General features: G+C 45.7%; 10 protein-coding genes and 1 pseudogene across 12 annotated transcripts; 8 read left to right on the forward strand and 3 right to left on the reverse strand.

Annotated features, from left to right (window-relative positions):
- The first annotated feature begins 5,776 nt into the window (after positions 1-5,776).
- Positions 5,777-9,625, forward strand: LOC143785382 (E3 ubiquitin-protein ligase TRIM11-like; annotated as a pseudogene).
- A 4,891-nt stretch (positions 9,626-14,516) lies between these two features.
- Positions 14,517-154,025, forward strand: CCDC78 (coiled-coil domain containing 78). Of its 2 annotated transcripts, none has more exons than XM_077274186.1 (15): positions 14,517-14,736; positions 137,787-137,918; positions 138,934-139,020; positions 139,200-139,379; positions 139,512-139,670; positions 140,112-140,162; positions 140,246-140,334; positions 140,420-140,498; positions 140,606-140,731; positions 143,180-143,382; positions 143,624-143,798; positions 143,886-143,920; positions 144,177-144,252; positions 144,389-144,489; positions 153,789-154,025. In XM_077274186.1, exons 2-15 carry the CDS (start codon positions 137,847-137,849, stop codon positions 153,910-153,912), a joined length of 1,557 nt encoding a protein of 518 aa, XP_077130301.1. In that variant the 5' UTR covers positions 14,517-14,736; positions 137,787-137,846; the 3' UTR covers positions 153,913-154,025. The 2 variants fall into 2 exon arrangements, with proteins under 2 accessions (XP_077130301.1, XP_077130300.1); XM_077274185.1 differs by lacking the exon at positions 14,517-14,736 and adding an exon at positions 136,778-137,220.
- LOC143785387 (nuclear factor 7, brain-like) lies at positions 20,150-23,004 on the forward strand. Its single transcript, XM_077274187.1, has one exon. The coding sequence runs from the start codon at positions 20,165-20,167 to the stop codon at positions 21,725-21,727; it is 1,563 nt and encodes a 520-aa protein (XP_077130302.1). The 5' UTR covers positions 20,150-20,164; the 3' UTR covers positions 21,728-23,004.
- On the forward strand, positions 28,012-30,980 carry LOC143785383 (E3 ubiquitin-protein ligase TRIM11-like). Its single transcript, XM_077274181.1, has one exon. It carries the CDS (start codon positions 28,022-28,024, stop codon positions 29,594-29,596), a length of 1,575 nt encoding a protein of 524 aa, XP_077130296.1. The 5' UTR covers positions 28,012-28,021; the 3' UTR covers positions 29,597-30,980.
- On the forward strand, positions 41,231-43,508 carry LOC143784386 (E3 ubiquitin-protein ligase TRIM11-like). The gene has a single exon (XM_077272596.1). The coding sequence runs from the start codon at positions 41,538-41,540 to the stop codon at positions 43,110-43,112; it is 1,575 nt and encodes a 524-aa protein (XP_077128711.1). The 5' UTR covers positions 41,231-41,537; the 3' UTR covers positions 43,113-43,508.
- On the forward strand, positions 50,907-72,103 carry LOC143786160 (E3 ubiquitin-protein ligase TRIM11-like). The gene is made up of 2 exons (XM_077275449.1): positions 50,907-51,010; positions 68,740-72,103. The coding sequence occupies exons 1-2, from the start codon at positions 50,907-50,909 to the stop codon at positions 70,241-70,243; spliced, it is 1,608 nt and encodes a 535-aa protein (XP_077131564.1). The 3' UTR covers positions 70,244-72,103.
- On the forward strand, positions 96,192-98,842 carry LOC143784389 (E3 ubiquitin/ISG15 ligase TRIM25-like). Its single transcript, XM_077272598.1, has one exon. The coding sequence runs from the start codon at positions 96,202-96,204 to the stop codon at positions 97,771-97,773; it is 1,572 nt and encodes a 523-aa protein (XP_077128713.1). The 5' UTR covers positions 96,192-96,201; the 3' UTR covers positions 97,774-98,842.
- On the forward strand, positions 102,359-106,373 carry LOC143785384 (E3 ubiquitin/ISG15 ligase TRIM25-like). Its single transcript, XM_077274182.1, has one exon. It carries the CDS (start codon positions 102,705-102,707, stop codon positions 104,274-104,276), a length of 1,572 nt encoding a protein of 523 aa, XP_077130297.1. The 5' UTR covers positions 102,359-102,704; the 3' UTR covers positions 104,277-106,373.
- LOC143785385 (uncharacterized) lies at positions 124,420-128,746 on the reverse strand. The gene is made up of 2 exons (XM_077274183.1): positions 128,559-128,746; positions 124,420-127,385 (listed from the first exon to the last, which is right to left on the reverse strand). The coding sequence occupies exons 1-2, from the start codon at positions 128,575-128,577 to the stop codon at positions 125,569-125,571; spliced, it is 1,836 nt and encodes a 611-aa protein (XP_077130298.1). The 5' UTR covers positions 128,578-128,746; the 3' UTR covers positions 124,420-125,568.
- Positions 154,026-155,104: 1,079 nt separating the features above from the next.
- On the reverse strand, positions 155,105-158,394 carry ANTKMT (adenine nucleotide translocase lysine methyltransferase). The gene is made up of 5 exons (XM_077274188.1): positions 158,060-158,394; positions 156,267-156,371; positions 156,052-156,192; positions 155,839-155,889; positions 155,105-155,770 (listed from the first exon to the last, which is right to left on the reverse strand). Exons 1-5 carry the CDS (start codon positions 158,219-158,221, stop codon positions 155,582-155,584), a joined length of 648 nt encoding a protein of 215 aa, XP_077130303.1. The 5' UTR covers positions 158,222-158,394; the 3' UTR covers positions 155,105-155,581.
- A 39,666-nt stretch (positions 158,395-198,060) lies between these two features.
- Positions 198,061-221,779, reverse strand: METRN (meteorin, glial cell differentiation regulator). 2 transcript variants are annotated; one of them, XM_077274190.1, is made up of 6 exons: positions 221,661-221,779; positions 219,617-219,708; positions 210,215-210,371; positions 207,427-207,848; positions 200,430-200,489; positions 198,061-199,147 (listed from the first exon to the last, which is right to left on the reverse strand). In XM_077274190.1, exons 3-6 carry the CDS (start codon positions 210,304-210,306, stop codon positions 198,831-198,833), a joined length of 891 nt encoding a protein of 296 aa, XP_077130305.1. In that variant the 5' UTR covers positions 210,307-210,371; positions 219,617-219,708; positions 221,661-221,779; the 3' UTR covers positions 198,061-198,830. The 2 variants fall into 2 exon arrangements, with proteins under 2 accessions (XP_077130305.1, XP_077130304.1); XM_077274189.1 differs by lacking the exons at positions 219,617-219,708; positions 221,661-221,779 and having other exon boundaries at positions 210,215-210,454.
- Between the last annotated feature and the right edge of the window lie 36,117 nt (positions 221,780-257,896).

Raw genomic sequence — 257,896 nt, forward strand, 5'->3', positions numbered from 1 at the left:
GCATGTATGAGGAAACAGTACAGGGAATGGGGGCATGTATGAGGAAACAGTACAGGGAATGGGGGCATGTATGAGGAAACAGTACAGGGAATGGGGGGCATGTACGAAAAAACAGTACGGGGAATGGGGGCATGTATGAGGAAACGTACGGGGGAATGGGGGGCATGTATGAGGAAACAGTACAGGGAATGGGGGCATGTATGAGGAAACAGTACAGGGAATGGGGGCATGTATGAGGAAACAGTACGGGGGAATGGGGGGCATGTATGAGGAAACAGTATGGGGGGCATGTATGAGGAAACAGTACAGGGGAATGGGGGGCATGTATGAGGAAACAGTACGGGGAATGGGGGGCATGTATGAGGAAACAGTACAGGGAATGGGGGCATGTATGAGGAAACAGTACGGGGAATGGGGGGCATGTATGAGGAAACAGTACAGGGAATGGGGGCATGTATGAGGAAACAGTACAGGGGAATGGGGGTATGTTTGAGGAAACAGTACAGGGAATAGGGGCATGTATGAGGAAACAGTATGGGGGAATGGGGGCATGTATGAGGAAACAGTACGGGGAATGGGGGTATGTCTGAGGAAACAGTACAGGGGAATGGGGGTATGTATGAGGAAACAGTACGGGGAATGGGGGGCATGTATGAGGAAACAGTACGGGGAATGGGGGCATGTATGAGGAAACAGTACAGGGAATGGGGGCATGTATGAGGAAACAGTACAGGGGAATGGGGGTATGTATGAGGAAACAGTACAGGGGAATGGGGGTATGTATGAGGAAACAGTACAGGGAATGGGGGCATATATGAGGAAACTACAGGGAATGGGGGCATATATGAGGAAACAGTACAGGGGAATGGGGGCATGTATGAGGAAACAGTACAGGGAATGGGGGGCATGTATGAGGAAACAGTACGTGGAATGGGGGGCATGTATGAGGAAACAGTACGGGGAATGGGGGCATGTATGAGGAAACAGTACGGGGAATGGGGGCATGTATGAGGAAACAGCACAGGGAATGGGGGGCATGTACGCGAAAACAGTAGGGGAATGAGGGCATGTATGATGAAACAGTACGGGGAATGGGGGCATGTATGAGGAAACAGTACGGGGGAATGTATGAGGAAACAGTACAGGGGAATGGGGGCATGTATGAGAAAACTACAGGGAATGGGGGCATGTATGAGGAAACAGCACAGGGAATGGGGGGCATGTACGCGAAAACAGTATAGGGGAATGGGGGCATGTATGAGGAAACAGTACGGGGGAATGTATGAGGAAACAGTACAGGGGAATGGGGGCATGTATGAGGAAACAGTACAGAGGAATGGGGGCATGTATGAGGAAACAGTACAGGGGAATGGGGACATGTATGAGGAAACAGTACGGGGAATGGGGGCATGTATGAGGAAACAGTACAGGGGAATGGGGGCATGTATGTGGAAACAGTACAGGGGAATGGGGGCATGTATGAGGAAACAGTACAGGGGAATGGGGGGCATGTATGAGGAAACAGTACAGGGGAATGGGGGGCATATATGAGGAAACAGTACAGGGAATGGGGGCATGTATGAGGAAACAGTACGGGGGAATGTATGAGGAAACAGTACAGGGGAATGGGGGCATGTATGAGGAAACAGTACAGGGGAATGGGGGCATGTATGAGGAAACAGTACAGGGAATAGGGGCATGTATGAGGAAACAGCACAGGGAATGGGGGGCATGTACGCGAAAACAGTATGGGGGAATGGGGGCATGTATGAGGAAACTACGGGGAATGGGGGGCATGTATGAGGAAACAGTACGGGGGAATGTATGAGGAAACAGTACAGGGGAATGGGGGCATGTATGAGGAAACAGTACGGGGAATGGGGGGCATGTATGAGGAAACAGTACAGGGAATGGGGGCATGTATGAGGAAACAGCACAGGGAATGGGGGCATATATGAGGAAACAGTACAGGGGAATGTGGGCATGTATGAGGAAACAGTACGGGGGAATGTATGAGGAAACAGTACAGGGGAATGGGGGCATGTATGAGGAAACAGTACAGAGGAATGGGGGCATGTATGAGGAAACAGTACAGGGGAATGGGGACATGTATGAGGAAACAGTACGGGGAATGGGGGCATGTATGAGGAAACAGTACAGAGGAATGGGGGCATGTATGAGGAAACAGTACAGGGGAATGGGGACATGGATGAGGAAACAGTACGGGGAATGGGGGCATGTATGAGGAAACAGTACAGGGGAATGGGGGCATGTATGTGGAAACAGTACAGGGGAATGGGGGCATGTATGAGGAAACAGTACAGGGGAATGGGGGGCATGTATGAGGAAACAGTACAGGGGAATGGGGGGCATATATGAGGAAACAGTACAGGGAATGGGGGCATGTATGAGGAAACAGTACGGGGGAATGTATGAGGAAACAGTACAGGGGAATGGGGGCATGTATGAGGAAACAGTACAGGGGAATGGGGGCATGTATGAGGAAACAGTACAGGGAATAGGGGCATGTATGAGGAAACAGCACAGGGAATGGGGGGCATGTACGCGAAAACAGTATGGGGGAATGGGGGCATGTATGAGGAAACTACGGGGAATGGGGGGCATGTATGAGGAAACAGTACGGGGGAATGTATGAGGAAACAGTACAGGGGAATGGGGGCATGTATGAGGAAACAGTACGGGGAATGGGGGGCATGTATGAGGAAACAGTACAGGGAATGGGGGCATGTATGAGGAAACAGCACAGGGAATGGGGGCATATATGAGGAAACAGTACAGGGGAATGTGGGCATGTATGAGGAAACAGTACAGGGAATGGGGGGCATGTATGAGGAAACAGTACAGGGAATGGGGGCATATATGAGGAAACAGTACAGAGGAATGGGGGGCATGTATGAGAAAACAGTACAGGGAATGGGGGGCATGTATGAGGAAACAGTACTGGGGAATGGGGGGCATGTATGAGGAAACAGTACAGAGGAATAGGGGGCATGTATGAGGAAACAGTACAGGGGAATGGGGGCATGTATGAGGAAACAGTACAGGGGAATGGGGGGCATGTATGAGGAAACAGTACAGGGGAATGGGGGGCATGTATGAGGAAACAGTACAGGGGAATGGGGGCATGTATGAGGAAACAGTACGGGGAATGGGGGCATGTATGAGGAAACAGTGCGGAGAATGGGGGGCATGTATGAGGAAACAGTACAGAGGAATGGGGGGCATGTATGAGGAAACAGTACAGGGAATGGGGGCATGTATGAGGAAACAGCACAGGGAATGGGGGGCATGTATGAGGAAACAGTACTGGGGAATGGGGGCATGTATGAGGAAAGAGTACAGGGGAATGGGGGGCATGTATGAAGAAACAGTACAGGGGAATGGGGGGCATGTATGAGGAAACAGTACGGGGAATGGGGGGCATGTATGAGGAAACAGTACGGGGAATGGGGGCATGTATGAGGAAACAGTACAGGGAATGGGGGCATGTATGAGGAAACAGTACAGAGGAATGGGGGGCATGTATGAGGAAACAGTACAGGGAATAGGGGGCATGTATGAGGAAACAGTACTGGGGAATGGGGGGCATGTATGAGGAAACAGTACAGAGGAATAGGGGGCATGTATGAGGAAACAGTACAGGGGAATGGGGGGCATGTATGAGGAAACAGTACAGGGGAATGGGGGCATGTATGAGGAAACAGTACAGGGGAATGGGGGGCATGTATGAGGAAACAGTACGGGGAATGGGGGGCATGTATGAGGAAACAGTACGGGGAATGGGGGGCATGTATGAGGAAACAGTACGGGGAATGGGGGGCATGTATGAGGAAACAGTACGGGGGAATGGAGGCATGTATGAGGAAACAGTACAGGGGAATGGGGGGCATGTATGAGGAAACAGTACAGGGGAATGGGGGCATGTATGAAGAACTGTACGGGGGAATGGGGGGCATGTATGAGGAAACAGTACAGGGGAATGGGGGCATGTATGAGGAAACAGTACAGGGGAATGGGGGGCATGTATGAGGAAACAGTACAGGGGAATGGGGGCATGTATGAAGAACTGTACGGGGGAATGGGGGGCATGTATGAGGAAACAGTACAGGGGAATGGGGGCATGTATGAGGAAACCGTACAGGGGAATGGGGGCATGTATGAGGAAAGTACAGGGGAATGGGGGGCATGTATGAGGTAACAGTGCAGGGAATGGGGGAATGTACGAGGAAACTATGGGGGATGGGTGCAGACAGTGTGGGGAGCGAACGGTTGAAAGTATGCGGACACAGTATGAGTAGAGATGTGAAAAATGTATGTTGACAGTTTGGGGAGTGAGGATGATGGCATGTGTGCAGACACAGTATGGGGAGTCAGGTGAGCAGACAGTATAGAAAGTGAGGGGGTAAATATATGAGGAGACAGTATGGTGAACAGGAGGGATGTGAGAGGAGACCGTATGAGGAGGGAGGGGAATAGTGTGAGGAGACAGTATGAGGGGAGAAAAGTGAGTGGGCACAGAATAGAAACTGAGTAGTGCAGGGTAGCATGGGGACAGTGTAAGGGCACAGCCAGGAGGGGACAGTATACTAAGGAGGGGGAGTGTGATGACAGAGTACAGCATAAATACTGGGCCCTATAGGGAGGACACAGTGTGAGAGGACAGTGAGAAGAGGGGTCCGGTATGGAAAGGAGAGGTCAGTGTGAAGAGCATGTACCATAAGAGGGACAATGTGGGGGTCATATTTTGTGCAGACAATATAGTGAGGGACAATTTTTTATTCAGGAGTATTATAATGACACTTGTATCTTTAAGGGCATCATGTGGAGATGTTCTGCAAAAGAGCGGAGAAGATGGAAGTCTGCAGAGACGGCTGTAGATGAGAAAACTCATCATGGGGTCTGGACAAGATGAAGAAAAGAAGGAGAACGACTCCAGAGACGACGTCATCTATAAGGTACCTGGATGTAAATGTTATTTGTGATACTAGCTCTCATGTTTTTATTTATGTTAGGAGCATTAAAGGGGATGTCCAGGTTTGTAATGAGTCTGCAGTCATTATTTGTGACTGCAGACTTCTGACTTCTCACAGTGCGCACTGCACACTGTCAGGATTCTCTCGTTCTGGCGATTTGCATACATGCGGTCACGTACTGACTAGACGTGTGGCCTCACTCAATGAAAATGAACTGATTGAGGCCGGGCACGTCTAGTCGGAATGTGGCCAGAAGTATACAAATCACAGATTTCAGAAGCCTGCAATGTAGTAGTCATCACATGGACACTTCACTCATATGTGACTTTCATACTTGTGGTCCTGTGGCATCGAGCTTCTCTTTCTGCTTCTTTAAGTTTTTCACTGAACATTGAGAGCATTAGGGAGAGGAGCTCGTTGGTACATGACCAATTGTGCAAATCGCATGTGTGCTGGGGGGGCACAAAACTGAATTCTTGCCCCGGGTGCTAGAAAACCTAGATACACCTCTGGGCTCCATGGTTCTATAAAACTACGAGGCTGCAGGCCGAGCTCATCTACACCGGCCATAGACCTGCTTGGTGACTTGTAATATTCTCATTATTTACTAGGATGCCTTATTAGCTTTACTTCATGCAGCAGCTCTGCATTGTGAGGTTCTCTGTATAGTGTGACTGTCACTTCCAGAAGTGTAGGGGTTAATCTGACTTCAGAATCTCTGCCCCTTCTCCTTCCTGTATGAAGGAACTTTTATCTTTTGGTTTCTGTTCTTTCCCACTACAATGGCATCTGCTGAGCTGAGGGACGAGCTGAACTGCTCCATCTGCCTGAGCCTCTATACAGATCCCGTATCCCTGAGATGTGGACACAACTTCTGCCGCTCGTGTATTGTGAGTGTGCTGGATGCACAGGAGGCGGCTGGAGGGTATTCCTGTCCTGACTGCAGAGCAGAATATCCGGAGCGTCCGGCCCTGGAGAAGAACCGAAAGCTGAGGAACATAGTGGAGCGTTTCTCATCTACTCAGCCTGGTATGGAGGAGACCAGAATCTTCTGTACTTACTGTGTAAAGTCTCCTGTACCGGCTGTAAGAACATGTCTGCAGTGTGAGACGTCCATGTGTGAGGAATAGTGTTGAGCATTCCGATACCACAAGTATCGGGTATCGGCCGATTCTTGTGGGTATCGGAATTCCGATACCGAGATCCGATACTTTTGTGGTATCGGGTATCGGTATCGAAACAACATTAATGTGTAAAAGAAAGAATTAAAATAAAAAATATTGCTATACTCACCTCTCCGACGCAGCCTGGACCTCACCGAGGGAACCGGCAGCGTTCTTTGTTTAAAATGCGCGCGTTTACTTCCTTCCGTGACGTCACGGCTTGTGATTGGTCACGTGCCGCCCATGTGGCCGCGACGCGACCAATCACAGCAAGCCGTGACGTAATTTTCAGGTCCTGAATGCCTAATTCTAGGCATTCAGGATTTTAAAATTACGTTCCGGCTTGTGATTGGTCGCGTCGCGGTCACATGGGCGACGCGACCAATCACAAGCCGTGACGTCACGGGAGGCAGTAAACACGCGCATTTTAAAATTACGTCACGGCTTGTGATTGGTTGCGTGCCGCCCATGTGACCGCGACGCAACCAATCACAGCAAGCCGTGACGTAATTTCAGGTCCTGAATGCCTAATTCTGCATTCAGGACCTGAAATTACGTCACGGCTTGCTGTGATTGGTCGCGTCGCGGCCACATGGGCGGCACGCGACCAATCACAAGCCGTGACGTCACGGAAGGAAGTAAACGCGCGCATTTTAAGCAAAGAACGCTGCCGGCTCCCTCGGTGAGGTCCAGGCTGCGTCGGAGAGGTGAGTATAGCAATATTTTTTATTTTAATTCTTTCTTTTACACATTAATATGGATCCCAGGGCCTGAAGGAGAGTTTCCTCTCCTTCAGACCCTGGGAACCATCAGGAATACCGTCCGATACTTGAGTCCCATTGACTTGTATTGGTATCGGGTATCGGTATCGTATTAGATCCGATACTTTGCCGGTATCGGCCGATACTTTCCGATACCGATACTTTCAAGTATCGGACGGTATCGCTCAACACTAGTGAGGAACATCTCACAGCCCATAACAAGTCGGTGAATCACAATCTAACTGAACCTACGGTGTCATTTATGGATCGAAAATGCTCCACACACAACGAGATCCTGAAATATTATTGTCCTATAGACGCCTCCTGTATCTGTGTGTCCTGCTGGGTGGCCGGAGCCCATAAGGCACATGAAGTTGAGCCCCTGGATGTGGCCGCTGAGAAAGCAAAGGAAAAACTGAGACCTGTTATGGAGAAACTAAAGTCCAAGAGAGAAGAAACTGAAAAAAGAGTCCAGAATCTGAAGGATCATAGGACAGAACAGGGACAGAAATCATCCGGACTCAGTGACAGAGTCGCTCTCCTGTTTACTGATCTCAGGAAGAAGCTGGATGATCTAGAAAAGAGAATCCAGGGAGAGATTTCCAGACAGAAGGATCAGGTCTCATGTTCAGCCTCTGACCTGGTCAAACAGGTGGAGCTTCAAGTGGACAATTTGACCAAGGACATGAATCATCTTGAAGGATTATGTAATATCACTGATCCACTGACCTTTCTACAAGACGTAAACACTGGTGACATCAGTGACGGGAGCTGTGAGGTCATCGGTGATGTAGGACATCCTCCGTGTGTGGATGAAGGCCTAGTCTCACAGATATTACACAGAGGACTGGGGAACTTTGCTGATGATCTGATTGATACGAAGATAAAGTGACAGTTCTCAGTGATGGAGAAATCAGACATATTACTGGATATAGACACGGCCCATAATAACATTATTATATCTCGTGTTCTCAGATCTGCTTATTATTCCGCTACGTCACAGTACAGACCCGATTGGCCCAAGAGGTTCAAGTCCCAGCAGGTGCTAAGTTCTCGCAGCTTCTCCTCCGGGAGACATTACTGGGAGGTGGACGTGAGTCAGGCGAAGGAATGGATTATTGGAGTGGCCGGGGAAAGTCTGGAGAGGAAGGTGAACGGAAATGACTCTTACATTGGTTATAATGAGAAATCCTGGGGTTTGATGTTCATGAAAACTTTTGGATTCCGTCATAACAAAATATATACACAACTGGCATCAGATTCTCCTGTGCGGGTTGTGGGGATCTATCTGGATTATGAGGCCGGGCGTCTGTCCTTCTATCAGGTGTGTGACCCCATCAGACACTTACACACTGTCACTGCCTCCTTCTCCGAGCCGCTCTATGCCGCCTTATATTTAACTGAAGGTTCCGTAATCAGAATAATGGAATAATTACAGAAAGGTGGCCTCTGTAAAGCCATAAAATTAATCTCCACCTTCCATCGTCCTTACATATTCGGATTCAAAACTCTGTGCTACTTAAGTTTTTTCTGTATAGTGGTTCAATCTTTTTTTGTCATAATTATACAATTCTTCAGATCATCTCTATAGACATAATTTTAAGAGATAGCGTATTACCCGTGGCCACCAGTAGAGGGAGCACAGTGCTGTATACGTGGAATGCAGAGAGCGCCCCCAAGTGGTGGCTGCAGGTAACGAGCATCCAAGTAATTGATGTATTCATGATCCAGACATGATCTGAGTTTTGTCTCCTCCCAAGAGGTTTATCCAGAATTATCCGACATATTACTCTAAGGTATACATCAGAGTTTCGTTATTTCCTTTTTTTTTGTGGATTTTCCTATTGAAGTTCTATAAATCATTTCTAGAGATAGATCACGAGTCTAATACGCACATAATTTGTCAGCCAAGCTATTCATCGTGTGGTTACATCAATCCTTAAAACGTGTCTATCTTCACAACCAACTATTAGTTATTGTTCCAAAATATCTAAAAAAAGATGGTGATTTAAAAATAAAAACAAAAACTATTGTTTTGTGTATACAACCTTTGTATAGATCTATGTGTCTCCATGGTAACAGACAACACATTCCGCCAGTGTAGTCAGATCCTACAATCACATTTCCTTTCATATTTAATGCTCAGTAAATTATCCCATGAGGATAGAAATAAGTAGGAGGCAGAAGGAAAAAGGAGTGCAGGAACCGACCACCCAACGTTTGTGGTCTGTTACCATGGAAACATATATAAACATAGGTCTGTTACCATGCAAATATATAGCTGTATGTGAAAAAAATAATTAAGACCTATTGTAAAGTTGTTTAAATTTGTACTTTAGATGCATTCGGTTAATAACATTATTTTTTTTTGTGAAGTTGGAAATAGGGTTTAACATTTAATATTTAAAATCCAGAAAATGTGCTAATCCGGCACTTGTTTCAGGCATAAACCGAGAATAACAAAATAAGAAGCAGAAACAATGTGGATAAAATAAAAAAAAATAATCCAGAAGAATGTTATAGATTTCTCTTTTCGATGTCTAATAATTCAGAATCCATGACCCGATGCTGAATTATATGTATGTTACTGTCTGTGTCAGGCTGCTGGGTTACAGGTGGGGGCTTCATCCTGACTTTACAGATACGGATTTTGTATTATTCCATTGTTACTTTCTTGTTCACTTCTAATAAAATAATCATTCTGAAATTGTCGGCCATTTTCTGGAGACGAATTTGTGCCGTCTACCTGAGTGCTCTTAAAAAAAGTGACACAAAAAAAGGGGAACTAGGACGCTGGTCTCCTGAACCCTCTCCAGCAGGAGCAGCGTCCCCCCAACTACAGAAAAGTAGAAAGGATTTACAATTACTGGAAGAATTTTTACTATCTAAGAATAAGGCCGGGATAAAGTATTTTGCTGTCCTAGGCAGATGAAGCCAATGGTGCCCCCCCCCAAAGGAATGGGTCGTAGACTAAGGTAACAGGACCCCTAATGCACCTCCCCCCTTCCCCACCGATGGGTCAGGGAGTGCAATATCAGAGTCAGAATACAGAATCAATCATTTTTTCTGGCCTTTTACACAATACAGAAAAAAATAGAGATTTATCTCTGGCGTCTTATATTTTAAATGTAGAACCCAAGGATAGTTATGGAAACTAATAAGGCGTAACTATAATCGGGGCCGTTTGGTTTCAATTAAGGTGTCCAGCATTTGGCAGATGCCCTCATGGGAAATAAACAGACCCTCATTATAGATAAACTAATGGTTTTTGTGTCCGTCTTGTGACAAATACAGCGTGCACAAAACTGATGGCGGTTCTGGTGATGTATTCTAGTTCTGCTGATGTATTCATGTAGTGATGGTTATTTTGGTGCTGTATTCTTGTAGTGATGATCGGTGAATGGCGCATGCGCCGTGATGAGCAGATTCCCGCAGGTGCGCACTGAGACTGTGTGTACTACAAAGCTTCACTGACTAGGCGGCCGGAGCCACTTGTCACGGCTCACGCGTGGGGAGCTGCTCGTCACGGCGCAGCGCGGCTCCCAGATCAACACGGCGCAAGCGCGGCTCCATGATACATTATGCAAGCGCAGGATTTTCAAATCGCATTTTAGTGACGTTGGCGCAACCCTGAGAGCATCATGCAAATCGCGTTGGCTGTGACAACCGTGACTGAACCCAATGAAGCACACCTCTATGACTAAATGAGCAGGTACATTATAACTATATAAAGTGCTTTTTGCACATGATTACAGCGCTGTTTTTAATGAAAAAAAAGTGTTAGTGATGCACATTGGGGACCGTTTACATGCTACAAAGGACATGACAGGTTCCCTTTAAAGTGCGTACATCAGGGGTGTACTGTCTTTCAGTGCCTGTGTAACTGGAGTCTACAATCACAGAGGGTACCGGTGTTATGGAAGACTTCCTGCCTGGGTTCCGGTTCCCAAGACTTTTCCTGCATCCCTAAACGACTATCGCCCTGTAGCCTTTACATTGCATGTTATGAAGCCCTTGGGAAGATTAGTGCTTGCTTGAGTCGAGGGTGAGGGGTTTGCTGTCCCCCTACAGTTTGCTCACCAGCTTAGATTGGGGGTGGCCGATGCTGTTATGTCTCCGTTACATACAGTACCTTAATTTATGGACAATGATGGAACCACTGTGCGCCCAATGTTCTTTGACTTCTCCAGCTCGTTCAATACCTTCTTACTATGCAAAAAGATGACTGATATGGAGGTGGCGGAGGGGATGAGAAATCGGACAATCTGTCAGAGCGGCCAGTATGTACAGCTGGGACCGGGGGTCTCTTGCAGATTATTGAGCAGTGTAGGTGCCCCTCAGGGAACGGTGCTGTTGCCTTTTCTATTCACGTTGTATACCGCAGATTTTCAGTATAAATCTTATTTTTGCCAAAATTCTCTGATGACTCCATGCTAGTCAGATGTATTAGGGCGGCCTTGGTGAGGAGGAATATAGGAGGGTGGTGTCAGAATTTGTGGATTGGTGCCAGGCAAACTATTTACCCCTAAACATAAAACTAGGGAGCTGGTGGTGAACTATAGTGGGAGAAAGATGGAAGGTTCACCTGTCACAACTGCTGGTCAGGAACTGGAGCAGGTCGAGAGGCACAAATAATTGGGGGTCCACTTGGACAGTAAACTGGACTGGAGGTGCCATATGGAGCGGATTTACAAGAAGGGGATGAAAAATCTGTACTTCCTACGGAAATTAAGATTGTTTAATGTGTACAGCAAAATGCTGGAAATGTTCTACCAGTCCAGAGCAGCAAGTGGCATCTTTTTCACAATAATTTGCTGGGGAAGTAGTATGCGGTTTAACGTGTGGGGGAGATTTGAGGACACAAAATGAAGAGCAAAGGGGGAAATGGGGGGCATATATGAGGAAACAGTACAGGGGAATGGGGGGTATGTATGAGGAAACAGTACAGGGAATGGGGGGCATGGATGAGGAAACAGTACGGGGAATGGGGGCATGTATTAGGAAACAGTACAGGGGAATGGGGGGCATGTATGAGGAAACAGTACAGGGAATGGGGGGCATGTATGAGGAAACAGTACAGGGAATGGGGGGCATGTATGAGGAAACAGTACAGGGAATGGGGGGCATGTATAAGGAAACAGTACGGGGGAATGAGGGCTATGTATTAGGAAACAGTATGGGGAATGGGGGCATGTATTAGGAAACAGTACAGGGGAATGGGGGGCATGTATGAGGAAACAGTACGGGGAATGGGGGCATGTATTAGGAAACAGTACGGGGAATGGGGGCATGTATTAGGAAACAGTACGGGGAATGGGGGCATGTATGAGAAAACAGTACAGGGAATGGGGGCATGTATGAGGAAACAGTACGGGGAATGGGGGCATGTATGAGGAAACAGTACGGGGAATGGGGGCATGTATGAGAAAACAGTACAGGGAATGGGGCCATGTATGAGGAAACAGTACAGGGAATGGGGGGCATGTATGAGGAAACAGTACAGGGAATGGGGGCATGTATGAGGAAACAGTACGGGGAATGGGGGCATGTATGAGAAAACAGTACAGGGAATGGGGGGCATGTATGAGGAAACAGTACGGGGAATGGGGGCATGTATGAGGAAACAGTACGGGGAATGGGGGCATGTATGAGAAAACAGTACAGGGAATGGGGCCATGTATGAGGAAACAGTACAGGGAATGGGGGCATGTATGAGGAAATAGTACAGGGAATGGGGGGCATATATGAGGAAACAGTACGGGGGAATGAGGGCTATGTATGAGGAAACAGTACAGGGAATGGGGGGCATGTATGAGGAAACAGTACAGGGAATGGGGGCATGTATGAGGAAACAGTACGGGGAATGGGGGCATGTATGAGGAAACAGTACGGGGAATGGGGGCATGTATGAGAAAACAGTACAGGGAATGGGGGGCATGTATGAGGAAACAGTTCGGGGAATGGGGGCATGTATGAGGAAACAGTACGGGGAATGGGGGCATGTATGAGGAAACAGTACAGGGAATGGGGGGTATGTATGAGGAAACAGTACAGGGAATGGGGGGCATGTATGAGGAAACAGTACAGGGGAATGGGGGGCATGTATGAGGAAACGGTACAGGGAATGGGGGGCATGTATGAGGAAACGGTACAGGGAATGGGGGCATGTATGAGGAAACGGTACGGGGGAATGGGGGGCATGTATGAGGAAACAGTACAGGGAATGGGGGGGCATGTATGAGGAAACAGTACAGGGGAATGGGGGCATGTATAAGGAAATGGTACTGGGGAATGGGGCATGTACAAGGAAACTGTATGGGGGGATGGGTGCAGACAGTATGAGGAGTGAACGGTTGAATGTATGCGGACACAGTATGAGTAGTGATGTGAAAAATGTATGTTGACAGTTCGGGGAGTGAGGATGATGGCATGTGTGCAGACACAGTATGAGGAGACAGGTGAGCAGGCAGTATAGAAAGTGAGGGGGTAAATATATGAGGAGACGGATAAGGATAAGGGTATGTGCACACGTTGCAGATTTGTGTGCGGGTTTTTCCGCGCAGAATCTGAAAAAGTCTGTCGCCTCCCATCTTCGTACCATGGCGTCCTCTTCTTTTCTTCCTGCCGCGGCTCCGGCGCAGGCGTACTTTGTCGGCCCTGTTGAGGGCAAAGTACTGCAGTGCGCAGGCGCCGGGAAAGGTCAGAGAATTTTGGGGTGACAGATTCCCTTTAAAAGGCCCATAACTCATAACTCTAGGACTGTAGGGTGGATTAAAGAAAAACAAACAAAAATGGAATACTCAATCAACTGGAATAAAAGAAGCTAAATTCTCTAACAGAGGCGTGTAAGTGGTAGAATAGAATGTGATTGTTTCTGTCACACTTGGCTTGCCACCTGGTGCCAGAATCAATTGGTGCCGATAGGTTGCCATGTAGGTGGGGGCCCTATTGTGGTCACCATCTTTGTACTCCCAAGAAGCTTGGCCAGAGGCTTCATAAAAAGCCATCACTTCTGTGTTATGGCAGTATATTGAAAAAGTGATTATTTGTGGAAGAGGACAATCCTCCATTCCAGCCTCCATTGCTGTTTTGCTCTGCATCATGATGCCTTTGAGAGTAGTGACGTGAGGACAAGGAGGATCAGGATAAGGACAGCCATTTTGTGTGTTTTCTCTCACTAGAGGAAATGGCAGAAACATGTCTACAGCCTCAGGGAGTATAATAAAGGGGCTGTCATCTGACAGAATGTGGCATCACCATGCATTAGTGTAGTTTCATCTACCTCATGTACAGAGGAAAATTTTACCTCAGACACTGTGCTCCTCCACCATTCACCTCATGTATCTGCCTCACTCACTGCTCCTGTATTCAGATTACAAACATGGCCGACACCTCATACAGCAATGGTATTTTATGCTACATTTATGTCTGCAGCTTCCTCATGAAACCTGGTGTGACGGGGACTGTGTGTCAGGAAAAGCATGATAAGGAGAGCCATTTTGTTCAATTTCTCTCACAAGAAAAAATAGCTGAAATATGTGTATCGCCTCAGGGAGTATAATACAGGGGATATCACCTCCCAGAACATGGCAACATTCATTTCGCTCACCATGTATTAGTATAGTGTCTTCTACCTCACATAAAGACGGTAGTTTTACCTCAGACATTGTGTGTGTCCTGCCATTTACCTCATGTGTCTCCCTTGCTGCTCCTGTGTATTCCCTGAAGACATGGCTGTCACCACACACAGGTATTATATTCTACATGTATTGTCTGCAGCTTCCTTGGAGAAGTGTGTGACAGGAGGAGCAGGATAAGGTGAGACATTTTGTGTAGATAGATAACACTTCTTACTTTGTTCAATATGGTGGAGCTGAGAGGAAACATGAAGTATAGACACTGGCACGAGAAGAACAGCCTTGATGCTGCCATTTATAGGTTGTTTGTCCTCCTTGTACATGGCCTCAACGCTATATACCATGTTATCAGTGCTGTATACTGATCCTTCTATGAGCGCTGGTATCGGACACCATGTATCAGTGCTGTATACTGATCCTTCTATGTACTGGTATCAGACCACCATGTTATCAGTGCTGTATACTGATCCTTCTATGTACTGGTATCGGACACCATGTTATCAGTGCTGTATACTGATCCTTCTATGTACTGGTATCAGACACCATGTTATCAGCGCTGTATACTGATCCTTCCATGTACTGGTATCGGACACCATGTTATCAGTGCTGTATACTGATCCTTCTATGTACTGGTATCAGACCACCATGTTATCAGTGCTGTATGCTGATCCTTCTATGTACTGGTATCAGACACCATGTTATCAGTGCTGTATACTGATCCTTCTATGTACTGGTATCAGACACCATGTTATCAGTGCTGTATACTGATCCTTCTATGTACTGGTATCAGACCACCATGTTATCAGCGCTGTATACTGATCCTTCTATGTACTGGTATCGGACACCATGTTATCAGTGCTGTATACTGATCCTTCTATGTACTGGTATCAGACACCATGTTATCAGTGCTGTATACTGATCCTTCTATGTACTGGTATCAGACACCATGTTATCAGTGCTGTATACTGATCCTTCTATGTACTGGTATCAGACCACCATGTTATCAGTGCTGTATACTGATCCTTCTATGTACTGGTATCAGACACCATGTTATCAGTGCTGTATACTGATCCTTCTATGTACTGGTATCAGACCACCATGTTATCAGTGCTGTATACTGATCCTTCTATGTACTGGTATCAGACCACCATGTTATCAGTGCTGTATACTGATCCTTCTATGTACTGGTATCAGACACCATGTTATCAGTGCTGTATACTGATCCTTCTATGTACTGGTATCAGACCACCATGTTATCAGCGCTGTATACTGATCCTTCTATGTACTGGTATCGGACACCATGTTATCAGTGCTGTATACTGATCCTTCTATGTACTGGTATCAGACACCATGTTATCAGTGCTGTATACTGATCCTTCTATGTACTGGTATCAGACACCATGTTATCAGTGCTGTATACTGATCCTTCTATGTACTGGTATCAGACCACCATGTTATCAGTGCTGTATACTGATCCTTCTATGTACTGGTATCAGACACCATGTTATCAGTGCTGTATACTGATCCTTCTATGTACTGGTATCAGACCACCATGTTATCAGTGCTGTATACTGATCCTTCTATGTACTGGTATCAGACACCATGTTATCAGTGCTGTATACTGATCCTTCTATGTACTGGTATCAGACCACCATGTTATCAGTGCTGTATACTGATCCTTCTATGTACTGGTATCAGACCACCATGTTATCAGTGCTGTATACTGATCCTTCCATGTACTGGTATCAGACCACCATGTTATCAGTGCTGTATACTGATCCTTCTATGTACTGGCATCAGGCCACCATGTTATCAGTGCTGTATACTGATCCTTCTATGTACTGGTATCAGACCACGATGTTATCAGTGCTGTATACTGATCCTTCTATGTACTGGTATCGGACACCATGTTATCAGCGCTGTATACTGATCCTTCCATGTACTGGTATCAGACCACCATGTTATCAGTGCTGTATACTGATCCTTCTATGAGCGCTGGTATCAGACACCATGTTATCAGCGCTGTATACTGATCCTTCTATGTACTGGTATCGGACACCATGTTATCAGTGCTGTATATGGACCCTTCTATGTACTGGTATCGGACCACCATGTTATCAGTGCTGTATACTGATCCTTCTATGAGCGCTGGTATCAGACCATCATGTTATCAGTGCTGTATACTGATCCTTCTATGAGCGCTGGTATCAGACCACCATGTTATCAGTGCTGTATACTGATCCTTCTGTGTACTGGTATCAGACCACCATGTTATCAGCGCTGTATACTGATCCTTCTATGTACTGGTATCAGACCACCATGTTATCAGCGCTGTATACGGACCCTTCTATGTACTGGTATCAGACCTCCATGTTATCAGTGCTGTATACGGACCCTTCTATGTACTGGTATCAGACCACCATGTTATCAGTGCTGTATGCTGATCCTTCTCTGAGCGCTGGTATCAGACCACCATGTTATCAGTGCTGTATACTGATCCTTCTATGTACTGGTATCAGACCACCATGTTATCAGTGCTGTATACTGATCCTTCCATGTACTGGTATCAGACCAACATGTTATCAGTGCTGTATACTGATCCTTCTATGTACTAGTATCAGACCACCATGTTATCAGCGCTGTATACTGATCCTTCTATGTACTAGTATCAGACCACCATGTTATCAGTGCTGTATACTGATCCTTCTATGTACTGGTATCAGACCACCATGTTATCAGTGCTGTATACTGATCCTTCTATGTACTGGTATCAGACACCATGTTATCAGTGCTGTATACTGATCCTTCTATGTACTGGTATCAGACCACCATGTTATCAGTGCTGTATACTGATCCTTCTATGTACTGGTATCAGACCGCCATGTTATCAGTGCTGTATACTGATCCTTCTATGTACTGGTATCAGACCGCCATGTTATCAGTGCTGTATACTGATTCTTCTATGTACTGGTATCAGACCGCCATGTTATCAGCGCTGTATACTGATCCTTCTATGTACTGGTATCAGACCACCATGTTATCAGCGCTGTATACTGATCCTTCTATGTACTGGTATCAGACCACCATGTTATCAGCGCTGTATACGGACCCTTCTATGTACTGGTATCAGACCGCCATGTTATCAGTGCTGTATACGGACCCTTCTATGTACTGGTATCAGACCACCATGTTATCAGTGCTGTATGCTGATCCTTCTCTGAGCGCTGGTATCAGACCACCATGTTATCAGTGCTGTATACTGATCCTTCTATGTACTGGTATCAGACCACCATGTTATCAGCGCTGTATACGGACCCTTCTATGTACTGGTATCAGACCGCCATGTTATCAGTGCTGTATACGGACCCTTCTATGTACTGGTATCAGACCACCATGTTATCAGTGCTGTATGCTGATCCTTCTCTGAGCGCTGGTATCAGACCACCATGTTATCAGTGCTGTATACTGATCCTTCTATGTACTGGTATCAGACCACCATGTTATCAGTGCTGTATACTGATCCTTCCATGTACTGGTATCAGACCAACATGTTATCAGTGCTGTATACTGATCCTTCTATGTACTAGTATCAGACCACCATGTTATCAGCGCTGTATACTGATCCTTCTATGTACTAGTATCAGACCACCATGTTATCAGTGCTGTATACTGATCCTTCTATGTACTGGTATCAGACCACCATGTTATCAGTGCTGTATACTGATCCTTCTATGTACTGGTATCAGACACCATGTTATCAGTGCTGTATACTGATCCTTCTATGTACTGGTATCAGACCACCATGTTATCAGTGCTGTATACTGATCCTTCTATGTACTGGTATCAGACCGCCATGTTATCAGTGCTGTATACTGATCCTTCTATGTACTGGTATCAGACCGCCATGTTATCAGTGCTGTATACTGATTCTTCTATGTACTGGTATCAGACCGCCATGTTATCAGTGCACCAGTCGTTTCAGCCAGTCGTGAATACTCATCACTAATGAAATAGCCACCGCAATGCTGGTTTCCGTTGCTAATAAGCAATCAACATTTATTGCTGTGATCTGAGCACTGCAATGACATGATGGTTCTGCTCAGATCACAGTAACTCTCAGGAGTTTCTCTCATCACACACAGTTGTGTGATCCCGGCCAAAGTCACTGCTGCATTACACCGCAGTGCAATACTTACGAAATGCTTCGTGGACCCGAGCCGGGGCGTCATCCCAGCCATCCATCATCGCTTGGGCCACCTCATTCCATAGTCGCCGGATCGTCACATCTGAGTGCTGCGGAACCCAGGTGTCCCACAACGGGACTCGCTCATGGACCAGGTTAGATGAGGATATAATTTTCAAAGAGGTCCTCATCCCGTTCTGGAACCTAGAAAATAAAGAAATACATTAATGTTTGAGACATTAACATAAGGAAAATAAAGAAAACAACAGACAGAAAACAGGCAAGAAAAATTAAAGTCAAGAAAAGAAAAAGGAGACAAGAACAAAAAGGTAAAGAGCAAAGTGAAGAAATGAACAGTCAAGAATAGTACAGTCAGGATACAATAAACAGAGTCCAATCGGTCAGGTATACTTACATGCTGCCTTGCCACCCGAACCAGTCCATGCTGCTCCTGCTCGGCCTCTGCTGCAGTTGAAGAACTGTTCTGGAAAAGAAAAAAAAATTGTCACGTGTAGATGTGACAGAGAATACTTACCGATCTGATCTAAAGAGGTGAGTACTCAGTTCACTTTCGTGTCCGCCATCTTCAGGGGGGCCAAGACGCTCCTCGGAAGAAGACGACGACGACATTCTGATGAATGCAGCAAGAAAAAAAGAGAAATTATTAGTACATATAAAGAGAGAAAAAAGAAAAGATAGACTTTGGCTTTGATACTCACATTGTCCAAAGTGTAGGTTTCTCCCAGGTTCTTTCCAGCGTCTGATCTTCTTCCCAATCTGCAGAGTTGTGGACTGCCAATGCCCACTCCCTCCTTTTATCAGTTTGTATGTGTGGGGTGGCTAATTAGGGTCTAGACAGGTTTATTTTTGAAAAACGCATGCGTTCTCATAGACTGAAATGCGTTTTTTTGATGCATTTCTTCTGCAAACTACCGCACACGTTTCTAGGCGGCAAATTCACGCCTGTGAAATTGTAACATGTTGCGTTTACCGTGCCAAGCCGCAGACAACGAAACGACGCATGCGTCGTCAAAGGTGGCAGAAAGCATCCAATCGCAGGCACCTGCGTCCCTAATGTTTAAAGATAGGAAAAGACGACGCATGCGGGAGTATGCGGCATAAACGTTGCGGACACAACCGCAAATGTGAAACCAGCCTAAGAGGCTCCATGAATCTATAAAGTATGAGGCTGCAGACTGTACCCATATAGATCATACACCTCATTCTCATCATTTACTAGGATTAACTATGCTGCAAGTAGCTGCAGCAGTGGAGGTTCTGCAGCACCTGAGACTACTGACTGTACACATAGTGGGACTATTGCTTCCAGAGCTGCAGGGGTTACGGTAATTGCTCTGGAGAAACCCTCCTCTCCACTTGTGTGAAGAAACTGTTTCACTTTCAGTTCCTGCTCTTTCCCACCACAATGGCATCTGCTGAGCTGAACTGCTCCATCTGCCTGAGCCTCTATACAGATCCCGTATCCCTGAGATGTGGACACAACTTCTGCCGCTCGTGTATTGTGAGTGTGCTGGATGCACAGGAGGCGGCTGGAGGGTATTCCTGTCCTGACTGCAGAGCAGAATATCCGGAGCGTCCGGCCCTGGAGAAGAACCGAAAGCTGAGGAACATAGTGGAGCGTTTCTCATCTACTCAGCCTGATATGGAGGAGACCAGAATCTTCTGTACTTACTGTACAAAGTCTCCTGTACCGGCTGTGAAATCCTGTCTGCAGTGTGAGGCGTCTTTTTGTGGAAAGCACCTAAGCAGACACATTAAGTCACCAGAACATAACTTAGTTGACCCCAATGTTACCCTTGAAGAAAGAAAATGCTCCACACACAAGGAGGTGCTGAAATACTACTGTCCTATAGACGCTGCCTTTATCTATGCGTCCTGCTGGGCGGATGGAGACCACAAGGGACATGATTTGGAGCCACTGAACATGGCCTTAGAGAAAAAGAAAAAGGAACTTAAACCTGTCTTTGAAACAATGAAATCCAAAAGAAAAGAAGTTGAAGAAAGAGTCCAGAATCTGAAGGATCACGGGACAGAACAGGGACAGAAATCAGCCAGACTCGGTAACAAAGTCGCTTTCCTGTTTACTGATCTCAGGAAAAAGCTGGATGATGTAGAAAGGAGAATCCAGGGAGAGATTTGCAGACAGAGGAATCAGGTCTTACGGTCAGTCTCAGACCTGGTAGAACAGGTGGATCTTCAAGTGGACAAACTGACCAAGGACATGAATCATCTTGCAGGATTATGTAATATCACTGATCCACTGACCTTTCTACAAGACGTAAACGCCGGTGACATCAGTGACGGGAGCTGTGAGGCCATCGGTGATGTAGGACATCCTCCGTGTGTGGATGAAGGCCTAGTCTCGCAGATATTACACAGAGGACTGGGGAACTTTGCTGATAATCTGATTGATACGAAGATAAAGAGACAGTTCTCAGTGTTGGAGAAAACGGACATATTACTGGATATAGACACGGCCCATAATAACATTATTATATCTCAGGATCTCAGATCTGCTTCTTATTCCGCTACATCACAGAACAGACCTGATGGGCCCAAGAGGTTCAAATCTTGTCAGGTGCTAAGTTCTCGCAGCTTCTCCTCCGGGAGACATTACTGGGAGGTGGACGTGAGTCAGGCAAAGAATTGGATTATTGGAGTGGCCGAAGAAAGTCTGGAGAGGAAGGTGAACGGAAATGACTCTTACATTGGTTATAATGAGAAATCCTGGGGTTTGATGTTCATTAAAACTTTTGGATTCCGTCATAACAAAATATATACACGACTGGCATCAGCTTCTCCTGTGCGGGTTGTGGGGATCTATCTGGATTATGAGGCCGGACGTCTGTCCTTCTATCAGGTGTGTGACCCCATCAGACACTTACACACCTTCACCGCCTCCTTCACTGAGCCGCTCTATGCCGCCTTATATTTATCTGAAGGTTCAATAATCAGAATAATGGAATAATTACATTTAGGTGGCCTCTGTAAAGCCATAAAATTAATCTCCACCTTCCATCGTCCTTACATATTCGGATTCAAAACTCTGAGCTACTTAAGTTTATGTATAGTGGTTCAATCTTTTTTTGTCATAATTATACAATTCTACAGATCATCTCTATAGACATAATTTTAAGAGATAACGTATTACCTGTGGCCACCAGTAGAGGGAGCACAGTACTGTATACGTGGAATGCAGAGAGCGCCCCCAAGTGGTGGCTGCAGGTAACGAGCATCCAAGTAATTGATGTATTCATGATCCAGACATGATCTGAGTTTTGTCTCCTCCCAAGAGGTTTATCCAGAATTATCCGACATATTACTCTAAGGTATACATCAGAGTTTCGTTATTTCCTTTTTTTGTGGATTTCCTATTGAAGTTCTATAAATCATTTCTACAGATAGATTATGAGTCTAATACGCACATAATTTGTCATCCAAGCTATTCAATGTGTGGTTACATCTATTAATCCAAAAACCTGTCTGTCTTCACAACCAACTATTAGTTATTGTTCCAAAATATCTAAAAAAGATGTTGATTTAAAAACAAAAATACTATTGTTTTATGTATACAATCTTTGTATAGATCTATGTGTCTCCATGGTAACAGACAACACATTCCACCAGTGTAGTCAGATCCTGCAATCACATTTCCCTTCATATTTAATGCTCAGTAAATTATCCCATGAGGATAGAAATAAGTAGGAGGCAGAAGGAAACAGCAGTGCAGGATCCGATCACCCAAGGTTTGTGGTCTGTTACCATGGAAACATATATAAACATAGGTCTGTTACCATGCAAATATATAGCTGTATGGGAAAAAAATAATTAAGACCTATTGTAAAGTTGTTTAAATTTGTACTTTAGATGCATTCGGTTAATAACATTATTATTTTTTTGTAAGTTGGAAATAGGGTTTAATATTTAAAATCCAAAAAATGTGCTAATCCGGCACTTGTTTCAGGCATAAACCGAGAATAAAATAAAAAAAATAGGAATCAGAAACAATGCGGAGCTTTCTTGGCTAAAATAAAAAAAAATAATCCAGAAGAATGTTATAGATTTCTCTTTTCGATGTCTGATAATTCAGAATCCATGACCCGATGCTGAATTATATGCATGTTACTGTCTGTGTCAGGCTGCTGGGTTACAGGTGGGGGCTTCATCCTGACTTTACAGATACGGATTTTGTATTATTCCATTGTTACTTTCTTGTTCACTTCTAATAAAATAATCATTCTGAAATTGTCGGCCATTTTCTGGAGATTAATTTGTGCCGTCTACCTGAGTGCGCTAAAAAAAAGTGACGCAAAAAAAGTGCACTAGGACGCTGGTCTCCTGAAACCCTCTCCAGCAGGAGCAGCGTCCCCCAAACTACAGAAAAGTAGAAAGGATTTACAATTACTGGAAGAATTTTTACTATCTAAGAATAAGCCAATGGTGCCCTCCCCCACCCCAAAGGAATGGGTCGTAGACTAAAGGTACCTTCACATTAAGCGACGCTACAGCGATAGCGACAACGATGCCAATCGCTGCAGCGTCGCTGTTTGATCGCTGGAGAGCTGTCACACAGACCGCTCTCCAGCGACCAACGATGCTGAGGTCCCCGGGTAACCAGGGTAAACATCGGGTTGCTAAGCGCAGGGCCGCACTTAGTAACCCGATGTTTACCCTGGTTACCAGCGTAAAATGTAAAAAAAACAAACACTACATACTTACATTCGCGTCCCCCGGCGTCCGCTTCCTGCACTGACTGAGCTCCGGCCCTAACAGCAGAGCGGTGACGTCACCGCTGTGCTGTACTTTCACTTTACGGCGCTCAGTCAGTGCAGGAAGCGGACGCCGGGGGACGCGAATGTAAGTATGTAGTGTTTGTGTTTTTTTACATTTTACACTGGTAACCAGGGTAAACATCGGGTTACTAAGCGCGGCCCTGCGCTTAGTAACCCGATGTTTACCCTGGTTACCAGTGTAAAACATCGCTGGTATCGTTGCTTTTGGTGTCAAACACGACGATACACACCGGTCTGACGACCAAATAAAGTTCTGAACTTTGTTCAACGACCAGCGATATCACAGCAGGATCCTGATCGCTGCTGCCTGTCAAACACAACGATATCGCTAGCCAGGACGCTGCAACGTCACGGATCGCTAGCGATATCGTTTAGTGTGACGGTACCTTAAGGTAACAGGACCCCTAATGCACCTCCCCCACCGATGGGTCAGGGAGTGTAATATCAGAGTTAGAATACAGAATCAATCATTTTTTCTGACCTTTTATACAATACAGAAAAAAACAGAATTATCTCTGGCGTCTTATATTTTAAATGTAGAACCCAAGGATAGTTATGGAAACTAGTAAAGTGGAACTATAATCGGGGCCATTTGGTTTCAATTAAGGTGTCCAGCATTTGGCAGATGCCCTCATGGGAAATAAACAGACCCTCATTATAGATAAACTAATGGTTTTTGTGTCCGTCTTGTGACAAATACAGCGTGCACAAAACTGATGGCGGTTCTGGTGATGTATTCTGGTGATGTATTCATGTAGTGATGGTTATTTTGGTGCTGTATTCTTGTAGTGATGATCAGTGAATGGCGCATGCGCCGTGATGAGCAGATTCCCGCAGGTGCGCACTGAGACTGTGTGTACTACAAAGCTTCACTGACTAGGCGGCCGGAGCCACTTGTCACGGCTCACGCGTGGGGAGCTGCTCGTCACGGCGCAGCGCGGCTCCCAGATCAACACGGCGCAAGCGCGGCTCCATGATACATTATGCAAGCGCAGGATTTTCAAATCGCATTTTAGTGACGTTGGCGCAACCCTGAGAGCATCATTCAAATCGCGTTGGCTGCGACAACCATGACTGAACCCAATGAAGCACACCCCTATGACTAAAGGAGCAGGTACGTTATAACTATATAAAGTGCTTTTTGCACATGATTACAGCGCTGTTTTTAATGAAAAAAAAGTGTTAGTGATGCACATTGGGGACCGTTTACATGCTACAAAGGACATGACAGGTTCCCTTTAAAGTGCGTACATCAGGGGTGTACTGTTTTTCAGTACCTGTTTAACTGGAGCCTACAATCACAGAGGGTACCGGTGTTATGGAAGACATCCTGCCTGGTTCCGGTTCCCAAGACTACTTTTCCTGCATCCCTAAACGACTATCGCCCTGTAGCCTTAACATCGCATGCTAGGAAGCCCTTGGGAAGATTAGTGCTTGCTTACTTGAGTCGAGGGTGAGGGGTTTGCTGTCCCCCTACAGTTTGCTTACCAGCATAGATTGGGGGTGGCCGATGCTGTTATGTCTCCGTTACATACAGTACCTTAATTTCTGGACAATGATGGAACCACTGTGCGCCCAATGTTCTTTGACTTCTCCAGTGCGTTCAATACCTTCTTACTATGCAAAAAGATGACTGATATGGAGGTGGCGGAGGGGATGAGAAATCGGACAACCTGTCAGAGCGGCCAGTTTGTACAGATGGCAGCGGTGGTCTCTGGCAGATTATTGAGCAGTGTAGCTGCCCCTCAGGGAACGGTGATGTCGCCTTTTCTAATTCACGTTGTATACAGCAGATTTTCAGTATAAATCTTATTTTTGCCAAAATTCTCTATGACTCCATGGTAGTCCGATGTATTAGGGAGGTCGGGGTGAGGAGGAATATAGGCGGGTGGTGTCGGAGTTTGTGGATTGGTGCCAGGCTATCTATTTACAACTAAACATAAAGAAAACTAGGGAGCTGGTGGTGAACTATAGTGGGAGAAAGATGGAAGGTTCACCTGTCACAATTGCTGGTCAGGAAGTGGAGCAGGTCGAGAGGTACAAATAATTGGGGGTCCACTTGGACAGTAAACTGGACTGGAGGTGCCATAAGGAGAGGATTTACAAGAAGGGGATGAAAAATCTGTGCTTCGTACGGAAACTAAGATTGTTTAATGTGTACAGCAAAATGTTAGAGATGTTCTACCAGTCCAGAGCAGTAAGTGGCATCTTTTTCACAATCCTTTGCTGGTGAAGTAGTATGCGGTTTAACGCGTGGGGGGGGGAGAATTGGAGTGGGGATGGGGAGATTTATTGTGTGGGGGAGATTTGATGACAGAAAATGAAGAGCAAAGGGGGAGATGGGGGGGCATGTATGAGGAAACAGTACAGGGAATGGGGGGCATGTATGAGGAAACAGTACAGGGAATGGGGGGCATGTATGAGGAAACCGTACAGGGAATGGGGGGCATGTATGAGGAAACCGTGCAGGGAATGGGGGGCATGTATGGGGGAGTGGGGGGCATGTATGAGGAAACAGTACGGGGAATGAGGGCATGTATGAGGAAACAGTACAGGGAAATGGGGGGCATGTATGAGGAAACAGTACAGGGGAATGGGGGGCATATATGAGGAAACAGTACAGGGAATGGGGGGCATGTATGAGGAAACCGTACAGGGAATGGGGGGCATGTATGAGGAAACCGTACAGGGAATGGGGGGCATGTATGGGGGAGTGGGGGGCATGTATGAGGAAACAGTACGGGGAATGAGGGCATGTATGAGGAAACAGTACAGGGAAATGGGGGGCATGTATGAGGAAACAGTACAGGGGAATGGGGGGCATATATGAGGAAACAGTACAGGGAATGGGGGGCATGTATGAGGAAACAGTAAAGGGAATGGGGGCATGTACGAGAAAACAGTACGGGGAATGGGGGGCATCTACAAGGAAACAGTATGGGGGATGGGTGCAGACAGTATGAGGAGCAAACGGTTGAATGTATGCGGACACAGTATGAGTAGTGATGTGAAAAATGTATGTTGACAGGTCGGGGAGTGAGGATGATGGCATGTGTGCCGACACAGTATGAGGAGACAGGTGAGCAGGCAGTATAGAAAGTGAGAGGTAAATATATGAGGAGACAGTATGGTGAACAGGAGGGATGTGAGAGGAGACCGTATGAGGAGGGAGGGGAATAGTGTGAGGAGACAGTATGAGGGGAGAAAAGTGATTTGGCACAGAATAGAAACTGAGCTTTGGGTTTGTGGCATGGGGGGACAGTGTAAGGGCACAGCCAGGAGGGGACAGTATACCAAGGAGGGGGAGTGTGATGAGAGTACAGTATAAATACTGGGCCCTATAGGGGGACACTGTGTGAGAGGACAGTGTGAAGAGGGGGCTGGTATGGAAAGGAGAGGTCAGTGTGAAGAGCATGTAACATAAGAGGGACAGTGTGGGGGGTCATATTTTGTGGAGACACTATAGTGAGGGACAATTTTTTATTCAGGAGCATTATAATGACACTTGTATCTTTAAGGGCATCATGTGGAGATTTTCTACAAAAGAGCGGAGAAGATGGAAGTCTGCAGAGAGAGAGAGGCTGTGGATGAGAAAACTCATCATGGGATCTGGACAAGATGAAGAAAAGAAGGAGAACGGCTCCAGAGACGACGTCATCTATCAGGTACCTGGATGTAAATGTTATTTGTGATACTGACTAACTCATGTTTTTATTTATGTTAGGAGCATTAAAGGGGATGTCCAGGTTTGTAATGAGGCTGCAGTCATTCTTTGTGACTGCAGACTTCTGGATACTCACAGTGCGCATTGCACGCTGTCAGGATTCTCTCGTGCTGGCGATTTACATACATGCGGTCTCGTGCTGACTAGACATGTGTGGTCTCACTCAATGAAAATGAACTGAGTGAGGCCGGGCACGTCTAGTCGGAATGTGGCCAGAAGTATACAAATCACAGATTTCAGAAGCTGCGATGTAGTAGTCATCACATGGACACTTCACTCATATGTGACTTTCATACTTGTGGTCCTGTGGCATCGAGCTTCTCTTTCTGCTTCTTTAAGTTTTTCACTGAACATTGAGAGCATTAGGGAGAGGAGCTCGTCGGTACATGACCAATTGTGCAAATCGCATATGTGCTGGGGAGGAAGGGCACAAAACTGAATTCTTCCCCGGGTGCTAGAAAACCTAGATACACCTCTGGGCTCCATGATTATATAAAACTACGAGGCTGCAGGCTGAGCTCATCCACAATGTCCATAGACCTGCTCGGTGACTTGTAATATTATCATAATTTACTAGGATGCCTTATTAGCTTTACTTCATGCAGCAGCTCTGCATTGTGAGGTTCTCTGTATAGTGTGACTGTCACTTCCAGAAGTGTAGGGGTTAATCGGACTTCAGAATCTCTGCCCCTTCTTCCTGTATGAAGGAACTTTTATCTTTTGGTTTCTGTTCTTTCCCACTACAATGGCGTCTGCGGAGCTGAGGGAAGAGCTGAACTGCTCCATCTGCCTGAGCCTCTATACAGATCCCGTATCCCTGAGATGTGGACACAACTTCTGCCGCTCGTGTATTGTGAGTGCGCTGGATGCACAGGAGGCGGCTGGAGGGTATTCCTGTCCTGACTGCAGAGCAGAATATCCGGAGCGTCCGGCCCTGGAGAAGAACTGGACGCTGAGGAACATAGTGGAGCATTTCTCATCTACTCAGCCTGGTATGGAGGAGACCAGAATCTTCTGTACTTACTGTGTAAAGTCTCCTGTACCGGCTGTGAAATCCTGTCAGCATTGTGAGACCTCCATGTGTGAGGAACATCTCACAGCCCATAACAAGTCAGTGAATCACAATCTAACTGAACCTACGGTGTCATTTATGGATCGAAAATGCTCCACACACAATGACATCCTGAAATATTATTGTCCTATAGATGCCACCTGTATCTGTGTGTCCTGCTGGGTGGCCGGAGCCCATAAGGCACATGAAGTTGAGCCCCTGGATGAGGCCTCTGAGAAGGCAAAGGAAAAATTGAGACCTGTTATGGCGAAACTAAAGTCCAAGAGAGAAGAAACTGAAAGAAGAGTCCAGAATCTGAAGGATCACGGGACAGAACAGGAGCAGAAATCAGCCGGACTCGGTGACAGAGTCGCTCTCCTGTTTACTGATCTCAGGAAGAAGCTGGATGATCTAGAAAAGAGAATCCAGGGAGAGATTTCCAGACAGAAGGATCAGGTCTCACGTTCAGTCTCTGACCTGGTCAAACAGGTGAAGCTTCAAGAGGACAAACTGACCAAGGACATGAATCATCTTGAAGGATTATGTAATATCACTGATCCACTGACCTTTCTACAAGACGTAAATGCTGGTGACATCAGTGACGGGAGCTGTCAGGTCATCGGTGATGTAGGAGATGCTCAATGTCTGGATGAAGGCCTAGTCTCACAGATATTACACAGAGGACTGGGGAACTTTGCTGATGATCTGATTGACATGAAGATAAAGAGACAGTTCTCAGTGATGGATAAATCGAACATATTACTGGATATAGACACGGCCCATAATAACATTATTATATCTGAGGATCTCAGATCTGCTTCTTATTCCGCTACATCACAGAACAGACCCGATGGGCCCAAGAGGTTCAAATCCCAGCAGGTGCTAAGTTCTCGCAGCTTCTCCTCCGGGAGACATTACTGGGAGGTGGACGTGAGTCGGGCGAAGAAATGGATTATTGGAGTGGCCGGGGAAAGTCTGGAGAGGAAGGTGAACGGAAATGAATCTTATATTGGTTATAATGAGAAATCCTGGGGTTTGATGTTCATTAATACTTTTGGATGTAGTCATAACAATATGTATACAAAACTGGCATCAGCTTCTCCTGTGCAGGTTGTGGGGATCTATCTGGATTACGAGGCCGGGCGTCTGTCCTTCTATCAGGTGTGTGACCCCATCAGACACTTACACACCTTCACCACCTCCTTCTCCGAGCCGCTCTATGCCGCCTTATATTTATATGAAGGTTCTATAATCAGAATAATGGAATAATTACATAAAGGTGGCCTCTGTAAAGCCATAAAATTAATCTCCATCGTCCTTACATATTCGGATTCAAAACTCTGTGCTACTTAAGTTTTTTTCTGTATAGTGCTTCAATCTTTTTTTGTCATAATTATACAATTCTACAGATCATCTCTATAGACATCATTTTAAGAGATAACGTATTACCTGTGGCCACCAGTAGAGGGAGCACAGTACTGTATACGTGGAATGCAGAGAGCGCCCCCAAGTGGTGGCTGCAGGTAACGAGCATCCAAGTAATTGATGTATTCATGATCCAGATATGATCTGAGTTTTGTCTCCTCCCAAGAGGTTTATCCAGAATTATCCGACATATTACTCTAAGGTATACATCAGAGTTTCGTTATTTCCTTTTTTTGTGGATTTCCTATTGAAGTTCTATAAATCATTTCTAGAGATAGATCACGAGTCTAATACGCACATAATTTGTCATCCAAGCTATTCACCGTGTGGTTACATCAATCCTTAAAACGTGTCTATCTTCACAACCAACTATTAGCTATTGTTCCAAAATATTTAAAAAAAGATGGTGATTTAAAAAAAAAAAAAAAATACTATTGTTTTGTGTATACAATCTTTGTATAGATCTATGTGTCTCCATGGTAACAGACAACACATTCCACCAGTGTAGTCAGATCCTGCAATCACATTTCCTTTCATATTTAATGCTCAGTAAATTATCCCATGAGGATAGAAATAAGTAGGAGGCAGAAGGAAACAGGAGTGCAGGATCCGACCACCCAAGGTTTGTGGTCTGTTACCATGGAAACATATATAAACACAGGTCTGTTACCATGCAAATATATAGCTGTATGTGAAAAAAATAATTAAGACCTATTTTAAAGTTGTTTAAATTTGTACTTTAGATGCATTCGGTTAATAACATTATTTTTTTTTTGTGAAGTTGGAAATAGGGTTTAACATTTAATATTTAAAATCCAGAAAAAGTGCTAATCCGGCACTTGTTTCACGTATAAAACGAGAGTAAAATAAAAAAAATAGGAATCAGAAAAAATGTGGAGCATTCTTGTATAAAATAAAAAAAAATAATCCAGAAGGATGTTATAGATTTCTCTTTTCGATGTCTGATAATTCAGAATCCATGACCCGATGCTGAATTATATGCATGTTACTGTCTGTGTCAGGCTGCTGGGTTACAGGTGGGGGCTTCATCCTGATTTTACAGATATGGATTTTGTATTTTTCCATTGTTACTTTCTTGTTCACTTTACTTCTAATAAAATAATCATTCTGAAATTGTCGGCCATTTTCTGGAGATTAATTTGTGCCGTCTACCTGAGTGCGCTAAAAAAAGTGACGCAAAAAAAGTGCGCTAGGACGCTGGTCTCCTGAAACCCTCTCCAGCAGGAGCAACGTCCCCCAAACTACATAAAAGTAGAAAGGATTTACAATTACTGGAAGAATTTTTTACTATCTAAGAATATGGTCGGGGTAAAGTATTTTGGTGTCCTAGGCAGATGAAGCCAATGGTGCCCTCCCCATCCCAAAAGAATGGGTCAGAGACTAAGGTAACAGGACCCTTAATGCACTACCCCACCGATGGGTCAGGGTGTTCAATATCAAAGTTAGAATACAGAATCAATCATTTTTTGTGGACTATTTATAATAATAATAATAATCTTTATTTTTATATAGCACTAACATATTCCGCAGCGCTTTACAGGTTGCACACATTATCATTGCTGTCCCCGTTGGGGCTCACAATCTAAATTCCCTATCAGTATGTCTTTGGAATGTGGGAGGAAACCGGAGAACCCGGAGGAAACCCACACAAACACGGAGAGAACATACAAACTCTTTGCAGATGTTGTCCTATTTCCACAATACAGAAATAAATAGAAATATTTATCTCTGGCGTCCTATATTATAAATATAATAAAGACTTTTTTCATGCTTGCGGTAATTAAAAAAGCATGAAAACTTTAAATAGGTATTAAAATCACAACGCGTTTCTGCTCTAGAAGAGCCTTCCTCAGGTGTATCACATGTTGTGATTTTGATACCTATTTAAAGTTTTCATGCTTTTTTAATTACCGCAAGCATGAAAATCTTTATTACTCATGTTTTTTAAAGAAATTTAATTTGACAAATACAACGTGTTTTCACCAATCTGAACATTGCCCAAAGGACTGGTTTACATCTGACATCTGTTTTGGGATTCATTCCACCAGAGGGGAGCGCCTCCGATTTCTTTTCTCACATATCCTTTGGAGTTGTAAATGCAACAGGACCAGCACAACTCCACACCAATCGGAAGGGCGGCATACCACGAGGTTGGATCCCCATTTGTGATCAAATTGCTGCATAGCGTTGTGCCTATCCTGCACAACCCCCACAGGTGAGCATATAGATGTATCACAATTGTTTTCTGTGTGTCATTTATTGGGCTTAGGTAGTGCTCTCTGGTTTTCTCTCCTCAGTCTCCTGTAAAAAATGTTTTTACCCCTATGACTAAATGAGTAGGTACGATATAACTACAGTGCCTTGCAAACGTATTCGGCCCCCTGGAACTTTTCAACCTTTTCCCACATATCATGCCTCGCACATAAAGATCCCAAATGTAAATTTTTGGTGAAGAATCAACAACAAGTGGAACACAATTGTGAAGTTGAACAAAATTTATTGGTTATTTTACATTTTTGTGGAAATTCAAAAACTGAAAAGTGGGGCGTGCAATATTATTCGGTCCCTTTACTTTCAGTGCAGCAAACTCCCCCCAGAAGTTCATTGTGAATCTCTGAATGATCCAATGTTGTCCTAAATGCCTAATGATGATAAATATAATCCACCTGTGTGTAATCAAGTCTCCGTATAAATGCTCCTGCTCTGTGATAGTCTCAGGGTTCTGTTTGAAGCACAGAGAGCATCATGAAGACCAAGGAACACAACAGGCAGGTCCGTGATACTGTTGTGGAGAAGCTGGATTTGGATACAAAATGATTTCCAAAACTTTAAACATCCCAAGGAGCACTGTGCAAGTGATCATATTGAAATGGAAGGAGTATCATACCACTGCAAATCTACCAAGACCCGGCCGTCCCTCTAAACTTTCATCTCAAACAAGGAGAAGACTGATTAGAGATGCAGCCAAGAGGCCCATGATCACTCTGGATCACCTGCAGAGATCTACAGCTGAGGTGGGACAGTCTGTCCATAGGACAACAATCAGTCATACACTGCACAAATCTGGCCTTTATGGAACAGTGGCAAGAAGAAAGCCATTTCTCAAAGATCCATAAAAATTGTCCTTTTTAAGTTTGCAACAAGCCACCTGGGAGACACCAAACATGTGGAAGAAGGTGCTCTGGTCAGATGAAACCAAAATTGAACTTTTTGGCAACAATGCCAAATGATATGTTTGATGTAAAGGCAACACAGCTCATCACCCTGAACACACCATCCCCACTGTCAAACATGGTGGTGGCAGCATCATGGTTTGGGCCTGCTTTTCTTCAGCAGGGACAGGGAAGATGGTTAAAATTGATGGGAAGATGGATGGAGCCAAATACGGGACCATTTTAGAAGAAAACCTGTTGGAGTCTGCAAAAGACCTGAGACTGGGACGGAGATTTGTCTTCCAACAAGACAATGATCCCAAACATAAAGCAAAATCTACAATGGAATGGTTCACAAATAAACGTATCCAGGTGTTAGAATGGTCAAGTCAGAGTCCAGACCTCAATCCAATCGAGAATCTGTGGAAAGAGCTGAAAACTGCTGTTCACAAACGATCTCCATCAAACCTCACTGAGCTCGAGCTGTTTGCCAAGGAAGAATGGGTGAGAATTTCAGTCTCTCCATGTACAAAGCTGATAGAGACAGACCCCAAGAGACTTGTAATCGCAGCAAAAGGTGGCGCAACAAAGTATTAAGTTACAGGGGCCGAATAATATTGCACGCCCCACTTTTTCCACAAAAATATAAAACAACCAATAAATTTCGTTCAACTTCACAATTGTGTTCCACTTGTTGTTGATTCTTCACCACAAATTTACATTTGGTATCTTTATGTTTGAAGCATGATATGTGGGAAAAGGTTGAAAAGTTCCAGGGGGCCGAATACTTTCACAAGGCACTGTATACTGTATATAAAGTGTTTTTTTCACATGATTACAGCGCTGTTTTTAAATTAAAAAAACGTGTTAGTGATGCACATTGGGGACCGTTTACGTGCTACAAAGGACATGACAGGTTCCCTTTAAAGTGCGTACATCAGGGGTGTACTGTTTTTCAGTACCTGTTTAACTGGAGCCTACAATCACAGAGGGTACCGGTGTTATGGAAGACTTCCTGCCTGGTTCCGGTTCCCAAGACTACTTTTCCTGCATCCCTAAACGACTATCGCCCTGTAGCCTTAACATCACATGCTATGAAGCCCTTGGGAAGATTAGTGCTTGCTTGAGTCGAGGGTGAGGGGTTTGCTGTCCCCCTACAGTTTGCTCACCAGCTTAGATTGGGGGTGGCCGATGCTGTTATGTCTCCGTTACATACAGTACCTTAATTTATGGACAATGATGGAACCACTGTGCGCCCAATGTTCTTGGACTTCTCCAGTGTGTTCAATACCTTCTTACTATGCAAAAAGATGACTGATATGGAGGTGGAGGAGGGGATGAGAAATCGGACAATCTGTCAGAGCGGCCAGTATGTACAGCTGGGAGCGGTGGTCTCTGGCAGATTATTGAGCAGTGTAGCTGCCCCTCAGGGAACGGTGATGTCGCCTTTTCTATTCACGTTGTATACAGCAGATTTTCAGTATAAATCTTATTTTTGCCAAAATTCTCTATGACTCCATGGTAGTCCGATGTGTTAGGGAGGTCGGGGTGAGGAGGAATATAGGAGGGTGGTGTCGGAGTTTGTGGATTGGTGCCAGGCTATCTATTTACAACTAAACATAAAGAAAACTGGGGAGCTGGTGGTGACTATAGCGGGAGAAAGATGGAAGGTTCACCTGTCACAACTGCTGGTCAGGAAGTGGAGCAGGTCGAGAGGTACAAATAAATGCGGGTCCACTTGGACAGTAAACTGGACTGGAGGTGCCATAAGGAGAGGATTTACAAGAAGGGGATGAAAAATCTGTGCTTCGTACGGAAACTAAGATTGTTTAATGTGTACAGCAAAATGTTAGAGATGTTCTACCAGTCCAGAGCAGTAAGTGGCATCTTTTTCACAATCCTTTGCTGGGGAAGTAGTATATGGTTTAACGTGTGGGGGAGATTTGAGGACACAAAATGAAGAGCAAAGGGGGAGATGGGTGGCATATATGAGGAAACAGTACAGGGAATGGGGGGCATGTATGAAAAAACAGTACGGGGAATGGGGGCATGTATGAGGAAACGTACGGGAGAATGGGGGGCATGTATAAGGAAACAGTACAGGGAATGGGGGCATGTATGAGGAAAGAGTACGGGGGAATGAGGACATGTATGAGGAAACGGTACTGGGGAATGGGGGCATGTACAAGGAAACTGAGGGGATGGGTGCAGACAGTATGAGGAGCGAACGGTTGAATGTATGCGGACACGGTATGAGTAGTGATGTGAAAAATGTATGTTGACAGTTCTGGGAGTGAGGGTGATGGGATGTGTGCAGACACAGTATGAGGAGACACGTGAGCAGGCAGTATAGAAAGTGAGGGGGTAAATATATGAGGAGACAGTATGGTGAACAGGAGGGATGTGAGAGGAGACCGTATGAGGAGGGAGGGGAATAGTGTGAGGAGACAGTATGAGGGAAGAAAAGTGAGTGGGCGCAGAATAGAAACTGAGTAGTGGGTTCGTGGCATGGGGCACAGTGTAAGGGCACATCCAGGAGGGGACAGTATACCAAGGAGGGGGAGAGTGATGAGAGAGTACAGTATAAATACTGGGCCCTATAGGGAGGACACTGTGTGAGAGGACAGTGTGAAGAGCACATACCATAAGAGGGACAGTGTGGGGGTCATATTTTGTGGAGACACTATAGTGAGGGACAATTTTTTATTCAGGGGCATTATAATGACACTTGTATCTTTAAGGGCATCATGTGGAGATTTTCTACAAAAGAGCGGAGAAGATGGAAGTCTGCAGAGAGAGAGAGGCTGTGGATGAGAAAACTCATCATGGGATCTGGACAAGATGAAGAAAAGAAGAACGGCTCCAGAGAAGACTTCATCTATAAGGTACCTGGATGTAAGTGTTATTTGTGATACCGACTAACTCTCATGTTTTTATTTATATTAGGAGCATTAAAGGGGATGTCGAGGTTTGTAATGTGTCTGCAGTCATTATTTGAAAAAACTGACCGTCACATCTAAACATAGATCAAGTGTGAACAGGTGCTGAACCTTAAGGCCCCGTCACACATAGCAAGATCGCTAGCGAGATCGCTGCTGAGTCACAAGTTTTGTGACGCAACAGCGACCTCAGTAGCGATCTCGCTATGTGTGACACATACCAGCGACCAGGCCCCTGCTGTGAGATCGCTGGTCGTGCCGGAATGGCCTGGACCTTTTTTTGGTCGTTGAGGTCCCGCTGACATCGCTGAATCGGTGTGTGTGACACCGATCCAGCGATGTCTTCACTGGTAACCAGGGTAAACATCGGGTTACTAAGCGCAGGGCCGTGCTTAGTAACCCGATGTTTACCCTGGTTACCAAAAAAACAAACAGTACATACTCACCATCTGATGTCCGTCAGGTCCCTTGCCGTCTGCTTCCTGCTCTGACTGAGATCCGGCCGTACAGTGAGAGCGCAGCACAGCAGTGACGTCACCGCTGCGCTCTGCTCTCACTGTACGGCGGCACTCAGTCAGAGCAGGAAGCAGACGGCAAGGGACCTGACGGACATCAGATGGTGAGTATGTACTGTTTGTTTTTTTTGGTAACCAGGGTAAACATCGGGTTACTAAGCGCGGCCCTGCGCTTAGTAACCCGATGTTTACCCTGGTTACCCGGGTGCTGCAGGGGGACTTCGGCATCATTGAAGACAGTTTCAACGATGCCGAAGTCGTTCCCCTGATCGTTGGTCGCTGGAGAGAGCTGTCTGTGTGACAGCTCCCCAGCGACCACACAGCGACACAACAGCGACGCTGCAGCGATCAGCATCGTTGTCTGTATCGCTGCAGCGTCGCTGTGTGTGACGGGGCCTTTAGAGTCACCAACTCCTATACAGTCAAGCAAAAAGGCAGCACACTGCAGCGCTAACACATGCAAACATGAAACACAGAAATTTGAACTGCATTACTGCACTAAAAATATGAAAAATGAGAGCGTTTAGCACATAAAAAAGGCCAATTTTATGTGTACCTGGTAGCCACTTTACGGCATCTCTCGTATATCAGGTCCTACGCTTTCCTTCTTCGCTGAGAATAAACGTCTCCATGTGAATGGGTACCTGTGAAAACCTCTCATGAGACTGACATTCTCTCTCTCTGTGGAGGGGTACTGGACCTGATGCAATTAAGACACCTGTGACTAGGAGGCGGAGTGCTCGGCCAGAAGGCTAAAGAATACATTTCAAAAAACTGACTGTCACATCCAAACATAGATCAAGTGTGAAACATGAAACACAGGTACACATAAAATTGGCCTTTTTTATGCGCTAAACGCTCTCATTTTTCATATTTTTAGTGCAGTAATGCAGTTCAAATTTCTGTGTTTCATGTTTGCATGTGTTAGCGCTGCAGTGTGCTGCCTTTTTGCTTGACTGCAGTCATTATTTGTGACTGCAGACTTCTGAGTTCTCAGTGCGCACTGCACGCTGTCAGGATTCTCGTGCTGGTGATTTACATACATGCGGTCACATGCTGACTAGACATGTATGGCCTCACTCAATGAAAATGAACTGAGCGAGGCCGGGCACGTCTAGTCGGAATGTGGCCAGAAGTATACAAATCACATGCTTGTGCTGACATGACCGTCCACCGGCAAGGGAGAATCCTGAAAGTGTGCAGTGCATTAGTTGTGAGAATTCAGAAGCTGCGATGTAGTAGTCATCATATGGACACTTCACTCATATGTGACTTTTATACTTATGGTCCTGTGGCATCGAGCTTCTCTTTCTGCTTCTTTAAGTTTTTCACTGAACATTGAGACCATTAGTGAGAGGAGCTCGTGGGTACATGACCAATTGTGCAAATCGCATATGTGCTGGGGGCAGGGCCAGCGTTAGGGGCAGGCAGACTAGGCAGCTGCCTAGGGCCCCCGCTGCCCTAGGGGCCCCCAGGCAGGGGTGGACATACTGCTGATGGCACAGCTCCGGGGCCCAGAGGTGGAGGGGGGCCCCTGCAGGCAGGCCCGGTATCATGCAGGATTTGGCCCCTCTCCCTCCTGTAATCATGGAACACCGGTGAGTGTCGGGGAGAGAGCGGGCGCAAAGTGCAGGAGATCAAAAAGGGGGCGTGTCATGCAGGGAGAGATGCTGGCCAATGATGAACACTTTCCTCACCAGACTGAGGAAAGCACTCATTGGCTGCTGTCTCTCTGCTCTCCTGCATGACGTGTCCCGACTCCCAATGGTGACTGGTGAGTGCTCACCTGCAGTCAGGGGCCCTGGCCGCACAGCACATAGGAACAGCAGTGGAGGAAGAGCAGGACTTACAGTGTGTCTTCTGCTCCCTCCACTGTTCTGTTCTTGGCAGGCTGCAGCGTCTCCTCACTGTGAAGAGATGGGGGAGGAGCTCACTGCACGGGGCAACAGGGGAGCACGGGGGGGGGGGGGGGCTGATATCAATGCTGTCTGCTCTGTGTCCCCATCCCCCACAGTGGGTTCTGCAGCTCTCTCCAGCTGAACTATGTGGCCTCAGCTGATCACAGATTAGTATGTGTATATATGTGCTTGTATGTATGTGTGCATCTGTGTATGTGTGTGTATCTATGTGTATGTTTCTATCTGTGTATGTATGTACAGTATATGTGTGTATGTATGGTATATTTGTATGGCTGTGTGTGTGTATGCATGTACAGTATATGTGTATGTATGTACAGTATATGTGTATCTGTGTATGTGCAATAAATTTGTATGTATATATGGTATATATGTATGTATATGTGTGTACGGTTTGTGTATACTATATGTGTATATACTGTATGTGTGTATGTACGGTACGTGTATGTGTATCTGTATGTATGTACGGTATATGTATGTATGTACGCTATATGTATGTATGCACGGTATATGTATGTATGTACGGTATATGTATGTGTATCTGTGTGTGTGCGCGGTATATGTATGTACGGTATGTGTATGTATGTACGGTATATGTATGTGTATTTGTGTGTATGTATGGAATATGTATGTACGGTATGGGTATACTATATGGGTATGTAACTGTATGTGTGTATGTACGGTATGTGTGTGTATGTATGTATGTATGATATATGTGTGTATCTGTGTGTATGTACGGTATGTGTGTGAATGTACGGTATATGCATGTGTGTATGTACGGTATGTATGACGGTATATGTACATGTATCTATGTGTATGTATGGTATATGTGTTTGCATATACTGTATTTGTATGTGTATCTGTGTATGTACGGTGTATGTATGTACGGTGTATGTATGTACGGTGTATGTATGTACGGTATATGTGTGTATGTACACAGGTATCAGTGTGTATGTATCTCCATCTCAGTGAAAAAATATAAATATATATTTTTTAGAGCTGAGAGGGCCCTGTGATTGCTTTGTATGCCCCTGCTTGCAATAATGAGGGCAATCTGACCTGTTTCTCGGAGCCCGAGGCTCCAGGGTCCCATTGCAGATTGCAATCATCATAAGCAGTGTATCGGGCAGGGAGGGGGGCCCAGACACAGTTCTTGAACAGGGGCCCCAAGCTATTAGGGTCCGCCCCAGCCCCCAGCCAGTGGTGTGTCGCTAATAGCGGCACACCATGCAGCTGCTATGGGGCCCCTGAGTCAGGCCCCATAGCCTGCCCGGTGTCAGTAAAGCAGCAGCAGTGGAGCAGTGGGTGACTGGAGGCAAGAGTCGGCTGCTGTGGCTAAAGCCTGTGCCCGCTGTTAAAGAGAAATTCATATTCACTGCTCCCCACGCCCATAGTCCCTCCCACCGCTATGCACTGAAGCCGGCGCCGAGAGATGGGTGGGACTATAGGAGTGGAGAGCAGTGAATATTTATTTCACTTTAATAGTGGGCACAGTAGCCGCAGCTGCTGGCTTCCTGCTGCTGGGCAATCTTGTGTGCCCGCTACTAAAGGGAATGAATATTCACTGCTCTGCACACCCATGAACACGGTATATATCAGTGAGCGAGTGAGTACATGGTGGCCATAATACTGTAGGACTAAATTATAATCTAGGGGCGACTGCATTATATTCTATGGGGGGCTGAATTATATTCTATGTGGGGTTGCGTTATACTATATGAGGTCAGAATTATATTCTATATGTTGACTGCATTATACTCTATGGAGGACTATGGGAAGTGTATTATACTCTATGGAGGACTACGGGGAGTGTATTATACTCTGGAGGACTATAGGGAGTGTATTATACTCTATGGAGGACTCTGAGGAGTGTATTATACTCTATGGAGGGCTCTGGGTGTGTATTATACTCTATGGGGAGTGTATTATACTCTATGGAGGACTATGGGAAGTGTATTATACTCTATGGAGCACTATGGGGATTGTATTATACTCTGGAGGACTCTGGGGAGTGTATTATACTCTATGGGCAGTGTATTATACTATATGGAGGACTATTGGGGGTCTATTATCCTATATGGAGGACTATGGGGAGTCTATTATAATATATAGAGGACTATGGGGAGTCTATTATACTATATTGAGGACTATGGTGAGTGTATTATACTATATGGAGGACTATGGTGAGTGTATTATACTACAGTATATGGAGGACTAGGGGGAGTATATTATACTATATGGAGGACTATGAAGGTGCATTATACTATATGGAGGACTATGGGGGTGTATTATACTATATTATTATTATTTATTATTATAGCGCCATTTATTCCATGGCATTTTACATGTGAGGAGGGGTACACATAATAAAAACAAGTACAATAATCTTAAATAATACAAGTCACAACTGGTACAGGAGGAGAGAGGACCCTGCCCGCGAGGGCTCACAATCTACAAGGGATGGGTGAGGATACAGTAGGTGAGGATAGAGCTGGTCGTGCAGTGGTTGGGTCGATCGGTGGTTACTGCAGGACTATATGGAGGACTAGGGAGTGCAAAATGTAGGATATTCATCAAGTAATTGGACTGGTTATGCCAGAACAAAAATCATTCTTCTCATCAGCACAGTGCCCAGTGAAAACTGCAGATATGCTGCTAAGATGATACTGTATGGGGACAGATTGATTTACTAGTGATCATTCTGTCCTCACCATTATTCCTCAGCTGGTGTAAAGAGGCTGGGAACCAAGTGGCGAATGACTTCAACATTGTTGATCACACTCGTTTAGTGGCCTGAAATCAGCGCATGTAAATACAATCAAATGTTTCTGTGTGATGTGCAATATGTTAGTATTTGGGGCCCCATTTTAAACTTTTGCCTAGGGCCCCACTTTGCCTAAAACCGGCCCTGGCTGGGGGGGCACAAAACTGAATTCTTGCCCCGGGTGCTAGAAAACCTAGATACACCTCTGGGCTCCATGATTATATAAAACTACGAGGCTGCAGGCCGAGCTCATCTACACCGGCCATAGACCTGCTTGGTGACTTGTAATATTCTCATAATTTACTAGGATGCCTTATTAGCTTTACTTCATGCAGCAGTTCTGCATTGTGAGGTTCTCTGTATAGTGTGACTGTCACTTCCAGAAGTGTAGGGGTTAATCGGACTTCAGAATCTCTGCCCTTTCTCCTTCCTGTATGAAGGAACTTTTATCTTTTGGTTTCTGTTCTTTCCCACTACAATGGCGTCTGCGGAGCTGAGGGACGAGCTGAACTGCTCCATCTGCCTCAGCCTCTATACAGATCCCGTATCCCTGAGATGTGGACACAACTTCTGCCGCTCGTGTATTGTGAGTGCGCTGGATGCACAGGAGGCGGCTGGAGGGTATTCCTGTCCTGACTGCAGAGCAGAATATCCGGAGCGTCCAGCCCTGGAGAAGAACCGGAAGCTGAGGAACATAGTGGAGCGTTTCTCATCTACTCAGCCTGATATGGAGGAGACCAGAATCTTCTGTACTTACTGTACAAAGTCTCCTGTACCGGCTGTGAAATCCTGTCAGCAGTGTGAGACGTCCATGTGTGAGGAACATCTCACAGCCCATAATAAGTCGGTGAATCACAATCTAACTGAACCTACGGTGTCATTTATGGATCGAAAATGCTCCACACACAATGAGATCCTGAAATATTATTGTCCTATAGACGCCACCTGTATCTGTGTGTCCTGCTGGGTGGCCGGAGCCCATAAGGCACATGAAGTTGAGCCCCTGGATTTGGCCTCTGAGAAGGCAAAGGAAAAACTGAGACCAGTTATGGAGAAACTAAATTCCAAGAGAGAAGAAACTGAAAGAAGAGTCCAGAATCTGAAGGATCACGGGACAGAACAGGAGCAGAAATCAGCCGGACTCGGTGACAGAGTCGCTCTCCTGTTCACTGACCTCAGGAAGAAGCTGGATGATCTAGAAAAGAGAATCCAGGGAGAGATTTCCAGACAGAAGAATCAGGTCTCACATTCAGTCTCTGACCTGGTCAAACAGGTAGAGCTTCAAGTGGACAAACTGACCAAGGACATGAATCATCTTGAAGGATTATGTAATATCACTGATCCACTGACCTTTCTACAAGACGTAAATGCTGGTGACATCAGTGACGGGAGCTGTCAGGTCATCGGTGATGTAGGAGATGCTCAATGTCTGGATGAAGGCCTAGTCTCACAGATATTACACAGAGGACTGGGGAACTTTGCTGATGATCTGATTGATATAAAGCTGAAGAGACAGTTTCCAGTGATGGAGAAATCGGACATATTACTGGATATAGACACGGCCCATAATAACATTATTATATCTCAGGATCTCAGATCTGCTTCTTATTCCGCTACGTCACAGAACAGACCCGATGGGCCCAAGAGGTTCAAATCCCGTCAGGTGCTAAGTTCTCGCAGCTTCTCCTCCGGGAGACATTACTGGGAGGTGGACGTGAGTCAGGCAGAAAAATGGATTATTGGAGTGGCCGGGGAAAGTCTGGAGAGGAAGGTGAACGGAAATGAATCTTTTATTGGTTATAATGAGAAATCCTGGGGTTTAATTTTCATTGACCGTTTTCAATGCCGTCATAACAATATAATTAGACGACTGGCATCAGATTCTCCTGTGCGGGTTGTGGGGATCTATCTGGATTATGAGGCCGGGCGTCTGTCCTTCTATCATGTGTGTGACCCCATCAGACACTTACACACCTTCACCACCTCCTTCTCCGAGCCGCTCTATGCCGCCTTATATTTATTTGAAGATTCCATAATCAGAATAATGGAATAATTACATAAAGGTGGCCTCTGTAAAGCCATAAAATTAATCTCCACCTTCCATCGTCCTTACATATTCGGATTCAAAACTCTGAGCTACTTAAGTTTTTTTCTGTATAGTGGTTCAATGTTTTTTTTGTCATAATTATACAATTCTACAGATCATCTCAATAAACATAATTTTAAGAGGTAACGTATCTAGTGATGAGCGAGTGTACTCGTTGCTCGAGTTTTCCAGAGCACGCTCGGGTGACCTCCGAGTATTTGTTAGTGTTCGGAGATTAAGTTCTCATTGCAGCAGCTGACTGATTTACAGCTATTAGCCAGCTTGATTACATGTGGACATTCCCTAGCAACCAGGCAACCCCCACATGTACTCAGCCTGGCTAGTAGCTGTAAATCATTCAGCTGAGGCAATGAAAACTTAATCTCTGAACAATAACAAATACTCGGAGATCACCCGAGCGTGCTCTGGAGAAAACGAGCAATGAGTACACTCGCTCATCACTACGTATTCCCTGTGGCCATCAGTAGAGGGAGCACGGTATTGTATACGTGGAATGCAGAGAGCGCCCCCAAGTGGTGGCTGCAGGTAACGAGAATCCAAGTAATTGATGTATTCATGGTTTGCGCTTTGTCTCCTCCCAAGAGGTTTATCCAGAATTATCCAACATATTACTCTAAGTATACATCATATGTAAGTTATTTCCTTTTTTTGTCGATTTCCTATTGAAGTTCTATAAACCATTTCTACAGATAGATTACGAGTCTAATACGCACATAATTTGTTATGCAAGCTGTTGTGAATTCTGCTCTTGGGCTCCCTCCGGTGGTTATAAGTGGTAGCGCTGCTGTCTTTGGATCACAGCATTCATCAGGTGTGTCCACTTATTGCAATTCTGACTGGGCTATTTAGTCTTGCTTGACCCTTTAGTCAGTGCCAGTTGTCCATTGTTCCTGGAGGATTCACATCCCTGCCTGGTCTCTCCTGCTTGCTGTTCATTTCAACAAAGATAAGTTCTGGCTTTGTTTTTTGCAGTCCACATGCTGTGGGCCTTATAGTTCAGTTCATTTCCATGTTTTGTCTTGTCCAGCTTGGTCTGTATAAGGACTTGTTCAGCCAAGCTTGTATCTCTGGAGATGCAGATATACCCTCCATATCTTTAGTTAGATGTGGAGATTTTGTATTTTCTGTGGTGGATATTTTCTAGTGTTTTAATACTGACCGCATAGTACTCCGTCCTATCCTTTCTATTTAGCTAGAGCGGCCTCCTTTGCTAAATCCTGATTTCAGTCTCCGTATGTTATTTCCCTCTCCTCTCACAGTCAATATTTGTGGGGGGCTGTCTATCCTTTGGGGATTTTCTCTGAGGCAAGATAGAAAAGGGAAAACTATCTCTAGGGGTATTTAGTCCTCCGGCTGTGTCGAGGTGTCTAGGGAGTGTTAGGTACATCCCACGGCTACTTCTAGTTGCGGTGTTAAGTTCAGGGTCTGCGGTCAGTACAGGTACCACCTTCTCCAGAGTACGTCTCATGCTGCTCCTAGGCCACCAGATCATAACAGCAAGCTATTCAATGTGTGGTTACATTAATTAATCCTAAAAACATGACCATCTTTATAACTAACTATTAGTTATTGTTCTAAAAAGATGCTGATTAAAAAAATACTATTGTTTTGTGTATACAATCATTGTATAGATCTATGTGTCTCCATGGTAACAGACAACACATTCTACCAGTGTAGTCAGATCCTGCAATCACATTTCCTATCATATTTAATGCTCAGTAAATTATCCCACGAGGATAGAAATAAGTAGGAGGCAGAAGCAAACAGGAGTGCAGGATCCGACCACCCAAGGTTTGTGGTCTGGTACCATGGAAACATATATAAACATAGGTCTGTTACCATGCAAATATATAGCTGTATGTGAAAAAAAATAATTAAGACCTATTGTAAAGTTGTTTAAATTTGTACTTTAAATGTATTTGGTTAATTACATTATTTTATTTTTGTGAAGTTGGAAATAGGGTTTAACATTTAATATTTCAAATCCAGAGAAAGTGCGAATCCGGCACTTCTTTCACGTATAAAACGAGAGTAAAATAAAAAAAATAGGAATCAGAAACAATGCGGAGCTTTCTTGGATAAAATAAAAAAAAATAATCCAGAAGAATGTTATAGATTTCTCTTTTCATATCTGATAATTCAGAATCCATGACCCGATGCTGAATTACATGTGTTACGGTCTGTGTCAGGCTCCTGTGTTACAGGTGGGGGCTTCATCCTCATTTTACAGATATCAATTTTGTATTATTCCATCTGTTACTTTCTTGTTCACTTCTAATAAAATAATCATTCTGAAATTGGCCATTTTCTGAAGACTAATTTGTGCTCTCTACCTGAGTGCGCTTAAAAAAGTGACTAAGTGCCACAAAAAAAAAAGTGCACTAGGACGCTGGTCTCCTGAATCCCTCTCCAGCAGGAGCAGCGTCCCCCCAACTACAGAAAAGTAGAAAGGTAGATGGTGAAAAACAGGACCCTTAATGCACCTCCCCCCAGTGCAATATCAAAGTTAGAATACAGAATCAATCATTTTTTCTGGCCTTTTACACAATACAGAAAAAAATAGAGATATTTATCTCTGGCGTCTTATATTTTAGATGTAGAACCCAAGGATAGTTATGGAAACTAATAAAGTGTAACTATAATCGGGGCCGTTTGGTTTCAATTAAGGTGTCCAGCATTTGGCAGATGCCCTAATGGAAAATAAACAGACCCTCATTATAGATAAACTAATGGGTTTTGTGTCCGTCTTGTGACAAATACAGCGTGCACAAAACTGATGGCGGTTCTGGTGATGTATTCATGTAGTGATGGTTATTTTGGTGCTGTATTCTTGTAGTGATCATCGGTGAATGGCGCATGCGCCGTGATGAGCAGCTTCCCGCAGGTACGCACTGAAGCTATGTGTAATACAAAGCTTCACTGACTAGGCGGCCAGAGCCACCTGTCACGGTGCAAGCGTGGCTTATAGGTCAACACTGCTCAAGCGTGGCTCCATGAAACACTGCGCAAGCACGACTCCATGATACACTGCGCAAGCGCAGCTCCAAGATACACTGCGCAAGCGCGGCTCCATGATACACTGTGCAAGCGCGGCTCCATGATACACTGCGCAAGCGCGGCTCCATGATACACTGCGCAAGCGCGGCTCCATGATACACTGCGCAAGTGCGGCTCCATGATACACTGCGCAAGCGCGGCTCCATGAAACACTGTGCAAGCTCAGCTCCATGATACACTGTGCAAGCACGGCTCCATGATACACTGTGCAAGCACGGCTCCATGATACACTGTGCAAGCATGGCTCCATGATACACTGTGCAAGCACGGCTCCATGATACACTGCGCAAACACGGCTCCATGATGCACTGCGCAAGCTCGGCTCCAAGATACACTGCGCAAGCGCGGCTCCAAGATACACTGCGCAAGAACGACTCCATGATACACTGCGCAAGAACGACTCCATGATACACTGTGCATGCACGGCTCCATGATACACTGCTCAAGCGCGGCTCCAAGATACACTGCGCAAGCGCAGCTCCATGATACACTGCGCAAGCGCAGCTCCATGATACACTGCGCAAGCGCGGCTCCATGATATACTGCGCAAGCGTGGCTCCATGATACACTGCGCAAGCGCGGCTCCATGATACACTGCGCAAGCGCGGCTCCATGATACACTGCGCACACCCCCTATGACTAAGTGAGAAAAGAAATCGGAGGCGCTCCCCTCTGGTGGAATGAATCCCCAAACAGATGTCAGATGTAAACCACTGCTTCGAGTGATGGAAAACTTTAAATAGGTATTAAAATCACAACGTGTTTCTGCTCTAGAAGGGTCTTCCTCAGGTGTATCACGCATTGTGATTTTAATACCTACCATATACTGTATACTCGTGTATAAGCCGAGATTTTCAGCATATTTTTATGTGCTGAAAATCCCCCTCTGCTTATACACGAGCCAGACATCAATACTCACCCTCTGTCACTGGATCTCCATCCCTGCATCTCCGTTGTCCAGGCTCCGGTAGCTTCTACCTGCGCAGAGCGGTCACGTGGTACCGCTCATTCAGATAATGAATATGTACGTGTCTCCATTGCTATTGGTGTGGAGCGCATATTCATTACCTTAATGAGCAGTACCACGTGACGACTCTGCGCAGGAAGAAGCTGCCGGCGCAGACAACGGAGAAGCAGGGACGTGTAGAGGCCGCGTCAGCTGGGGGTGAGTATGACAGGGCCACAGTATGTACAGATGGCAGCGGTGGTCTCTGGCAGATTATTGAGCAGTGTAGATGCCCCTCAGGGAATGGTGCTATTCACGTTGTTTACAGCAGATTTTCAGTATAAATCTTATTTTTGCCAAAATTCTCGGATGACTCCATGGTGGTCATATGTATTAGGGAGGTCGGAGTGAGGAGGAATATAAGTGGATGGTGTCGGAATTTTTGGATTGGTGCCAGGCTAGCTACTTACACCTAAACATAAAGAAAACTGGGGAGCTGGTGGTGAGCTATAGCGGGAGAAAGATGGAAGGTTCACCTGTCACAATTGCTGGTCAGGAAGTGGAGCAGGTCAAGAGGCACAAATAATTGGGGGTCCACTTAGACAGTAAACTGGACTGGAGGTGCCGTACGGAGAGGATTTACAAGAAGGGGATGAAAAATATGTACTTCCTACGGAAACTAAGATTGTTTAATGTGTACAACAAAATGTCAGAAATGTTCTACCAGAAACACAATTAGTACCTGAATGCATCACTAGTTTCACCATCAGTACTTGACTACGTCACCAGAACGCCATCAGTAAATTAATTTGTCATCAGAACCTACATCACTACATGAATACGTCACCAGAACCACCATAAGTACATGAATACATGACCAGAACCAAGAGTACTTGAATACAAGAACCAAGCTTAGTACAATAATCAATTGTAATATCAAGTCAGTCCCATAAACAATTGTATCACATTAACCTACAACCCTACAACTCCCAGTATGTCCTTAACAATGGTAAGGAGATACTGGGAGTTGTTATTAACAGCCATCATCAGACTGGGACTCATATAGGTTCGGTACTGATGAGACTAAAGGTACCGTCACACTAAGCGACGCTGCAGCGATAGCGACAGCAATGCCGATCGCTGCAGCGTCGCTGTGTGGTCGCTGGAGAGCTGTCACACAGACCGCTCTCCAGCGACCAGCGATGCCGAGGTCCCCGGGTAACCAGGGTAAACATCGGGTTGCTAAGCGCAGGGCCGCGCTTAGTAACCCGATGTTTACCCTGGTTACCAGCGTAAAAGTTAAAAAAACAAACAGTACATGCTCACCTGCGCGTCCCCCAGCCTCTGCATCCTGACGCTGACTGAGCTCCGGCCCTAACAGCAGAGCGGTGACGTCACCGCTGTTGCTTTCACTTTCAGTTTAGGGCCGGCGCTTTAGTGTCAGGAAGCAGAGGCTGGGGGACGCGCAGGTGAGCATGTACTGTTTGTTTTTTTAACTTTTACGCTGGTAACCAGGGTAAACATCGGGTTACTAAGCGCGGCCCTGCGCTTAGTAACCCGATGTTTACCCTGGTTACCAGTGTAAAATATCGCTGGTATCGTCGCTTTTGCTGTCAAACACGGCGATACACGGCGACCTAGCGACCAAATAATGTGCAGACCTTCTAGCAGCGACCAGCAATTTCACAGCGGGATCCAGATCGCTGCTGCGTGTCAAATACAGCGATATCGCCATCCAGGTCGCTGCAACGTCACGGATTGCTGGCGATATCGCCTAGTGTGACGGTACCTTTAGTATCACAAATAAACATTTACATCCGGGTACCTTACAGATTACATCTTCTCTGGAGTTGTCTCTTTTTATCTTCCTCTTGTATAGATGCTATGATGACTTTTCACAGCCACAGACCTCACTCTTCTCCGGTCTTTTGCAGCACATCCCGACACAGTGCCCTTCAAAAATAATACTGTCCTCTGCATTAAAATATCTGTTCATTTTATGACCTAAATAAGCCTTTTATGGTATATGGTCTCCACACTGTCTACCATTATCAGCTGTAACCGCCACACCATCTGCCCCTATGTACCACGGCCTGCACCATGGCTGTACCCTCTCTAATTATCCGTTACACTTTCTCCACACTGTGCCTCCACCATGCTAACCCCTCTCCATATTGTGCCTGCTTTTCACGCTGTTCCCTCTCCATATCCATTCTGTGCCCTTTTCACACTATGCCTTGATGCTGCCCTCTACAAACTGTAACCACTCCTCACACTGTCCCCTACACAGTGTGATGGTAACGACAGCCGCCCATATGGTATGACTTCCACAATAACCTCCCATTGTATAGTATAGTCAGCACCACAGCCTCCCATATGTAGTATAATGTCCACCACAGAACCTCCAAAATAGTATGATGTCCAAAACAGCCCCCATGTATACTGTGATGACCCCCACTGCATCCCATATAGTATTATGGCCCACAAACAACACCCCAAACAGTGTGATATTCACCACAGCCCCTTATCCAGTATGGTCAGCACAGCCCCTGGTATAATGACCTCCACAGTCCCATATACAGTAGGGTCACCACAGCTCTTCATATACTTTGCTGTCTCCCCGCATAGCCCCTCATTTCATGGCCTGAAAGCACAGCCCCTAATTTTATGCTCCCTTGCACAGCCCCTAATTTTATTCGCTATGAGCACAGCCTCTCAATTTATTCCCCCCTTGCACAGCCCCTCATTTTGTTCCCCACTACACAGTAATATAAGAATTAAAAAAAAAAAAAAGCTTGTACTCACCTAATTCAGGCTCCCGTCCACAGTCTCCTTTTCTATGCAGTGCAGCAGTGGGCGCTGGATGGCGTAATGACATGACTCGATCACGCCATCCAGCGTTACTTGGATGTGCCTTTTCCAACAAGGTGCAGGCTGAAAATGGCCTGTGTCTTCCTGGAGATCCCAGCGGATGCAGGGACGATTACAGCTCCTCTGCTCCTGTCCCGGGCAGCACTGACATCAATTATATTAGTGTCTGAGAGGGAGCGACTGAGTGACCCCGGCAGTCACTGTGCTGAATGTCTGCGGCCGGAGGAAGGCATAGGGCGGCCGCAGGCTTTCAGCAATTTTTTTTTTCAACGTGCGCCCCCCCTGGGTAGGCAGGAGGTCGTTCCTTAGGCGGGTGCCTACCCTGCCTATTTCTTGTCCCGACCCTGGTGCTCAGTAATGGGTACAACTTAGTCTCGACCTCCATCAGGACATGGTGCCCCCCAAAAGTTTTGATAAATTACTGCAATACTGGAACTTTGCAATTTGACTGTTTCTCAATAGGAAGTAGGAAATGTTATAAGCTTCCACTTTGTCCTTCTGGTGCAATGTGTGTGTGATGTTATTAACCCAGCTAGCGATGACACCTTCCCCCCCCCCCCCAATATAAATGAGAAGACTATTATAGGTCACCAATAGGCTACATGATAATACAAAAGTTCAAGGCTGAAGGCCGAGCCCCTCCACACCGACCATAGACCTGCTCGGTGACTTGTAATATTCTCATACTTTACTAGGATGCCTTATTAGCTTTACTTCATGCAGCAGCTCTGCATTGTGAGGTTCCCTGTATAGTGTGACTGTCACTTCCAGAAGTGTAGGGGTTAATCTGACTTCAGAATCTCTGCCCTTTCTCCTTCCTGTATGAAATAACTTTTATCTTTTGGTTTCTGTTCTTTCCCACTACAATGGCGTCTGCTGACCTGAGGGACGAGCTGAACTGCTCCATCTGCCTGAGCCTCTATACAGATCCCGTATCCCTGAGATGTGGACACAACTTCACCACCCCCGGGTTAGCCCCCCCTTATTGAGAATTTGGGTAAAAAATGATTCCATTCGTTAGATCTTTGTTAGATCCGGTTTGATCAACCAAAATTAACGTTAGATCTCCCCTACAAAATTAGATATTTACGATCTATTTCAGGGGGGGCTAACCCGTAGCTAACCCCCCCTACTTTGAAATTTGCCGTTTTTTGGATGGATTCTAATAGATATTCGTTAGATCCGGTTTGATCAGCAAAAATTAACGTTAGATCTCCTTTCCTTCCCGAGATATTGGGGGTGTCAGGTGGGGGGTTAGCTACGGGTTAGCCCCCCCTACTTTGAAATTTGCCGTTTTTTGGATGGATTCTAATAGATATTCGTTAGATCCGGTTTGATCAGCAAAAATTAACGTTAGATCTCCTTTCCTTCCCGAGATATTGGGGGTGTCAGGTGGGGGGTTAGCTACGGGTTAGCCCCCCCTACTTTGAAATTTGCCGTTTTTTGGATGGATTCTAATAGATATTCGTTAGATCCGGTTTGATCAGCAAAAATTAACGTTAGATCTCCTTTCCTTCCCGAGATATTGGGGATGTCAGGTGGGGGGTTAGCTACGGGTTACCCCCCCCTACTTTGAAATTTGCCATTTTTTGGATGGATTCTAATAGATATTCGTTAGATCCGGTTTGATCAGCAAAAATTAACGTTAGATCTCCTTTCCTTCCCGAGATATTGGGGGCGTCAGGTGGGGGGTTAGCTACGGGTTAGCCCCCCCTACTTTGAAATTTGCCGTTTTTTGGATGGATTCTAATAGATATTCGTTAGATCCGGTTTGATCAGCAAAAATTAACGATAGATCTCCTTTCCTTCCCGAGATATTGGGGGCGTCAGGTGGGGGGTTAGCTACGGGTTAGCCCCCCCTACTTTGAAAGTTGCTGTTTTTTGGATGGATTCTAATAGATATTCGTTAGATCCGGTTTGATCAGCAAAAATTAACGTTAGATCTCCTTTCCTTCCCGAGATATTGGGGGCGTCAGGTGGGGGGTTAGCTACGGGTTAGCCCCCCCCTACTTTGAAAGTTGCCGTTTTTTGGATGGATTCTAATAGATATTCGTTAGATCCGGTTTGATCAGCAAAAATTAACGTTAGATCTCCTTTCCTTCCCGAGATATTGGGGGTGTCAGGTGGGGGGTTAGCTACGGGTTAGCCCCCCCTACTTTGAAATTTGCCATTTTTGGGATGGATTCTCATAGATATTCGTTAGATCCGGTTTGATCAGCAAAAATTAACGTTAGATCTCCTTTCCTTCCCGAGATATTGGGGGTGTCAGGTGGGGGGTTAGCTACGGGTTAGCCCCCCCTACTTTGAAATTTGCCGTTTTTTGGATGGATTCTCATAGATATTCGTTAGATCCGGTTTGATCAGCAAAAATTAACGATAGATCTCCTTTCCTTCCCGAGATATTGGGGGCGTCAGGTGGGGGGTTAGCTACGGGTTAGCCCCCCCTACTTTGAAAGTTGCTGTTTTTTGGATGGATTCTAATAGATATTCGTTAGATCCGGTTTGATCAGCAAAAATTAACGTTAGATCTCCTTTCCTTCCCGAGATATTGGGGGCGTCAGGTGGGGGGTTAGCTACGGGTTAGCCCCCCCCTACTTTGAAAGTTGCCGTTTTTTGGATGGATTCTAATAGATATTCGTTAGATCCGGTTTGATCAGCAAAAATTAACGTTAGATCTCCTTTCCTTCCCGAGATATTGGGGGTGTCAGGTGGGGGGTTAGCTACGGGTTAGCCCCCCTACTTTGAAATTTGCCATTTTTGGGATGGATTCTCATAGATATTCGTTAGATCCGGTTTGATCAGCAAAAATTAACTTTAGATCTCCTTTCCTTCCCGAGATATTGGGGTGTCAGGTGGGTGGTTAGCTACGGGTTAGCCCCCCCTACTTTGAAATTTGCCATTTTTTGGATGGATTCTCATAGATATTCGTTAGATCCGGTTTGATCAGCAAAAATTAACGTTAGATCTCCTTTCCTTCCCGAGATATTGGGGGCGTCAGGTGGGGGGTTAGCTACGGGTTAGCCCCCCCTACTTTGAAATTTGCCGTTTTTTGGATGGATTCTAATAGATATTCGTTAGATCCGGTTTGATCAGCAAAAATTAACGTTAGATCTCCTTTCCTTCCCGAGATATTGGGGGTGTCAGGTGGGGGTTTAGCTACGGGTTACCCCCCCCTACTTTGAAATTTGCCATTTTTTGGATGGATTCTAATAGATATTCGTTAGATCCGGTTTGATCAGCAAAAATTAACGTTAGATCGCCTTTCCTTCCCGAGATATTGGGGGCGTCAGGTGGGGGGTTAGCTACGGGTTAGCCCCCCCTACTTTGAAATTTGCCGTTTTTTGGATGGATTCTAATAGATATTCGTTAGATCCGGTTTGATCAGCAAAAATTAACGTTAGATCTCCTTTCCTTCCCGAGATATTGGGGGTGTCAGGTGGGGGGGTTAGCTACGGGTTAGGCCCCCCCTACTTTTAAATTTGCCGTTTTTTTGATGGATTCTCATAGATATTCGTTAGATCCGGTTTGATCAGCAAAAATTAATGTTAGACCTCCTTTCCTTCCCGAGATATTGGGGGTGTCAGGTGGGGGGTTAGCTACTGGTTAGCCCCCCCCCCCACTTTGAAATTTGCTGTTTTTTGGATGGATTCTAATAGATATTCGTTAGATCCGGTTTGATCAGCAAAAATTAACGTTAGATCTCCTTTCCTTCCCGAGATATTGGGGGTGTCAGGTGGGGGGTTAGCTACGGGTTACCCCCCCCCCCCCCCACTTTGAAATTTGCCGTTTTTTGGATGGATTCTAATAGATATTCGTTAGATCCGGTTTGATCAGCAAAAATTAACGTTAGATCTCCTTTCCTTCCCGAGATATTGGGGGTGTCAGGTGGGGGGGTTAGCTACGGGTTAGCCCCCCCTACTTTGAAATTTGCTGTTTTTAGGATGGATTGTAATAGATATTCGTTAGATCCAGTTTGATCAGCAAAAATTAACGTTAGATCTCCTTTCCTTCCCGAGATATTGGGGGTGTGAGGTGGGGAGTTAGCTACGGGTTAGCCCCCCCCCCCCCTACTTTGAAATTTGCCGTTTTTTGGATGGATTCTAATAGATATTCATTAGATCCGTTTGAGCAGCGGTCTGAGGTGTAGATGGAGAAGAGGAGGGGTCCAAGGACAGAGCATTCGGGGAAGACCAACAGAGAGAGAGTGAAGTGAGGATTTGGTGAGTGAGTGGTACAATCTGAAAGTTCGGTCAGTGAGTCATTGTCGCCCCCCGTGATGCCTACAGGCCCGCCTCTCCACAATTATCGCAGCACACTGCTCCCCTTCCCCACCGCGACACATCCTGATGCTGCCCACAACTGGCCCCTGCCGAAGTCGCCGCTGCTCAAACAGATCTAACGAATATCTATCAGAATCCATTAAAAAAACCAGCAAATGTCGGGGGGTAAAAAGTAGGGGGGTAACCCGTAGCTAACCCCCCACCTGACACCCCCAATATCTCAGGAACGGCAGGAGATCTAACGTTAATTTTTGCTGATCAAACCGGATCTAATGAATATCTATCAGAATTTAGAAGAAAAAATGCAAATTTCAAAGTAGGGGGGCTTGTTTTTTGCGTAGCAAGTTGTATTTTTCCTTGACACCACTTTGGGGTGCATATAATGTTTTGTATAACTTTTATTTATTTTTTAGGAGAGGGAAAATTAAAAAAAAAATAATTACGCTAATGTTTTTTGAGTTTTATTTTTAGTTAATTTCCCGTGCGTTAAAAATAACAGAATTACTTTATTCTCCGGGTCAGGTCGGACACACCAATACCAAATTTATGTAATTTTATTTTTTTTTACTACTTTTAAAAAGTAAAACCGTTTTTTTTAAATAATAAGAGAGGATTTTGCCTCGCCGCATGCGCAGCCCCGTAGCGCTTTTATTAGTCTGACTACAGAGCTGTTGGATGCCTCATTTTTTGCTGGAAGAGCTGTAGTTTTTATTCGGACCATTTTGGGGTATATCCGATTTGTTTATCGCGTTTTATGACTTTTTGACTCAAACAGAGAAAAAAAATAGAAATTATGGCTTTTTTTATTTTTTTGTGGCGTTTACCGTGTAGAATAAATATTAAAATATTTAATTTTGGGGGGTTGTGATCCCAGCTGACAGTAGGACAGCTGGGATCCTGCGATTGCCGACGGGGCTAGCTGGGGCTGCCATTCCCGCGCCCGACATGAAAACTCTATGTCGGAGGAATAAGGCCCGACTAGCCTCGTCGGCAAAAGTCAATGGCCGGTCATCAAGGGGTTAAAAATGCCTGTACATAGACTAAACAAAAACTCATGTGGTCTCATTTTTAATCAATTTAATTATCAGAAAAATAAATCTTACTTATTAGTACAGTGAAAAACACAAGTAAAAGTAATACCTTACAGAAATAGATATTTAACAATGGAAACCTGAAAGTTTAGGACTGCAAATCCCTGTAATATAAATAGAACACATATATTTTAACATCTAGACGGAGTTCCTGAGTTATCGGTGTTTGACTTATACAAAAAACAGAGAAAATTACTAATGTGACTAGATATAAATGTATTCAAATGTTTAATATCATAGCATACCAATAATAATTTACAATAAATATTCACGAAAGATGTAGGCTGTATCTAAAGAATAGAAGGACTGAAAATTCCCATGAGTGCAAAGTAACTCAAACAAAAGAAAGAAGAACACCATAAGACCCCAACACCGGGGTGTTACTGTTTTTCTTCTTCTTTCCTTTGTTTGAGTTATTTGGCACTCATGGGAATTTTCAGTACTTCTATTCTTTAGATACAGCCTACATCTTTCGTGAATATTTATTGTAAATTATTATTGGTATTCTATGATATTAAACATATTTGAATAAATTTATCTCCATTTCCCTTATAGTTTTTATCCACTCATACAAAAACCCTACTTAGGAATGGAAAACAGTCTTTGGATAGAAAGAAGTGCGTGGCGGTCAGAACGCTCCGAGGCTGGCTTTAGCTCCTAGTAGATGCTGTAGCTGTGCTCAGCCTGTGAGGAGCTGATTCAAGCAAAAGTCTTTGTTTTGTTGTATTCAGCCTCTTCTTTTTGACAGAGGAGCTGAATGAAACCCCCCTGACCCCCAGCCTTAGCTTTACAAGAAGTGTTTTAAAGAATAGCTTAACTTTCAAACCAGTTTAACTCAATTGGCTTCCCCACCCTCATTATAACTTACCTTAAGGTACCGTTACACTAAACGACTTACCAACGATCACAACCAGCGATCGTGATCGTTGGTAAGTCGTTGTGTGGTCGCTGGGGAGCTGTCACACAGACAGCTCTCTCCAGCGACCAACGATCAGGGGAAAGACTTCGGCATTGTTGAACCTTCTTCAACGATGCCAAAGTCCCCAGGTAACCAGGGTAAACATCGGGCTACTAAGCGCAGGGCCGCACTTATTAACCCGATATTTACCCTGGTTACCATTGTAAAAGTAAAAAAAGAAACACTATATACTCACATTCTGAGTCTGTCACGTCCCCCGGCATTCACGCGCTGCTGCCGAGAGCTTTTCTGCACTGCACGCCATAAAGCAGAGCACAGCGGTGACGTCACCGCTGTGCTCTGCTTTACGGCCGGCGCTGACAGTCATTGCAGGGAAGCTGATGGCGGAGGACGTGACAGACATCGGGATGTGTGTATGTAGTGTTTTTTTTTTTTTTTTACTTTTACAAAGGTAACCAGGGTAAATATCCGGTTACTAAGCGTGGCCCTGCACTTAGTAACCCGATGTTTACCCTGGTTACAAGTGAACACATCGCTGGATCGGCGTCACACATGCCGATCAAGCGATGACAGCGGGTGATCAGCGATGAAATAAAGGTCCTGATTATTCCCTACGACCAACGATCTCCCAGCAGGGGCCTGATCGTTGGTCGCTGTGACACATAACGAGATCGTTAGCGGGATCGTTGCTACGTCACCAAAAAGCGTGACGTTGCAACGATATCGTTAACAAAATAGTTATGTGTGAAGGTACCTTTAGTCCTGCCAGTTTTGTGTTCCTACACTGTGGTATCAGCCATGGTTCTTGCCATTTACACCCACTCTGTCTACCTGACATCCACCCAATATTTTCTCTGGCAAGTGTCTACATGTGTAGTCACCCAAGATAGCATCAGCCCCAATCGGAGGCTTCCTTTCCTCTGAAATCTGATTAGCAATAAGGAAAGGAAGGCTCTGATCACTTCTGGTGCAATCTTGGGTGACTGACTACATATGTAGTCACCAGCAAGATGAAATATCTGGTGGACATTGGGGAGACAGTGCAATGCAGCGGCCAGTTGCGCTGTACTGCTGCAGGACTAAGTAAAGTCATAACAACAAGGCCCGAGGAGACAATAGAGGTAAACTTGCTTAAAAGTTTAGCTACTCTTTAAAGAGCGACTGTCTTTACTCATTTGTTATACCTGTAAACAGGAAAAGCTACATTTTAACATATATTACAACTTCTGCATTTCCACATAATTTATTTGGGTCTACGTTTTTTACAGAGTAGCTCATGTCGTCGTAAACTTCCCAACAACTGTCCTTTCTTCTACAATAAGAAATGTAATGGTTTCCTTGAACATGCATTATAATGGCTCCTAATGTATAACGTATATCTGATATGATCACTTGAGTGGGGAATTCAGAGATCCGTTGCTTTATCGGTAAACCAACACGTGGCTCTATTATAAGATGTGGTCCTGGTTTGTAGATAATCGTAGTACGTTGGCTGCAGTTGGGTGTACATGGTTTATTAATGACCTTAGATGAAATTTGCATAGCATGCTCAAAACCATGTTTTACATCATTAGTGTTGATTGGCCAAAAGATATTGCATCGTTCTTTGTTGTTTTTACATGTGACATTTTGACATGTAGATATTTCTGTTGAACTGGGGATGTCTTTTAAAAACACTTCTACTGTATGGCCAATGTAATCTTCTGCATCCAAACTCGTAATTCCACCTACAAGTGTGTGGCTTGTGTAATTTTCCAGTATCAACTGAGCTCTCTTTCTGTACATGTTTTGATTTGCTCCAAATTCCACAAAATACTTAACAACACCCAAAAATGGGTTTTTAGAGTTAATTATGAAGTTTCTGTATGAGTCATAATCAACAAACATGGTTGACAAACTATGCAGCAGAGAGTCAAATGGACATGTATTATTGACCTTATACACGTTATTATTTATATTAATGGTGTTCAAGAGATTCCCATTGCGCAGGATACCTAAAACTTTTCGTGTACAAGGATCATCAATTATTTGACATATATTTGGATACGGCGTTAAATATGTTGGTCTCTTCTTGAAAGGTATATTCAGTGGGGAAAGTAAATCCTTGGACTTCAATGATTTATCACCTTCATTTTGTGCTATGGGAGCATGTACAATTTTCAATTGAGAGTTGGTTTTACCCCGCCAACATTCTTCTTCCCTAAGCTCTACCACACTCTGTTCTGTGTTCCTACTTTCTAAAACACTTGTTTCTTTCGTAGATTGTTGAAGAGGCAGGAGAGTGTCTGTCAGTTTCTTTATGTTTTCACTAACCACTTCTTTTTCATTACTTTTTTCCTGCTGCCTATGTTTGTCTATGGCAGATTCATCGATGACCTCTTCCTTTTGCAATGTTACTAAACTGTTACTTTCTGTGACATGTACAGCAGCTGCTATTTTTGAGCGCCCACACAGAGCACTTAAATGTAATGCAACAAATTTGTCAACTCGCATTGGAGTTTGAATATGCTGAAGAATGGAGTTCTTCAAAAGGCCAAAATCTCCCTCAACTGATGCAGAAGAGGCTGTTTTATTTGGTGATTTAAAAACTGGTTGCATCACAGATGTCCAAATAGGAAAATACTTCAGAAGCTGAACTAGTTTATGAGAAAAATCTGGACAGAAGTAAGGGTTTGGCTGTTCCCCCTGTTCTAGACTTGCAGTTTCTGCTTCTTGCACAATGTCATTTAGCCAACCTGACAGTGGCTCACTATAGTTCTTTTCATTTTCATCACTGAGTATTTCAGTCTCCTGACAATTCTCCATATACTCATCAATAATTCTCAAGTTCCCAGTCTCGATGCAATGGCAAAGGTATGCCTTTGATGTTTTATATTTTGATGTTTCACGATCACTGACATTACCTGTTGTCTCAGATACACAAAGAATAAAGGTACTGAGAACAAGTTGTTTAAGAATGTCAAATGATTCACACTTGACCAGAAGTCCAACACATCGTATATAGAACTTCCTCACAAGTTTTGCATTTTTTGGAAAGCACTTCCACCGACATACAGTTTTAATCAGGTGGGCAACATCTCCTCGTATATAGCATTTCGGTTTTTCACTTCTATTGCCAAGTAAGAGGAACAAGCAAGTCCTCAAGTATGTGTTAAGGCTACAGTCATTTAGAGCTCGTGACAATGCACCAAGTAATGCATGAGAAAAGTCACAGACACATTCTTTAGGCAATTTCTGTACATCCTTTATCCATTTTTCCAGCCAAAAAGTTATAGTTGGAGTATCTTGAGTTTCACTCAACATTTGAGATACACTCATTTGTGTATTCTCAAAGTTAATAACAATCTCATATAAAAAAATATGAGCAGACAATTTTTTTTCTCGTTTTATTTTGCATACCAAACTCCCTGTGGCATCTACTTGAATGCGAGGGAAGCAATGCTTTGAACAATACTTCTTAAAAATATATATTTGTTCCTTTGACCAATAATGAACAAAAAAAACCATCATATGAGATAGTATGAATATCTCCTGCATACTTATGAGTACTCTTCATCTGAGACAGTGATAAAACTGGATCTTTCAACTTTGGTGTACCAAACATCCTATCCATAGCTTCTTGCCTAGCATCTTGACAAATTCTTAGTGATGGTATGGTTGGTGGTTCCTTTTCTCCAAATGCTATTTCGGAATCAATTGTTTCTCGTCTCCAATTGGAGGGTAAAGTTTTTAACATTTCTTCTCCAAGTTTCCTTCTCTTCTCACCTCTCAACTGATTTTTTTTGGAATGTGGTATGGGTCTTGTGTCAGGGGCTCGAACATGAAGAATTAAAGGGTTTCCCAGATCAGGTTCCTCTTCTGCAGAAATATGCACTGCTGCTTTGCACTCTGTGCAATGCCCATCTGCAGTTAAGAACTTTCTTGCTTTGTCTTCACCCATACGAACTTTGTTCCTCCTAAAGGAGAAGGCACATGGGAGTCCATGCTGTTTATAAAGAACCTCTGTTATAATAGAAGTCCATGCGTGTTTTTTGAGCACCCTGCGCCTCTTTTTGCTGTCACCCTCATTATAGAACACTGTTTTGGGCTTGATCTCTAAGTATTGGTCATAAGGGATTAATACATGCCATAGAAGTGTTGGTTCTTGTCCCTGTGTGCGCACAAAGCCACCCTCTGAAGAGTGTTCGTCTGAAGAGTTTTCATCAGATGTGCTTGTGTCAGGCCACAACTCCTTAGGTTCTGTATCTTTTGATTGAGGCAAGATGTTATGTTCCATACGTAAGAATGTCTGCAAATCATACCTATTTTGAAATACATAGTCATGTATCTGTTTGGGTTTAAATATAGCCTGGGAAGTTTCTGATTCCTCCATCAAGGAGCTATATTTCTGCAAGGAGGGGTGAGAACATACTTCCCTCCAGATAGGATCAGAGGCTGACTTTAACTTTCCATTAGCATTGAAAATGCCAGGATAAGATTTTAATGTTTTTTTTAATGTCTGACTATCAATAGAGGGTTTTCGTGGCATCTAAAAACAAAAATAGGAAAACAATTAAATGGATAAGCTAGTATGTTTTTTTTTCTTGTCACTATTAAGATATTAAAAGGTATATGTCTAGTTTCAAAAAACATTATTATTGCATGTAACATGGAAAGTGATCCTACTTAATCGCCAATACACCAGGGACATCTCAGTGTTTTGGTTGGAATGTCATTGTAAAGTTGAACTGTCATCAAAAAATGGATTTTGTTAAAAGGGTACCGGAACCTTCTTTTAATTTTTCATTTTTTTTAATTCTGTCATGCTTTGGCTGCTGGCCACAGCATGACAGTAAGGTATGTGCTTTAGTGCTGTGGGACATCTGTCCCCAACGCCGCTGCACTGGTCGGGGGCCCCCCTAACCCGCCGAATCTGGTGAGTGGAAACCTTCAATGAGCTGGTGATGAACCAGGTCATTAGGCATTACACCGCCGCTGAGGCCCGCCCACCCACAGCCATTGAACGGGCCAAGAGCCGACGTCGCATGACGCGGCAGTCTGCTGCATCATGTGATGTTGCAGGGGGCGTGGCCTTCATTCCAGGAAGCGGCCACATCGCAGCCACTCCTGGCCTGCCCCCAGCGCGAGGACCTAGACTCATTTATCATTTTGCCAGATCAGTCAAGCGATTCCTGGCTCTGGCGGTGGGAGGAGGGGTGATGTGGCATTTGCAGCAGCACTGCGGGCTGCAGGAGGCCTGGAGCACAGCTGCAGCTGCACACAGTTTTCTGTCATGCTGTGGCCATCAGCCACAGCATGACAGAATACAGAGTAAAGGTTCAGGTACTCTTTAAGGCTGTGTCCATGCTCACAATTTTTCCCCATCAATGACTGCCATCATGGCAGGAAAAAAAAAGGCGACGTGACGGTCCCATTCACTTTAAATAGGACTATCATTACCTTTTTTTCCCCCACTACTTCACCGTCCCGTCATGTCATCGTAAGACTGGGTGGGAAAGTAGTGGGGAGAAAATGCTGCTCGCAGCATTATTCTTGCCGTCATTCCCTGATGGTCAGAGCACTGCCTGTCGTCTGCCCCTCAGAGAATTAATAAGTTTCAATGCAGTTTCAGGCCGCCGACTATCATTTCTCTGGCATCTCCTCTGGTCCATGAGCTGGAGGTGGTTGGATAGCTGACATCTGGCACACTCTTGTGTACTTGCAATCTGCACATGAGCCTGCATGGAAGTAAACAGTGCCAGCAGGGGAGTTCCTCAAGTATAGTGGATGATGTCGGCCATCTAAACACATAAGCTGGAGGAGGAGACAGATAAGATAATTAGCTGCCTCAGACTGCATGCCTCTGCACACCCATCAGTCTGGGAATGCCTCTTTAATGGGCATCATGCTTCTTCTTATTATTATTATTTATTTATATAGCACCATTAATTCCATGGTGCTGTACATGAGAAAGGGTTATAGATATCACTTACAGTAAACCAGTTTACAGTGACAGACTGGTACAGAGGGGAGAGGACCCTGTCCTTGCGGACTTACATTCTATTCTTTTTCTTTTGTATTTATATATGTTGGTGTGCTTAAAGGGAATCTTCCACCTAATGCTACCCTATGCAGCTGTCAGCAGGCCTGTATTGTCCTGCAGACACACAGAATAATGACACCAGTGGCGCTCCACTCCGAGGTGCCGTCTGGGTGCTGCAGTGCCCGGAACTGAGCGCATGCCAGCTATCTAATAGCACGATTAGGCTGGCCATGTGGTCTGTGGTCACTAGACCCAGCTCTGCTGCCAGTTCTTAGCATTTCAGTGAAGCATTTAACACTTGTGTGAATGACTAATATTCTATATATGAATAAATTGGCCAACACAAATAACGTAATGGAGAAGCTTGAAGTAAAGGACTGGTTTGCAGCTACTTGGCACATTTTCCTATTGTGCACTTATGTGCTTAAGGCTACTTTCACACTAGCATCGGCCCGTCGCAGTGCGTCCGCCCAACGTACTGATGCATACTGTGAAATTGCAGCACAACGGGGGCAGCGGATGCAGTTTTACAACGCATCCGCTGCCCCATTGTGAGCTCCGGGGAGGAGGGGGCAGAGTTCCGGCCACGCACCCGCGGTCGGAAATGGGGGACACGACACACACAAAAAGTTACATGTAATGTTTTTTTGTGCCGACGGTCCGCCAAAACACGACGCAACCGTCGCACGACGGTTGCGACGTGTGTCAATGTGTTGCAATGCGTCGCTAATGTTAGTCTATGGGGAAAATACGCATCCTGAATGACGCATAGCGACGTGCGTCGTACGACGCTAGTGTGAAAGCAGCCTAAAGTGGGATTTAATTTCCTAACACACAGCTCTCTACATCCATTCTCCTGCTGCCATCCATATCTGCATACATTGATCAGCAGATCCATACACACACTCATGCACAGATAAAGATAGGATAGTTACAAACAGTAGATCAGACCTTCCTGCATAGAAATATGCCATACATAGGAAATCAATACCTACCTTCACATTTAGTTAGTGAACACACTTGTATGAGGATGTGTTTCTCTGCCTGCTCTTATGACTGAAGTGAAAATGAGCATCCAAAGAAAGGGTCAAACAGAGGGTGGGATCAAAATCACTCAAAAGTTGATACATTGTGTTGATAAAACTACATGCAAATGTAAAAGGAGCTAAGTTGGTTTTCAAGCCATTGCCCCACCTGGTTTTTCCATATATGGTTTTCAATGGCATCATGCAGTGCTTAGGGAGCTGATAAGCATGTGATCGGCTCCATCATGCTGTGTTCCTCTGTTCCACTGCTATCCCACCTGTTAACTTTCAGGTAACTTTTGATATGTCATAGTGGCATATTAAAGTTTATCTGCTGACTTAAGGTACCGTCACACTCAGCGACGCTGCAGCGATATAGACAACGAGCCGATCGCTGCAGCGTAGCTGTTTAGGTCGCTGTAGAGACGTCAAACACAGCAGCTCCACAACGATGCAGGAGCGATCCTGTGACGTAACGGTGACTCACTTACCGTTCTCACAGGTCGTTAGCTCCATGTAAAACATTGCTGACATCGTTGCTTTTGATGTCAAACACGACGATACACGCCGACCTGACAACCAAATAAAGTTCTGGACTTCTAGCTCCGACCAGCGATATCACAGCAGGATCCAGATCGCTGCTGCGTGTCAAACACAACGAGATCGCTAACCAGGACGCTGCAACGTCACGGATCGATGTCGTTCTCGTTGTAAAGTTGCTGAGTGTGAAGGTACCTTTAAGCTACTTTCACACTAGCATCGGTACGGGGCCGTCGCGCTGCGTCGGCACGACGTACCGACGCATACTGTGGAAGCGCCGCACAACGGGGGCAGCGGATGCAGTTTTTATACGCATCCGCTGCCCCATTGTGGGAGGAGGGGGCGGAGTTCGGAAATGCTGCACACGACACACCAAAAAACGTTTTTTGGTGCCGACGGTGCGACGCAACATGACGCAACCGTCGCACGACGGTTGCGACGTGTGTCAATGCGTCACAATGCGTCACTAATGTTAGTCTATGGGGAAAAAACGCATCCTGCAGACAACTTTGCAGGATGTGTTTTTTCCCCTTAACGATGCATTGCGACGTGCAGTGCACAACGCCAGTGTGAAAGAGGCCTTAGGCTAAGTTCACACTGCTTAAATATGACACCTGTTTTGTCTGAGCCGGAATTAACCCCTTCTTAACTTTTGGATTTTCCGTGTTCGTTTTTCGCTCCCCTCCTTCCCAGAGCCATAACTTTTTTTTATTTTTCCGTCAATATGGCCATGTGAGGGCTTATTTTTTGCGGGACAAGTTGTACTTTTGAACGACATCATTGGTTTTACCATGTCGTGTACTAAAAACGGGAACAAAATTCCAAGTGCAGTGAAATTGCAAAAAAAGTGCAATCCCACACTTGTTTGTTGTTTGGCTTTTTTGGTAGGTTTACTAAATGCTAAAACTGACCTGCCATTGATTCTCCAGGTCAGTACGAGTTCATAGACACCTAACATGACTAGGTTATTTTTTATCTAAGTGGTGAAAAAAAATTCCAAACTTTGCTAAAAAAAAAAAGTGCCATTTTCCGATACACGTAGCGTCTCCATTTTTCATGATCTGGGGTAGGCTGAGGGCTTATTTTTTGTGTGCCGAGCTGGCGTTTTTAATGATACCATTTCAGTGCAGATACGTTCTTTTGATCGCACATTATTGCAGTTTAATGCAATGTCATGGCGACCCAAAAACGTAATTCTGGCGTTTCGAATTTTTTTCTCGCTACGCTGTTTAGCAATCAGGTTAATGCTTTCTTTTATTGATAGATCGGGCGATTCTGAACGCGGCGATACCAAATATGTGTACGTTTGATTTTTTTTTTTTATTGATTTATTTTGAATGGGGCGAAAGGGGGGTGATTTAAACTTTTATATTTTTTTTACTTTTTTCACATTTTTTTTAACTTTTTTTTTTACTTTTGCCATGCTTCAATAGCCTCCATAGGAGGCTAGAAGCTGACACAACTCGATCGCCTCTGCTACATAGCAGCGATCATTAGATCGCTGCTATGCAGCAGAAATGCAGGTGTGCTGTGAGCGCCGACCACAGGGTGGCGCTCACAGCTAGCTGGGATCAGTAACCATAGAGGTCTCAAGGACCTCTATGGTTACTATAAAGAAGCATCGCTGACCCCCGATCATGTGACGGGGGTCAGCGATGCGCTCATTTCCGGCCACCTGGCCGGAAGCGCCGGTTAAATGCCGCTGTCAGCAATTGATAGCGGCATTTAACTAGTTAATAGCGGCGGGTGAATCACGATTTCACCCGCCGCTATTGCGGGTACATGTCAGCTGTTCAAAACAGCTGACATGTCCCGGCTTTGATGCGGGCTCACCGCCGGAGCCTGCATCAAAGCGGGGGTTCTGACCTTGGACGTACTATCCCGTACAAGGTCAGAAAGGGGTTAAACTCTGAATGTGGTATTGCAGGGGCTCCTTGGTGTCTCCTGCTGGTGGGGTGACGTCGCCCCTCCAGTGTCCTATGCCAGGGAAACGCCAGGGAACCACAGACAAGCCCTGCAGTACAAGACCCACAGGTAGCCGACAGCAAGGGAGGCCGTGAGTACCCGTGCCGCTGCAGTGAAGTGGTAGGACGATATGCAGGGGAGCACTGCTCACCGGCATTTCTCTGTTGTGGCAGTGTAAGGATTACCTGAGCTTTCCCGCTGGCAGGGTGACGTCAACCCACCAGCGTTCTGCAGTCTGGGGAAATCCCAGGGAACCCCTTCAGCACCATACATCACATGCTCACATTGGATTACAGATCAGGTACTACCAGGGGTCAAGTTCTGGGAAAAAAGTGTGGGAACTCACCCAAGATTTCCTACTTGCCCCCACTCTGATGAGAGTTACACCAACGTAGTAATAAAATAATACTGCCATACTGTGACTAAATAAAACACCATGCAAAGACCAATATTACCCCCTTACAGTGACCATAGATAGGCAGAAACTAGCTCCACAGGCGCTCTGCAGACCGCACTAGTGATTGTTACCTTTAGGCCTCTTTCACACGATCATATGCGTATTGCGCGCGTTAAAAATACAGCGTTCTCACTGCGTATTTACCGTCGTATTTCACGCAGCCCAGTGATTTGTATTAATGGGCTAATCATGTAATATGCTACAAAATAGAACATGCTGGATTTTTTTTTACACGCATTTGCGTATGCGTGAAAATAACACATGAGAATAAACGCATCGGTTTCAATGGGTACATTTCATCGTGAAATACACATGCGTGAAAAACAGAGTATTACACAACAAATCTAAGATCATGTGAAAGAGGCCTTATATCGAATGGTCACATGCGATGTTTGCTGTTACTGGGGTCATTTGCTTTTCCTATTTCTAGTCCAGACCGCCACAATGAATTTTCCCAGCCGCTACTTGTCTCTGTAGGATTTTGCATTCAGACAGCTACGGGTTAGCCACCTCCCCCAGAAAAAGATTGTAAATATCTCGGGAAGGAAAGGAGATCTAACAATAATTTTTGCTTATCAAACCGGATCTTACGAATATCTATTAGAATCCATCCAAAAAACGGCAAATTTCAAAGTAGGGGGGCTAATCCGAAGCTAACCCCCCACCTGACAACCCCAATATCTCGGGAAGGAAAGGAGATCTAATGTTATTTTTTGCTGATCAAACCAGATCTAACGAATATCTATGAGAATCCATCCAGAAAATGGCAAATTTCAAAGTAGGGGGGGGCTAACCCGTAGCTAACCCCCCACCTGACGCCCCCAATATCTCGGGAAGGAAAGGAGATCTATCGTTAATTTTTGCTGATCAAACCGGATCTAACGAATATCTATTAGAATCCATCCAAAAAACGGCAAATTTCAAAGTAGGGGGGGCTAACCCGTAGCTAACCCCCCACCTGACGCCCCCAATATCTCGGGAAGAAAAGGAGATCTATCGTTAATTTTTGCTGATCAAACCGGATCTAACGAATATCTATTAGAATCCATCCAAAAAACGGCAAATTTCAAAGTAGGGGGGGCTAACCCGTAGCTAACCCCCCACCTGACGCCCCCAATATCTCGGGAAGGAAAGGAGATCTAACGTTAATTTTTGCTGATCAAACCGGATCTAACGAATATCTATTAGAATCCATCCAAAAAATGGCAACTTTCAAAGTAGGGGGGGGTAACCCGTAGCTAACCCCCCACCTGACATCCCCAATATCTCGGGAAGGAAAGGAGATCTAACGTTAATTTTTGCTGATCAAACCGGATCTAACGAATATCTATTAGAATCCATCCAAAAAATGGCAAATTTCAAAGTATGGGGGGCTAACCCGTAGCTAACCCCCCACCTGACACCCCCAATATCTCGGGAAGGAAAGGAGATCTAACGTTAATTTTTGCTGATCAAACCGGATCTAACGAATATCTATTAGAATCCATCCAAAAAACGGCAAATTTCAAAGTAGGGGGGGCTAACCCGTAGCTAACCCCCCACCTGACGCCCCCAATATCTCGGGAAGGAAAGGAGATCTAACGTTAATTTTTGCTGATCAAACCGGATCTAACGAATATCTATTAGAATCCATCCAAAAAACGGCAAATTTCAAAGTAGGGGGGGCTAACCCGTAGCTAACCCCCCACCTGACACCCCCAATATCTCGGGAAGGAAAGGAGATCTAACGTTAATTTTTGCTGATCAAACCGGATCTAACGAATATCTATTAGAATCCATCCAAAAAACGGCAAATTTCAAAGTAGGGGGGGCTAACCCGTAGCTAACCCCCCACCTGACGCCCCCAATATCTCGGGAAGGAAAGGAGATCTAACGTTAATTTTTGCTGATCAAACCGGATCTAACGAATATCTATTAGAATCCATCCAAAAAACGGCAAATTTCAAAGTAGGGGGGGCTAACCCGTAGCTAACCCCCCACCTGACACCCCCAATATCTCGGGAAGGAAAGGAGATCTAACGTTAATTTTTGCTGATCAAACCGGATCTAACGAATATCTATTAGAATCCATCCAAAAAACGGCAAATTTCAAAGTAGGGGGGGCTAACCCGTAGCTAACCCCCCACCTGACGCCCCCAATATCTCGGGAAGGAAAGGAGATCTAACGTTAATTTTTGCTGATCAAACCGGATCTAACGAATATCTATTAGAATCCATCCAAAAAACGGCAAATTTCAAAGTAGGGGGGGTTAGCTACGGGTTAGCCCCCCCTGAAATAGATCGTAAATATCTAATTTTGTAGGGGAGATCTAACGTTAATTTTGGTTGATCAAACCGGATCTAACAAAGATCTAACGAATGGAATCATTTTTTACCCAAATTCTCAATAAGGGGGGGCTAACCCGGGGGTGGTCACAACTTCTGCCGCTCGTGTATTGTGAGTGTGCTGGATGCACAGGAGGCGGCTGGAGGGTATTCCTGTCCTGACTGCAGAGCAGAATATCCGGAGCGTCCGGCCCTGGAGAAGAACCGAAAGCTGAGGAACATAGTGGAGCGTTTCTCATCTACTCAGCCTGGTATGGAGGAGACCAGGATCTTCTGTACTTACTGTACAAAGTATCCTGTCCCGGCTGTGAGAACATGTCTGCATTGTGAGACCTCCATGTGTGAGGAACATCTCACAGCCCATAACAAGTCAGTGAATCATAATCTAACTGAACCTACGGTGTCATTTATGGATCGAAAATGCTCCACACACAATGAGATCCTGAAATATTATTGTCCTATAGATGCCACCTGTATCTGTGTGTCCTGCTGGGTGGCCGGAGACCACAAGGGACATGAAGTTGAGCCACTGGATGTGGCCTCTGAGAAGGCAAAGGAAAAACTGAGACCTGTTATGGAGAAACTAAATTCCAAGAGAGAAGAAACTGAAAAAAGAGTCCAGAATCTGAAGGATTACAGTACACAACAGGGTTATAAATCAGCCGGACTCGGTGACAGAGTCGCTCTCCTGTTTACTGATCTCAGGAAGAAGCTGGATGATCTAGAAAAGAGAATCCAGGGAGAGATTTCCAGACAGAAGGATCAGGTCTTACATTCAGTCTCGGACCTGGTAGAACAGGTGGAGCTTCATGTGAACAAACTGACCAAGGACATTAATCGTCTTGAAGGATTATGTAATATCACTGATCCACTGACCTTTCTACAAGACGTAAACGCCGGTGACATGAGTTCTGAGAGTGGTGATATCATCGGTGATGTAGGACATCCTCCGTGTGTGGATGAAGGCCTAGTCTCGCTGATATTACACAGAGGACTGGGGAACTTTGCTGATGATCTGATTGACATGAAGATAAAGAGACAGTTCTCAGTGATGGATAAATCGGACATATTACTGGATATAGACACGGCCCATAATAACATTATTATATCTGAGGATCTCAGATCTGCTTCTTATTCCGCTGTGTCACAGAACAGACCTGATGGGCCCAAGAGGTTCAGATCCCAGCAGGTGCTAAGTTCTCGCAGCTTCTCCTCCGGGAGACATTACTGGGAGGTGGACGTGAGTGAGGCAGAAAAATGGAATATTGGAGTGGCCGGGGAAAGTCTGGAGAGGAAAGTGAGCGAGAAGGAATCTTATATTGGCTTTAATGAGAAATCCTGGACTGTAATTACTGTGACAAATTTCTTTGCAAGTCATAACAATATTCATAAAAAGCTAGTATCAGATTCTCCTGTGCAGGTTGTGGGCATCTATCTGGATTACGAGGCCGGGCGTCTGTCCTTCTATCAGGTGTGTGACCCCATCAGACACTTACACACCTTCACCGCCTCCTTCTCCGAGCCGCTCTATGCCTCTTTCTGTCTATATAATAATTGTACGATCAGAATCATAAAATAATTACAACAAAATGATGACAAAGCGTGAAGTGAATCTTCGCCTTCTATCATTTACACTTTTAGGTCTAACACTGTCCTGATCGCAGGCCGGGCATGATGGGCTGCATATCAGCGTTACACTCGCAGGCAGTTTGCCATGTCTTTAATTTCAGTAATCAGAGGATCGCACTTCCATGGTACCTGCTGGGACTAAAGGAAAAATGATAACAAATTTTTTTAGGAAAATAAACATTTTAGTCCCCATGATAAGATATTATTTAGCTGCAAGTTACGCCCCCTTAATAATTTTCATCTCTGTGTATGTATTGAATCCTACCTAACTTACCACATAACGTCTGTACTAACCGGAATTACGCAGGATTTATTGTCTGTTGTCAAGATGTTTAGGTTTGCATATGGGCTGTATAAAAAAAATAATTTTTTGTAATCAAGACCTGTTGTAATTTTTTTCCACAAATGTTGCTGTGAAGGTTGAAATAGGCTTTAATCCTTTCACTCCAGATCCTGTTTTCACCTTCGTGACCAGGACAATTTTTTCCAATTCTGACCAGTGTCCCTTTATGAGGTAATGACTCTAGAATGAGTCAACATATGCCAGTGATTCTGAGATTTTTTTTTTATGACATATTATACTTCATGATAGTGTTTAAATTTGTTCGATATGACTTTTAGTTCTGAAAATATCGGCAAAAATGTTGCAAATTTTAAATTTTTACGCCCTAAAACCAGAGAGTTATGTAACACAAAATAGTTAATAAATAAATTTTCCGACATGTCTACTTTACATCAGCACAATTTTTGAAATATATATATATTTTGTTAGGAAGTTAGAAGGATTAAAAGTTAGTCAGCAATTTCTCAGTTTCCAACAAAATTTTCAAAATTATTTTTTAGGGACCACCTCACATTTTAAGTCACTTTGAGGGGTCTACATTCTACATTACAGAAAATACTCAAAAGTGACACCATTCTAAAAACTGCACCCTTCAAACTGCTAAAAAAACCACATTCACAAAGTTTATTAACCTTTCGGGTGCATCACTGGAGCTAAAGCAATGTGTAAGGAAAAAAATAAAGTTTTATAAAAATGTCACTTTAGCCCCACATTTTGCATTTTCACAAAGGTAACAGGAGAAAATGCACCATAACATTTTTTGTGCAATTTCTCCTGAGTACACAAATGCCCCATATATGGTGGAAAACTACTGTTTGGGTGCATGGCAGGGCTCTGAAGGGAAGGAGTGCCATTTGACTTTTTGAATGTAAAATTGGCTGGAACTGAGACACAATGTTGCGTTTGGAGAGTCCCTGAGGTGCCTAAATAGTGGAAACCCCCCATAAGGGACCCATTTTGCAAACTAGACCCCTCAAGGAATTTATCTAGATGTGTAGTGAGCACTTTGAAGCCCCAGGAGCATCACATAATTTTATAACGCTGAGCCGTGGAAATAAAAAATCACATTTTCGCCACAAAAATGTTGTTTTGGCCCCAATTTTTTTATTTTCACAAGAGTAACGGGAGAAAATGGACCAAAAAATTTGTTGTGCAATTTCTATTGAGTACGCCGATTCCTAATGTATGGGGGGAAACTACTGTTTGGGTGAACGACAGGGCTAGGAAAGAGAGTAGTGGCCATGTAACAAACCCTGTAAATAGATGAAACCACAATGACGGCGATGAAGGGAATGTTAATAACTGCAGTCCTTTCATTGTGGGGGGAGGTTTATTTCTCTAATGAAAGTAATGGGAATCCAGGCAAACATCTAAGTGGAGTACATTTCTATCCCAAAGTCATACATTTGTATTTGCCAAGCATCACAGATTGACACCTATTAATGCAGTGGAGATGAGGAACTTTGAGGGAACTTTGCACATGTACAGGGTTTGAGGGGTTTTTTTTATCACACAATCCATGACAAGGACTCAGTGGATTTATTACAAGTAGGATATTTACAATAACATACATTACGGAAACCTAAAGGACAAGGGCACAATTAAAGGGAAAAAGTAATAGGAGAGGGTGGTGTAAGGTGGGAAGTTGGAAGATACCTAACTAGGGCCGCCATCAGGGCATTATTGCCCTTACTGCCGTATGGGGCCCAATGAGCAGAGGGGGCCCGCAGCGGGCCCCTCTGATGTAGAAATTTTTGGGTTGGATAAACTTATCCCTGTGTGTGCTGTGGCCGCTCCCAATAAGACTGAGTATTTTGAGCGCTCAAGGAAGAAAGACTGCACAACATTATTGTGTCAATAACATTCCATCAATACTGATACTTTATTGTACATACATAGTTTTTATGATAGCATATAGAAAGGAGTGGTTAGGGGTGGTTAGGGGTGGTTAGTTAATTACCATATTGTCTAGCTCCTCTGTCATTGGTTATCTAAACATATATGGAATATTGTGATTAATGCTCATATGACTGCTGATTAAGCAACTAGAATTGAGCTCTCTGCATGTAGGACAGAGTTGAGACATCTGACACTGTTGCTCTGCCGTTTCAGCAAGATTCAGCTATATTCTAGGCATTATTTCAGACATCTGACCCAAGTTCCGCTTTTGAGATGGAAAACCCCCATACAATCTGTCTGGCTTATATCAGTTCATTGTCAGCCATTTTAAGCCATTGATTATAATGTATATATTAGCTGTGAGTATATGAGTATATATGATTATAGAGCAGTATACATGCAAGTGAGATCTACATGATATACATATTTCTATCACAAGCCCCCCTTAGATATCACTTGCCCTAATTCTAGCCTCCTGTCCCAAAGCGCTGCAGCTCTTTTGTGCTGTCGGTGAACTGACACAAGCCTAACGCCTGCGCCCCACTCCGTACAGACTTTTCGCAAATGGGCGGTCAGGAGATCTGTCCCTAACGGGGGTTCGTTGCAATCAGTCTCTTAGTCAATAGCATGTGTAGTGAGCGATGTGTAGTCTTTATCAGGTAGGTCATCTATTCGGTCAGGCACGGCATCCACAACATCATACTGGCTTGGGTGTCATCTTCTGGTAGGGGAGCTTTCTTGCAATGCGATGAGTGGATCCAAGTGGGTCTTCCCTCCAGTTTCACAGAGTTTGGTGTCATCAGCAGCACTTGAACAGGACCATCAAGTCTGGGATCGAGTGGTGTTCTTCTTACAAACTTTTTTCACCAACTCCCAGTCTCCTGGCTTCAAGGAGTGCGTATCGGACACTGTATCTGGATCTGGCAATGAAGAAAAAAATCTCTAGAATGGATATTAGCAAGTTTCTTGGTGAGTTCAATTACATAAGCAGACAAAGTATCATATTGCATAATCAGCTGCTGAGGGAAAGGATACCCCTAATCTGGGGCTAGACCCAAACAAAATTTCATATGGTAACAGCTTTTCTGGGCCTCTGGGAGTGTGTGCCTAACACTGAGTAGTGTGATTGGGAGTGTGTAGGCCTAAGTCTGACCCTACTGCTGACTAGATCTCTCGTGTGAGACTTGCTGTGAATGCGGATCCCTGGTCACTCTCTATCACTTCTGGGACCCCATATCTGCATATCTCATCTCTGAGAGTAGCTTCTTTGCAGTAGTCTTTGCTGACTGGTTCCTCACTGGGAAAGCTTCTGGCCATCCTGAGAACATGTCCACGGCCACAAGGGCATATTCGAAACTTCCACTTGGCGGAATTTGGATGTGGTCTATCTGGATCCTCTGGAAGGGGTACAGTGGTCTGGCAAGACGATGTGTGGGAACTTTCTCCATTCTTCCAGGGTTGCATTTGCCGCAGGTCAGACAGCTGCTAGTGCACTTGGCTGTTAGGGTGGAGATTTCTGGAGCGAACCAGTAAGCACCAATCGGATCATTCATCTGTGTCTTTAATCTGTGTGTGGGCCCATGTGCCCACTGGACCACCATAGGGTACATGCTTCGGGGTAAACAGGGTTTGTAGTCCATTGAGTATATCCTTCCTTCTTCATGTGTTACTCACTTTTGCATCCAGCATTCCTTCTTGTCCTTTGGGGCTTCCTCTTGCAGCTTTTTGAGCAGATCCCAGGATGTCATCTTGTCAGGTTTCCTGTCTTCAGCCGTCCTGTAGTAGCCGTCCGGCTCTACGACCTCTTCCACTTGTCCATATTGTCTTCCCTTGACTGCTTCTTTGGCAGCCATATCCGCCATGTTGTTGCCTCGTGCCTCTACTGTGTTTAGTTATCCATGCGCTTTGACTTTTAGTACTGCCACCACTTTTGGAAGTTGAAGTGCGTTCAGCAGGTCCTTAATGGCTCCATGATGCTTCACGGTTGTTCCGCTTGCTGTGATGAAGTCCCTTGCAGCCCAGATGGGTCCGAAGTCGTGTGCTATGCCATGCGAGTACCTCGAATCGGTATACATTTTCTCAGTCTTGTCTTCTGCCATCTGGTAGGCCTTCATCAGCGCTATCAGTTCTGCTTCCTGGGCTGACAGACTGGGCGGCAGACTTCTGGACCACAGGATCTCTTGATTGCTGGTCACTGCACATCCTGTGTGGAATCTTCCTTCATCATCTGCAAATCTGGAGCCATCCACATAGAGGATCAACTCTGGGTTGGTCAGTGGCTCTTCTGCTACCTTGGGTAGTCCTGCTGTTTCCTGTTGCATGATGCTGAAGCAATCATGGTCATCCGTCCGGAGCAAATTCAGATCCCATGCAGACTTTTTATCTGAGGGTCCATATCTGTATCCCCCCTTGGGAGTGGGAGTAGAGTGGACGGGTTGATGACTGTGCATCTGCAGATGGTGACATTGTTGGGCAGGAGTAGAGAGCACTGGAAGCGAAGATGCCTGGCGGTGGAGAGATGTTTTAGCTGGGTTTGGTTGAGGATTGCTGAGATGTCATGCAGAGCCAGGATTTCCAATGGTTTTTTCCACTGATGTCAGTAGTCCTGTCCAGGAGGGCGTGTGCTGCAACTGCTGCTCTCATGCGGGAGGAAGAGGCTCCCCTTGCAACTGGATCCAGGCAAGCTGAAAAGTAGTCCGAAAGTCTCTGCTTTCTCCCCTGAAGCTGCGTCAGGACTCCAGTAGCAAGGCCTTCTTTTCTCATCAAGTAGAGACGGAATGGCTTCTCGTAGTCAGATGGGCCTAGTGCTGGCGCTGAGACTACTGCGCCTTTAACTTCTTGAACGAGCTGAAGGCTGCATCAGTCAGGAGGAACGGGGTCACGCTGACGTATTCACACAGAGGCTGCATTAGGACTGAGGTATCAGGGATCCAGGCTCTGCAATACGAAACTAGACCAAGGAAGGCCTGTAGCACCTTTGGAATTGTTGGAGGAACCATCTTCTCCACTGTGGTCTTCCGGTCATCTGTCAGGTGTTTCGCCTGGTGAGCAATACATTGTCTCTGGAACGTAACTCGCTTCAGACACCACTGGACTTTGTTCTTTGAGATCTTGCAGTGCTGCTCCGCCAGGTAGAGTAGGAGATACAAGGAATGGGCTTTTACACGTGTCAAAGTCAATTGCACAAAGGATTAGATTGTCCATGTATTGTAGCAGGGTTACTTCTGCATGTTCTGCGACCCAGTTGGTGAGGACTGTGGACATTGCTTTGGTGAACTGTGAAGGGCTGTTCTGGGCCCACTGTGGCATCACTGTCCATGTGTGGTGTCCCCCCTGGTGCGTTAAGGCAAACAGGAACTGGTCATCCAGGTGAAGGGGAACACTGAAGAAAACATTAGCCAGGTCGGTCACTGTGAACACTTTTGCTGTGGCAGGCAGATTTGAGAGCAGAGTATGCGGATTCGACATAATTGCAGTTTCAAACACCGTGGCGTCATTCACAGCTCTCAGGTCATGTACCATTCTGACTTGGCTGGCTCTCCTTTTACAGTCTTTTTCTGACGGGGAAAGCAGAGGCTTGCAAGGCGATGTGCAAGGAACAACGATTCCTATTTCCAGGTAGACCTTCAGTTGGTCAGAGGCAGCTTGACTCTAGGCCTGGCCTGGGCCTTACGAGGGTACGGGGTACATGGCTTGAGTGACACCCGTACTGGGGCAACTTGAGGTTTTCTCACGTGCTGGGGTCCCTTAGACCATAGACTTTCTGGTACTACATCCAGTACCTCCTTGGGTAGGCCTCATCGATTGTTCAATGTTCTTGTAGGGCCGCCAGCATGACTCTTCTCGGGTCAGGGATGAAGAAAGTGTCACTGTCCCATCTTCCTGGAACACTGTGGTTGCCTTCAGCTTCTGCAGTAGGTTCGCTCCCAGCAGGTTGAGTGGCAGGTCCTTTACACCACAAACTGGGACAGGATAGAGTGTCCTGGCTGAGTGCACACGCTCAGTGGCTTTGTAAGCTGAGAATGTCTGACTTGACCACCAATGCCCATGCGAGACACAGAGGATTCTGATAGGCAGGTGGGATCAGCGAGTTCCACAGGTGTCATCACACTTCTGGCTGCACCACTTTGGATCTGACAACGCCATCCACTTTAAGGGTAATTTGAGGTATTGGTCTTGCAGATGAAGTTTTACATGTCAGGAGCGTAGTGTCTTGCGGGCCTGGCTTGCTTGCCTCTGTCCTATGGACGGGGTACTTCACTGCTTTCTGCACTTCCTCCTTGACCTGTTTCTCTGGACCAACTCTTGGATTGCATGGGTCCAGTCTCTTTGGGGGCGTGGGTGCTTTGCACTGGTTCTGGTAATGGCCAAACTTGCCACAGATGTAACACTTGACACTTTTTCTGTCTTTGTAGGGTGGTTGCGCTTCCAGGTCAGTGGTCACCATGAGAGGGGCTGTCTTCTGCACCCCTGGTTGGGACTCAATCCCTTTGGCTACTGTGGACAACGGCAGTGGGGACCGGCCTGCTGATTGAAGCTGCGGTGGTAAGACGGGGCCTGCAGGTGCATTTGTGGCGAGGCCCGGGGGTGCCATGAGACCGGCGGCTGCATCCAACCCAAGGTCTTGGGGCATTACAGGTGCTGCGGCTGCATCTGCCGTCACTTCTTACCCCTGGTCTGACATAGCTTCTCCCCTTTGCTAACCTTATTGAGGTCGGTGTCTCCTCTCTGGAGTCTGCAGCGGTTCTTCCGCTGTGTTGATCGGCACTTTGCAGTGTCTTCACCTCTGGCTCCCCTTCTGGCGTTCTCAGCAGCACAGCACCCGTTTCCTTCTTCGCGCTCTTTGTGGTGCTATAATGGCGGCAGTTTTGGCAACAATTAGCAATAAACAGTTTCCTAGGTGCACATAAACCATTTTGCTGGGTCAGTCCACTGCTATTGACCTGTTCTCAGGCCTAGCCACTATCAGTGGTTTCCTGATTGGCTGTCTCAGTCCATGCACAAAGGCCTGTGCCAACATTTGCCTGTGTATCTGGTCATGAATGGTGAAGCCCAAGTCTTGGAATGCTTGCATTACTCTGCCATGAAACTTCTTTACAGACTCTGTCTTGTCTTGGCTCATGTCATGGCTTGTCCTGCCAATCTGCCTTTGGCCCACTCTCTGAGCTGTTCAATTAGCTGTGGCTCTGACTCCCAAGCGTGTACGTCTGATTCTGCTGGAAGTTTGAATTGTTCCTTCATGATTGGCCAGAGTGCATCACCTGCTTCTATTTCCATTCATGGCCCAGAGATCATTCCAGGTGGCTGCATATGTTTGCTGCTTCTGCTACTTTCTTCGGTAAAATGGCATGGGATGCATCCCTGGGTCTGGAAGATTGTCACCTGACTTGAAGTGCAGTGCCCATAGTGTAATGGTGGTGCCTCTATCTGCCCCTGCATTTTTGGTGCCTGTGGTGTTATGTTGGGCTGGTGGTTAGGAGCACTAGAAATTACCAGATGAGCAAACTAGCAATACAGGACGAGCTCTGGGAAGTGGGAGCTCTGCTGACCGCAACCCCTAATCCTATCACAACAACTAGAAATAGCCGTGGAGCGTTCCTGACTCTGCCTAGACGCCTCTTCACAGCCTAAGAGCTAACTACCCCTAAAGATAGAAAATACAGCCTACCTTGCCTCAGAGAAATTTCCCCAAAGAAATAGGCAGCCCCCACATATATTGACTGTGAGTTAAGATGGAAGTCACAAACACAGGAATGAAATAGGTTTCAGCATAGGAGGCCAGACTAACTAAACAGACTGAGGATAGAAAAGATATCTTTGCGGCAGCATAAAAAACTAACAAAAAACCACGCAGAGTGTGCAAAAGAAACCACCGCACCGACTCACGGCGCGGTGGTGCCACTCTGCATCCCAGAGCTTCCAGCTAACAAGATTAAATCATAATAGCAAGCTGGACAAAAACACAGTGGTAACAAATAAACTAGCAGGGACTTAGCTTTTGCTGAAGTAGACAGGTCATGTGAAAGATCCAAGAGAACTGAACCAGTACTAGGACATTGACAGCTGGCATCAAGTAACGATCTGAATGGAGTTAAATAGAGCAGCCAGCCACGGCCTGAACGAGATCAGCTGGAGAAGGAATCTCAGAACCAGCAGCTCCACTCACAGCCACCAGAGGGAGTCCATGAACAGAACTCGCCGAAGTACCATTCATAACCACAGGAGGGAGCTCGAGAGCAGAATTCACAACAGTACCCCCCCCTTGAGGAGGGGTCACCGAACCCTCACCAGAGCCTCCAGGCCGCTCCGGACGAGCCAAATGAAAGGCACGAACAAGATCGGCAGCATGAACATCAGAGGCAACTACCCAGGAATTATCCTCCTGACCATAACCTTTCCACTTGACTAGGTACTGAAGTTTCCAGCTCGAAATACGAGAATCCAAAATCTTCTCCACCACATACTCCAACTCCCCCTCAACCAACACCGGGGCAGGAGGATCAGCGGAGGGAACCATAGGAGCCACATATATCCGCAACAACGACCTATCAAACTCATTATGGATGGCGAAAGAAGCTGGAAGGTCCAAACGAAATGACACAGGATTAATAATTTCAGAAATCTTATAAGGACCAATGAAACGAGGCTTAAACTTAGGAGACGAAACCTTCATAGGAACAAAACGAGACGACAACCAAACCAAATCCCCAACACGAAGTCGGGGACCAACACAGCGACGGCGGTTAGCGAAACGTTGAGCCTTCTCCTGGGACAATGTCAAATTGTCCACTACGTGAGTCCAAATTTGCTGCAACCTGTCCACCACAGAATCCACACCAGGACAGTCCGAAGGCTCAACCTGCCCTGAAGAAAAACGAGGGTGGAAACCAGAATTACAGAAAAAAGGCGAAACCAAAGTGGCCGAGCTGGCCCGATTATTAAGGGCGAACTCAGCCAAAGGCAAGAAGGACACCCAATCATCCTGATCAGCAGAAACAAAGCATCTCAGATATGTTTCCAAAGTCTGATTGGTTCGTTCGGTTTGGCCATTTGTCTGAGGATGGAAAGCTGAAGAAAAAGACAAATCAATGCCCATCTTAGCACAAAAGGACCGCCAAAATCTTGAAACAAACTGGGAACCTCTGTCCGACACGATGTTCTCCGGAATGCCATGTAAACGAACCACATGCTGGAAAAACAATGGAACCAAATCAGAGGAGGAAGGCAATTTAGGCAAAGGTACCAAATGGACCATCTTAGAGAAGCGATCACAAACCACCCAGATAACTTACATCCTCTGAGAGACAGGGAGATCTGAAATAAAATCCATGGAAATATGCGTCCAGGGCCTTTTCAGGACCGGCAAGGGCAAAAGCAACCCACTGGCACGAGAACAGCAGGGCTTAGCCCGAGCACAAGTCCCACAGGACTGCACAAAAGAACGCATATCTCGTGACAAGGAAGGCCACCAAAAGGATCTAGCCACCAAATCTCTGGTACCAAAGATTCCAGGATGACCAGCCAACACCGAACAATGAACCTCAGAGATAACTCTACTAGTCCATCTATCAGGGACAAACAGCTTCTCCGCTGGACAACGGTCAGGTCTATCAGCCTGAAACTCCTGCAGCACCCGCCGCAAATCAGGGGAGATGGCAGACAAAATTACCCCCTCTTTGAGAATACCAGCCGGCTCAGGAACTCCCGGAGAATCAGGCACAAAACTCCTTGAAAGGGCATCAGCCTTCACATTCTTAGAACCCGGAAGGTACGAAACCACAAAATTGAAGCGGGAGAAAAACAGCGACCATCGAGCCTGTCTAGGATTCAACAGCTTGGCAGACTCGAGATAAGTCAGATTCTTGTGATCCGTCAAGACCACCACGCGATGTTTGGCTCCTTCAAGCCAATGTCGCCACTCCTCAAACGCCCACTTCATAGCCAACAACTCTCGATTACCCACATCATAATTGCGCTCAGCAGGCGAAAACTTTATAGAAAAGAAAGCAAACGGTTTCATCACAGAGCCATCAGAACCTCTTTGAGACAAAACAGCCCCTGCTCCAATCTCAGAAGCATCCACCTCGACCTGAAACGGGAGCGAAACATCTGGCTAACAACACAGGGGCAGAAGAAAAACGACGCTTCAACTCCTGAAAAGCCTCAACGGCCGCAGAGGACCAATTGACCACATCAGCACCTTTCTTGGTCAAATCAGTCAATGGTTTAACACTAGAAAAATTAGCGATGAAGCGACGGTAAAAATTAGCAAAGCCCAGAAATTTCTGAAGGCTCTTCACAGAAGTAGGCTGAGTCCAATCATAAATGGCCTGAACTTTAACAGGGTCCATCTCGATAGTAGAAGGGGAAAAAATGAAGCCCAAAAATGAAACCTTCTGAACTCCAAAGAGACATTTAGACCCCTTCACAAACAAGGAATGAGCACGAAGGACCTGGAACACCATTCTGACCTGCTTCACATGAGACTCCCAATCGTCTGAAAAGACCAAAATATCATCCAAATATACAATCATGAATCTATCCAGGTACTTTCGGAAGATGTCATGCATAAAGGACTGAAACACAGATGGAGCATTAGAAAGCCCGAATGGCATCACCAAGTACTCAAAATGGCCCTCGGGCGTATTAAATGCTGTTTTCCATTCGTCGCCCCGTTTAATACGCACAAGATTATACGCCCCTCGAAGATCTATCTTGGTGAACCAGCTAGCTCCCTTAATCCGAGCAAACAAATCAGACAGTAGCGGCAAAGGGTACTGAAATTTGACGGTGATTTTATTAAGAAGGCGGTAATCTATACAAGGTCTCAGAGAACCATCCTTCTTGGCCACAAAAAAGAACCCTGCTCCCAACGGTGATGACGACGGGCGAATATGCCCTTTCTCCAAGGACTCCTTTATATAACTCCGCATTGCAGCGTGTTTTGGCACAGATAAATTGAACAGTCGGCCCTACGGAAACTTACTACCAGGAATCAAATTAATAGCACAATCGCAATCCCTATGAGGAGGTAGGGCACTGGATTTGGGCTCATCAAATACATCCCGGTAATCTGACAAGAACTCAGGGACTTCAAAAGGATGGGAAGACGAAATAGACAACAATGGGACATCCCCATGTACCCCTTGACAACCCCAACTGGATACAGACATTGATTTCCAATCCAATACAGGATTATGGACCTGTAGCCATGGCAAACCCAAAACGACCACATCATGCAGATTATGCAACACCAAAAAGCGAATATCCTCTTGATGTGCAGGAGCCATGCACATGGTCAATTGAGTCCAGTACTGAGGCTTATTCTTGGCCAAAGGTGTAGCATCAATTCCTCTCAATGGAATAGGATACTGCAAGGGCTCCAAGAAAAAACCACAGCGCCTGGCAAACTCCAAGTCCATCAAATTCAGGGCAGCGCCCGAATCCACAAATGCCATAACAGAATAGGACGACAAAGAGCAAATCAGAGTAACGGACAAAAGAAATTTTGGCTGTACCGTACCAATGGTGGCAGACCTAGCGAACCGTTTAGTGCGCTTAGGACAATCAGAGATAGCATGAGTGGAGTCACCACAGTAAAAACACAGCCCATTCTGACGTCTGCATTCTTGCCGTTCAGCTCTGGTCAAGGTCCTATCACATTGCATAGGCTCAGGCTTCTGCTCAGAAAACACCGCCAAATGGTGCACATTTTTGCGCTCACGTAAGCGTCGATCGATCTGAATGGCCAAGGACATAGACTCATTCAGACCAGCAGGCGTGGGGAATCCCACCATAACATCCTTAAGGGCTTCAGAAAGACCCTTTCTGAAAATTGCCGCCAGGGCACACTCATTCCACTGAGTAAGTACAGACCACTTTCTGAACCTCTGACAATATACCTCCGCTTCATCCTGACCCTGACACAAAGCCAGCAAAATTTTCTCTGCCTGATCCACTGAATCTGGTTCATCATAAAGCAATCCAAGCGCCAGAAAAAACGCATCTACATTACGCAATGCAGGATCTCCTGGCGCAAGGGAAAATGCCCAGTCTTGAGGGTCGCCACGTAGCAAAGAAAGCATTAAGCTACTTACGGGTAGCGGCATTTCTCGGAGGCCCATGACAGCACGACGAGAGAGGGGATCCGCCCATTAGGAACAGGAAACCTACAGATACAAAAGGGCGGCACCTCTCCCCTGCATCAGTTGTATTTCAGAGCCTTGAGAGGACTACCGCGGTTAGTGGCACACAAAAAAATATACTTTATATACAATTTATATACAAAATTTTAACCAATATATTGGAACTGGGTATCATACGTGAGATATATACAATATAGGAAGTGCAACCCCCACGTGAAATAGGGAGGGAACTAAGGGTGCTGTCATGGGCCTCCGAGAAATGCCGCTACCCGTAAGTAGCTTAATGCTTTACTCAGACTCCCATGACAGCACGACGAGAGAATTACAGAGATGTAACACTACCTTAGGGAGGGACTATAGCTTGCAGCACCCTTAACCCGAAGGTGAGATCAGAGGAGGCCCCTAAATCCAACCTATAGTGTTTAAAGAAGGTGGACGGGGATGACCATGTGGCCGCCTTACATATCTGGTCGATTGATACTCCAGATTTTTCCGCCCAGGATGTGGCCATGGCTCTGGTGGAATGCGCCCTCAGATTCTGCGGAGTCGGACCCCCACCTGCAGTATAAGCCAAAGAGATAGCCTCCCTAATCCACTTCGCTAGTGTGTACTTTGATACCCTGAGTCCCTTTCTAGGATTTTGGAAAGATAAAAATAACGCATTATCTTTCTTCCATGTATCGGTAACAGAGATGTATTCTAATAGGCATCTCCTAACGTCTAGCGTATGGAGTAGTTCTTCCTTAGGGTTGGAGGGGTTAGGAAGGAAAGATGGTAACACTATCTCCTGTGACCTGTGAAACCGAGATGATACTTTTGGTAAATAGGCCGGGTCCGGTCTGAGGACTACCCTATCTGGCAGAAACTCTGTATAAGGGGAAACTCTGGAGAGAGCTTGTATGTCTCCTACCCTACGGGCAGATGTTATCGCTACCAGAAATGCTGTCTTAAGGGATAAGGCCTTAATTGAAGCTGATTGTAATGGTTCAAACGGCTCTCTAGTCAATGCTGACAGGACTAGATTAAGATCCCAAGGCATAGATCTATCCTTATGTATGGGTCTAGCCCTACTAGAAGCTTTAATGAACCTTGAGATCCAATAATTATTGGCGATGTTACAGGAAAACAAGGCCCCTAGGGCCGAGACTTGTACCTTTAGGGTACTAGTGGATAGATCTAGCTCTAAGCCCCTTTGCAGGAATTCTAAGATCTGTTTTATAGGTATTCCCTCTTCTAAATTAAAATCAGAAGAGGCCAGGAATTTCCGCCAGGTTCTAGCGTAGATTGTTGTCGTAATCTGCTTTCTACTTTTCATAAGGGTTTCAATCAAATTTGGGGAGAACCCTTTGTCCTTCAGTAATGCCCTCTCAAACTCCATGCCGTTAAATGGAGATTCTTTACTTGAGGATGGCTGATCGGACCCTGGTAGAGTAAATCTGGAATGTCCGGAAGCACCCAGGGGTCTTCCACTGACATGATCCTGAGCCAGGTGAACCAGGCCCTTCTGGGCCAGAATGGGGCAATCAAAATAACTCTTGCCCGATCCTCTCTTATCTTCCTGATTACCAGAGGTATCAGGGCCAGCGGGGGGAACGCATAAGCCAGCCGAAAGTCCCAACTGATCAGAAAGGAGTCTACCGCCAGAGGATTCTCCCTGGGATTTAGGGAACAGAATTTTATTGTCTTTCGATTGTCCCTGGTGGCAAATAAATCCACCTCTGGATGTCCCCATTTGTGGGGAGACTCTCGTAAGTGCGCCACGACTTCGGCCACTAACTTGGTAAACACCCTAGGAGCCGCTGATAAGCCAAAGGGAAGAGCTCTAAACTGGAAATGACGAATTTGTCCCCCCATTGACACAGCCACCCTCAGGAATCTCTGGAAGTCTTCATGTATTGGGACATGATAGTATGCGTCCTTTAAATCTACAACTACCATGAAGCAGTGTTTAAACAACATTTTTATTGCTGAACCAATTGATTCCATTTTGAACCATTCATTGGTCAGAAATTTATTAAGGCCTTTGAGATTTATGATCGTTCTAAACGATCCGTCTGGCTTCTTGATCTGAAAAAGAGGAGAGTAAAATCCCCTCCCTCTTTCTGATACTGGGATTTCAATCAAAACATTCTTGGAGCATAAGTTCGTGACTTCTGCTTCCAAGACTGCTTGCTCAAGGGGGGAGGAATGTAAAGGGGTTAATTTAAATTTATCTCGAGGCCAGTGATCGAAGTCAAGTCTTAGACCTTTTGCTATAATGCCTCGGACCCATTTACTGTTCGTAATGTCAAACCAAGCTGAGGAGAATGCTGACAGTCTACCCCCCACAGGGATTGCTAGTCATTGGTCCGTTTTTTTCTGTTCTTTCGAGGAACGGCGAAACATATAGCCCGTACCTCTTCCGCGTCTATCCTCCCATCTAAAACTCTCTCTAGAGGGTGAGGATCCGCGTTTTTTCCCGCGACCAAATCTCCTCTTATTGAAGGGCCGGCGGTAGGATGCTGAAGACGGATTAGGAAATTTCTTCTTATCATCCCCCGCCTTTTCCAGCAACTCATCCAGAGTTGGTCCAAAGAGATATTCTCCTTTACACGGGATGGCGCAGAGCTTAGTTCTGGATTGAATGTCGCCTGACCAGCACTTCAACCATAAAGCCCTACAAGCCGCGTTGGAGAGTCCTGCCGCTCTAGCCGCCATCCTGACTGAGTCCACAGATGCGTCTGATAGAAAGGCCGCAGCATTCTGCATTGTTGGCAAAGCCTTCAGAATGGAATCTCTGGAAGCGCCGTCCTTGAGCTGGGACTCTAACTGATCCAGCCAGACCATTAAAGACCTGGCTGTACACGTCGCGGCAACTGCTGGTCTTAGAGATCCCGCCGCCGTCTCCCAGGTTCCTTTAAGGAAAGTATCTGCCTTTCTGTCAAGGGGGTCCTTGAGGGTCCCCATATCCTCAAATGGCAATGAGGCTTTCTTTGACGCTTTTGCCACCGCCGCATCCAGCTTAGGGGCTTTATCCCATGTCTCCACAACCGGATCATCAAAAGGGTACCTGCGTTTCAATGCTGGCGGTAAGGAACCCTTTTTCTCGGGTTTCTTCCATTCTCGGAGAATCAAGTCTTGGATCTTTTCGTTCACCGGAAAAGATCTATGTTTTTTACGATCCAATCCGCTGAACATCATATCCTGTTTTGAGGGCTGCGGCTTGGGTTCTTCTATACCCATTGTGCCTCTAACAGACTTGACGACTTTGTCAATTCTATCCAGGGGTAGACAGAATCGTCCAGACTCCTCATCTGAAGAAGAGGAGGAAGGACTTGAGTGATAGGCACCCTCTTCTCTTTCTTCCTCCGAAGAATTAGAGTCCAGGGGGGTCCTATGTTTTGAACCTCCCGCTTGGGATAGGGACCGTAGGGATTCCCTTACTTCCAAACGGATCATTTCCTTCAGGTTAGCCGCACTCACAGATTCTTCCGCTACCTAGGGGAGGACAATATAGGTGATAACTACTATCTGACCTAATGTCACTTCCACCCAACCACTCCTGTAGACCTCACCGTCTGTTGTATACAGGGGGCACATAATTTTTTGGGACAAGAATCAGGTAAGGGGACCCCACAGAGGGCACATTCCTTATGCTTTGACTTGTCCGTGCTTTTCTTCCCCTAGAATGATAAAGTATAAGGGGCCTGCGTCACAGAGTGAACTTTCACGTAGATCACTTACCCGTGCGCCAAAGTAAGTACCGGAATACGAGGGGGTTCTTTCCTAGCCGAAGCTCTGGATCCTTTTGCGGATGAGCTTCTTCGACTGGACTGGTCGCTTCTGTCCTTGTCCTTGGGCTTCTGACGCACCTCATCCAGCAGCTGCTGCTGCTGCTGCTCACCACCACTCTCCATGACGACTTGCGACCAAAAGCAGGGCTCTGCAGTCGTCACCTGCTTAAATCCCCCTTGGATCCGGTCAGCAGATAGGCCAGCGCTACCCTATTGGCTCAGGATACAGCAGGGAGGGCAGGAAACCTTGTGGGAAAAGCCGGTAATTAGGATGCGATGGGCGCCGCCATCTTGGATTGACTGCGCATGCGCAGACACCCGGCGACCCGGAAGCGGCTACTAACTCCGCCCCCTCACGTCACCGCACCCGGAAATGCTCCGCGTGCAGTCCAGCCAGGACCACCGTGGCGTCTCCAGGGTTCTCCGCACCGGCCGAGGTAGGAGACCCCCCCGCTACCAGATTCGGTCCGGCCGGCCTGGGCTCCTTTAGATCAATCTGTAGGCACCCGTCCCTTTAGGAACAGGAAACCAACTGATGCAGGGGAGAGGTGCCGCTCTTTTGTATCTGTAGGTTTCCTGTTCCTAATGGGCGGATCCCCTCTCTCGTCGTGCTGTCATGGGAGTCCGCGTAAATAATGATTTTTACTTGCTGAATGGGGTCACCAGAGGAGCGGGGTTTCAAAGCAAAAAACAGTCTACAATTATTTTTGAAATTCAGGAACTTAGATCTATCCCCAGAAAACAAATCAGGAATTGGAATTCTGGGTTCTAACATCGGGTTCTGAACTACATAATCTTGAATGCTTTGTACCCTTGCAGTGAGTTGATCCACACAAGAGGACAGACCTTGAATGTCCATATCTACACCTGTGTCCTGAACCACCCAGAGGTTAAGGGGAAAAGAAATACAAAACACACTGCAGAGAAAGAAAAATGGTCTCAGAACGTCTCTTATCCCTCTATTGAGATGTATTAACACTTTGTTGGCCAGCTGTACTGTTATGTTGGGCTGGTGGTTAAGAGCACTAGAAATGTCCAGATGAGCAAACTAGCAATACAGGACGAGCTCTGGGAAGTGGGAGCTCTGCTGACCGCAACCCCTAATCCTATCACAACAACTAGAAATAGCCGTGGAGCGTTCCTGACTCTGCCTAGACGCCTCTTCACAGCCTAAGAGCTAACTACCCCTAAAGATAGAAAATACAGCCTACCTTGCCTCAGAGAAATTTCCCCAAAGAAATAGGCAGCCCCCACATATATTGACTGTGAGTTAAGATGGAAGTCACAAACACAGGAATGAAATAGGTTTCAGCATAGGAGGCCAGACTAACTAAACAGACTGAGGATAGAAAAGGTATCTTTGCGGTCAGCATAAAAAACTAACAAAAAACCACGCAGAGTGTGCAAAAGAAACCACCGCACCGACTCACGGCGCGGTGGTGCCACTCTGCATCCCAGAGCTTCCAGCTAACAAGATTAAATCATAATAGCAAGCTGGACAAAAACACAGTGGTAACAAATAAACTAGCAGGGACTTAGCTTTTGCTGAAGTAGACAGGTCATCTGAAAGATCCAAGAGAACTGAACCAGTACTAGGACATTGACAGCTGGCATCAAGTAACGATCTGAATGGAGTTAAATAGAGCAGCCAGCCATGGCCTGAACGAGATCAGCTGGAGAAGGAATCTCAGAACCAGCAGCTCCACTCACAGCCACCAGAGGGAGTCCATGAACAGAACTCGCCGAAGTACCATTCATAACCACAGGAGGGAGCTCGAGAACAGAATTCACAACACTGTGGGTTTCTTTTCTAGTACTGGACAGCATGTATGATGTTCCCTCTTCATCTTCATCAGAGGAATAGTTGTGATAGCTTGTACTGGGGTCCTACACTGGCTGATAACTTGGCTTAGAAGTTGCCTTTCTTTTTCTTATGTGAGGATGTCTCCCCCTTACTGAAGCTGTGATGGATTAGGCTTAGGCCATGTTCACACGCTGCGGTTTTTACCGCGGAACCGCCGCGATTTTGATGCTGCGGGTCCGCAGCAGTTTCCATAGCGTTTACATTAACATGTAAACCCTATGGAAACCGCAAACCGCAGTGCACATGCTGCGGGAAAAACCGCGCAGAAACGCAGCGGTTTACAACCCGCAGCATGTCACTTCTTTGTGCAGAATCGCTGCGATTCTGCACCCATAGAAATGCATTGAACCGCTTACTTCCCGCATGGGGCTGTGCCCACGTTGCGGGAAGTAAGCGGATAATGTGCGGGTGGTACCCGGGGTGGAGGAGAGGAGACTCTCCTCCAGGCCCTGGGAACCATAAAATAGTGTAAAAAAAAGAATTAAAATAAAAAATGAAGCTATACTCACCTCTCAGCGCTGCCCGCGGCCGTCCGGTCTCAGTTGCTGTGCCGAACAGGACCTGTGGTGACGTCGCGGTCACATGACCGTGATGACGCCGCGGTCACATGACCGTGACGTCACGAAGGTCCTTGTCGGCACAGCCGCTTGCAGCGCCGGGGAGATCGCGACGTCAGAGGGTGAGTATAGCCAATTTTTATTATTTTTTACATTACTATTGATGCTGCATATTGCTGCATATGCAGCATCAATAGTACAGCAGTAATCCCGCAGCGGAAACCGCGGAACAAACCGCGATAAATCTGCAGGGATAACCACAGCGGTTTTGCCCTGCAGATTTTCAATTCCGCTGCGGGATTAACCCGCAGAGGAACCCGCAGCGTGTGAACATGGCCTTATAATTCTATGTTGGTTTGAATTTAGGCAGCTCTGACTGGTGCTGAAGTTGTACATTATCAGCAGATTGTAGATGATCAGTACTCCCCCCTCTGCACCCAGGGCTGAGCTGTCTGCTGCCTGATATCTCGGGGGGGAGGGGGGGGGTTGCCTACTGCATTGTGTGTAGTGGGATTTTCACTGGCAATGGCTGGACTGTGTCAGGGACATGGAAGGGGAACCTTGTGCTGTAAGCACCATATTGTTTGAATTGGGCGTTGGCCCGGCTGGCAACGAAGAGGAAAAAAATGAGGAAGAAGAAGGAGGAGGGGTTGATGAGTGAGACAAAGGAAGAGAGAGAGGGAGGAGAAGAGAGGAGTGGAGACGGGTGTGGAGAAGGAGGAGTGGAGATGGGTGAGGAGAAGAGGGAGGAGATAGGTGTGGTGGGGGAGTGGAGAAGGAGGAGTGGAGATGGGTGAGGAGAAGAAAAAGAAGAAGGAGATCAGGTGTGGTGGGGGAGTGGAGAAGGAGGAGGAGAGAGAGAGAAGAGGGAGGAGAAGAGAGATAGGAGAATAGAGGAGTGGAGAGAGAGAGAAAAGTGTGGAGAAAGAGGAGAGCGGGGGTGAGGAGAAGATGGAAGGTGTGAAGGAGAGAGATAGAGAGGGGGAGAGAGAGAAGAGAAAAGTGTGGAGGAAGAGGAGAGGAAAAGAGAGTGAGAGAGAAGAACGCGGAGAGAAAAGACTGACAACAGAATGAGAACAATAGAGTGGAGCAATGATGCCTTCTCCCTGTAGGGAGAGACGGAGCGCGCCACATACTGTGCAAAAATAACTACCTATACCATGGATTCTGCTAAACGCAGACTGCGCAGATTCTCCCGTCTCATACCCACAAAAATCACTTCCTGGTTTGCTCACATAACTTTCTGTACCACCTAAACGATGTAAGCTCTGCTGCTACTTCATACCATGTATTGGCATTCAGCAATCTAACATCAGCTAACTTCCCTTATTTTCCTTTCTACGTCATGCCACTCTGCAGCTTGAAGTCTGCCATTCTTATGAATTTCACGTACTTTATACCTTCCAAAAATCTTCACATACTTAACACCTTCGTGTTCTGCCACTATCTAGGAGCTGTTTGCTCATCAGGGAGTAAAAGATTCTCTTGTTGCTTGGCCACCTTATTTCCAATTGCAAAAATAAAAATAAAAAACACAATAAAAAAAAGATCTCAATGAGGTACGTATATAAAAGCACAAAAAATGAAAGAAAAAACATACTTTCAAAAAATTGATGTAAGAAGTTGAGAGCAGAATTAAAGAAAACCATAAAACAAAAAACAAAAAAAAAAACCTCAAAATCTTTATACAAAAAGGAAGATATAAAAAAAACTATTCCCTTTTAAACAGAAAAAGGTAGAGGCAAAAAAGAAAAAACTTTGGAAAAAAAATTTGGAAAAAAAAAAAATAATAAAAAAACTTTACTTTAATAATAACTTAGAAGGAAAACCTTCAAATGACTAAAAGACAGCTATATATATATTTTTCCTCTCCCCTCTCTCTGCGCTCAACACAGTTAGAGACACACACTTCCCCTTTCTTATGCTATTGCAATCAATGTCACTAAAATCACGTATCTGAAAACACGTATGTCGCATCAAAAATGATAGATACAATTTGTTTCACTTCTTCACAAAAAGCACATAGCCGGCATTGCAGCTGAAAACAGTCAGGAAAAAAAAAACAGATGTGACAGTGTGATTTACAATGCATCTCTGCTCGCAGCTGAAAAAAAGAGGAAGTTCAGGGGAGAGAGAGAAGGAAAAAAAACTTTCTTTTACAACTGTAAAAGCAGCGATACATGAATCGAACCAAACAGAAACAGACAATCCGGAAAATGCCCTTTTAAATTCTGTGACACGTGCAGGTTGCGCTGGGAACAGACTACTGCCAATCGCACTGGACGCACCTGCGCCCGGGCCGCCTGAGTGAGTGAGAAGCACAACAAGCGGGAAATCTACCACCCCGGTCCGGTCGTCCTGACTGGATCGCCGGCACTACGGGAATCTGCAGTAGCCCTAAGTTATCACTACCCGTGCCTGGAACATGGGACTACCTGTCCTTCCTATGCACGGGAATCCTGCAATAACTTATCGAGCGATTTGACCTCCTGCGGTCCGTTACCCAGCCACCACAAACAAAAGTCACTTTTTCCTTCCTCTCCTGGATTTTTCACAAACACAGAACACATACACGGCACACAGCAGACACCTCCCAGGGTTTGGATTCAGGCTTCGGACTTTTTACACTACCTGGGAATTGGTGACCACACCTGACCGGCAAGAGGTATAGACCCGGACTGGGCACAGGGGACTTTCAGGTAAGATTATAACATTTTCTTACCTTACTTATGGAGCTGCGCAGTCTCCGTCCCGTGAACCAAGGCCATGGCTAACACCTCCATCTCTCCGGTCAGTAGGGTGCGTTTCGTCCCTTTGCCTCGCTGTTGGGGGCCATTTGTTATGGAAATTTTTGGGTTGGATAAACTTATCTCTGTGTGTGCTGTGGCCGCTCCCAATAAGACTGAGTATTTTGAGCGCTCAAGGAAGAATGAGACTGCACAACATTATTGTGTCAATAACATTCCATCAATACTGATACTTTATTGTACATACATAGTTTTTATGATAGCATATAGAAAGGAGTGGTTAGGGGTGGTTAGTTAATTACCATATTGTCTAGCTCCTCTGTCATTGGTTATCTAAACATATATGGAATATTGTGATGAATGCTCATATGACTGCTGATTAAGCAACTAGAATTGAGCTCTCTGCATGTAGGACAGAGTTGAGACATCTGACACTGTTGGTCTGCCGTTTCAGCAAGATTCAGCTATATTCTAGGCATTTTTTCAGACATCTGACCCAAGTTCCGCTTTGGAGATGGAAAACCCCCATACAATCTGTCTGGCTTATATCAGTTCATTGTCAGCCATTTTAAGCCATTGATTATAATGTATATATTAGCTGTGAGTATATGAGTATATATGATTATAGAGCAGTATACATGCAAGTGAGATCTACATGATATACATATTTCTATCACACCTCTCCTCTGCTCAGCAGACCCCAGTGTCAGGATTCTGCCAACTCCGTAACTTCCCATGCACCTCAGATGCATGGGCAGTTAAAATTTGTTGCCGTGCGGGAGATTCTTCCTGCACAGCAACAGCAGCTGCCATCCAATCACAGGTCAGCAGCTGAGGTCAGCAAGCACGTCACTGAAGTATGACGTCACTATCATATGCTGGAATGAAGGTTCGCCCCTCAGATGAATCGAGTGGAGGATACCGCTGGATCTTGGCCAGGTAAGGAGAATTTTTTAAATTTTTTTTGTAAAGCAGTGCTATGGGGCATATTATACTACTATGAGCCTGCGTTATGGGGGTGCATTATATTATGGGGTGCATTGTACTACTATGGGGGTGCATTATAGTACTATGGGGGTGCATTATACTACTATGGGGCGAATTATACTTCTATGGGGAGTTTCAAGGGGGCCCTGAAAATTTTGCCAGTATAGGGCACCGAAATTCATAGTTGCAGCCCTGTGCCTAACTAGCTTGGTGTGCTATCTTTATATATACACGTCACACAGTCAGACATAGCCTATACTTTGCCCATCCCTGTAATACCTCCACATAACAGCACCATCCAATCAGGTCAGTCTTTAGAGTTCTCCAGAATCATGCATATGGCTGCTGAGGTCGATGCTTTCCTAAAGGTGGCACTCTTAAGGTACCGTCACACTAAGCAACGTCGCCAGCGATCTGTGACGTTGCAGCGTCCTAGGGAGCGATATCGCTGTATTTGACACGCAGCAGCGATCAGAATCCCGCTGTGAAATTGCTGGTCGCTGCTAGAAGGTCTGCACATTATTTGGTCGCTAGGTCGCCGTGTATCGCTGTGTTTGACAAGCAAAAGCAACCATACCAGCGATATTTTACACTGGTAACCAGGGTAAACATCGGGTTACTAAGCGCAGGGCCGCGCTTAGTAACCCGATGTTTACCCTGGTTACCAGCGTAAAATGTAAAAAAACAAACAGTACATGCTCACCTGCGCGTCCCCCAGCCTCTGCTTCCTGACTCTTACTGATCGCCGGCCCTAAACTGAAAGTGAAAGCACAGCGGTGACGTCACCGCTGTGCTGTTAGGGCCGGAGCTCAGTCAGTGTCAGGAAGCAGAGGCTGGGGGACGCGCTGGTGAGTATGTACTGTTTGTTTTTTTAACTTTTACGCTGGTAACCAGGGTAAACATCGGGTTACTAAGCGCGGCCCTGCGCTTAGCAACCCGATGTTTACCCTGGTTACCCGGGGGCCTCGGCATCGTTGGTCGCTGGAGAGCGGTCTGTGTGACAGCTCTCCAGCGACCAAATAGCGACGCTGCAGCGATCGGCATCGCTGTCGCTATCGCTGCAGCGTCGCTTAGTGTGACGGTACCTTAAGGTCAAGAGTAGAGTAGAGGGTCAAACATGATTGCAGTGGCCCTTCATTTTCCTGAAGATGGCGTCCTTGTATATAGCCAAAAGGCACTGAGGACAGGTTCAAATTCCATTTTAGCTGGATGCATGATGTCCCTCAAGAACAATGGTTTGTAATCCAAACACCACTGGGGTTATGCACCTTCCAAGAGGACAGACAAGAGGTCTCCCATGTAGGTGCTTTCATTTCTCTTATCAACAGAACAAAAGGCTTTATACTACAGGACACACAATTATCTTCCTGCCTCACAGGTTTTACCACCCTCCTAAGGGTACTGTCACACTCTGCAACTTTCCAACGATCACGACCAGCGATACGACCTGGCCGTGATCGTTGGAAAGTCGTTGTGTGGTCGCTGGAGAGCTGTCACACAGACCGCTCTCCAGCGACCAACGATGCCGAGGTCCCGGGTAACCAGGGTAAACATCGGGTTACTAAGCGCAGGGCCGCGCTTAGTAACCCGATGTTTACCCTGGTTACCAGCGTAAAAGTAAAAAAAAACAAACACTACATACTCACATTCCGGTGTCCGTGAGGTCCCTCGCAGTCTGCTTCCCGCTCTGACTGAGTGCCGCCGTAAAGTGAAAGCAGATCACAGCGGTGACGTCACCGCTGTGCTCTGCTCTTACTTTCCGGCCCGCAGTCAGTCAGAGCGGGAAGCAGACGGCAAGGGACCTGAAGGACACCGGAATGTGAGTATGTACGTTTTTTGTTTTTTTTTTACTTTTACGCTGGTAACCAGGGTAAACATCGGGTTACTAAGCGCGGCCCTGCGCTTAGTAACCCGATGTTTACCCTGGTTACAAGCGAACGCATTGCTGGATCGCTGTCACACACAACGATCCAGCGATGACAGCGGGAGATCCAGCGACGAAATAAAGTTTCAAACGATCTGCTACGACGTACGATTCTCAGCGGGGTCCCTGATCGCAGTAGCGTGTCAGACACTGCGATATCGTATGGATATCGCTGGAACGTCACGGATCGTACCGTCGTAGTGATCAAAGTGCCACTGTGTGACAGTACCCTAACAGCTCATGGTCTAGGCTTTTGGTGTCATCCAGAGTTTATGGATTCAATTGTGAGTTCAGTGTTCTTAGGATACATACAGTGTCCATGTTGGCTTCCAACAACAGCTTATGTTGTTGACCCTTCAGTACTAAATCTGTTGAGGCATTTGCTATTGAGCAAAACATTTGTACTCGCGAGTCCTCTCTTCATCTTGGGAGCCTTCAATTCCACCAAATAAAAGCAAGGTATGACGTAAATTTATTCAAACTGTGTTACATTGCATCCAGGTTCACCCATAAATTTCGTATATATATGAGTGGAAGAACTCCACGATGCAGGATTGCGTCAAGACGTGGTTATCAAGACCAGGAAGGGTGGAAGACAAGGACTTCTGGAAGCACGGCCACATGCATCATCACATTGCCACATTTCCCAGGTGATGTTCCCCAAACTGTAAAGTGATAAAAAATGTGCAGAGTGTACCAAGAGGGGTATAAAAAGGATCCTCCTTATCAGTATGACATCTGCCCCCCCCCAAAAAAAAAAAGGATTTTGTGGAAGAGAATGTTTGTTTATAACATATCACTTGAATTTTTCATGTCATGTAGTTGAACATCATAATGAATAAAATTAAAACATATCAATTAAAATGTATTACTACCATAAAGTACAACGTGTCATGAAAAAAATCAATCTAACGATCACTGAGATCGGAAGAAGTATTCCAAAGTTATTACTAGAGATGAGGATCGATTTGCGGGACTGTGGTCCAGCGTCCAGGTCAGTGCTAGCTGGCATCGAGACAGGAGGCGGCAAATCTCTTACCTTCCAGTATCCCCGACGCAGTATTTGATTTTTTTAGGGTTGACGCAATGTCATAGTTTCCAGGATAAAAACAGAAAAGGATTTGTACTGTTAGGAGGAATTCTTCATATTCTAGTGAAAATGTGCTAAATAATAGGCACAACGTAGACTCTGCCTCCACATTGACACGGTGTGGCCCCCAAGTCTTTGGTAAATTACGACCATACTGAAACGGTCTCTAGGGAGAAAGTTATTGAAAAATTGGTGTGACGAGTCGTATGTATGATGTTGTTATCCCCGCTGGTGAAGCCATCTTCCCTCCAATATATTTATAAGTCATCAAACAGATCCATGATCACATAAAAGTACAGGTTTGCAGGCTGAGCTTATCCGTAAGGATCATAGTTGGAGATTTGTAATATTCTCATACTTTACTAGGAAGCCTTATTAGTCATACTATAAATTGTAGCCGCAGCAGCGGAAGTTCTGCATTGTGATGTTCTGCGGCATCTGAGACATTCTACTATATTTACAATATAGTGCGTGCCTATTGCTTCCAGAGCCTCAGGGGTTAATTGCAATGGAGAAACCCTCCTCCCCCCTTGTGTGAAGAAACTTTTCAGGTTTAGGTTCCTGCTCTTTCCCACTACAATGGCGTCTGCGGAGCTGAGGGACGAGCTGAACTGCTCCATCTGCCTGAGCCTCTATACAGATCCCGTATCCCTGAGATGTGGACACAACTTCTGCCGCTCGTGTATTGTGAGTGTGCTGGATGCACAGGAGGCGGCTGGAGGGTATTCCTGTCCTGACTGCAGAGCAGAATATCTGGAGCGTCCGGCCCTGGAGAAGAACCGAAAGCTGGAGAACATAGTGGAGCGTTTCTCATCTACTCAGCCTGGTATGGAGGAGACCAGGATCTTCTGTACTTACTGTGACTCTCCTGCCCCAGCTGTAAGAACATGTCTGCAGTGTGAGGCGTCTTTTTGTGAAAAACACCTAAGCAGACACAGTAAGTCACCAGAACATACCTTAGTTGACCCCACTGATAACCTGGAAGAAAGAAAATGCTCCTCACACAAGGAGATGCTGAAATACTACTGTCCTATAGACAGTGCTTGTATCTGTGTGTCCTGCTGGGTGGCCGGAGACCACAAGGGACATGATGTGGAGCTACTGGATGTGGCCTCTGAGAAGAAGAAGGAGAAAATACAATTTGTCTTGGAGGAAATTAAATCCAACAGAGAAGAAGCTGAAAAAATAATCCAGAATCTAAAGGATCATGGGACAAAACAGAGAAAGAAATCTTCCGGAGTCACCGACAGAGTCGCTCTCCTATTTACTAATCTCAGGAAGAAGCTGGATGATCTAGAAAAGAGAATCCAGGGAGAGATTTGCAGACAGAGGAATCAGGTGTTACTATCAGTCACCGAACTGGTCAAACCGATGGAGCTTCATGTGGACAAACTGGCCAAGAAAATTAATAGTCTTGAGGGACTATGTAATATCACTGATCCACTGACCTTTCTGCAAGAAGAGTTAAACCATGGTGACATCAGTGACGGGAGCTGTGAGGTCATCGGTGGTGTAGGACATTCTCCGTGTGTGGATGAAGGCCTAGTCTCACAGATATTACACAGAGGACTGGGGAACTTTGCCGATAATCTGATGGATCTAAAGAAGAGACAGTTTCCAGTGATGGAGAAATCGGACATATTACTGGATGTAGACACGGCCCATAATAACATTATTATATCTCAGGATCTCAGATCTGCTTCTCATACCGCTACGTCACAGAACAGACCCGATGGGCCCAAGAGGTTCAAATCCCGTCAGGTGCTAAGTTCTCGCAGCTTCTCCTTCGGGAGACATTACTGGGAGGTGGACGTGAGTCAGGCGAAGAATTGGATGATAGGGGTGGCCGGGGAAAGTCTGGAGAGAGAGGTGAATAAAAAATTAACTTTTATTGGCTTCAATGAGAAATCCTGGGCCATCATTTGTGAGCTAAACCTTTTTGCAAGTCATAACAATATCCATAATCAGATGTTATCAGATTCTCCTGTGCGGGTTGTGGGGATCTATCTGGATTACGAGGCCGGGCGTCTGTCCTTCTATCGTGTATGTGACCCCATCAGACACTTACAGACCTTCACCGCCTCCTTCTCCGAGCCGCTCTATGCCGCTTTACATCTGTATGATAATTGTGTCATGAAAATCATAAAATAATTATAAGGATAATTATTGCAACAGTAAAGTGTAAAGTGAATCTTCTATCATTTACCCTTTTAGATCTAACATTCTGTCCTGATCTGGGACCGATGGGCTGCATCTCAGCGTTACACAATCGCAGGCGTCGTTATTTCAGTAATCTCCCCCATCCCTGGCCCACTGTTATAACATTTTTCCCCATCAAGGGCCCCTTCTTGGTATGATGCCCCCCATAGTGGTATAGTGTCCCAATACTGGTATAATATCCCCCATTCTGGTATAATGTCCCAAATGCTGGTATAATGTCCCCCATTCTGGTATAATGTCCCCATCCTAGTATATGGTCCCCCATCCTGGTATAATGTTCCAATGCTGCTATAATAGCCCCAATTCTGGTATAATGCCCCCCATCCTGGTATAATATCCCCAATTCTGGAATAATGTCCCCCATCCTGGTATAATATTCCCAATTCTGGTATAATGTCTCCCATCCTGGTATAATATTCCCAATTCTGGTATAATGTCCCCCATCCTGGTATAATATTCCCAATTCTGGTATAATATCCCCAATTCTGGAATAATGTCCCACATCCTGGTATAATATCCCCAATTATGGTATAATGTCCCCCATCCTGGTATAATATTCCCAATTCTGGTATAATGTCCCCAATTAATGCTATTGTAATTTCCCCAATTCTGGTATAATGTCCCCCATCCTGGTATAATGTCCCAAATGCTGTATAATGTCCCCCATCCTGGTATAATGTTCCAATGTTGCTATAATAGCCCCAAATCTGGTATAATGCCCCCCATCCTGGAATAATGTCCCCCATCATGGTATAATATCCCCAATTCTGGTATAATGTCTCCCATCCTGGTATAATATTCCCAATTTTGGTATAATGTCCCCCATCCTGGTATAATATTCCCAATTTTGGTATAATGTCCCCCATCCTGGTATAATATTCCCAATTCTGGTATAATGTCCCCCATCCTGGTATAATATTCCCAATTCTGGTATAATGTCCCCAATTAATGCTATTGTAATTTCCCCAATTCTGGTATAATGTCCCCCATCCTGGTATAATGTCCCCATCCTGGTATAATATCCCCAATTCTGGTATAATATCCCCAATTCTGGTATAATGTTGGTCCACCTTCCGTTCATGATATTTTAGGAAGAAACAAACGATTCTACTCACCTTCCCCTCTCCCACACCGAGCGGAGCTGGCAGCTGACTTCAACATGCCATTACGGGCAGCACATGACATCACTGCCATGTGCCGTGTGTCACTGACAAACGTCTGCTGCTGGCCTCTGATTGGCCGGCGGAGTGCATTCCAGTGCAGGGAGCCAGCATGTCTCTGCGCCACAATACACTTTACCTGACTGTACGTCCGAGGATGCACGTCCAGGTGACACTGGCATCGGCGCGCCCCCTCCTGCACGGGCCCGACCGTGGTCGCACCCTCTGAGATGACGATTGTTATGCTCTTGTGTTGAATCTTTCCCTAACTTTACGATATCACTGTGCTTATATGAATAATTATTCTTACCCTTAAAGGGGTTGTACCATGACGCACACTTTGCTGTTAAAAGCTTCTAAACAGGTAAAAATGTTCACAAAAAAAGGTTTAAATTGAATAACTTGAATAATAAACACTTTTTTTCTATGTTCTCTGGTTCGCTTGTGTCTCCATGTCGTAGTGAATTGGAGAGGTTGTGGGAGGGATTACAAGAAGACCCATGTGACAGCAGCTGCCTCTCCTCATTGGCTCAGCCACCACATACATACATGGATGACACAAGGTGTGATATTTCTGTGCCGTTCGTGTGACACGTACCAGAATAAAATGCAGAATAGGTTTAAGTATTAGATGTGCAAATTTATAGATATATAGATATATCCGTAAGATATCTAATTAGTTTCTTACGTGTGTGATTTACTGTACTTGTTAATAAATAATTGAAAAAAAACCCAACAACTTGGGGTCCCCCCATTTTTGATAACCAGCAATGGTAAAGCAGACAGCTGCAATCTTATATTATCAGCCCAGGTAAAGCAGACAGCTGCGGGCTTATATTATCAGCCCAGGTAAAGCAGGCAGCTGGAATCTTATATTATCAGCCCAGGTAAAGCAGACAGCTGGAATCTTATATTATCAGCCCAGGTAAAGCAGACAGCTGCGGGCTTATATTATCAGCCCAGGTAAAGCAGACAGCTGCGGGCTTATATTATCAGCCCAGGTAAAGCAGGCAGCTGGAATCTTATATTATCAGCCCAGGTAAAGCAGACAGCTGCAATCTTATATTATCAGCCCAGGTAAAGCAGACAGCTGCGGGCTTATATTATCAGCCCAGGTAAAGCAGGCAGCTGGAATCTTATATTATCAGCCCAGGTAAAGCAGACAGCTGCAATCTTATCAGCCCAGGTAAAGCAGACAGCTGCGGGCTTATATTATCAGCCCAGGTAAAGCAGGCAGCTGGAATCTTATATTATCAGCCCAGGTAAAGCAGACAGCAGCGGGCTTATATTCTCAGAAGGCAGTCGCCCCAAAATTGGGGCATCACATTAGATGCGCCATTTCTGGCTTTTTGCCCCGGTGCGGTGGCAATCGGGTTAATGGTAGTTGGGATTGATGACTGCTGTGATTTGTAAAAAATCACAGCGGGCATCAAGCCCTGGGGTTAGTAATGGAGGTGTCTAACCCGCCGCGGACTATCTATAGCTTTGCACATCTAACCTAACATACGAAACAGAGACAAAAACACATGCGGCAAGAACGCAAGTGAGCTGAGGTTTGGAAGTCATGCGTAAATTCAGCTGAGGGAAAGCCTGAACAAACACCGAAGTGGGAACGTACCCTAACAGCCACGAAATATGCGGGGCAGGGACTCAAGCACCTGCGATACTCGATCAAGTAACGAGCGAACCCGAGCACCCCGACGCTCGCTCGCTCATCACTAGTTGGGATTTTAAAAAATAAATAATAGTCATTTTTTTAATCTTGAGAAAGCTCTCCCAGGAACTGTCTGTGTCTCGTCTCACAAAACTTTTAGTGAGAGAAGAGGCAGGGAGCTAGGGAGTTGTAGGAGGACATAAAGGAGTGGGGGAGCCATGGATGGAGAGCTGGGAAACTGAGGAGCCGTGGGAGGAGAGCTTGGAGCAGAATCAGTGGAGGAGTCGGTTGGACTCTGCCTTCTCAATTGCAGAGAGCAGCAGTAAGATGGGAAAGATCTGGCAGCTCCGAGTGTGAATGAAGGAACAAAAAATAATCCCCAGATCCCAACTAGAGATGAGCCAGACGCACAGATGACGTCACTCCGGCCCTGGGGGATCAAATGCCACCGGGGACGCCGGAAGGTTAGAGATTCACGGCCTCCCGTCCAGCCGCCCGGTCCCACTGATCTGTACCAGGGTCCCGTGAATCCATCAGCTCATCTCTAGTCCCAAGTGTCCCGGATACAGCGGACAGTCCCGGATTTAGGTCTACGCCCTGCAGCCTCACGCATCTGCTGAATGTCCCTCACTGCCAGCGCCCCTCTGACAACTCCTCCTGCCAGGAGAGAAAGAAATGGGAAATGGTCGTGGCCAAAACAAGTCACTGTGGAGGGGGAGAAGTATTGTTAATCTAGTTTGCTACTGATTTAATGAGACTCTCTCATTCTGTTCATTATGAGGTTCTACAGCAGCTTTGGTGTATATTATGAGTTTCTGTAGCAACTGAGGTGTATTATGAGGTTCTGCAGCAGCTGAGGTGTATTATGAGGTTCTGCAGCAGCTGAGGTGAGTTATGAGGGTCTGCAACAGCTGAGGTCTGTATTATGAGGTTCTGCAACAGCAAAGGTCTGTATTATGAAGTTCTGCAGCAGCTGAGATGTGTATAGTGAGGTTCTGCAGCAGCTGAGATGTGTATAATGAGGTTCTGCAGAACATCAGGTGTGACGTACATTTGCATGTATAGTAAAATAATGAGCCCCACAATGGGATAAATAAAGAATTCAGGATTTTTAGGCAGAGTAAGTAAAAAAATATTTTTTATTGATGGAAAATATAATTAATAGCCAATATCAAAAGGTATCAAAAATCATAAATACATTGTGGAATAAATCCTACTAATAAAGTGATAATAAATATTCCTAATGGCAAATAATAAGGTATAAGAACCTCACAAATAGTGAAAATGCAAAAAGATAGATATGTTAGTAGTGACATAGTATCAAAGAGAAAGGTACTAATGGGTTAAATTGGGTGTGCAGCATTCACAGGAGCCAGACCACTGATTCACAGCTGTATAAGGAATGCAGTGAGGGTATGATAAATGGACAGACCAGGGGTAAAAAGCCCTAAACAAATGCTGAGAGTGATAAGACCCCCAGAGGAAGCTGTAGGCGAAACGCACATTAGAGGTGCCTTGTTGGCTGCCACCCAGGGTTTTTTTTACCTCCTTATACCAACTTTCGTCTATTTCTACAATCTTTTTCCAGCTACACAGCATTCATCAATTTCTACACAGGGCAGTTTTTCCTTTCTATTTGTGAATATATTGCCTCTTTTTTTATTAATGGTTACCTTTGGAAATTTCTCTCAGCATTTGCTGTGTTTAGTCATGCTCCTGTGAATGCTGCGAAACCCAGTTTAACCCATTAGTACCTTGTTCTTTGGTTTATTTTTGGAGGTTCCCTGTGTGATTTATACCTTTGTTTGACATTTTCCCTTTTTATATTTTTTTTTTAGAAAAATTTGTCTTGTCAGTTGTTCAATAAGGAATTATTTTTTTTACTTACTTTGGCTAACACTCCTGAATCGTTAAAGGTTTTCTGATCTAAATGGGAGAGTCTTCAACATTTATGGTCTATTGTAGGGGTTAATTACTCTGGAGAAACTCTCCGCCCTTCTTATAGGAAGAAACTTTTCCACTTTCAGTTCCTGTTCTTTCCAACAATAATGGCGTCTGCGGAGCTGAGGGACGAGCTGAACTGCTCCATCTGCCTGAGCCTCTATACAGATCCCGTATCCCTGAGATGTGGACACAACTTCTGCCGCTCGTGTATTGTGAGTGTGCTGGATGCACAGGAGGCGGCTGGAGGGTATTCCTGTCCTGACTGCAGAGCAGAATATCCGGAGTGTCCGGCCCCGGAGAAGAACCGAAAGCTGAGGAACATAGTGGAGCGTTTCTCATCTACTCAGCCTGGTATGGAGGAGACCACAATCTTCTGTACTTACTGTGATTCTCCTGCCCCGGCTGTAAGAACATGTCTACAGTGTGAGGCGTCTTTTTGTGGAAAACACCTAAGCAGACACAGTAAGTCACCAGAACATACCTTAGTTGACCCCACTGATACCCTGGAGGAAAGAAAATGCTCCACACACAAGGAGGTGCTGAAATACTACTGTCCTATAGACGCTGCCTGTATCTGTGTGTCCTGCTGCGTGGTCGGAGACCATAAGGGACATGATGCGGCGCTATTGGACATGGCCTTTCAGAAAGAGAAGGAGAAATTGGAGAACATCATGGAGAAACTGAACTCTGAGCAGGAGGACATTGAGAAGAGAGTCCACAACCTACAGGATCATAGGAAAGATGAGAAGATGAGGTCCACCGAGATCGCTAAGAGAGTCCACTACTTGTTCAAAGACCTCAGGAATCAACTGAGCGCATTAGAGAGAAAAGTCCTTTGTGAGATCTCCAGGCAGGAAAATCAAGTCTTGTTGCCAATCAGCAACTTAATCCAAGAACTCGAGAAGCAAAGATACGAGCTCGCAATTAAAATCCATCAGGCTGAGGAGTTGTGTAAGGTCCACGACCCTCTTGCCTTCCTGACGGAACTGAACAGAAGTGATGGGTTCAGTCACAGGACCCCCGATGTCAACGGTGAGGTGAAGAACATTGGGACTCAGAACCACATGTCAGTCTCACAGGTCTTACACCAGGGACTTGCACGCTTTTCGGACGACATGTTTATGAGGATAAAGAGACAGTTCTCAGTGATGGAGAAATCTGACATATTACTGGATATAGACACGGCCCATAATAACATTATTATATCACGAGATCTCAGATCTGCTTCTTATTCTGCTACATCACAGAACAGACCCAACGGGCCCAAGAGATTCAAGTCCCGTCAAGTCTTTAGTTCCTACAGCGTCTCCTCCGGGAGACATTACTGGGAGGTGGATGTTAGTCAGGCAGAGAGATGGCTGATAGGATTGGCCGGGAAAAGTCTGGAGAGGAAGGTGGTGGGTAACGAATCGTTCCTTGGATATAACGACAAGTCTTGGGCTTTATGTTCAAATTACTTTTTTACGGCACGTCATAACAATACTCCTAAACAGCTGGTCTCTGACCCTCAGGTGCGGGTTGTGGGGATCTATCTGGATTATGAGGCCGGGCGTTTGTCCTTCGTTCAGGTGTGTGATCCCATCAGACACTTACACACCTTCACCGCCTCCTTCTCCGAGCCGCTGCACCTCGCCTTTTATCTATTCCCAGACTCTTGCCTCAGAATCGTTAACTAATCTTAAATCTGGCTGTTGTTCTCAGGTAGCTGCCATTTAAGATCCACGAAAAGTGCAAATGTTTACCTCAGGTATGTGCGGCCTCTGGCACGGTTACTGATGGTGTGTTCACGTGTGACGACACTCCTACATTGCGGCTGGCCTGTACTTCTGACCCCCTGAAGAACCTGTTATGTTTCTTGTTGTTCCTTGTTTTTCATCCAAACTAGAAGACTGCTTGATCCGAGACAACATTCTGATGATTCGGATTTCTGGGTGGGATTATGGTAAAATGTGTAGGGAGAGGACAAGATGGAGATGCCTCATAGCCTTTGGTAACACGGTATGGACATCTCGTCTCCTCCATAATCTCCTGATACCTCACTACACATAACCTCTGATCCTCACAAGACCTCCTTCTTTGTTTTCCTCTTGTTGGTTCCTCACACATATTTTTCCAAGATTTCCTAGATCCTGAACTCTTCAAAGAAAACCTAAAAACCATGTGTTGTATAACTTAAAATCACCCTGCTGACTTTACACCACAATGTAGCATCTTCTACGCTCACTTGTTGTCTACTTTTCCCTTCCCTTGTATATGGTGAGCCTTGGAATGGTCTTATCTCTCTATCACTAACCTATGGTGCATTTAGGGTGGTACGCCCCCCATGACCCCTAAACAACGGTGATCAGCTATGTAGAAGCCAATCTGTGATGGTTGAATAGTTTGTTTAAACACGGCCAACTAGACTTCCATGGGCACAGAACGATCGTTAACAAGACCAGTCTGTGTGCATAGACAACCTTTGTTCTCGGCAGCACATGTCCTACTTACATAGGACAATGTGCTGCCGAGAGTGTTGATTTTTTAGCCATCTTAAAAGTAATTTCACATTTGCTTCTTTCGTTGGATGACTGGTAGCCTGTTTCTACTGGCCGATTATTGTGAAATTAGTATTTCTAGGAAGGTTTCAGAAAAACATGATGAGACGTTTAGTACTACAATGCCTGAAAGATGCTGGCGCAGGAGAGGAGGCATGACAAATCACTAATATGTAAAATATGCACTTAACCAGTGACTGTGGGTTTTTTTCCTCCATATGTCAATAGAAAATGAGAAACTTCATAATACATCTTATCAGAGATATCTTCTTTCTCCTGATAATTCATTCTCAATTTTGGGGTAAAATGTGTTTCCAGTAAATAAAGATTCTCCCATTACTTAGATAAGACAGTTAGTGCTTATAAAGTTCTATGGAGAACTAGAACTGACGTCTCAGGAGAACTTGCAGGAGAATGTCTGTGCTCCTCCTTACTCCAAAGAAATGTAAAAGCACCGATTGTCATCTCCTATCTCAGTACTGGGAACCTCTGTCTTCACTGACTTCTGATGTTAGATATTTTACCCATGAATTGTGAGAACGAGATCAGTCCAGGAAGAGAAAGAATCAGATGTCTTTGAGAAGATATATTGCAAAGTTGCTTATTTTAACATTTTATTATTGATTTGTTACATTAAACGACGATCACTCTCTAAACCTAGTGCTGCAGGGTTCAGGCTCTGGAGGCGGTTAATAATACCGTATAGTGTATTATATATATATATACGCCATATTCCGCCAGCAGGTGGCAGCGGAGTCTTTGCTCTGCTTGGGACGTTGTTTTCTCTTGGGCTACAGTAGGCGGCGGAAGGAGCGGCTATCACCAGGGACACTATGGCTAGAGCGCCCAAATATGCTCTTCATAGTAGGTGCCCTCACCAACATTCACACCCTCATGGCCTCTGAAGGACCCCAAGTGGTGAACTCTGCGGCCCTGAACCCATGCTTGAGAATTTTCTGCCTCGACTCTGTGAGATTTGGCTTCAAAGTGTGGACGATCGATTATTATTACAATCTAATATAACATTTGAGTCGTTGAATTGTTACTGGTGATGAGTGAACGTTCTGAGATAAGGTCCTGTCCGAGCATGTCGAACAGCCGCGGGGACTCGAACATAGTTATCGATCACGACGAATACACTCTGTTAGCGCCCGGATAGGACCTGACCTGAGCACGTTCATCACTAATTGTTGTACATTTATGTGCCTCACACAATAAAATGATTCATATTTTGTACCAACGTGTTCGATAGATTCTAGAAACGTCTGCGAGTCATCCTCAGTATAGGGACCAATCCACATTCTGTGTAGCAGCCATGTTTTCTGATCTGTAAACTAACAGTATGACGCATAGTTTCACACATGGCCGGACCGGGTATGGTGGATGTGATACGGACTAAAGAACTAGTTTGTGCAGTTGTTCTTGTCGTCTCAGGAGAAGACCTAGATCTTCCTTCTTTCTTTGGTGACCCTTGTACCGACCATGAAATCTTTCCTTGAGTGATGCCTTCATGTGTCGGGAACATTGTGCCACCCCTACGTCAGTTAATCACTCTCTTTCGATGATAAGAAGCCCCTGAAATAATACAGCTTTTCCTGAAGAAGGCGGCCATTGATTGCTGCTAAGAACATTGTCCATCTGCTTGTAAATGTGAGGGATCGTATGGTTGTAGAGCAGAAAATGCGCAGTGAGATCTCCAGACGGGAAGATCAAATATCGCTGTCGGTCTCCGATCTGAGCAAGGAGCTGGAGACATAGAAAATGGCTCAGTCTTGGGAAGCAATCAAAACCAGAGAGTGAACATTACGTCTGTCACTATAAGGCTACGTTCACATTTGCGTTGTGCGCCGCAGCGTCGGCGCCGCAGCGCACAACGCAAACAAAAACGCGGCAAAACGCACGCTAAAACGCTGCGTTTTGCGCCGCATGCGTCCTTTTTGGCCGAAAGTTGGACGCAAAAAAAATGCAACTTGAAGCGTTTCTTGCGTCCAACGCTTGCGGCCATGCGGCGCAAAACGCAGCACAACGCATGTCCATGCGCCCCCATGTTAAATATAGGGGCGCATGACGCATGCGGCGCCCGACGCTGCGGCGCTGACCGCAAATGTGAACGTAGCCTAAGACGGTGATGACTTGTGATGTAAACCTCCATCATCGAGCGGCTCTGTGGTGCTCCTTGATTGTCCCGAGCGCAGGAGTTGTGTATCCTTCTGCATTCCTCCAATGCATCTACACAGGGCCGCGTCAGCACTCGGCGCACCCAGGCAAGTGTCGGGGCCCTGAGCAGGCGGTGGGGCCACTTGCCCTTATGGACACCGGCGCACTATGCAATACTTACCACTCCCCACTCCACTGCTGCGGCATCTTCCACATCTTTTGTCTGTGACGTTCAGGTCAGAGGGCGCGATGACGTCAAGTCTGTGCGCCCTCTGAATGAACAGTCATAGTGCAAAGAGCCGGAAAAAGCCAACGCAGCGGAGTCTGGAGCAGAGCAGCGGCCAGCGACGAGAGGTTAGTATTTCATTTTTTTTTAGCATTATATATGGGGACCATCATGCACTGAGCGCATCACATATGGGGCCCATTATATATGGAGCATTATATGGGGAATATTCTGAATGGAGCAATATATTGGACTCATTATACTGTATAGAGCAATATATGGGGCTCATTATACTATATGGAGCAATACTATATATGGGGCTCATCATACTATATGGAGCAATACTATATATGGGGCTCATTATACTATATGGAGCAATACTATATATGGGGCTCATCATACTATATGGAGCAATACTATATATGGGGCTCATTATACTATATGGAGCAATACTATATATGGGGCTCATCATACTATATGGAGCAATACTATATATGGGGCTCATTATACTATATGGAGCAATACTATATATGGGGCTCATTATACTATATGGAGCAATACTATATATGGGGCTCATTATACTATATGGAGCAATATATGGGGCCCAATATACTTCACAAAGCACTGTGTGGTGCCCATAATACTGTGTGAAGCAATATATGAGGCTCATTATTCTGTATGGAGCAATATACACTGGGGGAAATAAGTATTTGATCCCTTGCTGATTTGGTCAGTTTGCCCACTGACAAAGACATGAGCAGTCTATAATTTTAAGGGTAGGTTAATTTTAATGTTGAGAGACAGAATATCAAAAATAAAATTCAGAAAATCACATTGCAAATAAATTTATATAATTTATGCATTTTGCAGTGAGAAATAATTATTTGATCCCCTACCAACCATTAAGAGCTCTGGCTCCTACAGACCAGTTAGACGCTCCTAATCAACTCGTTACCTGCATTATAGACAGCTTTCTTACATAGTCACCTTTATAAAAGACTCCTGTCCACAGACTCAATCAGTCAGACTCTAAGGGTACCGTCACACAGTGCAATTTTGATCGCTACGACGGTACGATTCGTGACGTTCTAGCGATATCGTTACGATATCGCAGTGTCTGACACGCAGCAGCGATCAGGGATCCTGCTGAGAATCGTACGTCGTAGCAGATCGTTTGGAACTTTCTTTCGTCGCTTGATCACCCGCTGACATCGCTGGATCGTTGTGTGTGACAGCGATCCAGCGATGTGTTCGCTTGTAACCAGGGTAAACATCGGGTAACTAAGCGCAGGGCCGCGCTTAGTAACCCGATGTTTACCGTGGTTACCAGCGTAAACGTAAAAAAAACAAACAGTACATACTCACATTCTGGTGTCTGTCCTCCGGCGTCTCAGCTTCTCTGCACTGTGAGCGCCGGCCAACCAGAAAGCGAGCACAGCGGTGACGTCTGACGTCACGGCTCTGCTTTCCGGCCGCTGTGCTTACACAGTGCAGAGAAGCTGAGACGCCGGGGGACAGACACCGGAATGTAAGTATGTACTGTTTGTTTTTTTTACGTTTACGCTGGTAACCAGGGTAAACATCGGGTTACTAAGCGCGGCCCTGCGCTTAGTAACCCGATGTTTACCCTGGTTACCCGGGGACTTCGGCATCGCTCCAGCGCCGTGATTGCAACGTGTGACCGCAGTCTACGACGCTGGAGCGATAATCATACGATGCTGCGACGTCACGGATCGTGCCGTCGTAGCGATCAAAATTGCTCTGTGTGACAGTACCCTAACCTCTACACTATGTTCCAAATTATTATGCAAATTACATTTTTATCGGATTTTCCTAAATGGTCGGTGCAAATGACAGTCAGTCTAATAAAAGTCATCACCCGTTAGATTATACATCGAGTTGTATTGAAGAAACCTCCCAATGATAACAGTATAATCTCCAAAATGAATAAAACCTCACAATGCACTGTTCCAAATTATTAGGCACAGTAGAATTTCTAAACATTTGATCTGTTTTAAAGAACTGAAAATGCTCATTTGTGGAATTTGCAGCATTAGGAGGTCACATTCACTGAACAAAAAAGCTATTTGACTCCAAAACATCCTAACAGGCCAAGTTACATGTTGACATAGGACCCTTCTTTTATATCACATTCACAATTCTTGCATCCATTGATCTTGTGAGTTGTGAGTTTTTGCTTGTAGTTCTTTGCCTCCCAGAGCTGCTGTTTGGATGTGAACTGCCTCCCACCCTCATAGATCCTTCGCTTGATGATCCAAAGGTTCTCTATAGGGTTGAGGACAGGGGAAGATGGTGGCCACACCATGAGTTTATCTCCTTGTATGCCCATAGCAGCCAATGACTCAGAGGGATTCGTTGCAGCATGAGATGGTGCATTGTCAGCATGGAGATGATTTTACTCCTGAAGGCACATTTCTGCTTTTTATACCATGGAGGAAAGTTGTCAGTTAGAAACTCTATATACTTTGCAGAGGTCATTTTCACACCTTCAGGAACCCTAAAGGGCCCTACCAGCTGTTGCTCCATGATTCTGGCCTTGCTGACGTTGCAGCCTTGTTGGGACATGGTGGCCATCCACCAACCATCCACTACTCCATCCATTTGGACCATCCAGGGTTGCTCAACACTTATCAGTAAACAAGACTGTTTCGAAATTAGTCTTCATGTATGTGTGGACCCAATGCAACCATTTCTGCTTGTGAACACTGTTTAAGGGTGGCCGAATAGTAGGTTTATGCACCGCAGCAAGCTTTAAAAGGATCCTACACCTTGAGGTTCGAGGGACTCCAGAGGCACCAGCAGCTTCAATTATATGTTTGCTGCTTTGTAATGGCTTTTTAGCAGCTGCTCTCTTAATTCGATGAACTTGCCTGGCAGAAATCTTCCTCATTATGCCTTTATCAGCATGAACACGTCTGCGCTCAGATTCAGCCACAAATCTCTTAACAGTACGATGATCACACTTAAGTTTTCAGGAAATATCTAATGTTTTCATCACTTGACCAAGGCATTGCACTATTGATGCTTTTCGGCAGCAGAGAGATCCTTTTTCTTTCCCATGTTACTTGAAAACTGTGACCTGCTTAATAATGTGGAACATCATTTTTAAGTAGTTTTCCTTTAAATAGAATCACCTGGAAAACCAATTATCACATGTGTTTAAGATTGATTTCAGTGATCCATTGAGCCCTGAGACACAATACCATCCATGAGTTTGATTGAAAAACAAAACAATTAAATCTTTATGACACTTAAATCCAATTTGCATAATAATTTGGAACACAGTGTACAACATGGGTAAGACCAAAGAGCTTTCTAAGGATGTCAGGGACAAGATCATAGACCTGCACAAAGCTGGAATTGGCCACAAAACCATAAGTAAGACGCTGGGTGAGAAGGAGACAACTGTTGTGCAATAGTAAGAAAATGGAAGAAATACAAAATGACTGTCAGTCGACATCGATCTGGGGCACCATGCAAAATCTCACCGTGTGGGGTATCCTTGATCATGAGTAAGGTGAGAGATCAGCCTAAAACTACACGGGGGGAACTTGTTAATGATCTCAAGGCAGCTGGAACCACAGTCACTAAGAAAACCATTGGTAGCACCTTACACCGTAAAGGTTTAAAATCCTGTAGTGTCGCAAGGTCCCCCTGCTCAAGAAGCGACATGTGCAGGCTCGTCTGAAGTTTACCAATGAACACCTGGATGATTCTGTGAGTGATTGGGAGAAGGTGCTGTGGTCAGATAAGACAAACATTGAGGTCTTTGGCATTAACTCAACTCGCCGTGTTTGGAAGAAGAGAAATGCTGCCTATGACCCAAAGAACACCATCCCCACTGTCAAGCATGGAGGTGGAAACATTATGTTTTGGGGGTGTTTCTCTGCTAAGGGCACAGGACTACTTCACTGCATCAATGGGAGAATGGATGGAGCCATGTACCATAATATCCTGAGTGACAACCTCCTTCCCTTCGCCAGGACATTAAAAATGGGTTGTGGCTGGGTCTTCCAGCAAGACAATGACCCAAAACATACAGCCAAGGCAACAATGGAGTGGCTCAAAAAGAAGCACATTAAGGTCATGGAGTGGCCTAGCCAGTCTACAGACCTTCATCCCATAGAAAACATATGGAGGGAGTTGAAGCTCTGAGTTGCCAAACAACAGCCTCAAAATCTTAATGATTTAGAGATGATCTGCAAAGAGGAGTGGACCAAAATTCCTCCTGACATGTGGGCAAACCTCATTATCAACTATAACAAAAGTATGACTGCTGTGCTTGCCAACAAGGGTTTTGCCACCAAGTATTATGTCTTGTTTGCCAGAGGGATCAAATACTTATTTCTCACTGCAAAATGCAAATACATTTATATGATTTATACAATGTGATTTTCTGGATTTTATTTTTGATATTCTCTCAATGTTAAAATTAACCTACCCTTAAAATTATAGACTGTTCATGTCTTTGTCAGTGGGCAAACTTATAAAATCAGCAAGAGATCAAATACTTATTTCCCCACTGTATGGGACTCATTATTCTTATGGTCCTGGTGGTAGGAACACATGAACTGACCTGATAGGTAAACCAAAAAATAGGACAAGCTCTGGGGATGTGGGAACTTTACTGACCGCAATCCTGATCCTATCAACACACACTATAGGCAGCCGTGGAGCGTTCCTAACTCGGCCTAGACGCCTCTGCACAGCCTGAGAAACTAGCTACCCCTAGAGAGAAACAAAGCCTCACTTGCCTCAGAGAAATTTTCCCCAAAGTGAGAGCAGCCCCCACAAATAATGACGGTGAGTTAAGAGTAAAGCACAAACATAGAAATGAAAACAGGTTTTAGCAAATGAGGCCCGCTAATAACTAGTCAGAAGATAGCAAGGAATCTGTGCGGTCAGTATAAAATACTACAAAAATTATCCACGCAGAGAATACAAAAAGACCCCCACACCGACTCACGATGTGAGGGGCGCAACTCCGCACCCCAGAGCTTCCAGCTAGCAATCAAATAGCATATAAGCAAGCTGGACTGAACTCATCATATACTGAGAAACATTTTCAAATAGCTATGAGCAAAAATAGACTAGCATGAACTTAGCTTCTCCACGAGGAGACAGGTCACAAGGGAAGTCCCAGAGAGATCTGAACCAGTACTGAATACAACGACAGCAGGCAACAAGTAAAGGTCCAGATGGAGTTAAATAGGCAGCAAGCCTAGCAGGAAACGAGGCAGCTGGAGTCCAGCTACAGACCAGCCGTAACACTCAAAGCCACCAGAGGGAGCCCAAGAACAGAACTCACAAAGTACCACACATGACCACAGGAGGGAGCCCGAGAACGGAATTCACAACAGTACCCCCCCCCTTGAGGAGGGGTCACCGAACCCTCACCAGAGCCCCCAGGCCGATAAGGACGAGCCAAATGAAAGGCACGAACCAAATCTGCAGCATGGACATCAGAGGCAACAACCCAGGAATTATCCTCCTGACCATAGCCCTTCCATTTAACCAAGTACTGAAGCTTCCGTCTCGAAATACGAGAATCCAAGATCTTCTCTACCACATACTCCAATTCTCCCTCGACCAACACCGGAGCAGGAGGATCAACAGAAGGAACCACAGGCACCACATACCTCCGCAACAATGACCTATGGAACACATTATGAATGGCAAAAGATGCTGGGAGGTCCAAACGAAATGACACAGGGTTGAGGATTTCTGAAATTTTATAAGGACCGATGAAACGAGGTTTAAACTTAGGAGAGGAAACCTTCATAGGAACGTAACGAGATGACAACCATACCAAATCCCCCACACGAAGTCGGGGACCCACACAGCGATGGCGATTAGCAAAGCGCTGAGCCTTCTCCTGTGACAACGTCAAATTGTCCACTACGTGGTTCCAAATCTGCTGCAACCTATCCACCACAGAATCCACCCCAGGACAGTCAGAAGGCTCAACCTGACCCGAGGAAAAACGAGGATGAAAACCAGAATTACAAAAAAAAGGCGAAACCAAAGTAGCAGAACTAGCCCGATTATTGAGGGCGAACTCAGCCAATGGCAAAAAAGTCACCCAATCATCCTGATCAGCAGAAACAAAACATCTCAGATAAGCTTCCAAGGTCTGATTAGTTCGTTCGGTTTGGCCATTTGTCTGAGGATGGAAGGTCGAAGAAAAAGACAAATCAATGCCCATCTTAGCACAAAAGGACTGCCAAAATCTGGACACAAACTGGGATCCTCTGTCAAACACAATGTTCTCCGGAATACCATGCAAACGAACCACATTCTGAAAAAACAGCGGAACCAAATCAGAGGAGGAGGGCAACTTAGGCAAGGGCACCAAATGGACCATTTTAGAAAAACGATCACAAACCACCCAGATGACAGACATCCTCTGAGAGACTGGAAGATCCGAAATAAAATCCATGGAAATATGCGTCCAAGGCCTCTTCGGGACAGGCAAAGGCAAAAGCAATCCACTGGCACGAGAACAGCAAGGCTTGGCCCGAGCACAAATCCCACAGGACTGCACAAAGGAACGCACATCCCGCGACAAGGAAGGCCACCAAAAGGACCTGGCCACCAGATCCCTGGTACCAAAAATCCCAGGATGACCCGCCAACACCGAAGAATGAACCTCGGAAATAACTCTACTGGTCCATCTATCCGGGACAAACAGTCTCTCCGGTGGACAACGGTCAGGTCTATCGGCCTGAAATTCCTGCAGCACCCGCCGCAAATCAGGGGAGATGGCAGACAAAATCACCCCCTCTCTGAGGATACCAGCCGGCTCAGAAACTCCCGGAGAGTCAGGCACAAAACTCCTAGAAAGGGCATCAGCCTTCACATTCTTTGAGCCCGGAAGGTACGAAACCACGAAATCAAAACGGGAGAAAAACAGCGACCAACGAGCTTGTCTAGGATTTAACCGTTTGGCAGACTCGAGATAAATCAAATTCTTGTGATCCGTCAAGACCACCACGCGATGCTTAGCTCCCTCAAGCCAATGTCGCCACTCCTCGAATGCCCACTTCATTGCCAACAACTCCCGATTACCAACATCATAATTCCGCTCGGCAGGCGAAAACTTTCTAGAAAATAAAGCACATGGTCTCATCACCGAGCCATCAGAGCTTCTCTGTGACAAGACAGCCCCTGCTCCAATCTCAGAAGCATCAACCTCGACCTGAAAGGGAAGAGAGACATCAGGCTGACGCAAGACAGGAGCCGAAGAAAACCGACGTTTCAGCTAAAAGGCCTCAAGGGCCGCAGAAGACCAATTCGTCACATCAGCACCCTTTCTGGTCAAATCAGTCAAAGGTTTAACCACACTAGAAAAATTAGTGATGAAGCGACGGTAAAAATTAGCAAAGCCCAAGAACTTCTGAAGACTCTTCACCGATGTAGGTTGAGTCCAGTCATAGATGGCCTGGACTTTAACTGGATCCATCTCGATAGTAGAAGGGGAAAAAATAAAGCCCAAAAAGGAAACCTTCTGGACTCCAAAGAGACATTTAGAGCCCTTCACAAACAAGGCATTGGCACGCAGGACCTGAAACACCATCCTAACCTGCTTCACATGAGACTCCCAATCATCAGAAAAGACCAAAATATCATCCAGGTACACAATCATAAATCTATCCAGATACTCTCGGAAGATGTCGTGCATGAAGGACTGAAACACGGAAGGGGCATCACAAAGTACTCAAAATGACCTTCGGGCGTATTAAATGCTGTTTTCCATTCATCGCCCTGCTTTATACGCACAAGATTATAAGCTCCTCGAAGATCTATCTTGTTGAACCAACTAGCCCCCCTAATCCGAGCAAACAGATCGGACAGCAGAGGCAAAGGGTACTGAAATTTGACCGTGATTTTATTTAGAAGGCGATAATCTATACAGGGTCTCAGAGAACCAGCCTTCTTGGCCACAAAAAAGAACCCTGCACCCAAAGGTGACGACGACGGACGAATATGCCCTTTCTCCAAAGACTCCTTTATATAAGTCCGCATAGCGGTATGTTCTGGTACAGATAAATTAAAAAGTCGACCCTTAGGGAACTTACTACCAGGAATCAAATTTATAGCACAATCACAATCCCTATGAGGAGGTAGGGCACTGGATTTGGGCTCATCAAATACATCCTGGTAATCCGACAAAAATTCAGGGACTTCAGAAGGAGTAGAAGAAGCAATTGACACCAAAGGAACATCGCCATGTACCCCTTGACAACCCCAACTTGACACAGACATTGCTTTCCAATCCAGGACTGGATTATGAACCTGCAGCCATGGCAGACCCAACACGACAACATCATGCAAATTATGTAACACCAGAAAGCGAATAACCTCCTGATGTGGAGGAGTCATGCACATAGTCACTTGAGTCCAGTACTGAGGCTTATTCCTGGCCAATGGCGTAGCATCAATTCCCTTTAGTGGAATAGGGAATTGCAATGGCTCCAAGATAAAACCACAGCGCCTGGCAAATGACAAATCCATCAAATTCAGGGCAGCGCCTGAATCCACAAAAGCCATAACAGAGTAGGATGACAGAGAGCAAATCAAAGTAACAGACAAAATGAATTTAGGCTGTACAGTACCAATGGTGACAGACTTAGCGAACCTTTTTGTGCGCTTAGAACAGTCAGAGATAGCATGAGTGGAGTCACCACAGTAAAAGCACAACCCATTCTGACGTCTGATTTTGCCGTTCAATTCTGGTCAGAATCCTGTCACATTGCATAGACTCAGGCTTCTGTTCAGAAAACACCGCCAGATGGTGCACAGGTTTGCGCTCCCGCAAACGCTGATCAATCTGAATGGCCAAAGACATTGACTCATTCAGACCCGCAGGCGTGGGGAACCCCACCATAACATCCTTAAGGGCTTCAGAAAGACCCTTTCTGAAAATCGCTGCCAGGGCACACTCATTCCATTGAGTGAGCACAGACCACTTCCTAAACTTCTGACAGTAAACCTCTGCTTCATCCTGACCCTGAGAGAGAGCCAGCAAAATCTTTTCTGCCTGGTCCACTAGATTAGGTTCCTCATAAAGCAATCCAAGGGCCAGAAAAAACGCATCCACATTTAGCAATGCAGGATCTCCTGGCGCCAGGGAGAATGCCCAATCTTGAGGGTCACCACGTAACAAAGAAATAACAATTTTAACTTGCTGAGCAGGGTCACCAGAGGAACGAGGTCTCAGAGAAAGAAACAATTTGCAATTATTTTTGAAATTCAAAAACCTAGACCTATCTCCAGAGAACAGTTCAGGAATTGGTATTTTAGGTTCTGACATAGGACTGTGAATTACATAATCCTGAATGCTTTGTATCCTTGTAGCGAGCTGATCCACACAAGAGGACAGACCTTGAATGTCCATATCTGCAGCTGAGTCCTGAACCACCCAGAGATTAAGGGGAGGAGAGAGGGTAAACACACTGCAGAGGAAAAAAAAAACCCTCAGAGCTTCTCTTATCCCTCTTTTGCGATGCATTAACACTTTACCGGCCTGCTGTACTGTTATGGTCCTGGTGGTAGGAACACATGAACTGACCTGATAGGTAAGCCAAAAAATAGGACAAGCTCTGGGGATGTGGGAACTTTACTGACCGCAATCCTGATCCTATCAACACACACTATAGGCAGCCGTGGAGCGTTCCTAACTCGGCCTAGACGCCTCTGCACAGCCTGAGAAACTAGCTACCCCTAGAGAGAAACAAAGCCTCACTTGCCTCAGAGAAATTTTCCCCAAAGTGAGAGCAGCCCCCACAAATAATGACGGTGAGTTAAGAGGAAAACACAAACATAGAAATGAAAACAGGTTTTAGCAAATGAGGCCCGCTAATAACTAAATAGTCAGAAGATAGCAAGGAATCTGTGCGGTCAGTATAAAATACTACAAAAATTATCCACGCAGAGAATACAAAAAGACCCCCACACGACTCACGATGTGAGGGGCGCAACTCCGCACCCCAGAGCTTCCAGCTAGCAATCAAATAGCATATAAGCAAGCTGGACTGAACTCATCATATACTGAGAAACATTTTTAAATAGCTATGAGCAAAAATAGACTAGCATGAACTTAGCTTCTCCACGAGGAGACAGGTCACAAGGGAAGTCCCAGAGAGATCTGAACCAGTACTGAATACAACGACAGCAGGCAACAAGTAAAGGTCCAGATGGAGTTAAATAGGCAGCAAGCCTAGCAGGAAACGAGGCAGCTGGAGTCCAGCTACAGACCAGCCGTAACACTCAAAGCCACCAGAGGGAGCCCAAGAACAGAACTCACAAAGTACCACTCATGACCACAGGAGGGAGCCCGAGAACGGAATTCACAACACATTATACTGTATGGAGCAATATATGGGGCTCATTATACTATATAAAGCACTATGTGGTGCCCATAATATTGTATAGAGGACACTATGGTGCCCATATTACTGTATGGAGGACTATGTGGTACCCATAATACTGTATGGAACAATATATGAGGCTCATTATACTCTATGGAGCACTATGTGGTGCCCATAATACTGTATGTAGGACTATGTGGTGCCCATAATACTCTATGGAGCACAATATGAGGCTCATTATACTGTATGGAGGACTATGAGGTGCCCATAATACTGTAGAGAGGACTATGTGGTGCCCATAATACTGTATGGTGCAATATATGGGTCTCATTATACTGTATAGAGGACTATGTGATGCACACAATACTGTATAGACTATGTGGGGCTCATTATTATGTATGGAGCAATATATGAGGCTCATTATACTGTGTGGAGCACTATGTGCTGCCCATAATACTTTATAGAGGACTATGTGGTGCACATAATACTGTATGGAGGACTATGTGGTGCCCATAATACTGTATGGAGCACTATATGAGGCTCATACTGTATGGAGCACTATGTGGAGCCCATAATACTGTATAAGAAGTGAAATCTTTGGCATTGTACTATACCTATATTTCTCTGCCTTATCTGTGCATTATGAATTGTGGTAAATGTTTAAAGGGGCCCACGAAAACCTGGAGCCGGCCCCGCATCTACAGTGTAGAAAAAAACCATATACTTTCCATCTCTGAGCGCAGATGGAAAAGATCCCACTCCAATGACCACTTTATCGCATTCAAACAGTCCCTCACTACTTTCAAGACCACACTCGCCACAGCTAAACAAACCTACTTCTCATCTCTCATATCCTCCCTGTCTCACAACCCTAAACAGTTATTCAACACCTTCAATTCTCTCCTCCGTCCCCCAGCACCTCCTCCCTCCCCACTTATCTCCGCTGAAGACTTTGCCTCATTCTTCAAGCAGAAGATTGATAGCATCAGAGACAGTTTTTGTCAACAAGCCCCAGAGCCCTTCCTCCCAACTTCCCTGCCCTCCACCTCCAAAACCAACTTCTCCATCATTACAGAAGATCAACTCTCCACTCTACTCTCAAGATCGCATCTCACCACCCGCTCCCATCCCACCTCATCACAAACCTCACCACAGTCTTCATCCCAACCCTAACCCATCTCTTCAACCTATCACTAACAACTGGTGTTTTCCCCTCAAGCTTTAAACATGCCTCCATCACACCTATCCTCAAAAAGCCCTCTCTTGACCCATCCTCTGCATCTAGCTATCGCCCTATATCACTTCTCCCTTATGCCTCCAAACTACTGGAACAACACGTCTACCTTGAACTGTCCTCCCATCTCTCTTCTTGCTCCCTCTTTGACCGCTTACAATCTGGCTTCCGGTCAAACCATTCCACTGAAACTGCCCTAACTAAGGTCACCAACGACCTCTTAACCGCCAAGAGCAAGCGACACTACTCTGTTCTCCTCCTCCTCGACCTGTCGGCTGCCTTTGACACAGTGGACCATTCTCTATTATTACAGATCCTCTCATCCCTTGGCATCACAGACTTGGCCCTATTCTGGATCTCGTCATACCTAACAGACCGGACATTCAGCGTCTCCCACTCACACACCACCTCCTCACCGCGCCCCCTATCTGTCGGAGTCCCACAAGGTTCAGTTCTTGGGCCCCTGCTCTTCTCCATTTACACCTTTGTAAATCACCTCTATGCTGATGACACACAGATCTACATCTCCTGACCAGATATCACCTCCCTACTAACCAGAATCCCTCAATGTCTGTCCACTATTTCATCCTTCTCCGCTAGATTTCTGAAACTTAACATGGACAAAACAGAACTCATCATCCTTCCCCCATCTCACGCGACCCCCCCAACGAACCTAACCATTACAGTAAATGGCTGCCCACTCTCCCCAGTCCCACAAGCTCACTGCCTCGGGGTAATCCTTGACGCTGATCTCTCCTTCAAACCACATATCCAAGCCCTTTCCACTTCCTGCCGACTTCAACTCAAAAATATTTCACGAATCCGTTCATTCCTCAACCAAGAATCTGCAAAAACCCTAGTCCATGCCCTCATCATCTCTCGCCTTGACTACTGCAACCTCCTGCTCTGTGGCCTCCCCTCGAACACTCTCGCACCCCTCCAATCTATTCTAAACTCTGCTGCCAGACTAATCCACCTGTCCCCCCGCTATTCCCCTGCCTCTCCCCTCTGTAAATCCCTTCACTGGCTCCCCATTGCCCAGAGACTCCAGTACAAAACCCTAACCATGACATACAAAGCCATCCTCAACCTGTCTCCTCCATACATCTGTGACCTCGTCTCCCGGTACTTACCTACACGCAACCTCCGATCCTCACAAGATCTCCTTCTCTACTCCCCTCTTATCTCCTCTTCCCACAATCGCATACAAGATTTCTCTCGCGTATCACCCCTACTCTGGAACCCTCTACCACAACACATCAGACTGTCGCCTACCATCGAAATCTTCAAAAAGAACCTGAAGACCCACCTCTTCCGACAAGCCTACAACCTGCAGTAACCACCGATCAACCAAACCGTAGTATGACCAGCTCTATCCTCACCTACTGTATCCTCACCCATCCCTTGTAGATTGTGAGCCTTCGCGGGCAGGGTCCTCTCTCCTCCTGTACCAGTTATGACTTGTATTGTTTAAGATTATTGTACTTGTTTTTATTATGTATACCCCTCCTCACATGTAAAGTGCCATGGAATAAATGGCGCTATAACAATAAATAATAATAATAATCTAAGCTTCACTTAACCCCTTCGCGCCACCCGCCGTACTAGTACGGCGCTGCCGGCACTGCATTTGTGCCAGCCGCAGTACTAGTACGGCGGCTCGATCACCGCGGTGATCGGGTGCGGGTGTCAGCTGTATATGACAGCTGACACCCCGCAGCAATGCCCACGATCGGCGCTATCGCCGATCGCAGGCATTTAACCCCTCTGATGCCGCTGTCAATAGTGACAGCGGCATAGAGGGGGATCGCGCAGGGACGGGGGCTCCCTGCGCTCTCCCACCGGAGCAACGCGATGAGATCGCGCTGCTCCGGTGACCTGGAAAGAGTCCCCGGATCCAAGATGGCCGCGGGACTCCTTCTGGGTCATGAAATCACCTGACTTGCCGGCGCCTGCTGAGAGTTCCTAATAGCAGGCGCTGGCAAGCCTGTGGAACGTGCCTGTCAGATCGTTCATGTCAGATCAACGATCTGATCTAAAACAGTGATGTCCCACCCTGGGACAATGGTAAAAAGTAAAAAAAAAAAAAAAATACAATGTATAAAAATAAAATGAAAAAATCCCCAAATAAAGAAAAAAAAACATTTCCCAATAAATCCATTTATTTATGTAAATAAAAAAAAAACAATAAAAGTACACATATTTCGTATCGCCGCGTCCGTAACGACCCGCTCTATAAAACTATCCCACTAGTTAACCCCTTCAGTGAACACCGCAAAAAAAAAAAAAAAAAAAAACAAGGCAAAAAACAACGCTTTATTATCATACAGGCGAACAAAAAGTGGAATAACACGCGATCAAAAAGACGGATATAAATAACCATGGTACCGTTGAAAACGTCATCTTGTCCCGAAAAAAAAAGCCGCCATACAGCATCATCAACAAAAAAATAAAAAAGTTATAGCTCTCAGAATAAAGCGATGCAAAAACAATTATTTTTTTATATAAAATAGTTTTTATTGTGTAAAAGCGCCAAAACATAAAAAAATTACATAAATGAGGTATCGCTGTAATCGTACTGACCCGAAGAATAAAGCTGCTTTATCAATTTTACCACACGTGGAACGGTATAAACGCCCCCACTAAAAGAATTTCAGGAATTGCTGGTTTTTGTTGATTCCGCCTCCCAAAAATCGGAATAAAAAGCGATCAAAATATGTCATGTGCCTGAAAATGGTACCAAAAAAAACGTCAACTCGTCCCGCAAAAAACAAGATCTCACATGACTCTGTGGGCCAAAATATGGATAAATTATAGCTCTCAAAATGTGGTGATGCAAAAACTATTTTTTGTAATAAAAAGCGTCTTTTAGTGTGTGATGGCTGCCAATCATAAAAATCCGCCAAAAAAACGCTATAAAAGTAAATCAAACCCCCCTTCATCACCCCCTTAGTTAGGGAAAAATAATAAAATTTTAAAAAATGTATGTATTTCCATTTTCCCATTAGGGTTAGGGCTACGGTTAGGGCTAGAGTTAAGGCTAGGGTTAGGGTTGGGGTTAAGGCTAGGGTTAGGGCTGGGGTTAAGGTTGGGGTTAGGATTTCAGTTAGAATTGGGGGTTTCCACTGTTTAGGCACATCAGGGGCTCTCCAAACGCAACATGGCGTCCGATCTTAATTCCAGCCAATTCTGCTTTGAAAAACTCAAACAGTGCTCCTTCCCTTCCGAGTTCTCCTGTGCGCCCAAACAGTGGTCCCCCCCAACATATGGGGTATCAGCGTTCTCAGGACAAGTTGGACAACAACTTTTGGGGTCCAATTTGTCCTGTTACCCTTGGGAAAATAAAAACGTGGGGGCTAAAATATCATTTTCGTGGAAAAAAAATATTTTTTATTTTCACGGCTCTGCGTTATAAACTGTAGTGAAACACTTGTTGGTTCAAAGTTCTCACAACACATCTAGATAAGTTCCTTGGGGGGTCTAGTTTCCAATATGGGGTCACTTGTGGGGGGTTTCTACTGTTTAGGTACATCAGGGGCTCTGCAAATGCAACATGACACCTGCAGACCAATCCATCTAAGTCTGCATTTCAAACGGCGCTCCTTCCCTTCCGAGCTCTGCCGTGCGCCCAAACAGTGGTTCCCCCCATGTATGGGATATCAGCGTACTCAGGACAAATTGGACAATAACTTTTGTGGTCCAATTTCTCCTGTTACCCTTGGGAAAAAAAAAATTGCGGGCTGAAACATCATTTTGTGGAAAGAAAAAATGATTTTTTTAATTTTCACAGCGCTACATTCTAAACTTTAGTGAAACAATTGGGGGTTAAAAGTGCTCACCACACATCTAGATAAGTTCCTTAGGGGGTCTTCTTTCCAAAATGGGGTCCATTGTGGGGGGTTTCCACTGTTTAGACATGTTAGGGGCTCTCCAAAGGCGACATGGGTTCCGATCTCAATTCCAGCCAATTTTGCATTGAAAAGTCAAACGGCGCTCCTTCCCTTCTGAGCTCTGCCATGTGCTCAAACAGTGGTTTATCCCCATATATGAAGTATCAGCGTACTCAGGACAAATTGCACAACTACTTTTGGGGTCCAATTTATCCTGTCACCCTTGGGAAAATAAAAAATTTGGGGCAAAAAGATCATTTTTTGTGAAAATTAATATGAAATTTTTTTTACGGCTCTACATTATAAACTTCTGTGAAGCACTTGGAGGTTCAAAGTGCTCACCACACATCTAGATAAGTTCCTTAGAGGGTCTACTTTCCAAAATGGTGTCACTTGGGGGGGTTTCCACTGTTTAGGCACGTCAGGGGCTCTCCAATCGAGCCATGGGTTCCGATCTCAATTCCAGCAAATCTTGCATTGAAAAGTCAAATGGCGCTCCTTCCCTTCCGAGCTCTGCCATGTGCCCAATCAATGGTTTACCCCAACATGTGGGGTATCAGCGTACTCAGGACAAATTGTACAACAACTTTTGTGGTCCAATTTCTCCTGTTACCCTTGGTAAAATAAAACAAATTGGATCTGAAGTAAAAATTTTGTGAAAAAAAAGTTAAATGTTCAATTTTTTTTAAACATTCCAAAAATTCCTGTGAAGCACCTGAGGGGTTAATAAACTTTTTGAATGTGGTTTTGAGTACCTTGAGGGGTGCAGTTTTTAGAATGGTGTCACTTTTGGGCATTTTCTGTCATATAGACCCCTCAAAGTCACTTCAAGTGTGAGGTGGTCCGTAAAAAAAAATGGTTTTGCAAATTTTGTTGCAAAAATGAGAAATCGCTGGTCAACTTTTAACCCTTATAACTCCCTAACAAAAAAAAATTATGTTTCCAAAATTGTGCTGATGTAAAGCAGACATGTGGGAAATGTTGTTTATTAACTATATTATGTGATATAACTCTCTAATTTAAGGGCATAAAAACTAAAAGTTTGAAAATTGCTAAATTTTCATAATTTTCGACAAATTTTGTTTTTTTTCACAAATAAATGCAAGTCATATCGAAGAAGTTTTACCACTATCATGAAGTACAATATGTCACGAGAAAACATTCTCAGAATCACCAGGATCCGTTGAATCGTTTCAGAGTTATGACCTCATAAAGTGACAGTGGTCAGAATTGTAAAAATTGGCCCTGTCACTTAGGTGAAAACAGACTTCGGGGTGAAGGGGTTAAATATCATACCGATTTTAGTATGCAGCTCCAGTGCGAACCTCTGTGTCTCCATGGTTCCAATACAGGAGCCCTCCCCCACTGCTCTACTGAAACTAAAGCCCCGATTTATCAAGACTGGCAATTTTTCTCTCTGGTCTTGAGGGGACGTGCTGGAGTTTGACGCTCCTGCTTTATTTACAAGGAGCACGCCTCTTAATGGATCAGGAGCATCTGACAAGCGGTGTGTGCCTCCACGCCAGAAATCTGCAGTTTAGGACTGGAGTAAGATTCCTGGCACAGCTTGTCATGATGAGAATGAGACGACCTGCGTCCTCATGCCCCTACGCGCCCCCATCCCACCCCATTTCCTTCCATTTTGGCAGCGCTGGGAGAAACTGACCTCAAAATCTCAAAGAATATGTGCAGCTTAAGAGTTTCACCAAAAGTTTGCAACTTTTAAAAGCAACGTACAGAATTCTGGTGACATTTCTGCTCCTTTAGCCCACGTCTACCCTCATCTCCCAGAAGAAAATGACAGTTTTTCTTCTGTTCACTTTTATCCATTTTTATTAAGTCGAGAATGCCGTTCACTGAATAGCTCCAAAAAATCTGTCCTTACGTGAATACAGACTTTCTCATTACTGAGATGAGAGATGACGAATGGTGCTCAGAAAGTTTTATGGAGAACTTGCAGCAGAATCTGTCTCTAGCTCCTTCCCTCTCCATAGAATTTTTAAGCACTAACTGTCATCTCCTATCTCAGTAATGGAAACATTGTGTCTAAATACAGATTTTACCCATGATTTAGGAAATAAATATTAAAACGATGGTAACTCTTTAACTGGTAGAGCTTTGAGGGATTTTGGGAGCTCTGTATCGAAAAGACAGAGATTTGACTGCTACATAAGATATTTCACATTTCTATTCCATGTTTAAGATGGACACGTAGAAAAAGCCTATGAGAACATTTCCACAAGACATTGGAGTATTCCTTGTTTTATATCGTTCACTAAAGGTCTGTCCACTATAGAGGAAGCATGCATGCATTGTATATGGGTTTATCAGTCCACTAGGAACACTCCACAGACCAAATAATGCAGAAAATGATGGGTACCATCGAGCAGAGGCTGAATAATCAATCGGTCCATTGGTAGATGGTATTTGAACTATAAAGTTCCTGAATGGAGAAGTCTGATGTCCTACAGGGGTGTCCTTACTTTGACATTGTGTAATGGGAGTAAATCACCTCAAGTTTGTTGCCCTCCAATCAAGGACATTGGGAAAAATGTTCATCACTCAAATCCCGTAAGTCCTGTCCAACAACCATCGGAGGGCCAGCACAGGTAATGTTGTTGTAGATGTAGCTAGGAGGACTGGTATCATAACCCTCCGACACGGACTGTACAACTCTGGGGACAACAGTGGCATTTCTAAGGCAGAAGTCTCTTAGGTCCTTTAGGGAACAGCCACAATCCCAATGGTTCCCGTGTAACCAAAACTGTTGGATTGGAGAACTCATGAACAAGGAGCTAATCGAGATGGTTTTCAGTGGGTTCCTTTGAAGACCGAGATACCGAAGACGAAAAAACGGCAGAAAGGTGTCAGTAGTCACAACATTCAAGAGGTTCTCCGAAAGATCAAGCCATTGTAGCTTCTGAAATGAACTGAAGGTCTCTGAAGAAAGAGTCTGCAGTTGGTTGTTGGCCAGAAGAAGGTAGGAGAGATCTTTAAGTCCCACGAAGGATTTAGCTGAGAGTTGAGTCAACTTATTGAACCGAAGGTCAAGTTCTAGTAGATCTTGAAGGTCAGAGAAGCTGTTGTCATCGATGACTGAGATGTCATTACGCTGGAGAAAGAGCCTCCGAAGGTTTGAGAGGCCCAAGAACATGTGAGGCTTTATCCTGCTGATACAACTGTTCTCCACGTGCAAGCTATGAAGCTTTCCGAGTCCTCGGAACGAATGTTCGTAAAGTGTCTTGAGACAGTTCCCTGACAAGTTCATCACTGCCACATTGAAGAGTCCTGTGAATGCTCCTGGACGGATCTCCTGAATGTTATTGTTATTCAAAGACAAGAATTCAAGTTGTCCAAGACCATCAAACACTCGTTCAACTAGAGTCCTGAGCTTGTTGTAGCTCAAGTTGAGCTCTTCTAAAAACTGGAGATCCTTGAAGACCCTTGGGCGTAAGCTAATAAGAGAATTGTTGGACAACCTAAGAACATGGAGACTTAGTAAACCTGTAAAGGTGTCTTCAGAAAGGGAAGACAGACGATTTTGTGACATATCCAACCATCGGAGAGACTTCATACCGAAAAAGGCTCGAAAAGCAATGGTGGAGATGATGTTGTTGTTTAGATACAATTTCTGAAGCTTATGTAATTTGATAAAAATGTGAGCTTTCAACCCTCGTAACATATTACCACTGAGGTCCAGCTCCTTTAGTTCCACCAAACTCACAAACAATGGAGAATGAACGTAGGCCAGATGGTTTCCAGCCAAAATGAGCTCTCTAAGGTTAGGTAGATCATGAAACACTGTGTCCGGAAAGGCCACCAATGAGTTCCAGCCCAAGTTTAGGTACCAAAGGTGTGAAAGACCTGCGAATAAGCCATCTTCGATCTTTGTGAAGAAATTGTTGTTGAGGCTCAAGGAGACCAAGTTTTGGGTGTGAAGGAAGGTGTTAGGGGCCAAGAACCTCAAGGTGTTTCTTTCTAAATGCAAATGGGCCAAACCCTTGAGGCCATGGAGGGCGTGTGTCTCTAGATTAGTCAGTTGGCTACTTTGCAGGTTAAGAAAGTCCAGCTGGGATAAGTTTTTGAAAGCTTCTGTAGGCACGGTGGTAAGATTATTGCCATCCAGCCATAAAGCTCGGACATTTGTGGGTAGAAGGTCTGGCACTCGGGAGAGGTTCCGCGAGCTGCAAAAGACGTTGTAGTCTTCATTGTAGTCGTAACTGCAGACACAAGATTTTGGACATTTAGTCTCCGCAGATAATAAAGCTCCGTCTCCTTCAGTAGTTCGAGACTCCGAGGCCACGCAGGTACTTGTCACAAAACTGTAGAGAAGGATCAAGGCTGCAACCTCTGTGGGGAAGAAAATGGGAAATGGAGTAAGACAAAAGAGTGGACTCTGCCCCGTTCTGTACACTACAGCTCTACTTCTACAGCTTGGATGATGTTCATAGGCTGAAACCCAGCAGAAAGTCAGTACACGGGGCTGATACAGCATATAACGTACAATCAGGAAAATACCTATAGCCAGAGAGGAGGGGCCTCAATGAAGGGGAGGAGCTTTAAATTTGGCAAAGATTGTATTGATGACCGTGGCCAAAAAGTCAAAGTCCAAAAAGTTTCCCTACGTTGTCCCTGTCTAATATCCAATCTGTTCCCGGAAAAGCTGGATCTCAACCAACATGGCCGCTTTCCCAAACCCCTGGCTGGCAGATCCGTCATTTACCCCCCCCCCCAGTGCCGCTGCATTTCAGGACAGTTTGGCGGCTTCGTATAAGGCGCCGTCTCACGGTCTGGCGATATATATATATCCGGCCAGCGTACGGAACATATTTATTACATTATAGGACAATATTCACTATTCACTCCAGAATTTTGGGAAGGTGTCAAAAACCGCTGGCATCGCGCCGCCTGTTCCTGACTCAGCGTGTCATGTGAGCCCGCGGCGAGGGAATATTGGGGGGGGGGGCAGTAACGTGGGCTTTTATTAACCCATCATGATCGACTCTTAATTCCGCAGCTGAAGTTTTTACACTGAGATTGGAGGTACCAATGAATGCAAAATATCATCTATGGCTGGAGCTCATCAGCAAGTGGGTGGTGCTTTCTGTAAAGAAGACCCCGAAATGTACACCCCAACCCCATTCATGTGTCCATAGACTATGTGGCTTCCATCAGACCCCGGTGGCGGGATTCTCGGCACAATTTTTAAAGACGGGGGGGGGCTGGGGTACTCGACCAAACAGATTTCTGGAAGTTGGGGACCCCCTAAAATTAGTTTAGGAACTATCGGGGTTCTGATGCCTTTACTGCATCCAGCAAGTAGTCCAGCGAGTGAGCGAGTCGGCAGCGGACATGGTGGGCACCTTGTAAGCCACACCCTGGATGGGAGAACATCAGCAGGTAGCCCTGGCACTGGTAGCATCGGGGGTTTGAGGGCGGCTATGATGTCGACAGGTCTCCTACTTCCCGCAGCCCCTAGATGTGGCTACTGGGGCACATCCTGGACTTCTTCAGGCCACCTACCTGCGCTTGTAGGTCCCATACTGGCACATAGCAGAGTGGACACTGCGGCTGCGGGGTCACTGCGAGCACTGAGCGGGGTGATAACAGCCAGCGCTCCTGGCCCGCTCCAGATAGGCTGGGTCCTGGAAAGCGCTCGCCTCGTTAACCCTCTCACCGCCAGGGTTAACACATTGGTTACTAGGTGGCTGCCTATTCATAGCCCATGATATCATAGACTGGGGAATTAAAGGGATGCATCCTGGAAAGACTTTGCATTGTTAACCTATTCACCACCTGCGAAATAGAAGGGAGGAGGGAAGAGGGATAAGGGGGCGAATTGTAACTTCTTTTATGGATCCGTTCACAGAATGGATGCCAGACTTTTAAGAAATGACTTGGAAACCGTCAGCAGGCTGCTGCTGACGGATCTTTTTCTTATCATGTGCCTATGTATAATTATATTAGGCTATGATAAGAATGGTGCGTGGATCTGAGCAGGTTATAACCACTGCAGCCTACCCTGCTTGCTGACGGTTTCCATAAAGTAACATACAAACTGGTGACTGAAATGCACTAACAGACAAAAGCAAATAAATAGAGGGGGAGAGATGGGTCTGGTTAGATTAATATTAACCGTTATGTGTACACAGGACCTCGGCCAGCAGAGGCAGGAGAGGAGGCAGGAGCTGAGGCAGGAGCGGCTGCCCGTAATAATAACCGCCATTATCAGACTACACTCAGTAATAGGGCAGAAGCCTGCTGTTACCTAGGACTGCCAGCGGGGGCAGCGCATCAGACATCATGGGATTAGATACACAGCTTAGCAGATAGTGTCACACAGGAAAGGATTAGATACACGGCTCAGCAGTCAGTATCACACAGGAGAGGATTAGATACACGGCTCAGCAGTCAGTATCGCACAGGATAGGATTAGATACACGGCTCAGCAGTCAGTATCACACAGGATAGGATTAGACACACGGCTCAACAGTCAGTATCACACAGGAGAGGATTAGATACATGGCTCAGCAGTCAGTATCACGCAGGAGAGGATTAGATACACAGCTCAGAAGTCAGTATCACACAGGAGAGGATTAGATACACGGCTCAGCAGACAGTATCACACAGGAGATTAGATACACGGCTCAGCAGTCAGTATCACACAGGAGAGGATTAGATACACGGCTCAGCAGACAGTATCACACAGGAGATTAGATACACGGCTCAGCAGTCAGTATCACACAGGAGAGGATTAGATACACGGCTCAGCAGTCAGTATCGCACAGGATAGGATTAGATACACGGCTCAGCAGTCAGTATCACACAGGAGAGGATTAGATACACGGCTCACAGACAGTATCACACAGGATAGGATTAGACACACGGCTCAACAGTCAGTATCACACAGGAGAGGATTAGATACACGGCTCAGCAGTCAGTATCACACAGGAGAGGATTAGATACACGGCTCAGCAGACAGTATCACACAGGAGATTAGATACACGGCTCAGCAGTCAGTATCACACAGGAGAGGATTAGATACACGGCTCAGCAGTCAGTATCGCACAGGATAGGATTAGATACACGGCTCAGCAGTCAGTATCACACAGGAGAGGATTAGATACACGGCTCACAGACAGTATCACACAGGATAGGATTAGACACACGGCTCAACAGTCAGTATCACACAGGAGAGGATTAGATACACGGCTCAGCAGTCAGTATCACACAGGAGAGGATTAGATACACGGCTCAGCAGACAGTATCACACAGGAGATTAGATACACGGCTCAGCAGTCAGTATCACACAGGAGAGGATTAGATACACGGCTCAGCAGTATCACACAGGAGAGGATTAGATACACGGCTCACAGACAGTATCACACAGGAGAGGATTAGATACACGGCTCAGCAGACAGTATCACACAGGATAGGATTAGATACATGGCTCAGCAGTCAGTATCACACAGGATAGGATTAGATACACGGCTCAGCAGACAGTATCACACAGGATAGGATTAGATACACGGCTCAGCAGACAGTATCACACAGGAGAGGATTAGATACTCGGCTCAGCAGACAATATCACACAGGAGAGGACTAGATACACGGCTCAGCAGTCAGTATCACACAGGAGAGGATTAGATACACGGCTCAGCAGACAGTATCACACAGGATAGGATTAGATAAACGGCTCAGCAGACAGTATCACCATGGCCGGCTCCAAGTTTTCGTGGGCCCCGGGCAAAAGACTCTCAGTTGGCCCCTTTAACACAAACCACAATTCATGATGCACGGATACGGCAGAGAAATCTAGGTATAGTACAATTCCAAAGATTTCACTTCTTACATTACATGAGTGATATCTATTGTAAATTCTACAATAACTCAGAAACCGGACAGTATAGCCGTCCATACAGTATTATGGGCACCACATAGTCCTCCATACAGTATAATGAGCCCCATATATTGCTCCATACAGTATAATGGGCCTCATATAATATTCCATTTAGTATAATGGGCCCCACATTGCCTTCTATACAGTAAAATGAGCCTCATATAGCTCTCCATATAGTATAGTGAGCCCCACTTTGCCTTCCATACAGTATAGTTCCATAATTAGGACCGTGTAGGTTGAAACATGTAGGATTCATTCCCTGCACTGGGATTGCTCATATCTGCATATCTGTGCTTTTTAATATGATGATAAATAAACATCAAGTTTCAAGAATCATATCTCCTGTGGTCGCTGGAGACTACTTTTCTTATACAGTATAATGGACCTGATATATTGTTCCATACAGAATTATGAGCACCATAAATTGCTCCATACAGAATAATGAGCCCCATATATTTCTCCATTCAGTATAATGGGCACCATTAAATGCTCAGTGCAGTATAATGAGCCCCATATATTGCTCCATTCAGTATTATGAGCCACACATATTGCTCCAGACAAAATAATGGACCCCATATATTACTCTAAACAGTATATTGAGCCCCATATATTGCTCTGTACAGTATAATGAGCCCCACATATTGCTCCATACAGTGTAATGAGCCCCATATATTGCTCCATACAGTATAATGAGACCCATATATTGATCCATACAATATAATGAGCCCAATATATTGCTCCGTACAGTGTAATGAGCCCCATATATTGCTCCATACAGTATGAGACCCATATATTGATCCATACAGTATGAGCCCCATATATTGCTCCATACAGTATAATGAGCTCCATATATTGCTCCGTACAGTGTAATGAGCCCCATATATTGCTCCATATAGTATATTGAGCCCCATATATTGCTCCAAACAGTATAATGAGCACCAAATATTACTCCAAACAGTATAATGTGCCCCATATATTGCTCCGTACAGTGTAATGAGCCCCATATATTGCTCCATATAGTATAATGGGCCCCGTATGTTGCTCCATACAGTATAATGGGCCCCATATAATGCTCCATACAGTATAATCAGCTCTATATATTGCTCCAAACATAAAAAAATGAAACACTCACTTCTCCTCATTGGCCGCTGCTCTACTCCAGACTCCTCAACATTGCAGTCTTCCGGCTCTAGGCATTGTGATTGTTCAGAGCAGTGGGCGCACACTAGTCTCATCATCGCGCCCTCTGACCTGAAATGTCACAGAGTCAGAAGACGCTGCAGCGGAGGAACGTATAAGTATTGCAAGTACTGAGGCCCTGAGTATGATACATGATGAGATTAGATACACAGCTCAGCAGACAGTATCACACATGACAGGCTTAGATACATGGCTCAGCAGACAGTATCACACAGGATGGGATTAGATACACGGCCCAGCAGACTGTATCACACAAGATGGGATTAGAAACATGGCTCAGCAGACAGTATCACACAGGAGAGGATTAGAAACATGGCTCAGCAGACAGTATCACACAGGATAGGATTAGATACACGGCTCCGCAGGCAGTATCACACAGGATAGGATTAGATACACAGCTCAGCAGACAGTATCACACAGGAGAGGATTAGATACACGGCTCAGCAGTCAGTATCACACAGGAGAGGATTAGATACACGGCTCAGCAGTCAGTATCACACAGGATAGGATTAGATACACGGCTCAGCAGTCAGTATCACACAGGAGAGGATTAGATACACGGCTCAGCAGACAGTATCACACAGGATAGGATTAGATACACGGCTCAGCAGTCAGTATCACACAGGATAGGATTAGATACACAGCTCAGCAGACAGTATCACACAGGAGAGGATTAGATATACAGCTCAGCAGTCAGTATCACACAGGAGAGGATTAGATACACGGCTCAGCAGTCAGTATCACACAGGATAGGATTAGATACACGGCTCAGCAGTCAGTATCACACAGGAGAGGTTTAGATACACAGTTCAGCAGTCATATCACACAGGATAGGATTAGATACACGGCTCAGTAGTCAGTATCACACAGGAGAGGATTAGATACACGGCTCAGCTGTCAGTATCACAGGATAGGATTAGATACACAGCTCAGCAGTCAGTATCACACAGGAGAGGATTAGATACACAGCTCAGCAGTCAGTATCACACAGGAGAGGATTAGATACACAGCTCAGCAGACAGTATCACACAGGATAGGATTAGATACACGGCTCAGCAGCCAGTATCACACATGACAGGCTTAGATGCAGAGTGGGGGTAGCTTGCGGGTCTGGTGAGCTCTTTCTGGCTGTGTTCCTTCTGTCCGTCAGGTCAGGCCTTGTTTGATCAGTGTTTGACGGTGTCTCGGTCCCTCCTGGGTGCAGTGATGGCCCCGCGGTCACTGCCCTCAGGAGAGCTGGACGCTCGTCACAACAGAAGGGGCCGGGGTATACATTCGGAGCAGCATAGCAAAGGGTTAATGGGACCTACTGTATGGGAGGGCGCACCTCACTGGGGTACATCAGGCAGGTGACTCTCCACCTACTGATAGGATTTGATACAGTGGACAGTACCACATCTGATAGGCTTAGATACAGCGGCTCCCCTCCCAGGGATGAGGGGAATGGTCTGCGGGTCTGTGCCCTCGGGCCGGGTTTTTAGGACACAGATAACTGATTCTTGGCGCTGTTTACACATCAGGTCGGGATCAGATAAGAGCAGACGAGACCGGACGTTTCCAGGATTTCGATGGAACACAATGTTCTAGGACGACGGACCCGCGGCCATATTCCGGGGAGCGAAGACCTCGAGGAAAGTATCACCGTCTGCACCGAGGGAGAAGAAACACACAGAGCATCACACCCCACCGAGTCATGGGGGTAAAGACAGAAAAGCCAAAGGACATGGCTGATAACAGGGAGTAATAGATTGTAGGTCTTTACACCACGTGACACAACTACGACACCTTACAGGATAAGACACAACAGAACAAAACATAAGAACAAAGCTCCAATCAGACGACATAAAATCAGACACAAATCACAAATAAATAAACCAGAAATGGAAACAAAAAATGGAGGAAAGTTCTCAACCTATTAAACGGGAAAAAAAAATATTTAAAATAAAATTAAACAAATAAAAAAATAAAATATAGACTAAAAAGAGAAGAAATAAAATAACCATAAATACATGAATATACCCCCTAAAATAATAAATAATAAATTGTATAAAATCATGTAAGACCCCGTCCCAGCTTCATTCACACTACTATATACAACCCCAAACTACATTCACACCGTCCTATACAATATTATATACAATATAAACACATTACACATTATCTCAGTAAATTAGAATACTTTATAATACCAGCTGGAAAAATGATTGTAAAATCTGAAATGTTGTCCTACTGAAATGTCTGTTCAGTAAATGCACTGAATACTTGGCCGCGGCTCGTTTTGCATCAATTACTGCATCACTGCGGCGTGGCATGGAGGCGATCAGCCTGTGCCACTGTTGAGGGGTTATGGAAGCCCAGGTTGCTTTGAAAGCAGCCTTCAGCTCGTCTACATTGTTGGGTCTGGTGTCTCTCATCTTCCTCTTGACAATACTCCATAGATTCTCTGTGGGGTTAAGGTCAGGAGAGTTTGCTGCCAATCAAGCACAGGGATACTGTTGTTTGTACACCAGGTATTGGTACTTTTGGCAGTGTGGTAATCCACCCGTTTACCAGAGAGAAAGTTTCAGCCCCTGCATACAAGGTCTTAAGCCAGTCCACAAACCCTCCACGCAGACCATACCTCAAAATAGTGGACCAGAGGTACTCGTGGTTGACCCGATCAAAGGCTTTTGCCTGACCCAGGGTCAGCAAGAACCCCTTCCAAAGGCCCGCCCTGCCTTGCTCCACGGCCTCTCGGACACCTAGAGCAGCAGTGAAAGTGCTACGGCCAGGAACGCAACAATGCTGAGCCTCCGAAAGGAGCTGTGATACAAACTTCACCAGCCGGTAGAAAAGTATCTTAGGCAAAACCTTCCTGTCCACATTGAGAAGTGATCTGGGACGCCAATTCTCAATGTGTGACAGATCCTTACCCTTTGACAAAATGATCAAAAGTGACCTCCTTAATGATCTCGGCAGAGTGCCTGAGGAGAGACGGTCGGTTGTTAAATACGTAAGTCAAGAATGGGACCAAGGAGTCCCTAAAGGTGCTAAATAACTCGGATATTAAGCCATCCGGACCTGGCGATTTGTTTTTTGGGCCTTAGCCCGTCGATCACCAGTCTCACTTTCTCTTTGATTGCTTCTGCCAAACCGCCCAGTGAGAGGTCAGCCCCTGGCTCAGGAACAGCTTCAACCGGGAAAGCCGACATCCTATCATGATCCAGTTCTCTCCTTCCCAAGAGGTGCGAGTAGTATGAACTGACGACCTCCAGGATCCCTGATCTGGACCTTCTCAGGGATCCCATACTGTCTATCAGCCCTGTCACTATCTTACTATTCACTGACATCTTGCAGCTTCTGTAAGGGTCGGGCGAGTAGTACTTCCGGTAGTCCCTCTGAAAAACAAAGATGCGTGCCTATCGTACTGACACCTCATTAGCAAGGATTTCACACTGGAGATCGCCTCGCGGCTACCCCCAGTCGAGACAAGATGCTCGAGTCTCCTCCTCAGGCTCTGATACAGGCGATCCCTCTTCAGGCTTCTGAGGTTCGAGAGTTGCCGGAAGAATCTCGCCACCACTCTGACTTAGTGTTACTTAGGCTCAGCAAGGGTACCTGGCTTTGAAGAAATTCCTCAAAGGACCGTCCTATGGCTTCTTCCTCAAGGTGTGACGAATTCAGCTTCCAATAACCTCTTCCCATCCGAAGAGTCTTTGTAACATTCAGAGAAAACATAATCAAACAGTGATCGGAGAACTCCACCTCCACAACCGACCATGGCGAGGAGACGACCTCCTCCTTCAAATAAAACCTGTCTATCCTAGACCTGCACTGACTACCTCTAAAAAAGGTGAACCCCGCATGGCCTGTGTTGTGCCGGATGTGGACATCCACCAGGCGTGCCTTACTATCCTGTTTAGCGCAACGCAATTGTAAGCCAGCCGGTCTCCGGAACCTCCTCTATCACAGGGTCTCGTGACGTTGTTGAAATCCCCTCCAAAGACCACCTGCCGACTCGGAAATAAGAAAGTTTGATCTTCATGAAGAGACATTTGCGGTCCCACTTGGACTGGGGACCATAGATGTTAATGAGCCGAAGCTCCTGTCCCCCCATGGAGACATCTAGGATCAAGCATCTCCCCATTTCTAATTCGATCAATCGTCTGCATTCAACCGCTGCGGTTTTAAAAAGGACCGCCACCCCGCTATACGGCTCGGCCGCAAGAGACCAGTAGGAGGGCCCGTGCCTCCACTCCCGCCTTGCTTTATGCATGGTTGATGGGTCTAGTAATAAATTGTAGTCTCTTGTCCTACAGTCTCCTCCCCCAGTAATGGCTGATAACAGGGAGTAATAGATTGCAGTCTCCAGGCCTACAGTTGCCTCCCTCAGTAACGGCTGATAATTGGGTCTCTACAAACCCTAGCAAATCCCATTACGTGTCAGGTTTCCTGTTACATACATAGATTTATGTCAGTGCTGTCACTTTAAATAATTTGCAAGTTGCTAAGCAACAAAGCCCCACCCAAGGACTCCTGTTTCTAGAAGCATGTGATTGTGTTTCCTAGGTAACCAGGCAGAACTGTGTGTGGAACGCAATCCACTTCCTGTTTCTGGATATTACAGGAAGTCATCGTTGCTTAGTTACCATAAAGCTACGGCGGCACATTACGACTTTTCTCGTATATTGTATATCGTCCTCCATATATGTCAGACTCTTTCTCTTGAGTTTACATTGAGTGCTATTTTTGTCACCAACCCAACAGAAACCTGTCAGGGCATGCTGGGAGTTGTAGTTCTGCACCAGGTCACTGTCTGTCTTTTTTCTTCCCTGCAGTATAATTACACTTAGTTCAGGTGACGTCGCCGTGCCTTTATTTAGTCGGTGCCCTCCGGTGCTGTAATCCTTGTGATTCTCCTCCCCATCACTGGGGAGTCGCCGACTATCTGCTGGCCAGGTCTCCATAGTAACCCCTCTCCCTGCTGTAAACATATCCAGCCTCGGGTGCATTGCTCCGTCTCTGTGCTGTGTGACAATCATGGACTCCTCTGTAGACAGCGACACGTCTCTGAAGGAACAGGTCCGACAGCTGAGCAACGAGAATGTGAGTCCATCATAAATAATCTCCAGCTAAACATGGCGGACGAGAGGGGATATGACCCTGGGGATCGATTAGTCAGGTCGGTCCTGTATGGTCAGGATCAGGGGTATTCGTGCAGAGGTAATGCCCATCTCTGCCACAGATACTTGGCACATGGTGCGCAGGGGGCCTTTTACAGTGGGCTTCCATATGTTACGCCTCCAGAGGGCACACATTCAGGGTTCCCTATAAACATGTAGAAAAGCCTGTGAAGTGTCAGCATGGACTGCGAAACGCGTGTGCTGTGTCCACATTGTGCAGGATCGACTAGTTATGTCTGATCTCTATGATCAAGAAACATATAGGTCTTCTGTGGAGCCTAATGGGGGCCACACCAAGACCCTTCATCAGGTCTGGTTGGGACGGTACTTACCCCCGGATCACTCCATCCATGGGTGTCCAGACAGTAAGTGTGTCCTGATAAGGGGATCTCTCACCCAACCTGACATGGACAAACAAGGACCACCATAGTTGGGACACTCTTCTACGTTGGATGCTGTTGACCTGGGTCTGATTCTTCTCCCTCTCAGATTCAGCTGCAAGATCGCAATGAAAGATTGTACGCCAAGCTGACCGAACTGCAGAACAAGATGGGGAAACTTGCGGGGTCCAAGACGGATCTGTCATCAAGACTGGTGCTCAGTGAGGAGGAGAAGCTGAAGGTATCATAGATCTTTAACATGTTCATTGGGTTGTGGAATGACATGGTTCAAGTAGTATGTTCTAGGTCTAGATGGTTAAGGTTGTATGTTCTAGAACTATATGGTTAAAGTATATTCTAGAACTAGATGGTTGAGGTTGCATGTTATAGAACTAGATGGTTAAAGTTGTATATTCTAGAACTAGATTGTTAAGGTTGTATGTTCTATATCTAGATGGTTAAGATTGTATTTTGTGGAATGATATGATTCAAGTAGTATGTTCTAGGTCTAGATGGTTAAGGTTGTATGTTCTAGATTATCAAGGTTGTATGTTCAAAAACTAGACAGTTTATATTGTATGCCTTAGATCTAGAGATTGTATGTTCTAGATTATCAAGGTTGAATGTTCTAGAACTAGACGATTTATATTATATGCCTTAGAACTAGAAGTTGTATGTTCTGGATGGTAAAGGTTGAATGTTCGAGATCTAAATGGTAAAGTTGTATGTTCAAGATCTAGATGGTTAAGGTTGTGTATTCTATATATAGATGGTTATGGTTGTATGTTCTAGATCTAGATGGCTAAGATTGTACATTGTAGATCCACATGGTTAAGGTTGTATATTTTATATACAGATGGCTAAGGTTCTGTGTTCTAGATGATTAAGGTTCCAGATCTAGATGGCTAAGGTTGCATGTTGAAGATGGATTAGGTTGCATGTTCTAGATTTAGATGATTATGGTTGCATGTTTTGGAAGTCAATGGTTGAAGTTGTATGCTCTAGAACTCTGCTGTTCGTTTTAGACTCCTGTTATGTAGAACTCGCTGGCTCTGTTCTCCAACCCTGCAGTAAATGTCATAGATTTGGGCCCACTCTCTGTGTACCATCCTTCATTGGGGGTTAGAAAGTTGAGATATGAAGAGTTAATTGATGTGACCTAGAGGAAACCCTTTGATCACTGATAAATCAGAATTTTAGTTTTTATTTTACCCCTAATTTCCGATGTGGTGACCCCTATATTTCATCCTTCACAGATTTCTAAGGAGTTAATCGAACTTCAGATTGAAACCAACAAGATCAGGGAGCACTATGAAGCCGAGACATTTGAACTCAAGAATACGGTACGTTGTACCGAAGGGTTTAATGGCTGCTGTAATGGGAATCATCTCTCCATGAACAGACTTCCTGATTAGCTTTTGCGCCTACTCAGTAGCCAATCTGAACAAGCCGGGCTGTAGTGAAAAGCATAGGGGATGGGCAGCAGTATCAGAAGACTCTGTATGCTCCTTCTGACTTGTAGATCTTGACTTTGGAGAACCGGCTGATGACTGTGGAGCTTCATAAGGAGAAGCTGACTGGGGAGCACGAGGCTTTGAAGGATCGTCTCCGGTCGGTGGAGATCAACCGCAAGGAGCTGGCTGACGAGTACATTGTTTTGAAGAGCAATTACTTGGCATTGAGCAAAGAACATGAGCACGAGGTGAGGACTTTGCCTTTAAAAAGTTTAGTCATTTTCGCCCTGCCCTGCTGGCCACATCTATGTATAAGGGCGCATAGCATCCTTGAGATTTTTCAGCTAATGTCTTCGGCCCTCTCTATTTTTTCCTTACAGGTGAGTAAGAATGATGAGCTGAGCATGGAGCTACTCAACCTGGTCAACCGAGAGAAAGACGACACCTACGCACAGTCTCGAGCTCTGGTCAACGAGGCCACGGCAGAATTGGACAGGGTGCGAGCCATGGTCAACCGTCTGTCAGCTCGTAAGATCAAGGTACTCGGTCAGATCCACATTACTGCCTGTAATGTAAGAGATGTGTCTGGCTTAAAGGGGCTTTTCATGTATCAGGTGTACGGTTTTTATGGAGACTTCCACTGGTTAATCAGGACAACCACTGTCCGTGACAACACTGCACCTGACAGGAATGAGGAGGAGACAAGTTGTCGTCAGATACTCTGCTCAGGCTTCGGCCCTACAAACTTTAACACAATATACTGTATCTCAGTCTAGAAATAAAAGTTTTTTTTTTAGAAATTACATCTACGAGGTCTCCTCAAAATACCAAAAATTCCTCGCGAAGCACTCACCATATATAACCCTATACGTTATGTCTCTAGAACATACTTGACGATATGTTCAGGTGGAAATTCCTATCAAGAGAGGGTTGGTAGAAGGAAAAGATTAAGTATTTACAAAAATGTTGGGTTTTTCCAGCCTGAAGAGCTGGTGGCTTCAGAGCACGAGCGAAAAAAACTGGAAAGAAACGTAAGTTGTGATTTCCCGCTTGTTCATGACATTGATAAGCTGGCAGATACATGAGCAATCTTTGGACCTTTGCATCTTTGCAGCTTTTCGGAAATCAGGATGAAATCAAGGAAGAGATTGAGAGCATGAAGAAGATCCATGACACCCAGCAGCAGAAGTTAGAGGAGCGAGTGTAAGTAGCACCCGGGGCCCTCCAAGATCTACAAAAACTCTATAAGAAAACACTCGTCAGTCTCATATGTTACGTGTAATCGCAGGATCGCCATGGGTAAGGAGCTACAAGAGGCGAAAAGAGCCATCCGCAACACTCAGCACAAGATGGCTGAGAAGTCCGCGGTGAGTAGCGGGGCTGAGGCACCATTATTATAACCTGTTGTGTCTATGGTTCTTTACTCTCATCCATGGTGGAGACATCTTAGGATACTTGTCTGTCTCTTCTTCAGGTTCTCTTGACATCGCAGAGTCAGCTGAAGGAGGTTGAGGCTGAAAACTCACGTCTTCAGATGCAGCTGAAGGAGCTCAATGAGGAGTATCGCTCCAGACTCAACCGCTACATCCAGGACTTGGCGGTGAGAGTCCTAAAATATTGTTACTCCTAAATGTAGGAGAGTGACGAGAGTGAGAGGATGGCGGGATGACAGAGGAGATGTAGGAGGATGGTGGGATGTAGAATGAGGGTGGGATGTAGGAGAACTGTAAAATGTAGGATGACAAAGGGATGTAGAATGGTGGTGGGATGTAGGACGATGCTGGCATATAGGACGATGCTGGGATGCAGGATGATGATGTGATGTAGAATAATGGTGGGATGTAGGATGACTAAGATATAGGATGACAGTGGGATGTACGATGGTGGTGGGATGTAGAATAAAGGTGGGATATAAGAAGATGGTGGGATGTAGGAAGATGGTTGGATGTAGGTGAGATGTATAATGATAGTGAGATATAGGATAATGGTGAGATGCAGGATGAAGGTGGGATGCCGGATCTTGGTGAGATATAGGATGGTGGGATGTAGGAAGATGGTGGGATGTAGGATGACTAAGATATAGGATGACAGCGGGCTGTACGATGGTGGTGGGATGTAGAATAAAGGTGGGATATAGGAAGATGGCGGGATGTAGGATGATGCTGGGATGTAGGAAGATGGTAGGATATAGGATGATCGTGGGATGTAGGATGATGGTTGGATGTAGGTGGAATGTAGGATGATAGTGAGATATAGGATAATGATGAGTGAGATGCAAGATGATGGTGGGATGCAGGATGTTGGTGAGATATAGGACGATGCTGGGATGTAGGAAGATGGTGGGATGTAGGATGATGGTTGGATGTAGGATGACGGGGTATGTAGGAACATGGTGGGATGTAGGATGACAGTGGAATGTAAGACGATAGCGAGATGTAGGACAATGGTTGGATGTAGGATGATGGTGGGTTGTAGGATGACAGGAAGTAGGCTGACAGGAAGGAGGATGAATGTGGAATGTAGGATGAGGGTGGGATGTAGGATAATGATGTAGGATAATGATGTAGGATGGTGGAGTGTAGGATGATGGGGGAAGTAGGATGACGGTGTGATGTGGCATGACGGCGGGATGTAGGACGATGCTGGGATGTAGGAAGATGGTAGGATATAGGATGATCGTGGGATGTAGGATGATGGCTGGATGTAGGTAGGATGTAGGATGATAGTGAGATATAGGATAATAATGAGTGAGATGCAAGATGATGGTGGGATGCAGGATGTTGGTGAGATATAGGATGATGGGATGTAGGAAGATGGTGGGATGTAGGATGACTAAGATATAGGATGACAGTGGGCTGTATGATGGTGTTGGGATGTAGAATAAAGGTGGGATGTAGGAAGATGATTGGATGTAGGTGAGATGTAGGATGATAGTGAGAGATAGGATAATGGCGAGATGCAGGATGACGGTGGGATGCAGGATCTTGGTGAGATATAGGATGGTGGGATGTAGGAAGATGGGGGGATGTAGGATGACTAAGATATAGGATGACAGTGGGCTGTACGATGGTGGTGGGATGTAGAATAAAGGTGGGATATAGGAAGATGGCGGGATGTAGGACGATGCTGGGATGTAGGAAGATGGTAGGATATAGGATGATCGTGGGATGTAGGATGATGGCTGGATGTAGGTGAGATGTAGGATGATAGTGTGAGATAGGATAATGGTGAGATGCAGGATGACGGTGGGATGCAGGATGTTGGTGAGATATAGGATGGTGGGATGTAGGAAGATGGTGGGATGTAGGATGACTAAGATATAGGATGACAGTGGGCTGTACGGTGGTGGTGGGATGTAGAATAAAGGTGGGATATAGGAAGATGGCGGGATGTAGGATGATGGTTGGATGTAGGTGGGATGTAGGATGATAGTGAGATATAGGATAATGATGAGTGAGATGCAAGATGATGGTGAGATATAGGATGATGGGATGTATGAAGATAGTGGGATGTAGGATGATGCTGGGATGTAGGAAGATGGTAGGATGTAGGATGATGGTTGGATGTAGGATGAAGGGGTATGTAGGAACATGGTGGGATGTAGGATGACAGTGAGATGTAGGACGATAGCGAGATGTAGGACAATGGTTGGATGTAGGATGATGGTGGGTTGTAGGATGACAGGAAGTAGGCTGACAGGAAGGATGGTGAATGTGGGATGTAGGATGAGGGTGGGATGTAGGATAGTGATGTAGGATGATGGTGGAGTGTAGGATGATGGGGGGGAAGTCGGATGATGGTGTGATGTGGCATGACGGTGGGATGTAGGATGACGGTGGGATGTAGGATGATGGTGTAGGATGATGGTGGGAAGTAGGATGATGGCATGATGTGGCATGACGGTGGGATGTAGGATGATGGTGGGCTGTAGGATGATGATGGGTTCTAAGATGATAGTTGAGATGCAGGATCATGGTGGGATATGGAAGATCATGGGATGGTGGATGATGATTGGATGTAGGATGATTAACCCTTTTCTCCCTTGTAGGATTACGTGGATGGGAATCTGAGAAATGGTACAGGTGGTAAGATGGAGGCCACTCGTATGAAACAGTACGTGGACAGCATGCTCAGCGACATGAAAGCTTCGCACAGGTCTCGCGAGGAACAGCTGGCGACAGCGACGCGGCAGTACAAGAAGAGGATGCAGAACCTCATCAAGAAACATGAAAGCCTGATGATTGCGTATCGGTAATGTCAGGCCCAGACGTGACAATGCTGTGGCCCTGGGCAGGATCCTAGTGGGGCCCCACTACGGCACTGAGCCTGACACCAGTGTCCATGTCCCAGTCAGTTCCTGCCGAGCCCATCACCAGGATGTCTCCCCTTTCCTAACTCCGTGGTTGCCTGGGTATCCATGGCATACTGGGAGTTGTTGTCCCACCCCAGAGCTCACATACACAGTGTGATGATGGTTTCCATCCACTTCCAGCATGCAGAGGGAGCAGATCATGGCTCTGGGAAGCCATGACGTGGACCCCGGCCCCCCAGAACATCACTTCTCCATCACTGACGCCGACCTACAGTCCCAGTCATCCCTGGAGGTGAACCGACTACGGGAGGACAAGGCCCGGCTGGAGTCACAGGTCCAGGACCTGAAGGAGAAGGTTGGTGGATTATGTAAATGTTGGATTGTGGGTGGAGTTATCTGTTCATTATGCTAATTACTAATTGTTCTCCCTCTTACATTGCAGAGAAGAATAAATGACAATACGATGTCCAATCAACAGTGAGTAAGGGGGAAGGGCAAGAGTGAAAATCATAGGGAGTGTGACTTAAAGGGCTTGTCCATGCCTGTTTTCTTAGGTTCCTTTTTTCCCTCCATATAAAAAAATAATGAATTATCCCTTTAGGATACAGTATTTGTGTGGCACTATTTGTGAGCAGAAAGTAGCCATGTTTTCTGTAAGAGATGCAATTGATAACATTTGGGCCCGTTATTTGTCCTGGCGAGGTCAGTGACCGTGTGTCCCTTTAATATGCAGACAGCGCAGCCACCTGAGCGAGGAGAACTGGGCCGAGATCAGGAAGCAGCTGAGGGAGTTCACCCACAACACCCAGGTATAGAGGGGCCACTACTGCCACCTAGTGCTGTGATGGCATCTTACACTCACAGTATATCTGCTTATTACATTACTGAATATCGCACTGCTTGTCACCGTTCACACAAGGCATTGTTATTGTATGGGTCAATTAGGAAGATCTGGAGAAGGAGAGAAGTCAGCTGCTGGCGAGAGCGGTGGTAGCAGAGGAGCAGGTGGCAGAGCTGCAGGAATATGTGGATAAGCACCTGGGAAGGTGAGGACATCACTGTATTCATCCTCCTGTATTATACTCCAGAGCTGCACTCACTATTCTGCTGGTGCAGTCACTGTGTACATACATTACATTACTGATCCTGAGTTACATCCTGTATTATACTCCAGAGCTGCACTCACTATTCTGCTGGTGCAGTCACTGTGTACATACATTACATTACTGATCCTGAGTTACATCCTGTATTATACTCCAGAGCTGCACTCACTATTCTGCTGGTGCAGTCACTGTGTACATACATTACATTACTGATCCTGAGTTACATCCTGTATTATACCCCAGAGCTGCACTCACTATTCTGCTGGTGCAGTCACTGTGTACATACATTACATTACTGATCCTGAGTTACATCCTGTATCTCTTATTATAAAAGTACAAAACAAAACTTACAGGCAAAGCTTACAGACAAACTCAATAACAATAGAAATTATTCACAATCCCCAAAAGTCCAATGTCCAGCAGATTTATACAAACAAAATGTTCCTCCATTTCATTAATGCCCCCCAGCAAAGGAAGAGACCTCAACCTATATCCCTTTTTTCCCCTTCCTTTGTTCCTTTTTCCCCTCATACACACATACCCATGCATTCATCCCTAGAAAAATAAACAAAAAGTCGGCCATCTGCCCTAAAGAAAGTAAATAGGCCACCTGGCCGAAACTTAATCATATATTTTTATATATATTTTTTATTTTATATATATATATATTTTTTTTTTCCTCCTAAACTAAACCACCACCATTCCCCCAAAGGTCCCATGAGAGTTTGTGGCCTTTCCTACACAGCAATGGTCCATAAAAGTTTATGGCCCTTTTTTTTTCCTTTTTTTATCTTCTTGGCATCCCGCCGGACGTCCATTCTCCAAAACCCATCCCCCCACCCCCCCAAGAAACCCCCCACCCCACCTAAACTAAATCCCCCCTACACGCATCATAGTACACATGTAACATATATACAACCTTATAATAACATATCAATACAACATAATAACCAATACACACCATAACCATGACCAAAGAACAGGCCCAAGTTCAATGCTTGCAAGCCCTATACCCGGGTTACCAATTACAAAACAAAAATCTATAAGTGAGGGTTACAGCCCACCACCAGGAACTGGAGACCATAGAGGCTCTCACCCTAATCTACCGCACATCACCCTGACCCTCCCTAACAACACAAAAGAGAAAATCCTGTCCCTATAGCCCTACCAATCTCTCCCTACCTGCCCCTACCTGTCCCTCACTGACCCTCACTACCAACCTAATACTAACTACCTGTCCCTAAAGACTGTCCCTCCCTGTCCCTACACATCTATCTGACCCTACAAAATAAAGATGAAAAGATAAAAAAGACTAACTCAACCCTATCACAGGCACACAGAACCTAACTCTCCCTAGGGCACATTAAAGGAGAAACCCCTCCAAAGAAGAGAGGCCCTCCCTGCACCCAGCCTCTCAAACTCCAGCAAGCGCACTTTTGCCAGGTCACCCAGGATGTTCCTAATCACCTCTTGCCTGGGGAGGACTTTCCGCTGAGTAGACACTAGACACCGTGCATTCCACGTGTGGAACCTAGTTACTAAACTAACTAAGAAAACAGTGCCCCGATCTCGGCCACCAAGGGACCTGAATGCCCCATAGGCCCACTCCGCATAGGAAAGGCCTGCCAGCCTGGGCCAGCCAATGGAAGCACCCACCCTGCTGTTGACCTCTGTATTAAAGGGACACCGAAGCAGGAAATGCTCCATGCTTTCAAGCATACCGCCACACTCCTCGCGGGGACAATCCCGGTCATCAGAGCGTCTGCACTTCAGGTTGTCCCTCACATACAGCTTCCCATGGAAGCAGCGCCAAGCCAAGTCCCAAAACTTCAAGGGGATCCGCTTAGAGTTCAATAACCCGAGCCCCACCTCCAGATCCCAGCTTGGGCAATCCCTGAGCGCCAGGGGCTTCTGAAAGTGGGTCAACAGGACCCTATTGTCAAGTAACCTTCTCGACATGGTCCTGATCTCCCACACTCCCAGACCCCACCGACGGATCACCTTCAGAACCGGGGTAGCATAAGCCGGAAGATGCCCATGAGGTGTTCGAAGGTCCTTTACCTGCCCTCCTGTCTCCCATTCCTGGAAGAAAGGCCGAAACCACCCCCTACAGGAGAATACCCACAGAGGAGCCCTCTCTGACCAGAGGTTGGCGATGTTTGCCTTAAGAAAGGTGTTTACTAGAAACACCACTGGGTTGACCATACCCAACCCTCCTAGTCTCCTCGTGCGGTACGTGACCTCCCTCTTGATTAGGTTCAGCCTATTTCCCCATAACAATTGGAAAAACAGGCTGTAGACCCGTGTCCAAAGAGGCTCTGGCAAGATGCAGACGCTGCCCAAATATATTAGCAAAGGAAGCAAATAGCCCTTGGCAAGACTAACCCTTTCCCTTAGGGTCAAAGACCAACCCTTCCACTGATCCACCTTCTGGGCGGCAATCTTAAGTCTGCCCTCCCAGTTTTGCTGGGGATAGTCCCCCGGGCCGAAACTGATGCCTAATATTTTTGCTGTGGCCTGAGGCCCTGGAAGGGTGTCCGGGAGATCAAAACTTGGATCTCCCCCTCCCAGCCAGAGACTCTCACACTTGTCCCGGTTGATCATGGAACCGGATGCCACCGAGTAGTGTTCAACCTCAGACATCACCCAATCTGCCTCCTCTCTCGAGGATACAAAAAGGGAAACATCATCAGCGTACGCCACTACCCTCAAGGCGGCCTCTGGCTCCGCCTGGTCCATCCTGACTCCCACCAACGGTCCACGCTTCACCCTCCTTAAAAGGGGGTCGATCGCAAACACGTATAACAGTGGGCTCAGAGGACAGCCCTGGCGGACACCAGACCTCACCTCAAAAGGGTGTCCGACCCAACCGTTCACGAGCGGAAAAGTCTCTGCCCCATTGTATAAAACTCTCAACCAATCAACAAACCTCCCAGGCAGACCATACCTCAGAAGGACGAACCAGAGGTACTCATGGTTAACCCGGTCAAAGGCCTTCGCCTGGTCTAAGGACAGCAAGTACCCCTTCCAGTGACCTGCCCTGCCCTGCTCCACTGCCTCCCGGACACCGAGCACAGCACTAAATGTACTGCGGCCTGGAACAGAGCAGTGCTGGGCCCCCGAAAGGAGCCGGGGCGCAAACTGCACCAACCGATTAAAAAGCACCTTTGCCAGAACCTTTCGGTCCGTATTGAGAAGCGCTATGGGACGCCAATTCTCAATACGGGACGAGTCTTTACCCTTTGACAGGATAATCAGGGCTGACTTCCTCATTGAACTGGGTAGAATGTCCGAGGAGAGGCACTCATTAAAAACCTCAGTCAAGAGGGGGACCAAAGAGTCCCTAAAAGTCTTGTAGAACTCAGATGTTAAGCCATCCGGACCGGGCGACTTTTTGGGCCGGAGCCCATCAATCGCCCGTCTCACTTCCTCTTCCCTGATTGCTTCTGTCAAAACATGAAGAGAGGGGTCATCCCCCGGCTCAGGGATGGTTTCAGTCAGGAAAGCCGACATCTCATCCCGATCAGGATCCCTCCTCCCCAAGAGGTGCAAGTAGAAGGATCTGACCACCTCCAGGATCCCTGATTTGGATCTGTTCAGGGACCCCGTACTGTCAATCAGTCCTCTCACCATCTTACAATTCACTGACAAGCTGCAGTTTCTGTAAGGGTCGGGCGAGCGGTACCTCCCGAAATCCCTCTCAAAAACCAAGGATGTGTGCCTATCATACTGGCACCCCTTGAGCAAGGTCTTCACCCTGGAGATTTCCTCTCGGTCCCCTCCAGTCGAGACGAGCTGCTCGAGTTTCCTCCCCAGCTCCCGATACAGGCGGTACCTGTTCAGGCCCCTGAGGCTCGAGAGCTGACGGAAGAACCTTGCGACCCTTCTTTTGAAGATCTCCCACCACTCAGACTTACTGCTACAAAGACCCAAGAGAGGTACCTGGCTCTGAAGAAATTCCTCAAAGGACTGTCTTACTTCCGCCTCTTCCAGAAGGGACGAATTCAGCTTCCATAGGCCTCTCCCCATCCGGGGGGTCTCTGTAACATTCAAAGTAAAGAAAATGAAACAGTGATCGGAGAACTCCACCTCAACAGCGGACACTGCAGAAGAGACGGCTTCCTCCTTTAAAAAAAACCTATCTATCCTAGACCTGCTGCTTCCCCTAAAAAAGGTGAAACCCCCGGGACCTGGGGTGTGCCGGATGTGGACATCCACCAGGCGAGCTTCGCTTACTATGCTATTCAAGGCTACGCTATCATAAGCCAGCCGGTCTCCGGGGCCTCCCCTATCACGGAGTCTGGTTACAGTATTAAAATCCCCACCGAAGACCACCTGCCGGCTCGTAAAAAGATAGGGCTTGATCCTCAGGAAGAGACATTTACGGTCCCACTTGGATTGTGGGCCATAGATATTGATGAGCCGAAGCTCCTGTCCCCTCATGAAGACCTCAAGGACCAAACATCTCCCCATTTCTACCTCGATCACCCGTCTGCATTCCACCTCCACGGTCTTAAAAAGGACCGCTACCCCGCTATACGGCTCGGCCGCAAGAGACCAGTATGAGGGCCCACTCCTCCATTCCCTCTTTGCTTTATAGATGGACCCCAGGTCCGTTAGTCTGGTCTCCTGCAAAAATAAAATATCAGCCTCAACCCGGATGAAAAAATCAAAGGCCGTAAATCTAGCCGTATCTGACTTTATGCTGGCGACATTAATCGACGCCAGAGTCAACGGGGTAGGTTCCGCCATCATGGGTGATTGAGTTAGATGGCCTGTTTTTTAACCGTACCCCCTGATTTCCTCTCCCCTTCTGAGGAGGAGCCCGACTCACCCCTCCTCTTTAAAGATACTGAGGTGTCCATATCCTCCTTTATAGCACTGGATTTCCCAGAAATAGATTCCTTGCCCCTGGACCCCGAGGTAGTCCCCCCAGAGGAGTGTGAATCCCCCGGAGGACAGACCTCACCACTCCCCGAAGGCACCCCAGATGTTGCGACCGGCCCCTCACCCCCGACCTCCGACACAGCAGAGTCATCGAGGGCTTGGAACCGATTGGAGAGGGGAATCAGAGGGGAGTCGGCGAGCCCTTCCGTAGGCACCCCAGTGGCCAGGGGGGGGGGGCTTAGATTTTTTAGCCTTGTTCTTCCTCTTCTTCCGACTCTTACCGGTACGATTGTCACCCGTTTTTTTAGGCTGCTCCACCACCTCTTCATCCAGACTTTCATACTGGGAAGAGTTATCAGAAGCAGCCAACTCCTCCCTCTCCATCCTCCGGATCTCCTCGCTCACCGCCTTCTCCCCCAGGGCCTCAGAGGCTTTGGCTGCTGCCTCCAGGGTGGGGGCAGTCATCACCCCAGTTGCCTGAGGCTTATCCTGCCCCCTGCCCTTATGGCTCCTCACCTGTTGCCACTGGTGGGCAGATGTACCAGCCTCGCCTTTCCTCACCGACCCCTCAGCTCCCCTCATGCCTCCACCCTCAGCCACAGCAGAAGTTGCACCACCGGGGACCCCCCCTTGGCTCCCCCCTGCCGGGCCAGAGATGGTGCTGGAAAAGGAACGGGGGCAGCGGCTATACGGGTGACCTAGGTCACCACACAGGTGACACCTAATGTCACCACAGGCCGCGGCAAGATGGCCTACCCCGCCACACAAGGCACATTTCTGTACCTTACAGCCTGCGCTGAAGTGGCGGGGATCACCGCACCTGTGCCAGACCTTCGGTTGCCCCTGGTAGAAGATCTGGATTCTGTCCCTCCCCAGAAATGCTGAGGAAGGGATGTGGGTGACCGTACCTCCTGAAACCTTCAACTTTACCATGAAGGTCCAGCCCCCTGACCAAATGCCAAACTCGTCCCTATTTTTTTTAGGGACCTCGGTGACTTCCCCATAACGGGAAAGCCACGTCATTATGTCGACCCCAGAGAGTGACTCGTTACTTGTCAGAACGGTCACCCTCTTTACACTATTTTGGCGAGACACCGCCTGCACGGCAAAGTCTCGCCAGCCGGGCTCCCCCTTTGCCAGTTCGAAATTCGACCAGAAAAGCTCCAAGCCCTCTGGCCGAACAAAACTGACATCGAAGAAGGAGGTGCCAAACGGATGAATCAGGGCAAAGATGTCCGTCGCCCTGAAGTCCATCTTCAGAAGGAGCTCCACAACCCTCGCCCTTGGCGGGCACGCTTCACTGCCCCTCCACCGAAGACGGACCACATTCCGCCTGGCCACCCCTTGCCCGGCTGTCGGGAGGGACCAAACCGTTTCCCCTTCCCTTTTATCTTGGAAGGCAGCCTGGCCGTGTCTATCCAGCCAAAAGGCCAAGTCCACCACTCTTCCCTCTACTTCGATCGTCCGTTCTCCCTTTTTGAGGGCCTCCAGGAAGCGGCGCCGCAAAACGCTATCCCTGAGGTCCAGAGGCGAGGAAACCCCCTGACTAGACCCAGGGGCTCCAGCCACCACCCCCGAATAACTCCGAGAACCTGTGGCTGGGGAGGCAGATGGACCGGCCCCCTCCCCCCTTCTCCCACTACCATCAGACACCGTACTCACACTTGCCACCTTAGACGCACTGCCACTCGCATCCTCAACCATAGACACTTCCATACCCGCACCCTCCTCATCCACTCCATCAGTCACCCCACTCTCTCACATGCACACTGGGGTCATTATTATTTTGCCTCACCTTTTGGGTATTTCCAGGTTCACTGTTACCGCCACCTACTGGTGGCATCCTCCCTGCTGGGGGGTTTGGCACACACAGCGCTGCGGTCCCTTTAAGGGTCGCGCTGCCATATGACTTAAGCAGCACAGCCTGACTTTCCACCACAGCAGGCACAGAGCCTCCTCCCTCACTGGCAGGTAGGAAGCCAGGTGCAGACTCACCTCCAGCTCCATCCTGCCTTGTCACCGGAGCCCCCACCCCAGGTAAGCCCCCAGACTCAGGGGACCCCACCAGGCAGGCGCCCTTGCTGCTATCTGCTGCAGTCCCTGCTCCATTGCTGGCTAAGACCATTTTTTTTTCTTTTCCTTGGGAAGCCACGCCCCCAGCCTCCAGCCGCACAGCAGAGCTATCCAAAGCTGCTCCTGCATGGGCAGCGGGTGCCGAGGAGGCCACGCCCCCTGAGACCGGCCGCAGCGGGACCCCCAGAGCCGACCCAGAGCTAGATCCACCCCCAGGAATCCCCCCGGCGGTACCAGTCCCATGGGGCACAGTACCCCCCACCACCACACCCTGGGCCACAAACAGCCTGGCCACAGCAACTCCAGCGGCTGGCCCCAGGCTAGGCCACTCTCCCTCAGCATCCACCAGCGGCGGTGCCCCCAATGCAGGAGGCCCCGACTTCACCGCAGACCCCGCCAGGGGAGGCCCCACCATTTTCTTTTTATGAGCCGGTTCTGCTGGAGCCGCAGGCCTCGCCCCCTTTACTTTACTAGGTGCCTGGGTGATCCAGTTTTAGCGGATCCGTAAGTGGGGGACCCGGACACCCCAGCGCTCACCGCCGGAGATGCGGTCCCGGCTGCCACTCTCTTGCCCACCGCTGGGCCACCTTCCACACCATGCTCCATATCAGACACATCACTACCCCCTCCGTTACCACAAACAGAGGCAGCGCCCTGCGTGTCATGGCCTGTAATCTCCCCGCTCCCTCGCTGCGGACCCACAACAGAGCCCGAGCCGGGGTGGGTAGCGGGTGCCGCACAACGGGATCGGGGGGCCCCAGAGAGGGGGACATACACATATTTCTCCACAGTAGATGTTTTCTTGTTATTCCTTTTCTTAACCTTCCTCTTCATCCCCCTCCTGGTTGCCTCGTCCTCACAGATCTCATCCCCGAACCTCAGCTGGTTAAAACGGACCGGGGACTCGATCTGCCGGATCTGCTGCATGACGAGGCAGCCCCCCTCGCTGCTACTACCACCATCCTCATCCTCCCCCTCGCTCCCGCTGTCCCCTGAAGGGCCAGAATCTGACGGGAGAGCCACCTGCTCGGGGGCTATCCCGCTATGCGACGCCTGGAGATCTCTTACCAGGCCACCAGGCGGTGGGTAGGGCGCGACCTCCTCCTCGCATTCCTCATCATCCTCCTCCACCACCAGGCCGGAGCTCCGTGACCCCTCCGGAGCCCCACCGGTCATGGCTCTGAACCGGTCGTCGTTCTCCAGCTTTTCACGGAAGGGCCCGCTGCCATCCAGGATCTCACACCTCCGGCTTTCCAGGTCTTGTATGGATTGTTTTATCTTCTTGACCGCGGCGGATAGCTCGGCCTTCTTATTGCCGGAGGCCCTGTCAGACCTCTCCTTAGCTACCCTCAACTCCCCCCAGAGGGATTTTAGCTTCCTTGAGGCGTCCTCATACTCGCAGAGGTGCGCATGGATGCGTGAACCATAGCCCACGGCGGATTCTCTAGCCGCCTTAGTACCCCAACCAAGGGGCACCGCTGCAGCACCCCTGCTCGTACTAGGCCTACCTCCGGGGGAAGGAGCCGCCGCGGCCTCAGGGGTCCTACGGGTCTTCATACTGGATCCCTTGCCTGATCCTTGGCCAGATCTTGTGGCCCTAGCCGTAGTTGGAGTCCTCCCACCCCCCGCCGGCTTGGACCGGGAGGCGGGAGCCGGGGGCCCAGCCCCGGAGGCCAGTCCCAAAATGAGCCTTCTTTCCTGGGAAGGGGGCAGACAAAAAGTCCTGGATGAAAAAGTTTACCTCCCTTCCCAGGAGCTCTCTCTATGCAGCACACAGAGCACACGGCAAGCAGGCTCCACCTCTTCCTGCTGTGCAGTCACTGTGTACATACATTACATTACTGATCCTGAGCTACATCCTGTATTATACTCCAGAGCTGCACTCACTATTCTGCTGGTGCAGTCACTGTGTACATACATTACATTACTGAACCTGAGTTACATCCTGTATTATACTCCAGAGCTGCACTCACTATTCTGCTGGTGCAGTCACTGTGTACATACATTACATTACTGATCCTGAGTAACATCCTGTATTATACCCCAGAGCTGCACTCACTATTCTGCTGGTGCAGTCACTGTGTACATACATTACATTACTGATCCTGAGTTACATCCTGTGTTATACCCCAGAGCTGCACTCACTATTCTGCTGGTGCAGTCACTGTATACATACATTACTGATCCTGAGTTACCTCCTGTATTATACCCCAGAGCTGCACTCACTATTCTGCTGGTGCAGTCACTGTACACACACTGTACTGTATGTTATCTCTCCCCAGGTATAAGCAGGAGATCATGCGCCTGCGGACACTTATGGGCGGTGAGGGGCACAGAGCCTTCAGTGCTGACGCTCCCCAGTCACTGCTGTTTCGTGCTACAAGGAGAAGCAGCCATGAGATGTGACGCCCTCTGCTGGCTGTGATCGGCACTGCACGGCAGACTCCTCAGATCTGGGCTCGGGCTTCTCCTCCTCAATCGTTATCTTATTAATAAAGTAATATTTATTTTTACACAACTCTTAGACACGGAAATCCTATTTATTGAGTTCAGTGTCGTTTTTTTGTCCTGATACATCAGGGCTATAAATTATAACTCCAGCTCAGGTGCATTGTCTGTGGGAGTCTAAGGTGGTCTGAAATCCCCCTCCTTTCTCATTAAAGCCCCCACCCTTGTTGCCTCCATGCTTTACACTACATCTCTGCTTGACTACACACGCACCAGGAAGTCAGTAGATGCAGACGCTCATCAAAGGCTTCGAATCCTGTCCGCCATGCTTTACACTGCAGCTCTGCTTGATTAGATTGGTCAGCTGATCTCCATGCTAGGAAAGAAGATCCTAAACCCTGAGAGAGAAAAGGCCATTACCAGGACTGACGGGAGGAGCCTTAATAAGGGGAGGGGCATCAGTAAGTGGGAGGGGCCTTAGTAAGGGGAGGGACACAATGAGGGGAGGGGGCCTCAGTAAGTGGGAGGGGCCTTAGTAAAGGGAGGGACATAAGGGGAGGGTCTGAGTAAGTGGGAGGAGCCTCAGTAAGGGGAAGTACACAATAAGGAGAGGGGCCTCTGTAAGTGGTAGGAGCCTTAGCAAAGGGAGGGCACAATAAGGGGCGGGGCTTCAGTAAGTGGGAGGGGCCTTAGTAAGGGGAGGGATATAAAGAGAGGGGTCTCAGTAAGGGGAGGTACACAATAAGGAGAGAGGGGCCTCAGTAAGTGGGAGGAGCCTTAGTAAACGGATGGCACAATAAGGGGAGGGGCCTCAGTAAGTGGGAGGAGCCTTAGAAAGGAGAGGGAGACTCAGTAAGTGGGAGGGGCCTTAGTAAGGGGAGGGACACAATAAGGGGAGGAGCCTCCGTAAGGGGATGGGCCTTAGTAAAGGAAGGGATATAATAAGGGGAGGGGTCTCAGTAAGTGGGAGGAGCCTCAGTAAGGGGAGGTACACAATAAGGAGAGGGGCCTCTGTAAGTGGGAGGAGCCTTGATAAGGGGAGGGGCCTCAGTAAGTGGGCGGGGCAAAATAAGGGGAGGAGCCTGAGGACCGATAATATATAAAGCTTCTTCCTAGTAACACAATTCAGGGCCTGAAAAAAATTCTAATTCTTAAAATTAAATAATTTTTATTAAAAATTTACCAACATTTTTTAAATTTTTTTACTTGGCATAAATAAATACAATAAAAGGCTGAAAATCAATATAAATAGCAATAAAACGTTAAAAGAGAGATGTCACGTCACAGTCATAAAACACATCACAGTGTGTGCTGCACTTCAGAGCTGCATTTATAACTCTGCAGGCTTCAGAGCAGAAACCTCCCAGCATCCCCTGCTTGTCCTGTGTCTGCTCATTGCTGAGTGCACGGCTGGGCCCTGTACAGGCTGCACTCGTGACCTGCATTACGGGCTTGCTGACTGCCATTACGGGCTTGCTGACTGCCATTACGGGCTTGCTGACTGCCATTACGGGCTTGCTGACTGCCATTACGGGCTTGCTGACTGCCATTACGGGCTTGCTGACTGTTTCCAGTGATGACGGCCAGCACACCTGTAGAGTAGGCGATGTGACTGTCCGGGCTCTGGTCACACCGCAGTGCCAGGCTCTGGGGTGGTGCCCGCCTGGCGTACAGTCCTGATATCGTAGGCCCAGGCTCTGTCTGTGCCCTCTCCGATGACGTCACTGGGCAGCCAGGTGGGCAGCGGGAACCGTCCGGTCACCACCCGGGCGTCGGCAGGCAGCTCCGCCAGCAGCTTGTCCTCCAGCAGCGCGAGCTGTGAGCAGTAAATACCGTTACGGCCGGCACAGTCCTGATCCGGATCAGCAAACAGCAGCCACTTACCACGCTGGGTGCCAGGAACACGGAGACGTTGTCACAGTCGTGCAGCTGCACCTGCGCACAGACGATATGGCGGTATTACATGGGGGCATGGCGGAAGTATTAGGGTTTCCATTCAGTGACAGCAGAGAGCAAGGCCGATGGACCGCCATGGCAGAGGGGCCGGGGAAGGGTTAATATAACACGACCATACTGGTTAGAGACCGCCACATGCACCTTCCACAGGTCCTCGCGTAAGTAAGTGACCCTCCGCTGATATCCGGACCTCCAGGCGTGGAAATAGGACAGGCGCACCAGCCACGGGTTCAGCTCGTACCCCACGGCCGGGTGGAATCCCCTCCTGGCAGCCTCCAGGACCTGCGGGAAGGAGACAGTCAGTGAGTATGGCGTCAGCGGGCGTAGCGGTACAGCGCGATGTGACTGCGCCTCACAATCCTGCCGTCCCCAGAGCCCAGGTCCGCCATCTTTCCTGCGCGCCCCTTCAGCAGCGTCATCACATTCTCCACTTGTCTGGCGCTGGCCGGCATGTAGGGCACCTGGGCACGAGAAGAGGAGATGCCATGAGACACAGCCAACCAATCACATCACAGGACGCGGGGGACGGCACCAATCACATCACAGGACGCGGGGGACGGCACCAATCACATCACAGGACGCGGGGGACGGCACCAATCACATCACAGGAGGCGGGGAACAGCACCGATCACATCACAGGACGCGGGGGGACGGCACCAATCACATCACAGGACGCGGGGGACGGCACCAATCACATCACAGGACGCGGGGGGACGGCACCAATCACATCACAGGACGCGGGGGACGGCACCAATCACATCACAGGAGACGGGGGACGGCACCGATCACATCACAGGACGCGGGGGACGGCACCAAGCACATCACAGGACAGGGGTGACGGCACCGATCACATCACAGGAGGCGGGGGACGGCACCAATCACATCACAGGAGGCAGGGGACGGCACCAATCACATCACAGGAGGCGGGGGACAGCACCGATCACATCACAGGACGCGGGGGACGGCACCGATCACATCACAGGAGGCGGGGAACGGCACCAATCACATCACAGGACGCGGGGGACGGCACCGATCACAGGAGGCGGGGGACAGCACCGATCACATCACAGGACGCGGGGACGGCACCAATCACATCACAGGACGCGGGGGACGGCACCGATCACATCACAGGACGCGGGGGACGGCACCAATCACATCACAGGAGACGGGGGACGGCACCGATCACATCACAGGACGCGGGGGACGGCACCAATCACATCACAGGACGCGGGGAACGGCACCGATCACATCACAGGACAGGGGGACGGCACCGATCACATCACAGGAGGCGGGGGACAGCACCGATCACATCACAGGAGGCGGGGGACGGCACCGATCACATCACAGGAGGCGGGGGACAGCACCGATCACATCACAGGAGGCGGGGGACGGCACCAATCACATCACAGGAGACGGGGGATGGCACCGATCACATTACAGGAGGCGGGGGACGGCACCGATCACATCACAGGAGGCGGGGGACAGCACCGATCACATCACAGGAGGCGGGGGACGGCACCGATCACATCACAGGACGCGGGGGACGGAACCATTCACATCACAGGAGACGGGGGACGGCGCCGATCCCATCACAGGAGACGGGGGACGGCACCAATCACATCACAGGACAGGGGTGACGGCACCGATCACATCACAGGAGACGGGGGACGGCACCAATCACATCACAGGACAGGGGTGACGGCACCGATCACATCACAGGAGGCGGGGGATGGCACCGATCACATCACAGGACGCGGGGGACGGCACAGATCACATCACAGGACGCGGGGGACGGCACCAATCACATCACAGGACGCGGGGGACGGCACCAATCACATCACAGGAGGCGGGGGACGGCACCAATCACATCACAGGACGCGGGGGATGGCACCAATCACATCACAGGAGGCGGGGGACGGCACCAATCACATCACAGGACGCGGGGGACGGCACCAATCACATCACAGGAGGCGGGGGACGGCACCAATCACATCACAGGACGCGGGGGACGGCACCGATCACATCACAGGATGCGGGGGACGGCACCGATCACATCACAGGATGCGGGGGACGGCACCGATCACATCACAGGACGCGGGGGACGGCACCGATCACATCACAGGATGCGGGGGACGGCACCGATAATCACCTGCAGCTTCAGCGGCACTTTCCGGAAGCCGGGCATCAGCACCAACGCCCAGACTGAGTACGCTGCCAGTCCTGTGCACCCGGCCACCTGCAGGAGCCCCCAGACCCCCAACCCCTTCCCCTCCATCTCCGACGCCACTTCCTGGGCGCCATCATCATCCATCCTGCACAGGAAACAACTGTTAATATATGGTGTTACATGGGACTGCAGGTGACATCTCCTACATTATCTGTACTCAGAGAGTTATCACTGTTATCTGTGGTGTTACACAGGACTGAGTGTGGAGGACAGGTGCGCACAATCAGTCACACCCTGCTGGGAGCAGCACCTGTATTGTGAGCTCCAGCACTTCCAGCAGGAGGCCCAGAGTCTGCCTCTCTTCTCCCCAGGGAGAGGCAGGCTTCCTGGGAGGCCGACATGGCTTCCCAGGCTTCTGTTCCCCGGTCTGTGCCGGCGGGGGACAGAGAGCAGCAGCAACAGCAACTGGCCCAAGAGGGACTGAGGAGGTCAGGACGGGTGAGAAGAACCATACCCACCTACTCCAACCCTGAGACGGCTCATCGTCCGCCCAGAGAGGGAGACAGGGGCACCCCAGGCCCCAGGAAGGAGAGCCCAGGAACATCCTGGGGGGAGAGGAGCTCCGGCGAGTCCACGAGTACCTTCTCCTCCCGAGTGGTCGCCATGCTACGTGAGTATGAGGACGCCGGCAAAGCACTGACCGGGCTGAAGGAGGAGCTGCGGGAGGCTCGGATCCTGAATACCCGAGCCTCTAGCAAGGAGAAACCTGTGACCTCCCAGAGGTTAAGAGCCCTCAGAGATGAGGTGGCCCGGTTAGTGCTCCTCCGGGAGGGGATTGAGAAAAGCGCAGGTCCCTTCCTGGAGAGGTTTAAGAACCAGCGGCGGTTCTCAGAAATGAAGGGGTTAAATACCTCAGGAGAACCGCCAGCCGGCGTCCTAAGCGACGAGGAGGAGGAGGACGATGTGGTTGTGACTGGAGTCCTACAAGCTGGAACCAGCCGGGAGAGTGAGCCGCAGAGCCGACAACAGGGAAGCGGCCTCCCGGCACGGCAGAGGACTCCGACAGCACAGGCTGGAGTGTCAGCGGAGGAAGAGGAGGAGGGCGGTCTGCTACAGGAGATCAGACAGCTGGAGTCTCCAGTGAACCTGGACCGCTTCTCCTTCGGTGAGGACGAGCCAGCAGAGGAAACCAAGAAGAGGAAGAAGAAGACGACGGAGACCGCACGGGAGGTGGTGAGTTACAAATATGTACCGATGGATGATGTTACACCTACCACCTCCTGTGTAAACCCCACCAAACCTAAACGCACGGGCTCTGCAGTGGGTCTGGGGCATAGGCAAGGTGGGGAGAGGAGGAGGACGTCCGGCGGTGCTGCCGTCTGTGCGGGGAACAGTGCAGGGGGCGAGGCTGTGGAGGTACTCACGGCGCCGGACATAGGGGACCCCGAGGAGTTTCCCTCCCTGCCCTCTGCGGCTAAGCCGGTTATCACCGGGGCTGAGGGGGGTGAGGTGGGTGTCCACGCCGTTGCGAAAGGGGGACGGTGTGGGCAGACTCCATCCCTGCTCCCAACGGCTGTGCCGGCCGACGCCGGGGCTGTGGGGGGCAGGTCTGAGGAACATGGTGCGGCGAAAGGAGGGCGCACTGTTGTGACAGGGGCGCAGTGCGCCTTAAAGGAGAACAGGCACGCAGCTGTGACAGGAGAGCAGCGTGTCCAAAAAGGACAGAAAAAGGATAAATCATCTGCAGGGAACAAGAGGCGCCCTGCTGTGACAGGGGGACAGAGTGCTCCAGCGCCCCAGCATGACACCAGGACCGCGAAGTCTGTGGGTGCGGGGCAGGCGGCGCCCCCCAACGAGCAGCGGGCCCAAAATAATAAAGTGCAAACTGCTGCAGTGGGGGGGCAAGGCGCTCCAAGGACACAACAGAGAGTCAGCACCAATCAAGGGAAATCGAGTGTGGTGCTGCACCCCTCCCCCGGTCCGGCAGGTGTGAGTGCAGAGAAGCTAGCAGACACAAGTGAGGAAGGAATGGATGTGACTGTGGCAGGTGCAGAGAACACTGGGACAAATGGTGGTGACAATACAGGTAATAAAATGACGGGAAGTGGTGGCAGTGGTAAGGGGAATGAAAGGAGCTGTGCAGGAAATGATGGGAGTAGTAGTGGAGTGAATGATGGGAGTAGTGGTGGAGTGAATGGTGGGAATAGTGGTGGAATGAATGATGGGAGCAGTGGTGGAGTAAATGATGGGAGTAGTGATGTTGCAAATGATGGGAGTAGTAGTGGAGTGAATGGTGGGAGTAGTGATGTTGCAAATGATGGGAGTAGTGGAGGAGTGAATGAGGAGAGCATTACTGGTGTTGGTGGAGGGGAAGCAGGTAGTGGTCCTGCTGCCTCCCCAGCGGTGGCGGGGGCTTCGGCCCCAAGCTATTCAGCAGCTGTCACTGCTGGGGGTAGTAGTGCGCCCTTGTCTGGTGACCCTGAGGATGGTGACTTGCAGCAGCGCTTCCTGGACGCCCTGAGGAGAGGGGAGAGTTCCATCAATGTAGAGGGGAGGGAGGTTGATCTGTCTTTCTGGATAGAGAGACACGGTCTTTCCGCCTTCCGAGATAGAGGGGCAGAGACTGTCTGGTCTCTGCCGACACCGGGGCAGAGGAGTAACCGTAGGAACGTGGCCCGTCTCCAGTGGGTAAGCAAGGATGCCTGTCCTGATCGGTCAAAGGTTGCTGAGCTCCTGCTGGGGATGGGCTTCGTGGCATATGACATCTTCGCCTTGATCCATCCCTATGGGACCTCCTACTTCGATGTCAGCTTCGTGAGACCGGAGGGCCTTGAGCTTTTCTGGTCTCGCCATGAGCTGGCTCGGGGTCGCCCCGAATGGCAGGGTTTCCTCGCTGTGGCAATATCCCGCCAGAACTCAGTCAGGAAGGTGACCGTTTTGACCAGTAACGAGTCACTTTCCTGTGTAGACATCTCCACCTGGGTTGGACGATACGGCGACATCGTCGGTATTCCCGAGAAGACCCTCGATGAGCATGGTATCTGGTCAGGAGCCTGGACCTTCATGGTGAAATTGAAGGTTTCAGGAAACACCGTTACCCATATCCCTTCCTCAACATTTTTGGGGAGGGACAGGATCTTGATTTTCTACCGGGGGCAGCCTAAGGTCTGTCACAGGTGCGGCAGCCCCACACACTTCAGTGCGCAGTGTACCACCCAGAAATGCGCACTGTGTGGGGACCTCGGCCATCTTGCTGCTACCTGTGGCAGGATTAGGTGTAACCTGTGTGGTGACCTCGGTCACCCGTTCAGTCGCTGTCCGCGTTCCTTTGCCAATGCGGTCCTGAAAGCGGCGAGTGCGGGACAGGCGAAAGCCGGGACTAATCTCGCCGGTGAAGGGACCAGCAGAGGCGGAGGAGGCAGGGAACCGGTGAGGAGCAGGCTGCCGCCATCCAATATCAGGCGGCAGGAGCAGCGCCATGGGAAAAGGGGGCAGGGAGTAATGACCCTAAACTCTGACCCGGGTGCTCCACTTGCAGCTGAGGATCCTAAAGACAGCGAATTGAGCGAGGAAGTCAAGAGACTTGAAAGAGAGGAGCAAAAGGACGCCATGTCTGCCCAGGAACCTTCATCCGGTGACAGTCTGGATGAGGGAGAGGGGGAGTGGTCACAGCAAAAGAAAAAGGGTAACAGGAAAACAACTAAGGATAAGAGGGGGTCCGGGCCTCGAGCCTCCTCCTCGGAGTGCGACCCCTCTGACTCCGTAGCCCTGATCCAGGTGCCATTGGAAGGTCCAGCCGCCCCCCCTCTGGTGGATCTCTCTAACCGGTTCCGGGCCCTCCAGGACTCCCCTCCAGAGGGGGGCGATGGGGACCCGGGACCGGAGGTTGCGGACAACGTTGTTGGGGCTCAGGAGGTCGCTGGGTCTTCTTCTCAGGGGGCAAATACAAAGCCTTCTGGGGGGGGGACTACCTCGGGACCACCAGACAAGGGCCAGAGTGTATGTAAGGAGAGAATGGATGAGTCAGTTTGTCTTAAGCGCACTAAAAACTCATCATTGTCAGAGGAAGAGGGTGAAACTGTTGGGGGTGGGAAGAAAAAGGCTATCTAATTCAATCAATCATGATGGCGGCACCCACCCCGTTGACGCTGGCAACCATTAATGTTGCCAGCATAAAGTCAGAAGCGGCAAGGTACACGGCCTTTCATTTTCTCGGCCAACTTGACGCCGACATTTTGTTTTTGCAGGAGACCAGGTTGACCGACCTATCAACCATGCATAAAGCAAGGCGGGAGTGGAGGCACGGGCCCTCCTACTGGTCTCTCGCGGCCGAGCCGTATAGCGGGGTGGCGGTCCTTTTTAAGACCGCAGCGGTTGAATGCAGACGATTGATCGAGTTAGAAATGGGGAGATGCTTGATCCTAGATGTCTCCATGGGGGGACAGGAGCTTCGGCTCATTAACATCTACAGTCCCCAGTCCAAGTGGGACCGCAAGTGTCTCTTCATGAAGATCAAACCTTACTTATTTTCGAGTCGGCAGGTGGTCTTTGGAGGGGATTTCAACAATGTCACGAGACCCTGTGATAGAGGAGGTTCCGTAGACCGGCTGGCTTACGATTGCGTCGCGCTAAATAGGATAGTAAGTGAGGCACGCCTGGTGGATGTCCACATCCGGCACAACACAGGCCACGCGGGGTTCACCTATTTTAGAGGTAGTCAGTGCAGGTCTAGGATAGACAGGTTTTATTTGAAGGAGGAGGCCGTTTCCTCGCCGTTGTCGGTTGTGGAGGTGGAATTCTCCGATCACTGTTTGATTATGTTTTCTCTGAGCGTTACAGAGACTCCTCGGATGGGAAGAGGTTATTGGAAGCTGAATTCGTCACTCCTTGAGGAAGAAGCTGTAAGACGGTCCTTTGAGGAATTTCTTCAGAGCCAGGTACCGCTGCTGGGCCTAAGTAACACTAAGTCGGAGTGGTGGGAGATGTTCAAACATCGGGTGGCGAGATTCTTCCGGCAACTCTCGAACCTCAGAAGCCTGAACAGGGATCGCCTGTATCAGAGCCTGAGGAGGAAACTCGAGCAACTTGTCTCGACTGGGGGTAGCCGCGAGGCGATCTCCAGTGTGAAATCCTTGCTAAAGAGGTGTCAGTACGATAGGCACGCATCTTTGGTTTTTGAGAGGGACTACGGGAAGTACTACTCGCCCGACCCCTACAGAAGCTGCAAGATGTCAGTGAATAGTAAGATAGTGACGGGGCTGATGGACAGTACGGGATCCCTGAGAAGGTCCAGATCAGGGATCTTGGAGGTCGTCAGTTCATACTACTCGCACCTCTTGGGAAGGAAGGAACTGGATCGTGACAGGATGTCGGCTTTCCTGGCTGAAGCTGTTCCTGAGCCAGGGGCTGACCTCTCGCTGGGCGGTTTGGCAGAAGCGATCAAAGAAGAGGAAGTGAGACTGGCGATCGATGGGCTCCGGCCCAAAAAATCGCCAGGTCCGGATGGCTTAACATCCGAGTTCTTTAAGACCTTTAGGGACTCCTTGGTCCCCCTCTTGACTCAGGTGTTTAATGAGTGTCTCTCCTCGGGCACTCTGCCGAGATCATTAAGGAGGTCGGCTCTGATCATTTTGTCAAAGGGTAAGGATCCATCACGCATTGAGAATTGGCGTCCCATATCACTTCTCAATGTGGACAGGAAGGTTTTGGCTAAGATACTCTTCAACAGGCTGGTGAAATTTGCGCCGCGGCTCCTTTCGGAGGCCCAGCACTGTTGCGTTCCTGGCCGTAGCACTTTCAGTGCTGTTCTGGGTGTCCGAGAGGCCGTGGAGCAAGGCAGGGCGGGCCTTTGGAAGGGGTTCTTGCTGACCCTGGATCAGGCAAAAGCCTTTGATCGGGTTGACCACGAGTACCTCTGGTCCACTCTTTTGAGGTATGGTCTGCCTGGAGGGTTTGTGGACTGGCTTAAGACCTTGTACGCAGGGGCTGAGACTTTCCCTCTGGTAAACGGGTGGATTGGACAACCTTTCGGGGTAGAGTCCGGTGTCCGCCAGGGCTGCCCTCTTAGCCCTTTGCTTTACGCGTTTGCGATCGATCCCTTCCTCAGAAGGGTCGATTGTGGGCCGTTGGCGGGGGTGGGGATGGGCGGGGTGGCGCCGGAGGCTATCCTGAGGGTAGTGGCCTACGCGGATGACGTCACGGTCTTTGTTTCTTCGCAAGAGGAGGCGATGGTGGTGATGTCAGAAGTGGAGAGCTACTCGGAGGCATCCGGGTCCAAGGTCAACCAGGACAAGTGTGAGAGTCTCTGGCTGGGAGGCGGGGATCCCGCGTTTGATCTTCCGGACACCCTCCCCGAACCCCAAGAACATGCCAAAGTCCTAGGCATCGAATTTGGCCAGGGTGATTACCCCACGAAAAACTGGGAAGGCAGAATCAAAGGTGTCGCCCAAAGAGTGGACCAATGGAAGGGTTGGTCTTTGACCCTGAGGGAAAGGGTTGACCTGTGCAAAGCTTTCCTGCTCCCCTTGCTAATCTACCTGGGCAGCGTCTGTGTCTTACCAGAGCCTCTCTGGACACGGGTCTACAGTCTGTTCTTCCAGATGTTATGGGGGAATAGACTGAATCTAGTCAAACGGGAGGTCACTTACCGCACGAGGAGACTAGGGGGGTTGAATATGGTAAACCCCGTGGTGTTCCTAGTGAACACCTTTTTGAAAGTTAACGTGGCAAACCTCTGGAAAGAGAGGGCTCCTCCGTGGGTATTCTCCTGCAAGGGATGGTTTCAGCCTTTCTTCCAGGAATGGGAGACAGGGGGAAGATTGAAGGATCTCCGCACACCGCACGGGCATCTCCCGGCTTATGTTACCCCGGTTCTGAAAATGATGCGCCGGTGGGGTCTGGGAATGTGGGAAGTGAGGTCCCTCCCGAGGAAACTCCTCGACATGCGGGTCTTGCTTTCGCATTTTCAGAAACCATTGGTCCTCAAGGACTGCCCAAGTCGGGATCTAGAGGTTGGGTTAAGTTTGCTAAATTCTAGCAGGATCCCCAAGAAGTATTGGGACTTGACTTGGCGCTGCTTCCAAGGTAAGTTGTATGTGAAGGACAATTTGAAGCACAGGAGCTCCGTGGACAGGAATTGTCCCCGTGAGGCTTGCGCTACCATGCTGGAAAGCATGGAGCACTTCCTGCTTCATTGTCCTTTTAATACAGAGGTGTACAACAGGCTGGGCGCTTCCATTGGTTGGCCGCGGCTGGCCACTCTGTCCTATGCCGAGTGGGCCTATGGAGCGTTCAGAGACCTCGGGAGAAGGGACCGAGCCACTTTATTCTTAGTCAGCGCAGTGGTCAGGTACTTCACGTGGAACGCACGAGTTTTAGTTTCGACGCAGCATAAAATCCTCCGTGTAGATGAAGTTTGTAGCAGCATCCTAGGTGCCCTGGTGAAGGTGCGTTCTCTGGAGTGCGAAAGACTGGGTGCCCGGAGGGCGGCCCATCTCTGGAGGGGTTTCTCCTTCGGGGTGCCTTAGTCCGTTAGCGCTCCTATATCCTGGTGGTGGGCTGATATCTTTACACCCTAGATTTTTGTTTTGTATCTCTGTTCCCTGAATAGAAGGTTTGCAGGCATCGAACTTGAGCCTTGGGTGGTGAGTATGTAGGTTGTGAAGTTGGTTTATGTATATATTGTATATAGTGTATTGTATATATTGTATATAGTGTGTATAATAGAGGGTCTTAGTTAGGTTGGGTGGGGGATTGGGGGGTTTCAACAGCGGTGATATGAGACTGATCTGGCCTGGCCCAGGCCCCGCCTGGGGAAAAACTTTGGGGCCTGATCCTAGCTCGGATAATTCCTGAACTTTGTGGCCAGAGCTGGATCAGGGGTGGCGGGATAGTTAGTGTAGGTGTGTGTATATATATATATATATATATAAAATAAAAAAAAAAAAAAAAAAAAATAAAAAAAAAATAAAAAAAAAAAAAAATTTTAATAATAATTTTGTATAATGTATTGTATTTAGGTTTGTTGTAGGGTGTATGTGGCGGTGCAAGCGGGTGGCTGTAAGGTAAGGCAGTGGGACCAGTAGGGTTTTGCTGTGTTTGCGGCGTTGTATAAATCTGTATATAATGTGTTTATAGTGTATATATTGTTTATAATATTATATATAGGACGGTGTGAATGTAGTTGGGGTTGTATATAGTAGTATGAATGAAGCTGGGCCGGGGGTCTTGTATGATTTTATACTATTTATAATTTTTACAGGGGTATTAATGTAAGTTATGAGTATTTTGTTTGTTGTCTTTTCTTTTTGCTTTCTTTATTTAATTGGAATTTTCTTTCTTGTCCCTGATTAGTAGGTTTCTTTTTTGTCTTTTGTGGCCGTCTGATTGGAGCTTTGTTCTTATGTTTTGTTTTGTTGTGTTCTATTTGTAGTGTATCATAGTTAGTGTCATGTGAAAGTATTTTATTTAATAAAAGACTCACTGTGTTATCTGTGGTGTTACATAGGACTGCAGAAGACATCTACTACATTATCTGTACTCAGAGAGTTAACACTGTGTTATCTGTGGTGTTACATAGGACTGCAGGTGACATCTACTACATTATCTGTACTCAGAGTTATCACTGTGTTATCTGTGGTGTTACATAGGACTGCAGGTGACATCTACTACATTATCTGCACTCAGAGAGTTATCACTGTGTTATTACATAGGACTGCAGGTGACATCTACTACATTATCTGTACTCAGAGTTATCACTGTGTTATCTGTGGTGTTACATAGGACTGCAGGTGACATCTACTACATTATCTGTACTCAGAGAGTTATCACTGTGTCATCTGTGGTGTTACATAGGACTGCAGGTGACATCTACATTATCTGTACTCAGAGAGTTATCACTGTGTTATCTGTGGTGTTACATAGGACTGCAGAAGACATCTACTACATTATCTGTACTCAGAGAGTTATCACTGTGTTATCTGTGGTGTTACATAGGACTGCAGGTGACATCTACTACATTATCTGTACTCAAGAGTTATCACTGTGTTATCTGTGGTGTTACATGGGACTGCAGGTGTGACATCTACTACATTATCTGTACTCAGAGAGATATCACTGTCTTATCTGTGGTGTTACATAGGACTGCAGGTGACATCTACTACATTATCTGTACTCAGTTATCACTGTGTTATCTGTGGTGTTACATAGGACTGCAGGTGACATCTACTACATTATCTGTACTCAGAGTTATCACTGTGTTATCTGTGGTGTTACGTAGGACTGCAGCTGCCTATAACACAATGATGTACGGTACATGTGGGTGTCAGTCTGTTTGTATCAGCTATTATGGGACATGAGGAGTCTAATGGCGTCTAGTCAGCACCACGACCTCCACCACACTCGGTCTTCAACAACCTCAAGGTCACGTGTCATCCTGGATCCCGAGTCACAACCCGATTCCCGCCCAAACATTCCCACAATCCCCCGCGCAGGCTGTCAGTCTCTCCAGCTGACCCCTGCTGGTCCCTATTGTGATCACCATAGCAACTACAGCGCGTCTCATCCCCTCTTACCTCAGACGGGAGAACCGGAAGTGTACACGTCTAAATGTTGACCACCCGGAAACGTGCTCTCTGTCTCTGGCTTCTTCAGTAGTTCCACATAGGTGATTTTGTGACTGTAGTTTTCACTCTGTGATATAGTTCTGTGCAGATGGAGATGATTGTTGTGTCCGTCTCCACATAAGAGCGCAGTCGGTGGCCCCACAAGAGCACAGTCAGTGGCCCCAGAAGAGCGCAGTCAGTGGCCCCAGAAGAGCACAGTCAGTGGCCCCAGAAGAGCGCAGTCAGTGGCTCCACAAGAGCGCAGTCAGTGGCCCCAGAAGAGCGCAGTCAGTGGCCCCACAAGAGCGCAGTCAGTGGCCCCAGAAGAGCGCAGTCAGTGGCCCCAGAAGAGCGCAGTCAGTGGCTCCACAAGAGCGCAGTCAGTGGCCCCAGAAGAGCGCAGTCAGTGGCCCCAGAAGAGCACAGTCAGTGGCCCCACAAGAGCGCAGTCAGTGGGCCCACAAGAGCACAGTCAGTGGCCCTCAAGAGCGCAGTCAGTGGCTCCACAAGAGCGCAGTCAGTGGCCCCAGAAGAGCGCAGTCAGTGGCCCCAGAAGAGCGCAGTCAGTGGCTCCACAAGAGCGCAGTCAGTGGCCCCAGAAGAGCGCAGTCAGTGGCCCCAGAAGAGCGCAGTCAGTGGCTCCACAAGAGCGCAGTCAGTGGCTCCAGAAGAGCGCAGTCAGTGGCCCCAGAAGAGCGCAGTCAGTGGCCCCACAAGAGCGCAGTCAGTGGCCCCAGAAGAGCGCAGTCAGTGGCTCCACAAGAGCGCAGTCAGTGGCCCCAGAAGAGCGCAGTCAGTGGCCCCAGAAGAGCGCAGTCAGTGGCCCCACAAGAGCGCAGTCAGTGGCCCCAGAAGAGCGCAGTCAGTGGCCCCAGAAGAGCGCAGTCAGTGGCTCCACAAGAGCGCAGTCAGTGGGCCCACAAGAGCACAGTCAGTGGCCCTCAAGAGCGCAGTCAGTGGCTCCACAAGAGCGCAGTCAGTGGCCCCAGAAGAGCGCAGTCAGTGGCCCCAGAAGAGCGCAGTCAGTGGCTCCACAAGAGCGCAGTCAGTGGCCCCAGAAGAGCGCAGTCAGTGGCCCCAGAAGAGCGCAGTCAGTGGCTCCACAAGAGCGCAGTCAGTGGCTCCAGAAGAGCGCAGTCAGTGGCCCCAGAAGAGCGCAGTCAGTGGCCCCACAAGAGCGCAGTCAGTGGCCCCAGAAGAGCGCAGTCAGTGGCTCCACAAGAGCGCAGTCAGTGGCCCCAGAAGAGCGCAGTCAGTGGCCCCAGAAGAGCGCAGTCAGTGGCCCCACAAGAGCGCAGTCAGTGGCCCCAGAAGAGCGCAGTCAGTGGCCCCAGAAGAGCGCAGTCAGTGGCTCCACAAGAGCGCAGTCAGTGGCCCCAGAAGAGCGCAGTCAGTGGCCCCAGAAGAGCACAGTCAGTGGCCCCACAAGAGCGCAGTCAGTGGGCCCACAAGAGCACAGTCAGTGGCCCTCAAGAGCGCAGTCAGTGGCTCCACAAGAGCGCAGTCAGTGGCCCCAGAAGAGCGCAGTCAGTGGCCCCAGAAGAGCGCAGTCAGTGGCTCCACAAGAGCGCAGTCAGTGGCCCCAGAAGAGCGCAGTCAGTGGCCCCAGAAGAGCGCAGTCAGTGGCTCCACAAGAGCGCAGTCAGTGGCTCCAGAAGAGCGCAGTCAGTGGCCCCAGAAGAGCGCAGTCAGTGGCCCCACAAGAGCGCAGTCAGTGGCCCCAGAAGAGCGCAGTCAGTGGCTCCACAAGAGCGCAGTCAGTGGCCCCAGAAGAGCGCAGTCAGTGGCCCCAGAAGAGCGCAGTCAGTGGCCCCTCAAGAGCGCAGTCAGTGGCCCCAGAAGAGCGCAGTCAGTGGCCCCAGAAGAGCACAGTCAGTGGCCCCACAAGAGCGCAGTCAGTGGCCCCACAAGAGCACAGTCAGTGGCCCTCAAGAGCGCAGTCAGTGGCCCCACAAGACCGCAGTCAGTGGCCCTCAAGAGCGCAGTCAGTGGCCCCACAAGACCGCAGTCAGTGGCCCCACAAGAGCACAGTCAGTGGCCCCTCAAGAGCACAGTCAGTGGCCCCACAAGAGCACAGTCAGTGGCCCCTCAAGAGCACAGTCAGTGGCCCCACAAGAGCACAGTCAGTGGCCCCACAAGAGCACAGTCAGTGGCCCTCAAGAGCGCAGTCAGTGGCCCCACAAGAGCACAGTCAGTGGCCCTCAAGAGCGCAGTCAGTGGCCCCACAAGAGCGCAGTCAGTGGCCCCACAAGAGCGCAGTCAGTGGCCCCTCAAGAGCACAGTCAGTGGCCCCACAAGAGCGCAGTCAGTGGCCCCTCAAGAGCAGTCAGTGGCCCCTCAAGAGCAGTCAGTGGCCCCTCAAGAGCAGTCAGTGGCTCCTCAAGAGCAGTCAGTGGCCGCTCAAGAGCGGAGTCAGTGGCTCCACAAGAGCGGAGTCAGTGGCTCCACAAGAGCGGAGTCAGTGGCCCCTCAAGAGCGCAGTCAGTGGCCCCTCAGAGCTCCCTATAAAGCTCTAAAAAAAAACATTACAAATCAATAGAATATTGGGTAAATTAGGAGACAGCATCATTTTTTTTCTTCAGATAAATGCAGATATCACACCTCCGGCTATTGTCGATATTCACAATATATCACACCTCAGTAATAACTGTGCGTGCGGCACAAAGTGTACATTAATCATTGTATCGTGTGATTCTCTGGAAAGTGGGAAAAATTCCAAGTGCGATGAAATTGCGAAAAAAAAAGTACAATTCCACAATTGTTTTTTACGTTTTTTTATTTACTACGTTCTCTATTCGGTAAAGCTGACCTGTCGTTATGATCCCCCCGGTCTGTACAAGTCCGCTGATACCAAACACGTGACGTCTGTTAAATGCCGCTGTCAGACATTGAGCCACAATTAGCATATTACCAGCACTTCGAGGCCCATGATGGCTGATTGAGTTGGCCATCATCTGCTGGGAAAGATGCGGGATCGGCGTGCGAGCCTGCAGCAAAGTCAGGGAGCAGGTACCAGTACATCGTATATCATTAAGGGACTGATCATTTTTATCTTTACCTTCAGATAGAGACAAAGATGTGTAATCTGAATTTTTATGCTTTTTTTCACCTTTTAATTTATTTTTCACAGATTTTTTTCCCCTCGATCCTGGCATCGCTTGTCCTGTATCATGCAATGCTTTGTTATTGTGATATATCGGGGACATTCTCGTCCTCTGTGAAGCTCAGTCTGCAGTTGGGCTTTATGGGAGCACCACAATGGCGATGATGAGGGCCCCGCTATCCTGTCGGGGGCAGCTCATAGACGCCCCACCATTCGTAGAGATTGACAGTGGCATCTAAGTGGTTAAACAGCAATCTTCTCTCCTCTACTTTGAGGCACAGCGTGTGAACGCCCGTCCGGGACACTTCTCACCACGACCGGCGCCCCATTTTTACTACATTTCTTTATTTTTTTTACGAGAATTTTACGAGTGTTTTATTGAAGACGTCCCATCTTCGCAGGGGTCTTTCTTGCTGCGAGCAAAACGATCCCAGTCATCTTCTGGGGGGGGATTAGGAAGAAGAGCCAATATGCCCCAAATCAAGACCAGATCTCCGCTCTCCAGGAAGCTTGTACTTCTGGTGTATGGTCAGACCTTGCTGCAGTGCACTGCGCTGACTCCAGGGGTCGCTCTTTACCGCTCTCTGCGCATCTACGCACCATTTATGGGATTGTTTTTATAGATGTCATCTAATGGCTCCTTTCACTGTGAGAATACATATTATAGTGTTTTCTTGTACTCAATTTGAGTGAAATAATAGCGTATACTCCATTCACATCCGAAGCTGCATTCACAATTCTGCTACAAATGATTTCACTGCACCGCCAATCTGTGTAAATGGCTCCAATGATGTACTGCTCTGTAAATGGGATTGGAAATGCAGCTTCGGCTGTGACTAGAGTACAAGACGTATCATTTCCTACGTGTTATTTTAAGGTTGACTCGTGTCGCGTCCTCCATTTTATTATCTTTCGCGTACTAATTGCTTTCAGTAATCCCCCCAAAAACTTGAATTCTCCAAATACTCTTTCAATTAGCAATTCTTTACCTTAATCCCCCTCCTGGATGGAGACACAATGGGGGGATTTTGGGACAATAGGTTGGAGCTGTGTAACCTGGGGGATGAGCGGAGGATGCGTTGGGACTTGTCCTCTGCAGGACCACCATTTTTAAAGGCATTAATTCACCCTGTGGGGTCAGTGCAAGTGTAAAAACTTAACCGAAAAGGGACATTTCAAGGGCAATGAGATCCGTGGATACGTCCTATAGATGTCATCTGTGAAGCCTATAGGACTGGCGGAAGCCATTTTGATGTGGTACGAATGACAAGATATGTTGCTGTATCTGGCGTCGTGATCTCTGATCATGGTCGCCCATCATCCTTCTCTTGTGTATTTTAAGTACACACCATCTTGAGTGTTAGCGATGGCTAGTTATTAAGGGTACATGATCCTGACTCCCCCTTTGATTCACGTGAACCGACCTTGGATGACCATAGGAGTCTATGGTGATCTATGACCAGTCCATTCAAACTGCGGGGGGAGGTTGTTGGAGTCCATATGTGACAACGTCCCTCGTATTGAGGGTCAAACATGACCCCGATTCTCTGGAGAATGGGGTCCGGAGTAAGCTGCCTCACTTGTTTCCACACCTCCCAAAGACGAGCAGACATCTTGTTCTTCAGGAGCCTGAAGCGGTCGGACTCCTTCCCAATGTGGGTTGATGCAGAATATCAGTGTGTGTACTGGTTATAGGTTCTGATATTGGTCAGATTGACCCCCGAGAGCAGAAAATCCACCACATCCTGGACATTAACATCTCAATGACTCCATCTGTCCTGCAGGACAAGTGCGGACACGTCTGACCATTACCTGAGGAGCCGCGATGGTGTCCAGCTGTCCAGCCCCGAGTACAAAGAGCATTTACCATGAAAAATCCCAGGAAAGCTGGATGATGCTCCAACAAGGATTGTCCATGACATTTCTTCCTCCATAATCTTCCCCCTATCAACTGTGGGTGATATTATTGAGAAGTAGAAGGAACCGCAGCGACTCAGCTACGAAGTGGAGACCCCATAACGTTACAGAGCGGGGGGCCGAGTGCTGAGGAACAGGGGGAAGAAAAGTCTGCTGACTCCATTACTGACCTCCCCTGGTATAACATCAGCACAAACACTGCGTCCCCGCCGAGAGCCTCATGGCCGAACAGCCGTACATCACCAAGCACAATGCCGAGCGTCGGATGGAGTGGTATAAAGCTTCCACCACTGGACTCTGGAGGAGACGTGGTCTGTGCAGTGATCACACTTCACTATCTGACGTCTGATGGAGGAGTCTGGCTTCAGACATTATCCCCTGACTGCATTGTGCCCACTGTACAGATGGTGGAGGAGGATAATGCTATGGGTGTTATCAGGGCGGCCTCGGACCCTCAGCTCCAGTGATGGGAAATCTTAATCTTCAGCACAAGACCTTGTGGACAGTTGTAGCTTCAGTTTTGTGGGAACACTTTGGGGAAGACCCTTATCTGCTCCCCATGACTGTGCCCAGTGCACAAGGTCTTGGTTGGAGGACTTTGGTGACTGAGCACGGACTTCAGCCCCTTTATAAAATGTACATTGTGATCCCAGTCTCCCCCCCAACATCAGGATCTGACCCCACAAATGCTCTTCTGGATAAAGGGGCAAAATATCCCACAGACGCCTCCAAAATCTTGTAGAAATCCTTCCCAGAAGAACGGGAGCCGTTGTATCTGCAGAGGGATGACTCCATATTACTGTCTATGGATGGATTTGAGGAGAGCTCCCGGAGGGGGCACATACTTTTCTCCATCAGTGCAGTATATGGTCAGTGTATAGCACTATATATAATATATAGTGTTGGGGAGTGGGCCAGTGTCTCCTGCTGGTCTCGTTCTCAGCCGGGATTCCTGTGATAATGAAAGCCATTCTCACGCTGAGGCCTCGGGGCTGTGGGAAAGTTAGGAGCGGAGACAAAGGTGGGCCTGGGAGAAGAGGAGGGGGTACGAGGCCTACAGTGAAAGGGTGAGGGGCACGAATACACCTCCCCAGCCGCCCGGCTGCACCCTCAGCCCCTCTCCTCATATCTAGATGGTTTCTTTCTCACACATCTGGATGGAGACGCAGACAGGTGCAACATGGCCGCCATCTACCTCTAAATCTGGGGGCTCACAGCCAACAGGTGCAGGGATCTCAAGACTGACACCCCCAAGGAAGAGACAGCTGCCAGACAGGGGCACCGTTCGCTCCGCTCCATAAAGAAAAGCCCAGACCTGGGGATAAAGGGGTTACTATAGTTTATAAGCTGCATTACACATGATCCGCGGCACATCTGTCTGTCTGCAGGGGAGCCTGGATCCAGGAGGGTAATGTCGGACCCCCTGCCAGCTGTGTGGATGTTATGGGTTATAGGATACAGTCTGATACCCTTAATATTTCAGCTGGCGTCTGATGCCGACGACAGGCAGCCATCTTAACCCCCGGTATGCTGGAACAATGCATTTAAAGGGATACTCCTACTCGTATGCAAATACGTTCACCCACAGGTCGTATGTCGCTCGTGCAGCCCTTGAAGCGTAAACCTGCTCCCATGGCTGCAGCGTCTCCAGACTTGTCTCCCATCAAGCACATCCGGACGTCATTGGTTGGTGATTACAAAGGAGCTGCCAGCAGCGGATCTTGATGATTTACAGCGCCGCAGAACCTTCCTCATAACTTCACTGATAGCAGCTGGAAGTGCATGAGGCTCATACTCCAGACTGAAGAAATTAATTTAATTTACATTTTTTCTGTCATTTAGGTCCCTCAGATTGCAGCAGGTGGAGAGTGAAACCTTCGAGGGATGTCATATGTCTTAATGAAAGAGCCGTGGATGACGGGGCTGCTGGGATAATGGGCCCCGAGCCCGCTGAGCCTGTTAAGTACCAGTGAATGCAAAGAATTTGTCACTATGCGCTGGGAACGATGGTCTTCATCCAGCTGTCGGCAGCCACTGAGCCACGGGGAGGGGAGACGGCAAAGACCATCGAGCCCCCATAACAGGAGCAAACTGCCATAACATCATCAGGCCAGTAACAGTGGATTGTGGGGGTCCCTGCTGCTCTGTGCACTGAAATACAATCTATTGCTCCCTGTTATCAGCCATTTCAGGCTGGAGAGAGGCTGACTGTAGTTTGACTGCGTTCTGCTACCACGGCGAGTTTAATACATTCATGATGTGAAATGCAACCAATATACCGTGTCTCTCCCAGTATATAACACATCAGGCTGCGTTCACACACTGACACGGCCGATCATTTCACAGAAACAGAATACACAGGACAGATCTCCAGATGAGGCCTGAGAATGAGAGCAAATTCTGTGTATTCCCAGGAGAGCAGCTCAGCATCCAGCACGTCCCGCCCTGACCCCCGACCATTCATTCACTGGAAATACATTACCCCAATACTAAGGACAAGAAGTGTGCACTAATGTAACCACTATAATACTGCCCCCTATGTACAAGAATATAACTACTATAATACTGCCCCTATGTACAAGAATATAACTACTATAATACTGCCCCTATGTACAAGAATATAACTACTATAATACTGCCCCTGTGTACAAGAATATAACTACTATAATACTGCCCCTATGTACAAGAATATAACTACTATAATACTGCCCCTATGTACAAGAATATAACTACTATAATACTGCCCCTATGTACAAGAATATAACTACTATAATACTGCTCCTATGTACAAGAATATAACTACTATAATACTGCCCCATGTACAATAATATAACTACTATAATACTGCTCCTATGTACAAGAATATAACTACTATAATACTGCCCCTATGTACAAGAATATAACTACTATAATACTGCCCCTATGTACAAGAATATAACTACTATAATACTGCCCCTATGTACAAGAATATAACTACTATAATACTGCTCCTATGTACAAGAATATAACTACTATAATACTGCCTCCTATGTACAAGAATATAACTACTATAATATTGCCCCTATGTACAAGAATATAACTACTATAATACTGACCCTATGTACAAGAATATAACTACTATAATACTGCTCCTATGTACAAGAATATAACTACTATAATACTGCCCCTATGTACAAGAATATAACTACTATAATACTGCTCCTATGTACAAGAATATAACTACTATAATACTGCTCCTATATACAACAATATAACTACTATAATACTGCTCCTATGTACAAGAATATAACTACTATAATACTGCTCCTATGTACAAGAATATAACTACTATAATACTGCCCCTATGTACAAGAATATAACTACTATAATACTGCCCCTATGTACAAGAATATAACTACTATAATACTGCTCCTATGTACAAGAATATAACTACTATAATACTGCTCCTATATACAACAATATAACTCCTATAATACTGCCTCCTATGTACAAGACTATAACTACCATAATACTGCTCCTATGTACAACAATATAACTACTATAATACAGCCGCTATGTACAAGAATATAACTACTATAATACTGCTCCTATGTACAAGAATATAACTACTATAATACTGCCCCTATGTACAAGAATATAACTACTATAATACTGCTCCTATGTACAAGAATATAACTACTATAATACTGCTCCTATATACAACAATATAACTACTATAATACTGCCTCCTATGTACAAGACTATAACTACCATAATACTGCTCCTATGTACAACAATATAACTACTATAATACAGCCGCTATGTACAAGAATATAACTACTATAATACTGCTCCTATGTACAAGAATATAACTAATAATAATAATAATTTTATTTATATAGCGCCAACATATTCCGCAGCGCTTTACAACTTATAGAGGGGACTTATACAGACAATAGACATTACAGCATAACAGAAATCACAGTTCAAAACAGATACCAGTAGGAATGAGGGCCCTGCTCGCAAGCTTACAATCTATGAGGAAAAGGGGAGACACGATAACTACTATAATACTGCCCCTATGTACAAGAATATAACTACTATAATACTGCCCCTATGTACAAGAATATAACTACTATAATACTGCCCCTATGTACAAGAATATAACTACTATAATACTGCCCCTGTGTACAAGAATATAACTACTATAATACTGCCCCTATGTACAAGAATATAACTACTATAATACTGCTCCTATGTACAAGAATATAACTACTATAATACTGCCCCTATGTACAAGAATATAACTAATATAATACTGCCCCTATGTACAAGAATATAACTACTATAATACTGCCCCTATGTACAAGAATATAACTAATATAATACTGCTCCTATGTACAAGAATATAACTACTATAATACTGCTCCTATGTACAAGAATATAACTACTATAATACTGCCCCTATGTACAAGAATATAACTACTATAATACTGCCGCCTATGTACAAGAATATAACTACTATAATACTGCTCCCCATGTCCAGGAATATAACTACTATAATACTGCCCCTATGTACAAGAAGATAACTGCTATAATACTGCCGCCTATGTACAAGAATATAACTACTATAATACTGCTCCCCATGTACAGGAATATAACTACTATAATACTGCCCTATGTACAAGAATATAACTACTATAATACTGCCCCCTATGTACAAGAATATAACTACTATAATACTGATCCTATGTACAAGAATATAACTACTATAATACTGCCCCTATATACAAGAATATAACTACTATAATACTGCCCCTATGTACAAGAATATAACTACTATAATACTGCCCCTGTGTACAATAATATAACTACTATAATGCTGCCCCTGTGTACAATAATATAACTACTATAATGCTGCCCCCTATGTACAAGAATATAACTGCTATAATACCGCTCCTATGTACAGGAATATAACTACTATAATACTGCTCCCATATACAAGAATATAACTACTATAATACTGCCCCTATGTTCAAGAAGATAACTGCTATAATACTGCTGCCTATGTACAAGAATATAACTACTATAATACTGCTCCCCATGTACAGGAATATAACTACTATAATACTGCCCTATGTACAAGAATATAACTACTATAATACTGATCCTATGTACAAGAATATAACTGCTATAATACTGCTCCCTATGTACAAGAATATAATTACTATAATACTGCCCCTATATACAAGAATATAACTACTATAATACTGCCCCTATGTACAAGAATATAACTACTATAATACTGCCCCTGTGTACAATAATATAACTACTATAATGCTGCCCCTGTGTACAATAATATAACTACTATAATGCTGCCCCCTATGTACAAGAATATAACTACTATAATACCGCTCCTATGTACAGGAATATAACTACTATAATACTGCTCCCATATACAAGAATATAACTACTATAATACTGCCCCTATGTACAAGAAGATAACTGCTATAATACTGCCGCCTATGTACAAGAATATAACTACTATAATACTGCCCCTATTTACAAGAATATAACTACTATAATACTGCTCCTATGTACAAGAATATAACTACTATAATACTGCTCCTATGTACAGAATATAACTACTATAATACTGCCTCCTATGTACAAGAATATAACTACTATAATACTGCCCCTATGTACAAGAATATAACTACTATAAAACTGCTCCTATGTACAAGAATATAACTACTATAATACTGCCCCTATGTACAAGAATATACCTACTATAATACTGCCCCTATGTACAAGAATATAACTACTATAATACTGCCCCTATATAGAAGAATATAACTACTATAATACTGCCCCTATGTACAGAATATAACTACTATAATACTGCCCCTATGTACAAGAATATAACTACTATAATACTGCTCCTATGTACAAGAATATAACTACTATAATACTGCCCCTATGTACAAGAAGATAACTGCTATAATACTGCCGCCTATGTACAAGAATATAACTACTATAATACTGCTCCTATGTACAAGAATATAACTACTATAATACTGACCCTATGTACAAGAATATAACTACTATAATACTGCCCCCTATGTACAAGAATATAACTACTATAATACTGCCCCTGTGTACAATAATATAACTACTATAATACTGCCCCTATGTACAGGAATAGAACTACTATAATACTGCCTCCTATGTACAAGAATATAACTACTATAATACTGCTCCTATGTACAAGAATATAACTACTATAATACTGCCCCTATGTACAGGAATATAACTACTATAATACTGCTCCTATGTACAAGAATATAACTACTATAATACTGCTCCTATGTACAAGAATATAACTACTATAATACTGCTCATATGTACAAGAATATAACTACTATAATACTGCCCCTATGTACAAGAATATAACTACTATAATACTGCCCCCTATGTACAAGAATATAACTACTATAATACTGCCCCTGTGTACAATAATATAACTACTATAATACTGCTCCTCTGTACAGGAATATAGCTACTATAATACTGCTCCTATGTACAAGAATATAACTACTATAATACTGCCCCTATGTACAAAAATATAACTACTATAATACTGCCCCTATGTACAAGAATATAACTACTATAATACTGCCTCCTATGTACAAGAATATAACTACTATAATACTGCCCCCTATGTACAAGAATATAACTACTATAATACTGCCCCTGTGTACAATAATATAACTACTATAATACTGCTCCTCTGTACAGGAATATAGCTACTATAATACTGCTCCTATGTACAAGAATATAACTACTATAATACTGCTCCTATGTACAAGAATATAACTCCTATAATACTGCCCCTATGTACAAGAATATAACTACTATAATACAGCCCCTATGTACAAGAATATAACTACTATAATACTGCTCCTATGTACAAGAATATAACTACTATAATACTGCTCCTATGTACAAGAATATAACTACTATAATACTGCTCCTATATACAACAATATAACTCCTATAATACTGCCTCCTATGTACAAGACTATAACTACCATAATACTGCTCCTATGTACAACAATATAACTACTATAATACAGCCGCTATGTACAAGAATATAACTACTATAATACTGCTCCTATGTACAAGAATATAACTACTATAATACTGCCCCTATGTACAAGAATATAACTACTATAATACTGCTCCTATGTACAAGAATATAACTACTATAATACTGCTCCTATATACAACAATATAACTACTATAATACTGCCTCCTATGTACAAGACTATAACTACCATAATACTGCTCCTATGTACAACAATATAACTACTATAATACAGCCGCTATGTACAAGAATATAACTACTATAATACTGCTCCTATGTACAAGAATATAACTAATAATAATAATAATTTTATTTATATAGCGCCAACATATTCCGCAGCGCTTTACAACTTATAGAGGGGACTTATACAGACAATAGACATTACAGCATAACAGAAATCACAGTTCAAAACAGATACCAGTAGGAATGAGGGCCCTGCTCGCAAGCTTACAATCTATGAGGAAAAGGGGAGACACGATAACTACTATAATACTGCCCCTATGTACAAGAATATAACTACTATAATACTGCCCCTATGTACAAGAATATAACTACTATAATACTGCCCCTATGTACAAGAATATAACTACTATAATACTGCCCCTGTGTACAAGAATATAACTACTATAATACTGCCCCTATGTACAAGAATATAACTACTATAATACTGCTCCTATGTACAAGAATATAACTACTATAATACTGCCCCTATGTACAAGAATATAACTAATATAATACTGCCCCTATGTACAAGAATATAACTACTATAATACTGCCCCTATGTACAAGAATATAACTAATATAATACTGCTCCTATGTACAAGAATATAACTACTATAATACTGCTCCTATGTACAAGAATATAACTACTATAATACTGCCCCTATGTACAAGAATATAACTACTATAATACTGCCGCCTATGTACAAGAATATAACTACTATAATACTGCTCCCCATGTCCAGGAATATAACTACTATAATACTGCCCCTATGTACAAGAAGATAACTGCTATAATACTGCCGCCTATGTACAAGAATATAACTACTATAATACTGCTCCCCATGTACAGGAATATAACTACTATAATACTGCCCTATGTACAAGAATATAACTACTATAATACTGCCCCCTATGTACAAGAATATAACTACTATAATACTGATCCTATGTACAAGAATATAACTACTATAATACTGCCCCTATATACAAGAATATAACTACTATAATACTGCCCCTATGTACAAGAATATAACTACTATAATACTGCCCCTGTGTACAATAATATAACTACTATAATGCTGCCCCTGTGTACAATAATATAACTACTATAATGCTGCCCCCTATGTACAAGAATATAACTGCTATAATACCGCTCCTATGTACAGGAATATAACTACTATAATACTGCTCCCATATACAAGAATATAACTACTATAATACTGCCCCTATGTTCAAGAAGATAACTGCTATAATACTGCTGCCTATGTACAAGAATATAACTACTATAATACTGCTCCCCATGTACAGGAATATAACTACTATAATACTGCCCTATGTACAAGAATATAACTACTATAATACTGATCCTATGTACAAGAATATAACTGCTATAATACTGCTCCCTATGTACAAGAATATAATTACTATAATACTGCCCCTATATACAAGAATATAACTACTATAATACTGCCCCTATGTACAAGAATATAACTACTATAATACTGCCCCTGTGTACAATAATATAACTACTATAATGCTGCCCCTGTGTACAATAATATAACTACTATAATGCTGCCCCCTATGTACAAGAATATAACTACTATAATACCGCTCCTATGTACAGGAATATAACTACTATAATACTGCTCCCATATACAAGAATATAACTACTATAATACTGCCCCTATGTACAAGAAGATAACTGCTATAATACTGCCGCCTATGTACAAGAATATAACTACTATAATACTGCCCCTATTTACAAGAATATAACTACTATAATACTGCTCCTATGTACAAGAATATAACTACTATAATACTGCTCCTATGTACAGAATATAACTACTATAATACTGCCTCCTATGTACAAGAATATAACTACTATAATACTGCCCCTATGTACAAGAATATAACTACTATAAAACTGCTCCTATGTACAAGAATATAACTACTATAATACTGCCCCTATGTACAAGAATATACCTACTATAATACTGCCCCTATGTACAAGAATATAACTACTATAATACTGCCCCTATATAGAAGAATATAACTACTATAATACTGCCCCTATGTACAGAATATAACTACTATAATACTGCCCCTATGTACAAGAATATAACTACTATAATACTGCTCCTATGTACAAGAATATAACTACTATAATACTGCCCCTATGTACAAGAAGATAACTGCTATAATACTGCCGCCTATGTACAAGAATATAACTACTATAATACTGCTCCTATGTACAAGAATATAACTACTATAATACTGACCCTATGTACAAGAATATAACTACTATAATACTGCCCCCTATGTACAAGAATATACTATAATACTGCCCCTGTGTACAATAATATAACTACTATAATACTGCCCCTATGTACAGGAATAGAACTACTATAATACTGCCTCCTATGTACAAGAATATAACTACTATAATACTGCTCCTATGTACAAGAATATAACTACTATAATACTGCCCCTATGTACAGGAATATAACTACTATAATACTGCTCCTATGTACAAGAATATAACTACTATAATACTGCTCCTATGTACAAGAATATAACTACTATAATACTGCTCATATGTACAAGAATATAACTACTATAATACTGCCCCTATGTACAAGAATATAACTACTATAATACTGCCCCCTATGTACAAGAATATAACTACTATAATACTGCCCCTGTGTACAATAATATAACTACTATAATACTGCTCCTCTGTACAGGAATATAGCTACTATAATACTGCTCCTATGTACAAGAATATAACTACTATAATACTGCCCCTATGTACAAAAATATAACTACTATAATACTGCCCCTATGTACAAGAATATAACTACTATAATACTGCCTCCTATGTACAAGAATATAACTACTATAATACTGCCCCCTATGTACAAGAATATAACTACTATAATACTGCCCCTGTGTACAATAATATAACTACTATAATACTGCTCCTCTGTACAGGAATATAGCTACTATAATACTGCTCCTATGTACAAGAATATAACTACTATAATACTGCTCCTATGTACAAGAATATAACTCCTATAATACTGCCCCTATGTACAAGAATATAACTACTATAATACAGCCCCTATGTACAAGAATATAACTACTATAATACTGCTCCTATGTACAAGAATATAACTACTATAATACTGCTCCTATGTACAAGAATATAACTACTATAATACTGCTCCTATGTACAAGAATATAACTACTATAATACTGCTCCTATGTACAAGAATATAACTACTATAATACAGCCCCTATGTATAAGAATATAACTACTATAATACTGCCCCTATGTACAAGAATATAACTACTATAATACTGCCCCTATATACAATAATATAACTACTATAATACTGCCCCTATGTACAGGAATAGAACTACTATAATACTGCCTCCTATGTACAAGAATATAACTACTATAATACTGCTCCTATGTACAAGAATATAACTACTATAATACTGCCCCTATGTACAAGAATATAACTACTATAATACTGCTCCTATGTACAAGAATATAACTACTATAATACTGCTCCTATGTACAAGAATATAACTACTATAATACTGCTCATATGTACAAGAATATAACTACTATAATACTGCCCCTATGTACAAGAATATAACTACTATAATACTGCCCCCTATGTACAAGAATATAACTACTATAATACTGCCCCTGTGTACAATAATATAACTACTATAATACTGCTCCTCTGTACAGGAATATAGCTACTATAATACTGCTCCTATGTACAAGAATATAACTACTATAATACTGCCCCTATGTACAAAAATATAACTACTATAATACTGCCCCTATGTACAAGAATATAACTACTATAATACTGCCTCCTATGTACAAGAATATAACTACTATAATACTGCCCCCTATGTACAAGAATATAACTACTATAATACTGCCCCTGTGTACAATAATATAACTACTATAATACTGCTCCTCTGTACAGGAATATAGCTACTATAATACTGCTCCTATGTACAAGAATATAACTACTATAATACTGCTCCTATGTACAAGAATATAACTCCTATAATACTGCCCCTATGTACAAGAATATAACTACTATAATACTGCTCCTATGTACAAGAATATAAGTACTACAATACTGCCCCTATGTACAAGAATATAACTACTATAATACTGCCCCTATGTACAAGAATATAACTACTATAATACTGCCCCCTATGTACAAGAATATAACTACTATAATACTGCTCCTATGTACAAGAATATAAGTACTACAATACTGCCCCTATGTACAAGAATATAACTACTATAATACTGCCCCTATGTACAAGAATATAACTACTATAATACTGCCCCCTACATACAAGAATATAACTACTATAATACTGCTCCTATGTACAAGAATATAACTACTATAATGCTGCTCCTAAGTACAAGAATATAACTACTATAATACTGCCCCTATGTACAGGATTATAACTACTATAATACTGCCCCTATGTACAAGAATATAACTACTATAATGCTGCTCCTATGTACAAGAATATAACTACTATAATACTGCTCCTATGTACAATACTATAACTACTATAATGCTGCTGTTATTAGGGGGTTATTGCTGTTCTGCACATTGGTGACTCTCGCCCTCGGGGTTGTAGTAGTGTGGAGTCGTCCTCTGTACGGTGTCGTCCTTTCCTCCTGACTCGGGGACGGTCTCTCGGGCCCTGAGTGTGTCTGTCGTTCCTGGCATCTGTCTTTCTCACTTCATCAGTCTTATCTCCCTTTGCCAAGTATGAGTTCAGTGTGACCTATAGGAGAATTTGGCCGTCTCTTTCGTTGACCTTCGCTGGATTTTATCTGGATATCACATTCCCAAAGCCGTCTATGAAATATGAACTCCAGGGAGAATCTGTGTGATGAGTCTGCACCAAACCCAAGCCTCCGAGTCTCTGAGAAAGTATGTGCCCCCCTCATCTGCAGTGCTTGGCTTGTCTCTATTATGTGCGGTATTATGTAATGGCAGCAGCTTGGAGTTAGGCCTGATCACGGCGCGGAGGCGCTGCCACGACTTCGAGAGTTGTCACGGTTCGCTCGTATATCTGAGCCCTCACATTTGTGGTACTTGTGTTGGCTTTATGAGGCCTGACTGTGTAAAAACCTGTACAGACCGTAGCATATTAGTGAGGCCTGACTAATTAATAGGGAGTGACTAATATTAATAAATCCTACTTACGGTAATATTCATAAGGCCTCACTGCTATTCATGAGGTCTGACTAATATTTTAAAGCCTGACTAATATTCTCAAGGCTCAATTTATAGGACTGACTAATATGTATAGGCCTGACTAATATTCTCAAGACTAGACTAACATTCATGAGTCTTAATATTTATAGCCTTCGCTAATATTCAATTCTCCTGAATAATATTTATAGGCCTGACTAATTTTCACTATACCTAAATAATAGTTGTTAAGCTGATTAACCTTTTAGGCCTGATTAATATTCTCAAGGCCTGACTAATATTCGTGAGTCCTTACTAATATTTTTAGGCCTGACTATTACTTAGATTCCTGACTTAATATTTATAGCCTTGGCTAATATTCAGGACCCCTGAATAATATTTATAGGCCTGACTAATTTTCAAAAGACCCGAATAATAGTTATTGAACTGATTAATATTTTTAGGCCTAATTAATATTCTCAAGGCCTGGCTAATATCTTAAGGCCTGACTAATATTCTCAAGGCCTAACTAATATTCATGAGTCTTAACTAATATTTATAGCCTTGGCTAATATTCAGGACCCCTGAATAATATTTATAGGCCTGACTAATTTTCACAAGACCCGAATAATAGTTATTGAACTGACTAATATTTTTAGGCCTAATTAATATTCTCAAGGCCTGACTAATATTCTCAAGGCCTGACTAATGTGCATGAGTCTTAACTAATAATTATACCCTTGGCTAATATTGAAGACCCCTGAATAATATTTATAGGCCTGACTAATTTTAAGAAGACCCACATAATAGTCATTGAGCTGACTAATATTTTAGGCCTGATTAATATTCTCAAGGCCTGACTAATATCTTAAGGCCTGACTAATATTCTCAAGGCCTGACTAATATCTTAAGGCCTGACTAATATTCTCAAGGCCTGACTAATATTCATGAGTCTTATCTAATATTTATAGCTTTGGCTAATATTCAGGACCCCTGAATAATATTTATAGGCCTGACTAACTATCTCAATACCTGAATAACAGTTATTGAACTGACTAATATTTTTAGGCCTGATTAATATTCTCAAGGTATGACTAATATTCATGAGCTCTTTTTCATGAGCATTGACTAATATTTAAAAGCCTGTCTATTATTTAGCAGCCTAATATTTATTTTTAGGCCTGATTAATATTCTCAAGGCCTGACTAATATTCATAAACACTGACTAATAATTATGAGTATATGAGTATGAGTTTATGATTTTTTATTCATAAGCTCTGTCTAATATTTAATAGCCTGACTATTATATAATATTTAGAGGCCTAATTAATATTCTCAAGCCCTGACTAATATTTATAAATCTGACTATTACTTAGAAGCATGAATAATATTTCTTGGCCTATTTCTTAAAAGGCCTGATTAATATTTATAGACCTGATTAATATTCTCCTTGCCTGACTAACAATGATGAGCTCTTATTAATATTTATTTATCCTATTAATACTTATAGGCCTGATTAATACTTTTAAGCCTAACTAATATTCTCTGAGCCTGACTTATATATAGAGCCATAGAAGGTCTGAATCATATTAACATGCCTGACTAATACTCTCAAGGCCTGACTTATGTTTATAGGCCTGACTAATTTTTATAGTCTTGATTCATGTTCACAAGGACTGACCACTAATTTTAGGCCTGACTAATATTCAGGAATCACTAATACTCTTAAAGCCTCAGTAAATATTAATATTCAGTAGAACTGACTATTATATACACGCATGACTAACATGACTAGGTCCATTATACGTAGGCCTGATTAATATCCGTAGGCCCGATTAATCTTGAACAGGCTTGTGTACAATTCATAGTCCTGACTTATATTTTTCAGGCCTGACTAATATTTATAGGCTTGGAAAATATTTGAGCCTGACTAATATTTTTGAGTTCTAAGTTTTATTTATTAGACCAGACATATTATTTAAGCCCGACCAGTGAGTTCTGATCATATAATGCCTGAATGATATCTATGGGGCCCAACTAATGACTACTGTTCATTTGCTCTAACATTAATGAGTAATTAATATCCTTACATAAAATAATTACAGTAGATAAATTAATACAAAGGATGAATCCGTAGCGATCTGGTATAATTTCACAAGCAGCAAGTGTTTGATTTCCCTGCAGCTCCCCCGCAGGAGAAGCTAGGTATTACACTGTTACTATTAAATTCAGTGGACTGCGTGTGCGTTTCGTACCAGTCCCGCTATGATCACAGGGATTTTTTTTTTTGCTCCTTCTTTTGCCTTTAGTCCTTATTTTAGCTTTAATTAATGAGCAGTCCTCAGGCGCTGCGCCGTCCTCACATCTGCCGCGCCGCCTCTCGACTTTTACTCCACTTCCGTTGTTAAATTTATATATAATCTTTGTTTTGACAAAAGAAAAATCTTAAACATCTCGGTGACCCGCGTGTGCGGCGTGGGGCTTCCTGGTCCCGCTGCGCAAATTTACGGCTTACACACGGGGTCAGGGGCTTTATTAACAGGAAATCAATGTATTTTTAGTAAGGAGAATAAATAAACGCGGCCGGGGAGAAATCCGCTCCACACTCCTGGGAACCAGAGGAAGAAAGCGGCTCCGCGGCTCCCAGCACCGCTGCAAACAGTGCGAGCGGCTGCCATGTGTCAGCGACTGTGAGAACCGCGAGTGTGGGATCCGAGCGAGGGGGAGCGCAGGGCTTAGATACAGCAGGATAGGATTAGATACAGCAGACTGTATCACACAGCGTAGGATTAGATACACGGCCCAGCAGACAGTATCACACAGGAGAGGATTAGATACACAGCTCAGCAGTCAGTATCACACAGGATAGGATTAGATACACGGCTCAGCAGTCTGTATCACACAGGAGAGGATTAGATACACGGCTCAGCAGTCTGTATCACACAGGAGAGGATTAGATACACGGCTCAGCAGGCAGTATCACACAGGAGAGGATTAGATACACGGCTCAGCAGTCAGTATCACACAGGATAGGACTAGATACACGGCTCAGCAGACAGTATCACACAGGAGAGGATTAGATACACAGCTCAGCAGGCAGTATCACACAGGATAGGACTAGATACACGGCTCAGCAGACAGTATCACACAGGAGAGGATTAGATACACGGCTCAGCAGTCAGTATCACACAGGAGAGGATTAGATACACGGCTCAGCAGTCAGTATCACACAGGAGAGGATTAGATACACAGCTCAGCAGTCTGTATCACACAGGAGAGGATTAGATACACGGCTCAGCAGTCAGTATCACACAGGAGAGGATTAGATACACGGCTCAGCAGACAGTATCACACAGGAGAGGATTAGATACACGGCTCAGCAGTCAGTAACACACAGGATAGGATTAGATACACGGCTCAGCAGACAGTATCACACAGGATAGGATTAGATACACGGCTCAGCAGTCAGTATCACACAGGAGAGGATTATATACACGGCTCAGCAGACAGTATCACACAGGAGAGGATTAGATACACGGCTCAGCAGTCAGTATCACACAGGAGAGGATTAGATACAATAATTAATGATCACCTTTGATTAATGATTGGTGGCTACAAGAACAAATCTGATACCATCAGGGGGTCGTGCCCGGCCAGTGCAGGTAATGTCTGAGAGTGAGATGTATCTGCAGTTCCCATTGCTGGGTGTGTGGGGATTAAACCTCAAGATCCTGCTGGGAACCACAGGAGAAATAATCCACTAAGTGATTGCAGCACAGGAGACGGTTGTGGGGGGAGCAGCCTCAGACCCCGAATATATTCTTTCCCAGAGACCCGTCCATTGGAAACCCCTGAACACGACCATGTGTTCCATATTACAGACACCGGCGCTGCAGGCAGAGGAGCTCTGGGAAAGTTTACATGGCAGATGATTTACGTGGGAATTTACAGTAAATGGGGTGATAATTTTACAGAGAACGTATAATGGAGAACTACATACATATAATCCTCCTACATACATTACATTACCGATCCTGAGTTACCTCCTGTATTATACTCCAGAGCTGCACTCACTATTCTGCTGGTGCAGTCACTGTGTACATACATTACATTACTGATCCTGAGTTACATACGGTATTATACTCCAGAGCTGCACTCACTATTCTGCTGGTGCAGTCACTGTGTACATACATTACATTACTGATCCTGAGTTACATACGGTATTATACTCCAGAGCTGCACTCACTATTCTGCTGGTGCAGTCACTGTGTACATACATTACTGATCCTGAGTTACATACGGTATTATACTCCAGAGCTGCACTCACTATTCTGCTGGTGCAGTCACTGTGTACATACATTACATTACTGATCCTGAGTTACCTCCTGTATTATACCCCAGAGCTGCACTCACTATTCTGCTGGTGCAGTCACTGTGTACATACATTACATTACTGATCCTGAGTTACATCCTGTATTATACCCCAGAGCTGCACTCACTATTCTGCTGGTGCAGTCACTGTGTACATACATTACATTACTGATCCTGAATTACACCCTGTATTATACCCCAGAGCTGCACTCACTATTCTGCTGGTGCAGTCACTGTGTACATACATTACATTACTGATCCTGAGTTACATCCTGTATTATACCCCAGAGCTGCACTCACTATTCTGCTGGTGCAGTCACTGTGTACATACATTACATTACTGATCCTGAGTTACCTCCTGTATTATACCCCAGAGCTGCACTCACTATTCTGCTGGTGCAGCCACTGTGTACATACATTACATTACTGATCCTGAGTTACATCCTGTATTATACCCCAGAGCTGCACTCACTCTTCTGCTGGTGCAGTCACTGTGTACATACATTACTGATCCGGAGTTACATCCTGTATTATACTCCAGAGCTGCACCCACTATTCTGCTGGTGCAGTCACTGTGTACATACATTACATTACTGATCCTGAGTTACATCCTGTATTATACCCCAGAGCTGCACTCACTATTCTGCTGGTGCAGTCACTGTGTACATACATTACATTACTGATCCTGAGTTACCTCCTGTATTATACCCCAGAGCTGCACTCACTATTCTGCTGGTGCAGCCACTGTGTACATACATTACATTACTGATCCTGAGTTACATTCTGTATTATACCCCAGAGCTGCACTCACTCTTCTGCTGGTGCAGTCACTGTGTACATACATTACTGATCCGGAGTTACATCCTGTATTATACTCCAGAGCTGCACCCACTATTCTGCTGGTGCAGCCACTGTGTACATGCATTACTTATACTTATAGCTCCATTTACAGTCGTCCTATGACTTTTCCTTCCTCGGCTGTGGCGTTTTCTTGCTGACACCTTAGGTGAGATGGGGGCTCTGACTCTCCGCAGTAAATTATGTGATGCAGAATGGTAAGAAGTGCAGATGTCCCGGAAACACGGTGTCAGTGTAAATCTCTGTATTTCCCAGATGTAAACTCCGTGGATTATCTATATAAATATATATTAGGGGTGGTAATAACAAGGTGACAGAACCCCATAATGGCCCCGTAGAATGAATACTGGGAAATACAAATTGTCAGGGTTTTATTTATTATTATTATTTTTTTTTTAAAAAAAAGGGGGAGTGAGCTGTAAAATTTAGATTAGTATCACGGATGAATGGGATATATAAAAAAAAAATACAGAAAAAAATATTTAAAGGGATGCGGTCACCACTCCAGATCTGTCTGTTTTAGTAAATGCTTTCATTCCTCATGAAATTCCAATTCCGAAACATCTTTTCCCATGATTTTGTCTTTCGCCGTTCCTCTGTTATTCCTCCTGGAACGTCTGAATAATTTGTCAAGGAGAACTTGCTATTCACTCTGTAGAAGGGGCGTGTCTGTCACTGTCACCACTGATTGGATGGTGTCATTCTAAGCCGGGGACACACCCCCAGCTGGTGACATTTCTAGGAGGAATAACCGAGGAACGATACATCATAGAGCTGTAGGAAAAAATGAGCCAGGATCGCTAATTTATGTAGAATACAAGAATTTAGTAAAATGGACACCTAGAGCGTGATGATGGGACCCCTTTAATTCAGCTTTAACTGACCCTAATTAGTATTTTTGTGCCCCTTTAAGTTGGGCATTGTCTAGTAGTACTGCGCTTCCAGTCGTTACGTTTAGGGATCTGAAGGGCTCCATTATAAATAACTACTTTTGCAAAGTTTTTGTTTTATTATAGAGCTCCTCTTTAATTTTCTATTCCTTTTATTTGACAGGAAGAGTAAGTTCCGGGAAGCCGGGGGTTAAACAATGCTTTTACATGGATGATTCTTATATGGGAGGAATTCCAGAGCAGAGGAAGAAGATGGACTCAGATTTCATGGGAAACGAGCAGCACTCAGGCCTCGGAGAGAAGTTTTTTTTTTTACACAAATCATGAAAATTGATGCGTGAAAATGTGGTTTTTATGCTGAGAACTTGGGAGAGTGGAAAGTGGAACAAACCTCGAATTGTGCCCATGTTGCTGCCCCTCCAGGGCCCGGACCCCTCTCTGATGATCACGGGAAAAACTTAACCTCCTGCTTGGGTTTTATTTTTTGACAATTTCACGTACCATATGTTTTGGGTAGGAAAATATTGCCATGTGAACATTTCCTACCTCCCATGTGTTACTGTCCCTTTAAGAGCGATTCCCACAATTTGCAGCAACACAGGCAGCGCTCGTATCGATGAGAACCAGCGCTTTTATTACATGTGTGCTAATCCTATATCCATGGTGACCTCCCACAGTCTTATGCGCTACACTGACTTATTATACACATGTTCATCCTGGGCCTCCTGGTGCACAAAAATGATCATGATTGGGTTGTGAGAGCTGCAATTCCCTGGGGGTTACTATCATATGGCCTTTATCTTCACAATACTCCATTTACACAGGGGACGCCGGACCCTCAATCTCAAGATCAGTGGGCGTTCCAGCGATTTGTCCCCCAACCGACCATACATTTATTTTTCATCTATCCTGTGAAATGCTTTTTCATGGAAAAACCCCTTTAACTCGGTACTCCACTCAAGTAAGCAAACAGTTTAATGGTTACAGTCTCAAAGAAGGTGCTAACATTTCGGTTACACACAGTCTTGCGGCACAGAACTTGGTGGTTACATATCACGGAGCTGAGACCCGGATCTCAGCAGTTCCACATGAAAGTTGAAGTACACAACTTGGTGGTTACACATCGGAGTTGAGGCACATATCTTGGAGCTTACACTTCAGATTTGAGGCACAAAGCATGACAGTTACACTTCAGATCTGATTCAAAGCTATGGTACATTGCTATACTTCAGACCTGGGTCACCGAGCTTGGTGGTTACACTTCAGAGTAGAGACACAGAACTTGGTGGTTACCCTCCAGAGCTGAGGTACAGAGCGTGATGGTTACACTTCACAGTTGAGTTGATCTCGGTGATTACAGTTCAGATGTGAGGCACACAGATTAGTGGTTACACTTTGAGGTTCAAGTACAGAGATTAGTGGTTACACTCCAGAGCTGAGGTACAGAGCGTGATGGTTACACTTGACAGTTGAGTAGATATCGGTGGTTACAGTTCAGATGTGAGGCACACAGATTTGTGGTTACACTTTGAGGTTCAAGTACAGAGCTTGGTGGTTACACTCCAGAGCTGAGGTACAGAGCTTGATGGTTACACTTCAGAATTGAGGCACATATTTTGGTGATTGCACTCCAGAGCTGAGGTACAGAGCTTGATGGTTACTTACCCATTTTAGTTGAGACACAGGCTTTGATGTTAGGATTCACAGCTGAGGTACAAAGCTTCATTGCTATAATACAGAGCTGAACCACCCAGCTTGATGGTTACACTTCAGATGTGAGGCACAGAGATTAGTGGTTATACCTTGAAGTGGAGGCACAGAGATTGTTGGTTACAGTTCACAGATGAGCTACTGAGCTTGGTAGCTTTACTTTAGAGCTGAAGAACAAGCTGAGTTATGCTTTAAAGTTGAGGCACAGATAATGGTGCTTAGATGTCACAGCTGTAAGTCAAAGAGCTTAGTGGTTACACTTCACAGATGAGTCATAGAGCTTGGTGGTTTTATTTCAGAGAAGAGGCTGAAGCATTGGTGGTTATCCTTTAGAGTTGAAGCACATATATTGATGCTTACACTTTAGAGCTAAAACACAGATTATGGTGATTACACTTCAGAGCTGAGGCACAGGTCTTGGTGGTCACACTTCAGAGCTAAGGCACAGATCCTGGTGGTTACACTTCAGATATGAGGCACAGAAGATCTTGGTGGTTACACTTCAGAGCTGAGGCCCAGATCCTAGTGATTACACTTCAGAGATGAGGCACAGATCTTGGTGGATACACTTCAGAGATGAGGCACAGATCTTGGTGGTTACACTTCAGAGCTAAAGCACAGGTCTTGGTGATTACACTTCAGAGCTGAGGCGCAGATCCTAGTGATTACACTTCAGTGATGAGGCACAGATCTTGGTGGTTACAATTCAGAGCTGAGGCACAGATCTTGGTGATTACATTTCAGAGATGAGGCACAGAACTTGGTGGTTACACTTCAGAGCTGAGGCACAGATCTTAGGTTTACACTTCAGAGGTGAGGCCCAAATTTTGGTGGTTACACTTCAGAGCTGACGTATAGATCTTGGTGATTACACTTCAGAGCTGAGGCACAGATCTTGGTGGTTACACTTCAGAGATGAGGCACAGATCTTGGTGGTTACTCTTCAGAACTGAAGCACAGATCTTGGTGGTTACAATTCAGAGATGAGGCACAAATCTTGGCGGTTACACTTAAGAGATGAGGCACAGATCTTGGTGATTACAATTCAGAGCTGAGGCACAGATCTTGGTGGTTACACTTCAGAGCTGACGTATAGATCTTGGCGGTTACACTTCAGAGATGAGGCACAGATCTTGGCGGTTACAATTCAGAGATGAGGCACCGATCTTGGTGGTTACACTTCAGAACTGAGGCACAGATCTTGGTGGTTACAATTCAGAGATGAGGCACAGATCTTGGCGGTTACACTTCAGAGATGAGGCACAGATCTTGGTGATTACAATTCAGAGCGGAGGCACAGATCTTGGTGGTTACACTTCAGAGCTGACGTATAGATCTTGGCGGTTACACTTCAGAGATGAGGCACAGATCTTGGCAGTTACAATTCAGAGATGAGGCACCGATCTTGGTGGTTACACTTCAGAGCTGACGTATAGATCTTGGCTTGTGATGACTACACTTTGAGGATATTGCATGGTCTTGTTACTTAAACTCTAATGGTAGAATCATGAAGTAAAGTCAGTGTATGACACTGTTTTGACCCCTGTCTGGCAGTATTGCAAGATACTATGGCCCTGTTATAAAGACACTGTATGGTAGGATTTTGGCTCACTGTTTATACCACTGTTATTTGGGCACAGCATGGCACATTCTTCAGCCATGATACTGCATTAATATTTAGAAACAATGGAGTTTTATAATTTTTCATTAATGATCCTATATGATCGTATTACTTTGGCAGTGTGTGGTAATATTCTTTAGGTAGAGTGCGGCACTAATATTTAGATTCATGGTTACGCTGGTATATAGTTCACTGGGCGCTTTATAGCAGTATTACTAGGAATTGTATGGCACTGTTGTTTATTTGGGCACTGTATGGTAATATTCTTTAGGTACTGTGTTTCGGATTCACATTTACTGTATGTCGCTGTAGCCAGATAATATATTCTCGTCCTGTGAATGACAGGCATGGTGCGCCCTACTTTGGCAGTCTGGTATGTAGGTCATGCCACCACCGGCGCTTCCTATGCAAAATGTTGGCACACAATGCACTTCACTCATCAAAGGGGCTCTGTGGTTGAAGGGGTTAATCGGAGGTCCCCAGGGGTGGCATACCGAGGATATCATCATGCCCCACTAGGATTTCCAGCCGCTCCACATTCTATAGCTGGGAAAGTATGTAGCGGCGGCTGAACACAATGGGATGTTTTGGTTTGGACTGGTCGACGGGGATTATCTGTGACAGCCTCAATGGGAATATCATCCACGCTGCCTCCCTGAAGCCGTGCCAGCCATAGGAGGCCATACTTCTCGTGCCAGTGCCGGCTCAAGAAGAAGCAGCCATGCTCGCCAGTGCCCAATACTCAGCAAGGACCTAGGGCAAAATGGGTAACAGGACCCCCCAACCTACCATGTGCTAATTACAATGTTGGGGTCTTCTAATAGACCAGAGGGTCCTATCCATATAGATGTGTGATAGAAGGTGATTATACCTCTATTACTGTTATATATTGTGTGTTATGCTCCCCCGATCCCACCGATAAATTATAAGGCGTGATTACAGTACATACCCCCCCTCTAATCTTCTTACCAGGATTCCACCGTCCGCCTTTCATGTGATCCTCGAGTTATGACGGCAGGATAATGAGATTAAAGGATTATAGAAAAAGAACAATATCTGCCACCTAATATTGTAATTAAAAAGTCACTTCCTCCGCGTACGGCAGCAGCGATGGCAACGACGTGCTAGCCGAGAATGTTATTCCTCCCAATTCACTGACAGCAAGCGCAGCCTAAAAATAATCACTGGAGCGAAATAAGCTACCTATTCAAATTGTGCGAATATTTGTTGTAACTATTTTTTTTAATAAACCGAAAGAAATAAAATAAATTAAAATAAAATAAAATTGAAGCAATTTTATTTTTTAATATAAAACACACATAAAAGTAAAAACATGTAAAAGGACAAATAAAAAAAAAATTATCGCAAGTCATTTACATATGTACAAGGCTTCATATACATTTTGCAGGATACAAAACAAGATCCGTCCATTTCCCCGCTCCCCTCCGCCACGATCGGAATCGATCCTTTTTTATTGATTACGGGTAAAAAGGTGATCAAGTCTGGCAGTGATCCAGCTATTACATTGCAGCAGGTTACAAAACAAAAAATAGTTTTTTTTTTTCTGCGACGGCTGAAATGTCTCAATTTTGCAAATTTTTCAGACCAGAATACAAAAAAAAAAGTAAAAATTTTTTTTTTTACAAAATTAAAGACTGAAAAATATAATTGAAATAAAAAATGTCGGTGATTGGTTCAAATGTTTAATGCCATATATTTTTTCTAATTATCTCTAAAATCTGATTGGCTGCTATAATCAACACCAGAGCATTGTATTTTTGCACAGGAGGCCTGCGATCTTTTTTTTTTTTTAATACATTTTTCAAGACAATTTTCAGCCGTCACAGAAATAAAAAAATAAAAAATTAATTATAGAAACAAAAAAAAAACAAAAAAACAGATACAACATACTTTATAGTATAGAGGTGATAAGTTGCAATTCCAGAATATCAGATTCGGAACAGTTTCCGCAATGTTTTACTTTATAGAAAAATCAAACAATATTTTTGACTCGTTGCCGGACACCAATCCCTCTGATCTTTCCAAATCTTACCGGACAGTGAATATTCCAAAAAAATGATGCAGATACTGGATCCATTGAATAAAAAAAATATTACATTTTGGTATTGAAAAAAAACTAAAATATATACATGGATTTAGTGCACATTTCAAATAAAAAAAAATAAATAATGCAAAAAAAAAAATTAAAGAATTTTTTTTAGGTTGAATTCTCTAAGATAAAGCAGGATAATTGTGGTAAGTGGATTCATACTAATTTCCGGTATGTACTGCTTGTGTGTAGTTGACCGATTCGATTGAAATTGGCGTGCTTGGCTGACTTTCCCTAAGGTGTATGGCCACCTTTATAGAATATAAGTAAATATTACAAATATTGAAATGGGCATATACCGTATAAAGGATGTACTTTGGGTTTGATTTGGACCCTATGCAGAATTGGGGCCCAAGTTACCCAAAAACCTTTCCAAATAATCCTTACAGCAATGGTCCAAGGGTCATTGGCCAGCAAGTGCTGGTTCCTTCTGTACTGGGATGGGGGCTGAGGTGGCATAAACCCATAGGAGTCAAACCCATGGACCCTTTGGAGAATGATTGCTCAAGTTGTCCCAAAAGCCTTTCCCAATAATCCTGTATTGGGCTTACATCAATGGTCCAAGGGTCATTGGCCAGCAAGTGCTGTTTTCTCCTGTACTGGGATGGGCAATGAGGTGGCATAAACCCATAGGAGGCAAACCCATGGACCATTTGGAGAATGACTGCCCAAGTTGTTCCCAAACCTTTCCAAATAAACCTGTATTGGGCTTACATCAATGGTCCAAAAGTAACGGGTCAACAAATGCTGGTTTCTCCTGTCCTGGAATGGGAGCTGAGGTGGCATAAACCCATAATCAAGATGGACCTTAAGTTTGATATGGACCCTTTGGAGAATGATTGCCCAAGTTGTTGCAAAACCTTTCCCAACAAAACTTAATTGGCTTAACAATGGTCCATGGGTCATACCATTCCAGTCATTGGGGCCAGTAAATGCTGGATCTTTCTGGCCTGGGATGGGGTAACTGTGGCAAGAACCATCACCAGGTGAAGGAAGATCTTAGCTGTATTTTTGTTATCTGTCCCAATTCCTCTGTGTCCGTCCTTGTTTAAAGGGGATATATTTGAATACTGAAGTTTGTAGACCATAAAAATTAATTTAACAAAAGATTCTACCATCCGTAATAGTTTTGTACCCTTGTGTGTCGTAAGCATGGCCAACCAGTGGCTGGTGCTCACTATACCGCCATATATTCCCTTTTTACTGGTCTTATCAGGAGAGTGCTCACAGGGTGGAGCACCCACAGTGTGCAGTGTTCATCATGAGCTGCCATAGAGAAAGTTTTTTTTTTTTCTTGGAAAATACACACAATTCCACCATCTTGGAGGCGGTTGCATGTCTAAAATTTCTAATAAGTATCCCCTGAAAAAATTAAGGGAGTATTAAAAACTGGCTCAGTTCTCAAGCAAGTCTTTCGAGGAGTGCAAAAATCAAGAGGGACGACATTAAAAACCTTTGTCCTGAAGAATACTCTATTAATGGTCACAATCGTCTTCCCCCCCTTCCTTACTTGTGAATTCACAGCACTGAAAATGAGACATATCGTGGCTCCAATCCACATGCCATGTCTAAGTCTAGATCAAACTCTTCATATCAGAGTCCTGGATATTTTTGAGATGGATCATGGCTCCAATCCACAAGTCATGTCTAAGTCTTGACCAAACTCTTCAGATCGGAGTCCTAGATATTTTTGAAACCGATCACGGCTCCAATCCAAAGTCTTCAGATCTGAATACTGGATATTTTTTTGTGTGATCCTTTTGGTAAATTATCCAGCTTGGTACTTGTGGTCTTTGAGATTGTTAACCCAGTCCTACAGATTGTTTAAGGTCTTACAAAAAAAAATTGGTACCACGAGCTTCTGAAGGACCTGAAATGCTACTAAAATGGTGGCCTTACATTTTGTACATGTTCTTCCTCATAGAGATGACCTTGCATCCATTAGGTTGATCATGTGTCAGTTTGGTGGCATCAGTCTAGAGTAATCTCACATGGGTTTGCATGGAGCTTTTTTGCCGATTCATAAACTCTCTTGAAGTCTTTGTATCGAGGAGCACATCCCAACCAAGCGTCACCAAAGTGTACCCAACCCATGAAAAGAAAGCTGCCAGGGCCCGGCTTGACCCCACAGCTCATCAGAGTCCTTATTTCACCATGAGACCTTACGGAGTGACCTCTAGGCCAGAACAATGTGAACTTCTGTCGGTGGATCCTGGTGGCACTGATCCCGATAACGGACTCTTGTAGTTCTTCATTGTTATCCACTGACTTGATGTTGCCCCGAACAACTGTGGAGAAAAACATGAGTGAGGTTTGGTCGCTAACCTGACCAGGTCATTCGTGATACAACTACATAAAGAGTTATGTATAATCCATTCATGGCTGCTTCTCTGGCCGCTGTATTCACACCAAATGGAGAGAGGACATACAAGTAAAGGAGAGAGGAGTGCGGTGGATCCCAGGTGCTGACAAAAGTAAATCCAGGAGGTAAGTATAAAAAAAACCTTCCAATTTAATACAACGCGTTTTGGAGTAGAACCTACTCCTTCCTGGGCATCTCACGCATCAGATACCTGAGGAAGGAGAAGGTTCTACTCCGAAATGCATTGCAACAGATTGGAACTTGATTTATACTTACTGCCTAGATTAACCTTTGTCATCGGCAGCGCCAGGGACCACCGCATTCTTCTCTACTTTATTGGTCACCCTAGGGGGCTTGATCCTACAATCTGTTTGATCGCTTATTATATATACTTCAATATTACAATATATAGTCAAAGTGATGATTTCCTACGAGGCCCAATGACAGGAGGAGGTGGTAGCCCTGGGGGCCTCCATCAGGCCCGCAATTGCCATGAAAACCCATTGACGCTCGCGGTCATGCCATTGAAATCACTGATGTAAATGGATAAATGGCAGCGACCGGTGTTTCATCTGATCGCTGCTGTTACGGCAGGAGGGTATGGGCTTAAGCTCGACCAGACACGAAGACCGGATACAGGGTGTACCGTATGGTATGTCCTATGTCCGGAAGGAGTTAAGGCAAACTGTATGGGGACGAATGATTTACAGGGATGTGCTGCCGAGATCGATGATTAATGATCTGTTCTGCTGTCGAATAAGCATTTTGCTCGATCGCGATCTATATGTTCCAATGATCAGAACTAAACATATTTTAAGACAAAAAATCCAAAACTAATTTAGGGTAATTTTTTTTAGCTGTGTCTGAGTCTGAGGCCTACACCAGGACAAAGCCTTTCCCTAAGGCCCCATTGCCAAGGAAACATGGTCTCCCCAGAGAGCCCTTCCCTAACCTCCGTCTCTTCTTCCTCATTATTAGGATACAGCAGGGGGCAAAGTAAGCTTAGGTAAAGAGGAGAGATGAGAAAAATATGCACCAGGGGTCGGGGAAGGGCTGAACGCTTCACTGGGCCGAGTCAAGTCTACGACACACAGGGCCTCGTCCTCCACAGAACTGACTTCAGGCCTGAACATCAGCGGCCCTACATATGGACGTATCAGGGGTAAACGGGGTCCAAAAATCATCATGGAGTCAAAACATGAACTCACCAAAGTCACTAGTGCACATTGCCATCAGGATCTCTGTGTCGTTACATGGCCGGCAGGCGCCTAAAGGAAGACAAAACAGGAAAAGTCTGAAAAAAACACCTCAAAACTAGAAAGAAATGTCCTAATTACAGACCTACAGCCTTCTTTTATTGTGGATGTGGATATACCCTTTATGTGAGGATTTTTATTTTTTTTTTTTCTAATTTATTCTAAAAAAAATGCAAATTAAAACATGGAACAATGAACTGATAAAAGCTTATAATTGAGAAAGTTTCTGTGGTGAAAATCTGAGTTGTCGTGGTAACCGGCCCCTTCCCCAGCTTCTTATCTCACTAATTAATGGGGTTAATGGTTATATCCTTAGGCCCAGCAGGACACTGCCCTGTTGTTTAGAGAGGGAAAGGAAGAACGGGGGAAGGGACTTCAAAAAGTGGCCTTCACCCCATCAGGCCCTGACCTGAGCACTGGGGCCCGGATGTCACATATTCACATTCAGCCACTAAGATGTGGTAAGAAATCAGTCGCCGAGAGCTGAAATCAGAGTCACTCCCCACACGTACAGGAAACTGGAGAGGTATGGGTCACTGAGAACCTAATCCAGAGGTTACACTATCCTGTACCCCGAGTGTCATTATCCTGTACCCCGAGTGTCATTATCCTGTACCCCGAGTGTCAGTGTCATTATCCTGTACCCCGAGTGTCATTATCCTGTACCCCGAGTGTCAGTGTCATTATCCTGTACCCCGAGTGTCAGTGTCATTATCCTGTACCCCGAGTGTCAGTGTCATTATCCTGTACCCCAGTGTCAGTGTTATTATCCTGTACCCCGAGTGTCAGTGTCATTATCCTGTACCCCGAGTGTCATTATCCTGTACCCCGTGTCAGTATCATTATCCTGTACCCCGAGTGTCAGTGTCATTATCCTGTACCCCCAGTGTCATTATCCTGTACCCCCAGTGTCAGTGTCATTATCCTGTACCCCCAGTGTCAGTGTCATTATCCTGTACCCCGAGTGTCAGTGTCATTATCCTGTACCCCCAGTGTCAGTGTCATTATCCTGTACCCCGAGTGTCAGTGTCATTATCCTGTACCCCCAGTGTCATTATCCTGTACCCCCAGTGTCAGTGTCATTATCCTGTACCCCCAGTGTCAGTGTCATTATCCTGTACCCCCAGTGTCAGTGTCATTATCCTGTACCCCAGTGTCAGTGTTATTATCCTGTACCCCGAGTGTCAGTGTCATTATCCTGTACCCCGTGTCAGTATCATTATCCTGTACCCCGAGTGTCAGTGTCATTATCCTGTACCCCCAGTGTCAGTGTCATTATCCTGTACCCCGAGTGTCAGTGTCATTATCCTGTACCCCCAGTGTCATTATCCTGTACCCCCAGTGTCAGTGTCATTATCCTGTACCCCCAGTGTCAGTGTCATTATCCTGTACCCCCAGTGTCAGTGTCATTATCCTGTACCCCGAGTGTCAGTGTCATTATCCTGTACCCCGAGTGTCAGTGTCATTATCCTGTACCCCCAGTGTCAGTGTCATTATCCTGTACCCCCAGTGTCAGTGTCATTATCCTGCACCCCGAGTGTCAGTGTCATTATCCTGTACCCCCAGTGTCAGTGTCATTATCCTGTACCCCCAGTGTCAGCGTCATTATCCTGTACCCCGAGTGTCAGTGTCATTATCCTGTACCCCGAGTGTCAGTGTCATTATCCTGTACCCCGAGTGTCAGTGTCATTATCCTGTACCCCCAGTGTCAGTGTCATTATCCTGTACCCCGAGTGTCAGTGTCATTATCCTGTACCCCCAGTGTCAGTGTCATTATCCTGTACCCCCAGTGTCAGCGTCATTATTCTGTACCCCGAGTGTCATTATCCTGTACCCCGAGTGTCAGTGTCATTATCCTGTACCCCCAGTGTCAGTGTCATTATCTTGTACCCCGAGTGTCAGTGTCATTATCCTGTACCCCCAGTGTCAGTGTCATTATCCTGTACCCCCAGTGTCAGTGTCATTATCCTGTACCCCCAGTGTCAGTGTCATTATCCTGTACCCCCAGTGTCAGTGTCATTATCCTGTACCCCCAGTGTCAGTGTCATTATCCTGTACCCCCAGTGTCAGTGTCATTATCCTGTACCCCAGTGTCAGTGTCATTATCCTGTACCCCCAGTGTCAGTGTCATTATCCTGTACCCCGAGTGTCAGCGTCATTATCCTGTACCCCGAGTGTCAGCGTCATTATCCTGTACCCCGAGTGTCAGTGTCATTATCCTGTACCCCAGTGTCAGTGTCATTATCCTGTACCCCGAGTGTCAGTGTCATTATCCCGTACCCCGAGTGTCAGTGTCATTATCCTGTACCCCCAGTGTCAGTGTCATTATCCTGTACCCCGAGTGTCAGTGTCATCATTCTGTACCCCGAGTGTCAGCGTCATTATCCTGTACCCCCAGTGTCAGCGTCATTATCCTGTACCCCGAGTGTCAGTGTCATTATCCTGTACCCCCAGTGTCAGTGTCATTATCCTGTACCCCCAGTGTCAGTGTCATTATCCTGTACCCCAGTGTCAGTGTCATTATCCTGTACCCCCAGTGTCAGTGTCATTATCCTGTACCCCGAGTGTCAGCGTCATTATCCTGTACCCCGAGTGTCAGCGTCATTATCCTGTACCCCGAGTGTCAGTGTCATTATCCTGTACCCCAGTGTCAGTGTCATTATCCTGTACCCCGAGTGTCAGTGTCATTATCCCGTACCCCGAGTGTCAGTGTCATTATCCTGTACCCCCAGTGTCAGTGTCATTATCCTGTACCCCGAGTGTCAGTGTCATCATTCTGTACCCCGAGTGTCAGCGTCATTATCCTGTACCCCCAGTGTCAGCGTCATTATCCTGTACCCCGAGTGTCAGTGTCATTATCCTGTACCCCCAGTGTCAGTGTCATTATCCTGTACCCCGAGTGTCAGTGTCATTATCCTGTACCCCGAGTGTCAGTGTCATCATTCTGTACCCCGAGTGTCAGCGTCATTATCCTGTACCCCCAGTGTCAGCGTCATTATCCTGTACCCCGAGTGTCAGTGTCATTATCCTGTACCCCCAGTGTCAGTGTCATTATCCTGTACCCCCAGTGTCAGTGTCATTATCCTGTACCCCGAGTGTCAGTGTCATCATTCTGTACCCCGAGTGTCAGCGTCATTATCCTGTACCCCCAGTGTCAGCGTCATTATCCTGTACCCCCAGTGTCAGCGTCATTATCCTGTACCCCCAGTGTCAGCGTCATTATCCTGTACCCCGAGTGTCAGTGTCATTATCCTGTACCCCCAGTGTCAGTGTCATTATCCTGTACCCCCAGTGTCAGTGTCATTATCCTGTACCCCGAGTGTCAGTGTCATCATTCTGTACCCCGAGTGTCAGCGTCATTATCCTGTACCCCCAGTGTCAGCGTCATTATCCTGTACCCCGAGTGTCAGTGTCATTATCCTGTACCCCCAGTGTCAGTGTCATTATCCTGTACCCCAGTGTCAGTGTCATTATCCTGTACCCCAGTGTCAGCGTCATTATCCTGTACCCCTAGTGTCAGTGTCATTATCCTGTACCCCGAGTGTCAGTGTCATTATCCTGCACCCCGAGTGTCAGCGTCATTATCCTGTACCCCCAGTGTCAGCGTCATTATCCTGTACCCCGAGTGTCAGTGTCATTATCCTGTACCCCCAGTGTCAGTGTCATTATCCTGTACCCCCAGTGTCAGTGTCATTATCCTGTACCCCAGTGTTAGTGTCATTATCCTGTACCCCCAGTGTCAGTGTCATTATCCTGTACCCCGAGTGTCAGTGTCATTATCCTGTACCCCCAGTGTCAGTGTCATTATCCTGTACCCCCAGTGTCAGTGTCACTATCCTGTACCCCCAGTGTCAGCGTCATTATCCTGTACCCCCAGTGTCAGTGTCACTATCCTGTACCCCCAGTGTCAGCGTCATTATCCTGTACCCCCAGTGTCAGTGTCATTATCCTGTACCCCCAGTGTCAGCGTCATTATCCTGTACCCCAGTGTCAGTGTCATTATCCTGTACCCCCAGTGTCAGTGTCATTATCCTGTACCCCGAGTGTCAGTGTCATCATCCTGTACCCCCAGTGTCAGTGTCATCATCCTGTACCCCGAGTGTCAGCGTCATTATCCTGTACCCCGAGTGTCAGCGTCATTATCCTGTACCCCGAGTGTCAGCGTCATTATCCTGTACCCCCAGTGTCAGTGTCATTATCCTGTACCCCCAGTGTCAGTGTCATTATCCTGTACCCCGAGTGTCAGCGTCATTATCCTGTACCCCGAGTGTCAGCGTCATTATCCTGTACCCCCAGTGTCAGTGTCATTATCCTGTACCCCCAGTGTCAGTGTCATTATCCTGTACCCCCAGTGTCAGTGTCATCATCCTGTACCCCGAGTGTCAGCGTCATTATCCTGTACCCCGAGTGTCAGCGTCATTATCCTGTACCCCGAGTGTCAGTGTCACTATCCTGTACCCCCAGTGTCAGTGTCATTATCCTGTACCCCCAGTGTCAGTGTCATTATCCTGTACCCCGAGTGTCAGCGTCATTATCCTGTACTCCGAGTGTCAGCGTCATTATCCTGTACCCCCAGTGTCAGCGTCATTATCCTGTACCCCGAGTGTCAGTGTCATTATCCTGTACCCCCAGTGTCAGTGTCATTATCCTGCACCCCGAGTGTCAGTGTCATTATCCTGTACCCCGAGTGTCAGTGTCATTATCCTGTACCCCGAGTGTCAGTGTCATTATCCTGTACCCCGAGTGTCAGTGTCACTATCCTGTACCCCCAGTGTCAGTGTCATTATCCTGTACCCCGAGTGTCAGTGTCATTATCCTGTACCCCCAGTGTCAGTGTCATTATCCTGTACCCCGAGTGTCACTGTCATTATCCTGTACCCCCAGTGTCAGTGTCATTATCCTGTACCCCCAGTGTCAGTGTCATTATTCTGTACCCCCAGTGTCAGTGTCATTATCCTGCACCCCGAGTGTCAGTGTCATTATCCTGTACCCCGAGTGTCAGTGTCATTATCCTGTACCCCCAGTGTCAGTGTCATTATCCTGTACCCCCAGTGTCATTATCCTGTACCCCAGTGTCAGCGTCATTATCCTGTACCCCCAGTGTCAGTGTCATTATCCTGTACCCCGAGTGTCAGCGTCATTATCCTGTACCCCGAGTGTCAGTGTCATTATCCTGTACCCCGAGTGTCAGTGTCATTATCCTGTACCCCCAGTGTCAGTGTCATTATCCTGCACCCCGAGTGTCAGCGTCATTATCCTGTACCCCCAGTGTCAGCGTCATTATCCTGTACCCCAGTGTCAGTGTCATTATCCTGTACCCCCAGTGTCAGTGTCATTATCCTGTACCCCCAGTGTCAGTGTCATTATCCTGTACCCCAGTGTCAGTGTCATTATCCTGTACCCCAGTGTCAGTGTCATTATCCTGTACCCCCAGTGTCAGTGTCATTATCCTGTACCCCGAGTGTCAGTGTCATTATCCTGTACCCCCAGTGTCAGTGTCATTATCCTGTACCCCCAGTGTCAGTGTCATTATCCTGTACCCCGAGTGTCAGTGTCATTATCCTGTACCCCCAGTGTCAGTGTCATTATCCTGTACCCCGAGTGTCACTGTCATTATCCTGTACCCCCAGTGTCAGTGTCATTATCCTGTACCCCCAGTGTCAGTGTCATTATTCTGTACCCCCAGTGTCAGTGTCATTATCCTGCACCCCGAGTGTCAGTGTCATTATCCTGTACCCCGAGTGTCAGTGTCATTATCCTGTACCCCCAGTGTCAGTGTCATTATCCTGTACCCCCAGTGTCATTATCCTGTACCCCAGTGTCAGCGTCATTATCCTGTACCCCCAGTGTCAGTGTCATTATCCTGTACCCCGAGTGTCAGCGTCATTATCCTGTACCCCGAGTGTCAGTGTCATTATCCTGTACCCCGAGTGTCAGTGTCATTATCCTGTACCCCCAGTGTCAGTGTCATTATCCTGCACCCCGAGTGTCAGCGTCATTATCCTGTACCCCCAGTGTCAGCGTCATTATCCTGTACCCCAGTGTCAGTGTCATTATCCTGTACCCCCAGTGTCAGTGTCATTATCCTGTACCCCCAGTGTCAGTGTCATTATCCTGTACCCCGAGTGTCAGTGTCATTATCCTGTACCCCCAGTGTCAGTGTCATTATCCTGTACCCCCAGTGTCAGTGTCATTATCCTGTACCCCGAGTGTCAGTGTCATTATCCTGTACCCCCAGTGTCAGTGTCATTATCCTGTACCCCGAGTGTCAGTGTCATTATCCTGTACCCCCAGTGTCAGCGTCATTATCCTGTACCCCCAGTGTCAGCGTCATTATCCTGTACCCCCAGTGTCAGTGTCATTATCCTGTACCCCGAGTGTCACTGTCATTATCCTGTACCCCCAGTGTCAGTGTCATTATCCTGTACCCCCAGTGTCAGTGTCATTATCCTGTACCCCCAGTGTCAGTGTCATTATCCTGTACCCCGAGTGTCAGTGTCATTATCCTGTACCCCCAGTGTCACTGTCATTATCCTGTACCCCCAGTGTCAGTGTCATTATCCTGTACCCCCAGTGTCAGTGTCATTATCCTGTACCCCGAGTGTCAGTGTCATTATCCTGTACCCCCAGTGTCAGTGTCATTATCCTGTACCCCGAGTGTCATTATCCTGTACCCCCAGTGTCAGTGTCATTATCCTGTACCCCGAGTGTCATTATCCTGTACCCCGAGTGTCAGTGTCATTATCCTGTACCCCGAGTGTCAGTGTCATTATCCTGTACCCCGAGTGTCAGTGTCATTATCCTGTACCCCGAGTGTCAGTGTCATTATCCTGTACCCCGAGTGTCAGTGTCATTATCCTGTACCCCGAGTGTCAGTGTCATTATCTTGTACCCCCAGTGTCAGTGTCATTACCCCTAGAGACCCCGAATCTTTCCATAAACCCCTTACCTTCCATGCTCAGCTTGTTGAGTGGTAGCGCTAACCGTCCATCCCAGTCCCCCCTGAGCTCATAGCGGAAAGCTGCGATGCGCCTACTAATGTCCTGGTGCGGAGTGGCTTGCAGGAATAGCGCCACCTTCTGGTGTGGCAGCCACGTGAAGCAGTGAACCCTGTTGAGCATGGACGGTTCTCCCTCAGACATCAGCAGCTCCAGTTCTCCTTCCTTTTCCAGGTATAACTGAGCCCCTCGAAATGAAGCTTTTGGCTTGATGCAGGCGGTGAAGTGACTGGACCCCGGTTTTGAGGATGCCACCGGCAGGCGAGGTGACAGGCTAAGGCGAAGCGCTCCCGTTGGGTACAACCATTCCACTGCGCCCTCCGAACAATGCAGTGATACTTGTTCCACTGATTTTGGCTCCAGGGACAGCCCACTGCGGAGAACCAGACAAAAAATTATAAAAAAAAATATTTATGAATTCATGTTTTTTTTGCCCCTAGGTGGCGCTGCTGCATTATCCCGAAACAATATAGCGCCATTTAATTACTAATACGTTCTCGGGAATGAAGAGGTTAATTTTACACCCTAATCCAGGCTGTGATCTGCTGAGAAAAGCAATTGACCCAAGCTGGTAACCCGCTAACCCGGGCCCTACAGAGCTGTGAGGTCTGAAATTGGGTAAAGTCCTTATTGACAGACATACACAACAGCTGGAGGCCGCCTTAAAGGTACAGCGCGACAGATGTTAGAGTTGTGCTAAGGTGAAAGTGGTTAGCTGCCCGACCACATTAACCAGGGGGGGAATCAGCGGCCATTCATACCCTCCTATTAAAGGGGTCATGCGCGTCTATGCGAATCCCCCCATACTGGGCCGGCCTGACTAAATTTGGAGTTATTTACACAAATTTCTCTATGGATTTGATTGCCAAACACTGATGGATCCATAGGCAACTTCTGAGGGCCCACAATGCCCTCTGAGGGCCCACAATGCCCTCTAAGGGCCCACAATGCCCTCTAAGGACCTGGATCCCCTAATGCTACAGCTCATTATTTCATGTCTTGTTCAGCTCTACAGAATACATCGGCTTTTTCCAAATCAAATTATAATAATTAGATTACGACGCGAACGTTAAAGAAAGTTGTCTGCCGATTTTGGCGAGTGGTCCTGTCGCTTGCCATAAATTTGTGATATTATTTACCCGCTGTAAATGCCGCTGTTCTCCTGAATCCGACGTAGTTTTTCTTTTCTTCCTGCGCCTCTCCATCCCCGAGATATGGCCCTTTTTCCCTGTATATAAATCTAATCTTGTTAGCCAACTGGGAGCGGTCATCAAAGGACACGCCCCAGAGTAGTGTTAATGATCACACCCACTTGGATAACAAGGCTAAAATTTATATACAGGGAATAAGAGGCCATATCTCGGGAACGGAAAGGCGCAGGAACAAAAGAAAAATAATGCCGGATTCAGGAAAACAGCGGCATTTACACCAGGACAAAAAACTTCCTACATGGGGTGTAAGGGGTAACGTCTGCCTGACATGTAATTTACGTACTTCATACGTGAAACATAAGCCACACTGGAAGTTATTGGGACCATTTGGCTTTCGGAGCCTGAAACGCGTTGTAAAGGCTCAGTGCATAGAAGATTCTGTGTGGGACGCGTGGGGAGAACCAGACCCCTCTTCCCATCACCGCGACTTCCGCCTCTCTGGATGTAACGCTATTAATTCCACTCGCCATGGGACCTATAAATAATACAGCAGCCGCTGATCGCTTCCTGCCCAAGACTAACCCGTTTCCTGGACACCATCCAAAGACAACATTAACTTTTGGACCTAAGAGCTGGCAATCGAAGGCGACTTGTCAGAAAGTGCTGAACTGGAGCACTCAGTCAACCGCGCTCTAAAAATAGGAGGCAGGGAGGGTTAACAGGGTCGCTAGATGGCCGCCTGTCATAAATGATCTATGGCTGCCTGAAAGGTCCCCGTGGAAGGTCATCAGGTGGCCACAAAACTAACGTTTCCTGGACACCATCCAAAGACAACATTAACTTTTGGACCTAAGAGCTGGCAATCGAAGGCGACTGGTCAGAAAGTGCTGAGCTGGAGCACTCAATCAACCGCGCTCTAAAAATAGGAGGCAAGGAGGGTTAACAGGGTCGCTAGATGGCCGTCTGTCATAAATGATCTATGGCCGCCTGAAAGGTCCCCGTGGAAGGTCATCAGGTGGCCACAAGCCCTCAAAGACAAAAGATTTTTTCTGCCCAAATGAGACAAACAATCGCGAGAGGAAAAAGAAAAAATGGATCACCCACGGGCCCAGATTTTGATCTATTTATTAATGATCATCGATGATTTGAAAACTTCAATTATATCATATGAAAAACGTAAATGTCAATGGCAACGGTCCCAAAAACACGAAAAAATTGGGGTATTCCGAAACATCCTTACTAGGGAAAGGGAGTGGGGTCTCGCAAGTTTTTGAAAAAGTTCTGAATTGATTAAAACTTTTCACCGCAGACCAGTGGACGCCTCTCTGCACTTCTGTTCCCCAAAGGCTTGTATACAAAAGTAACATAGAAAAAAATGTGAAGTTCAAAAGAAAAACATGAAAAACTCCAATAAGTAAAAACCTAATTTTTCTTGGACCTCAGTTAACGCAATATAAAACGCGACCACCAATCTTATAATAATACGGCCAATCTGACCGCGGTCGTGACGATTTTGGTTCTGTGAGCCTCCGCTTGGGCACCCTACGGTGGATCAACCTTTGGTGGCCGGAGTTCATGGACTTCTTACCTTCCTCTCCAGTTGCACTGGTTTTCCAGGGAGCCAGAGGTGACGGATTGAAGGATCCCAGTAAGAAATGTCCAGACGTAGAGGCAGAGCATCTTCAGATCGTGACCAGGCTCCTCCACAAGGCGCACCTAGATCATGGTCCTCTCCTGCCCGGTCCCTTTAAATGTCCACCAGCCATGGGAACAGACAGATCCTAGAGATGATGATGAGACCCCCTCACATCCAGAATACCTCTACTCTGCTCTGGGAAATCCTAGGACAGGACAGAGAGGGGGTGGAGGGCGACAAAGAGGGGCTGAGGAATGTGCGGCCCTCCAATCAGCTGCCGCCAATAGAAAACTTCTAGCCAATAGGAAGAAAGGCAAAGAGTGGAGAAGTTTGGTCCCATCCCCCTTCACATGGGTAACAAGAGAACAATGCAATTAAAGAGTAAAGAAGGACAAGGGGGGTAGAAGTATCCGTCTCCAGATGTTCTGCAACATTGAAGTGGGTTCAGGGGGTCTGGAGAATGCCCGCTGCCCTGGCACACAACACAACTTCTGAGACTAAGACATTTCCCATAGAACTACTGGTGGGAGTTTAGATCAGAAGAGAGGGGGTAGAAACGTCTGCAAGTGGCTAGAAGTAGATATTGTGTGTAGATAATAAATAGGTAGATAATAGAAAGATAGATAATAGATAAATAGGTAGATAATAGAAAGAGATAATAGATAGATAGATAGATAGATAGATAATAGAAAGATGATAGAAAGATAGATAATAGATAAATAGATAATAGATAGATGATAGATAGATAATAGAGAGATAGATGATAGATAGAAAGATAGATGATAATAGATAATAGATAGATAATAGAGAGATAATAGATAGATGATAATAGATAGATGATAGAGAGATAATAGATAGATGATAGATAATAGATAGATAGATAGATAGATAGATAGATAGATAGATAGATAGATAGATGGTAGAGAGATAATACATAGATGATAGATAGATAGATGATAATAGATAATATAGATGATAGATAGATAATAGATAATAGATAGATAATAGAGAGATAATAGATAGATGATAATAGATAGATGATAGAGAGATAATAGATAGATGATAGATAATAGATAGATAGATAGATAGATAGATAGATAGATAGATGGTAGAGAGATAATACATAGATGATAGATAGATAGATGATAATAGATAATATAGATGATAGATAGATAATAGATAATAGATAGATAATAGAGAGATAATAGATAGATGATAATAGATAGATAGATAGATAGATAGATAGATAGATAGATAGATAGATAGATAGATAGATAGATAGATAGATAGATAGATAGATAATAGATGATAGATTGATAATAGATAATAGCTTTATTTCCCGGCCTGGCCCTGACTTTCCTTCCATACCACCCGGCACTGTGGGGGGCTCTGTTATATTTCTGTTGCTGTAGTGATTAGTGTTGGTGTGAGGGTCTGCACCTTCCTAATATCAGTACAAGACCCCCAGAGCCACAAGCTGTGAAATGTCACAGTGAAGTCACATAAACTCACGGAGGGTGAGAACAGAGGCGCCATAATGACAGAACACAAGATGCCCCTAAATAATGGCCCATAAAGGCCCCTCTGAGCATCCATGGTCCTGCTGCTGCCTTACTATATGGGGGCTCAGGTCCAGGTGCAGTTCTCTGCCCCCAATATATGATAACATATGATGGTGCCCCGGGGGCCGCTCACACCTCAGACTGTATTGTCCTGAGCGGCCACAACAAATCCATCATTCATTAAAGGCCCATTACAGTGACAGCCGCCAAGGCCCAGCCGGGACAATGCCTGCATTCCACATAGGCAGCACAGGGGGAGGGGGTACATACTTTATACAGGGGTCTGGGGGGAACGTGGCTGCAGGGTCTTATACATACATCAGCCATTGTCTGCTGCATTGTCTACATGAAACCTGTCCTGGGGTCTGACAGGTATAGAGAGCACTGGGGTCCGACAGGTATAGAGAGCACTGGGGTCCGACAGGTATAGAGAGCACTGGGGTCCGACAGGTATAGAGAGCACTGGGGTCCGACAGGTGTAGAGAGCACTGGGGTCCGACAGGTGTAGAGAGCACTGGGGTCTGACAGGTATAGAGAGCACTGGGGTCCGACAGGTGTAGAGAGCACTGGGGTCCGACAGGTATAGAGAGCACTGGGGTCCGACAGGTATAGAGAGCACTGGGGTCCGACAGGTGTAGAGAGCACTGGGGTCCGACAGGTGTAGAGAGCACTGGGGTCTGACAGGTATAGAGAGCACTGAGGTCCGACAGGTGTAGAGAGCACTGGGGTCCGACAGGTATAGAGAGCACTGGGGTCCGACAGGTATAGAGAGCACTGGGGTCTGACAGGTGTAGAGAGCACTGGGGTCCGACAGGTATAGAGAGCACTGGGGTCCGACAGGTATAGAGAGCACTGGGGTCCAACAGGTATAAAGAGCACTGGGGTCCAACAGGTATAGAGAGCACTGGGGTCTGACAGGTATAGAGAGCACTGGGGTCCGACAGGTATAGAGAGCACTGGGGTCCGACAGGTGTAGAGAGCACTGGGGTCCGACAGGTATAGAGAGCACTGGGGTCCGACAGGTATAGAGAGCACTGGGGTCCGACAGGTATAGAGAGCACTGGGGTCTGACAGGTATAGAGAGCACTGGGGTCTGACAGGTATAGAGAGCACTGGGGTCCGACAGGTATAGAGAGCACTGGGGTCCGACAGGTATAGAGAGCACTGGGGTCCGACAGGTGTAGAGAGCACTGGGGTCCGACAGGTGTAGAGAGCACTGGGGTCCGACAGGTGTAGAGAGCACTGGGGTCCGACAGGTATAGAGAGCACTGGAGTCCGACAGGTATAGAGAGCACTGGGGTCTGACAGGTATAGAGAGCACTGGGGTCTGACAGGTATAGAGAGCACTGGGGTCTGACAGGTATAGAGAGCACTGGGGTCCGACAGGTATAGAGAGCACTGGGGTCTGACAGGTATAGAGAGCACTGGGGTCTGACAGGTATAGAGAGCACTGGGGTCCGACAGGTATAGAGAGCACTGGGGTCTGACAGGTATAGAGAGCACTGGGGTCCGACAGGTATAGAGAGCACTGGGGTCTGACAGGTATAGAGAGCACTGGGGTCTGACAGGTATAGAGAGCACTGGGGTCCGACAGGTATAAAGAGCACTGGGGTCCGACAGGTATAGAAAGCACTGGGGTCCGACAGGTGTAGAGAGCACTGGGGTCCGACAGGTATAAAGAGCACTGGGGTCTGACAGGTATAGAGAGCACTGGGGTCCGACAGGTATAGAGAGCACTGGGGTCTGACAGGTATAGAGAGCACTGGGGTCCGACAGGTATAAAGAGCACTGGGGTCCGACAGGTATAGAGCACTGGGGTCCGACAGGTATAGAGAGCACTGGGGTCCGACAGGTATAGAGCACTGGGGTCCGACAGGTATAGAGAGCACTGGGGTCCGACAGGTATAAAGAGCACTGGGGTCCGACAGGTATAGAGAGCACTGGGGTCTGACAGGTATAGAGCACTGGGGTCCGACAGGTATAGAGAGCACTGGGGTCCGACAGGTATAGAGCACTGGGGTCCGACAGGTATAGAGAGCACTGGGGTCCGACAGGTATAGAGCACTGGGGTCCGACAGGTATAGAGCACTGGGGTCCGACAGGTATAGAGCACTGGGGTCCGACAGGTATAGAGAGCACTGGGGTCCGACAGGTATAGAGCACTGGGGTCCGACAGGTATAGAGCACTGGGGTCCAACAGGTGTAGAGAGCACTGGGGTCCGACAGGTATAGAGAGCACTGGGGTCCGACAGGTATAGAGAGCACTGGGGTCCGACAGGTATAGAGAGCACTGGGGTCCGACAGGTATAGAGAGCACTGGGGTCTGACAGGTATAGAGAGCACTGGGGTCTGACAGGTATAGAAAGCACTGGGGTCTGACAGGTATAGAGAGCACTGGGGTCCGACAGGTATAGAGAGCACTGGGGTCTGACAGGTATAGAGAGCACTGGGGTCCGACAGGTATAGAGAGCACTGGGGTCCGACAGGTATAGAGAGCACTGGGGTCTGACAGGTATAGAGAGCACTGGGGTCCGACAGGTATAGAGAGCACTGGGGTCTGACAGGTGTAGAGAGCACTGGGGTCCGACAGGTGTAGAGAGCACTGGGGTCCGACAGGTATAAAGAGCACTGGGGTCTGACAGGTATAGAGAGCACTGGGGTCCGACAGGTATAGAGAGCACTGGGGTCTGACAGGTATAGAGAGCACTGGGGTCCGACAGGTATAAAGAGCACTGGGGTCCGACAGGTATAGAGCACTGGGGTCCGACAGGTATAGAGAGCACTGGGGTCCGACAGGTATAAAGAGCACTGGGGTCCGACAGGTATAGAGAGCACTGGGGTCCGACAGGTATAGAGAGCACTGGGGTCCGACAGGTATAAAGAGCACTGGGGTCCGACAGGTATAGAGAGCACTGGGGTCCGACAGGTATAGAGAGCACTGGGGTCCGACAGGTATAGAGCACTGGGGTCCGACAGGTATAGAGCACTGGGGTCCAACAGGTGTAGAGAGCACTGGGGTCCGACAGGTATAGAGAGCACTGGGGTCCGACAGGTATAGAGCACTGGGGTCCGACAGGTATAGAGAGCACTGGGGTCCGACAGGTATAGAGCACTGGGGTCCGACAGGTATAGAGAGCACTGGGGTCCGACAGGTATAGAGCACTGGGGTCCGACAGGTATAGAGCACTGGGGTCCAACAGGTGTAGAGAGCACTGGGGTCCGACAGGTATAGAGAGCACTGGGGTCCGACAGGTATAGAGAGCACTGGGGTCCGACAGGTATAGAGAGCACTGGTGTCCGACAGGTATAGAGCACTGGGGTCCGACAGGTATAGAGAGCACTGGGGTCCGACAGGTATAGAGAGCACTGGGGTCCGACAGGTATAGAGAGCACTGGGGTCCGACAGGTGTAGAGAGCACTGGGGTCCGACAGGTATAGAGAGCACTGGGGTCCAACAGGTATAAAGAGCACTGGGGTCCGACAGGTGTAGAGAGCACTGGGGTCCGACAGGTGTAGAGAGCACTGGGGTCCGACAGGTGTAGAGAGCACTGGGGTCTATCTATCTAGCTTGAGAAAGGCTCATTTAGAGCCGAAATGTTGCCCAGACAAAATGGGTTGATTAAAATCCTGCACGTCTAACACTGGAATGATGGAGTGCTGCCTCTTTTTTTAAAGTATCTATCTATCTATTATTATTATTATACATTTTTATAGCGGCATTTATTCCATGGCGCTTTACATGTGAATACAGGGCAAATATAAACAAATACAATAAACAGGAGCAATACAAGGCAGTAACTGGTACAGTAGGAGAGAGGACCCTGCCCGCGAGGGCTCATAGTCTGCGGGGGATGGGTGAGGATACAGTAGGAGAGGGGAGAGCTGGTCATGCAGCGGTTTGGTCTATCGGTGGTTACTGCAGGTTGTAGGCTTGTCGGAAGAGGTGGGTCTTCAGGTTCTTTTTGAAGGTTTCGATGGTAGGCGAGAGTCTGATGTGTTGTGGTAGAGAGTTCCAGAGTAGCTTGGAAGCACGGGAGAAATCTTGTATACGATTGTGGGAAGAAGAGATAAGAGGGGAGTAGAGAAGGAGATCTTGTGAGGATCGGAGGTTGCGTGTAGGTGAGTACCGGGAGACGAGGTCACAGATGTATGGAGGAGACAGGTTGTGGATGGCTTTGTACGTCATGGTTAGGGTTTTGTACTGGAGTCTCTGGGCAATGGGGAGCCAGTGAATTTATCTATCTATTTATTATCTATTATCCATCCATCTATCTATCTATCTATCTATCTATCTATCTATCTATCTATCTATCTATCTATCTATCTATCTATCTATCCTCTGTGTCTCAGCCCCCTGTTGTGTATCCCTGAAACTGGGTGTGTTTGTATGAAACTGCAGCATCCTCCGATGTGTCCGGTGCTCTCTGTGTAGCAGGATTTCCAGCATTCCTCCTCCCTCCGCTCCGTCTGGGACAATGAAGTACATTTACCACTAACCAGCAAGTTACTGAGTGTGCAAAAGGAAGACAATGTGCCAAAATATCTATCTATCTATCTATCTATCTATCTATCTATCTATCTATCTATCTATCTATCTATCTATCTATCTATCTATCTATCTATCTATCTATCTATCTATCTATCTATCTATCTATCTATCTATCTATCTATCTATCACAGTGGTTAGCACTGCAGCTCTGGGGTCCTGGGTTCAAATCCCACCCAGGACAACATCTGCAAAGAGTTTGTATGTTCTCTCCGTGTTTGCGTGGATTTTCCTACCACACTCCAAAGACATACTGATCGGGAATTTAGATTGTGAGCCCCAATGAGGACAGTGATGATAATGTGTGCAACCTGTAAAGCGCTGCGGAATATGTTAGCACTATATAAAAATAAAGATTATTATTATTATCTATTATCTATCTATTATTATCTATTATCTATCTATTACCTATCTATCTTCTATCTATCTATCTTCTATCTATTGTCTATCTATCTATCTATCTATCTATCTATCTATCTATTATCTATCTATCTATCTATCTATCTATCTGTCTGTCTATCTATTATCTATCTATCATCTTATAATCTCATATGAAACTGCCTTTAGGCTATGTGCACACGATCAGTATTTTTCGCAATAAAAACGCTATAAAAACTCATTAAAGCGCATACATTATGCATCCTATCATTTAGAATGCATTCTGCATGTTTTGTGCACATGGTGCGTTTTTTTCCACACAAAAAAACGCATTGCGGTAAAAAAAGCAGCATGTTCATTAATTTTGCAGATTTTCCACGTTTTTCCCGCAATTCTATGCATTTGGAAAAAAAACGCACAAAAAACGCATCAAAAACGCATGAAAAAACGCGAAAAAAACGCATGCGGATTTCTGGCAGAAATGTCCGTTTTCTTCAGGAAATTTCTACAAGAAATCCTGACGTGTGCACATAGCCTTAGAACTAGATTTTATCATTTTGAATATCGGTCTTAGCAAGGCCCCGGATCGATTTGTTGTTGTTTATCTCTGACATTCTTATATTTTCAGATTCCTTGGAGGAGCATCGCAGACATGTCCGGTCTTGGAACGTCTGCAGGAGAATCGCCTCGAAAAATGGGAATGGGAATAAACCAGGACTCAATATCTGAGATATATCATCTCCTTAGAAGCTCTGAGCATGGACCCCAGTAAGACCAGAGCAGTGGGTGGCTGGCCCACCCCAGGAAATATAGAAGACGTCCAGCGCTTTATAGGATTTGAAAATTTCTACAGAAGATTCAATAAAAACTTTTCAAGTATTTCACTCAGAAAGAAAAGTGTTTTCCTGGCCTCCAGAGGCAGAGGTGGCTTTTGACAATCTAAAGACACTTTTACTTCTGCACCATTACCAGTCTGTCCAAATTCTGTTGTCGAAGTAGACCCCTCAGACTCTGCGGCAGAGGCGTAGCTAGGGGGTTTTGGTTCGGGGGGGTGAAGCTTCTGAGTGGCCGCAACCAATCAGCGATATTGGGGCGGGAGTTAAACACCGCTTCACTTTTTACTATTGATGCTGCCTATGCAGCATCAACAGTAAAAACAGATAATGTTAAAAATAATAATAAAAAAAAAAACCATTATGTTCTCACCTTCTGGCGTCCGCGGCAGCCTTTCCCACTCCTTGCAACACTCCGATCCCAAGAATGCATTGCGGCAATGACCCAACATCACGAGTTATTGCCGAAAGGCATTACTGGGAACGGAGCATCGTGAGGAGCATCGCTAAACGCCTGGGCTGGATCTGGGGGCCGCGAGAAGGTGAGTATATAACTATTTTTTATTTTAATTGTTTTTTTAACAGGGATATGGTGCCCAAATTGCTATATACTATGTGGGCTGTGTTATATACTACGTGGGCTGTGTTATATACTACGTCGCTGTGCTATATACTACGTGGGCTGTGTTATATACTGCATTGCTGTGCTATATGCTACGTGGGCTGTGTTATATACTGCATCGCTGTGCTATATGCTACATGGGGTGTGTTATATACTATGTGGCTGTGCAATATACTACTTGGGCTGTTATATACCACGTGGGCTGTGTTATATACTGCGTGGGCTGTGTTATATACTACGGGGGCTGTGCTATATACTACGTGCCCTGTGTTATATACTACGTCGCTGTGCTCTATACTAAGTGGGGTGTGTTATATACTACGTGGCTGTGCAATATACTACTTGGGCTGTTATATGCTACGTGGGCTGTGTTATATACTGCATGGGCTGTGTTATATACTACAGGGGCTGTGCTATATACTACGTGCCCTGTGTTATATACTACGTCGCTGTGCTATATACTAAGTGGGGTGTGTTATATACTATGTGGCTGTGCAATATTCTACGTGGGCTCTTGTATACTACATGGGCTGTGTTATATACTACGTGGGCTGTTATATACTACGTGGGCTGTGTTAGATACTGCGTGGGCTGTGTTATATACTATGGGGGCTGTGCTATATACTACGTGCCCTGTGTTATATACTGCGTGGGCTGTGTTATATACTGCGTGGGCTGTTATATACTATGGGGGCTGTGCTATATACTACGTGCCCTGTGTTATATACTGCGTTCGCTGTGTTATATACTGCGTGGGCTGTGTTATATACTAAGTCGCTGTGCTATATACTACGTGGGGTGTGTTATATACTATGTGGCTGTGCAATATACTACGTTAGCTGTTATATACTACGTGGGCTGTGTTATATACTGCGTGGGCTGTGTTATATACAACGCCGCTGTGCTATATACTACTTGGGATGTTATATACTACGTGGCTGTGCAATATACTACGTGGGCTGTTATATACTACAAGGGCTGTGTTGTATACTATGTGGGCTATGTTATATACTGCGTGGGCTGTTATATACTATGTGAGCTGTTATATACTGCATGGGCTATGTTATATACTGCGTGGGCTGTGTTATTACTACGTGGCCTGTGTTATATACTACGTCGTTGTGCTATATACTAAGTGGGGTGTGTTATATACTACGTGGCTGTGCAATATACTACATGGGCTGTGCTATATACTATGTGGCTGTGCAATATACTACGTGGCTGTGCAATATACTATGTGGGCTGTGTTATATACTACATACATATTCTAGAATACCCGATGCATTAGAATCGGGCCGCCATCTAGTCTCTATATAAAGACCAATATGGATATTACCGACATATGGTCAGTGGTAGATACCAGTCCTACAGAACATATAACAGATCACAGCACAGTTACAGATAATGTCTTACCGCTGACGTCCTTTCTGATGGAATCGTTCACTTTTTCCGTCTTTTCCATCTGGCCCAGACCGACATGACAACTTCTTCCAGCAACGACTCGTCTGCAGAGAATACAACAAAGACACGTTTCACTTCTCACATTCCAGCCCCACCATCTATCTCCAACCTGCACAAACTCCTCATCCTGCTGATACCCCAATACTGAGCCGCTGCTGCCGTATGTGTCCCTATTACTCCACCTGATACCCCAATACTGAGCCGCTGCTGCCGTATGTGTCCCTATTACTGCACCTGATACCCCAATACTGAGCCTCTGCTGCCGTATGTGTCCCTATTACTGCACCTGATACCCCAATACTGAGCCGCTGCTGCCGTATGTGTCCTTATTACTGCACCTGATACCCCAATACTGAGCCGCTGCTGCCGTATGTGTCCCTATTACTGCCCCTGATACCCCAATACTGAGCCTCTGCTGCCGTATGTGTCCCTATTACTGCCCCTGATACCCCAATACTAAGCCGCTGCTGCCTTATGTGTCCCTATTACTGCACCTGATACCCCAATACTGAGCCGCTGCTGCCGTATGTGACCCTATTATTGCCCCTGATACCCCAATACTGAGCCGCTGCTGCCGTATGTGTCCTTATTACTACCCCTGATACCCCAATACTAAGCCGCTGCTGCCGTATGTGACCCTATTATTGCCCCTGATACCCCAATACTGAGCCGCTGCTGCCGTATGTGTCCCTATTACTGCACCTGATACCCCAATACTGAGCCGCTGCTGCCGTATGTGTCCCTATTACTGCACCTGATACCCCAATACTGAGCCACTGCTGCCGTATGTGTCCCTATTACTGCACCTGATACCCCAATACTGAGCCGCTGCTGCCGTATGTGTCCCTATTACTGCCCCTGATACCCCAATACTGAGCCGCTGCTGCCGTATGTGTCCCTATTACTGCCCCTGATACCCCAATACTGAGCCGCTGCTGCCGTATGTGTCCCTATTACTGCCCCTGCTGTGTGGTGCTCTGTGTCTTCTAAATTCTAAAGCACCCCTCTATAATATAGTAATGCCGGGTGCAAGTGCCCTAGAAAACAGTGCCCATATTTTGCCCCCTAGAAAGTAATAATGTCCTGTGTGTGCCCCTTTGATAGTCACAGCTCCCCATTACACAGTATGATGCTCTCTTATACATAGTATAATGCCCCCCTCACTGTATAAAACCCCCCACACAGTATACTGACCCCTTAGTAGCCCCCAAACTGTTTGATGGCCCCTTCACTGTAATCTCAACACTGTATGATGGCCCCTTCACTGTATTCTCCACACTGTACGATGGCCTCCATATAGTAAAATGCACCAGTTTGTCCTAAATATAGTATAATGCATTCTCCATAGACCTACTCTATATTGTATAATGCACCCCATAGGCAGACTCTATAGCACAAGGCAGCCCCAATAGGAAGACTCTATAGCACAAGGCAGCACCCATAGGCAGACTTTGTAGTATATGGCAGCATCCGATAGGCAGACCCTGTAGTACAAGGCAGCACCCCCATAGGCAGACCCTGTAATACAAAGCAGCACCTCCATAGGCAGACCCTGTAATATAAGGCAGCACCCCTATGGGCAGACCCTGTAGTATAAGGCAGCACCCCCATAGGCAGACCATGTAGTATAAGGCAGCACCCCCATAGACAGACCCTGTAGTATAAGGCAGCACCCCCCATGGGCAGACCCTGTAGTATAAGACAGCACCCCACAGGCAGACTCTGTAGTATAAGGCAGCAACTCCATAGGCAGACCCTGTATTATAAGGCAGCAACCCCATAGGCAGACCCTGTAGTATAAGGCAGCACCCCCATAAGCAGACCCTGTAGTATAAGACAGCATCCCATAGGCAGACCCTGTAGTATAAGGCAGCACCCCATTTAGACTCTGTAGTATAAGGCAGCACCCCCATAGGCAGACTCTGTAGTATAAGGTAGCACCCTGTAGGCAGACCCTGTAGTATAAGGCAGCACCCCATAAAAAAAAAATACTCACCTCTCTTCCTCCTTGTTCCAGCGCTGCTCCAAGCTCCCGCTCATTTCCTGACAGCGGGCACCGGGCAGTGATGTCATCGCGCCCGCTGTCAGTGTCGTCGCCGGTGACGTCAGACGCTGACGGGGATGATGGGAGAAGGAGTGTGTCACTGGCTAATTCCTTACTAGGCTACCTGCCTGTGCTGCCCCTAGTGGTTGCTACTCCAATCCAGGCCAGTCCAGAACATGGTCGTTGGTTGACCACCACCGGAGGCTCCTGTTTCTTATCTTCTTTTCTGATATTATCTCTGGGAGGGTGGGCTTTTTCCCACAGGTGGAGGGGTTCAGTTTCTAAACCTTATTGTTCCACGCCGAACCTTTTGAGTTCTGGCCAGTCAAACCAGTTTAACTGGTAGCTGCCCACTACCTGTCTGCTGAGGGATGAGGGTTTACAGCACTGAATAGTGTTTAGACTTCAAGTCAAAGGTGTGTACAGGGCTGAAGAGGAAAGGTCAAAGACTCACGCCATCACAGACAAGCTGCACAAGCACCTGGGAAAGCGGGGGTCTGAAAGCAGAATTGTCTGTTCCTCCACAGTGCCCACATAATATCAGTGACAACCACAGTGTCCCTATAATAACAGATATCCACAGTGCCCCCATAATAACAGATATCCAGTGTCCCCATAATAACAGTGACATCCACAGTGCCCAATAATAACAGTGACATCCACAGTGCCCCATAACAACAGTGATATCCACAGTGCCCCCTAATAGCACTGATATCCACAGTGCCCCCATAATAACAGATATCCAGTGTCCCCATAATAACAGTGACATCCACAGTGCCCAATAATAACAGTGACATCCACAGTGCCCCATAACAACAGTGATATCCACAGTGCCCCCTAATAGCACTGATATCCACAGTGCCCCCATAATAACAGTGATATCCACAGTGCCCCCATAATAACAGTGATATCCACAGTGCCCCATAATAACAGTGATATCCACAGTGCCCCCATAATAACAGTGATATCCACAGTGCCCCATAATAACAGTGATATCCACAGTGCCCCCATAATAACAGTGATATCCACAGTGCCCAATAATAACAGCGACATCCACAGTGCCCCATAATAACAGTGATATCCACAGTGCCCCATAATAACAGTGATATCCACAGTGCCCCCATAATAACAGTGATATCCACAGTGCCCAATAATAACAGTGATATCCACAGTGCCCCCATAATAATAGTGATATCCACAGTGCCCCATAATAGCAGTGATATCCACAGTGTCCCCATAATAACAGTGATATCCACAGTGCCCCCATAATAACAGTGATATCCACAGTGCCCCCATAATAACAGTGATATCCACAGTGCCCAATAATAACAGTGATATCCACAGTGCCCCCATAATAACAGTGATATCCACAGTGCCCCATAATAACAGTGATATCCACAGTGCCCAATAATAACAGTGATATCCACAGTGCCCCCATAATAACAGTGATATCCACAGTGCCCCCATAATAACAGTGATATCCACAGTGCCCAATAATAACAGTGATATCCACAGTGCCCCCATAATAACAGTGATATCCACAGTGCCCCCATAATAACAGTTATATCCACAGTGCCCCCATAATAACAGTGATATCCACAGTGCCCAATAATAACAGTGATATCCACAGTGCCCCCATAATAACAGTGATATCCACAGTGCCCAATAATAACAGCGACATCCACAGTGCCCCCATAATAGCAGTGATATCCACAGTGTCCCCATAATAACAGTGATATCCACAGTGCCCCCATAATAACAGTGATATCCACAGTGCCCCCATAATAACAGTGATATCCACAGTGCCCAATAATAACAGTGATATCCACAGTGCCCCCATAATAACAGTGATATCCACAGTGCCCCATAATAACAGTGATATCCACAGTGCCCCCATAATAACAGTGATATCCACAGTGCCCCCATAATAACAGTGATATCCACAGTGCCCCCATAATAACAGTGATATCCACAGTGCCCCCATAATAACAGTGATATCCACAGTGCCCCCATAATAACAGTGATATCCACAGTGCCCCCATAATAACAGTGATATCCACAGTGCCCCCATAATAACAGTGATATCCACAGTGCCCCATAATAACAGTGATATCCACAGTGTCCCCCATAATAACAGAGATATCCACAGTGTCCCCCATAATAACAGTGATATCCACAGTGCCCCCATAATAACAGTGATATCCACAGTGCCCCATAATAACAGAGATATCCACAGTGTCCCCCAAGCCCTTACTATATCTTTTGGAGTTACTCAGTGGTCCTCCAGAGCCACCCACACAGATGGACATACACTAGAGGCCCCGTCTCACATAGCGATTTACCAACGATCACGAGCAGCGATACGACCTGGCCGTGATCGTTGGTAAGTCGCTGTGTGGTCGCTGGGGAGCTGTCACACAGACCGCTCTCTCCAGGGACCAACGATCAGGTGAACGACTTCAACGATGCCGAAGTCCCCCTGCAGCACCCGGGTAACCAGGGTAAACATCGGGTTACTAAGCGCAGGGCCGCGCTTAGTAACCCGATGTTTACCCTGGTTACCAGCGTAAAAGTAAAAAAAAACAAACAGTACATGCTCACCATCTGATGTCCGTCAGGTCCCTTGCCGTCTGCTTCCCGCTCTGTCTGTCTGCCGGCCGGAAAGTGAGAGCAGATCACAGCGGTGACGTCACCGCTGCACTCTGCTCTCACTGTACAGCTGCACTCAGTCAGAGCGGGAAGCAGACGGCAAGGGACCTGACGGACATCAGATGGTCAGTATGTACTGTTTGTTTTTTTTTACTTTTACGCTGGTAAACACGGTAAACATCGGGTTACTAAGCGCGGCCCTGCGCTTAGTAACCCGATGTTTACCCTGGTTACCTGGGGACTTCGGCATCGTTGGTCGCTGGAGAGCGGTCTGTGTGACAGCTCCCCAGCGACCACACAACGACTTACCAACGATCACGGCCAGGTCGTATCGCAGGTCGTGATCGTTGGTAAATCGTATAGTGAGACGGTACCCTTAGACCTCATCTTCACCCACCTCTGCTCCTTATCTAATCTCACAACCTCTCCCTTCCTCTTATCTGACCACCTTCTCATCCTTGTCCTCCTCACCCGCCCTCCATGTCCAGCCATTACCACATCCTCGCAGAAACTTCGCACACCTAGACATTCACAGACTCTCAGACTCTCTTCTACCCCTGTGCTCCATATCTTCACTCCACGACATTGACAGTGCCACCGCTTTCTTTAACATTACCCTCACATCAGTCATAGACTCAGTCGCCCCTCTCATGCATGGCAAAGTGCGACAAACCAATATGCAACCCTGGCATAACAATCTCACCAAAAAACTTTGACAAGCATCCAGGGTCGTGGAGCGGCATTGTAAGAAAACACGCCTGCCAGACAACTTCACTGCCTTCAAACAAGCTACACTTGCCTTCAAATTAGCCCTAACCTCTGCTAAACAGACCTATTTCACAAACCTTGTATCTTCATTATACTATAACCCAAAAACAACTGTTCAACACATTTAACTCTCTTCTCCGCCCACCACTGCCACCTCCAACTCCCCTCATCTCTTCCAAGGACTTTGCCACCTACTTCAAAAACAAGATCGACCAAACAAGGCAAACCTTTACTGTTCCACCACCCCAACCATTCCATATACCAGACTTCTTCCCTTCCCTAATAACCTCCCTCTCCAACATCGCTGAAGGAGAGCTTACTCACCTCCTTTCCAAATCACAGCTCACCACCTGTGCACTTGACCCCATCCCTTCCCACCTGCTCCCCAACCTCACTAACACGCTCATTCCAGCCCTAATCCATCTCTTCAACCTATCGCTATCTTCTGGTACCTTCCCCTCTGCCTTCAAGCATGCCACCATCACACCCATCCTCAAAAAAACTAACCTTGACCCAACTGCTATGCCCAGCTATCGCCCCATATCACTGCTCCCGTTTGCTTCAAAACTCCTTGAGCAGCATGTCCATGCCCAACTTTCCTCCCACCTCTCATCTCTCTCCTTGACAACCTTCAATCTGGCTTTTGCCCCCACCACTCCACCAAAAATGCCCTGACAAAAATTACTAATGACTTACTGGAAAGAAATATATCTTGGTACCGTGTTAGCCAGTAGATAGAAAAATGAATGTGTCACACGGATTTGTCTTTTCACATCAACTAATGAACTTGCCCATCAGACCATGTGGGGTCATCACAACAGAACCAGACCCTAATCACAGGACAATAAAACAATCCTTATCTAAGAATTGGCCCAATATTTAAGGACGTAACTGTTTATCACTCATGGTAATTCTGCTTCATGTCACCTGGCTTATCCATGGTTTTTTTCCCCTCTCCCTTTTTTTTTTTTTTTTCTTCTATACTATGTTGTGCATAAATATGTGATTCTTCAGAATTTGTTTTAGTCTTTGCCTGATGAAGAGACATATGTAGTCTCGAAAGCTTGCAATTTGTTACCATCTTTTCAGTTAGCCATTAAAAGGTATCAACCACTGAGGACTCTCAATTCTAAATATTTTTTTAATGACTTACTCACAGCCAAAGCTAACAGACAATTCTCCATCCTCTTTCTCGACCTGTCCTCTGCCTTCGGCACAGTCGACCACTGCCTACTGCTACAGATTGCATCTTCCCTTGGCATCAAAGACCTTACACTGTCCTGGATTGACGACACTCAGATCTACCTCTCTGGCCCAGATGTCACCCCTCTGCTGTCCAGAATCCCGGAGTGTCTATCAGCCATATCCTCCTTCTCCTCTCGCTTCCTAAAACTCAATGTAGACAAAATCGAACTCATCATCTTTCCCCCATCTTGCGTATCCCCCCTACATGATCTATCTATTATGGTAAACGGCATCACGCTCTCTCCCACACCTGAAATCCGCTGCCTCGGGGTACCTCTCGACTCTGCCCTGTCATTCAAACCGCACGTCCAAACTCTTGCCACCTCCTGTCGCCTCCAACTCAAAAATATCTCCAGAATCCGTCCCTTCCTCAGCCCACAATCTACTAAAACTCTTGTGCATGCCCTCATCATCTCCCGCCTTGATTACTGCAACACCCTCCTCTGTGGCCTCCCCGCTAACTCTCTTGCACCTCTCCAGTCTGTCCTTAACTCCGCTGCCCGGTTAATCCACCTCTCTCCTCACTACTCCCCTGCTTCTCCCCTCTGCAAATTCCTCCACTGGCTCCCAATTCCCCAACGAATACAGTTCAAACTACTAACACTGATCTACAAAGCTATCCACAATCTGTCCCCTCTCTATATCTCTGAACTAATGTCCCAATAACTTCCCTCACGTAATCTTTGATCCTCCCAAGACGTCCTACTCTCCTCCACACTTATTCGTTCCTCACACAACCGCCTCCAAGATTTCTCCCGAATATCCCCCATCCTCTGGAATTCCATGCCTCAACACGTCCGATTATCCACCACCCTCGGATCCTTCAGACGGAACCTGAAAACCCATCTCTTCAGGAAAACCTACAGCCTGCAATAACTATTCTGCCACCGCACCACCACCTGAGCTGCTGCCTCACCACCACCTGAGCTGCTGCCTCACCACCACCTGAGCTGCTGCCTCACTACCACCCAAGCTGCTGCCTCACCACCACCAGAGCTGCCGCCTCACCACCACCCGAGCTGCCGCCTCACCACCACCCCAGCTGCCGCCTCACCACCACCAGAGCTGCCGCCTCACCACCACCAGCGCTGCCGCACCCCGACCTTCTGTCTCTTCCCCATTACCCCATAGAATGTAGGTCCGCAAGCACAGGGTCCTCTCCCCTCTGTACCAGTCTGACATTGTAAATTTGTTTACTGTAAACAATATCTATAATTCTGTATGTAACCCCTTTCTCATGTACAGCACCATGGAATTAATGGTGCTATATAAAAAAATAATAATAATAACAGTGATATCCACAGTTCCTATCCCTGACATCTGCCTCCTGACGGATGTGTCCCAGATTTATCCATGTCCTGGAAGACGACCTGTTGCCCTGAGGAATAAGACGTCTCAGGACGAGGTCACAGTCAATGTGTATTTTAAGACCATGTAACCCTAACTGTAAGTAACAAGTCACAATACAGCTGGGAGACCCCCTGTGCCTCCGCCTGCTCTGCTCCCGACCCCACAGATGACCTCCACCGTCTTTCTGGGGTCCCTGTTATTTTGGGAAACTTCTTGGGTGGCATCATTCACATCTACAAGAGACGTCTCCAGACATCGGCAGGAAGAGACATTTCCCTCTATGACCTGATGTCTGTAATGTGCTAAGAATATAATTACCTATCTATTATCTATCTATCTATCTATCTATCTATCTATCTATCTATCTATCTATCTATCTATCTATTATCTATCTATCTATCTATCCATTATCTTCCTATTATCTATCTATCATCTATCTATTATCTATCTATCTATCTATCTATCTATCATCTATCTATTATCTATCTATCCATTATCTTCCTATTATCTATCTATTATCTATCATCTATTCTATCTATTGTCAATCATCTGTCTATCAATTATCTATCAATTATCTATCATCTATTATCTATCTATTATCTATCATCTATCCATTATCTATCTATCTATCTATCTATCTATCTATCTATCTATCTATCTATCTATCCATTATCTATCTATCTATCTATTATCTTCCTATTATCTATCTATCTATCTATCTATCATCTATCTATTATCTATCATCTATTATCTATCTATTATCAATCATCTGTCTATCAATTATCTATAAATCTATCAATTATCTATCATCTATCTATTATCTATCAATTATCTATCATCTATCTATTATCTATCAATTATCTATCATCTATCTATTATCTATCTATCTATCTATCTATTATCTATCATCTATCTATCATCTCTCTATTATCTATCAATTATCTATCTATCTATCATCTATCTATCTATCTATCTATCATCTATCTATTATCTATCATCTATCTATCATCTATCTATTATCTATCATCTATTATCCTCCTATTATCTATCTGTCCTTAATGTCTGTGCACAGATTGGCACATTGGGTTTCGCTGTCCTCGTAACCAGTGATTTATGGTGGTGACTGCCAGGGCTCGGTGCCATGTAGCATAAAGCTTATTATAGGCTTTAGGATGAGTGCGGCGCTCGCTTCCTCTGGGGCGATGACAGCTGAGGGAAGCCATAGTGTGGATCCACTTCCTAAAATAAAGCCATTAAGGGGCACATGATACGCCCGGCAGGTGGGCACCTACTGAGTAAACAGCTGCGTTCTCCTATAGACGACAGTGCAGAATGGGATAAAAATGCTGGTGACCCCTTAATGCTGGAATCCCATTTATGAACCCCTTATTTCTGAGAACTCATCTCCCATGACCCTTTATTTCTTAGATCCCTTTGCCCCGGACCCAGTGTGTCTGGATCCCATTGTCCAGGACACCTTATTTCTGGACTCCCATCACCCAGGACCCCTTGTTTCCAGGATCCATTATTTCCGGGATCCCATCACGCATGACCCCTTGTTTTTTAACTCATTGCCCAGAACTCCTTATTTCTGAGATCCCATTGCCCATTACGCCTTATTTCTGGGATACCATCGCTTAGGACACCTTTTTTCTGGAACCCCATCACCCAGGATCCTTTGTTTCCAGGATCCCATAACCCAGGAACCCTTGTTCTAAGCTCTCATCACTCAGGGCCCCTTGTTTCTGACATCCCATCACCCAGGACCCCTTGTTTCCAGGTTCCCATCACGCATGACCCCTTGTTTTTGAACCCCTTGTCAAGAACTCCTTATTTATGAGATCCCATTGCCCATTACGCCTTATTTCTGAGATCCCATCGCCTAGGACTCCTTTTTTTCTGGGATCCATCACCCAGGATCCTTTGTTTCCAGGATCCCATAACCCAGGAGCCCTTGTTTCCAGTCTCCCATCACCCAGGGCCCTCTGTTTCTGGGATCCCATCACCCAGGACCCCTTGTTTCTGAGGTCCCATCACCCAGGACTCATTGTTTCTGAGATCCCATCACCCAGGACCCCTTGTTTCTAAGATTCCATTACCCAGGACCCCTTGTTTCTGAGATTCCATTAACCAGGACCCCTTGTTTCTGAAATCCCATCACCAAGGGCCCCTTGTTTCTGAGATCCCATCAACCAGGGCCCCTTGTTTCTGAGATTCCATCAAACAGGACCCCTTGTTTCTGAGGTCCCATCACCCAGGACTCATTGTTTCTGAGATCCCATCACCCAGTACCCCTTGTTTCTGAGATTCCATCACCCAGGACCCCTTGTTTCTGAGATCCCATCACCCAGGTCCCATTGTTTCTGAAATTCCATCAATCAGGGCCCCTTGTTTCTCATATCCCATCAACCAGGACCCTTTGTTTCTGAGATCCCATCACCCAGGACCCCTTGTTTCTGAGATACCATCAACCAGGACTCCTTGTTTCTGAAATACCATCACCCAGAGCCACTTCTTTCTGAAATCCCATCACCTAGGACCCCTTGTTTCTGCGATCCCATCAACCAGGACCCCTTGTTTCTGAGATCCCATCAATAAGGACCCCTTGTTTCTGAAATCCCATCACCTAGGACCCCTTGTTTCTGAAATCACATCACCCAGGACCCCTTGTTTCTGAGATCCCATCACCTAGGACCCCTTGTTTCTGAGATCCCATGAACCAGGACCCCTTTGCCCATGCCCTTTTGTTCCTTGAGTGCCAGCATATAAATGGGTCCTTGTAGATCCTGGTATATGGTCCTTCACCATTGTTTTCCCTCAAAGTTGTTTCTCAGCTCTGCTGCATTGAGAGCTGTATGACAACCATGCGGCCAACATTCAGGTTCCTGCTGAGGTTGTCAGGCAGCTTTCCTATAAATAGAGTAGTGGAGTGATGGTGGACAAGGCTCCATTTCTGCTCCTCCATGCCATGTGCGCAGGGTGGGGGTTTAGTGTGACTCCTCCAGGAGGTTCCTCTGTAGATGGCAGCTTTGATCTTGTCTGTGGGGTGATTGTGATCTGGTGTGTAGGAGGGGACGGGGTCTGTATCTTTCCATTGATCTTAACCTCATCCCGTCCTTCCATCATGGAGACCATCCTCAAGAACTGAGACGCCTTTGTTGGTGTAAGGACGGTGCTGATGATGGTGGGGGCAGTCTGTGAAGTCCCAGCACATCCTATAGATATGGTATACACTAAGATGGCTTCTGGGGGTTTCCGCACAAGAAGTAATGATGTGGGATCTACAGTAATAGAAGATCTATCTATGCAGAAAACATCACAGGATCTATCTGAACGAAAGTTTTACCAGATCGGGATCCTGCAGAACCAAATCCCTAAAGCGACAGCAGATGAATCGGCATCAAAATAGCGGATCTATCAGAATATAGGATCCAAACAAAATACAGGATTTTCAGTATAGAGGATCCACCAGAAGTAGAGATGTAAATCCACAGAAAAGCTTGGGTGTATCAGAATAGAGGATCCTCCAGAAATAGAGAGTTTAGTAGATTAGATGCTAGACCAAAAGGTCCATGGAAAACATAAAATTTATCACAATAGAAGATCCACCAGAAATAGAGAATTTAGTGGATGATCTACCGGAGTAACGGATCCAACCAAAATAGCCCATCTATCAGAATAGAGGATTCACTAACTAGAGGATCTAGTATAAGATCTACTGGGACAGAGGATCCAAAGAAAGCAGCTGATATATCAGAATAAAGTATCCTATTAGATATCTACTAGAGCAGGAGATCCACTAAAAAACATCAAATCTATCAGAATAGAGAATTCAAAAGAAATAGAGGATTAAATAGATAATCAACCAGAGCAGGAGATCCAAACAAAATAGTGGATTTATCAGAATAGAGGATCCACTTGAAATCTAGTACATTATCTATGGTAGCAGTGAATCCACATAAAACCCCATCATGACTGAGGATGTACTGTATTAGAATAGATCAAAGCAGAGAAACTTTTAGATGATCCAACACAATAGAAGAATTGATCCATCAGGAGATTGGATTTAACAGAACGGGAAATAGATCACAGCATGTGAGCCACAAAAAAACTAGATCAATCAGAACTGGTCTGATAAATCATCTGTTATCTGGGATATGTTTTGATGGATCATCTGTTATGTGAGATTTCTATCAATAAAGGAGATCTATGAAAATAGTAGATCTCACACAACAGAAGATCCAGCAAAACATATCCCAGAGAACAGATGATCTATCAGATCCCAGAGAAAGGAGGGAGAGGCCTGGCGCTAATATGGAGGGAGGGGCCTGGCGCTAATATGGAGGGAGGGGCCTGGCACTAATATGGAGGGAGGGGCCTGGCGCTAATATGGAGGGAGAGGCCTGGAGCTAATATGGAGGGAGGGGCCTGGCGCTAATATGGAGGGAGGGGCCTGGCACTAATATGGAGGGAGGGGCCTGGAGATAATATGGAGGGAGGGGCCTGGGGCTAATATGGAGGGAGGGGCCTGGGGCTAATATGGAGGGAGAGGCCTGACGCTAATATGGAGGGAGGGGCCTGGGGCTAATATGGAGGGAGAGGCCTGGGGCTAATATAGAGGGAGAGGCCTGACGCTAATATGGAGGGAGGGGCCTGGAGCTAATATGGAGGGAGAGGCCTGGCGCTAATATGGAGGGAGGGGCCTGGCGCTAATATGGAGGGAGAGGCCTGGGGCTAATATAGAGGGAGAGGCCTGACGCTAATATGGAGGGAGGGGCCTGGAGCTAATATGGAGGGAGAGGCCTGGCGCTAATATGGAGGGAGGGGCCTGGCGCTAATATGGAGGGAGAGGCCTGGAGCTAATATGGAGGGAGAGGCCTGGCGCTAATATGGAGGGAGGGGCCTGGAGCTAATATGGAGGGAGGGGCCTGGGGCTAATATGGAGGGAGAGGCCTGGGGCTAATATAGAGGGAGAGGCCTGACGCTAATATGGAGGGAGGGGCCTGGAGCTAATATGGAGGGAGAGGCCTGGCGCTAATATGGAGGGGGGGGCCTGGCGCTAATATGGAGGGAGAGGCCTGGAGCTAATATGGAGGGAGAGGCCTGGCGCTAATATGGAGGGAGGGGCCTGGGGCTAATATGGAGGGAGAGGCCTGGAGCTAATATGGAGGGAGAGGCCTGGAGCTAATATGGAGGGAGGGGCCTGGGGCTAATATGGAGGGAGAGGCCTGGAGCTAATATGGAGGGAGGGGCCTGGAGCTAATATGGAGGGAGAGGCCTGGCGCTAATATGGAGGGAGAGGCCTGGAGCTAATATGGAGGGAGAGGCCTGGCGCTAATATGGAGGGAGGGGCCTGGCGCTAATATGGAGGGAGAGGCCTGGCGCTAATATGGAGGGAGAGGCCTGGCGCTAATATGGAGGGAGAGGCCTGACGCTAATATGGAGGGAGAGGTGTTGTGAACTCTATTTCTGGGCTCCATCTTGTGGTCACAAGTGATACTGTGTGAGTGCTATCTTTCTGCAGGTTTGTGACTGGCATCAGCTGTCTCGTTATATGGAGGGAGAGGCCTGACGCTAATATGGAGGGAGGGGCCTGGTGCTAATATGGAGGGAGGGGCCTGGTGCTAATATGGAGGGAGGGGCCTGGAGATAATATGGAGGGAGAGGCCTGGGGCTAATATGGAGGGAGGGGCCTGGGGCTAATATGGAGGGAGAGGCCTGGGGCTAATATGGAGGGAGAGGCCTGGGGCTAATATGGAGGGAGAGGCCTGGGGCTAATATGGAGGGAGAGGCCTGGCGTTGCATTGTGCGCAGACGAAGCCGCCAGTAATTAGCGCTGATAATTACTTTGTCTTACAGCGCGGCCTCGTCATACAAGCTGGTGGAACGAATTGCTGCATATGGGGCCTGTCACCGCGGGAGCGGGCACCGGGGATTACCAGACACAGGCGGCGAGGGGCGACACAACGGGCCGGGGGCATCAATAATGTGCGCGACCCCCATAACTGCAGAGATGAGGAGAGAAAACTGCGGCCATCAGGGGGCGCCCATCACACTGACAACGACCTCTGCACCAGGACACCCAGATATTGACTCCTGCAGGGGGCGACATAGTAATAGAGACCAGGGGAGGTATCACACAGGAGAGGATTAGATACACAGCTCAGCAGTCAGTATCACACAGGAGAGGATTAGATACACAGCTCAGCAGACAGTATCACACAGGATAGGATTAGATACACGGCTCAGCAGACAGTATCACACAGGAGAGGATTAGATACACGGCTCAGCAGTCAGTATCACACAGGAGAGGATTAGATACACGGCTCAGCAGTCAGTATCACACAGGATAGGATTAGATACACGGCTCAGCAGACAGTATCACACAGGATAGGATTAGATACACAGCTCAGCAGTCAGTATCACACAGGAGAGGATTAGATACATGGCTCAGCAGTCAGTATCACACAGGAGAGGATTAGATACACGGCTCAGCAGACAGTATCACACAGGATAGGATTAGATACACAGCTCAGCAGTCAGTATCACACAGGAGAGGATTAGATACATGGCTCAGCAGTCAGTATCACACAGGAGAGGATTAGATACACGGCTCAGCAGACAGTATCACACAGGAGAGGATTAGATACACGGCTCAGCAGTCAGTATCACACAGGAGAGGATTAGATACACGGCTCAGCAGTCAGTATCACACAGGATAGGATTAGATACACGGCTCAGCAGACAGTATCACACAGGATAGGATTAGATACACAGCTCAGCAGTCAGTATCACACAGGAGAGGATTAGATACATGGCTCAGCAGTCAGTATCACACAGGAGAGGATTAGATACACGGCTCAGCAGACAGTATCACACAGGATAGGATTAGATACATGGCTCAGCAGACAGTATCACACAGGAGAGGATTAGATACACGGCTCAGCAGACAGTATCACACAGGATAGGATAAGATACACGGCTCAGCAGTGAGTATCACACAGGATAGGATTAGATACACGGCTCAGCAATCAGTATCACACAGGAGAGGATTAGATACACAGCTCAGCAGTCAGTATCACACAGGATAGGATTAGATACATGGTTCAGCAGTCAGTATCACACAGGATAGGATTAGATACACGGCTCAGCAGTCAGTATCACACAGGATAGGATTAGATACACGGCTCAGCAGACAGTATCACACAGGAGAGGATTAGATACACGGCTCAGCAGACAGTATCACACAGGAGAGGATTAGATACACGGCTCAGCAGTGAGCATCACACAGGAGAGGATTAGATACACGGCTCAGCAGTCAGTATCACTCAGGAGAGGATTAGATACATCATGTAACGCAGGCTCTGGTAGATACATTATTGTATTCGGTTGTGAGACGCTGTTGTAGGCTCAGTGTTGGGATTTGTCTACAGATGATAGGAGGATGATGGGAGGATGATGGGAGGATGATGAGAGGATGATGGGAGGATGATGGGAGGATGATGGGAGGATGATGAGAGGATGATGGGAGGATGATGAGAGGATGATAGGAGGATGATGAGAGGATGATGGGAGGATGATGGGAGGATGATGAGAGGATGATGGGAGGATGATGAGAGGATGATGGGAGGATGATGGGAGGATGATAGGAGGATGATGAGAGGATGATGGGAGGATGATGGGAGGATGATGAGAGGATGATAGGAGGATGATGAGAGGATGATGGGAGGATGATAGGAGGATGATGAGAGGATGATGGGAGGATGATGAGAGGATGATGGGAGGATGATGAGAGGATGATGGGAGGATGATGGGAGGATGATGAGAGGATGATGGGAGGATGATGGGAGGATGATGAGAGGATGATGGGAGGATGATGGGAGGATGATGGGAGGATGATGAGAGGATGATGGGAGGATGATGATAGGATGATGGGAGGATGATGGGAGGATGATGAGAGGATGATAGGAGGATGATGAGAGGATGATGGGAGGATGATGGGAGGATGATGAGAGGATGATGGGAGGATGATGAGAGGATGATGGGAGGATGATGAGAGGATGATGGGAGGATGATGGGAGGATGATGAGAGGATGATGGGAGGATGATGAGAGGATGATGGGAGGATGATGAGAGGATGATGGGAGGATGATGAGAGGATGATGGGAGGATGATGGGAGGATGATGGGAGGATGATGAGAGGATGATGAGAGGATGATGAAAGGATGATGAGAGGATGATGGGAGGATGATGAGAGGATGATGAGAGGATGATGGGAGGATGATGAGAGGATGATGAGAGGATGATGAGAGGATGATGGGAGGATGATGGGAGGATGATGAGAGGATGATGGGAGGATGATGAGAGGATGATGGGAGGATGATGGGAGGATGATGAGAGGATGATGAGAGGATGATGGGAGGATGATGGGAGGATGATGAGAGGATGATGAGAGGATAATGGGAGGATGATGAGAGGATGATGGGAGGATGATGAGAGGATGATGAGAGGATGATGGGAGGATGATGAGAGGATGATGAGAGAATGATGGGAGGATGATAAGAGGATGATGGGAGGATGATGAGAGGATGATGAGAGGATGATGGGAGGATGATGGGAGGATGATGGGAGGATGATGAGAGGATGATGGGAGGATGATGAGAGGATGATGAGAGGATGATGGGAGGATGATGGGAGGATGATGAGAGGATGATGGGAGGATGATGGGAGGATGATTAGAGGATGATGAGAGGATGATGGGAGGATGATGAGAGGATGATGAGAGAATGATGGGAGGATGATGGGAGGATGATGGGAGGATGATGAGAGGATGATGAGAGGATGATGGGAGGATGATGAGAGGATGATGGGAGGATGATGGGAGGATGATGGGAGTTGGGCTGAGCGTCACTGGGGAGACAAGTAATCTCTGAAGCGTGAAATCAGTTTCTGGTTGTCAGGGAGAGGAATCTCCATAGTAACCAGTGACATGTCCGCCGGTGCATTCCTCTTCCCGGCATCCTCCAGATAAATCACTAAACATGGCGGCCACGTTATAACAGCAGACGATCCCAGGAGGACAGGACGCGAGATACGTGACGTTATATGGATGAGCGCGCGTCTGACTTTAGGCGCCCGGAGAATGTATCGCCCTACATTAGCTGCTAATGTGCTATTTCTGTATCAACGTTATGAGGCATCATGGGAAATAACTGCCGTCATGGGCGGAGCGTTCTAATGGCGGCTTCTGTGGGGGAAGGGAAGCGACAACCGCCCTGAGCCTGTATTAGGATCAGAGATTGTCAGCGGCGTTCAACTTTAACTATGAGGGTGCCCATTTGTATAGGAGCTATTTATGACAGCTGTCAGCGTTGCTAGGTTACACGTCAGCGTTGCTAGGTGACCCCTGTCAACGTTCTAGGTGACCCCTGTCAGCGTTGCTAGGTTACCCCTGTCAGCGTTGCTAGGTGACCCCTGTCAGCGTTGCAAGGTGACCCCTGTCAGCATTGCTAGGTGACCCCTGTTCGCGTTGCTAGGTTACACGTCAGCATTTCTAGGTTACCTCTGTCAGCGCTGCTAGGTGACCCCTGTCAGCGTTGCTAGGTGACCCCTGTTAGCGTTGCTAGGTTACCTCTATCAGCGCTGCTAGGTGACCCCTGTCAACGTTGCTAGGTGACCCCTGTCAGCGTTACTAGGTGATCCCTGTCAGCGTTGCTAGGTTACCCTTGTCAGCGTTACTAGGTGACCCCTGTCAGCGTTGCTAGGTGACCCTTTCAGCATTGTTAGGTTACCCGTTGGAGTTGCTAGGTTACCCCTGTCAGCGTTGCTAGGTTACCCTTGTCAGCGTTACTAGGTGACCTCTGTCAGCGTTGCTAGGTGACCCTTTCAGCGTTGTTAGGTTACCCGATGGAGTTGCTAGGTTACCCCTGTCAGCGTTGCTAGGTGACCCCTGTCAGCGTTGCTAGGTGACCCTTTCAGCGTTGTTAGGTTACCCATTGGAGTTGCTAGGTGACCCCTGTTAGTGTTGCTAGGTTACACATCAGCACTGCTAGGTGACCTCTGTCAACGTTGCTAGGTGACCCCTGTCAGCGTTGCTAGGTTACCCCTGTCAGTGTTACTAGGTGACCCCTGTCAGCGTTACTAGGTGACCCCTGCCAGCGTTGCTAGGTTACCTCTGTCAGCGTTACTAGGTGACCCCTGTCAGCGTTGCTAGGTGACCCTTTCAGCGTTGTTAGATTACCCGTTGGAGTTGCTAGGTTACCCCTGTCAGCGTTGCTAGGTGACCCCTGTCAGCGATGCTAGGTTACCCCTGTCAGTGTTACTAGGTGACCCCTGTCAGTGTTACTAGGTGACCCGTCAGCATTGCTAGGTTACCTCTGTCAGCGTTACTAGGTGACCCCTGTCAGCGTTGCTAGGTGACCCTTTCAGCGTTGTTAGGTTACCTCTGTCAACGTTGCTAGGTGACCCCTGTCAGCGTTGCTAGGTGACCCCTGTCAGCATTGCTAAGTGACCCCTGTCAGCGTTACTAGGTTACCCTGTCAGCGTTGCTAGGGAGCAGTTGTCAGAATTGCGTCGCGATCATGGTTTCCCCATTTTCTATCACATTGAAGCTGATGGGTAAATATCAGCCGCCATGTTCGCGGCCTACTCATATAGTGAACCCCATAGGTTCTGTTTCGTGACCCGGACCGTCGGCCATTTCATTGTGATCGGGTCTCTCAGTGAAGTCTACGATACAATAAGATGGCGGCTGATCTGATTGGAGCCTGCGCCTCATTCATACATCCCCGTCATCCGCAGTGAATGGGAGCTGGTCGCTCGCCTTTCATGTGCTCCTCCCTACATATCTGGAGGATGACGTTATCCACAGGAAAGAAAAGAGGGTCTTGGGGCGGGGGATGGGGGCCGGTTACCATCCCGCTGTCTCTCCAGTGATGGAATCTCAATTACATTCACATAGGGATTGTGCAAATATTGACCCCCGCCCCGTCCTGCAGTGTGAACGTCTGAGCATGAAGCTTCACATATAGGAAACGTCCCACATTATTCCGCGATTTCCCCCCACCATCGTCCTTCCAGCCAGGAATCTCACAGTATGCAAATGATGGTGCGCTAAATATGTCGTAATGAAACACTTCCCATGGGTCTGTCTTGTGGGGACCGAGACGGCGGCTGTCAGAAGGGCGTTCTGAAAGAGTCTCTTTGAGATAGATGCTCGAAATGGCTTCTCTAAGATGGTCGTTCTCAGATTGTCACTTGGGAATGGTCACTATGAGATGATCGGTATGAGATGGTCACTTGGAAATGGTCGGTACGAGATGATCACTTATAGATGGTCGGTATGATGTCAGTTTAAGATCGTCACTATTAGACGGTCGGTGTGAGATGGATGGTATGAGACGGTCACTCGAAAATGGCTGTTATGAGATTGTTGGTATGAGATGGTCACTTGGAGATGGTCAGTGGGGAGATGGTCAGCATGAGATGCTTGGTAAGAGATGGTCATTTGGAAATGGCCTTTATGAGATGGTTAGTATGAGATGGTCACTTGGAGATTTTCGGTACGAGATGATCAGTGGGAGATAATCATTCGGAAATGGTCACCACGATTGCTATAAGATGGTCACTTGGAAATGGTCATTCTTAAATGGTCACTATGATATGGTTGGTATGAGATGGTCACTTTTAAATGACCGGTATGAGATGATCAGTGGAGGATGGTAATTCTGAAATGGTCAGTATGAGATGGTTGATATGAGATGGTCATTTGGAAATGGCTGTTATGAGATCGTAGGTATGAGATGGACACTTGGAAATGGTCAGTAAGGGAGATGGTCATTTTGAAATGGTCACTATGATATGGTTGGCATGAGATGGTCACTTGGAAATGGTCGAAATGAGATGACCAGTGGAAAATGGTATTTCTGAAATGGTCAGAATTAGATGGTCATTCTGAAATGGTCACCATGATATAGTTGGCATAAGATGGTCACTTGGAAATGGCCATTATAAGATGGTTGGTATGAGATGGTCACTTGGAGATGGTCGTTATGAGATAATCAATGAGAGATGGTCATTCTGAAATGGTCACTTGGGAATGAATGTATTGAGATGATTGATACGAGATGGTCACTTGGAGATGGTTAGTATGAGATGATCAATGAGAGATGATCATTTGGAAATGGCTGTTATGAGATGGTCATCATGATTTGTTCACTTGTAGATGGTCAGTATGAGATGGGCACTGTGAAATGGTCACTGTTAGATGGTCAGTATGAGATGGTTACTTGGAGATTATCGGTATGAGATGGTCAGTATGACATGGTCACTTAGAGATGATCGGTATAAAAGGATCAGTATGAGATGGAAAGTCTGAAATGGTCAAAGTAAGAAGGTCAGTATGAGATGGTCACTGAGATTTTTGCAGTGACTATGGGACTGCTGCTTAAGACGATTCCTCTAAGATGGCCTCTCTGACATGGTTAAGACAATTGGCATGAGACAGTGAAATGTAGATGGCCCTTTCAGATCGTTAGACAGTTGCCAGAAAGTTGCTGAGATGTGACTTTTGACTCTCTAGGAACGCTGTGTCAAGATGGTTAGTAGTGGGGTCCTGCGTGGTTTCATCGTCTTTCGTATACCAGGATGAGCAACGACACATTTTCCAAATTTACAGTGTGTTCAACGTACAAGTTCTGGATTCTCAGAATTTGTGGATTATCAGATGCCAGATGAAAGAAATCCTACTGCATAATCTTTTCAGTCTGGAGACATTCCTTCAGCTGTAGGTTTTGGCGCCGTTCCTCGCCACCTCGTATTGATCGGTCTTATAATCAAAATGCATTAACTACTTTGTTGCTGGTCATGGAGGTAATTGAACTGCCTGCACAGGGGTCCGCCCTGAGAGGGCAAAGGTCAGACTTCATTAAGGATCTCCTCCCATCCTCCCAGTGTGGGGCGGTTACTGTGGTGACACAGGGCAAAATGTCTGACTGGTCAGTGCAGCTGTGTCTGGCCTCTCCACAGCAATGCACTGACCCTGGGGTCACAGCTGGGTGCGGGGGAGGGGAGGAATGAGGATAATGACCATCCCCAAAATAAGGGTCCAGGAGCTAATCTGCTGCTATAGTTCTGTCCACCAGAGGGCGGCGGGGATCAGAGAAATGATGACATCATGTCTTGCCGGATGTGATGATGTCATCACGTATGTGGCCGTGTATGTATGTATGTATCGTCAGTCACCAAATGGCGCCAAACCCCCAAAATACTGCTATACAAAGTCCAAATACTATCACTAAAGTGACAAAAAAGGACGTGTATGTGTGTGATACTGGTAGCACTTTATGTATGTGTGTATGTATGTATATATGTCTGTTATTGTATGTGTATAAATGTATTTATATGTGTATGTATGATTGTATGTCTACATCTAGGTTTCTGATTTTATGTGTATATGTATGTCTACGTGTATAATTTAGTCCTGCCAATAAAGCGTCTGTGAATTTTCATGTATGTGATTGTTTCTGTATATGTATGTAAATGTGATTGTGTTTGTATATATGTACGTGATTGTGTCTTTGTGATTGTATGTATATATAGGCACGTAATGCGTGTATACATACATACGGTATATGACTATGTACAGTTAGGTCCATATATATTTGGACAGAGACAACATTTTTCTAATTTTGGTTATAGACATTACCACAATGAATTTTAGACAAAACAATTCAGATGCAGTTGAAGTTCAGACTTTCAGCTTTCATTTGAGGGTATCCACATTAAAATTGGATGAAGGGTTTAGGAGTTTCAGATCCTTAACATGTGCCACCCTGTTTTTAAAGGGACCAAAAGTAATTGGACAGATTCAATAATTTTAAATAAAATGTTCATTTTTAGTACTTGGTTGAAAACCCTCTGTTGGCAATGACTGCCTGAAGTCCTGAGCTCATGGACATCACCAGACGCTGTGTTTCCTCCTTTTTGATGCTCTCCAGGCCTTCACTGCGGTGGTTTTCAGTTGCTGTTTGTTTGTGGCCTTTCTGTCTGAAGTTTAGTCTTTAACAAGTGAAATGCTGCTCAGTTGGGTTGAGATCAGGTGACTGACTTGGCCGTTCCAGAATCTTCCACTTCTTTGCTTTAATAAACTCCTGGGTTGCTTTGGCTTTATGTTTTGGGTCATTGTCCATCTGTAGTATGAAACGACGACCAATCAGTTTGGCTGCATTTGGCTGGATCTGAGCACACAGTATGGCGGCTCTGAAGACCTCAGAATTCATTCCTGTGTCACATCATCAATAAACACTAGTGACCCAGTGCCACTGGCAGCCATGCATGCCCAAGCCATCACACTGCCTCCGCCGGGTTTTACAGGTGAGGTGGTATGCTTTGGATCATGAGCTGTACCACGCCTTTGCCATGCTTTTCTCTTTCCATCATTCTGGTAGAGGTTGATCTTGGTTTTATCTGTCCAAAGAATGTTCTTCCAGAACTGTGCTGGCTTTTTTAGATGTTTTTTAGCCTTTTTCTTCTTGACACTTATGAGTGGCTTGCACCGTGCAGTGAACCCTCTGTAGTTACTTTCATGCAGTCTTCTCTTTATGGTAGATTTGGATATTGATATGCCGACCTCCTGGAGAGTGTTGGTCACTTGGTTGGCTGTTGTGAAGGGGTTTCTCTTCACCATGGAGATTATTCTGCGATCATCCACCACTGTTGTCTTCCGTGGACGCCCAGGTCTTTTTGCATTGTTGAGTTCACCAGTGCTTTCTTTCTTTCTCAGGATGCACCAAACTGTAGATTTTGCCACTCCTAATATTGTAGCAATTTCTCGGATGGGTTTTTTCTGTTTTCGCAGCTTAAGGATGGCTTTTTTCACCTGCACGGAGAGCTCCTTTACCGCATGTTTACTTCACAGCAAAACCTTCCAAATGCAACTCCAGGCCTCAAATCACCTCCAGGCCTTTTATCTGCTTAATTGACAATGACGTAACGAAGGGATTGCCCACACCTGTCCATGAAATAGCCTTGGAGTCAATTGTCCAATTACTTTTGGTCCCTTTAAAAACAGGGTGGCACATGTTAAGGAGCTGAAACTCCTAAACCCTTCATCCAATTTTAATGTGGATTCCCTCAAATGAAAGCTGAAAGTCTGAACTTCAACTGCATCTGAATTGTTTTGTTTAAAATTCATTGTGGTAATGTCTGTAACCAAAATTAGAAAAATGTTGTCTCTGTCCAAATATATATGGACCTAACTGTATGTGCGATTGTAGCTGTGTGTGATTGTATGTGTGTATGGACCATATGTATCTCTATGTGATTGTATATATATATATATATATATATGTCTGTATGTATATATGCATGTGCATACGGTATATATGACCGAATGTGTATACTGTATGTGTGTACTGTATGTGTATATGGACCCGTATCTGTATGTGTGTACTGTATGTGTATATGGACCCGTATCTGTATGTGTGTACTGTATGTGTATATGGACCCGTATCTGTATGTGTGTACTGTATGTGTATATGGACCCGTATCTGTATGTGTGTACTGTATGTGTATATGGACCCGTATCTGTATGTGTGTACTGTATGTGTATATGGACCCATATCTGTATGTGTGTACTGTATGTGTATATGGACCCGTCTGTATATGTACTGTATGTGTATATGGACCCGTATCTGTATGTGTGTACTGTATGTGTATATGGACCCGTATCTGTATTTGTGTACTGTATGTGTATATGGACCCGTATCTGTATGTGTGTACTGTATGTGTATATGGACCCGTCTGTATATGTACTGTATGTGTATATGGACCCGTATATGTATGTGTGTACTGTATGTGTATATGGACCCGTATCTGTATGTGTGTACTGTATGTGTATATGGACCCGTATATGTATATGTATGTGTGTACTGTATGTGTATATGACCCGTATATGTATCTGTGTACTGTATGTGTATATGGACCCGTATCTGTATCTGTGTACTGTATGTGTATATGGACCCGTATATGTATGTGTATTCTGTATGTGTATATGGACCCGTATCTGTATGTGTGTACTGTATGTATATATGGACCCGTATCTGTATGTGTGTACTGTATGTGTATATGGAGCCATATATGTATTCGTGTGTACTGTATGTGTATATGGACCCGTATATGTATGTGTGTACTGTATGTGTATATGGACCCGTATCTGTATGTGTGTACTGTATGTGTATATGGACCCGTATCTGTATGTGTACTGTATGTGTATATGGACCCGTATATGTATCTGTATGTGTGTACTGTATGTGTATATGGACCCGTATCTGTATGTGTGTACTGTATGTGTATATGGACCCGTATCTGTATGTGTGTACTGTATGTGTATATGGACCCGTATATGTATGTGTGTACTGTATGTATATATGGACCCGTATCTGTATGTGTGTACTGTATGTGTATATGGACCCGTATATGTATGTGTGTACTGTATGTGTATATGGACCCGTATATGTATGTGTGTACTGTATGTGTATATGGACCCGTATATGTATGTGTGTACTGTATGTATATATGGACCCGTATCTGTATGTGTGTACTGTACGTGTATATGGACCCCTATATGTATCTGTATGTGTGTACTGTATGTGTATAAGGACCCGCATATGTATCTGTATGTGTGTACTGTATGTGTATATGGACCCGTATCTGTATCTGTGTACTGTATGTGTATATGGACCCGTATATGTATCTGTATGTATTTATGGACCCGTATCTGTATGTGTGTACTGTATGTGTATATGGACCCGTATCTGTATGTGTGTACTGTATGTATATATGGACCCGTATCTGTATGTGTGTACTGTATGTGTATATGGACCCGTATCTGTATGTATATATGGACCCGTATATGTATCTGTATGTGTGTACTGTATGTGTATATGGACCAGTATCTGTATCTGTGTACTGTATGTGTATATGGACCCGTATATGTATCTGTATGTGTGTACTGTATGTATTTATGGACCCGTATCTGTATGTATATATGGACCCGTATATGTATCTGTATGTGTGTACTGTATGTGTATATGGACCAGTATCTGTATCTGTGTACTGTATGTGTATATGGACCCGTATATGTATCTGTATGTGTGTACTGTATGTGTATATGGACCCGTATCTGTATGTGTGTACTGTATGTATATATGGACCCGTATCTGTATGTGTGTACTGTATGTATATATGGACCCGTATCTGTATGTGTGTACTGTATGTGTATATGGACCCGTATCTGTATGTGTGTACTGTATGTATATATGGACCCGTATCTGTATGTGTGTACTGTATGTATATATGGACCCGTATCTGTATGTGTGTACTGTATGTGTATATGGACCCGTATCTGTATGTGTGTACTGTATGTATATATGGACCCGTATCTGTATGTGTGTACTGTATGTGTATATGGACCCGTATCTGTATGTGTGTACTGTATGTATATATGGACCCGTATCTGTATGTGTGTACTGTATGTATATATGGACCCGTATCTGTATGTGTGTACTGTATGTATATATGGACCCGTATCTGTATGTGTGTACTGTATGTATATATGGACCCGTATCTGTATGTGTGTACTGTATGTGTATATGGACCCGTATCTGTATGTGTGTACTGTATGTATATATGGACCCGTATCTGTATGTGTGTACTGTATGTATATATGGACCCGTATCTGTATGTGTGTACTGTATGTGTATATGGACCCGTATCTGTATGTGTGTACTGTATGTATATATGGACCCGTATCTGTATGTGTGTACTGTATGTATATATGGACCCGTATCTGTATGTGTGTACTGTATGTGTATATGGACCCGTATCTGTATGTGTGTACTGTATGTATATATGGACCCGTATCTGTATGTGTGTACTGTATGTATATATGGACCCGTATATGTATCTGTATGTGTGTACTGTATGTGTATATGGACCCGTATATGTATCTGTATGTGTGTACTGTATGTGTATATGGACCCGTATCTGTATCTGTGTACTGTATGTGTATATGGACCCGTATATGTATCTGTATGTGTGTACTGTATGTATATATGGACCCGTATCTGTATGTGTGTACTGTATGTATATATGGACCCGTATATGTATCTGTATGTGTGTACTGTATGTGTATATGGACCCGTATATGTATCTGTATGTGTGTACTGTATGTGTATATGGACCCGTATCTGTATCTGTGTACTGTATGTGTATATGGACCCGTATATGTATCTGTATGTGTGTACTGTATGTATTTATGGACCCGTATCTGTATGTGTGTACTGTATGTATATATGGACCCGTATCTGTATGTGTGTACTGTATGTATATATGGACCCGTATATGTATCTGTATGTCAGATTGTGACTCTTTTTCCCCTGAATCCCCCATACACAGCTGCGGACCCCGTCACTGTCACTCCTCTCTTTCTCTACATCAGCCCTCATACATAAGGCTCCAGATCAGACCCTCCGCCGGGGTTAACCGTTGCTGACCCCTCTGTGCCGCGCTCAAGGGGTTAATGAGGTCTCCATCTTGGCGCTGGTCCCATCCTTCAGTATTTCCCACTGTAGAGATTAGACTGAAAGAATCCATTGTGTCTTTGTCCTGAAACATCTGACTTCTTATCAGAAGAAACTAGAGCAAAGTTGACATTTTTTTTTTATGGACGCATTCCTTCTCGACTGATGTAACTTTTTACCTACATACTAGAGGTCGTAAATTTCACAGTATAGATAAGCTTTGTAAGAGAATATAAGCGCTTGTGCGCATGTCTTAAAATGTATAACTCTTCTCTGTATAAAGGAGGGGTGAGCACCCGGTGAGTCAGACGGGCTCCTGAGCTTTCCCTGTTATGATCACACAATCTTTTGTGTTGCGTGTCATTCACTCGGATGCCTACTTCTAGTAAGCCAGGGACTGAAAAGGACTTAACATTTCTTGGCGCCTGAACAGGGACCCGAGGCAAGAGTATTTACTCAAGATTTACCTGCGGATACGGACAACGGAGATCTGGGATAATGGACGGCAAATGAAAAAAAAAAAAACCTGGCCAGGTAAGAGACATTATTAGTTCTCTTTTATCTGCCCTGTATTATCCGAAAGATCTCTATGAGCCGTGTCACGCTGGGTTAGTCTAGTAGTGAGTAGATACCTATAAAACTCGGGTTACCATATTGTATAGATTTATGAGTCTAGTCCCTGGCAGTGTGTGAACAGTGTGTGAACAGTGTGTGAACAGTGTGAAGGTTGTGACATGTTGTGAAAGAAGAATAGAAGTACGTAGAACAATAAGCCACGATTGTTAGAACAAGGTTATTGGTGAAGTCAGCCTAACTGGGTTATGAGGTAGCGTCCTTCTGGGAGACCTCCGCCCATGCTTGACTCTCCTATAGAACTTGTTTCTACATTCCCTGGATAAGGTGTGATAGAATGAGCCCAGGACGCGGTTTTCATGAGCCTGGGACAAGTATGCTAACTGACACAGAAAGTTTTGTGATCTGTATGGTGTTGCTGGGTTTGTGTGCATAATAGCACTTAAGTACGTCCTGCATATTAGAAGAAACAGAGCAGACAAGCCCTTCAATATTTTAGCTCCCTAGGAGAGAAGGCAACGAGACGCCACCAACAGAGGAAGTGGTTGTCCAAACGTCACCTGGGGTAGAAATAGCAAATATTGAAAGGATATTTTAGCTCCCTAGGAGAGAAGGCAACGAGACATCACCACAGTGATTGTCCAAACGTCACCTGGGGTAGAAATAGCTAAAATGAGAAATAAACAGACCAAAACTGTCTTAGGACAAGTGGAAGCAGCAGATATCATACAGGAAAGATGTGGAAAGATAGTCAGAAGTCAGATTAGAAGAGTGAGAGAAAAATTGGGAATTTCAGAAGCACTTATGTTCAGTACAGAATGGGAAAGACTGAGTAAAGAAAGAGGAGGAATTATCAAAGACAATGGGTGGGAAGAAATCATACACTGTATGATAGAGGTCTCAAAAACAGCTAAAGAGGAGAATTGGAAGTATGATCCAGACACTTCCAAATGGATCATGGGAAAGGGAAAAAGTTGTAATATAATCCCACCACCTTACCTAGATCCAAAAGCCCAATCATTTGTACCATCTGGAAGAACAGAAGGAGGAAAACAGAGGGAAAGGGGGTCAACAGGTGTGATTATGCAGAAATTTGGGCAAAGTATTGAAGAATATAGTCAAGAACTAGAAAATAGCTTTAGGGATGAAGGATTGGATATGACTGATGCTTCAGTAAGGAGACTTTTTACAAAACAATTAATAGAGGGGCTAGATCCAAAAATCAGAGAAAAATTTAAATCCTCTACTCCAGATTGGAGAACAATTGAACAACCAAATATTGTGAAACAACGATGTTTAGGAATAGCCATGGATATGAGAGAGAATCATAAGCCTGTTAGAATAGCACAAGCTAATACAGGAGGAAGAGTGAGACACAATTTTCCTTGCCACTACTGTAAAAAGCCAGGTCATTTCCAAAGAGAGTGCAGGAAGAAGTTGGCAGATATAAAGTCAGGCAAATTTGTTCCCAGAAATAACCCTTCCCAAACGGACAACCAGCAGAAATCTACCATCATAGATGGTCCCATACCAGATTCAGATTGACTCGATGTGTTACAAACTTCCCTACCAGCTAGAATGTGGGGGGGAGAGAGATTCCATTTTTGATAGATACAGGTGCAACTTCCTCAATTTTGAATCAAGATTTTCTTCCGAATCCGGAAGATATTTCAGAACAAACAACTTTTGCTGAGGGTTATGATGGGGTAATTCGAACACTGCCATATACTGTGCCCCTAGAGGTCTCGTTAGGACCTAAATGTTTTGCATCCAGATTTTTGTATGCCAGAGGTGCCCCAACATGTCTGTTAGGAACTGATGTACTAAAGAAATTAGAAGCTAACATCAATTTTAGGGAAGATGGCACAGTTATGTTGACTATCCCTGATGATGCAGAATCATTAGAACAATATGTCAGAATTCAGGCTTTTGAGGATTATGCTGAAGAAAAAGAGTACACTACAGATCTAGACCTCTCAATGGTCCCAGAAACACTGTGGGCACAGGGTGACACTGATGTGGGATTATTGCATATTTCTCCTGTAAAATTATCTGTGCAACCAGGAGCTGTTCTCCCACAGCTCAGACAATACCCTGTGAGTGCCCAGCAGGAATTAGCGATTACAAAACAGATAGAGGGATATAGAGAGAAAGGAGTTTTGGTAGAGATACAATCACCTGCTAATACCCCTCTGTATCCAGTCAAAAAGAGAACTCTTGATAAGAGTTCTATGCCCAAATATCGTATGGTACATGATCTAAGAGAAATAAACAAAGTTCTAGATCCAATCACCCCAGTTGTACCCAATCCTCATACGTTACTATCACAGATACCAGCCAGTTCTCAAGTGTTTACTGTAATAGATCTTTCAAATGCATTTTTCTCGGTTCCTTTACACCAAGATAGTTGGCATTTGTTTGCATTTACATTTAAGGGCAAACAGTTGGCGTGGACACGCCTTCCACAGGGAATGATACACTCCCCTACTCTTTATTCAAAATGCCCTACAAACAGTTCTTCAAAGGTTTGAACCTGAATCACAGGTAGTAATTTTGCAGTATGTGGATGACCTACTACTTTGCTGCCCAGATCTAAAAACCGCAGAAAGGTCTACTGTGAGTTTACTATGTTTTCTAGAAAAAGAAGGGTGTAAAGTGAATAGACAAAAGCTACAAGTTTGTCAGATCAAAGTGGTCTTTCTAGGTCATTGCATTTCTCAAGGTAAAAAGCATCTTACACCTCAAAGAACTGAAGCAATAAGACAGATGAATGAGCCTAGAAATCATAAACAGCTACGAGCATTTTTAGGAATAGTGTCTCATTGTAGACAATGGATTATACATGCCAGTCAACTAATGCAATCACTGTATGACTGTGTAAAAAGTGAACCTTATTTGTTGACAAAAGAAGGTCAGATTTCGTTCCAACAATTAAAAGATGCCCTTGTTTCAGCTCCAGCGTTAGGGCTACCAGACTATCACATTTGCTAGGCTTCAGACTCTTAATTTAGCAACACTGCTACCTCTCGAGTCTGAAGGGGGGAATAAGGACACTGATCCACACGCAAATTTTTTCCCTACAGACACACATGATTGTACAGAGCTCATTTTACAAGAAACGGTAGGCTTACCCAATGTATCCGAAACACCACTTCAAAATCCAGATTTAGAGCTGTTTATAGATGGTAGTAGGTTTGCAGATGACACAGGTAACTTCCATACAGGGTATGCAGTTGTGTCAGAATCTGAAACTCTCAAAGCAGAACCACTTCCACCAAAACAGTCTGCACAAGAAGCAGAACTAACAGCATTGATTGAAGCGCTAAAAATAGCTGAGAATCAGACAGCTAATATATACACTGATTCTAGGTATGCACATGGTATTGTGTTTGACTTTGGAGTAATCTGGAGAGCTAGAGGTTACATGACAGCGTCAGGACAACCTGTAAAACATGCTTCTCTGATCAAACAGATCTTAGAGGCTGCACAAGAAACAAAAGAAGTAGCAGTAATTAAGGTAGCTGCACATGTGAGACTCGACACTAGGGAATCTAGGGGAAATGATAGAGCTGATAAAGCAGCCAAAGCAGCAGCAGTTAAACCCTTACAGCAGGTTCATACTGTAAACCCCACAGAAAATACTGAAGATAGACTGAGACAAGCACAGGAAGATGCAGGAGAAGAGGAGAGGGACAGGTGGAAAAAGGAAGGGGCAGAAGAACAAGCAGGAATTTGGAAGAAAGATGGACTAATATGTCTACCTAGAGCCTGGTATCCGATTGTAGTTGGTGGACTGCACCACCCTACTCATGTGTCTGCAAATGCAATGACACTACTGGCAAAGCAAGTCTGGTTGGCTCCAGGTTTTGGCAACTACGCAAGAGACTATTGTGCAACATGCGCTATATGCCTGGCACATAATCCCGGACAGACAACAAAGACCCCTATGAAGCATCACGTCCGACCTCTCTATCCGTTCCAGCGATTACAGATAGACTTTATCCAGCTGCCAAAAAGTAATGGGTATGAGTATGTGTTGGTATGTGTGGACATGTTCTCGGGGTGGCCAGAGGCCTATCCAGTTCGGAAGGCTTCAGCTAAAAACACTGCTGTAAAGCTAGTTGCCGAACTGATACCCCGTTACGGTCTCCCTGAAGTGATCGAGTCAGATAGGGGTACTCATTTCACTGGAGAAATATTTCAAAATGTACTGAAAATGTTGGGTGTTGAAAGTCAGTTACACACTCCGTACCATCCTCAAAGTTCTGGTAAGGTGGAACGCATGAATGGAACTTTAAAATTAAAAATACAGAAAGCCATGGCTGAAACAGGAAAGCCTTGGACAGAATGCCTTCCACTGGCCCTTTACTCAATACGCAATACCCCAAGGGGTAAGACTAAACTGTCTCCATATGAAATTTTGTTTGGCAGGACTGCCAATTTAGGATGTTATTTTCCACAACAACTTGTGTTAAATATTGAGTCATTGACTTCTTATGTGCAAAATCTTCAGAAACAATTAACTAAGGTGCATGCACAAGTTTTTGCTTCCCTTCCAGATCCTGACAACACTGAAGGAAGTCACAAGTTGGAACCAGGTGATCAAGTCTATGTAAAAAGACACACCAGAAAGGCTCTTGAACCAAGGTTTGACGGACCCTTCCAAGTCCTGTTGACAACACCTACATCAGTCAAGCTTGAAGGAAAGGCATCATGGATACATGCAAGCCATTGCAAAAGAGCAGTATAAAACTCAGAATATTGATGTTAATAGTATTAACCTCAACGGAGGCATGGGATAGACTGAATTCTTTAACCCCTTTGAATAATAGATTCGTGCAACATCATAGAAAATTAGTACATGACATTTAAATTAAAGGACGTACAACGACTCAGAGATCAGTATGATAAAGACAATGACCAGAATAAGGATAGCTGGTGGTCAGATACCTTTTCTTTTCTTAACCCAGCCAACTGGTTCAGAGGGATTGGTGGGTGGGTTGCTGGGATTATGCAGAGCATAATACATATAGTTATAATTATTGTAGTCATATACGTACTATTCCAGATTGTGCTCAAGGGTATCTCAGTATGCACAGATAAACTTTGTGTAATAGATGCAAGAGTATAAAGTTTTTTTTTTCTTTATTCTTATGTTATCCTCTAGTGATTCTAATTAATATTACTGTACTAATCTTTGTTTTTTTATATTTTAGTATACTTATTGCAAAACAAAGAAAAGGTTGTGAGAGTTAAACGGAAGAATTGATACTAGATTTGATTCTCTTATTAATGATATAAGCGTGTACATGTGTAATACCAAAAATAAAGGCTTTGTCTTTGGCCCTTTGGTAATTAATAAAAAAAGAATATGTCAAAGGGGGGAATTGTAGAGATTAGACTGAAAGAATCCATTGTGTCTTTGTCCTGAAACATCTGACTTCTTATCAGAAGAAACTAGAGCAAAGTTGACATTTCTTTTTTATGGACGCATTCCTTCTCGACTGATGTAACTTTTTACCTACATACTAGAGGTCGTAAATTTCACAGTATAGATAAGCTTTGTAAGAGAATATAAGCGCTTGTGCGCATGTCTTAAAATGTATAACTCTTCTCTGTATAAAGGAGGGGTGAGCACCCGGTGAGTCAGACGGGCTCCTGAGCTTTCCCTGTTATGATCACACAATCTTTTGTGTTGCGTGTCATTCACTCGGATGCCTACTTCTAGTAAGCCAGGGACTGAAAAGGACTTAACACCACCATCAGCTTTTCTCAGCATCTCACAAGTGTAAAATCCGTGCTGTAATCGTGTGTTCTGCTCGTCCAGCACAGCAGACAGCGCAACAGCTGAGCGCAGCAGGCCGCCGCTGACATGGGGCTGCCGGGAGGACACAGGGGCTCACAGGACCTCTGCTGGACACGTACAGAACTGCAGCTTGTGCACATGGCCATACATATGTGAACTCTGCCACCTGCTGGCCACTCCTCAATGTGCTCAGTCTGGACTATGCAAATTGCCTGAAGCACTCTATAGCGCCACCTGATGGAAGCAGCGATCCTACAAGTCATTATTGACCCTGCTTCCAACAGGTGGCGCTATAGAGTTCTTCCCTTCCTCTATGAAGAGGCAATTTGCATATATAATTTCCCAGAGGAGCATTGCACAGTGAATAAGCCTCCTTACATTGGCATGCCAGGACCGGCATGTCACTGTCCACAAGGAGAAATGTCACCCCTAAGATTTAGTATGTCATTTATGTCAATGCACATACCCGCAAACAATCAGACATCCTTCCCATCACATTCATCATCTATGGAGCCAAATGACCGCACCAAACAGTCCTCACGTAATCCTGCCATAAACTGTCCAAAAAATGCCGCCAAAGCGTGTACATAATACCGTACAGTCAGCAAATAGTGCCAGAAAACCCCAACATAATATTTACATACAGCCCCTAAAATAATACTGTCATACAACCTCATACTAATAATGGAATACAACTCAAAAATAATGCCGTCCAACTGTAAAATAATACTGACACACCAGCTCAAAATAATAGCACAACATAAGCTCCCCCAAAATAATACCACCAAATAACCTCAAAATAATTGTTCCATACAGACCCTAAAATAATACTGCTATACAACTTTAAACTAATAGTGCAATACAACCCCAAAACAATAGAGCCTTATAACTCTAAAATAATAATACTGTCAGGCCAGCTCAAAATAATAGCACCATATAAGTTCCCCCAAAATAATAGCACCATATAAGCTCCCCCAAAATAATAGCACCATATAAGCTCCCCCAAAATAATAGCACCATATAAGCTCGCCTAAAATAATAGCACCATATAAGCTCCCCCAAAATAATAGTACCACATAAGCTCCCCCAAAATAATAGTACCACATAAGCTCCCCTGAAATAATAGCACCATATAAGCTCCCCTAAAATAATAGTACCACATAAGCTCCCCCAAAATAATAGTACCATATAAGCGCCCCCAAAATAATAGCACCATATAAGCTCCCCTAAAATAATAGCACCATATAAGCTCCCCCAAAATAATAGTACCATATAAGCTCCCCCAAAATAATAGCACCATATAAGCTCCCCCAAAATAATAGTACCATATAAGCTCCCCCAAAATAATAGTACCATATAAGCTCCCCCAAAATAATAGCACCATATAAGCTCGCCCAAAATAATAGTACCACATAAGCTCCCCCAAAATAATAGTACCACATAAGCTCCCCTGAAATAATAGCACCATATAAGCTCCCCTAAAATAATAGTACCACATAAGCTCCCCCAAAATAATAGTACCATATAAGCGCCCCCAAAATAATAGCACCATATAAGCTCCCCTAAAATAATAGCACCATATAAGCTCCCCCAAAATAATAGTACCATATAAGCTCCCCCAAAATAATAGCACCATATAAGCTCCCCCAAAATAATAGTACCATATAAGCTCCCCCAAAATAATAGCACCATATAAGCTCGCCCAAAATAATAGTACCATATAAGCTCCCCCAAAATAATAGTACCATATAAGCTCGCCCAAAATAATAGTACCATATAAGCTCCCCCAAAATAATAGTACCATATAAGCTCGCCCAAAATAATAGTACCATATAAGCTCGCCCAAAATAATAGCACCATATAAGCTCCCCCAAAATAATAGTACAATATAAGCTCCCCCAAAATAATAGTACCATATAAGCTCCCCCAAAATAATAGCACCATATAAGCTCCCCTAAAATAATAGCACCATATAAGCTCCCCCAAAATAATAGTACCATATAAGCTCCCCCAAAATAATAGTACCATATAAGCTCCCCCAAAATAATAGCACCATATAAGCTCCCCTAAAATAATAGTACAATATAAGCTCGCCCAAAATAATAGTACCATATAAGCTCCCCCAAAATAATAGTACCATATAAGCTCCCCCAAAATAATAGTACCACATAAGCTCCCCCAAAATAATAGTACCATATAAGCTCGCCCAAAATAATAGTACCATATAAGCTCCCCCAAAACAATAGTACCATATAAGCTCCCCCAAAATAATAGTACCATATAAGCTCCCCCAAAATAATAGTACAATATAAGCTCCCCCAAAATAATAGTACAATATAAGCTCCCCCAAAATAATAGTACAATATAAGCTCCCCCAAAATAATAGCACCATATAAGCTCCCCCAAAATAATAGCACAATATAAGCTCCCCCAAAATAATAGTACCACATAAGCTCCCCCAAAATAATAGTACCATATAAGCTCGCCCAAAATAATAGTACAATATAAGCTCCCCCAAAATAATAGTACCATATAAGCTCCCCCAAAACAATAGTACCATATAAGCTCCCCCAAAATAATAGTACCATATAAGCTCCCCCAAAATAATAGCACCATATAAGCTCGCCCAAAATAATAGTACCATATAAGCTCCCCCAAAATAATAGTACAATATAAGCTCCCCCAAAATAATAGTACAATATAAGCTCCCCCAAAATAATAGCACCATATAAGCTCCCCCAAAACAATAGTACCATATAAGCTCCCCCAAAATAATAGTACCATATAAGCTCCCCCAAAATAATAGCACCATATAAGCTCGCCCAAAATAATAGTACCATATAAGCTCCCCCAAAATAATAGTACAATATAAGCTCCCCCAAAATAATAGTACAATATAAGCTCCCCCAAAATAATAGTACCATATAAGCTCCCCCAAAATAATAGCACCATATAAGCTCGCACAAAATAATAGTACAATATAAGCTCCCCCAAAATAATAGTACAATATAAGCTCCCCCAAAATAATAGTACAATATAAGCTCCCCCAAAATAATAGTACCATATAAGCTCCCCCAAAATAATAGCACAATATAAGCTCCCCCAAAATAATAGTACCATATAAGCTCGCCCAAAATAATAGCACCATATAAGCTCCCCCAAAATAATAGTACCATATAAGCTCCCCCAAAATAATAGTACCATATAAGCTCCCCCAAAATAATAGTACCATATAAGCTCCCCCAAAATAATAGTACCATATAAGCTCCCCCAAAATAATAGTACCATATAAGCTCGCCCAAAATAATAGTACAATATAAGCTCCCCCAAAATAATAGTACCATATAAGCTCCCCCAAAATAATAGTACAATATAAGCTCCCCCAAAATAATAGTACCATATAAGCTCCCCCAAAATAATAGTACAATATAAGCTCCCCCAAAATAATAGTACAATATAAGCTCCCCCAAAATAATAGTACCATATAAGCTCCCCCAAAATAATAGTACCATATAAGCTCCCCCAAAATAATAGTACAATATAAGCTCCCCCAAAATAATAGTACCATATAAGCTCCCCCAAAATAATAGTACCATATAAGCTCCCCCAAAATAATAGTACCATATAAGCTCCCCCAAAATAACAGTACCATATAAGCTCCCCCAAAATAATAGTACAATATAAGCTCCCCCAAAATAATAGTACCATATAAGCTCCCCCAAAATAATAGTACCATATAAGCTCGCCCAAAATAATAGTACCATATAAGCTCCCCCAAAATAATAGTACCATATAAGCTCCCCCAAAATAATAGTACCATATAAGCTCCCCCAAAATAATAGTACAATATAAGCTCCCCCAAAATAATAGTACCATATAAGCTCCCCCAAAATAATAGTACCATATAAGCTCGCCCAAAATAATAGTACCATATAAGCTCCCCCAAAATAATAGTACCATATAAGCTCGCCCAAAATAATAGTACCATATAAGCTCGCCCAAAATAATAGTACCATATAAGCTCCCCCAAAATAATAGTACCATATAAGCTCCCCCAAAATAATAGTACCATATAAGCTCCCCCAAAATAATAGTACAATATAAGCTCCCCCAAAATAATAGTGCAATATAAGCTCCCCCAAAATAATAGTACAATATAAGCTCCCCCAAAATAATAGTACCATATAAGCTCCCCCAAAATAATAGTACAATATAAGCTCCCCCAAAATAATAGCACCATATAAGCTCCCCCAAAATAATAGTACCATATAAGCTCCCCCAAAATAATAGTACCATATAAGCTCGCCCAAAATAATAGTACCATATAAGCTCCCCCAAAATAATAGTACAATATAAGCTCCCCCAAAATAATAGTACCATATAAGCTCCCCCAAAATAATAGTACAATATAAGCTCCCCCAAAATAATAGCACCATATAAGCTCCCCCAAAATAATAGTACCATATAAGCTCCCCCAAAATAATAGTACCATATAAGCTCCCCCAAAATAATAGTACCATATAAGCTCCCCCAAAATAATAGTACCATATAAGCTCCCCCAAAATAATAGTACAATATAAGCTCCCCCAAAATAATAGCACCATATAAGCTCCCCCAAAATAATAGTACCATATAAGCTCGCCCAAAATAATAGTACAATATAAGCTCCCCCAAAATAATAGTACAATATAAGCTCCCCCAAAATAATAGTACCATATAAGCTCCCCCAAAATAATAGTACCATATAAGCTCCCCCAAAATAATAGTACCATATAAGCTCCCCCAAAATAATAGTACAATATAAGCTCCCCCAAAATAATAGTATCATATAAGCTCCCCCAAAATAATAGTACCATATAAGCTCCCCCAAAATAATAGTACAATATAAGCTCCCCCAAAATAATAGCACCATATAAGCTCCCCCAAAACAATAGCACCATATAAGCTCCCCCAAAATAATAGTACAATATAAGCTCCCCCAAAATAATAGTACAATATAAGCTCCCCCAAAATAATAGCACCATATAAGCTCCCCCAAAATAATAGTACAATATAAGCTCCCCCAAAATAATAGTACCATATAAGCTCGCCCAAAATAATAGTACAATATAAGCTCGCCCAAAATAATAGTACCATATAAGCTCCCCCAAAATAATAGTACCATATAAGCTCGCCCAAAATAATAGTACCATATAAGCTCCCCCAAAATAATAGTA

The sequence above is a fragment of the Ranitomeya variabilis genome, chromosome 7 (assembly GCF_051348905.1).
Source record: "Ranitomeya variabilis isolate aRanVar5 chromosome 7, aRanVar5.hap1, whole genome shotgun sequence".
In the NCBI taxonomy this organism is placed as follows: Eukaryota; Metazoa; Chordata; class Amphibia; order Anura; family Dendrobatidae; genus Ranitomeya; species Ranitomeya variabilis.

Bases quoted from the DNA above. Each gene is read 5' to 3' on its own strand.
- LOC143785387 (XM_077274187.1), top strand. From the start codon at position 20,165: ATGGCATCTGCTGAGCTGAACTGCTCCATCTGCCTGAGCCTCTATACA.
- LOC143785383 (XM_077274181.1), top strand. From the start codon at position 28,022: ATGGCGTCTGCGGAGCTGAGGGAAGAGCTGAACTGCTCCATCTGCCTG.
- LOC143784386 (XM_077272596.1), top strand. From the start codon at position 41,538: ATGGCGTCTGCGGAGCTGAGGGACGAGCTGAACTGCTCCATCTGCCTC.
- LOC143786160 (XM_077275449.1), top strand. From the start codon at position 50,907: ATGGCGTCTGCTGACCTGAGGGACGAGCTGAACTGCTCCATCTGCCTG. The intron at 51,011-68,739 runs GTTAGCCCCCCC...AAGGGGGGGCTA, and splicing joins CACAACTTCACCACCCCCGG to ACCCGGGGGTGGTCACAACT.
- LOC143784389 (XM_077272598.1), top strand. From the start codon at position 96,202: ATGGCGTCTGCGGAGCTGAGGGACGAGCTGAACTGCTCCATCTGCCTG.
- LOC143785384 (XM_077274182.1), top strand. From the start codon at position 102,705: ATGGCGTCTGCGGAGCTGAGGGACGAGCTGAACTGCTCCATCTGCCTG.
- CCDC78 (XM_077274185.1), top strand. From the start codon at position 137,155: ATGGACTCCTCTGTAGACAGCGACACGTCTCTGAAGGAACAGGTCCGA. The intron at 140,163-140,245 runs GTAAGTTGTGAT...GCATCTTTGCAG, and splicing joins GAAAAAAACTGGAAAGAAAC to CTTTTCGGAAATCAGGATGA. The intron at 143,921-144,176 runs GTGAGTAAGGGG...TTTAATATGCAG, and splicing joins AATACGATGTCCAATCAACA to ACAGCGCAGCCACCTGAGCG.
- ANTKMT (XM_077274188.1), bottom strand. From the start codon at position 158,221: ATGGATGATGATGGCGCCCAGGAAGTGGCGTCGGAGATGGAGGGGAAG. The intron at 156,372-158,059 runs GTGATTATCGGT...TCTCGTGCCCAG, and splicing joins AAGTGCCGCTGAAGCTGCAG to GTGCCCTACATGCCGGCCAG. The intron at 155,771-155,838 runs GTAAGTGGCTGC...TACTGCTCACAG, and splicing joins TGTTCCTGGCACCCAGCGTG to CTCGCGCTGCTGGAGGACAA.
- METRN (XM_077274190.1), bottom strand. From the start codon at position 210,306: ATGCTCTGCCTCTACGTCTGGACATTTCTTACTGGGATCCTTCAATCC. The intron at 207,849-210,214 runs GTAAGAAGTCCA...GGTTCTCCGCAG, and splicing joins CAGTGCAACTGGAGAGGAAG to TGGGCTGTCCCTGGAGCCAA. The intron at 199,148-200,429 runs GTGAGTTCATGT...TTTTCTCCACAG, and splicing joins AATGTGCACTAGTGACTTTG to TTGTTCGGGGCAACATCAAG.